Source organism: Puma concolor, chromosome B3 (assembly GCF_028749965.1).
Source record: "Puma concolor isolate L17-30 chromosome B3, mPumCon1.1.hap2, whole genome shotgun sequence".
NCBI classification, from domain to species: domain Eukaryota; kingdom Metazoa; phylum Chordata; class Mammalia; order Carnivora; family Felidae; genus Puma; species Puma concolor.
Genome location: NC_141672.1, coordinates 96,213,269 through 96,501,626, shown reverse-complemented (window position 1 = coordinate 96,501,626; position 288,358 = coordinate 96,213,269). Strand labels below are relative to the sequence as shown.

Here is a 288,358-nt window from a genome sequence, read left to right as displayed (position 1 = left end):
CCCCTGCCTTATATTTCTCCATTCCACTCATCACTTAACATACCATACATTTCACTTATTGATTTTAATTATTATCTCTCTCCCCCATGTAAACTGTGAGAGATGTTCGCAGACAGGGATTTTTATCCTATACTTTTTATTCATTGCTATATTGAGAGTATCTAGAATAGTTTCTAAGTGCACATTGATATATTGAATATGCTATAAAATACCCCAGGAAAAATATATAGCTAAACAAATTGAAAAAATAAGATTGGCCATTAGTAGATAATTATTGAATCTGGGTAATGACTATACAGAGATTCAATATATTATCCTCTAATTTTGTATATGCTCAAAATTTTTCATAATGAGAAGCTTTAAAAGAAAAGGCTTATTTTTAATTTACTGACCACTGGTAGAGAGAGTAATAAGAGAGACTGTTTTCCTTTCTTATTTCTTCCAAAGGTATTCCGAAAACACAATTAAACATCTTCCTCTGTGAAGCAGAAAATCAATAGCTTTTCTCTAATGCTCCAAAGTCAGTCCTCCAGTCATCCCTGTAGGCATACTGTGGCCTTGGAGACCCCACTGACTTAGCTACAAATGCCCCTGCGGGGTTAGTGGTACAATTTCTGTTTTCTTCTCCTAGGATGCCAACATTTTACAGATATTGGAGAAGTAGGCCAGCATTTCTTGCTAGACACTGCATGGAAAAATTAGACAGGAATAACGCATTCTGAGAAACTAATTGCAATTACTAGATTTCCCATTCCATCAGTTTTGGAAGAGTAGATAGGAGGAGGCTGTGTGAGAATGCTTCAGCACACACTACTCCCCAGAGTGGAGCATGGGTTGACCTACAGTTCCCTCTTCTCTACCGCATTTACTCCAAACAAATCCCCTAAGAGGCCTCGCATGGCATGTGTCCTATGGCCTCTCTGACTTCATTTTCCCCACTTGCTCCAGGCCCCCAAGCTCATTACACTGGCCTCTGCTGTTCCTGACACAACCAGACATGCCCTCCTATTGGTTCTTTTACAGTGGCTTCCTTCTCTGCCTGGAATGTACAAATGAACCACTCCTCCAAACCTTAGCCCAAATGTCACCTTTTCAGTGATGGATTATTTAAAACTGTACCTACTTCTGCTACTCCAATACTTCCAACCCTATTACCCTACTCTTTCATTATTCCTTGCCAATTATCTCTTTTAAACGCACTAGGTAATCTAGTTTGTTATCTATCCTGACTGTCTGGCACATAAATAGTTATCAAAAAAAATTGAATGAATGGAACTCAGAGTCCTGTGTTTCTCAGACAGTGTCCATGCACTCAAAGTTTTCAAGTCTGTCCTAATTTTAACTCTGTTGCTGTCAATATCTCTCTGCTCCCTTCTTCTTGCCCTAGATCTCCATCCCTCCATTTTATACTTTATTTATTTTTAAGTTTATTTATTTATTTTGAGAGAGAGAGTGCAGGAGAGGGGCAGAGAGAGAGAGAGAGAGAGAGAGAGTGAGAGAGAGAATCGCAAGCAGGCTTTACGCTGCCTGATGTGGGACAGGCCTCAATCCCACCAACTGTGAGATCATGACCTGAGCCAAAATTGAGTCTCCACTGATTGAATCACCCAGGTGCCCCCTTCTAGTTTATGCTTTAAAGCAACCAGATCCTTTAAAAATGTAAGCCTGATCAAAGGTAAGGGTGGAGCTTAGACAAAGGTGGGAACCATTACCACCCAGTGTGAGCCTGGTGTGAGCTCCACCAGAGGTGTGGCTGACAGGAGGTGTAGCCTTCAGTAGAGGATGCAACCAAACAAGAGGCAAACTAATAAAAGGGAGCCAAGGAAATAAATCTCCTGGCTCCACTCTCCTCTCTTCCTCTCATCTCCTGCCAGTGGCCCCTTGTGGCTGAACTCAGCCAGAAACCAGAGGACAAGAGAGCCATTCACACAGTCCTTCAAATTCATCCTTCTTGGGTCGAGTGGACAGTGGATGTGGCAGGATGGAGAAAATGGAAGATATCCACTTTCTCTCTTCCTTCCGGTGGCTCCACTCTCACATCCCTTCCTATCATTCACAGGACATGACAAACTTTCTCCCCACTTAGGGCTTTTGCACTTGCTCTTCCTTCTGTCCTTTCCTTAGACAGGACTTCTCTGATCACTTTCCTTCCTCATTATCTTCTATTACATTACCTCCCTCCCTCCCTTTCTTTTTCTTTCTTTCTTTCTTTCTTTCTTTCTTTCTTTCTTTCTTTCTTTCCATTTATCATAATCTTTATTTTTTTATTTTTTTTTAAATTTTTTTTTCAACGTTTTTTTTATTTATTTTTTGGGACAGAGACAGAGCATGAACGGGGGAGGGGCAGAGAGAGAGGGAGACACAGAATCGGAAACAAGCTCCAGGCTCTGAGCCATCAGCCCAGAGCCCAACGCGGGGCTCGAACTCACGGACCGCGAGATCATGACCTGGCTGAAGTCGGACGCTTAACCGACTGCGCCACCCAGGCGCCCCATCATAATCTTTAATAAATTCATTTTATTGTACATCTCCTTCTCCAGATTATGCAAGCACTCTAAGAGCAACAACTTTCTCTCTCCTTTTTTTTTTTTAATTTCAACACCCGGTACAGGGTCTGGCATCTAGTAGGCATTCAGTAATATTTTTTGAATAAAGGAACAAATACGTGAATAACCAAGACAATTCTAAAATAAAAAGAAGGTGAATTTCTTACTAGATATTATAAATATATGGTAACTAAAATATTTTGATCCTGCACAGGAATAGAATACTATAGTCCAGAAGTAGAACTACTACAACAGCTTCCTAATTGGTTTCCATGCAGTATGGTGATTTAGTATATGATAAAAGTGGCACTTGAAATCAGTAGGGATTAGATAATTAATACCTAAATGATGTTGGGATATTGGCTAGCAATTTTGTTTAATGATGGACGTATTCCTCATACCTTCATTGAAATAAACTACATATGGATCAAAGATTTAAATATGAAATCATGATAAGCTGTATGAACACTTTTATGATTCTGAAAAAATATTATAAACATTATAGACAAAGCAGAAAACATAAAGGAAAAGAGTTGTATGTTAACTACCCAAAATTTATATTTTAAAAAATGATGCAATGTTATAACAAGTTTGAAAAACTGGGAAAATGCTTGCAAAAACTGATTTCCATAATATATAAAAAGCTCTTATAAATCAATAATAAAATAGAATAGTCTAAAAGAAAAATAGGCAAAGGATAGAAACAGAAACCAAAAATAGGAAGAAAATCCAGGACACCTGGCTGGCTCAGTTGGTAGAGCATGTCATTCCTGATCTCAGGGTGGTGAGTTCAAGTCCCATGCTGGGTGTGCAGCCTACTTAAAAAAAAAGTTAAACCTGGTTTCTGTCCTTAAAGAGTTCACAATTTGGTATATTATGTGCTTCGAAAGTATATGCCTGGCTTATGGTAGAGATTTTATATTTACTGAACAGATTAATATAAATGCCTAAAAAACTATGGAAGAGATGTAAAGCTGCAAAACCACAGGCACACCGTGAAGCCTGTTAAGCCTCACTTATCAGCAACAGATCCCATAATGGATAAAACTGAGGACCTGGAAGTATAAATATAATTAAATATATATATATATATATATATATATATATATATATATATATATATATATATATATATAGCTGGGGTGCCTGGGTGGCTCAGTCGATTAAACATCTGACTTCAGCTCAGGTCATGATCTCAAGGTTTGTGGGTTTGAGTCCTGTGTCAGGCTCTGTGCTGACAGCTAAGAGTCTGGAGCCTGTTTCAGATTCTGTGTCTCCCTCTCCCTCTTTGCCTCTCCCCTGCTAGCACTCTGTCTCTCTCTCTCAGAAATAAACAATAAAAAAATAAAAAATATATACATATATGAAGAAAATCCAATAATACATGAAAAAATGTTCACAACCACCACTAATCAAGAATGCAAGTAAAATGACTATAAAATATCATTTTTGATCTTTCAAATTAGCAAAGATGAAAAAGATTGACAACACTGAATGTTGACGGGTGTATTAGTTTCTTATTGCTATTGTAACAAATTACCACAAACTTAGTGGCTTAAAACTTCACAAAATTTATTATCTTATAGTTCTATAGGTCAGAGTGATGCCATGGGTTCCACTGGGCTAAAATCAAGGTATAAGCAGAGTTGTATTCTTTTTGGAGGCTCTAGGGGAGAATTCACTTCCCTGCCTTTTCCCGCTTTTAGAGGCCATCACATTCTTTGGCTCATGGCCCCACTTCTTCCATCTTCAAGGCCAGCAAGATTGCTTCTCCCTCTGACCCTTCTTCAGTAGTCAGTATGCAGTTTTACAAGGCGAGAATCATGACATCACCACATATTGTGTGATTCTATGGATATTCATGCAACATACAGAATAGACATATCCACAGAGACAGAAAGTAGATTAGTGTTTGCCTGGGTCTCATGGGGGTGGTGGTTGGGAACTGGGGGTAACTGGTAACAGGTACGAGATTTCTTTTTGGAAGGGGAAATTTCTAAAAATGATTATGGTGATGGTTTACAACTCTGAATATATTAAAACTACTGAATTATACACTTTAAATAAGTAAATTGTATGATATGTGAATTATGTTTCAATGAAGCTATTATAAAGCAAAAAAACTAGGCTGACACTATCCAAACCTAGGAATCAATCTTAATATCATAAGTAGTGGAACAACCAGCCATCTGGACATTCTGTTATGATGCAATTTGAAGTACCTCTGAAGTAGTCTTGCCAAAAAAAAAAAATGCTTATTTGAATCTAATCAAGCCTTTAGACCTAAATTCCAGGGCACCTTTAATTCCAAGAATAAATTCTGTTTCCATGAAGAGGCAATGAGACAAATCCAGAAGGTGGCACATCCTACTAGACAACTCCTCTAGCCTCCTCAAGAAATCACTGCAATGGAAGGAAAAATGTGGATGGAAACGGTTCCAGATTTCACAAGACTTAAGAGATGTAACAAATGCAATGTGTGGGCCTTGAGAAGATGTTATTTTGAACAAACCAACCAGAGAGGACATTTTTAATACAACTGGAAAATTTAGATATGGAATCAGTATTTCATGATACAAAGGAATATTGTTGATTTTTTTAGGGATTGTGGTTATATATCCTTGATTTTTAGGGATCTCCCCTGAAGCTTTTAAGAAATGAAATAGCGTAATGTCTGCAACCTGCTTTTAAAAATTCAGGGGGCATGTGGCTGGCTCAATTGGTGGAATGTGTGACTGTTGTTCTCAGGGTTGTGAGTTCAAGTCCCACGTTGGATGGTAGAGATTTCTTTAAAAAAGTAAAATATTGAAAAAATAAAATAAAAATAGGAAGAATATAGACAAAGCATATATGGCAAAATGTTGACTATTGTCAAATCTGGGTGTGTATATGAGGATCCATTTTACTAGTTCCTCTCTTTTCCATATGAAAATTTTTGTCATATAAACTTTTAGAGCCATGAAATTGTAATAATAACTGTAATAATAACTGAAAAGAATTATCCAGAGTTTTCCAAGAGATGTTGAAATAAATTAAAGGGTATAAATAATTTTTAGCAATTCTGAGTTCTATATTAAACTTCAGGTGCTATCAACATCTACAGTAGACGTGTATATCACAAAATGACAATCCAAATGCTATTGAATTTTGTATTGCATTTTATAGAACATTATTCTTTTTTAAATAAAGGGAATTGAAAATATATATATAACTGGGGTGCCTGGGTGGGTCAGTCAGTTAAGTGTCCGACTTCGGCTCAGGTCGTGATCTCACCATTTGTGGCTTCGAGCCCCGCGTCGGGCTCTGTGCTGAGAGCTTGGATTCTGTGTCTCCCTCTCTTTCTGCTCCTCCCCTGCTCATGCTCTGTTTCTCTCAAAAATAAATAAAGAAATAAAGAAAAAGAAAACATATATATATATAACTAAATAATATATATACCTATATAAAACTTTTCAAGCACATAAATTTAAAAACCAGGAAAAATTCTTTATCATATTATGATCCCTACATTGTATTCACAAAATATGGCAATTTTAACCACATACATAAAAGTCAGAAACATTATGTTCTTGGAATTCCAGCAGAAGTCAACAGCTAACAGTAGGAAAAAAAGGAACTTGTTCTGAAATTCCTGACATATTGATCTAGTGTTACACAGTCCAATTGCCTCTCTTGTCCTGTCAACTCAAAGATCTCTATCTCATTTCTGGAATTTCTTATCATTCAGCTGATGTAGGAAACAGAGGTACATAGTCAGAATCTCTTAACAGGATCAGCAGCAAAACATAAAGGAAAAGCTATTTTATCCTACTTCTGGCCAAGCCATTGTTTGCTACTTTCAAAGACAGGTTTACTGTGAAACTAATGAAATCTGCTTGTCCAAACCCCTTCCAAGTGCCCAGGAAAAGTCCTAGCTATCATTCACATAGCCATATGCTTTTGTAAAATTTGAAGAAGTTTTATTTTTTACTTTTTAAATGTTTATTTATTTATTTTTGAGAGGAGGGGCAGAGAGAGAGGGGGAGAGAGAGAACCCCAAGCAGGCTCTGCACTGTCAGGGGAGAGCCTGATGAGGTGCTTGAACTCATGAACTGCTTGAACTCATGAATCATGACCTGAGACGAAATCAAGAGTGGGATGCTTAACCGACTGAGCCCCTCAAGTGCCCCTACTTTTGCAAAATTTGAAGAAGTTTTGACACACAATTGGTGAAGACCTTGTTTTTGTACTCCAACCTCCCACCAAACTTCCCTTCACATTAAATGTTGGATGAAAAGCCACTGGCATTTCTAGAAGTCAAACCAAGGGAAGTTGAGTTGTGGGTACGTTGGGTTTAGTGGTATAATTTAAGTGGTTAATAATCATGTCTGGACAAAGTTATTGCTAGTCTATAGGACATAGGAATGGGTCCCAGGAACACATCTACTGCCAGCTCTGCCAACTCATGTCCTGGCATGAAAGTGCAGAGCTAGAGGTCCCATCACAATATGAACATGGCCTGAATTCATGGCACCAAATATGTCAACAGTGGATGAGAAACAAAGTCAAGGGTGTGATGGAGTAACTGAGAAATGATCAATACTTCTGCAGGACAGAAGAACGTGCAAATGGACTAAATACTTCAATAGAAACACAAAGATTATCAGATGGGATTAAAAAACACCCCAACTATTAGCTACTCACAAGTACATACCTTAAGTAAAGACCTAGAAAGTTTGAAAGTTAAAAAAGATAGATCCAAACTGAGCCAGAGTTGGTATGTGGAAAATTCTTGTAGTCATCAGAAGTGTAAAATTGTAAATGGAAAATTTCCCCCAAGGTGGGAAGGAGCTTGGTGAGTTTGAAAAGGAGAAAGGAGGCCAGAGTGGCTGGAGCAGAGTGAACAATAGTGAAAGTGCTAAGAGATGAGATTGAAGAAGTGGTCAGGGAACAGATTATTCAAGGCCATGTAGGCCATGGCAAGGAGTTTGTATTTTATTCTAAAAAATATGGGAAGGTTTATAGTGTTTTTAAGTTAAAGAGAGACAAAAATCTGTTAACTACCTTGAGCTATTAGTTAGCACCAGCTCTGCACCAAGGTGCCCAACAAAATTCACAGGATATTTTAAATTTTAAATAAAATATAGCAATGCATCTGTCAGATACCACAGTAACCGGTAGTTCCAGATGGCTAACAATTTCGACATTAAATTGAGCTATATTCATTTTGGGGGTGTCATATCCTTGGAAATCTGGGTTTTCAGCACAGCTGTGATAAAAACCAAGTACCACATGAAAATCATCATGAAATAGGAAATAACAGTGGCAGTGTGCAATCTACTTGCAAAGTTTGAGAAACTGTGCAGTGCCCAACAGGTGCACACATCTCAGTAATTATTTGCAAATACTTAAAAATGAAGTAAAAATATTTTTCTTTTGGCATATGTTTATTGTGTTCTCAAAGAACTACTAAGTTGTTAGAATTAAAACTTATGAAGTTATTTGAACCTAACTACTTTTTAAAAAGATTTTATTTTTAAATAATCTTTACACCCACTGTGGGGCTCGAACCTACAATCCTGAGATCAAGAGTCACATGCTCTACTGACTGAGCCAAGCAGGCACCTCTGAACCTAATTACTTAATAAATGGAACTATTCACTATTTTCAGAGTCATTGTGAAAAAGTCCCTGAGATACCAGGGCACCATAAACCAAGTAAATTTGGGAACCTTTCTCTTAAGCCCATTTTTAGATTCATGAAGGAGGCCAAGGAAACTCAAGAGTTGGGGCTAGAAGGGATGGAATCATTTTCACAAAGGAATTAGCTGTGGAAAGGAAGAAGTATGTTATTTTCCTCTAAGGCAGGAATAGTTAGATAAATAAACAAGAAGTGAAGATGAAGGTACAAGGGTATAGACAAAAATGTGATAGACAAAAGAAAGAAATTGGAGTTTCCTCTGTAGGGCCATGGTTTTCTTGGGCTTTTCTGCAAAGAATGAGGGAGTTCCTGAGGGCTTTAGAGCATGGGGGGGATTGGAGAGAGAAGATAGAGAAATCTCCGCATTTGAAGTGCCACATGGTTTGAGTTAATTTTCTCTGATTATTTATTAAATATAAAAATTGAACTGGACAATGCTAGTTTTTCTTTCTTTTGTTCTTATTTTTTTTCTAGAAAGGAGATATTCCCATTTTCAACAAGTGTTTTCTATTATGAAAATTTTCATACATACAGAAATTTGAGAATAGTAGTAATGAATCCTGATACACCCATTATCTAGATTTAACTATTGATATTTTGCCATATTTGCTTTTTTTTTTTTTTTTGCTAGAGTATATCAAAGTAAACAACAGTTATCATTTTATTTTGTATCTAGGCAGTTCAGTAAGCATCTCTGAAACATGAAGACTTTTTCTTATGCACTGTCAAAGGATGACACCATTACTCAACATTTGAAATGCAAAGCTTTATCTATTACTTAAGTAAACAAGTGGTATACTGGGTGGGCCAGGACAGTCTATCAGGGTAGAACAGATTGCTGATCTTATGGAGGGTTTAGAGGAGGGTGGAGTTCAGACATTGGTGGATGTTTTGTAGGCAGGGTTGGGTTTTCAGAGCTGTGAAAGTCACCCCAGTGAGCCTGTTGCTTATTGGTTGGCATCTGGAACCCTGTTCTTTGGAGTTACTCAATTAACTGACTTTCCGAAGCAAGAGACTGTGCAGATGAATTAGATTATAAGTTGGATTGAGGCACATGGTCATTGATTGACTAAATGGATTTATAGCTAGTTCAGGTGGTTGTTACCATAGTTATAGAACTACCATTTATTGATCAAGAAGGTGTAAAAGCAGTTGTGGTGGCTACTTGTTACAATAGTTTTGGTGTAATAGGTCTTTTCTATTCTCGGAGCACAGGAAGTTTTTCTATTCTCAGTATGGTTATCACACCTAATATAAATGACAATGATTTCTTAATATCATCTACTGCAGTGCTACATAAAAATGTGATCCATAGAGTAAATGGTGCTAGTCCAGAAACTGTTACTTGACTGTAAAGAATTGAGTAAAGAAATCAAAAGTAAGCATTTGTAAGTATAATACTGTCACAGGATAAATTTTTCTATTGACCCTAAGAATAATCATAGTCTTTGTTTGTTGTACATTTTCCTTTTTCAGTTGATCCTTGAACAACACAGGGATGAGGTTGGGTTGAACAGCACCAACCCTCAGCCTGCACAGTCAAAAATCCATGTTTAACTTTTGACTCCTCCAAAACTTAACTAATAGCCTGATGTTGACTGGAAGCCTCACGTGTCAATGAACACATGTTTTGTATGTTATAGGTATTATATACTATATTCTTACAATAAAATAAGTTAAACAAAAGAAAATGTTATGAAGAAAATTATTAAAAAATATACTTACAGTACTGTATTTACTTAAAAAAAAATCTGTGTATAAGAGGACCCACACAGTTCAAAGCTGTGTTGTTCAAGGATCAACTGTAGTTCATTTTTCTAGCTATTTTATTTTATTTTATTTTTAATGTTTATTTATTTTTGAGACAGAGATAGACAGAGCACAAATGGGGGAGGAGCAGAGAGAGGAAGACAATCTGAAGGAGGCTCCAGGCTCTGAGCTGTCAGCACAGAGCCCCACACAGGCTGGAACCTATGAACCGCAAGATCAAAACCTGAGCTGAAGTCAATGCTTAACCAACTGAGCCACCCAGGCGCCCCTTATTTTATTTTTAAAATGTAGTGGTCTGCAATAAATTAGGTGAAAAAAACTTTCACTACACTTGAAGGAACACTGATTTCATACCCAGCCCATATTTAAATTTTCCCAGTTGCTCTCAGGATGTTTCTTCCTTAATTTTTTTAATGTTTGTTTACTTTTGAGAGAGTTCAGGATGGTTTTTAAGGTTGGTTTGCTCAAACCATCTGCTTAGTATGTCGCTTAAGACTCATAATCTAGGGGTACCTGGCCGGCTCAGTTGGAAGAGCATGTGGCTCTTAATCTCTGGGTCGTGAATTCAAGCCCCATGTTGGGAATAGAGATTAGTCAAATAAATAAAAAAACTAAAAAAAGAAAAAAAAAGACTCATAATCTAGAGCATTCTTCTTGTACTGCTTCTTTTTTCATGCCTTTGACTTGCAAAGAAACTAGGCCAATTGTCTTGTAAAATTACCCACCCCTGCTTTGTGGTTTGATTGCTTCCTCAATGTATTTTTTTTTCCAGTCAGTAGCTTGCTTTTTCATTTTCTTAATAGTGTCACTTGAAAAGCAAGACCCTTCACCCCTTTAATCCACCCTCCACTCCCCGCCTCTGGCAACCACCAATCTGTTCTCTGTCTGTGAGCTTGCTTGGCGGGGAGGGGTTGTTTTGTTTGTTTCTTTCTTTTATAAGATTCCACATGTAAATGACATTATACAGTATTTCTCTTTCTCCTGACTTATTTCACTTAACATAATACCTCAAGGTTGTTGGAAGTAGCAAGATTTCATTCTTTTTTATGGCTAATATCCCACTGTGTATTTTCCTTATCCATTCATCCATTGACAGACACTTATTTATTTCCATATCTTGGTGATTATAAATAATGCTGCAATGAACATGTGGGTGCAGATATCTTTTCAAGTTAGTATTTTCATTTTGTCATATAAATACACAGAAGTAGGGGCGCCTGGGTGGCTCAGTCGGTTGAGCATCCGACTTTGGCTCAGGTCATGATCTCACAGCTCCTGAGTTCAAGCCCCGCGTCAGGCTCTGTGCTGACATCTCGGAGCCTGGAGACTGCTTCGGATTCTGTGTCTCCCTCTCTCTCTGCCCCAACCCACTCGCATTCTGTCTCTGTCTCTCTCAAAAATAAATAAACATTAAAAAAAATAAAAATAAAATAAAAGAATGAATCTTACAGTATGTAAATTACATCTCAATTTATTAAAAAGTTTTTTTTAAATGCCTGGCCCCATTTTAGCCAACTAAAAATAAGCTTTGGGGGTAGGCCCCAGGAATCTGTATTTTTAAAAACTCCTTCAAGTAGTTCTAACGTGCGATTAAAAATGAGACCAAGCAGTTTAGAACAAAACATTCACCATCAGAGCACTTGAGTTAAAAAACAAAACAAAATAAAACAAAAAACCAAAACGTTTTGCCAGCAAAGAAGTTGGGGGAGTAATGCCTGCCAGAAGGCAACCAACAGTATCTGCCGCACTGTATGGTAACTTGGATTATGTTTCAGATATAATCTCTCTCTCCACAGGATTATCTGAATATTTACTGAGCACCTAGTATGTGTTGGTGCTAAGTATATGGTGGTCAATAAAACATGGTCCCTGTCCAGCTTAGTCTTGGGGATTGGCTATTCTGTACAGAAGTGTTGCTAAGGTAAAGAGGCAGGGAAAATTCAAGAAGTGAGGGAGTGGGGGGTGGGTATGTCCAAGGCAGTGAAAAAGGGATGGTTTGGGCATTCCTGAGGCTTTAGGACCTTCAAATCCCAGGCTATCTTCCCTCAGTATGCATATGCAAGGAAGTCCTGAGATGGTACTATAACTCAGATTACAAAATTAAGATCTAACCTTCTATAGTACTCATGGACATTATCTTTAATTCTATAGGGAAATGTTTAATTAAAGGAGTTTTACAGCTTTTTGTTGATAAATAGAGCTCTATGTGTTGTATGTTTTTATTCTTAGAAAGCTTATAATGATAGCTACATATATAGGATTCGGCATCCTGAGCAATTTCCCAGAAGGATCTCATTTCACTCACCAAATATTTATTAAGATTCTGCAATGGAAACATGCTCTGGGTAAATATGTAACGTATTGTTTATTGATATTACATTACATGATATAATTTATTTATATTTCTAGACTTTAAGGTTATCTTCTGTATCTCCATTCCTGACCACTTCCCTGAACTCATTTCCAGATGCCTACTTGCACCTGAATGACACACAAGCATCGCAGATCCCAAATGAAACTACTCAAGCTCCTTCCACCCTCATTCCTCCTTTATCTCAGAGCATGTTATCCAAGTGCCCCTTGAGGCACTGAGGGTCATATGTGACTCCATCCTCATACCCCACAGCCTACCAATCATTTTAGTTCTCTTTGTCCAACCCATCTCCTTCCTCTACATTCTGCCACTGCCCGCTTCATGCATTTGTTAATTTAATGAGTATTTCTGGAGCTTATATCATATGCCATCAACGTTCTAGGTTTTGGAATAAAGTCTCAGTGAACAAAACAGTCAGTGAACAAAACCAACAAAGATCCTGTCTTCGTGGAGCCTACATTCAACTGGAGAGAGAAGATAAATAAATTAGCAAAATATACATTATTAGAAAGTAACTGGTACTTAGGAGAAAAAAGAAAGCAGGAAGAGGGATATGATGTTTCGGGGTGGGATTGAAAGACGTCAATGAGAAGGTGACTTTTGAATAAAGACTTGAGAAAGAAATAAGGGAGCTAGCCCTGTGGATATCTGGAGGATACCTCCAGAGAAAGAATACATGAAAAGGTCCTGGGGTACTGGGGTAGGATTGTACCTGGTCCTACCCCATGGCTGGAGGAGAATAAAGGAGAGAGGCGTTGAAGGGATGGAAAGAAGTGAGAGAGTTAATAAAGACAAGATCCTGTAGGTCACAGCAAGGAGTTGGGGTTTTGTTCCAAATGGGGAACCATCGGAAAGTTTTGAGTGACAGAATCTGACTTACTATTTTAAAATAAAAATTTTTTATGTTTATTTATTTCTGAGACAGAGAGAGACAGAGCATGAGTGGGGGAGGGGCAGAGAGAGGGAGACACAGAATCAGAAGCAGCCTCCAGGCTCTGAGCTGTCAGCACAGAGCCCGATGCAGGGCTCAAACTCACAAACTGTGAGATCACGACCTGAGCTGAAGTCGGTCACTCAACTGACTGAGCCACCCAGGTGTCCCAATGACTTACTATTTTAAAATAAAGGATCACTTCAGTTGCTGTCTGGAAAACAAACTGAAGTGGGGAAAGAATAGAAAGAGGAAGAGAAGTGAAGCTATTCCAGTAATCTAATAGGGAGCTGATGGTGGCTTGCACCAGGGTGGGAGCAGTGGAAGTTATGAGAAGTGATCAAATTCTAGAGCCAACAAAAAGTGATGATTAACCAGATGTGGGGTGTGAGAGAGAAGTCAAAATGACTTAAGCACCTGGAAGGATGGAATTGTCATTAGTGGAGATAGGAAAAACTGCAAGAGAAACAGATATGTGTGTGTGTGTGTGTGTGTGTGTGTGTGTGTGTGTGTGTGTGCGCGTGCGCGCGCGCGCACGTGCATGCATGTGTGTTAGTGGTGGTGAGTGGCTTTCAGAAGCTCATGAGTCTTGAGTTCAGGGGAAAACCCTCACCTGGAGACTTAAATTTGGAAGTCCATTAAATACAGATGGCATTTAAAGCCATGAAACTAAATGAAATCATCATCTCAGTGAGTGTTGGCTGAAAAGAGGAGACCCAACTAAGCCCTGGGGCCCTTGAACGGTTAGAAGTAAAATAAGGGAGAACCACAAAAAGAGATTCTAGTCCAAGGAAGAAAGACAGTGATCATCTACAACAAATGTTCATAGGTCAAATAAGATCATGTCAGAAAAACTAACTTAGGGTTTAGTAGCATCGGGGCTTTGGTGACCTTGAGGACAGCCTCAGTTTGAGTGCTGGGGTCAAACCTGACTGGATAGGTTTAAGAGGGAACAGGAGGAGAGAATGGGAAACAATGAGTGCAGGCATATATTCTGCTGAGTTTTCTTGTAAAGGGATGGAGGAAAAGGAGTAGAAGCTGGAGAAGGAGTTTGGGTCAAGGGAGATCCTTTTAAGATGGGGCAAATACCACATGTTTATTTGTATGTTGATGGGAACAATCCAGTGGAAAGCAAAAAAAAAAGCAAAAAAAAAGAAAAAAAAAAAGAAAGAAAAGAAAAGATGTAGGACAGAGGGGAAAGAATTGCCAAAGCCCATGCTCTTGAATATGTGTGAGGGTTAAGATCTAGCTAGGGTACAGCAGACAGGCTGGCCATAGCATGATCCCTCCAGTCACAGTAACAGGGGGGAAGGCCCAGCATGTGTGTGCAGTTGCCGGTGGATGGGAGGTGGTAGATAGCTTGTGGAAGTGCTCTTGCGATTGCATAAGTTTTCTCAACGAATAGGAAGCAAGGTCATCAATTGACAGTGGAAATAATATTGCTATAAACAATTTAGTTCCTGCCTTATGAAACACGTTTCTATGCCTTTCTGTTGGGGATATATCTGGAGGTAGAAATGTTGGGTTAGGGGTGCGTGGGTAGCTCATCCGACTCTTGATTTTGGCTCAGGTCATTATCTCATGGTCCTGAGATGGAGCCCCACATTGGGCTCCTGACTGGGCATAGAGCCTGCTTAAAATTCTCTCTCCCTTTCCCTCTGCCTCTCCCTCTCTTCTTTTCTTCCTCTATCCCTCTCTCCCCCTCTCTCTTTCTCAGTACATACATATATACATAAATACATACATAAAAGAAATGTTGGGTTATATAGAATGCAAATGGAACCAAATAGAATTTTTAGGACTAATTTCTTTCTGATTTTAAAAGGAGAAAATACAAAATTGTTTAAAGAAGCAAATAACAATAAAGCCCATAACTTCTCCTGGAAATAAGTACCATTAACATTTTAATATATTTTATTTCAATATGTTAATTTTTCAATGTGATTAATATTTGGAGGAAAGTAGAAGTCAATGTTATGTACAGTTTGATTGCAACTATAAAAATATGCTTAGAGGAAAAAGGACCAGAAAGAAACTTAATAACATGCTAATGGGTTATGTTACTAAAAATAAATGTGATTTCTTTTCTCTATTTCAAAACATTTTTGTTATCTGCTATTTTTTAATGAGAAAAATTAACATAAAAATTTTGAAAGAAGCTATTTGTTGAAGCAACCCTCAAAGAAAAGTTCTAGAATTACCATACAGCTGTACTGACCTAATAAGTATTTCCTGTAGCAATCCTACCTCTTTCCATTCATGTGACATTGGACATCACTTTGTAGGATTGGATTTACATGGAAAGTACTCTTCAAATAACAGAAAGTACTTATTTTCTCCCGGACATTCTACCCAATATTTAGGAAATACCGCCACCAAGTGGATGCTTGGAATTTAGTTTTGGTTCCTGTTTTAATTCTATATGGAAAGTCAGAGTAGACCAGATAAAAGGTGTGTGCAGGTGGATTTGAGGTAACTTTGGGTGGTTGGATTGAATCAGGAGGGTTAGACAGTTGCTCATGTATATATGATCCAAGAAATAAAGATGAAATCCCAAATATGAAGGAAACTGAAATGGAAATTTCAGAATCTAATTTAGAATCTAATTTTAGAATCTATCCTAAGGAAATAATCATGGATGTAAAAAAATATAACAATGTTGTATATATTTAATGCTGGAGTTTAAATGTTTGTTTGTTTTATAATAAAAAACCAAAAATGTAAATTTCCAACGATTGAGGATTAATTGAATAAATAATGATACATCTTTACAATGAACAGTTCCACGTATTTTCGCCTTAAGCATCCTTTGTTGTAGCCATCTTTGCTGCAAGCATATTTGCTGCGAACATTTTTGTCATGTAACTAATTGGCCGTAAGGCAAGTTTAACATAAATGGTAAAATCACGAAAAATAAAAAAGCCTTGTACTGCATTGTGAAGGCTTTCCACACTGTTATTTGTTTTTGGCATATTGTCACATGTCTGTTGATAGACATTCCAAAGTTCTATGGGAAATGTGGAAGAAATGCTAATGCTGTAGTGCCTTTGTAACGGAGGCTTGTAATCATTGTAATTGACATGTTAGCATCTTCTAGTATTGTGTGTGCTCTGGCTTTACATTCTTAATTCACACTTTCAGTACGTTTTTATTGCAGTGTTTTCTGTCAAGCCAATAAACATACTTGTTTCATCCACTATCTTAAGACCCCCATTACTCATCACTTCATTATGTTTTTTTAATGTTTATTCATTTTTCAGAGACACAGAGAGAGAGTGCAAGCGGGAGTGGGGCAGAGAAACAGGGAACACAGAATCCGAAGTAGGTTCCAGAGTCTGAGCTGTCAGCACAGAGCCCCAACGGGGCTCGAACTCATGAACTGTGAAATCGTGACCTGAGCCGAAGTCAGACACCCAGACTGAGCCACCCAGATGCCCCATTTTGTTACTTTTAATGTTTATTTATTTTCTTTTTTTTTTTTTATTTATATATGAAATTTATTGTCAAATTGGTTTCCATACAACACCCAGTGCTCATCCCAAAAGGTGCCCTCCTCAATACCCATCACCCACCCTCTCCTCCCTCCCACCCCCCATCAACCCTTAGTTTGTTCTCAGTTCTCAACAGTCTCTTATGCTTTGGCTCTCTCCCACTCTAACCTCTTTTTTTTTTTTTTTTGGTCCCCTCCCCCATGGGTTTCTCTTAAGTTTCTCAGGATCCACATAAGAGTGAAACCATATGGTATCTGTCTTTCTCTGTATGGCTTATTTCACTTAGCATCACACTCTCCAGTTCCATCCACGTTGCTACAAAAGGCCATATTTCATTTTTTCTCATTGCCACGTAGTACTCCATTGTGTATATAAACCACAATTTCTTTATCCATTCATCAGTTGATGGACATTTAGGCTCTTTCCATAATTTGGCTATTGTTGAGAGTGCTGCTATAAACATTGGGGTACAAGTGCCCCTATGCATCAGTACTCCTGTGTCCCTTGGATAAATTCCTAGCAGTGCTATTGCTGGGTCATAGGGTAGGTCTATTTTTAATTTTCTGAGGAACCTCCACACTGCTTTCCAGAGCGGCTGCACCAATTTGCATTCCCACCAACAGTGCAAGAGGGTTCCCGTTTCTCCACATCCTCTCCAGCATCTATAGTCTCCTGATTTGTTCATTTTGGCCACTCTGACTGGCGTGAGGTGATATCTGAGTGTGGTTTTGATTTGTATTTCCCTGATAAGGAGCGACGCTGAACATCTTTTCATGTGCCTGTTGGCCATCCGGATATCTTCTTTAGAGAAGTGTCTATTCATGTTTTCTGCCCATTTCTTCACTGGGTTATTTGCTTTTCGGGTGTGGAGTTTGGTGAGCTCTTTATAGATTTTGGATACTAGCCCTTTGTCCGATATGTCATTTGCAAAGATCTTTTCCCATTCCGTTGGTTGCCTTTTAGTTTTGTTGGTTGTTTCCTTTGCTGTGCAGAAGCTTTTTATCTTCATAAGGTCCCAGTAATTCACTTTTGCTTTTAATTCCCTTGCCTTTGGGGATGTGTCGAGTAAGAGATTGCTACGGCTGAGGTCAGAGAGGTCTTTTCCTGCTTTCTCCTCTAAGGTTTTGATGGTTTCCTGTCTCACATTCAGGTCCTTTATCCATTTTGAGTTTATTTTTGTGAATGGTGTGAGAAAGTGGTCTAGTTTCAACCTTCTGCATGTTGCTGTCCAGTTCTCCCAGCACCATTTGTTAAAGAGACTGTCTTTTTTCCATTGGATATTCTTTCCTGCTTTGTCAAAGATGAGTTGGCCGTACGTTTGTGGGTCTAGTTCCGGGGTTTCTATTCTATTCCATTGGTCTATGTGTCTGTTTTGGTGCCAATACCATGCTGTCTTGATGATGACAGCTTTGTAGTAGAGGCTAAAGTCTGGGATTGTGATGCCTCCTGCTTTGGTCTTCTTCTTCAAAATTACTTTGGCTATTCGGGGCCTTTTGTGGTTCCATATGAATTTTAGGATTGCTTGTTCTAGTTTCGAGAAGAATGCTGGTGCAATTTTGATTGGGATTGCATTGAATGTGTAGATAGCTTTGGGTAGTATTGACATTTTGACAATATTTATTCTTCCAATCCATGAGCAGGGAATGTCTTTCCATTTCTTTAAATCTTCTTCAATTACCTTCATAAGCTTTCTATAGTTTTCAGCATACAGATCCTTTACATCTTTGGTTAGATTTATTCCTAGGTATTTTATGCTTCTTGGTGCAATTGTGAATGGGATCAGTTTCTTTATTTGTCTTTCTGTTGCTTCATTGTTAGTGTATAAGAATGCAACTGATTTCTGTACATTGATTTTGTATCCTGCAACTTTGCTGAATTCATGGATCAGTTCTAGCAGACTTTTGGTGGAGTCTATCGGATTTTCCATGTATAATATCATGTCATCTGCAAAGAGCGAAAGCTTGACTTCATCTTTGCCAATTTTGACACCTTTGATTTCCTTTTGTTGTCTGATTGCTGATGCTAGAACTTCCAGCACTATGTTAAACAACAGCGGTGAGAGTGGGCATCCCTGTCGTGTTCCTGATCTCAGGGAAAAAGCTCTCAGTTTTTCCCCGTTGAGGATGATGTTAGCTGTGGGCTTTTCATAAATGGCTTTTATGATCTTTAAGTATGTTCCTTCTATCCCGACTTTCTCAAGAGTTTTTATTAAGAAAGGGTGCTGGATTTTGTCAAAGGCCTTTTCTGCATCGATTGACAGGATCATATGGTTCTTCTCTTTTTTTTTGTTAATGTGATGTATCACGTTGATTGATTTGTGAATGTTGAACCAGCCCTGCATCCCAGGAATGAATCTCACTTGATCATGGTGAATAATTCTTTTTATATGCCGTTGAATTCGATTTGCTAGTATCTTATTGAGAATTTTTGCATCCATATTCATCAGGGATATTGGCCTGTAGTTCTCTTTTTTTACTGGGTCTCTGTCTGGTTTAGGAATCAAAGTAATACTGGCTTCATAGAATGAGTCTGGAAGTTTTCCTTCCCTTTCTATTTCTTGGAATAGCTTGAGAAGGATAGGTATTATCTCTGCTTTAAACGTCTGGTAGAACTCCCCTGGGAAGCCATCTGGTCCTGGACTCTTATTTGTTGGGAGATTTTTGATAACCGATTCAATTTCTTCGCTGGTGATGGGTCTGTTCAAGCTTTCTATTTCCTCCTGATTGAGTTTTGGAAGAGTGTGGGTGTTCAGGAATTTGTCCATTTCTTCTAGGTTGTCCAATTTGTTGGCATATAATTTTTCATAGTATTCCCTGATAATTGTTTGTATCTCTGAGGGATTGGTTGTAATAATTCCATTTTCATTCATGATTTTATCTATTTGGGTCATCTCCCTTTTCTTTTTGAGAAGCCTGGCTAGAGGTTTGTCAATTTTGTTTATTTTTTCAAAAAACCAACTCTTGGTTTCATTGATCTGCTCTACAGTTTTTTTAGATTCTATATTGTTTATTTCTGCTCTGATCTTTATTATTTCTCTTCTTCTGCTGGGTTTAGGCTGCCTTTGCTGTTCTGCTTCTATTTCCTTTAGGTGTGCTGTTAGATTTTGTATTTGGGATTTTTCTTGTTTCTGGAGATAGGCCTGGATTGCAATGTATTTTCCTCTCAGGACTGCCTTTGCTGCGTCCCAAAGCGTTTGGATTGTTGTATTTTCATTTTCGTTTGTTTCCATATATTTTTTAATTTCTTCTCTAATTGCCTGGTTGACCCACTCATTCGTTAGTAGGGTGTTCTTTAACCTCCATGCTTTTGGAGGTTTTCCAGACTTTTTTCTGTGGTTGATTTCAAGCTTCATAGCGTTGTGGTCTGAAAGTATGCATGGTATGATTTCAATTCTTGTAAACTTATGAAGGGCTGTTTTGTGACCCAGTATATGATCTATCTTGGAGAATGTTCCATGTGCACTCGAGAAGAAAGTATATTCTGTTGCTTTGGGATGCAGAGTTCTAAATATATCAGTCAAGTCCATCTGATCCAATGTCTCATTCAGGGCCCTTGTTTCTTTATTGATCGTGTGTCTAGATGATCTATCCATTTCTGTAAGTGGGGTGTTAAAGTCCCCTGCAATTACCACATTCTTATCAATAAGGTTGCTTGTGTTTATGAGTAATTGTTTTATATATTTGGGCGCTCCGGTATTCGGCGCATAGACATTTATAATTGTTAGCTCTTCCTGATGGATAGACCCTGTCACTATTATATAATGTCCTTCTTCATCTCTTGTTACAGCCTTTAATTTAAAGTCTAGTTTGTCTGATATAAGGATGGCTACTCCAGCTTTCTTTTGGCTTCCAGTAGCATGATAAATAGTTCTCCATCCCCTCACTCTCAATCTAAAGGTGTCCTCAGGTCTAAAATGAGTCTCTTGTAGACAGCAAATAGATGGGTCTTGTTTTTTTATCCATTCTGATACCCTATGTCTTTTGGTTGGCACATTTAATCCATTTACATTCAGTGTTATTATAGAAAGATATGGGTTTAGAGTCATTGTGATGTCTGTATGTTTTATGCTTGTAGTGATGTCTCTGGTACTTTGTCTCACAGGGTCCCCCTTAGGGTCTCTTGGAGGGCTGGTTTAGTGGTGACAAATTCCTTCAGTTTTTGTTTGTTTGGGAAGACCTTTATCTCTCCTTCTATTCTAAATGACAGACTTGCTGGATAAAGGATTCTCGGCTGCATATTTTTTCTGTCTAGCACACTGAAAATCTCGTGCCAATTCTTTCTGGCCTGCCAAGTTTCAAAAGAGAGATCAGTCACGAGTCTTATAGGTCTCCCTTTATATGTGAGGGCACGTTTACCCCTTGCTGCTTTCAGAATTTTCTCTTTATCCTTGTATTTTGCCAGTTTCACTATGATATGTCGTGCAGAAGATCGATTCAAGTTACGTCTGAAGGGAGTTCTCTGTGCCTCTTGGATTTCAATGCCTTTTTCCTTCCCCAGTTCAGGGAAGTTCTCAGCTATTATTTCTTCAAGTACCCCTTCAGCACCTTTCCCTCTCTCTTCCTCCTCTGGGATACCAATTATGCGTAGATTATTTCTTTTTAGTGTATCACTTAGTTCTCTAATTTTCCCCTCATATTCCTGGATTTTTTTATCCCTCTTTTTCTCAGCTTCCTCTTTTTCCATAACTTTATCTTCTAGTTCACCTATTCTCTCCTCTGCCTCTTCAATCCGAGCCGTGGTGGTTTCCATTTTGTTATGCATTTCGTTTAAAGCGTTTTTCAGCTCCTCGTGACTGTTCCTTAGTCCCTTGATCTCTGTAGCAAGAGATTCTCTGCTGTCAGCTATACTGTTTTCAAGCCCAGCGATTAATTTTATGACTATTATTCTAAATTCACTTTCTGTTATATTATTTAAATCCTTTTTGATCAGCTCATTAGCTGTTGTTATTTCCTGGAGATTCTTCTGAGGGGAATTCTTCCGCTTGGTCATTTTGGATAGTCCCTGGCGTGGTGAGGACCTGCAGGGCACTTCCCCTGTGCTGTGGTGTATAACTGGAGTTGGTGGGCGGAGCCGCAGTCAGACCTGATGTCTGCTCCCAGCCCACCGCTGGGGCCACAGTCAGACTGGTGCGTGCCTTCTCTTCCCCTCTCCTAGGGGCGGGATTCACTGTGGGGTGGGGTGGTCCGTCTGGGCTACTTGCACACTGCCAGGCTTGTGATGCTGGGGATCTGGCGTCTTAGCTGGGGTGGGTAGGCAAGGTGCACAGGGGCAGGAGGGGCAGGCTTAGCTTGCTTCTCCTTAGGTGATCCACTTCAGGAGGGGCCCTGTGGCAGCAGGAGGGAGTCAGATCCGCTGCCGGAGGTTTGGCTCCGCAGAAGCGCAGAGTTGGGTGTTTGCGCGGAGCGAGCAAGTTCCCTGGCAGGAACTGGTTCTCTTTGGGATTTTGGCTGGGGGATGGGCGGGGGAGATGGCGCTGGGGAGCGCCTTTGTTCCCCACCAAACTGAGCTCTGTCGTCAGGGGGCTCAGCAGCTCTCCTTCCCTTTGTCCTCCAGCCCTCCCGCTTTCTGAGCAGAGCTGTTAACTTATGACCTCCCAGACGCTAAGTCGCGCTTGCTGTCGGAACACAGTCCGTCAGGCCCCTCCGCTTTTTGCAAGCCAGACTCGGGGGCTCTGCTTGGCCGGCGAGCCGCCCCTCCGCCCCGGCTCCCTCCCGCCAGTCCGTGGAGCGCGCACCGCCTCGCCGCCCTTCCTACCCTCTTCCGTGGGCCTCTCGTCTGCGCTTGGCTCCGGCGACTCCGTTCTGCTAATCCTCTGGTGGTTTTCTGGGTTATTTAGGCAGGTGTAGGTGGAATCTAAGTGATCAGCAGGACGCGCGGTGAGCCCAGCGTCCTCCTACGCTGCCATCTTCCTCTTAGAGCTGTTTATTTATGTTCAAGAGCATGAGAGAGAGTGCGCATGTGCACCAGCTTGGCGAAGAGCAAAGAAAGAGGGGGACAGAGGATCTGAGGTAAGCTCTGCACTGACAGCAGAGAGCCCCATGCTGGGCTCGAACCCACGAACCATGAGATCATGACCTGAACTAGTCAGTTACTTAACTAATTGGGCCATCCAGGCGCCCTTACCCATCACTTTTTATAGACCATTATGAGGGCTGGCTAATATTTACATACTGTTAATTATGAGGGCTAGTTAAGATTTATATAATACAAAAATGGGAACTTTGTTAATGGAGAAATGAAACTGAACTGACTAGTTTTAATACATTAACTCTGTCAAGGAAGATTTGCCAACGAAGAAATGACACCAAATTGTCAACCAGTTATTTTACCTTTTATGGCAAAATTACCTTATGGCCAATAGTTATACAGCAAAGATGTCTACTGCAAAGGTGCCTATTGCAGTGACACCAGATACAGTTAACTACACTTTGACCATTAAAGTGATATTAAAAAAACGTAGTGACAAGGGACGTTGTTTGCAATATATTTTTTCAGGAAAAAGTCAAATCACAAAGTAGCATATATCACACACAGCTAAAAGACCATAATAGTATACACTAATTTGTTAATAGTAACAATAATAATTAACATATATTCAGTGCTTGCTCTGTACTGGGCAGGTTAAAACAGCTATCCTAGACCCACCTAGTACTGTCTTCTCTAATTTAGTCCTTCTAATGCTTCCTTCTGCTTCCATTCCTTTCTTGGGCCCTGGACCGCTTTGGCAGTCTGGTAAGCATATGGAATCCAGAAGGGTGTTTTTTTTTTTTTTTTTTTTCCGATGCAAAAGCAAAGAGCCTTTATTCGAGCTAGCTCGAGCTCAATCCCCTACCTGCACCGACGCAGTGGTGAGATACCAGGGAAAGAGCCAGAAGGGTATTTTTAAATACATAAAGTAAAACACAATGCATTAACCAGGAAACGAATTACATTGAAGAAACTGAATTTGTGATATAATAATGCTATGTATCTCTATATAATATAGAGATAACATATATCTATTTATTTCTTCATTAATGCATTATAAATAAGATACAGAAGAGGTGTAGTAAAGATTTCTCTGTGCTATTAATACATGATATTTGAAGATAATTGCAATAACTGTGGTATGAAAATATTTATGATTCCTATTATTGACAAAGTCACTGTGTTTTGTTGGCTAATTCATAACTGAATTAATTATGTTAGCAGTGTTAAATTACAGCTACAGTGTGGTGACAATAAAGATGCATGTTTTTCCTATCCATGGGCCACAGGTTAAGTAAGAACCACTGCTCTCTGGTCTATTATGCAGACAGCTGTCAAATCATGCCATTCTCTTTTAGAACCCCTTCAGTGGCTTCCCATGTCACTTACTTCTATACCTCATGAATATCTGGCCTACAGTTCCCTTTCTGATCTCATTTCTACCATTTTCTGCCAGCCCCCTTTTGCTCCCGGCCTGTCAGCCACACTGTCTTCTGTGCAGTTCTTTGAACACAGGCCAATCAGAGTCCTGGCCTTTCCTCTTGCCATTGTCTCTGCCAGAGCATCCCCCTCCCCCTGGATATTGGCAGGGCTTGCTCTCTTATATAAGGGGTCAACATTTTCCATAAAGGATCAAATAGTAAATGTTTCAGGCTTTGTGGGCCATATCATCTCTGTTGCAACCAATCAACGCTACTGTGATAGTGCAACAGTGATCACAGATGATATATAAATGAGTGGGTGAGGATGTGCTCCAACAAATATTTTTGAACACTGGAATTTGAATTGCATATAATTTTTCACATGTCATGAAATATTACTCTTCCTTCAAAAAATTTTAAGCCATTTATAAATGTAAACACCATTCTTACCTCTTGATGCTTTGCATCACTTAAGTCTCTGTTCAAATGTCACTGTTTGGAGAGGTCTTCTTTGGACACTCTATCTCAAATTGCCTTTCCCTTTTCTCTCTTTTCTCCTTTACCTTACTTAGTTTTTCTTCATCAAACTTCTCTGGAATATATATATATATATATATATATATATATATATATACACACACACACACACATATACATACATATATATGTAGATATATATACTTATATTTATAAATAAATATACATGTATAAGCACATACATATACATATATAAATACGTATTTATATACATATAAATACATATTTATACATATACACATATATATGCATATATAAACATATGTGTGTGTATATATGTATATATATGCATATATATCTGTGTGTGTGTGTGTGTGTGTGTGTATATATATATATTTTTTTTTTTTTTAAGTAGGCTTCATGCCCAACATGAAGCTCAATGTGGGGTCTGAACTCACAATCCTGAGATCAAGACCTGAGCTGAGAGGTGCCTGGGTGGCTCAGTTGGTTGAGCATCAGATTCTTGATTTTGGCTCAGGTCATGATCTCATGGTTTGTGAGTTTGAGCCCTGTGTCAGGCTCTGTGCTGACAGTGCAGACCCTGCTTGGGATTTTCTCTCTCCCTCTCTCTGCCCCTCCCCCACTTGTGCACATACATTCTCTAGATAAATAAATAAACAAACAAACTTAAAAAAAAAGACTGGAGATCAAGAGTCAGATGCTTAACCAAATGACCCACCCAGGCACCCCTCCCCCCGCCAACGTATATTTTTATTTGCCTATTTTCTATCTTCTTTCTGGAATGTAAGCACCATAAAACATAGCCTTAGTCTTTTTCTTCACTGCTGTACTCCCACCAGTTGACAGTGCCTGAAACAAAGTAAATACTTGAATATTTGTTGAATGAATAATTTACTGCTGGTGGGTTAGAGTGATTTGTAATAAGAAATATATATTTGGGATTCATTCCTATTTCTGGCACAAAGCTTTTAAAACTCTTGGAATTTATTAAGTGATAAGAGTGACAGAGAAACCCAAAGCAATCTACATATTTAATGCAACCCCTATCAAAATACGAACAGCATTTTTCACAGAACCGGAACAAACAATCCTAAAATTTGTATGGAAACATGAAAGAGCCCAAATAGCCAAAGCAACCTTGAAAAAGAAAAGCAAAGCTGGAGGCATCACACTTGCAGACTTTATGTTATATTACAAAGCTGCAGTGATCAGAACAGTATGGTATTGGCACAAAAATAGACATACAGATCAATGGAACAGAATAGAAAACCACAACTATATGGTCAATTAATCTTCATCAAAGCAGGAAAGAATATCCAATGGGAAAAAGACAGTCTCTTCAACAAATGGTATTGGGAAAACTGAACAGCAACATGCAGCAGAATGAAACTGGACCACTTTATTACACGTTACACAAAAATAAATTCAAAATGAATTAAAGACCTACATTATGAGGCTTGAAACCATAACAGTCCTAGAGAGGAACAAAGATAGTAACCTCTTTGACATTGGCTGTAGCAACTTCTTTCCAGATACATCTCAGAAGGCAAGGGAAACAAAAGTAAAACCAAAGTTTTGAACTTTCATAAAAAGCTTCTGCAGAGTAAAGGAAACCATCAGTAAAACTAAAAAGCAGCCTATGGAATGGGAGAAGATATTTGCAAATGACATATCGAATAAAGGGTTAGTATCCGAAATATATTAAGAACTTATAAAACTCAAAAATTAATAATCCAATTAAAAAAATGGGCAGAAGAGGGGCGCCTGGGTGGCTCAGTTGGTTAAGCGTCTGACTTTGGCTCAGGTCATTCTCTCATGGCTTGTGAGTTCTAGCCTGCATCAGGCTCTATGCTGACAGCTCAGAGCCTGAAGCCCGCTTTGGATTCTGTGTCTCCTTCTCTCTCTGTCCCTCTCTCGCTCGCACTCTGTCTCTCTCAAAAACAAATAAACATTAAAAGTTTTTTTTAAATGGGCACAAGACATGAATAGACATTTTTCCAAAGAAGACCTATAGATGGCCAACAGACACATGAAAAGATGCTCAACATCACGGATCATCAAAGAAATGTAAATCAAAAGCACCATGAGATATCATCTTACACCTGTCCAAATGCCTAATACTAACAATAAAATGTGAGGATGTGGAGAAAGGGGAACCCTCCTGCACTGTTGGGAATGCAAACTAGTGCAGCCACTGTGGAAAACTATGGAGGTTCCTCAAAAAGTTAAAAATAGAACTACCCTACGACCCATCAATTGTACTACCAGGTATTTACCCAAAGAATACAAAGATACTAATTCAAAGGAATACATGTACCATAATGTTTATAGCAGCATTATCTACAATAGCCAAATTATGGAAACAGCCCAAGGGTCCATTGGCTGATGAGTGGATAAAGAAGATGCAGTGTGTGTGTACAGATAGATAGATATAGATATAATGGAATATATATATATATATATATATATATATATATATATATATATATATAATGGAATATTACTCAGTCACAAAAAAGAATAAAATCTTGCCATTTGCAATGATGTGGATGGAGCTAGAGAGTATTATGCTAAGTAAAGTAAGTCAGTCAGAGAAAGACAAATAACATATGATTTCACTCATATGTGGAATTTAAGAAACAAAGCAAATGAGCAAAGGGAGAAAAAAAGAGAGAGGGAGGCAAACCAAGAAACAAATTCTCAACTATAGAGAACAAACTGGTGGTTACCAGAGGGGAGGTGGGTGGGGATGGGTGAAGTAGGTGATGGGTATTAATGAACGTGCTTATTGTGATGAGCACTGGGTGTGGTATGTAAGTGTTGAATCACTATATTGTACACCTGAAACTATTATTATTCTGTATGCTAAATAACTGGAATTCAATTTAAAAAATAAAAAAAATACTAAAGCATTTTGATAAACTAAAAAAAAAAAGAGTGACAGAGGTGTCTTTTGTGATGTTAATGAAGTAACTTTTGGACATAATCTAAGGATAGGGGCAGATTGCCAGGGGCTCCAGTCATGTGATTAGAGGGTGGGAACTTTTAGTTTCAACCCCCCTGACTTCTGGGCTGGAGTTTGAATCTAATGCTAATTGCCAGTGAAACCTCCATAAAGGCCAGAAGGACAGAGTTCGGAGAGCTTCTGGTTTGATGAAATGTGGAGATTGGGAAGAGTGGTGGTACTAAGAGAGGGCATGGAATCTCGGCACCTTTTCCTTATACCTTGCCCTATGCATCTCTTCCATCTGGCTGTCCCTGAGTTATAATCCCTTTATAAAAAACTGGTAATGTAGTGAGCAAGCTGCTTTTTTAGGCCCTGTGAATGGCTCTAGCAAATTAATAGAACCCAAGGAGGGGGTTGTGGGAACCTCTGATTTATAGCCATTCAGTCAGAAGCACAGGTGACAACCTGAAGTTGCAATTAGCATCTGAAGTGCGCTGGGAGGCATAGTTTTGTAGCACCGAGCCCTTAACCTGTGGGATCTGCCACTATCTGGAGTAGATAGTGTCAGAATTGAGCTGAATTGTAGAACAGGCAGCCAGTGTCAGGGAATTGCTTGATGGTGTGGGAAAAAGTCTCCATAAACATCAGAATTGGATGCAGAACACTTAGCTGGTCATTTCTTTATGAATTTACTTATTAGAATTATAATTTCTCTTAAATTACGGTAGCTAGGGGCGCCTGGGTGGCGCAGTCGGTTAAGCATCCGACTTCAGCCAGGTCACGATCTCGCGGTCCGGGAGTTCGAGCCCCGCGTCGGGCTCTGGGCTGATGGCTCGGAGCCTGGAGCCTGTTTCCGATTCTGTGTCTCCCTCTCTCTCTCTGCCCCTCCCCGGTTCATGCTCTGTCTCTCTCTGTCCCAAAAATAAATAAAAAACGTTGAAAAAAAATTAAAAAAAAAATTACGGTAGCTAGGACTGAAAATTATTCCCTGGATCAATGCAGAGTAAAATAAAATTATGCTCCTATTAATACTGCAGTTTTTATAAACCTTTGTATTCAAGTGGAAATGTTCACAAATCAGGGTTTTCCAAAACTATACTTGTGGTTGATTTCTTTTGAACCTATATCTAATTCTCTATATTTACATTGTTGGTTTGGCTCTGTGCTTTAGTCTGTTTAAATCATTTTGCATTTGATTCCGTTATTTCCTGCATAGGCTATCCTGGACATCTACACATTTGACAACTTTTAATGTCTTCCTCCAAACCTTTCAGAGTAAGGCAGAGAGGACTGACTCCCCATGATTCCTCCAGGTAGCTGGAGCACCATTAACCCACACATGGGCTGTATCCTGTAGGTGATCCTTTTGGCCAAGGTAACAGGCAAGTCTGCCACGCAAGAACTGAGAGTTGCAGGAAAAGGGGACTTCAGAGAATTCATTTGAAAATCAAAAGCTGAGATACTCAAAGCATTTTTTTTTTTTTTAAGAGAGAGTGCAAGCAGGGGAGAGGGGCAGAGGGAGAGAATCTTTTTTTTTTTTTTTAATTTTTTTTCAACGTTTTTATTTATTTTTGGGACAGAGAGAGACAGAGCATGAACGGGGGAGGGGCAGAGAGAGAGGGAGACACAGAATCGGAAACAGGCTCCAGGCTCTGAGCCATCAGCCCCAGAGCCCGACGCGGGGCTCGAACTCCCGGACCGCGAGATCGTGACCTGGCTGAAGTCGGACGCTTAACCGACTGCGCCACCCAGGCGCCCCAAGAATCTTAAGAAGGCTCGATGCTCAGTGCAGAGCCCAACACAGGGCTCGATCCCTTGACCCTGGGATCATGATCTGAGTCAAAATCAAGAGTTGGACCCTCAACTGGCTGAGCCACCCATGCACCCCTCAGAGCATATTCTTAAAGAGTAAATGCCTAAGATGGAATTGTCTTAAGAGAGGATATATCAATCTTAAGGGTATGGAATCAGCTGTGCAGAAACAAAGGAAAATCACTGAGGTAAAATACTGGTCCTAGTCATCTAGCTTTATGTCAAGCCTCTTGATAGAATGGCTCTGTTGAGGGGCGCCTGGGTGGCTCAGTTGGTTAAGCATCTGACTTCGGCTCAGGTCATGATCTCATGGTTTGTGGGTTTGAGCCCCGCGATGGGCTCTGTGCTGACAGCGTGGAGCCATGAGCCTGCTTCAGATTCTGTGTCTCCCTCTCTCTGCCCCTCCCTTGCCTGAATTGTTTCTCTCTCTCTCTCTCTCAAAAATAAATAAACATTTACAAAATTAAAAAAAAAAAGAGAATAGCTCTGTTGAGAGTTAGATATTTGAATCATCTAGCAAACTCCCTTTGTTCTATTTTATTCCAGACTCCTACAGACACTTTCTGAAGATTTAGCTGCCCATCTCATGAACCTACAAGGAGAAAACAGGTTGGTCAGATTGACCCCACTGTCTGGGCCACCAGCCTATTACATTTCTCACTGAAAATTAATAAAATGGTGTCTGTTTCAACAAAATATATGGCCATTGATGTTCCAACAAAGGATATGTTCATCAATAAATTATATAAACTGTTATATTTATATAGTGGAGCACCACTTAGCAGTAAAAAAAAGACTATTGATATATGCAACATTATGAATTTCAAAACATAATGTACATAAGAAGCCAGATACAAAAGAAAACACATTATATAATCCCATTTATGTAAAGTTCAAAAATAGGTAAAATTAACCTATCTGGTTCCCATTCAGTAGGTTGTCTTTTTGTTTTGTGCTTTTTCTTTTGTTGTGCATAAGCTTTTTATTTTGATGTTGTCCCAACAGTTTAATTTTGCTTTGGTTTCCCTTGCCTCAGGAGGCCTATCTAGAAAAATGTTGCTATAGCCGATGTCAAAGAAATTATTGCCTGTGCCCTCTTCTAGGGTTTTCATGGCTTCAGACATTTCAGTCTTCAACCTATTTTTAATGTATTTTCATGTATGGTGTAAGAAAGTGGTTCAGTTTCATTCTTCTGCACGTAGCTGTCCCATTTTCTCAACTCCATTTGCTGAAAAGAATGCCTCTTTCCCATTGCATATTCTTGCCTCCTTTGTCATAGATTAACTGATCATATAATCTTGGGTTTATTTCTGGGCTCTATTCTGTTCCATTGATCTATGTGTCTATTTTTGTGCCAGTACCATATGTTTTGATTATTATCGCTTTCTGGTATATCTTGAAATCTGGGATTGTGATACCTCCAGCTTTCTTCTTTTTCAAGGTTGCTTTGGCTATTTGGGTCTTATGTGTTCCATGCATATTTTAGGATTATTTGTTCTAGTTCTGTGAAAAATGTTGTTGCTATTTTGATAGGGATTGTATTGAGTCTGTAGATAGCTTTGTGTACTACCAACATTTTACCATTATCTATTCTCCTAATCCATGAGCATGGAGTATCTTTCCATTTGTTTGTGTCTTTTTCAATTTCTTTTCTCGGTGTTTTATAGTTTTCAGTGTACAAGTCTTCACCTCTTTTGTTAAGATTTTTCCTAGGTATTTTATTCTTTTTGATGTGATTGTAAATGGGATTGCTTTCTTAATTTTTCTTTCTGCTGCTTCATCATTTGTGTATAGAAATGCAACAGATTTCTGTATATTGATTTTGTATCTTACAACTTTACTGAATTCATTTATCAGTTCTAGTAATTTTTGGTGGAGTCTTTAGAGTTTTCTACATACACTATCATGTCATCTGCAAATAGTGAAAGTTTTATTTCCTCCTTACCAATTTGGATGCATGTTATTCCTTTTTTTTTTTTTTGCCTAATTTCTGTGACTAGGACTTTCAGTACTGTGTTGAATAAAAGTGGTGAGGGTAGTAATGAGAGTTGTCTTCTTCCTGATCTTGGGGGAAAAGCTCTGTTTTTCACCATTGAGTATGTTGTTACCTCTGGGTTTTTCAGAGATGGCCTTTATGGTGAGGCATCTTCCTTCTAAACCTGTTTTGCTGAGGGTTTATATCATAAATGGATCTTTTACTCTGTCAAATGCTTTTCTTGCATCTATTGAAATGACCATATGGTGTTTATCATTTCTCTTATTGATGTGATGTATCACATTGATTGATTTGCAAATATTAAACCACTTTTGCATCCCAGGAATGAATCCTACTTGATCATGGTGAATGATTTTTTAAATGTACTGTTGGATTCAGTTTGCTAATATTTTGTTGAATATTTTTGCATCTATGTTCATCAGAGACAATGTCCTATAGTATCAGAGTAATGCTGTAGTATCAGGGTAATTCTGGCCTCATATAATGGATTTGGAAGATTTCCTTCTACTTTTTGGGATGGTTTGAGAAGAATAGGTATTAACTGTTCTTTAAATGTTTATTAGAATTCACCTGTGAAGCCATCTGGTCCTTGACTTTTGTTTGCGGGGAGTTTTTTGATTACTGATTCAATTTCATTGCTGGTAATCAGTCTGTTCAAATTTCCTATTTCTTCCTAATTCAGTTTTGGTAGTTTATATGTTTCTAGAAATTGATCCATTTCTTTTAGGTTGTCGATTTGTTGACATATAATTTTTCATAATATTTTTTTATAATCCTTTGTATGTCTGAGGTGTCAGTTGTTATTTCTGTTAAATTTCTAATTTTGTTTGAGTTCTTTTTTTGATAAGTCTGATAAATGTTTATCAATTTTGTTGATATTTTCAAAGAAACAGCTTCTAGTTTCATTGATATATTCTCTCTATTTTTTTAGTTTCTATTTTGTTTATTTCTGCTTTAATTCTTATTATTTCCTTCTACTGGTTTTGGGTTTTGCTTGTTCTTTTTCTAGCTCCTTTAGGTATAAGGTTAGGTTGTTTCTTTGAGATTAGACTTTTTCTTGCTTCTTAATGTAGGCGTGTACTACTATAAACTGCTCTCTTCGAAAAGCTTTTGCTGCATCCCAAAGATTTTGGACCATTGTGTTTTCATTTTCATCTGTCTCCCTATGTTTAAAAACATTTTTTTTAATGTTTACTTATTTTTGAGAGAGACAGACAGACTGACAGAACATGAGTGGGGTAGGGACTGAGAGAGGGGGAGACACAGAATCCGAAGCAGGCTCCAGGCTCTGAGCTGTCAGCACAAAGCCAGATGTGGGGCTCAAGCCCACAAACTGTAAGATCATGACCTGAGCCAAAGTCAGACGCTTAACCGACTGAGTCACCCAGGCGCCCCTGTCTTCCTTTTTTTTTTTTTTTTTTTTTATTATCTCTGATTTCTTGGTTGACACATTCACTGTTTAGTAGCCTGTTATTTAATCTCAGTATAATTGCGTTCTTTCCAGATTTTTTCTTGTAGTTGATTTTTTTTTGTTTGTTTATTTTTTGAGAGAGAGAGAGAGAAAGAGAGAAAGAGACAGAGTACGAGCGGGGGAGTGGCAGAGAGAGAGGGGAGACACAGAATCTGAAGCAGGCTCCAGGCTCTGAGCTGTCAGCACAGACCCCGACGGGGTCAAACTCACAAACTGGGAGATCATGACTGACTGAGCCACCCATGCGCCCCTCATGTGGTTGATTTTTAGTTTTGTAGCGTCGTGGTCAGAAAAGATGCATGGCATGATTTCAATCTTTTAGAATTTGTTGAGCCTTGTTTTGTGGTCTAATATGTGATCTGTTCTGGAGAATGTTCCATGTGCACTTGAAAAGAATGTGTGTTCTGGTTTAGGATGGAATGTTCTGAATATATCTGTTAGAACCATCTAGTTCAATATGTTATTCAAAGCCACTGTCGCTTGCTGATTTTGTGTAGATGATTTGTCCATCAATGTAAGTGGGGTGTTAATGTCCCCTACTGTTACTGTATAACTATTGATTACTTCCTTTATATTTGTTAACAGGTGCTTTATGTATTTAGGTGCTCTCATATTGGGTACATAAATATTTACAATTGTCATATTTTCTTGTTGGATTGTTCGCTTTTTGGTTATGTATTTAGGTGCTCTCATATTGGGTACATAAATATTTACAATTGTCATATTTTCTTGTTGGATTATTCGCTTTTTGGTTATGTAGTGTCCTTCTTTGTCTTTTGTTACATTCTTTGTTTTAAAGTCGATTTTGTCTGATATAAATATTGCTACTCTGGCTTTCTTTTCACTTCCATTTGCATGATAAATGTTTTTCCATCCCTTCATTTTCTTTTTTTTTTTTTTAAGGATATTTATCAGGTTTTTATTTTCACTTGTACAACATTACCCTCTTCCCTCCATCTCCCCTTCCTTCCTTTTCTCCTCTTTCCCTCCTCCCTCCTTTCTAAGTTTTGCTTTTTTTTTTTTTTTTTTTTTAATACTTAGTTAGCCAATAAAATTAATTTCCATTTAGGATTTTGTCTACGAAGTAAATTCAGTCAAACATGATCATAACTGGTATTCTAAGAAGATTAATGAAAACTAACAGAGACTTGTCCTCAGGCAAAACTTAAATATTGCCATAACACATGTCTAGGAGTGCACAAGAATGGAATGTTCATTTCTTTTTTTTTTTTTTTACTTCAAACTTCTTTACTGGCTGGTAGTGTTAATGCCCTTAAGGTTCTTTTTATTTATTTATTTATTTATTTATTTATTTATTTATTTATTTATTTTTCTTATTTATATATGAAATTTATTGTCAAATTGGTTTCCATACAACACCCAGTGCTCATCCCAAAAGGTGCCCTCCTCAATACCCATCACCCACCCTCTCCTCCCTACCACCCCCCATCAACCCTTAGTTTGTTCTCAGTTCTCAACAGTCTCTTATGCTTTGGCTCTCTCCCACTCTAACCTCTTTTTTTTTTTTTTCCTTCCCCTCCCCCATGGGTTCCTGTTAAGTTTCTCAGGATCCACATAAGAGTGAAACCATATGGTATCTGTCTTTCTCTGTATGGCTTATTTCACTTAGCATCACACTCTCCAGTTCCATCCATGTTGCTACAAAAGGCCATATTTTATTTTTTCTCATTGCCACGTAGTATTCTATTGTGTATATAAACCACAATTTCTTTATCCATTCATCAGTTGATGGACATTTAGGCTCTTTCCATAATTTGGCTATTGTTGAGAGTGCTGCTATGAATATTGGGGTACAAGTGCCCCTATGCATCAGTACTCCTGTATCCCTTGGATGAATTCCTAGCAGTGCTATTGCTGGGTCATAGGGTAGGTCTATTTTTAATTTTCTGAGGAACCTCCACACTGCTTTCCAGAGCGGCTGCACCAATTTGCATTCCCACCAACAGTGCAAGAGGGTTCCCGTTTCTCCACATCCTCTCCAGCATCTATAGTCTCCTGATTTGTTCATTTTGGCCACTCTGACTGGCGTGAGGTGATACCTGAGTGTGGTTTTGATTTGTATTTCCCTGATAAGGAGCGACGCTGAACATCTTTTCATGTGCCTGTTGGCCATCCGGATGTCTTCTTTACAGAAGTGTCTATTCATGTTTTCTGCCCATTTCTTCACTGGGTTATTTGCTTTTCGGGTGTGGAGTTTGGTGAGCTCTTTATAGATTTTGGATACTAGCCCTTTGTCCGATATGTCATTTGCAAATATCTTTTCCCATTCCGTTGGTTGCCTTTTAGTTTTGTTGGTTGTTTCCTTTGCTGTGCAGAAGCTTTTTATCTTCATAAGGTCCCAGGAATTCACTTTTGCTTTTAATTCCCTTGCCTTTGGGGATGTGTCGAGTAAGAGATTGCTACGGCTGAGGTCAGAGAGGTCTTTTCCTGCTTTCTCCTCTAAGGTTTTGATGGTTTCCTGTCTCACATTCAGGTCCTTTATCCATTTTGAGTTTATTTTTGTGACTGGTGTGAGAAAGTGGTCTAGTTTCAACCTTCTGCATGTTGCTGTCCAGTTCTCCCAGCACCATTTGTTAAAGAGACTGTCTTTTTTCCATTGGATGTTCTTTCCTGCTTTGTCAAAGATGAGTTGGCCATACGTTTGTGGGTCTAGTTCTGGGGTTTCTATTCTATTCCATTGGTCTATGTGTCTGTTTTTGTGCCATCCATCCCTTCATTTTCAACCTGCATGTGTCTGTAGGTCTGAAATTAGTCTCTTGTAGGCAGCATATAGATGAGTCTTGCTTTTTTGTCTATTCCATTACCCTAGATCTTTTGATTGGAGCATTTAGTCTATTGACATTCAAAAATAATTATTGCCATTTTGTTACTTGTTTTATGGTTGTTTTTGTAATTCTTCTCCATTCCTTTTTTCTCTTGCTCTCTTCTCTCCTGGTTTTCTGGCTTTCTTTATTCATATAGTTGAATACCTTTTCTTTATTATTATTATTATTTTTTTTTGTATACCTATTACTGGTTTTTTGATTTGTGGCCACTATTAGATTTATATATAATATCTTGTGTATATAATAGTCTATATTAAGTTGGTTAAGTTTGAACCTGTACTAAAAGCACTAGATTTTTATTTCTCTTCCCCTGGACTTCTAGGCATATTGTGGCATACTTTACATTGTTTTATTTTGTGAATCCCTTGACCGATTTTTTTAAAGATTTTATTTTTTAAATAATCTCCACACTCAATGTGAGGCTCCAACTCACATCCCCAAGATCAAGAGTCACACACTCTACCAACTGAGCCAGCCAGATGCCCCTCTCTTGACTGATTTTTATAGACAGACTTAATTTTACTGTTTTTGTGTTTTCTGCTTACTTACTTCTGCTTATGGTCTTTCCACTCAAAGAATCCCCTTTAACATTTCAAAGAATCCCTTTCAACATTTCTTGTGAAACCGATTTAGTGGGAAACTTGTGTTTATTTGGAAAACTTTTTATCTCTTTCTTTATTCTGAATGATAGCCTTGATGGATAGAGTATTCTTGGTTGTAGGTTTTTTTTTTTTCTTTCAGCTCTTTGAACATATGCCACTCTTTTCTGGTCTGCAAAGTTTCTGCTAAAAAATCAGCTGATAGCCTTATGGAATTTCCCTTGCATGTAACTTTTCTCTTTTCTTTTGCTTCTTTTAAAATTCCCTGTTTGTGGGGCACCTGGGTGGGTTAGTCAGTTAAGCATCTGAATCCTGGTTTTGGCTCAGGTCATGATCTCATGATTTCATGAGTTCGAGCCCCACATTGGGTTCTGTGCTGACAGTGCAGAACCTGCTTGGGATTCTTTCTCCCTCTCTCTCTGCTCCTCCCCTGCTCATGCTGTCTCTGTCTCTCTCAAAATAAATACATTTAAAAAAATTTTAAAAACTTCTCTGTTTATTACTACTCTTTGCTATTTTAATTACTATGTGTCTTAGTGTGGACCTTCTTTGGTGATTATTTTGGGAGCTCTCTGTGCCTCCTGGCACTAGACTGTTTCCTTCCCTAGTTGAGGGAAGTTTTCAGCTATTTTTTTCTTCACATTCATTTTCTTCTCCCTTTTCTCTTTCTTTCTTTCTGGTATTCTTATAATGAGAATGTTGTACTTGGTGGTGTTGTTGAATTTCCTTAATCTATTCTCATTCTTTATTAATCTTTTTTCTCTCTCCTGTTCAGCTTGATTGCTTTCTGTTATTCTGTCATCCAGGTTGCTGATCCATTTTTCTGCTTCCTCTAGTCTACTGTTTATTCTCTCTAGTATATTTTTAATTTCAGTTATTGAATTCTTCATATTTGACTGATTTTTTTTAATGTTTTCTATCTCTTTACTGAGGATCTCACTGAGATCCTCCACTTTTTTCTCAAGTCCAGTGAGTAACTTTATGACCATTACTTTAAATTCTCTATCAGGCATATTACTTATCAATGTTTCATTTGGCTCTCTTGCTGTGATTTTGTCCTTTTGTTTCATTTGAGACATCATGCTCTGTCTCATTTTGTCTAACTCTCTGTGTCTGTTTCTATGTGTTAGGAAAGTCAACTATGTCTCCTGCTTTTGTGAATAGTGACCTTATGAAGAAGAGGTCCTGTGGTGCCCTGCAGTGCAATGTCCCCTGTTCACTATAATCTGGTCCTTCAGGGGTGTCTCCTATATATGTTGCATCTACCCTTCTATGGCACATTTGCCTTCAGTTCAGTCATCTGCAATGGCTCTCTGCCTATTGTGGGCAGGGCTTGGTCCCTGTGTTTTTAAGGGGAAAGTCTGGGGTCATCTTGGGCTTGAGTTGTGTAAGATCAGGCATTTGCCAGAGCTGTGGTCACACTGAACTGCAGGGTGCTCTCCCTCTGTTATTTCCTGGGAGGCTTTTGTTGGGGGTGGGGGGTGGGGATGCACTCAGACCAGATGTCTGCCACCAGCGCACTGCTGGGGCCATAGTCAAACTGGTGTGTGTGGTTATCTTCCCTCTTCCCAAGGCAAGAGTCACTTTGGGCCCATTTGTGCTGGCTCTTATTGGGGCTGGTTACACAATGCCATGATTGTGGTTCTGCTTTGGATGTACAGCTGTTGAGGCCTCATTAGAGGGGGCAGGTCTGCAGGAGAATGCAGAGGCAGGGCAGGTGGTGTTAGCAAGGTTTGCACAGGTCTGCTATGGGAGCAGGCCTGACACTGATTTGGAGAGCTACTAATGCCAGGTTGGAGAAGGGAAGTCTGCAGAGAGAGTGGGGGAAGGGCACGCTGTTAGAAAGCTAGGTGGAGACTGTTGGCAATGTTCCTGCAGGTATCCACATATCTAGGCTGTGGGATGAGGGAAGGAAATAGTGCCAGCCCGTTCTTTTCTTCCTGGAGAAGTCTCCCAAAATCTCTGTCTCTTCAGTACATGCTCTGAGATTAGTAAAAAAATCTCCTTCATGTATACCCTGGGTGTTTTTCAAACCGCTGCTTCCATGCTGTATCTCAGAGGGACTGTTTGTAGTGCTGTATTTATAAGAGTAGGGATTCTATTTCCTATTGCTCTCTGGCTCTCCCAGAGCCTTGCCAGCTGATTTTTAAAGTTCCAGGTGTTAAACTGCACTGATTATAAGAACTTGCAAAGTGAAGCCCCTCTAGTTTTCAAAGCCAAATCTTACAGGGATTCATTTTCCCAGTGTGGGTCTCCCACACTGGGGTGCTGGTGTGGGCTCTGCTCCTCTTCCTCCTCCACACTTGTGGTGGCCCTCCCTCCCATGACAGTCTTGTGGGTCAGCTTGGTTCCCAACCATGTCTCTACCCTTCCTACTGTTTTCAATGTGGCCTCTCCTCTATGTGTAGCTGTGGAGAGTCTGTTCTGCAGGTCTTTGGCTCATTTTCTGGATGAATCACACTGATGTGAGTGTTACTCAGTTGTATCTGTGGGATGAGGTACGTTTAGGATCATCCTACTCTGCCATCTTCCCCAGCAGTCTTTGGAAAACAGCATTAAAAACGAAACACCTACATGTCATTCCAAAAATTAACTAGGAGATTTTATGCCTAACAATAAAGTGGTATGATTTCTGTGGAGAGAAATGTTTGGATTTTTTAAAAAAGAAGTCAAGGGGCGCCTGGGTGGCGCAGTCGGTTAAGCGTCCGACTTCAGCCAGGTCACGATCTCGCGGTCCGTGGGTTCGAGCTCCGCGTCAGGCTCTGGGCTGATGGCTCAGAGCCTGGAGCCTGTTTCCGATTCTGTGTCTCCCTCTCTCTCTGCCCCTCCCCTGTTCATGCTCTGTCTCTCTCTGTCCCAAAAATAAATAAACGTTGAAAAAAAAATTTTTTTAAATAAAAAAGAAGTCAAATATATAAGGCTAAAATAGGTCTTTACCTACAACATAATTTATAAGGCATAGAATATCTCAAGATAGAATATATATGTGAAAAGTCCATTTTGAATTTGTCCTGCATTGATCTGACATAACCAGTAGGGAGTTATTTGCTTTCATTATTATAGTTCTCCAACATTCTTTTCTGAATGCATCCAGATGGAAATGTCTCTCTTCTGGTTCTCTGTTATTTGCAAGTCTAGCAACCACTAATCTGTTCTCTGTATATGACCTTGGGGTTTTTGTTTTTAGATTTCGTATATAAGAAAGATCACATGGTATTTGTGTTTCTCTGACTTATTTCACTTAGCATAATGCCCCCAAGGTCCATCCATGTTGTTGCAAATAGTAAGATTTCATCCTTTTTATGGTTGAATAATATTTGTGTGTGTGTATGTGTATGTGTGTGTGTATTACAATTTACCTATTCGTCCATCAATAGACACAGGTTGTTTCAATATCTTGGCTATTGTAAATAATGCTGCAATGAACATGGGTGTGCAAAAATCTGTTCAAATTAGTGTTTTCTTCAGATAAATACCCAGAAGTGAATTGCTGAATCATATGGTCATTCTATTTTTTTTCATACTTTACTTGACCAATTTTAATGATTTCTTACCTGAAGACTGGCTTTGAAACACCATGCATTATAAGATCACATTACTTTTATGAAACCAAAACATAGTAGAGCTTTGGCCATTGGCCTGTGGATAATAAGTTCTGTGGCACAAATATTTGTTTATATTTATTTATTTACTTATTTTGAGAGAGAGTCGTTGTGAGCAGGGGAGGGGCAGAAAAAGAGGGAGAGAGAGGGAATCCCAAGTAGGCTCCACACTATCAGAGCCCAACTCGGGGTTCAGTCTCAAAAACCTGAACCGAAATCAAGAGTCAGCTGTTTAACTGACTAAGCCACCCAGACCCCCTTAAGATTTTACTTTTAAGTAATCTCTCCACCCAATGTGGGGCTCAAATTTACAACCCTGAGATTAGGAGTCACATGCTCTACCCACTGAGATAGTCAGGCTCCCCGAGGATACTTTAAAACTGTGAGAATAGAAGTTAAATTTTAGAGAACTGATAGCAATACAGATAATTCATGGTCATAGCAATGCAAATGAGCTTTGTCAGATAGAGAATATAAATCTGTATGTCAAATTCTCATTTGAACTAGTTTTAACATCTTATTGGTTCCTTCATTAATGAGTTGAATAAAATTTGGCATAATTTTTTTTATATTTGCATGTAAGTAGTGCTTTTTAACTTTTCTTGTCTTTTTTTTTTTAAGATTTATTTATTTTTGAGAGGGAGCGGGGGACAGAAGGTCTGAAGCAGGCTCTGCACTGACAGCAGCGAGCCCAATGTAGGGCTTGAAATAATGAACTGTGAGATCATGACCTGAGCCGAAGTCAGACATTCAACCGACTAAGCCACCAAGGCTTAACTTTTCAAAAAGTACAGTTTAATAGAAATAATGTGATTAATCCTATAATGGAGGCACAAAGACTTATGGGATCATAAGGTGGGATCAATGTATTTGATTGATATCACCGGGGAGGGAAGATTTTACCCAGGAGGTGATTTTTAAGCTGGATTTTGAAAAGTTGAATTGAGGTGCAGTTGTGGTGGGGGCGGGGAGAGGAGTGAGCAAAGAAAAAACCGACAAGCAAAATCAACTGTAGATATGGTGGATCTGTCTCTGGCCCCTACTGCTTAAGAGGTATGAGCCTTAGAGCTCCCATTGGCTCCTCAACCACTTTTCAAAGATGGTGAGATCTTGGGGTTAGGCCTCCTGATGCTGTTGTAGGGCTATGGAAGTCATCATTAGCTCCAAGATCAAAGGCCCAGTGGGTATCTGATCCCCTTAGGTATCTCAACACATACTCTGTGTAGATTTACTCAGAGTATAGAACCTACTGAAATTTTAAAACAAATTTAGACGTGGCATTTGTATTCATATTTGAAATTCTATGTACAAGTGTATGCAAATGATTGTATTTTAAAAATAGTAAAATATATTCCATCAACTCCTTATATTCTCATTTAAGATCTAATTCTGCAATAAGAAAACTGACATAGATTACATATTAATCACGAGCATGGTTTTCTAGTTTTTAAATTTAACCTCTTTGTAGACTTGAAAGGCCACCCTTTGTTTAAAATTTTAGGGGCGCCTGGGTGGCTCAGTCGGTTGAGCGTCCGACTTCATCTCAGGTCATGATCTCGCGGTTTGTGAGTTTGAGCCCCGCGTCGGGCTCTGTGCTGACAGCTCAGAGTCTGGAGCCTGCATCAGATTCTGTGTCCCCCTCTCTCTCCGCCCCACCCCTGCTTGTGCTGTGTCTCTCTCTGTCTTTCAAAAAGTGAATAAACATAAAAAACAAAATTAAAAAAATTTTTTTAAATCATTACATGTTTTCTCAATATAAAAGCAATGTATATATGTTTAATGTGGAAAAATTGGAAACAAATATGCAAAAAGATTAAAATCAAACTTGTTCATAATTCTGCCAACTAGAACATAAGACCTGTTAAAACACCTTCCAGATTTTTTTTGTACTAGTTTGTTTTTTTTTTTAATTTTTTTTTCAACGTTTATTTATTTTTGGGACAGAGAGAGACAGAGCATGAACAGGCGAGGGGCAGAGAGAGAGGGAGACACAGAATCGGAAACAGGCTCCAGGCTCTGAGCCATCAGCCCAGAGCCCGACGCGGGGCTCGAACTCACGGACCGCGAGATCGTGACCTGGCTGAAGTCGGACTCTCAACCAACTGCGCCACCCAGGCGCCCCTGTACTAGTTTGTTTTTAATCCATAAAATATATGGCTGTCTCTTTTCTTTCTTTCTTTCTTTCTTTCTTTCTTTCTTTCTTTCTTTCTTTCTTTCTTTCCTTATCTTTCTTTCTTTCTTTCCTTATCTTTCTTTCTTTCCTTTTTTACTTTTTCTTTCTTTTGAGAGAGCATGTGTGAGCAGGGGAGGGGCTGAGAGAGAGCGAAAGAGAGAATCTGAAGCAGGCTCCACACTGTCAGCACAGAGCCTGATGCAGAACTCAGTCTCATGACCACGAGATCATGACCTGAGCCAATATCAAGAGTCAGATGCTTAATGGAGTGAACCACCCAGGTGCCTCTGTTTCTTTTCTTTTTTTTTTTTTTAATTGAAGTGAAATTCACATAACATAAAATTAGTCATTTAAAAGTGAATAGTCAAGGGCATATAGCTCAAAAACATTTTCATCACCATGTAAGGAGATCCAGTACCCATTAAACATTTACTACCTATTCCTCCATTCTCGTCTCCTGGAAACCATTAATCTGTTTTCTGTCTCTATGGGTTTATATTTTGTGGTTATTTCATACAAATGGAATCATACAATATGCAACCTTTGTGTCTGGCTTCTTTCACTGAGCATACTTTGAGGTTCACTCACATTATAGCATGTATCAGTACTTCATTCCTCATTATGGCTAAGTAATATTTTATATATGTGTGTATATATTATATCATGTATATTATATATATTATATATATAATTATATATATATACAATATATATACCATGGTTTATTTATCCATTTATCCATTGGTAGACAGTGATTTCTTTTTATAATCTGTTTTTTAAGAACACAATAAAACCTTAACATATCCTGAACATTTTTAAATTAATTAATTTATTTATGTTTAATATGAAAATTATTGTCAAATTGGTTTCCATACAACACCCAGTGCTCATCCCAAAAGGTGCCCTCCTCAATACCCATCACCCACCCTCCCCTCCCTCCCACCCCTCATCAACCCTCAGTTTGTTCTCAGTTGGTTTTTTTTTGTTTTTTTTTTTTTAATTTTTTTTTTCAACGTTTATTTTATTTTTGGGACAGAGAGAGACAGAGCATGAACGGGGGAGGGGCAGAGAGAGAGGGAGACACAGAATCGGAAGCAGGCTCTAGGCTCCGGGCCATCAGCCCAGAGCCTGACGCGGGGCTCGAACTCACGGACCGTGAGATCGTGACCTGGCTGAAGTCGGACGCTTAACCGACTGCGCCACTCAGGCGCCCCTGTTCTCAGTTTTTAAGAGTCTCTTATGCTTTGGCTCTCTCCCTCTCTAACCTCTTTTTTTTTTTTTTCTTCCCCTCCCCATGGGTTTCTGTTAAGTTTCTCAGGATCCACATAAGAGTGAAAACATATAGTATCTGTCTTTCTCTGTATGACTTATTTCACTTAGCATAACACTCTCCGGTTCCATCCATGTTGCTACAAAAGGCCATATTTCATTTTTTCTCACTGCCACATAGTATTCCATTGTGTATATAAACCACAATTTCTTTATCCATTCATCAGTTGATGGACATTTAGGCTCTTTCCATAATTTGGCTATTGTTGAGAGTGCTGCTATAAACATTGGGGTACAAGTGCCCCTATGCATCAGTACTCCTGTATCCCTTGGGTAAATTCCAAGCAGTGCTACTGCTGGGTCATAGGGTAGATCTATTTTTAATTTTTTGAGGAACCTCCACACTGTTTTCCAGAGTGGCTGCACCAGTTTGCATTCCCACCAACATTGCAAGGGGGTTCCCATTTCTCCACATCCTCTCCAGCATCTATAGTCTCCTGATTTGTTCATTTTAGCCACTCTGACTGGCGTGAGGTGATGATATCTCAGTGTGGTTTTGATTTGTATTTCCCTGATGAGGAGGGATGTTGAGCATCTTTTCATGTGCCTGTTGGCCATCTGGTCGTCTTCTTTAGAGAAGTATCTATTCAGGTTTTCTGCCCATTTCTTCACTGGATTATTTGTTTTTTGGGTGTGAAGTTTGGTGAGCTCTGTATAGATTTTGGATACGAGCACTTTGTCCGATATGTCATTTGCAAATATCTTTTCCCATTCTGTTGGTTGCCTTTTAGTTTTGTTGATTGTTTCCTTTGCTGTGCAGAAGCTTTTTATCTTCATGAGGTCCCAATAGTTCATTTTTGCTTTTAATTCCCTTGCCTTTGGGGATGTGTCAAGTAAGAAATTGCTGCGGCTGAGGTCAGAGAGGTCTTTTCCTGCTTTTTCCTCTAGGGTTTGGATGGTTTCCTGTCTCACATTCAGGTCCTTTATCCATTTTGAGTTTGTTTTTGTGAATGGTGTAAGAAAGTGGTCTAGTTTCATTCTTCTGCATGTTGCTGTCCAGTTCTCCCAGCACCATTTAAAGAGACTCTTTTTTCCATTGGATATTCTTTCCTGCTTTGTCAACATTAGTTGACCAAACTTTTGTGGGTCCAATTCTGGAGTCTCTATTCTATTCCATTGGTCTATGTGTCTGTTTTTGTGCCAATACCATGCTGTCTTGATGATGACAGCTTTGTAGTAGAGGCTAATGTCTGGGATTGTGATGCCTCCTGCTTTGGTCTTCTTCTTCAAAATTACTTTGGCTATGCGGGGCCTTTTGTGGTTCCATATGAATTTTAGGATTGCTTGTTCTAGTTTCGAGAAGAATGCTGGTGCAATTTTGATTGGGATTGCATTGAATGTGTAGATAGCTTTGGGTAGTATTGACATTTTAACAATATTTATTCTTCCAATCCATGAGCACGGAATGTTTTTCCATTTCTTTATATCTTCTTCTATTTCCTTCATAAGCTTTCTATAGTTTTCAGCATACAGATCTTTTTACATCTTTGGTTAGGGTTACTCCTAGATATTTTATGATTCTTGGTGCAGTTGTGAATGGGGTCAGTTTCTTTATTTGTCTTTCTCTTGCTTCGTTATTAGTGTATAACAATGCAACTGATTTCTGTACATTGATTTTGTGTCCTGCAACTTTGCTAAATTCATGTATCAGTTCTAGCAGACTTTTGGTGGAGTCTATCAGATTTTCCATGTATAATATCATGTCATCTGCAAAAAGTGAAAGCTTGACTTCATCTTTGCCAATTTTGATGCCTTTGATTTCCTTTTGTTGTCTGATTGCTGATGCTAGAACTTCCAACACTATGTTAAACAACAGTGGTGAGAGCGGACACCCCTGTCATGTTCCTGATCTCAGGGGGAAAGCTCTCAGTTTTTCCCTGTTGAGGATGATGTTAGCTGTGGGCTTTTCATAAATGGCTTTTATGATGTTTAAGTATGTTCCTTCTATCCCAACTTTCTCCAGGGTTTTTATTAAGAAAGGGTGCTGGATTTTGTCAAAGGCCTTTTCTGCATCAATTGACAGGATCATATGGTTCTTATCTTTTCTTTTATTAATGTGATGTATCACACTGATTTGCGAATGTTGAACCAGCCCTGCAGCCCAGGAATGAATCCCACTTGATCATGGTGAATAATTCTTTTTATACGCTGTTGAATTCGATTTGCCAATATCTTGTTGAGAATTTTTGCATTCATATTCATCAGGGATATTGGCCTGTAGTTCTCTTTTTTTGCTGGGTCTCTATCTGGTTTGGGAGTCAAAGCAATGCTAGCTTCATAGAATGAGTGGAAGTTTTCCTTCCCTTTCTATTTTTTGGAACAGCTTGAGAATGATAGGTATTATCTCTGCTTTAAATGTCTGGTAGAATTCCCCAGGGAAGCCATCTGGTCCTGGACTCTTATTTGTTGGGAGATTTTTGATAACTGATTCAATTTCTTCGCTGGTTATGGGTCTGTTCAAGCTTTCTATTTCTTCTTGTTTGAGTTTCGGAAGTGTGTGGGTGTTTACGAATTTGTCCATTTCTTCCAGGTTATCCAATTTGTTGGCATATAATTTTTCATAGTATTCCCTGATAATTGTTTGTATCTCTGAGGCATTGGTTGTAATAATTCCATTTTCATTCATGATGTTATCTATTTGGGTCATCTCCCTTTTCTTTTTGAGAAGCCTGGCTAGAGGTTTATCAATTTTGTTTATTTTTTCAAAAAACCAACTCTTGGTTTCATTGATCTGCTCTACAATTTTTTTAGATTCTATATTATTTCTGCTCTGATCTTTATTATTTCTCTTCTTCTGTTGGGTTTGGGGTAACTTTGTTGTTCTGCTTCTATTTCCTTTAGGTGTGCTGTTAGATTTTGTATTTGGGATTTGTCTTGTTTCTTGAGATAGGCCTGGATTGCAATGTATTTTCCTCTCAGAACTGCCTTCGCTGCATCCCAAAGCATTTGGATTGTTGTATTTTCATTTTCATTTGTTTCCACATATTTTTAAATTTCTTCTCTAATTGCCTGGTTGGCCCATTCATTCTTTAGTAGGGTGTTCTTAACCTCCATGCTTTTGGAGGTTTTCCAGGCTTTTTCCTGTGCTTGATTATAAGCTTCACAGCATTGTGGTCTGGAAGTGTGCATGGTATGATCTCAATTCTTTTATACTCATGAAGGACTGTTTTGTGACCCAGTATGTGATCTATCTTGGAGAATGTTCCATGTGCACTCGAGAAGAAAGTATATTCTGTTGCTTTGGGATGCGGAGTTCTAAATATATCTGTCAAGTCCATCTGATCCAATGTATCATTCAGGGCCCTTGTTTCTTTATTGATCCTGTGTCTAGATGATCTATCCATTGTTGTAAGTGGAGTATTAAAGTCCCCTGCAATTACCACATTCTTATCAATAAGGTTGCGTGAGTAATTGTTTTATATATTTGGGGGCTCCCGTATTCAGCTCATAGATGTTTATAATTGTTAGTTCTTCCTGATGGATAGACCCTGTAATTATTATATAATGCCCTTCTTCATCTCTTGTTACAGCCTTTAATTTGAATCTAGTTTGTCTGATATAAGTATGGCTACTCCAGCTTTCTTTTGACTTCTGGTAGCATGATAGATAGTTCTCCATCCCCTCACTTTCAATCTGAAGGGTCCTCAGGTCTAAAATGAGTCTCTTGTAGACAGCAAATAGATGGGTCTTGTTTTTTTTTTTTTTTTTTTTTTTAATTTTTTTTTTTTTCAGCGTTTATTTTTATTTTTGGGACAGAGAGAGACAGAGCATGAACGGGGGAGGGGCAGAGAGAGAGGGAGACACAGAATCGGAAACAGGCTCCAGGCTCCGAGCCATCAGCCCAGAGCCTGACGCGGGGCTCGAACTCATGGACCGCGAGATCGTGACCTGGCTGAAGTCGGACGCTTAACCGACTGCGCCACCCAGGCGCCCCGTTGGGTCTTGTTTTTTTATCCATTCTGATACCCTATGTCTTTTGGTTGGCGCATTTAGTCCATTTACATTCAGTGTTATTATAGAAAGATATGGGTTTAGAGTCATTGTGATGTCTGTAGGTTTCATGCTTGTAGTGACGTCTCTGGTACTTTGTCTCACAGGATCCCCCTTAGGATCACTTGTAGGGCTGGTTGAGTGGTGATGAATTCCTTCAGTTTTTGTTTGTTTGGGAAGACCTTTATCTCTCCTTCTATTCTAAATGACAGCCTTGCTGGATAAAGGATTCTCGGCTGTGTATTTTTTCTGTTCCTCACATTGAAGATTTCCTGCCATTCCTTTTTGGCCTGCCAAGTTTCACTAGATAGATCCATCACTAGTCTTATTGGTCTCCCTTTATATGTTAGAGCACATTTATCCCTAGCTGCTTTCAGAATTTTCTCTTAATCCTTGTATTTTGCCAGTTTCACTATGATATGTCATGCAGAAGATCGATTCAAGTTACGTCTGAAGGGAGTTCTCTGTGCCTCTTGGATTTCAATGCCTTTCTCCTTCCCCAGATCAGGGAAGTTCTCAGCTGTGATTTCTTCAAGTATACCTTCAGCACCTTTCTCTCTCTCTGCCTCCTCTGGAATCCCAATTATGCATGTATTATTACATTTTATCGCATCACTTAATTCTCTAATTATCCCCTCATACTCCTGGATTTTTTTACCTCTCTTTTTCTCAGCTTCCTCTTTTTTCATAATTTTATCTTCTAATTCACCTATTCTCTCCTCTGCCTCTTCAATCCGGGCTGTGGTTACCTCCATTTTATTTTACAGCTCATTTACAACATTTTTTAGCTCCTCGTGACTGTTTCTTAGTCCCTTGATCTCTGTAGTAATAGATTCTCTGATGTCCTCTATACTTTTTTCAAGCCCAGCAATTCATTTTATGACTATTATTTTAAATTCATTTTCTGTTATATAGTTTAAATCGTTTTTGATCAGTTCGTTAGCTGTCGCTACTTCCTGGAGTTTCTTTTGAGGACAATTCTTCTGTTTCATCATTTTGGATAGTCCCTGGAGTGGCGCGGAACTACAGGGCTCTTCCCCTGTGCTGTCTGGAGTAACTTGCATTGGTAGGCGGGGCTGCAGTCAGACCTGATGTCTGCCCCCAGTCCACCGCTGGGGCCACAGTCAGACTGGTGTGTACCTTATCTTCCCCTCTCCCAGAGGCAGGACTCTCTGTGGAGTGGTGTGGCCCCTGTCTGGGCTACTTGCACACTGACAGGCTTGTGGTGCTGCTACTATGGGATCTGGCGTATTAGCCGGGGTGGATTGGCAAGGTGCACAGGGGCGGGAGGAGCAGACTCAGCTTGCTTTGCCTCCGGTGGTCTGCTTCGGGAGGGGCCCTGTGGCACCGGGAGGGAGGCAGACCCTCGGAGGGATGGATCCGCAGAAGCACAGCATCCGTGTTTGCACGGTGCAAGCAAGTTCTGTGATGGGAACTGGTTCCCTTTGGGATTTTGGCTGGGGGATGGGCGAGGGAGATGGCGCTTCCCAGCGCCTTTGTTCCCTGCCAAGCTGAGCTCTGTCCTCCAGGGCTCAACAACTCTCCCTCCCATTGTCCTCTAGCCCTCCAGCTCTCCGAGCAGAGCTGTGGACTTATAACATTCCAGATGTTAAGCCCCGCTGGCTCTCAGAACACACCCCGTCTGGCCACTCAGCTTTTGCAAGCCAGACTTCGGGGGCTCTGCCTTGCCGGGCGGGCTACCCCTACACCGCCCTGGCTCCCTCCTGCCAGTTCGTGTATTGCGCACCACCTCTCTGCCCTTCCTACCCTCTTCCGTGGGTCTCTTGTCTATGCTTGGCTCTAGAGAATCCATTCTACTAGTCTTCTGGCAGTTTTCTGGATTATTTAGGCCGATGTGGGTAGAATCTAAGTGATCAGCAGGACGCGCGGTGCGCCCAGCGTCCTCCTACACCGCCATTTTCCCTGCTCTTCTTCCTGAACATTTTGTAATAATTTTGTTTCATACATGGTCACAGAAATATGCCTATACAAACGTGCTTGCAACATTTAGAACTAGATTAAAAGGAGTCAGTTTAGAACTTCAGTTTTTTGGGGGTACCTGGGAGGGTCAGTCAAACATCCGACTTCAGCTCACAGTTTGTGATCTCACAGTTTATGGGTTCGAGCTCTGCCTGGGGCTCTGCACTGACAGCTCAGAGCCTGGAGAATGCTTCTGTTTCTGTCTTCCTCTCTCTCTGCCCCTCTCCTGTTCATGCTCTCTCTCTCTCTCTCTCTCTCTCTGTCTCAAAAATAACAGACATTTAAAAAAGGGAAAAAAAGAACTTTAGTTTTTTCTGTTAACCCATAACACGTATCAGCACACCCTCATACATGTACATACACGCCATCACTACCATCACTGTTGGAGCCAGACCCCCTGAGAGCTTTCTTGTTTCTGCCCCCAGATACGAATTCTTTATTACAGGAGGGGATACCATGAGGAAGTGTTGATTTCTGTCTCCCGTCACCTCTCTATGGCCGTGTGATGTTAGGGGGGCCAGTCCTCTGACCATCTTAGCCATCTGTAAGAGTACTATACAGTACTTGGTGATCTGAATACCATAGTGCCTGCTCTCTGGGCAGTAAGAACACTATGTTCATTTTATTCTGTAAGTCTAGGGTCAGGTTAACTTATTGCTCCCTATTTAAAATTTTATTTTTTCAAGAACTATGCCAGCAAAATGAATTCATTTCTCCAGAGGCATAGAATGGTCTGTTTACCACTCAGCAGGCCATACCTAGCTTTGATAACTAATTCCAACTATTGTTTAGTTCTTATCCCTTATCTCAATGCCACTAGCCTTCTATCCCCATAACCACCATCTGCCACTCCCCAGAGGATGTGTTTTTTTGTTTTCTGAGGCTTTGGGAAGATACATGTAAGTTCTAAAATATTGGTGATTTTTACTAACTCAATTTACATAATGTACCCCCAATACAGTTAATAACTATTTGGCTTAATAAACATTTCTTGAGTTCTTACTATGTTCTAGGCACTTTGCCAGGCTTTAAAATAAAAAAAAAAAAAAAAACAACTAAAAATGAATTAGAATTAGGTACAGCTCTAACAGAGGCACAAAAAACAGTGGCTTAAACAAGACAGGGGTTTATTTCTCTTTCATGTAAAAATCTAGATGTAGAAGTCCATGGCTGGCGAGGGGGCTCCATGATTGCCTGGGACTCAGTGGAAAGCTTCCAACTTTCTACTGTGCCATCCCTAGGGATGAAGCTCATCCTCATGTTCCAAAATGTTGTTCCAGCCATCACATCTATATTTTAGGGAAATAGGATAAAGGAAGGATGAGGCATAGAGGGTGTGATAGCTACCCTTTAAAAAAAAGTTCCAGAAACTGCTGTGTATTTCACCTTCAGCTAACATCTCATTAGCAACACTATTTCCCAGCTGAAAACTTAAGATTCTAATGAGGAGAGAGCAGATAAGGGGGAAGGCAATCAACAATTGGCATCAAGACACAGTCCCTGCCCTCTGGACAGGAAAGGTAAGGAAATACCTATCAGAATGCATAACAGGGGATCTAATTAACAGTGGGCAAAGCTTCCCAGAGATGGGGGCTTCTGAAGTGAACTTTCAATGAAGAGTAGAAATTAGTCAGGCAAAGGGTGTGGTGGAGGTGGTGCTGATGGTGGTTAGGGAAGTCCTACATAGGATAAGTAGCAAGTTTCCAGAGGCTGAAAGATCAAAGGAACTACTAGCACTGTAGGGTGGTTGCAATATATATTTAGAGGTCAGGAATCCTGAAAGATGAAGTTGGAAAGATAAGCAGGGGTCAGTTCATATCTAGTCTACTCTGCATAACAATTATTTATAGTGACAAAATATTTTGGATAAAATTAGTTTCCATTTAAGCTCTCACTTAAATGTTTATCAACCATTAAACATTGATATTTAAGAAAATCAGTAATATTTGTAGAGCATCTTACTTTTCACAGTACAATCATAAATAGCGCCTGCAAAGATAGGAGCCATTTGCTACAATTCTTCTAAGATGATCAGTCTTCTCAGAGCCTGGCAACAAAGAATCTAACTAGATCAAAACTTACCTGGGGCACCTGCGTGGCTCCGTCAGTTGAGCGACTGACTTCGGCTCAGGTCATGATCTCATAGCTTGTGAGTTCGAGCCCTGCCTCGGGCTCTGTGCTGACAGCTCAGAGCCTGGAGCCTGATTCAGATTCTGTGTCTCCCTCTCTCTCTGCCCCTAACCCACTCACATTCTGTCTCTGTCTCTCTCAAAAATAAATAAAAATTAAAAAAAATTAAAAAAAACCCAATTTACCTTATTCACTTGCTTATAAGATTCATCTCTGCCTCCTCAAAAAGGTGTTTGAAAATTGCCCTGTGTTCAGTGTATCCATATTAGAGACAAAACGCTAAAAAGTTTAAGGTGTGAGTTAAATAGTGAAAATTCTGAGGTGTAGTCACCAAGAAGATAGTAATTTGATGCTGTCTCTAGCAGAGAAGGACATTCTTTTAGGGTTCTGGACTCAATTCCAGTGCCCCACCTCCCCGCCAACATCAAGCAATTCTCAGAGACCAGCAGGGTCTCCAAGAATTCAACTCAATTCTGATACTATCTATGCAGAGATAGTATCAGATTCTCAGATTAAGGGTTGTCCTGAAAGACAGCCTTTCACTCCCCACTTCAGATGCTAGTTGCAAGCCCCAGGCTGTTACCTGTGCCTCTGAACCAACCAGCTACTGATTAAAGGTTCCAGTGACCTCTTCCTTAGGTTAGATTCATTTGTTAGAGGAGCTCACAGAATTCAGGGAAACATTTACTTACACTTACCAGTTTATTAAAGGATATGACAAAAGATACAAACCAATAGTTAGATGAAGAGATACATAGGGCATGGTCACAAATGAAAGAGCCTCTGTCTTCATGGAGCCTGGGGCCCAGTTTGGTGGCATGTAGAAGTGTTCTGGTTTCTCAAACATGGGAGCTCTTCAAAAAAGGACAAGTACTTTGCCTTCTTGAGTTTTTAATGGAGGCTTCATTAATTGTCATGACTGATTAAGTCATTGGCCTTAGGCTAGTTCAAACTTGAGCCCCTCTCTCCTCCCTGGAAGTGAGGTGGGAGCAGGGTGGGACTGAAAGTACCAATCCTCTAGTCACTGGCTTGTTTCTCTGGCAACCAGCCTCCATTCTTAGGTGAGGTCCAAAAGTCACCTCCTCAAGAGACACTTTTTATCACTCTCGACACTTAGGAAATTCCAAGGGTTTGGGGGGCTGTGAGGCTGGAACTGCAGATGAAGACAAAATATATATAAGAAATACATTTTGGTCATCTGAATGACCAAATATATATGTCTTATAAATCACAAAACTGCAAGGATCATTGCAAATACATAAAAATTTTCATCCTATAAGGGTATTCTTAATTCAAACAAAGCAAAAATGATAAATCAGTGGTCATAGAAATGATCAGAGGTAGAATTTGGGTCTGTAATAAAGACTGTTTGCAAAAATGGCTATAATAATTCCTCCTATATCCCATTGTAACATGACTTTTCTGTTCCTCCCATCAAAAGATGGGATTTATTGCCCTCTCTCTTGAATCGGGTTGACCCTGTGACTTGTTTTGACCAAGGAACATGGTGGAAGGAACTCTGTGTATGATCTTCAAGCCTGGGCCTGAGACTGGTATGAAAGTCTGTCTAGCCTAGGGAGGGACCGTGGTGAGGGAAAACAAGGCACCCCAGCTAACAACTAGCATCAACTCTCAGCCATGAAGCCATCTTGGACCTTCTATCCCAGGTGATGCCTCCAGCTGAATGCAAATTCACGAGTGAGCCCAAGTGAAACCAGCAGAACTCTTTGCCCGATCCATAGAGTGTAAGAAATGATAAATCATTGTTGTTTTAAACCACTAAGTTTCAGAGTAGTTTGTTACACAGTAATAGATAACTGAAATAGGATCATTCCCTCTATATTTTAGATTAAAATACGTTACCACTACATCTTGTGACTCAAAAACAATGAAGGCATTGCTATTACATCAATTTCAGGCTGTATAATAGACTTCGCAAAATGAATCGGTAATAGGGAGTCAGGGTGTTCATTACCATCAACTGAAGAAAATAGCAGCTTAAACTGTTAGACATCTCTAAGAAAACTATAAGGTCTCTACAACTAGAAGAAACATTTAGAAACATGGGTATTAGAAATAGAAAGTAGATGGGGCACCTGGGTGACTCAGTTGGTTAAGCGTCCGACTTCAGCTCAGGTCATGATCTTACTGTTCGTGGGTTTGAGCCCCACATTGGGCTCTGTGCTGACAGCTCAGAGCCTGGAACCTGCTTCAGATTCTGTGTCTTCCTCTCTCTCTGCCCCTCCCCAGCTCATGCTCTGTCTCTGTCTCTGTCTCTGTCTCTCTCAAAAAAAAAAAAAAAAAAAGTTAAAAAAAGTTAAAAAAAGAAATGGAAAGCAGAATCAGACTTACACAATATGATCTCACTCATATGTAGAATGTAAAAATTAAAACAAATGAATAAATAAACAAAAATATGGGTATTAGATCCCTGAAACAAATTACTCACTTGGGAAACTCAATATTAAACTCAATATTAAAACTCAATATTTAAAACATATAGATATTTCACCAGTAAAGAACAGATAATCACAGATATATCAAAGATCAACATTATAGCACCTATATTTGTGAGTAGAAATTCATTCACCTCTGTAGATAGGAATAAAATATACAAAAATGATGCCTCTTGATACTTGAAGATAAAATCCCTGAGTTGTGTGGTGTGGCAGTTACCCTGCAAGAAGGCCCCCAGTGATTCCCATTTCCTAGTATTCACTCTCTTGGGAAATATTCTCCGTAAATCATGGCTAGCCTGTGTATCCAGTAGAATGTGGTGGAAGAGGTGGTAAGTGACTTCTGAGGCTAGGTTATAAAAGATATTGCAGTTTCTACCTTGATCTCTCCCTGGGATCACTTGCTCTTGGGAAGCCAACTGCTAGGTCTTGAATACACTCATGCAGCCCTGAGGAGAGGACACAGTGAGGAACTGAGGCCACTAGTATCATCTTGCCAGCCACGACAGTGTGTCATCTTGGAAAGTCTTTTAGTCTCAGTCAAGCCTCCAGATGACTGTAGTTCTGGCTGACACTCCTTTTAAAGATAGGTTTAATGTTTATTTATTTTTGAGACAGAGAGAGACAGAGCATGAACGGGGGAGGGTCAGAGAGAGGGAGACACAGAATCTGAAACAGGCTCCAGGCTCTGAGCTGTCAGCACAGAGCCCGACGCGGGGCTCAAACTCACGGACCTCGAGATCACGACCTGAGCCGAAGTCGGCCGCTTAACCGACTGAGCCACCCAGGCGCCCCATTTTAAAGATAGGTTTATTGAGGTTATAGATTATTTACCATAACATTCAGTAATCTTAAGTGTAAAATTCAATGATTTCTAGTAAATGTATAGACTTGCGCAATTATGACCACAATCTAAATTTAGAATATTTCCATCATGCCAAAATAAACCCCATGCCCATTAGCAGTTACTTCCCTCTCCTCTACCAGCCCCAGGCATCCACTAATGTATTTTCTGTGTCTATATATTTGTCTTTTCAGAAAACTCAATCTAAATGGAATCATGAAATATGTGGTCTTTATGTCTAGCTTTGTTTTTATTAAAATTTTATTTTAAGTTTGTTTATTTATTTTGAGAGAGACAGAGACTCTCTGTGAGCAGAGGAGGGGCAGAGAGAGAGGGCGACCAAGAATCCCAAGTAGGCTCTGAACCGTTAGCACAGAGCCCCATTCAGGGCTTGAACTCACAAAACCATGAGATCGTGACCTGAACCAAGAGCCAGATGTTTAACCAACTGAGACACAGGCATCCCTGTGTCTAGCTTCTTTTTAAGTGTCTAGCTGACATTTTGAGAGACTCTGTACTAGAACCTCCCAACTAAGCCACTACTGAATTCTTGATGTGCAGAAACTGTAGGTCTATTGTTGAAGTTAGCCACTAACTTTGGGGATAATTCATTACACAGTAATAGATATCTAGTACACATGAGTATGTGATTACTGCTGGGAAACTAAGTCCCTCTGACATCCGGTGTTCCATTAAACCCAGTCCCAGAGGTACAACATTTCTTACCATTAAAACTTGCGGACATGAGAAATTATACCTTACAGTTGTTTTGGCAGGTTCTGTTAATGACACAAAATTGATACTTTTAAACTGATACTTTTTCTAATTTTTAAAAGAAAGCCATTTCCAGATCAGAAGAAAGTATCCCCACTTTATTTTTAGGTCTATGCAAAAGGTTAGATGAATGAAGAAGAAATGAATTGTGGGCAATTAAAATGTGGTGGGTGGGCTGCTAAGGAAACTTGCCTGGAAGGAGTTTTGGTTGGTCAGATTGGACAACAAAAGGTTTGGCTGTAATTCCAGGAGACTTAGCCAGTTGCATCCCTGAAATGTTGCTATCAAGAAATCATTTAAAGGATTCAAGAGGGTAGAGAGGAACAAGTAGACGCAAGCTTCAGATTTTGAGTTGATACCAAAAGGAAGAAGGAAGAGGTTTACAGTTTTACAACTGTGCAATGGGTCAAAACTTCACGGAATGCTGTAAAACAAGAGCCAATTGTGAAATGGTTTAAATAATATGGAGTTAGTGACGTTCTTGACAATATCAGCATAGTTTATTGTTTGATGATGGTTTTGACTCAGTTTCTATGTAGTGAAAGTTGAAGATTAAGAGATTCTTCTAGAATCTAGTAGTAGCAATGGCTTTAAAGCTTTGAAAATATTTCTCTGATTCTCTGAGGGTGAAGATCAAAATCTTCACAATGTTCATTTTTTGTTATGCAGGTATTATTCACTAAAATACTAGCCTCTGTAACACATATTCAATTTTTCCCTGCTATTCAAAGTGCATTTTTATTTATTTATTTATTTATTTATTTATTTATTTATTTATTTATTTTTTAACATATGAAATTTATTGTCAAATTGGTTTCCATACAACACCCAGTGCTCATCCCAACAGGTGCCCTCCTCAATACCCATCACCCACCCTCTCCTCCCTCCCACCCCCCATCAACCCTCAGTTTGTTCTCAGTTTTTAACAGTCTCTTATGCTTTGGCTCTCTCCCACTCTAACCTTTTTTTTTTTTTTTCCTTCCCCTCCCCCATGGGTTCCTGTTAAGTTTCTCAGGATCCACATAAGAGTGAAACCATATGGTATCTGTCTTTCTCTGTATGGCTCATTTCACTTAGCATCACACTCTCCAGTTCCATCCACGTTGCTACAAAAGGCCATATTTAATTTTTTCTCATTGCCACGTAGTATTCTATTGTGTATATAAACCACAATTTCTTTATCCATTCATCAGTTGATGGACATTTAGGCTCTTTCCATAATTTGGCTATTGTTGAGAGTGCTGCTATGAACATTGGGGTACAAGTGCCCCTATGCATCAGTACTCCTGTATCCCTTGGATGAATTCCTAGCAGTGCTATTGCTGGGTCATAGGGTAGGTCTATTTTTAATTTTCTGAGGAACCTCCACACTGCTTTCCAGAGCGGCTGCACCAATTTGCATTCCCACCAACAGTGCAAGAGGGTTCCCGTTTCTCCACATCCTCTCCAGCATCTATAGTCTCCTGATTTGTTCATTTTGGCCACTCTGACTGGCGTGAGGTGATACCTGAGTGTGGTTTTGATTTGTATTTCCCTGATAAGGAGTGACGCTGAACATCTTTTCATGTGCCTGTTGGCCATCCGGATGTCTTCTTTAGAGAAGTGTCTATTCATGTTTTCTGCCCATTTCTTCACTGGGTTATTTGTTTTTCGGGTGTGGAGTTTGGTGAGCTCTTTATAGATTTTGGATACTAGCCCTTTGTCTGATATGTCATTTGCAAATATCTTTTCCCATTCCATTGGTTGCCTTTTCGTTTTGTTGGTTGTTTCCTTTGCTGTGCAGAAGCTTTTGATCTTCATAAGGTCCCAGTAATTCACTTTTGCTTTTAATTCCCTTGTCTTTGGGGATGTGTCGAGTAAGAGATTGCTACGGCTGAGGTCAGAGAGGTCTTTTCCTGCTTTCTCCTCTAAGGTTTTGATGGTTTCCTGTCTCACATTCAGGTCCTTTATCCATTTTGAGTTTATTTTTGTGACTGGTGTGAGAAAGTGGTCTAGTTTCAACCTTCTGCATGTTGCTGTCCAGTTCTCCCAGCACCATTTGTTAAAGAGACTGTCTTTTTTCCATTGGATGTTCTTTCCTGCTTTGTCAAAGATTAGTTGGCCATCCTTCTGTGGGTCTAGTTCTGGGGTTTCTATTCTATTCCATTGGTCTATGTGTCTGTTTTTGGGCCAATACCATGCTGTCTTGATGATGACAGCTTTGTAGTAGAGGCTAAAGTCTGGGATTGTGATGCCTCCTGCTTTGGTCTTCTTCAAAATTACTTTGGCTATGCGGGGCCTTTTGTGGTTCCATATGAATTTTAGGATTGCTTGTTCTAGTTTCGAGAAGAATGCTGGTACAATTTTGATTGGGATTGCATTGAATGTGTAGATAGCTTTGGGTAGTATTGACATTTTAACAATATTCTTCCAATCCATGAGCAGGGAATGTCTTTCCATTTCTTTAAATCTTCTTCAATTACCTTCATAAGCTTTCTATAGTTTTCAGCATACAGATCCTTTACATCTTTGGTTAGATTTATTCCTAGGTATTTTATGCTTCTTGGTGCAATTGTGAATGGGATCAGTTTCTTTATTTGTCTTTCTGTTGCTTCATTGTTAGTGTATAAGAATGCAACTGATTTCTGTACATTGATTTTGTATCCTGCAACTTTGCTGAATTCATGGATCAGTTCTAGCAGACTTTTGGTGGAGTCTATCGGATTTTCCATGTATAATATCATGTCATCTGCAAAAAGCGAAAGCTTGACTTCATCTTTGCCAATTTTGATGCCTTTGATTTCCTTTTGTTGTCTGATTGCTGATGCTAGAACTTCCAGCATTATGTTAAACAACAGCGGTGAGAGTGGGCATCCCTGTCGTGTTCCTGATCTCAGGGAAAAAGCTCTCAGTTTTTCCCTGTTGAGGATGATGTTAGCTGTGGGCTTTTCATAAATGGCTTTTATGATGTTTAAGTATGTTCCTTCTATCCCGACTTTCTCAAGGGTTTTTATTAAGAAAGGGTGCTGGATTTTGTCAAAGGCCTTTTCTGCATCGATTGACAGGATCATATGGTTCTTCTCTTTTTTTGTTGTTAATGTGATGTATCACGTTGATTGATTTGTGAATGTTGAACCAGCCCTGCATCCCAGGAATGAATCCCACTTGATCATGGTGAATAATTCTTTTTATATCAAAGCGCATTATTATTTAATAAAATACTTGCCTTAACCCTACGTATGAGCATGATGTTGAAATTTCTTCAAGTTTATTATTTTACTGTATGTTTTGTTCTGGTTTTTATTGAAATGTTTGTCTATATGTATTAAACCTTCTTATAAAAATGTATTTAAATTTGTTTTATTTAACCCTGCTTGCTTTATACCAATATATACTGATATGTGCTACATATATATATATATATATATATATATACATATATATATATATACACATATACACACACACACACATAAGACATATATACACATATATGCACACACATATATATATAAGAATTCTCTCAAATTTATTTGATACTGTGGCATAGTTTTCAGTTGCTAGTACTAAGACAGCACCAGTTTTTGCCTTTATGATACTTCAAGTATAACGTTGGTCTTCATTAAATGAATATTTTTGTGTGTGTTTTGTTGTCTACTATATTTTCACCATTTTTTTTTTTAGCTATGTGACTTAGTTCCTTTATTCATGTTTGTGGTATATAATTAAATATACAAAATCTGTGATTCCCTAGAACTTAGTATACTACACTACACTATATATGTAGTACTTTCCTCCACAAAACTACTGTAAAATATTTTAAACACTTTCATAAACACAAATAAATATGTGTACAATGAAAGGTACTTATCTACCCCATAAATTTTTCTTGCAAGACTGGGTGCTCTTATTCAAATCTTGACTTTCAGCAAATAAAGTAGAGTTGACCCTTAAACAATGGGTTTGAAATGTGCAGGTCCACTTATACACAGAATTTTTTTGATACAGTTCAGTACAGTAGATGTATTTCTCCTTACGATTTTCTTAAAAACACCTTTTTTTCTCTAGCTTACTTTATTGTAATGCATATAACATACAAAATATGTGTTAATAAACTTTTTTTGTTATCTGTAAGGCTTCCTATCAATAGTAGTCTATTAGTAAAGTTTGGGGAGAGTCAAAAGTAATATGTGGATTTTTTACTGCACTGGGGGTTGACTCCCCTAACCCCTGCATTGCTCAAGGATCAGCTGTGCTATGATTCAGGTGCTGGGAAACAGAGAAAATAAGATATTGATCCTGACATAAAATATCTAAGACTCTAGTTGAAGAAACGGACACAAAACAATAAATGATATATATGTGTGCCTCAAGAGGAGGAAGCCTAAAGTATTGGGGGGGGGGGGGATAAGGAAGGCTTTACTGAATAGGTGACTTTTTAAAAATTTTTAAAAATGTTTTATTTATTTTTGAGAGAGAGACAGGGTATGAGCGGGGGAGGGGCAGAGAAAGAGAGGGAGACACAGAATCTGAAGCAGGCTCCAGGCTCTGAGCATTCAGCCCAGAACCCAACGACTCGGGGCTTGAACTGGTGAACCACAAGATCATGACCTGAGCTAAAGTCGGGTGCTTAACAGACTCAGTGAGCCACCCAGGTGCCCCTAATAGGTGACTTTTAAACTGAACTGGGTTTATAGGGTCAATAAGAGGAGGAAGGGCATTCCAGACAAAGCAAAGAGCATGAACCAAGACAAGCATAAAAGAACATAGTATGCTCTGAAAACAGCAAATAGCTCAGTGGGGCTGGAGAATAGTGGATGTGAAGGAATATCCTGAGATAAAACAGGAAGATTCCACAGAAGCCAGAATGAATGGGTTTGTCAGCCAAACTAAGGAGGTTAGACTTTAACCAGCAAGGGGTGGAGATTTTAAGTGGAGGAATTTTTTCCTTTAAAAAGGTTTCTCTGGCTGCATTGTGTTGGAGAGCAAAGAAATGGAAGGCAGTCAAACTAGTTAGGAAGCCATTATGGCAATTGAATGAGAAAAGATGAGGTCAGAAATGAAAGTAAATAGCAGTGGGGAATGCTCAGGGTCATGAATTAGGAACCTCGGCATGGGACCCTTAGATATGGGCTGGAGCAGAAGGAGCCCAAAGTGGCTCTGTGGTTTCTAGTCTGGGTGACTGGAGGAAGTTATGCCACTAAATGAAAAATAAAAGGGAAATGCCCTAGGTTGCTGGGAACTATCTTTGACTCCTCCTTCTCTTTTCCAGGAAACACACTGCCAATCATTGCCAGGCCTTTGCCTCTTATCTTCACACCCCTCTCCTCTCCCCCACCCCACTTCTAATTATTTTTCACAGTGCTACAAAGTCATCTTCCTAAAGCAGCTCTGATTGTAGAAATTTCTGCGCAGAAACATTTGATGGAGTCCCCACTGCATTCAGAATGAAATCTAAACTTCTTAACGGAGCATTCAAGACGTCCTTGTTCAGGCAGGCTACAAGCTACCTCTTGGATACCCTTATGTTGCTAAGTATCATTTCCTTTCCCCGCTCTATATATCATCTGCCCCAAACATTAATCTTTGTTCTCTAATACATCCTGTCATTTTATACCTCTAGATCACGCTATTTTCTCTATTTGAATGCAGTTCCTTGTCCATTCCAACCTGCCAAAATGCTACCCAGAGTTTACGTCACTGTCTCTGTAACACTTTATTCATTCATCCCCTTAGTCAGAAGTATTCTTCCTTTTCAGTGGTGCATAGACTATTGTGTCTCAATCCCAACACTTTGGGCATTCTGCCTTTTTAGATAGTTGTGTCTTGGAATCCCTTCTATTCCCTTGCCCATACCTTTACACAGTATAGGTTCAAAAATTGGTGATGAATTTACCTGGAGCAGGGATCTGATTCCTGTATCAACCACCCAAAGTTTAGCATACAGTGGAAAAATCAGGTGATTCTGTGAATCCATGACATCACGCACGAAAAAGAGTCTAGAGGAGCCACCTGTCTCTAGGGGGCCCTTTCGCTATCTAGAACATCCGTGACAAACGGTGGGAGCAAAATAATTTGCTGTCAGGAGAGTACGGCTTCTCCAATAAGTTGCAAGATGCCTTTATTGTTTATGTAAAAATAAATACCTTACGTACTTAAGTGTAAAAAAGCCCTACAGGATCTAAGATTTTCCGAGGTGGAATTTCCCGGTGACAGGCGTCCTCCTGAGGTCAATTGCCCAGACCATCACACAGTGTACCAGGGAGTGGATTAAACACAGAGGCGTGTCCCCAGAGAACTGCTGCGTGGCCCTGAGCGGCCTCTGCTCCGCCCCGCCCCTATTGGCCGCAGCCGGGAGGCTCCGAGGGAACTCCCGCAGGTCTGCGCGCGCAATCCCGGGACAAGGGTCCACGCGGCGCGCGCAATTGCCCTGGAAACCACTGCGCGCGCACGCGCAAATGCGCGGCGGGGAGCGGGACTGAGCCAAAAGCCTAGCAGCGGGAGGAGGGGTTTGCCCTCCTACTCTACTGTCGCTCCCTTGGGGGTGGGCGCGCGCACCGCCCTTCTCTTTCGGGCGGAGCGTCCTTTCCGGCACGCTCCCGGCTCACGCGCTACCTCGGCACCACCCCCCCCCACTCCCGCCCCCACCTCCGCCCCCGCCCCCGCCGTACACGCACCCTTGCGCTCCTCCCGCATTTGTGCGCCGGTGCAGCAGGCAGTGGGAGCATCCGGGCATTTCCGCAGCCGAGCGGCGATCCGGGCGGCGGCAGCGGTCGAGGAGCTCCCATGGCAGGGAAGAAGAAGGGGGAAGGCAAGAGGGGGGCGAGGCGTTAAGCCGGAGCCGTCGCCTGGTGGGTCCCCAGGGAGGCGGAGGGGGAAGCGCTCTCGCAGCCGGGCGCGTGGCTCGTCGCTCCTCTCGCGCAATCCCTTGTCAGCCCGGGCTTCGGAGATGCATCTGCATCAGGTCCTCACCGGGGCTGTCAACCCTGGAGACAACTGCTACTCTGTGGGCAGCGTCGGGGATGTCCCCTTCACGGTGAGCGGCGTCCGGGTACTCGAGAGGGAGAGACCGGGGGTTGAGAGCCCCTGTCCCGGCCCACGCCTCCCAGGGGAGGCTGTGAGTTGCTGGTGGGCCCCAGTTGCGCCCCCTTTGCAGCCCAATTTCGGGGGGCGGGCGTGGGACTGTGAATCCCTGGGCTGGTGTAGGAAATTACCCGTCAGGGGAAAGGATTAGGAATCCACCGCGCCGTCTGCCCTCAGCAAACGGGCCCCCAGGGATGACTGGACTAGAAGGTTCCTCTCCTAGGGCGGCCCTGGGTCTGCGGTGGAGGAAGATGGTTGCAGTAGCTGAAACCCCAGAGTGTCCTTTTCGCACCTGCTCTCGGCGTGGAGGCGAAGACTTGGTCTTGTCTCGGAGCATGAAGGCGATGCTGCACCTGGCTCCCCTTGCCCGCCTGTGGCTTAAAACCTGATACGACCCGATCTTCTGTATCTCCTGATATGCAGAATTTTAATTCGAACAAGGAAATAGGGCATTTCATTCTTTGCCCCCGAAAAAAATCTAAATGGAAGGGTTAGAGTGACAGTGGCTTGGAGAGCTTTTTATCACGAGATCAGTTTGGTAACCTTCCTAGGTAATATTTAATCCGTTTGCAAGGTAGGCTGGTTTATTTGTTTTTAAACTAAGGCAATGCGAAAATTTTATAACCGTTTTTTTGTTTGTGCGGGTAAAGTGTGTGTAAACAATAATGTATTCGAACATCTTTAATACCTCGATGGAAAAGACATGTTTTCTCAATGAGCTTGGACCATCAGTCCTTTTGGAGAATGGATGTTGTTATTACAGCTAATTCCAACTAAGCCCTAGAACCTCTTTTTACCCATAGACGGACTCCCAGGGATCAAAACGAGTTCCTTTTCTTTATTAAATTTATTCAAGATCCTTCTTTAAAGACACTGTAGTCATAAGATCTTGATCAAATACACATCGTTATTGATAGCTTGTGCTTGATAAAATTGGAAATAGCTTAATGGTATGTTTTTTACACAAGGAAAACACTTTGATGTCTGCTCTCCAATAGCATGTGTTTAAAGCTGCAGAAATAAGAAAAGCTCCAGCAAAACTGCAGAATCATTATGTAGCACAGTGCATTCTGGAACAGAATTTATCTATCGTTACGATACATTAAAAATAACCCCATAAGATTGCCTTTTGGCCATTTTAATTTTTAAATGTAATCCACCACGCTTTGTTTCAGTTTAGAATGAACCTTTATGGATATAATTTGGCTGACTTATTTTGTTACACATGACCTATCAGTGGTGTCATCTGTGTTTTGTATCTAAAAATCTGTGTAGAATTGAGCTGGACTTCAAGTGTATAGAGACAGTTTGGGGCATCGAGAGAGGAAATTCCCCTCTCCCCAGTTCTGTAGGTGGGGAGAAAGTTCCCTAGCCTTAGAAGAGTAGGCTTCCTTCATCAAGAAATCTGGAGCCTTGGATTATAGGGTATTTCCACACTATCATGGTGGTGGTAGTTTTCTGTTTCCATCTAAAGTGGAGCAGTGTCTCATTGTGGGAACAGTGCAAAGAGCTAAAGAGGTTCAGATGCAGTCTGGAAAAGCCAGTGCAAGAACTGTTAGCATTGCATAGGTGTGGTTATGATGTAGGCCACCCATGACCAGGACCTTGAGATCATTTTCAAGTCTTTTACCACCTCCCTAATTCAACCTGTCACCAAGGGTGGCTGACTCCTTACAGTGTCTATCAGATTTATCCCTTTTCATCTTCTTAGTTACCATCTTATTGTAGTACTTAAATTGTATTACTTAAACACTTGTAAACTAGTTTTCCTGACACTCTGATAAGTTCATCCTCCACTCAGCTGCTGGGATAATTTTCTTCAAATACCATTTCACCATATCATTTTTGGCTCAAGAATATTAAGAGTTCCTGTTAGATGTGTTATGAGATTTCAACTTGTCAGATATTCTTTTGTCATCTTTGACATTATTTTTGATTATATGTACTCCTCACCTTGGCCCCTCTGCTGTAGACCTACTAATCTTTCTTACTCTGTCCTACGTTTTTATGTTGCAATACAAGAACCCTTTTTATTTTCCTAAATATAACTCAAAATTTACTTCGTTTAGGATGCCTGCCTAGGAGTCTGATTATTTTGGCACTTTGGCATTTACAGATACATGCTGCACACCATATCATTTTAATATCTTAGTTTTGAATGAACTGATCTGGTTATAATTTCATCATGAAGTAGAAATGACCTTTTGGACTCTAAGAAGAACAGATTTGCTTAAAAAAAATTGAGAACAAGCTGTTTTCACGTACTCTAGAACCAACTTAACAATCAACTGAATGCCTACATTAGTATAGTAAAAATAAATAATAAAAAAACAAAAGTAAAGCTCTTTTACATAGAGTGTGCCATTTGCTTTGTATAGCAGTCAGATGAAAAACTTTAGTTCTGGGTCAGATGACTAAAAAGGGGACTGGCCAGGACTGGAATGGAGGTCCTGTGACTTCTCATCTGGAAGGATTTTTTCTGTAGTATGTTTCTTTCGTATCATAGTACTTGCTTAGAAGGGTATGTGTATGTTTGAAAGGCACAAACGTGGCCAATGTGGAAAGAAAGACTGTCTTGCAAGTAGACAGTGGGTTTTAGCTAATGATATCTTTGATGATAACCTGAGGATCTTTTCAAAATAGAGTAGATCATTTATTTCAGAGTTTATAAACTGCAAGTTTTTAAAAAAGAATTGTTCTAAAAGAATTTTGAAGTGTTCGTAACATTGTAATTGAAAAACAGTGTGTTATATATATTGCACTGTGCGTGGTGGGTAGTGGGTGGTGTGATCAACTGGGTTGTGAATGACTGCTCATGTCACCATGGCCCATTCTGTGCTATGTTGTCATGGTGGTGCAGTTTGTAGTGGACAGTCCCAGTGATGTGTGTATCTGTAGTGCTAACATGTGCTAGGATGGTTTTTCACTTGTGTTTGGGCAGTTAGTGGTTTTTAAAAGCAATTATGATTTCATAAGTGTGGTTGTATATATTATCTTTTGATCATTCAAGATCTAAGTTCTGGAAATACTGTTATCCTGTAGTAAATCAGGTACCGGCTAGTCCAAGGAGATGATTTTGCCATGTATGAGCTTTGTTGTCTGTATTTGGTCAGTGAGACATTCCCAGCTACCTTCTTATAAGTGAATGTTTTAGAGCTTAATGTAACAGATAGTGTTAATTTTCCTTAATTATGTTTTTATTGCTTTCCTGAAAAATAGTCTTTAGGTTTTTAAAATTTTTTCTGTAAGCATTAAGATATCAATTAAAATAATGATGGTGCATGATTATTAATACAGTTTAACTTTTTTTCACATTTTGGCCTTAAGGGGTACAGACTGTATTTTCAGTTATATAGGGACAGTTGATGTTACTCCAGTCTGATATGAATTCAACACACTAATCAAAGTTTAAAAAAATTAGTCATTTTCACTCCCTACCAGGGTCATATACTGGTAGAGATTAAAAATGATATACATAATTATAATGTAAGGCAGATGAAAGAGATCACATATAGTTGGGAAGATAAAAGATTTCATGTTAAGATTGACAGTTGTAAAGACAGAAAGGTATTAGGCCTTTTTGAATGGCAAGAACAACAAAAGCCAAGGAATGGTGTGATATAACAGGTAAATTATTGGGTGACTATTCCTTCACGAAACAATTAAAAAAGCCCCCACAAGACTACCTTAGTAAATAAGAAAACACCCTCAGAATGTTGAAAAATATAATTAGCAAATGTTACCTATAGATTTTTAGCGCTTTTGTTTTGTTTTTTTTTTTCTTCAAGTACCACCAGAAAGTTAGTAATGAATGCAAAAACATTCATTTAAACGTTAGAAGTTACTGTTATATGACCTTTTCCCCCCTGGCATTTAGATATATTTTAATTCTACTGTGGTATAATAACATTCCAGTCCTAGAATTATGTCAACACCAAATTTGGAAAATGATCAGCCTGTTTATATCCATTTAGCAAATATTTGTTGAGCACATAGGTCTATGAGGCTCTCTGGAGATTAACAGCAACAGCAATATCAAGAGAACAAAAACACATAGTACTGATTTCGGGGAGTTTATTGAAGAAGTATGGGAACGTGCTATCTGCTTAGAGTTAAGACATGTACTTAACCACAGCTGGCTGGCTGTGTGGTGTTGTGAGGCACTTACATTCTTGTGGGAATTCAAGAATAAGAGATCACATTTGGCCGGGAGAGTGGGGAAGTTGGACAGAAGAATGCTTCTTTAGCTGGTGGGTTATCAGTGTCTATAACAACTTTTACAGCTATTGACAGCCTGTGCTGATAGTAAAGGGAAAGACAGCAGTCAAGAATTTAGAGTGGGGTTGTTTTCCAAGAAAAGACAGCTGGTTTATTCCTGTTTATGTACATTGATACCTTTCAGAGTTTTTTTGTGGGCATGTGTTTGGTGTGAACCTGTAGGTAGATAGGAGGTTATTTAAGTTCTTACTTATGTCCCTGTGTAGATTGTTAGTTAGCCTTCCTGCTTATAGCAGCTACCGAGAAACTGTGGTACAAGTCCCAAATAATGCCCCCTTAGAAATGAGTGGTCAGAGACCAACAACTTAAGTGACCTTGGATAAAGTATTGAAACTTTTTTTAGGGTTTTCATCTGTAAAATGAGGTTCTTAAATTAGGTTCTTTTTAAGTATTCAGACCTTGAATGAGCATTGTATGGATTTCTTTAGAAATTTGTAAGAGGCGAAAGGGAAAATGGACCAGAACTGTAATGCGGTTGTGGTGAAGTTATAGTCTCTTGTATATTGCCTCTCCACTTATAAGACAGTTGGTCTGACTTTACAGTTAGGGATGTCCTTTCTGGCTCAAGGAATAAGCTACGCAGAGTGTTTATGAAATCGTGTGTCTTCTTTGGGCTCACAGTGGAGAAGATGGCTCTTGTTTATGATTGTACCCTCAGTGGATGGTAGATAATAGTTGCCCCGGACTGTCACAGTGCAAAATGAAGTGGGAGATGGGGCCAATGTGATTGTATTCAGGTTTTTGACCCTGTAGATATACTTACTTCTCTACTTTATGTTCTTAGGATTTGAGGTATTTATAAGATGACTTTTGAAATTACAATCAGTACCTTACCTTGGGTCTTGGGAAGTTTTTAGAACAAATCAAAGTCTCAGTATTTAATTATCAAAAAGAGCACAGGGTGTTGGGTTACAACCGCAGTGGCACAGTGGAAAAACAAGTCATGCCTGACCAATTTAATTTCCTTCTATGACAGAAAGCAAAGCAGTATTTAAAAGGGGATAATGATAGAAAATATCTGTAATTCACATTTAATAAGGCTTTTCAAGCTTGTGGGTTATTTTTTAAAGAAAGTTTGGAAGTCAAATATTTTAATAGAAATGTTAGTGTTTTCAGTCTTTTTGACTTTGTAGAATCCTTTTGTATTACATTTTTGCTCTGAAACCCTAATTCATTATGTAACAGGATATAGAACCTGTTATTGAGGAAGCAGGTGCAACTTACACAGGTGGTATGACTGTATTTTCTTTCTCTTAGATATAGCTCATTGTTACCCTGGGACTTGATGCATATATGTGAACCCAATTGCCTGTGCTTTTTCTTCTCAAAACTTCTCATTTCATGATTGCTAAGGGCTTGTTTAATGCTCTCCTCTCCTCCCATTCTAAGTGCCTGCAAAATAAGATGTTCATCTCCTATCCCTCTGATAGAGCAGTCAGTAGGTATAAAAGGGCCAGTGCATAGAGGGAGACTCCTTTAAACACTAAGTACATGATAAGTTGGTGGAATGATTTGAAAACTATAAATAATACCTTCTTAGATTATCAGTGAAGACATTCCTTTAGGGCCACTTTCTCTAGAAAGTCAGGCTTCTCAGGATTTAATTTAATTTGTACTAAGTCATGATGTCTTCATCCTGTGGCTTTAAGAAAAACCGGGAAAGGGCACCTGGGTGGCTCAGTTGGTTAAGCGTCCAACTTCGTCTCAGGTCATGATCTCATGGTTCAAGCCCTGTGTTGGGTTCTGTGCTGACAACTTGGAGCCTGGAGTCTGCTTTAGATTTTGTGTCTCCCCCTCTCTGCTCCTCCCCTGCTTGCACTCTGTCTCTCTCTCAAAAATAAATAAACCTTAAAAAATTAAAAACCCAGGAAACTTGAGACCATATGGGCATTTTGCAAGGTGGCATGGATGGACCCAAAAAATATATAGAAGTTTTGGCTTAGACTCAGTTCAAAGATACACGTAGCTTATATGGTAGTTGTAGTTCAGGAACAAAATAGTAACATTTTCCTAGGAGTAATGACCTTGGTTTTATGATATGCTAGCTGTGTGTATATTTTGGAGGATCTAATCAGAAGGAGATATTCAAATTATACTGTACTCTACCCATAGCATCTCTGTCATGCCTTTAATGTACATAAATTGTCAGTATTTCCAGCAAAGGCCATTTCTTCCATTTATACTTGTGATTTTAAACTGGGAGCAGTTTTGCCCCCTAGGGGGCATTGGCAATATCTGGAGACATTTTTGATTGTTGTGACAGGGTTGTGGGGGGAGGACAGACATTTCCTGGGGAGAGGCCAGAGAGCCTGATAAATGTCATACAGTGCAAAGGACAGCCCCCCACAGTGTCAATATTATAGAAGTTTTGAGAAATCCTCATTAATAACCTAGTTCTTATCCCCTTTAATCTACTCAAGGGCATTGTGTCAGTTTCTCCTTTTCTCTCCCGTAAAATTGCTTTTTCTTCTTATTGAAATACTTTCTTCAATAGCTCTCTTGGTTTTCCTCTACTTCCCTTACCTGCTCCTTCTCAGCCTGATTCCAAACTTCTGTATCCAGCTGTTTCTTTGATATATCCCTCTTGAATGTGGTTGGTATATATTAAAAAAATTTTTTTCTTTTTGAAATGGTAGTATTAATGTTGATCTTGTATTTTAAATTTATTTTATTTTTTAAGTTTATTTATTTATTTTTAGTGAGAGAGGGGCAGAGAGGAGAGGAGAGAGAATCCCAAGCCTGCTCTGCACTGACAGGACAGAGCCTGAAGTGGGGCTTGAACTCAGGAACTGTGAGATCATGACTTAAGCCGAGATCAAGAGTGGGATGCTTAACCAACTGAGCCATCCAGGTGCCCCTATTTTTTATTTTACAAAGAGAGAGAGTGAGGGGGGGGGCGGGGGAGAGAACACGGATCGGGGAGAGGGGCAGAGGGAGAGAGAAAGAATGTTAAGCAGGGTCCACACTTAGCATGGAGCCTGATGCAGGGCTTGATACCACGACCCTAGGATCATGACCTGAGCTGAAATAAAGAGTTGGTCGCTCATGTGACTGAGCCACCCAGGCGCCCCAGTGTCGATCTCCTATGTTAAATTGGCACATAAAATGAAATGTTTTTAGTTTAGACCTAGTACAGGAATTTTAGATCTGAGAATTAAAGGATTTAATCAAAGACACAGCTAGACCTGTGGCATAATTAACACTGAAATCCAAGTTTATTCATATGGCCTTGTAGGTAATATGAAAAATGCAGGAGAAAGATAAAATCATTTGTATTAGTATAACCAGAGATAACCCCTTTTAACATTTTGGTAAATTGGACATAGGCCTCATGGAGGAAGCTTATATTATTGATTTGAGAATGTTTATCTGTACTTTTTTCTTGAATAAGTTTTACATAGTTATTTTTCTAAGAATTTATTCTTCTGTGTAGATTTTCAAATTTCTTCCTATAAAATTGTTCACAGCAGCTTATTATCTTTTTAAGGTCTGCAGCATCTGTTGTATTGTTTCTTTATTCTCCTTACTGCCATTTATTATTTGTGACTTCTCTTTTTCTTTAGAAGTTTATCAGCTTTATTAATGTTTTATAATAACTTGCTTCTAAGTTTACTGTTTTTTTTTTTTTAATTTTATTTATTTTAAGAGGGAGAGCATGCATGAGCAGGGAAGAGACAGAGAGAGGGGGAGAGAGAGAATTCTAAGCAGGTTACTTGCTGTGAGCACAGAGCCGGATGTGGGGCTGGATCACACAAACCAAGAGATCATGACCTGAGCCTAAATCAAGAGGTGGACATTTAACCAATTGAGCCATCCAGCAAGTCGAATGCTTAACCAACTGAGCCACTAGGCGCCTCCTAAGTTTACTAGTTTTATTACATGTTTATTTTTTGTTTCATTAATTCTTATTTTTAATTATGTCCTTCTATTTGGATTAATTTTGCTCTTTTTTCCCTAACTTGTTGAGATAAATGCTTAGCTCATTTCAGTCTTTCTTTCTAATAAATACATTTAAGAATGTAAGTTTTGGGCCACCTGGGTGGCTCAGTTGGTTAAGCATCTGACTTCGCCGCTCAGGTCATGATCTCGCTGTCAGTGAGTTTGGGCCCCTCGTTGGGCTCTGTGCAGAGAGCTTAGAGCCTGGAGCCTGTTTCAGATTCTGTGTCTCCCTCTCTCTCTGCCCCTCCCCCACTCGTGCTCTGTCTCCCTCTGTCTTTGAAAAATGAATGAACCTTAAAAAAAAAAAAAAACATAAGTTTTAGGGGTGCCTGGGTGGCTTGGTTAAGCATTCAATTTTGGCCCAGGTTGAGTTTGAGCCCTGCGTTGGGCTCTGTGCTGACAGCTTAGAGCCTGGAGCCTGCTTCAGATTCTGTGTCTCCTTCTCACTCTCTGCCCTGCTTGTTTTTTTTTTTTTTTTCCTCACTCTCTGCCCTATTTGTTTTTTTTTTCTCTCTCTCTCTCTCCTCTCTTTCTCTCTCCCTCTCTCAGAGATAATAAATGAATAAACTTAAAAAAAAAGTTCAGCGGTGCCTGGGAGGCTCATTCAGTTAAGTGTCTGGCTCTTGGTTTTGGCTCAGGTCATGATCTCATGGTTCGTGAGTTCGAGTCCTGAGTTGGGCTCTGTGCTGGCAGTGCGGGATTTGCTCTTACTCTCTCTCTGCCCCTTCCCCAGTTGTGCATGCTCTCTCTCTCTCAAAATAAATAAACATTTTTTTTAAGTTTAAAAAATGTAAGTTTTATATTCTTAAGACCTACTGTATCTTCATACCACAAAGCTGTGTTTTAATTAGTAACTCAAATAACTTGGAAGTATGTTTCTAAATTTCCAGGTACATATATGGAACTTTTCTTTTTTTTTTTTTTTAATTTTTTTTTTCAACATTTATTTATTTTTGGGACAGAGAGAGACAGAGCATGAACGGGGGAGGGGCAGAGAGAGAGGGAGACACAGAATTGGAAACAGGCTCCAGGCTCTGAGCCATCAGCCCAGAGCCCGACGCGGGGCTCGAACTCACGGACCGCGAGATCGTGACCTGGCTGAAGTCAGACACTTAACCGACTGCGCCACCCAGGCCCCCCTATATGGAACTTTTCTAGTTGTGATTCTGCTTACTAATTTCTAGCATAGCTGTATTGTTTAAACAGCATATGACATATACTTACAATCTTTTTAAGTTTGTCGAAATTTAAATTGGTCAATTTTTATGAATGTTCCATGTATGCTTAGATGTGTGCTCTGCAGTTGTTAGGTAGAGTGTTCTACACGTGTCCTTTAGGTCATTTGTTAATCATATTATTGAAATCTTCTGAAACTTTACTGGTCTGCTTATTCATTTTCTTACTGAGAGATGTATTAAAATCAATGAGTTATAGATTTAAATCCCTGTTTTCTTGTAGATTTGTCAAATTTTGCTTTATTTATTTGTGCTTACAAATTTAAAGTAATTATATCTTCCTGGTGAGTTGACCTGTTTATCATTATGAAATAAACCCTCCCCCCCTTTTTTTTTATTTGTGGTAACTTTCTGTAGTCTACTTTATCTGATATTAAAATAGCTATCTTGAGTTTCTTTTGGTTAGCATTTTCCAAGCTTATCTTTTTCCATCCTTTTACTTTGAATTTTTCTGTGTAGTTGCATTTCAGAATTGTGTCTTCTAAATATCCTATACTTGGATTTAAAAATTTTTTGTGTTAACTAGAACTTAAAATTTTTCTAATGCTTATTTATTTTTGAAAGAGAGAAAGAGCACGCTCAGGGGAGGGACAGAGAGAGAGAGAGGGAGACACAGAATCTGAAGCAGGCTCCAGCTTCTGAGCTGTTAGCACAGAGCCTGACACGGGACTCAAGCCCATGAACCATGAGATCATGACCTGAGCCAAAGTCAGACGTTTAACCGACTGAGCCACCCAGGCACCCCCGAACTTTTAATTCACTTATATTTAACGTTATTACTGACATGTTCATGTTTAACTTTCCCATCTCATATTTGTCCCCTTTGCTCTTAGCACCCCTTTTTCTCCTTCCTTCCCTCTTTTGAAATGATTTTGTTTTCATTCTCTTTTTTCCCTGTAGTAGTCCTAAAGTTGTATACTCTGTTTCTATCCTAGAAATTACAACATGTATTCTTAAATTGCCATTTAACTTGCCAAAGTCTGCTCAGGCATGACAGTCCTTCAGGCAATACAGGGACCCTTTATAACGTTTTTACTCTTTTCCTGCTTATGATCTCTCCTTCAGTGATAAGTCTTCATGTTTATAAATCCTGTAAGATCTTATTATTATTTGACATAGTTGGTACTTATTTACATTTACCTATGTATTTATTATCACTTTATTCTTTATTCCCTCCTGTGTCTTTCACATTCCATTTGGGATCATTTTCTTTCTTCCTGGAGAGGCTCCTATAGAATTTCCTTTGGTGTGGATCTGTTGGTGTTGTAATGTCATCTTTTGTTTGCATGAACATGTCTTCATTTTGTTTCATTCTTGGGAAGGTATTTTTGCTAAGTAGAGAATGACAGTATTTTCTTTTCAGCACCATAAAGATGTCAGTCCTTTGTCTTCTGGCCTCTGATGTTTCTGATGAGAAGTCGGCTACCAGCCTACTGCTTCTTTAAAAGTTGTATTTTTCCTATAGCTTCTTTTAGATTTTTTTGTCTTTCTGAAGTTTTACTATGTTGTGTCATAGTAAAATCTTGTGAATGTGTGAATCCGGTTTGCGACTTTTGAGATTTTTGAATCGTGAATTGATATTTTGTATCAAATCTGGAAAAATTTCAGGTAATATCTGTTTAAAAATTGCCTCTTCCCCATTGACCTTATGAGAGTAATATATCAAACATATATTGGACCTAATCACTTTATTTCTATATCTAATATCCTTTCTCTTCTGTTTTCTTTTTTATCCTTCTTTGCGGCATTCTGGATGGTTTCTTCTAATCCATTTGCTAATCCTATTTCAGTCATGTCTAATTTGCTTTATTGCAGTTACTGCACTGACTAGTACTAGGTTTTATTTGTTTTTGTAATGTCCTATAAGATGGAGCAAATTTCCTTCTATTCCATTTTTGCTGGAAATTTTTATCATGAAGGGATCTTGAATATTGTCATATGTTTTTCCTTCACTGATTAATATGATCATGTGATTTTTCTTCTTTAGACTGTTCATATGGTGGATTACATTGATTTTTGTGAGTTGAATTAGCTTTGTATTACTTGTAGATTATCCTTTTTCTTTATGGCTAGATTCAGTTTGCTGGTATTTTATTGAGTCGTTTTGCATCTCTGTTCATTAAAGATATTGATCTATAGTTCCCCCCCCCCCCACCCCCTTGTATTGTTTTTGTTTGGTTTGGTATTGTGCTGCTGATTTCATAAGATGAGTTTGGAGGTATTCATTTTCTATTTTCTGTCAGGGGTCATGTAGAGTTGTAGTCATTTATTCTTTAAATCTACTAAAATTTCTTTAACAGTTAAAGGACTATTCAGGTAATATATTTCATCTTGGGTGAGTTTTTGTAGTTTCTTGTTTTAGAGGAATTAGCATTTTTGATCCATTTCTTTGTCATATTTATGTGTATAGAATTGTTTATAGTGTTTTAGTATTACCTCTTTAATGTGTGCAAGATTAGTGCTGGTATTCCTTCCTTTGTTTCTCATATTCATAATTTGTTTCTTCTCGCTTTTTCTTTGTCTTCCTGGAGGTTTATGCATTTTATTGTTCTTTTTCAAAGAAGCAGATTTTTTAAAAGTTTATTTATTTAGTAATCTCTACACCCATGTGGGGCTTGAGCTCACAACCCTAAGATCAAGAGTCACATGCTCTTCTGACTGAGCCAGTCAGGCACCCCTCAAAGAACCAGATTTTTATTTCATTCATATTTTCTATTATTGTTCTCTTGTCATTTTCATTGATTTCTGGTCTTTAATATTTCCTTTCTTCAGCATGCTTTGAATTTGTTTTGCTTTCCTTTTCTAATTGATTAAGATGGAAGCTTAGATTACTGATTTGAGAGTGTTCACCTGTACCTCTTCAAGCATTTTATTGTAGCCACTTTAATGTTTTTTTTTCTGATAATTTTAACATCTAGGTGTGTTGATTGTTTTTTTCCTTTACCTTGTGAGTTGAGATTCTCTTAGTTCTTTGTATTGCTGAATAATTTTGGATTGTAACCTGGACTTTTACTTATTTTTAAAGTTTATTTATTTATTTTGACAGAGACAGCGAGCTGGAGGGGGCAGAGGGAGAGGAGAACTCCCAAGTAGGCTCTGCACACGCGGTCAGAGCAGAACTCAATGCAGGGCTCAAACCCATGAAACTGTGAGATTATGACCTGAGCTGAAATCAAGAGTGGGGCACTCAACTGACTGAGCCACCCAGGCACCCCTGTAAACTGGACTTTTAAAAACATTATATTATGAAACTCTGGATCTTGTGTAAATCCTACAGAGAATGCTGATATTTTTGTTTTAGCAGACAGTCTACTTGTTTGGATTTAGGCTGGAAGTTCTCACACCAGCCTTCTATGGGTCGTTGTTTCAATGTCAGTTCCATTTTTAAAGCCTTTGAGTCCCAGTAAGATATATCCTGTGTATGTTCCTCCTAGTGGCCAGTAAAGGACCTGGTCAGTGGCCTTTCCTGTAGTTCAGTTCTCAGAGGTCTTTGCTCTTCTTTTTAAGGTGTGATCTATGCATGTGTAGCCTGGGATGGAGCCCAGGAGTTTATAAACAGTTTATTGGATCGTTGTTCTGAGCTCTTCCTTTTCTGTGGTTTCCCTAGTACTTTCTGGTTTCTAGGGCTCCCCTTTGTGGTTCCCTAGCTGCAGAGTTGAGACTTTAGTTACTCTGCACTATACTCCCTGGGTGTGTACCTGTGTTCAGTGCCAAGTAGCAGTACGATAGGGAAAGAAAAAAAGCAGTGGGGGTTCACCTCACTTTCTTGGAATCATAGCTCCTTTTATGGGAGCTGTGGGATTGCTTGGGGGCTGGAATGTGAGAAAATGGAGAAAGGAAAGGATAAATGGAGAATTCTCCATTCCTTTCTTTGAAAACTAAGACTATTTTTCCCACTTCTTCAGCCAAAAATAAATGGTTTCTCTTGGAGCTCTCTGTTTTTGCTTCTTGGTTTTGTACTAACTTTAGTTAAACTCAGTGCTGGTATGGTAGACTTCAAATTTTGATCTTTTTTCGTAGTTCACCTGCTACCATTTACTTTTCAGAGTCCTCAAATAGCAGCTTCATGCATTCTGTTCATGTTTTATGGCTGCATTCAGTGGGAGAGACATAATTTATTGTGGTTCTATTTAGAACTGGAACTATGATACTATTTTTCATGCCATTAAAAAATATCAGGGACCTAGCAGTAAGTCTAATGATGCATGTAGAACACTTCTATGGTCAAAATTTGTAAAACTTTAGAGAGATAAATTCCATATTTATGGACTGGAAGATTCATTATTATAAATTTATCAATTCTTTCCAAATGTATTCATAGCTTTGATATATTGCCAGTCAAAATCTTACGAGGATTCTGTGGAATTTGACAGAATGATGCTAAATTTTATAGGAATAGTTGGGGCCAGGAATAGATAAGGCAGTCTTAAAGAACAGTCAAATGAGAGGACTGCTTTGTCCAGCTCAAGACTTGAAAGTCGTGAACATCAAGATAGTGTGGTAGCCTCCTCAGAACAAATACATCAGAGTAATAAAACAGAGCACCAGAAACAGACTCACACATTTATTCATGTTTGATTTATGTCAAGGATGACATGGTAGAGCAGTACAGAATGATTGATCTTTTTGTGGGACATCTTATCTATATAGGAAAGAAATAAAACTTGACCCTGTGTCACCCCATTTACCAAAAAAAAAAAAAAAAAAAAAGAACTCCAGGCAGATTACAGATGTAGATATGAAATACAGAATGATAAAGATTTTAGAAGGAATATAGAAAATTTATTGCTGTTGAGTTGTATAAGTTCTTTATATATTTTGGATATTAATACCTTGTCAGATATATCATTTGCAAATCTTTTACTTAGCAGGTTGTCTTTTTGTTTTGTTGACGGTTTCCTTTGCTGTGCAAAAGCCCTTTATTTTGATGTAGTTCAATAGTTTATTTTTGTTTTTGTTTCCCTTACCTTAGGAGACAGATTTTTTAAAATGTTGCTAAGGCAGGGGCGTCTGGGTGGCTTAGTTGGTTATGTGTCCAACTCTTGATTTTTTGCTCAGGACATGATCTCACAATTTTGTGAGCTCAAGCCTCACATTGGGCTCTGTGCTGACAGTGTGGAGCCTGCTTGGGATTCTCTCCATTTTTCCCGCTCTCTCTACCCCTCTGCCACTCACACTGTCTCTGTCTCTCTCAAAATAAATAAATAAACTTAAAAAAAAGTTGCTAAGGCTGATGTCAAAGAAATTACTGCTTAATGTTCTTTTCTAGGCTTTGATGGTATCAGGTATCACATTTAGGTCTTTAACCCTTTTGAGTTTATTTTTGTGTATTGTGTGAAAAAGTGGTCTTGGTTTCCTTCTTTTGCATCTAGTTGTCCCATTTTCTAAATACCATTTGTTGAAGAGACTGTCTTCCCCATTGTATATTCTTGCCTTCTTTGTCGTAGATTAATTGAGCATATAAGTGTGGGTTTATTTTTGGACTTCCTATTCTGTTTCATTGATCGATGTGCCTGTTTTTGTGCCGGTACCATACTGTTTTGATTACTATACCTTTGTAGTATATCTTGAAATCTGGGATTGTGATACTTCCAGATTTTTTCTTCTTCAAGATTGCTTTGGCTATTTGGGGTCTTTCCATATACATTTTAGAATTATTCTAATTCTGTGAAATATGTTGTTGATATTTTGATGGGGATTACATTGAATCTGTAGATTGCTTTGGGTGGTATAGACATTTTAACAATATTAATTCTTCTAATCCATGAGCATGGAGTATATTTCTATTTATTTGTGTCATCTCCAATTTTTTTCAACAGTGTTTTATAGTTTTCAGAGTACAGGTCTTTTAACTTGGTTAGATTATTCCTAGGTATTTTATTGTCTTTGGTACACTTGTAAATGGGGTTGTTTCCTTAATTTCCCTTTCTACTACCTAGTGTATAGAAACAGAACTATGATAATTCTGGGTATTAATTTTATGTTCTGTAATTTTACTGAATTTATTTACCATTTCTAATAACTTAAAGAGTTCCTATTTGCCCAATCAGGGACAATTAGAGCATATAGATAAGTGATAATAATAGATTATAACCCTTTGTATGAGGTAAGAATCCATGACCCTTACTAATATAAATAAGTACAGAAATAAAGAAAACTCTTCCTTACAGAAGAAAGCCAGCTAATAACTAACTTTCTTCCTTCCTTCCTTCCTTCCTTCCTTTCTTTCTTTCTTTCTTTCTTTCTTTCTTTCTTTCTTTCTTCCTTTCTTTCTTCCTTTCTTCCTTCCTTCCTTCCTTCCTTCCTTCCTTCCTTCCTTCCTTCCTTCCTTTCTTTCTTTCTTTCTTGAGAGACAGAGCATGAGCAGGGAAGGGGCAGGGAGAGAGGGATACACAGAATCTAAAGCAGGCTCCAGGCTCTGAGCTGTCAGTACAGAGCCTGATACAGGGCTTGAACCCACAAAGGCGAGGTTATGACCTGAGCCGAAGTCGGACATTCAACTGACTGAGTCACCCAGGTGCCCCATAAAGCCAACTAACAAATAATGAAATGACAGAATTAGATAATTGCCATTTGGCAACCATCTTAGTAGTAACTTTAGGCAAGAAATGTCTGGTAGATACTAAAACTAGTGGGTAAAAGTTTGATAAGTCACAAGTTATTTACATAGCCTCAAAATATCTTTCTACAAGGTACTTATTAATTATAAAGGAAAAAATAATTTTATAGAGGAGAAACCTGGCAGACACCACCTTTATCAGCTGATCAAAGTTAACTGCCAGGAATGGGGTAAATTGACAATTGTGCCTCTTGAAAAAATGCAATGAGAAGAACACTGTGATGTTTCTGTGATAATCCTTCTCAGAATCTAATCATGAGGAAACATCAGACAAACTAACTTTTGAGACATTTTACAAAATCTTTTCTAGAAAGCTTTAAATTTACTTGACCCAGATCTGTCAAAGGAGTCACCATCCATGGTAGTTGTAGCCTTATGAAATGCATTTTTCTTTTTTTTTAAATCAAAATATATTTATTACAGGAATAGAATATAGTGATTTATCACTATATATAATACCCAGTGGTCATCCGAATTGAAATGTATTTCTTAAATAATGGGACTTGAAAGTTGAAATTACTCCTTGACCCATGGGCTGCAGAATAGATGTTGTGGGAGAAGGCATGAAAATAACACCAATCTCATTGTACTTCTTTGTCACAGCTCCAGGATGACCAGGTGTGTTGACAGTGAGCAGTAATATTTTGAAAGGAATCTTTTTTTCTGAGCAGCAAGACTCAAAAGTGAGCTTAAAATGTACGGTGAACCATGTTGTAAGCAGATGTGCTGTCATCCAAACTGTGTTGTTCCATTGGTAAAGCAGAGGCAAAGTATATTGAACATCATTTTTTGAGAAATATAATTTATTGTCAAATTGGCTTACATACAATATCCATAGATTGAGCATCATTTTTAAGGGCCCTAGGATTTTCAGAATAGTTGAGTATTGGCTTCAGTTTAAGTCACCAACTACATCAGCCCCTAACAAGAGAGTCAGCCTATCCTTTGAACCCTTGAAGCTGGGCATTGACTTCTCTTCTGTAGCTATGAAAGTCCTAGATGGCATCTTCTTCCAACATAAGGCTCTTTTATCTACTTTGAAAATTTGTTGCTTGGTGTAGCCATTTTCATTAATTATTTTAGCTAGATCTTATGGATGATTTGCTGCAACTTCTACATCATTACTTGCATGCTTTGCCTTTTATGTCATGGAGGTGGCTTCTTTCCTTAAACCTCATGACTCAACCTCTGCTAGCTTCAAACTTTTCTTCTGAAGCTTCTCAACCTTCATAGAATTAAAGTAGGGACCTTCCTTTCGATTAGGCTTTGGCTCAAGGGAAGGTTATTGCTGGTTTGATCTTCTGTCTAGACCACTAAAACTTTCTCTATGTCAGCAGTAAGGCTGTTTCACTTCCTTATCATTTCGTGTGTTCACTGGAATAGCGCTTGTAGTTTCCTTCAAGAACTCTTCCTTTGCATTCACAACTTGGCCAGCTGTTTGACACAAGAGGCATAGATTTTGGACTATCTTAACTCTAGTCATGCCTTTTTTTTTTTTTTTTTTACTAAGCTTAATCTTTTCTAGTTTTTGATTTTAAGTGAGAGACATGCAGGGCTGCCTGGGTGGCTCAGTCAGTTAAGCATCTGACTCTTGATTTTGGCTCAGGTTGTGATCTTGCCATTCCTGAGATTGAGCCCTGCCTCAAGCTTTTGTGCTGACAGCATGGAGCCTGCTTGGATTCTCTCTCCCCACCTCTCTCTCTGCCTCTCCCCTGCTTGTGTGCATGTGCACCTGGCTGCATACTCACTCGCTCTGTCTGAATAAATAAATACGTTAAAAAAAAAAAAAGAAGTGAGACACATGCAACTCTTTCATTTGAACACTTAGAGGTCATCATAGGGTTATTCATTGGCCTATTTTTAAATATTGTGTCTCAGGGAATAGGGAGGCTCAAGGAGTGGGGTGGGGGGAATGGCTGGTCAGTGGAGCAGTCAGAACACATACAACGTTTATTAAGTGTGCCATCTTCTATGGGTATGGTTTGTGGTACTCCCAAACAATTACAATAATAAAATTAAAGATCACTGATAAAAGGTCACCATACCAAATATAATCATGAAAAAGTTTGAAATATTGTGAGAATTGCCAAATGTGACACAGCTACAAGTGAGCAAATGCTCTTGGAAAAATGGCACTGATAGACTGCTTGATGCAGGGTTGCTACAAGCCTTCAATTTGTAAAAACACAGTATCTATGAAGTACAGTAAGCAAAGCATAAAAAAGGGAGGTATGCCTGACATATTCTAGGTCCCAAAGAATCACATATGACTGTTTTAGTAACTGTATCTCTTTTATACATCCTGTTTTGCTAGCTTTCCAGTCTGTCTTCCTCATTGCATTCTCTACTCTAATTCTATAATCTAATCATAGCCAATTCCACATTTTCTTTGAAGCCCTGTTCTATGCAGTCCCAATCTTTGTATCAGTATTGGTTTTAGCACAAGGGACAGATGAACTGAAGTAAAAGCTAGGTTTATTTCAGGATACACAAAGAACTTAGGAGGTGCAGTTGGGCTTCAGGGTGATTGGAACTAAAAAGCTGGTAGAATCAAGACTGCCTTCTCTTAGGGATTTTATGTACTTGTTTTTTTCATGAGTTTTTTGTTTTTAGATATCTGATCCATTTACTTTTTAAACTGGTGGTTTCAGTTTCAAATTGCTGACTTATCCCTGAACATGTCTGACTTGTCTGCTTAGCCCTTCCTTCTAACTCTGGGTCTTATGGTTTGAATTCCTGAGTGGACTTTGCCTGGCTTAGCCCATCTCTTTCATCTGGCTGATAGCTACTGGTCATTAGTCTGGACCATCCTCACATCCTGTCAGCTGTGAGTAGGGGAAAGAGTTACAACACAAAGCCATTTAGCTGGGTTTCTATGTAAAATAGTGCACACTGGATTATTTAATCTTTTTATCAGGACTTTTTGAAGCAAATTTGTGCACTCATAGAATTACAGCTTAAAAATTGAAAGGAGTCTCAGAAGTGATCTAGTCACAATCTTTCATTTGACTGATAAAGGAAATATTACAGAGAGATTGTTATAGTTAGTTTTAATACCTCTGGATTCTCAGGAATATGTTCTTTCCATCATATTGATGGTATTATATCGGGAGTTTAATTATAATTTAATATTTTAATCAATTATTTGGGAAATGATTTTTGGAACACTGTCAGGACCATCTCCCTCAAAATATCAGTATTTAGGTTAACCGAATATCTGGAAATTTCCAGTAGTTGCAAAATTGGAAGTTGTCAAACATTACGTATTAATATTGGTACATATTAGATAATGTACTGTTAAGGTTCTTTGAAATGTAAAATTTATTAACAAATTAAGGAACAAAATATTGAGTCACTTATTGTCTGTATTTGTAATAATTAAATATAAAAAAATATTGTGTTTCTTTAGAAGTAACCATTTAAAAAAGTAGTATTTTACTACATTATTCTTTGTGAGGCCAAATTGTTATATATCTCAAGCTTTAGAGGACAGATCTGAAGCTGAAAGGTGGGTAGGTTTTTATGCATGTTGGCCAGTCCATGAGACTTACTTTTACCAATACTGCTGTGATTTCCCTTAGAAATTTTTGGTAAGTAATACTTTGAGTGATTTATTCTCAGCACTGACATAAAATAGTTATTTAGAAGAGATGATTTTTGATTTCTACTTCCACACTTACTTTTTAGTGAGAATGCATGCAAGCTGGAGATAGAGCAGTATTTGTAATATTTAATTAGGACAAATTAATTAATTATTGCATATTTCTCTTTTCAAGGTCTCCTTTGCTTATCAGATATGATTTAGCATCAGTAAATTTTAAAAAACCCATGTTTTGTTCTGTGTTCAGGGTTATAGAAATAAGTTTAGTTTGTACTGTGGGTATCTGTGTTTCTCTTTAGCTTAGTATTTAGAAGTTTGTTGTAGCTCCATCTATTTTGTCAGTAAATTATCAAAATTGGTTGCTTTTTGACTAATACTAAAGATTGTTCTTTTTTTAATTTAAAGTTTTAATTTTAATTGAAGGAAGTTCTTTCAGATCTGTTGCTTGTTTGGGGTTGTTACGAAACAACAAATCATTTTGTCTCTTACTATTTAATCACAAACACTGTAATATTTCTTTTTTTTCCCACTTGTAGTATTTCTTGCGTTTTTATTTTTTTCAGCCATAGATTTTTGTTTTTATATATTATTAAAAATTTGTTTTAATATTTATTTATTTTTGAGAGAGAGCGAGCGTGTGAGCAAGGGAGGGAGGGCAGAGAGAGGGAGACACAGAATCCGAAGCAGACTCCAGGCTCTGAGCTGTCCGCATAGAGCCTGATGCAGGCTAGAACTCACAAGCCATGAGAGAATGACCTGAGCCAAAGTCGGACGCTTAACCAACTGAGCCACCCAGGCACCCCTGTTTTTATATATTATTAAGTTTTGTCTTACGTTTCACTCAGTATACCACTTGCAGCTTAGCTTTTTCCTACTTTTATAAGTAGTCTGTTAATTTTGCATATCCTGATGTGAGCTGTGTTGTTTCTAAAAGTAACAAACCTTTGGTTACCACACATACAGTCATTATTATATTATTTCTGATATTGCTTCACTTGTCGTTGACTTGGGGTAATTTTTGTGCTCTTAGCTTTTTGCATACTATTTAGTTTCTTTCTCATTTATTTATTCTGTTCATTCAGCATTCTTGAGTGGACTTTAGGCTGTTAGAATGATTGAATCATATTAGTAAAGTCCGTTCTTAGTCATGTGGAGAGAAGAGCTGTTTGTTCAAATACTACCCTTTCCCCCTTTTCTAACTGTATGATGGACTTAACATCTGACTGGCAAGAAGCTTATCTATTTTGGGGGTGCTGATGGTAGGCAGTAGTTGATAAAGGTTAAGGGTTTGATTTTAGATGTAGAAACCTGTAGAAAGACATATGAGGCTGATTGAATGTATTGCTGATAAGTACTCTTATTTGTAGACTTAAATTTCATTTTGAGAACTCTATATTTTTATACATAAATTTATAAACTTTCCTGGTACTTCATAAATTGGGCCTTTAAACTAGTCCATGGCCTACTGTGATCTATATATATAACTTTTCAAATTGAAATTGTGTATTATATAAATACACTATTTCAATTAAAAAATAATGATTTGCCCTTTGCTTAGTCTATCTTTAGTTCAGGCATTTAAAAAAATCTTATTAGCTATATAGACAAAGGATGGATTTCCTTAATCTGTAAAGAGCTCTTATAAGTCATTCAGAACAGACCCAGTTAAAAAATTGACCAATAACAGGAATAGTCAATTTTCAGAGAAAGAAATATAAATGATTGATAAATATATGAAAAGATGCTCAACTTTCCTCCTAATAAAAATAGAAATTAAGACAACAGGGAGAAGCTAGGTTTTGTTGGATTGGATTATCAGGTTTAGTGAGGAAGTGGAGAAACAGGTACTTTTATACATATGGGAAATACAGTGTTTTTGGAGGGCATTTTGCAGTACTTACTGATTTTAATCACTCACCCAGTAAATTATGTCTTAGAATTGATCCTTTGGGTATACTTGTACACATATGTGTAATACCATAAATACATAGGTGTTATACTGAAGCACGTTTTATGGTAGTGAAAGACTGGAAGCAACCTAAAGTAATTATGGCAAAGCCACAAAATGGAAGATTATGCAACTATTAAGAAGAATAAAATAATTCCTTCTGTGCTAAGAAAAGTTCTTCAAGACAAATTGTTAATTAAGTGGAAAAGAAGTTGCAGAATTGTGTATAGCATAATCTCTTTATATAAAAAATGTTTATACATATATATACACTAAACATTTCAGGAAGGGTTCATGGGTAACTGTCAGGTAATCACTCCTTAAGTGGTCAAGGGTAAGGTGAACTAATTTTTGTATTAAGTTTTTAATTTTTAGTTTATTTATTTTGAAAGAAAGAGGTAGAGAGTGTGTCCAATTCGGGAGAGGGAGAGAGAGAATCCCAAACAGACTCTGTGCTGTCAGCATGGGTGGAGCCTGATGTGGGGCTCTATTCTACAAACTCTAAGATCATGACCTGAACCAAAACCAAAAGTCAGACACTTAACCATCTGAGCCACCCAGGCTCCCCACCGATTTAGTTTTTAAATTAGTATGTGTTGCATTTTCTATAAAAAAGAAAATCTTGTTGCTGAAAACATTAAAATCAGACATTTAAAATGGTTTATTTAACTTACAGGTGGCTTTTATGGGTAGGTGATACATGAAAACTCTAGCTTAATAATGATCCTATTCAAAAAGGAAATCTATTTGTTTTAGAGGTTAATTTTTTTAAAGTAGTCTCTGAGCCCAACACGGGGCTCAAATTCATGACCCCAAGATCAAGAGTTGCATGCTCCACTGACTGAACCAGCCAGGTGCCCCTAGAAGTTAATTTTTAATTCTGAGAAGCATAAGCAGTTAGCTATTTAATTATGTGACTAAAAGGAAGAGGGAGAGGATATTTTCTTGGGAAATTTTGGTTAATATGTGCTTTGTTTTCTTGATAAGATTTTTTCATAGGTCAAAGCTGGCCTTTTAAGACTTTGTCTATAGATAACTTGACCCAACCAAGTAATGATCAAAGTCAGACAACCCTGTCTTCTCGTTAGCTTTTTGTTTTAGAAGAGCTGAAATGAAGAATTTAAATGAATTTATGTAATTAACAAACCAGTAAGAAGAACAAAAATTTGAGCAATAGAAAACAAAATGATGGTCATAAGTGAAGTGGATATAACAATGTAAAGAGACCTGAATTTGCTTCTCAGCCTTATATTTACCTTGCTACTTAAGAATTTGATTAGGGGCGCCTGGGTGGCGCAGTCGGTTAAGCGTCCGACTTCAGCCAGGTCACGATCTCGCGGTCCGTGAGTTCGAGCCCCGCGTCGGGCTCTGGGCTGATGGCTCAGAGCCTGGAGCCTGTTTCCGATTCTGTGTCTCCCTCTCTCTCTGCCCCTCCCCTGTTCATGCTCTGTCTCTCTCTGTCCCAAAAATAAATAAACGTTGAAAAAAAAAATTAAAAAAAAAAAAAGAATTTGATTAAATCCTATGAACTTCCATTTCCTTATATTAAAGTGGGGTCAGTAATAGCTAACTTCTAGGATTACTGCAGTCTTGAAAAAGAGACTAGGAATGTAGATTACATAGTATGTTACCCAGTAGGCTTTCAGTAAATGGTACCTCTTATAATTCTTGTAATTATTTTTTTTAGCTCTTAATAACAAGTACCCTCATTTGTAGGAGAGTGAACATACTTAACATGAGTCAAAATTCACTCTCAGGGAGAGGTGGGAATTTAACATAATACTCTTGGTAAGACCACAATACCTTGTTAAATTAGATAAACCTTTCAGCATGCTTAATACCTCTTAATTCACCAGTGCTTTTCTTCTTTTAAATTTAGATACATGTCAGCAGTTTTCAGCGACCTTAAACTTTGACCCTGTAACTACCAGGATGATAGAGCATCCTGGTATTCCATAGAAAATACCTGTGTAATTCATTTATTTGTATTTTATGTTCTCATAGGAAAAGACATGTTTGTGTAGGATTTAAAAAAAATTTTTTTTTAATGTTTGTTTATTTTTGAGAAAGACAGAGACAGAATGCGAGTGGGTTAGGGGCAGAGAGAGAGGGAGACACAGAAGCAGAAGCAGGCTTCAGGCTCTGAGCTGTCAGCACAGAGCCTGACATGGGGCCTAAACCCACGAACTATGAGATCATGACCTGAAGTCAGATGCTCAACTGAGCCACTCAGGTGCCCCTGTGTAGGATTTAAAAAAACAAACAAACAACTTTTTATTTCTTTATACTTTATCTAAGACTTAAAGGAAATCTGAAAAATTAGAACAGTATGGGGTACAAGTATTTGTTTGCTTTTCTGAAAATAATGTGGTTAAGGCAATTATATATAAAACTGAAGTTAGGACAATGATTGCGTTGTGTATATTCAGATACACTTAATTGTTCACAGTGACATTAACCCTCTAGAGAAGGCAGCAATATCTTTATTATGATAATAATACATTAATTCAGAGTACCTAATGACTTCAGAAGATGATATTTAAATTTTTTTCATCAAGTGAAAATTTGATAAGGTAAAAGAAGAAGGTGACTTTGTTTTTCAGCCTCAACTAATTGGCAGTGCCTGTCTAATGAAATTTTGGATATCATGACTAAAAACAGAAAAGAATGTTGGTAATAACAAATATTCAAGTTTTAGCTTCCATAGAATTATTATGGGGTTATATGACACACCCTGCACTTTGTTAAGGAAGAGATTCTTTTTAAAAAAAATTTTAAAGTTTTATTTATTTGGAGAGAGGGAGTAAGCTACCAGCAGTGGGGGAGGGACAGAGAGAGAGGGAGAGTGAGAATCCCAAGCAGGGTCCATGCTGATAGCAGGGAGCCCACGAATTGTGAGATTGTGACCTGAGCTGAAATCAAGAGTCAGATGCCCAACTGACCAAGCCACCTGGGCTCTCCAGGAAGAGATTCTTTTAGACAAACTAATGGGATCTGTGGGTACAAGAAAACAAGCACATTCACATGACTTTAAATATAATTTCCAGGAGTTCAGAGACCTCCTGAGACCATCTATGACTTACATCCAGGTTGAAAACTCTTGGTTTTAGCGCTCAAAGCACAGACTAGTTTTCTTTTTCCTAAAAGGATGGATTTGTTTTCCAATGATAAGGTTAAAGCAAGTGAAGATTAATATATTTGAAGCATATCTTTGGTGTTAGGGCTTGTGCTACAGAATTCTCTCTTAATATGACATGATTGTCAGCTGGTTATTCTTTATCCTCATCAGGGCAGTTCAGTTCTTCCATAAAAGAAATCCTCCCACATGAATGGAGGGAAAGTGTGTTTTTCTAAGATGTTTTCTCTTTTCTTGGGATTTGTCTCTGTGTTGGGGCCAAATCATATCCTTGACTTTGAGACAAAACATTTTATAGATTGGTACTGTTATAACTGGTGTATAGTGCTATGGCACAGCAGTGGCTCTGCCAAGAACCCGAGGGAAGAAGAACCTGGCTAAGGGATTCCGTTTGCTGCAGAAAAGGCTTACTGCCCCCTTTCCTGCTTACCAGCACGATCCTGTGGCTTACCTCCCAATATGGAATAGTGTATGCTCCGCCAAGTCCATGATATTTCTTTTACCTAGTGAAAGAGCCCAGTCCTTACTCCATGGGTTCATTTTAGTAATTGTGTGTAGTTCCAGTGAGTACCCTCTTTTCCTCCTGCACTGTAAATTCTTCCTCTTAAAGACCGAATTCTGAAAAAGAAGAATGGAAACAATTGCTTTTGCCCTAAAATTGAGAGAATGGGAATCTCTTAAGTAATTATAGGTTTTGTATAAACCTTATTAGCTGTTGGTTTTTACCAAGTACTTTGTACTAGGGGCTGTGGTTACTTGGGATTACTTGGGATTACAAGGATGAACATAGGCCTTCTATCACTAGGAAGACATCTTAATAGAGTAGAGGTGGGGTGAGGTAGTGGGAAAGAGCAGGAGCTTTATTATAAAGCAAATGAATCCTCACTCTGTGACCTTGGGCAAACTACTTACCTTTCTGGGCTTGGATTTCTCCATCTTTAAAAGGGGGCCTGTGAAGATACATTGTTCCTAAAGACTTAGCAGATGGCCTTATATCATAGTAAAGTATTCAGTAAATGATAGATTACTGAGGAGGGCTTTGGTAGATTCCCTTCTGGTAGGTCTTCTAAATCCATATACTGTTAGGCTGGAAAATCAAAATCTTTCTTTCCTTGTGTAGGTACTATTGTAAAGTTGGTCAGTTCTGTCTGAACTTCATGTTCTTTGACTAGGTTTTAAGGTGCTGAGACTTCTAGAGCCAGAAATTGGGAAGATTTGGATCATTTATTCACTATATGTATATGTATTGAGGGCTGCTAATGCAAAGTGCTGGGAGTATATGGTAAAACAGGACATCGTTGTTTGCTCTGATGGACCTTCCATTGTAGTGGGAACCTGACAGATACTAAACACATGCTTATGTAAATCATTAAAATCTTTTGAGATTTCAGTTATAGAATGTATGTGATTCAGTATTGACTGATTTGGGGGCCCTTGTTTTTCCCTGCTTTAGACTCTTTAGCTAAAGAGTAAGAATATGCTTCCTCTGTACTTTGGCAAACTGTTAGTGTGCAGTAGTTTGGGGGGTTCTGCTCCCGCCATGATCATAGATATTATTATATAAAATCGTAGGTAATGCCTACTTGTGGGTTCCAGGAAGCCAGTACTAGACACAAGTTGCTCCCTTTTGATGTGAATTATTAGTTTGATGAGGAATTTGAGATCATTTTAGACTTGTGGTGTCTAAACTTTTAGTAGCTACATAGTGTTCCAGTATATGGATAGTCAGTAATTTATTTAACCTCCTTTACTGATGGACAGTATGATTATCTTCAGTTTTTGCTGTTACAAATAGTAAGGCAGTGACTATCCTTCTACATATATTTTGGCAAACTTTTTAAAGTATGCTTGTAGGGTAAATTAAAGAGTTGATTGATCAAAAAGTATATTTAAAATTTTGGTAGATATTGTCAAATTCTTTTATCCATGAAGATTTTGATTTAGTAAGTCTGGGGTGGGACCAAACAATCTGTGTGTTTAATAGGTTCCTTAGGTAATTTTGATTTTGATGCAGCCAAGTTTGAGAACATATATTGCAGGATCAGAAAGATGTCAAGGTTCTCTACAGCTAAGGAGTATAGTCCATGTACTCTGGAAAAGATCAGGCATTTTGAATATCTAGGGAAGAGTAAACATCCTTTTTGGTGATTGATCAGTAAAAGCCTATCTGTCTCTAGTAGCAGTTGCTAGAAATGGCCCATCTTTAGAGAAGCAGGGATACAAATATTTATCTGGAATACTTTAAGTATCGTTGACATGTAATGTAGGAGAAAATAGCCTAAAAATTGTAAGGACTTGAGTTGGAACATCTTCCCCTTATTAACCATATAATCTTGGGCAAATTGATGAATTTTAATCTTTATACAAGGATAACGATATCTTCCTTTCAGGTTTGTTGCAAAGAGTAAAGGGGGAGTAACATAACATTTATTGAGTACCTTTTGTCTTCTGATATTTTGTGGGTATCCCTGTCATGGCAGTTTGTCATTTAGTTGTGACTGGTGATTCACTTGGTTATCTTCCCGTTAGACTTCCCACGTCTTGTGGTTGTATATTCCCAGTCCCTAGCACAGGCTTGGGACTTCATGCATTGTTTTTTGTTGTTGTTGTTTGTTTGTTTGTTTGTTTTTTCTTCTCGAATGATGTGTGCTAAGCATTCTGCAAATAGATTTTCTACTTTAATTTTCACAGGTGTCTCAAGAGGTAACTGTTACTTCTAACTTAAGATCACTTAGAATGGCTGAGCCCAAATTGAAAACCCTGCATATATGATTTCAAACTAAAGTTTATGCTCTTTTCTTTTTTTTCAGCTTCTAGTAACCACTTTACTTTATTTTTAAATACAAATAATTTTTTAAAAATATAATTTATTTTCAAATTGGTTTCCATACAACACCTGGTGCTCATCCCAACAAGTGCCCTCACCATGCCCATCACCCACTTTCCCCTCTCCCCCTATCAACCCTTAGTTTGTTCTCAGTCCTTAAGAGTCTCTTATGGTTTCCCTCTCTCCCTCTGTAACTTTTTCCCCCCCTTCCCTTTCCCCATGGTCTTCTGTTAAGTTTCTCAAGATCCACATATGAGTGAAAACATATGGTGTCTTTCTCTGCCTGACTTATTTCACTTAGCATAATACCCTCCAGTTCCATCCACATTGTTGCAGATGGCTAGATTTCATTCTTTCTCATTGCCAAGTAGTATTCCATTGTATACATAAACCACATCTTTATCCATTCATCAGTTGATGCTCTTTTCATCAATTCACTTTGTTGAGATAATACTATAAAGCACTTTGGAAAATTTGAAATATTGTTCAAAGGTAGGATTATTTTTGTAATTTTAATAAAATTTTTTCTTTTGAGGTATAATTGACATATAACATTATATTAGTTTCAGGTGTACAGCATGATTCACTATCTGTATGCATTGTGAAATGATCACCACAGTAAGTCTAGTCAACATCCATCACCATTCATAGTTATAAATTTTTTTCTTTTTTTGTAAGGATTAATAACGTAATTTTAAAGATTATTAGAGTGATACAAACATTGCTTTCTCCTATGCTCAATATTGCCTTTCAGTTTTGCTTTCTTGAGTGCTTGGTGTAGTAAATCTGCCTTGTCTATAAGAATATAAGTAGTTACTTCCTCCCAGAAGTGATTTTTTTCCATATTTCCCCTGCCAATAATTCTTTTTTTTTTTTTTTTTTGGTGAACTTTTTGGTATTTATTAATGCATGAGTTGAAGATGGTTTATAGTAGTTGCAGCAGGATTTTGGCAGTGTTGGGAGTTTTATTTTTAAAAAAAATTTTTTTTTCAATGTTTATTTATTTTTGGGACAGAGAGAGACAGAGTATGAACGGGGGAGGGGCAGAGAGAGAGGGAGAGACAGAATCGGAAACAGGCTCCAGGCTCTGAGCCATCAGCCCAGAGTCTGACGCGGGGCTCGAACTCACAGACCGCGAGATCGTGACCTGGCTGAAGTCGGATGCTCAACCGACTGCGCCACCCAGGCACCCCTATGTTGGGAGTTTTAGTAACCAGTAGAAGTAGTATTTGTCTTCCTATCTGGTCTTTATCTTCATTTTCTCTTTCATTAGCAGCCATGTGTGGATCTCATCAGGACACAGGTCATGGAGTTCGATGTCATCACATTCAGTCCTGGCTGTTGGATATCTATGTTTTGTTTGTTTGTTTGTTTGTTTGTTTATTTATTTATTTATTTATTTATTGGATATCTATGTTTTATAGGACAGGACTATATTGCTTAAAGGTGTAGAAATCCTGGGATAAAATACCACCTCATAAATCATTTTTTTGGTGTATATACACACATGTGTATATAAGGGGCTTTTTCACTTCAGAATTAGATTGTTAGGTTGTTTTGAATATTTACTCACAAGTTGAGTTTGGGAGAAAAAGGAAAAGTGTCCTCACGCTCTGCCTCTGCCCCTTATGTCTTCATAAAATTCACAAAGTTGCAAAACAGGAATAGCATACATCAAGAAGTGTGGCAATAGGAAGAAACATTTGGTTTTACTCGTTATAGTTTTGTTGAAAAGGAATTTTCCAGGAACTTAATTTTGTGTTCTATTTTATTTTGCAGGCTATATAGTTATACTTGTCAACATTTTATATACATCAGTTTATTTTTAAATTAAATTAAGTTAATTAATGTGTGTGTGTGTGTGTGTGTGTGTGTGTGTGTGAGAAGCCACTTTGGGCTGGTTTCCTCTCTCCCTCATACCTCGTAAGGTTGAAGTGGGGGAGAGAGGCAGACAGCATCATGGATTCACTCTTAGGCAGTTGATGAGTTTAAGTTTAGTCTTTGCCTCAGTGCATGTAATTCTGCCTTGGGGGCTCATGTCTATTTAACTAGCTCTTTAAACCATGTGGATTTGTGTTGGAAAATTCATCTGATTTCTTTCTTGATCTTTGTCAAGCCTGGTTTGAACCCTGGGAACACAGTTGCAGCCTTTGATGCCTTATTATTTTCAGATGGAGGTTTTATTCTTTAGGGTTCACTAAGATGAGCTTTGGAGAGAAGCTCTGAACAGGAAGATTTATGACCTGCAGGGACTTAGGCTGTAGGGTTGAAGAACTAGAAAAATCCTTTCTTTGTTAGTACTAGTTGTTGAATGATAATTCATGGGGTGTCATCATCCTGTTTTATTATGTGGCATTTATTTATGATGTGACTTTTAATGTCTTATTTGGAAATTGATAACTAAATATTCTCACATGAACTATCTTTGTAAAAATGTGTCAGGGTCTATGGTGGCAACAAAATCTAAGGTATAATTCATAAGTTACATATCTTATATACTGTAAAACTTTTCTCTTTTAGGCGTATGGATCAGGCTGTGATATTGTTATTTTGGCAAGTGACTTTGAATGTGTGCAGATCATTCCTGGTGCTAAGCATGGAAACATCCAAGTCAGCTGTGTGGAGTGTTCTAACCAACATGGAAGAGTAAGGGATTTAATTACCTTATTAAATGCCATCTTTTAATGCATTCTTATCCTTTTATACAAGGCTTGTTTACAATTTCTTATTAATACACCTTGCTTAGATGGTTGTTGACAGGAGTGGATAAAGTGATAGGATGTATACAAATGGTAAGGGGCCATTAAGCTGATAATGAGATGATTATTCTGCAGGTGTACACTGTCTTGAAAGTTCTGTAGGCCTTACAGTCCTGTGCATACTGATGTTCTGCTAGTTGATAATTCTAGCAACTGTTAAGCCAGTAGTAGGGAAGTAAGTAAACTTTTGTCTGCATAGCATCCCTTATCTTGCCCAAATCACAGCAACATTAAATTTTTATAAAGAAATCTGGCTAGTTGTTAGTGTCTAATATAATATTTGTCATGTAACAGCAGCTTTGTAGAGCTTCTGTTAATTTAATGAAAGTTTATTCATTAATTGAAGAATCTTAAGGTTCATTCATTCAGACTCTAAAACAGAGGGTTTATTTTAAAGTAGTTTGCATCTCACATATACCTCTCCCCCAAAATACACATCAAACATGATATACATCAAATTTTGGTTGTATGTGAAGTAAATGTAGCATATTCAGTCTATATTCTGTAGCATATTCAGTCTATATTCTAACAGCTCAGTAAGGCCAGTGTTGCGTAGAAGAGTTCAGTATCTCCACAGTAGAAAAACGAGACTTTTCCTGTAATAATTATAATGATTTAAATAGTCTTAGTGTTCTAGCAATTGTTTTTTACTGAGAAATAACACATTTTAACAAGGATATGTTAAATCAGAATTTTCATGGTGATAAATAGTAATGATGCAAATTTATGCCAAGTAACAAATTATTATTACATTATTTCTAGCGTCCCACCTTGCTGCTTGTATCAAGCTTTAGTATTTGTGTAAATGTGGCACAATATGGCAATCCAGTGATGTAATTGACCTAGTATTGAAACACTGAATTTCCTGGTGTTTTTTGACACTTGTTTCCTGCTTTTCTGATTTTTATCCTGTTTTTTTCCCCCACTAAGCGTTGCTTACTCTTAGAAAACACTGAGAGTGCCAGATTTCTTTCATTAATTTTTCATTGTTCATTTCCTTAAACCAAGTAGGGTATCTTTAAACCTGCTTGGAGTTGTATGATAGTTCTCCCAGATGAATTTTAGTAAATTATTTATGGGCTGGTAATGATCACAATAAATTATCTGGGAGCAAAGTTTCCTTTCATATATAGGACCTTAGTGTTCATAACCCTGTTTCCACTTTTCCTTACCTGGTTGAAGATAAAGAAGGCAAAAATGACACCTTCGATTTATTGTTTTTTTATTGCCATCTTCTTTTATTTCCTTTATTGCCAGACCTTTTGGTGATAGCTTTGTCATTTATGACTATGTTAGCCAATTATAATCATTCATTCATCAGCTGACAAGTTGAATGTGATCATTCCTAACAGTTTTTGCCTTGGTGTTTACCTCGGGTGGGCATTTGAAGTAGCTTCCTCCCTACCATTGTAGATTAAGAGCTTTTTCGTGGAAAGAGTGTTAGATATTAAGTGACAGTTAAAATCACTTTTTGGTGTGAGAGAGCCCTGAGATGACAGTAGACATTTTTTGACTGGCCTTTAAAAAATATATATACCTAATTTAGTGTTCTAGGTGTCAGCAAGAATGGTTTTTGGTCTGTTCCCTGTAGTTGATTCCCTCTTGCCAAGAGGAGGGTGAACTGGGAATTGGCTGTCAAGGAATTATTCGAAAAACGAACAAATCAGGAGACTATAGATGCTAGAGAGGATGTGGAGAAATGGGAACCCTCTTGCACTGTTGGTGGGAATGCAAACTGGTGCAGCCGCTCTGGAAAACAGTGTGGAGGTTCCTCAAAAAATTAAAACTAGATCTACCCTATGACCCAGCAATAGCACTGCTAGGAATTTACCCAAGGGATACAAGAGTGCTGATGCATAGGGGCACTTGTACCCCCAATGTTCATAGCAGCACTCTCAACAATAGCCAAATTATGGAAAGAGCCTAAATGTCCATCAACTGATGAATGAATAAAGAAATTGTGGTTTATATACACAATGGAATACTATGTGGCAATGAGAAAAATGAAATATGGCCTTTTGTAGCAACATGGATGGAACCGGAGAGTGTTATGCTAAGTGAAGTAAGTCTTAGAGAGAAAGACAGATACCATATGTTTTCACTCTTAGGTGGATCCTGAGAAACTTAACAGAAGACCATGGGGGAGGGGAAGAAAAAAAAAAAAAGGTTAGAGAGGGAGGGAGCCAAAGCATAAGAGACTCTTAAAAACTGAGAACAAACTGAGGGTTGATGGGGGGAGAGGGAGGGGAGGGTGGGTGATGGGTATTGAGGAGAGCACCTTTTGGGATGAGCACTGGGTGTTGTATGGAAACCAATTTGACAATAAATTTCATATTAAAAAAAATCATCTCTACCAGGCTCTGGTAGCTTCCAGGAACAGAGGATTTATGTCCCTTTTTATCAGGTATGTGACCTGGAACCCAGATCTCTATCTTAAATCCGATGGAGATGTCTACATCAGCTCTTTCTCTTCCACTTGCAGTGGAGTCTCTGATCTCTCCTTAGTCCATTTTCTCTATTCCTTTTTCTAGATGATTTTCCCCATTGAATTTTTTTTTGTTTCATAGTATAATTAATGTCATTTTATTTGATGTCTCTTGAATACCTGTTTAATACTCTTTGATATCTTTTTCTGCTTCTCATGGTTTTTATATTATTTTTCACTGGATTATAAAATTTCTGGAAAATGTGCCATTGAAATGCTATCTTTGTTAATAAAGTTATTCCTATGTTAAAAAAATTCTTACAGAAAAGGATGATTTCTTTGAATACTTCAACCTTGTATTTGATGTGTAAAGTAAAGCCTGATGAATTTTTGACAACAGAGAAGGGATTCTTAAATCCAATTCTTTTCCAGTTATATTTATGGGATGGAATAAATCATGAATACTGTATTGGGATTGTATTATATGTAATTAGCTTATACATTATTGTGAAAAGGATGTTGTCTTTATTTTCTTTTCCTAAATGTTAATGCTTTGTTCATTTCTTTTTAGATTGCAGCTTCGTATGGTAATGCTGTTTGTATTTTTGAGCCCTTGGGCATAAATTCTCATAAGAGAAATTGTGTAAGTATTCAGTGGTAGTAGAAGTTTTTTAGAGTTAAGTTTAGAATCCAGTTGATAGCAGTAAAGAGTGCCTTACAAGAGCTAGTGCTGAATGTGGTCTGGAGTACCCATCTGAAGTTGGTCTGGTGCTTTTGATGGTAAGATCTTCTACATTCACTAGAGATATACCCCTAGACCTTTTAGAAACCCAGTTTTCTATAATATTGCTAATTGATATTTACCTTGTTAATTGTAATCTACCTTAGTTGAACTACTATTTTTTCTTGTCTAGATTGCTGGAGTAGTCTCTGATATGTTTTATATCCTTCTCTTCTCTTTTCTCAACACAGCAGGTCATGACACACTTCTCCACCTAAAACTCCCTATTTCTCTCAGACACAAAGCCAAAAAGCCTTACAATAGACTCTATAGTCTTTTTTCCCTCTAGTACTCACTTAACACCTCTCAGAGCTCGACTCCTACTATTTTTGTCCTCTAATGTTACTCTAGCCACACTGGCATTTTTATTCTTTGAACAGTTACTTTCCCATCTTAGGTCTTTGCATTGTTTTTTCTCTTGTCTGGAATGTTTTTCTTTCTCTGGGTAACTCCAAGGTCAGCTCCTTCAGATCCTGTAAGTATTTTCTCAATAATACCTTCCCATTGGGGATCCACCCATTTTTAAAATTGCCAATTTTAAAACAAAACCACTTTTATTTTAACCCCTCATCCTTCTATTTTAAACTTTTTTCCCACAGCATTTATCTTGTTTGTTATTTACTGTTTAGAATGTAAGCTCCATGAGGGTATGGAGCTTTGTTTCTTTTGTTCACTGGTGCATCTGAAGTACTTAGAACAAGACCTGGAACACAATAGGTGCTTCTAAATACTTGTTGAGTGAAGGAGTTAGGAGCTTAGGTAAACTCACTAATCAGCTAAATGGTCTAGCATATCACATTGAGAACCAACCATTCAAATTCATTCTAGGTGCTATATTTTATTTTACTTAAAATTCACAGGGGCGTCTGGGTGGCTCGGTCAGTTAAGCATCTGACTCTTGATTTCGGCTCAGGTCATGATCTCATGGGTTTGTGAGTTTGAGCCTTGCATCCAAATCTGCATTGATGGTGTGGAGTCTGCTCGAGATTCTCTCTCTCCCTCTCTTCCCCTCTCCCCCCACCAATAAATAAATACACTTAAATATAAATATAAATAAATATATGTATATATTTATAAATATATATAATTATTTTTAGATAATGAAATTCAGGTTTTGCAGTTATTTTAAAATTCTGGCTCTGGATGGTCATGATACCTTGAATGAAGTATTTGTTAAGTATTTAAAAAGTATCATACAGAGAGAGGGAATTTCTGTTTATTAAATTATTACTACTTGCCAAGCAGTTGATGTATAACTTGCCTAAGGTGACGTGGCTTTACATGCACTATACTTTACAAAAGGACATTTTGTATTTATGTACTACAAAGAAATATCTCAACTTTTTTTCACTTACTGTATTTCATGGCAAAGGCCTTTGACTTTTACACTTTAAATCTTTCTATCTTTTAGAATGAAAATAGAAAAAAGACTGGAAATTAGTCAAATAAATATAATACACATAATATAGATTTGTGGATTGTATATATTGTGTGGTTCAAATTTGTTGACTTTGGGAGATACATCTAGTTTTATTTTAGATGTTGAGTCCATAAGATTATGATAATTTTCACTTCTTTCTAACGTGCATTTGTTTTCACAAACATGTATTGAGTGTCTGCATATGTTCCAGCCATTACAGCACTCAAGACACAAAGCTTATTATGGCATAATTCCTGCCTTGAAGAGCTGGAGTTTACTAGGAGATTCAGACACATGCATATGGCCACTGTTAAAATGGGATGTAAAGGGTACCATGGCTGCTGCTGGGATGTCAGCAGAGGTGGTGATTTAGCTGGATATAGATGTAAGCATGGGAGCTTGCAGTTGGAGAAGAGAGAAAAAGCATGTCCTACATCTGAGAATGTGTTTATAGACATGGAAGGAAGCCTGAGAGAACATGCTTTGGGCATGGCAAGCAGCTTGATGTGGTAGAGTAAATAATAAGTAACTATTGGAAGTTATTTTAGGAGCAATATTTTCAAAATAATAGTGAAATATTTACATCTTTGTTTTAGATCATAAAGTCTTGAGGTGAATAAAATGATAAAATGGTAATATTTGTGGATATTACTTTAAAAACATATGTTTCTTTTTTCTTTCTATATGTTTCAGCAACTCAAGTGTCAGTGGCTTAAAACGGGGCAGTTTTTTTTGAGTTCTGTGACATACAATTTAGCATGGGACCCTCAAGGTATTTAGTGATTATATTTAGAAATTATAAAGAGTAAATGTTCATTTAGAAATGTCTGATTACAATGTAATATAGTTTCTCATAATAAAATGGTCAGTGTAGAATATTTTCTTTTTGTTAATGAGTGTATTTTTTTTTTCTTCTTGGTATACACTGCTTTGTACAGTGCTTAATTTGCTTTGAGTTCTGTGCTTTTATTCCCTGCCTTTGAGTGTTTTATTCTAGGAAACAGTGATGATTTGTTTCCTTAGTTAACACTTACACTGTGTTTAATAAGAAATAAACTCAGAAATAAAACGGCCAAAAAAACCCCCTATCTCATTTTTTTTGTGTGTTTTAGGAAATTTTCTCTTTAAATTTGAAAGATTAGAAACCCCTAATGATAATGGCCATTGCCCCTCTTTACATTCATGATTAATAAGGTTAATTTTGTAGAAAAACAAATTTCATTAATCTTTAGTTCTGTTTTATATCCTGAGAACATTCTATGTTTACATATCAGAGTGTTTTGCGTTTGTTTTGTTATTGTACTTTTGCTTTTTTTGTTTTGTTTTGTTTTTAAGATTTACCTGATACACAGTAGCTCTTTGCCAGTAAGCTTTTCTTTTTTGTTGTCAAGTTTCACCTGAGACTTACCCTTTCTTGTGTAGTGGATTCTTAGAACTTTGAAATGGATATGTCTTGGTTTTCACAGAATAGTTTATAAACCTAAATATAAGCCCACATGTGCAATTCTTTCTCCAGATAAGCCATGCGTATTCATTAGAACTTTCTTTAATTTTCAGATAACAGATTGTTGACAGCAACCGATTCTATTCAGTTGTGGGCTCCTCCAGGAGGTGACATTCTGGAAGAGGAGGAAGAAATTGATAATAAAATTCCTCCAGTTTTAAATGATTGGAAGTGCATCTGGCAGTGCAAGTTAGTGTCTAACTCTGTTGTTCTCATTAATTAAAAAAACCAGTCATCCTAAAATATGTTCCCTTGCACAGTGATCTCTGTTTTTTGATAGTACCATTACATTTAGAAGCCTAGAAAGTGGACTTCTTCTAACCCAAACCCATATTAACCTTTAGTCTGTGTTACAGTTGATTGGTTAAAAAAAGGACAAAAATATTTTTCGAGTTACAACATCAGAACTTGGGAATTACTTCTTAATGGATGAGATGTAGATAGGGATGGGGAAGAGGAAGATGTGATACAAGTTGCCAGCTACTCTTAAGTGGAAGAATGGCTATACCACTGACAGTATGGATTATGTGCAGGGACCCACTTAGCCAGGGGAGATGGGTGAGCCCAGTTTTTAACTTGTTATATTTTGGACATTCATGGGGCAGGTAGGTGGAGATGTCTTGTATGCATGTTGATTGCATTCTTCTTTGGGTCTCCAAAGTCAACTTTGGATTGGTTTTCATAATTAATTTGTATTTTAAGGGAGGTGAAAACACTCTTGTTCTGATATGTTATGAAAATCTTGTTTTGACCATTTATATATACAGTGTTCCAGATTTTAAAAATGCGGACTGGAGAGTGTGATGCTAAGTGAAATAAGCCATACAGAGAAAGACAGATACCATATGGTTTCACTCTTATGTGGATCCTGAGAAACTTAACAGGAACCCATGGGGGAGGGGAAGGAAAAAAAAAAAAAAAGAGGTTAGAGTGGGAGAGAGCCAAAGCATAAGAGACTGTTGAGAACTGAGAACAAACTAAGGGTTGATGGGGGGTGGGAGGGAGGAGAGGGTGGGTGATGGGTATTGAGGAGGGCACCTTTTGGGATGAGCACTGGGTGTTGTATGGAAACCAATTTGATAATAAATTTCATATATAAATAAAAAAAAAATGCGGACTGGTTAACTTTTTTTTTTTTTTTTTTTTTTTTTAGAACCTCAGTGTCTGTACATTTGATGGAATGGTCCCCTGATGGTGAATATTTTGCTACTGCTGGAAAGGTAAAGGACCAAATAAAACATAAACAAAAGAAATAAAAAAACAAAAAAAATGTTCCTTTTTCATTGTCATTTTCAGTTTTCTCATCTGAGAAAAATCGGGGTAATCATACTCTGCAAAGCTGGCCTCAGAAATAGTGATAGTATTAATGGGAGATCTGGTATGCTCCCTGTAGGTAGTAGGCACTTGGAAAATAAGTGTTATTTGACTTTGTTTAAAATTTACATTTTACAAAATTAATTTTTATGTTTAAAGAATAGCATATGTATGTAATTTAAGAAGTGAAATAGTACTACTAGATTCACAATGGAAAGAATTACTCCTTTCATCCCATTCTTATTCCTGTGTCCTGAGGGAGTTACTTGTCAAATTGCGTGTTTTGGTATTTCCTTTCATGTTTCTAAGTAACTTGCTAATGTTCCCATTTCTTGATTTTTTTTTTTCCTTTTAGTTTTATGTATCCTCTCTTGTCTTCTTCCTGTGGAATCTGAGACTTCAGTCCACTGGCTGATGTCCCCCATCCCCATCTCTACTTTTGCCTCATATACACATTGACTTCCCTTCCTCCTGTCTTGCTGATGTAGATATCTCATAACATTTGGGTAAATATTCACATTGCTAAGATTGTGTAAAATGCTCTTCACAGAATAATTACTTTGGAGTTACTAGTAACTTTGTTTTACTGTTTGCTTCATTTTGTATATACCTAATTCACCCCCAAACCTCTGGCAGTCTTTGGATCTCCTCTTGCTATAATCCCACATAGGAGTTACCCTGGAAACTTTTTTGCCCCCACTCTGGCTTAGTTGCTCTCCAAGCCTAAAATAGCAGAGCTGTCATTTTTGAATTTTATGAACCTTAGGAGATTCTGTTTGCCCTGTTTCTTAGCATCATTTATCTTCTTCCCTTGCCTGATAGGGATACTCTTTAGTAGATTCCTGAAAAGGGTGAATGGGAAAAAAAATTTGAAGGTATTGCAAGCCTAAAGAGTTCTTTTTTTATGCTTGATTTGGCTAGGACTAGAATTGTGTTGAAAATTTTCTCTCAGGGTTATGTCCTGGTTCTGTTGCTTTCTAGCTACCAGTGTTGCTATTTGAGAAGTACAGTGCCATTAGGACTGCCCTCCCTGCCCATCTCCACCTTATAGAGGTTTTAAGAATCTTCTGGTGTTTTGGGGTGCCTGAGTGGCTCAGTCAGTTAAGCATCTGACTTCGGCTCAGGTCATGATCTCATGGTTTGTGAGTTCGAGCCCCACACTAGACTCTGAACTGACAGCATGTATCCTGCTTGGGATTCTCTCTCCTCCTCTCTCTGCCCCTCCTCTCCTTGCTCTCCATCTCTCTTTCTCAAAAATAAGTAAATACACATTGAAAAAAACCCACAGGATAAAGTTTAATTGTATTTAATTGTTGTATTATATATAACTTTTATATATATAACTTTTTATATGTATATAACTTTTTATATATATATACATATATACACGTATATGTGTATATATACATACATATATACATATACTTATACATACATATATATGTGTATATATATTTTATATATGTATAACTTTTTTTATATGTATAACTTTTATATTACACTAAAACACAAGAATAGGTTTTCCAAGAACACCAGAGTTTATCCTTTTTAGTTCATCTCTAGTTGTAGAACACTCTCAACTGTTTTGTGGCTGAATAATTAGTTGATCCAGAGATAGTTGCTCAACAGGTGACCTTATAGACAGGAAGACTGCACAATATTATTGACAGAGAGACTGCAATCATGTGCAGTTCAGTAGTTACCTAATAACAATTTCAAAGTAGTAAGGTGTGTAAAAACTATTTTGAGATATTTACAGCAAATGTCATGTAATCTTAAAACATCCGTGATTTCTGTTAGAGACAGAGTCATAGGTACCACTAATACCACTTTGGTCTGTCGCTTTTATTTGTAAGTGAACTTTAGCATTTCCTTCAGTTAGCAGTTATGAAAATAGAGAAGTAATTGTTTTTCACCACTCTAGTTCATGGTAACTCTGAGTCTTAGTTGTCTTGGTTTCTCAAGAAGCAGATTCTGAGACAAGGATTCAAATATAAGTAATTCATGTGGGAAATGATCACCAAGAAATATACTGGATTTAAGGCAGGGAAGTGAAGGGGCTGAATAAAGGGTATGCTATCATGCAAGTGACTAACAAGTTGGGATCTCTGGGTAACTCTGGGAGCTGGTGTTCCTCACAACATCGTGTTCCTCACACATGTTCTTCATATGTATCAGTTGTTGGTTGGGCGCTGGTTATGGTATGGCAGTAGTTCTCAGCACTCAAAAACAAGTCCTAGGAAACTTCAGGCAGAGATACGTAGATGCCATAAGTTAGAAGTTGCACACTAAAATGGTAAGGCATGAGAGCATACAGGGTGTATCAAAAATATCTTTATATCTTACATTCTATCAACAGGCTCCTGGGGTTAGAGGACCTCAAAGAACCTGTGCCCTAAAATCTGGACATTTTGTGTTTTTGTTTTCCACATTTATGTCTAAAATCTATGTGGAATCATTTTTAGATACGATTTAAGGAAGAGGTTGATTTTTTTCTATATTGTTACCCAGTTGTCCAGCACACTATTGAAAAGCCTCTTCTTTCTCCATTGCTCTGTAATGCCACTTTTGTCATAGATTTCAATGTCCATATTTGTGTGGGTCTGTGTCTGGGTTATTTTCTCTAGTCCATTGGTCTTTTGTTGCACCAGCGTCACTTGTCTTAATTGCTGTAGCTTTTGAATTGTTTTGATATCTGGTAGAACAAGTCCTCCTATCTTGTTCTTCTTCTTAAAGATGGTCTTATGTTTTCTTGGTCCTTTGTATGTTCAAATTAGTGTTTGGGTAAATACTCAATAGTGAAATTACTGGATCATATGATACTTCTGTTTTTAAGTTTTTGAGGCACCTCCATACTGTTTTCCACAGTGGCTCCATCAGTTTACATTCCCACCACCAGTGCACGAGGCTTCCTTTTTTCCCACATCCTTGCCAAGGCCCTTGGTATTTTCATGTAAATTTTAGGATGAGCCTGAAAAATTTAAAAAAACAAACAAAAAAACTTCTTTTGATTTCGATTGGTATTGCATTGACTCTATAGGTCAGTTTGGGGAGAATTGATATCTTTACAATTGAGTGTCCATCATGAATGCAACATATCCCTTCATTTATTTTAGAATTTTTAATTTTTCTTAGTATTCTTTTATATTTTATGTAGAGGCCCTAAACATTTATTAGATTCATTCCTAAATATTTGATATTTTTTGATATTGCTATAAATGGCATCATAATATAAATTTAATTTTATAGTTGTGAATGGTAGATAGAAATGAAATTAATTTTTTATATTGGTTTTAAACCTAGCAAATGTTACTGATAAAGTCACTGATTCTATTAAATCCTCTGTAGATCTTTCGTTTTTCTCTGTACATAATTATCTGTGAATATTGAGAGTTTATTTCATCCTTTCTAAATCTCAAATGTTTTTTATCTTTTCCTTTTTTTTACTACAGTATGTAGGACCTCTAGTATAATGTTGAATAAAATTAGTGAGAGTAGATATCTTTTTCTTACTCCCAATTTCAAGAGGATACCTTTCACTGTGTTACCTTTGATTATGATGTTTACTGTAGGTGTTCTTTCTCGGCTAAAGGACATTTCCTTATTTATAGTTTGTTAGAATTTTTTTTTTTTTTAAATCACAAATGATGTTGAATCTTAGGAAATATTTTCCCTGAATCTATTGAGATTATAATTTTTTTCTTTTTACTATTTTTTTTTTAAAATGGTTTTAATGTTTATTTATTTATTTATTTTTATTTTATTTTTTAAAATTTTTTTTTCAACGTTTTTATTTATTTTTTTTTGGGACAGAGAGAGACAGAGCATGAACGGGGGAGGGGCAGAGAGAGAGGGAGACACAGAATCGGAAACAGGCTCCAGGCTCTGAGCCATCAGCCCAGAGCCTGACGCGGGGCTCGAACTCACGGACCGCGAGATCGTGACCTGGCTGAAGCCGGACGCTTAACCGACTGCGCCACCCAGGCGCCCCTTAATGTTTATTTTTGAGAGAGCGAGAGAAAGAGAGAGAGAGAGAGAGAGAGAGAGAGAGAGAGAGAGAGAGAGAATGAGTGGGGGAGGGGCAGAGAAAGAGGAAGACACAGAATCTGAAGCAGGCTCTGGGCTGTCAGCACAGAGCCTGATGCGGGGCTCAAACCCACAAACTGTGAGATCATGACCTGATGCTCAACTTACTGAGCCACCAGGCGCCCCATCTTTTTTTTACTCTTTTAATAAGATAAATAGGTGGGCTTATTTTCAAGTATTAAATAAGCCTTGTGTTTCTAGAATAACCCTAAATTGATTATAATGTATTATTCTTGCTGGATTTGGTTTGCTAATATTTTCTTCAAGATTTATGAGATCTATCTGTGTGTTAGAGTAAGATCACGTTGGTATATGTTATGGACTGAACATGGCCCCCCAACCCCCATTCATATGTTAAACCCTACCCCCCAATGTGATGGGATTTGGCTATGAGGCTTTTGAAAGGTACTTACTGTTAGATGAGGTGTGATGAGCATATCATCTCATATAGGAATAGTGAGTACTTTTATAAGAAGAGACACCAGAGAGCTTGTTTTCCTTCTGTGACATGAATACATAGCAAGAAAGTAGTTGTCTGCAAGCCGGAAAGAGAGGTCCACCAACTTGATCATTCTGGCAGCCACATCTCAGCCTCCAGCCCTCAGAACTGTGAGAAAATACATTTGTTTAAGCCACTCAGTCTATGGTATTTTGTTATGTCAGTCCAAGCTCATCAATACAGCATAGCATGCCAGACATGCTATAATCTTGTCCATTCTGAAACAAGTAAACAACAGTACCAAAACTTTCTCTTGACCTTCTCTCAGCTTTTGCCACATTTCTTTGTCCCCCTTATAACACCTTCAGAGAGTTGCTTATAGTTGCTGTCTCCAAGTTTTTCTCTTCATTCTCTCTTCTGAAAGAGTCATTAGTGAATTCCTGTTACCAAATCCTGTGGTTAGTGCTTACTTACCCTAATGGCATGAATTAACACAGTTGGTTACTTCCTCACCCTTGAACACTTTCTTCAGTTTACTTTCAGGACACCATACACTCTCTTGATTTGCTTTTTAACTCTCTGACTGCCCCTCATTAGTTTGTTGGGATCACCTTTTCTTCCCTACTTTAAAATTTTGAAGTACCCTACGGCTTATTTCTTAGACCTCTCCTCTGACCATACTCACTCCCTTGGTGATCTCATCTTATCTCATGGCTTTAAGTGCATTTAGATTTGTATCTTTTGCCTGTAACTCTCCCCTGAGCTCCAGGCTAATTGTATGTGCATGTATGTGTGTATGTATGTGCACACACACTACACACATGTATACACACACTATACACACATGTACACATACACACACACTACACACATACATAAAACTAAATTTTTTAAGTTTTAATTAAAAAAAATACATCAGATGATATACATGCCAAAATACATGTTTTAAGGAAAACCTAAGTGGATACAATAGTGCCATTAATTGTATTTGAAAGAGGGTAATAGGAAAACATGCTTCAAATGCAGGATAGCATGCACAACACTACCCAAGCTGATGTCAGGGCAGTGACTATCTGGGAATATTACAAAGCTGCTTTTCAGTGTAAATCTAGAGTAGCTCTCTGATCACACTGAATTTGTCCTCCATTAAATCATCATGATGGCTTCATCTACAACAGACTTGTTAAATCAAAGGAATGACTAGCCTTACTAATCATTTGTGAGTATATTGTAACCCTAAGAAATATGAGTAACAAAAAGAACAAATCTGTGGGTATGGCCATTTTTTCATGGTCAAGTTTTTTTTGTTTTTTTGTTTTTTTTCAACGTTTATTTATTTTTGGGACAGAGAGAGACAGCGCATGAACGGGGGAGGGGCAGAGAGAGAGGGAGACACAGAATCGGAAACAGGCTCCAGGCTCCGAGCCATCAGCCCAGAGCCTGACGCGGGGCTCGAACTCCCGGACCGCGAGATCGTGACCTGGCTGAAGTCGGACGCTTAACCGACCGCGCCACCCAGGCGCCCTCATGGTCAAGTTTTAGGAGTAGTGGAATGCTAGTTTTTAAAGATGAAAGCTTTAAAGGTGACTGCCTAGTTTTAGAGATCAAAGGCAAAAATTATATTCTTTTTTTTTAAAGTAGGCTTCATGCCCAGTGCAGAGCCCAATATGGGGCCTGAACTCATGACCCTGAGATCAAGACCTGAGCTGAGATTAAGAGTTAGACACAACCAATGGAGCCACCTAGGCGCCCCTATTCTTTTTCAAATTATTTTTCCAGTGATTCTGATGTTTTCCTTTTATTAACCTTGTTTTTCAGACATTATGGAAAACTCTTCTTGCATCTCTACATTCTACACAGAAATATTAAATTTAGTTTTTTTTTTAATTTGTAGGTGATTGAATTGGCTTGTCAAGTTTTTCAGTGTTTGTTGTTTTTTATTTTAGAGTGTGTGTGTGTGTGTGTGTGTGTGTGTGTGTGTGTGTGAGTGAATGGGGGAGAGGGGCAGAGGAAGAGAAAAAGAGAATCCCAAGCAGGCTCCACACTCAGCCCAGAGCCCGATGAGGGACTGAATCCCATGACCCTGAGATCATGACCTGAGCCAAAATCAAGAATCAGATGCCCCATGATGTACTTTTTTTTTTTTTTTTTTAGAGTTTATTTATTTATTTTGAGAGAGAACAGGGGACTGGCAGAGAGAGGGAGACAGAGACAGAGAGAGAGAGAGAGAGAGAAAGAGAGAGAGAGGGAATCTCAAGCAGGCTCTGCACTGCAGGGCTCAAACTCACCGCGAGATCGCTACCTGAGCCAAAGTTGGATGGTTAACCAACTGAGCCACCCAGGCACTCCAGTGCTCTGTTTAAATATCACTTTTTTTAAGGAAACCTCCCAGACCAGGTCAAGTCTCTCAAGTATATACTCTTACAGTATGCTTTTAATTTGTAGCACTTATAATTTTATTAAAACAATAATTTGTATCTGTTGTTTTTTTTAAAGAAGTCTCCATGCCTACTGTGAGGCTTGAACTCAACAACCCTGAGATCAAGACCTGAGCTGAGCTGAGATCAAGAGTTTGACCCTTAATTGACTGAGCCATCCAAGCGCCCCAACAATAATTTGTATCTTTATTTACCGTTGTCTTCCCTTCTGGAGTATAAGCTCTGTACAACTAGCAATTATATTTTGTTGTCTCCTATCTCTTCCTTACCTTCTCCTAACTATATCCCCATCAGTTTATTTATTTTTTTATTATTTTTTTTTATTCCCATCAGTTTATACAGTGCCCGCATTGAGTAAAGATTTATTGTTTGAGTGAATCAAGTGACCATTTTGTAGTATATAAGCAGTTAATAGCATATCATTATCCATTTATATGTTACAGACTAATTTTGTTTTTAAGGCTGAAACAGTCTGAAAGCTATTGAATTTTCTTAGAGTAAAATTTAGCTCTTTAGCAGATCTGTATCTGGACATGATCACATGAAATATAAGTCTTATAAAATATATTAAAATGCATGTAATTGGATTCAATTAAGAATAGTATATTAATGTAAATTACAAGATGTCTATCTTCTCTAAGTCTACCTTCTACCCTCTAGGTCCATCTGTGTTGTTGCAGATATCAAGATTTCATTCTTTTTTATGGCTGAGTAGTATTTCTGTCTGTGTGTGTGTACACACCATATCTTTTTTTATCCATTCATCTTTTGATGGACATTTAGGTTGCTTCTATATCTTGGTGATTGTAAATAATGCTGCAGTAAATACAGCATTGTATATATCTTTCAAATTAGTGCTTTTGTTTTCTTTGGTTAAATGCCCATCAGTGAAATTACTGGATTGTATGGTAATTCTATATTTAATATTTTGAGGAACATCCGTAATGTTTTCCAAAGTGGCTGCACCAATTTGCATTTCCACCAAAAGTGCACGAGGGTTCCTTTTTCTGCACATCCTCACCAACACTTGTTATTTCTTGTGTTTTTGATTTTAGCCATTCTGACAAGTGTGAAGTGATATTGTGGTTTTGACATGCATTTCGTGATGACTAGTGTTAAGCATTTTTTTCATGTGTCTGTTGGCCATCTGTATGTCTTCTTTGCAAAAATGTCTATACGTGTCCTCTGCCCATTTTTTAAATTGGATTATTTGTGTGGTTTTTGTGTGTGTGTGTGTGTGTGTGTGTGTGTGTGTGTGTGTGTTGTATAAGTTCTTTATATGTTTTGGATATTAAACCCTTACCAGATAAATCATTTGCATATATCATTCAGTAGGTTGCCTTTTTGTTTTGTTGATGGTTTTCTTCACTGTATAAAATCTTTTTATTTTGGTATAGCCCCAATAGTTTCATTTAGCTTTTGTTTCCCTTGTTTCAGGAGACAAATCAAGAAAATGTTTCAGTGGCTTATGTCAAAGAAATTACTGCCTGTTTTCTTCTAGGAGTTTTACAGTTTCAGGTCTCACATTTAGGTCTTTAATCCATTTTGAGTTTATTTTTGTATATGGTGTAAGAAAGTGGTCCAGTTTCATTCTTTTGCATGTAGTTGTCCAGCTTTTCTAGCCCTGTTTGTTGAAGAGATGGTCTTCTTTCCATTGTATATTTTTGCCACTTTTGTCATAGATTAATTGACCATATAATCATGGATTTATTTCTGGGCTCTCTATTCTGTTCCATTGATCTATGTGTCTCTTTTTGTGACAGTACCATACTGTTTTGATTACTACAGCTTTGTAATATATCTTGAAATCTGGGATTGTGATACTTCCACCTTTCTCATTTGTTTTCAAGATTGCTCTGGCTATTTGGAGTCTTTGTGGTTCCATACAAATTTGAGAATTATTTGTTCTTGTTCTATGAAAATGTTGGTAATATTTTGATAGGGATTGTATTGAATCCGTAGATTGCTTTGGATACTATGGACATTTTAACAACATTAATTCTTCCAGCCCATGAGCATGGAATATCTTTCCATTTGTTTGTGTCACCTTCAAAATTTTTATAATTTTTAGAGTACAGGTATTTCACCTCCCTGGTTAAGTTTAATTTTATTCTTTTTGGTACAGTTGTAAATGGGATTGTTTTCTTAATTTCTCTTTCTGCTACCTCATTATTAGTGTATGGAAATGGAACAGGATTCTGTGTATTCATTTTGCATACTGTGATTTTACTGAATCCATTCATCAGTTCTAGTAGTTTTTGGTAGAATCTTTAGGGTTTTCTGTAGACAGTATCAGATCATCTGCAAATGGTGAAAATTTTCATTTATTTCTTACCAATTTGGATACCTTTTATTTCTTTTTCTTTTATTGCTTTGGCTAGGACTTACAGTATTATGTTGAATAAAAGTGAGAGTGCGGGGCGCCTGGGTGGCGCAGTCGGTTAAGCGTCCGACTTCAGCCAGGTCACGATCTCGCGGTCCGTGAGTTCGAGCCCCGCGTCAGGCTCTGGGCTGATGGCTCAGAGCCTGGAGCCTGTTTCCGATTCTGTGTCTCCCTCTCTCTCTGCCCCTCCCCCGTTCATGCTCTGTCTCTCTCTGTCCCAAAAATAAATAAACGTTGAAAAAAAAAAAATTTAAAAAAAAAAAAAGTGAGAGTGGATATTCTTGTCTTGTTCTCTTAGAGGAAGGTCTCTCAGTTTTTCAACATTGAGTAGGATGTTAGCTGTGAGTTTTTTCATAGGTAGCCTTTATTTTGTTAAGGTATGTTCCCTCTAAGCCTACTTTGTTGAGGGGTTTCATCATGATTGCATGTTGTACTCTGTCAAATGCTTTTTGTACATCTATTGAGATTATATGGTTTTTATCCTTTTTCTTGTTAATGTGATGTATCATGTTGATTGATTTGTGAATACTGAACCACCCTTGCATCCCTGGAATACATCTCACTTGGTTGGGGTGAATGAGTTTTTAAAAGGATTCTTGGATTCGGTTTGGTAATATTTTGTTCAGGATTTTTGCATCTATATTCATCAGAGATATTGGCCTGTAGTTTTCTTTGTAGTGTCTTTATCTGGTTTTGGTTTCAGAGTAATGTTGGCTTCATAGAATGAATTTTCCTTCCTCTTTTATTTTTTGGAATAGTCCTTCATGTAATCTTAATGTTTCTGATTGTCTCTCTTTGCTTACTCATTGTGTTATGTTTGCCTCAGCTGTGTGTCACAACTTTGAGACTATTTTAGGATATATGATCTTTTGACGAGAGGGTCATGTGGTACATTAAAAACTATTAATGACCCGTGTAAGATGATCAGTATTCATTGTTTGAACATCTACTGAATTTGAACTCTCATCTCTAATGAATCCAAAAGATTCCTTTGTACTTCAGGCACAACTAATAAGACTAAAAGCACATCCTCTCAAATGGGACATCTAGATTTTATGCTCCTCAAAGGTGGTTCTGTTTGCATGCTCCATAATACTTAGTATCTTTTTCTTTGAATTTTTATTACAATAGCCTTAGCAGTTGATTATCATTTTTCCCCAAGTATTAGTCATGTTTTCTTTGCATTAAATTCTCCTAATTCTCCTAAGAGATAAGCATTCTGTAATTCTAATGGAAAGATAAGAATGCCTTACTGGTAAGGATCCTTTAGAGGTTAATAAAATGTGTCGTGGGTTTAAAAAGCTTATTTCCTCACATTTTTGAGAAGATACTACATCTATTTAAGATCTTCATGAAAAAAGAACAGAAACTAACTTTGTAATGTTGGCATTTCCCTCCCCCCCCACCCCCCATCTGTTCTGCTTCTGTTAATAAAGCCGAGTTTGTCTGACTTGATGAAACAGATGGTAACTGTGTGATCTACCACTAGAAGGCATTTTCCACCGCCTCTGCTACATATGACAGGGTTTCAGTTCAGGTGTTGTGGGACTCAAAATCAGGTACCTTGAGGATTTTTAATGTTTTTAGTATTTCAGTTCATTGAGTACTTTCTATTTTGGGGGGGGGAGGCTTAATAGTAATTTAACTTTTTATCTGAACTTTAAAGTCTTACTTGTTAAAGAGCTGTTTTTTCCCCCCACAATGTGTACCTGGTCAAATCTTCAGTTAAAGAATTGTTTGCTTTGCTTGATATGTATTTATTTAAATTTTTTAGGTTTATAAAGTTTATATTTGAACACTTTCTATAAGAGTAGGTTATTTTGTAAAATTTGAAAGTGGTTTAAAATACTATTTTCTTTGGAAACATTTTTTTTTTTAAATAGAGGATTAATGCTTTTGAGTAAAATACTGGGCTTTTTAAGGGCTTGGATTAGAATTTTTGATGAGGGTGATTTTGGCAGGAAGGAAAGCAGTAGGCTAGGGAATGTTTCCAGAAGGTTTTCTTCCTCTTGAAATTACTTCCCTGTTCTTAGATTCAGTGTTTTGGTTATTTAAGGATTGGCTTCTTGACCTTTTTTCCTTCTTTAAAATGGAATTATCTTTACTTTTTAAATGTGATAATGTATTGTAAAAAACATGCAGAGAAAATGAAAATCCTCTGCCAAATAGTCCTACCTTAAATTAAAAAGTTCACTGTTTTCTATTCAGTATATATTCTTTCAGACTTTTTGTTTCTTTGTAAGCCACATGGAAGTATGTGTGCATATACACACATACTCAAATTAGGTCATATTCTTTAAATTGTCTTTTTCACTTAACGTATAAGATTGCTGTGTCAATGCACAGCAATTCTTTTTAAAGGTGACATAATTTCCCATTATATTAATGAATATGTGTTTTAACTTAACCAGATAACTATTAATGAACATTAAATAGTTCTGTTTTTTCTATTGCTATTAAATATGAGCATCCTTGTACATAAATCTTGTCCTGTTGTTTCCTTTTTACAATTAACTTTACTGAAATATAGTTAAGATAAAATGTATATTTTATGTGTACAGTTCAGTGCGTCTTGACAGATTTATGTACTTTGTCAAGATTGCTTTTGCTATTCAAGGTCTTTCGTAGTTCCATATATATTTTAGGATTTATTGTTCTAGTTCTGTGAAAAATACTGTTGGTATTTTGATAAGGATTGCATTGAATCTATAGATTGCTTTGAGTAGTGTAGACATTTTTACAATATTAATTCTTCCAGTGTATGAATACAGTGTTATCTTTCCATTTGTTTATATCTTCTTTGATTTCTTTCATCAGGGTCTTCTAGTTTTCAGTGTATAGTTCTTTCACCTCTTTGGTTAAATATATTCCTAGGTATTTTATTATTTTTGATTCAGTAGTAAATGGGATTGTTTTCTTAATTTCTTTTTTACTATTTTGTTATTAGTGTATAGAAATGCATCAGATTTCTCTATATTGATTTTGTATCCTCCAACTTTATGGAATTCATTTAGTAGGTATGATAGGTTTTTGGTGGAATTTTTAGGGTTTTTTATATGTAGTATGTCATTTGCAAATACAAACAGTTATACTTCAAAATGCCTTTTCTTTCCTTTCTCTTGTCTGATTACTATGGCTAGGACTTCCAGTACTGTGGTGAATGATAATGGTGAGAGTGGACATTTTTGTTTTGTTTCTGATCTTAGGAGAAAGGTTTTAGCTTTTTACCATTGAGTTTGATGTTAGTTGTGGGTTTGTTATATATGGCTTTTATAATGTTGAGGTATGTTCACTCTATACTACTTTGTTTAGTTTTTATCAAGAATGGATGTTTGTCAGATGTTTTCTCTGCATCAGTTAAGATGATCTTAGGAACTTTATCCTTCATTTTGTTAATGTAATATGTCATGCTGATTGATTTGCATAAATTTAACCATCCGTGCATCCTGGAATAAATCCTACTTAATTGTGGTGAATTTTAATTTTTTATAAATTTTAATTTATTTTAGAATTGGTTTGCTAAGATTTTGTTGAGGATTTTTGCATCTACATTCATAAGGATTATGATGTAACCTATAATTTTTTTTGCCAGAATTGTATAACTATTTTATTTTTGTTTTTATTTTTATGTTTATTTTCCTTCCCTTCCCTTCCCTTCCCTTCCCTTCCCTTCCCTTCCCTTCCCTTCCCTTCCCTTCCCTTCCCCTCCCTTCCCCTCCCCTCCCCTCCCCTCCCCTCCCCTCCCCTCCCCTCCCCTCCCCCCCCTCCCCCCCCTCCCCCCCCTCCCCCCCTCCCCTCCCCTCCCCTCCCCTCCCCTCCCCTTCCCTTCCCTTCGTGTGTGTGTGTGTGTGTGTGTCTTTGTGTCTGGTTGTGGTATCAGGGTAATGCTGGCCTCATAGAATGAATTTAGAAGGATTTCTCCCTCTTCTATTTTTTGGAATACTTTAGAAGGATAGGTATTAACTCTTCTTTAAATATTTGGTAGAATTCACTTGTGAAGCCATCAGGTACTGGACTTTTGTTTATTGGCAGTTTTTGATTACCAGTTCAACTTGATTGCTACTAATTGGTCTGTTCAGATTTTCTATGTCTTTATGATTCAGTTTTGGGAGATTGATGTTTGTAGGAATTTATCCATTTTTTTCTAAGTTCAGTTTGTTGGCATATAGTTTTCTTTGTCGTAATCTGTAATTTTTATGTATTTCTGTGGTATTGGTTGTAATTTCTCTTTCATTTCTGATTTTATGTCCTCTGTTTTTTCTTTATTAGTCTGGCTAACGGCTTAATAAATTTATCTTTTCAAAGCATTAGCTCTTAGTCACATTGATCTTTTCTATTCATTTTTAGTCTCTATTTCATTTATTTATACTCTAATTTTTATTATTTCCTTTCTTCTACTCATTTTGGGCTTTGTCCTTCTTTTTCTAGTTTCTTTAGCTGTGAGGTTAGATTGTTTGAGATTTGTTTGTTTCTTGAGGTACACTTGTATCTCTCTAAACTTCCCTCTTAGAACTACTTTTGTTGCATTCCACAGATTTTGGACCATTGGTTTTCATTTTCATTTGTCTCCATGTTTTTGTTGTTTCTTCTTTGATTTTTTCATTGACTCATTGGTTGTTTAGTAGCATCTTGTTTTGCAAACTTCATGTATTTGTTTTTTTCTTTCAGTTTTTTTTTCATAATAATTGATTTCTAGTTCATACTGTTGTAGTTAAAAAAGATGTTGATATGATTTCAGTCTTCTCAAATTTATTTAAAGACTTATTTTGGCCTAATGTGACCTATCCTGGAGAATGTTCTGTGTGTACTTGAAAAGAATGTATTCTGCTGTTTTGGGGTGGAATGTTCTGTTAAGTCCATCTGGTCTAATGTGTTGTTCAAAGACACTGTTTCCTTATTGATTTTCTTTCTGGATGACCTATCCATTAATGCAAGTGGGGTATTGGAATATTTAAGTTCTGTACTATTTTTGTGTTACTATAAATTCCTCCATTTATGTCTGTTAATATTTGCCTTATATCTTTAGGTGCTCCTGTATTGGGTGCATAGATATTTACAACTGTTATAGCCTCTTGTTAGAGTGATCTCTTTATTATTATGTAAAGCCCTTTTTTGTCCTTTTACAGTTTTTGTTTTTAAGTCTGTGTTATTTGATATGAGTGCTACCTCAGCTTTTTTTTTTCCTCCTTCATTTGCATCGAATATCTTTCATAATCCCTTCACTTTGTCTGTATTGTCTTTAGGTCTGAAATGAGTCTTGTAGGCAGCATATAGATGAGTATTGTTTTTTTGTTTTTAAAATTTTAATTTATTTTTAAAATTCAAGTATAACATACAGTATAATATTAGTTTTCATGTGTACAATATAATGATTTAATAATTCTGTACATTACTCTGCGCTCATCACAGTAACTGTACTCTTAATTCCCATCACCTACTTTACCCATCTACCCCTCCCACCTCCCCTCTGGAAACCACCAGTTCTCTATATTTAAGAGTCTGGTTTTTCGTTTTTTTCCTTTGTACATTAATTTTGTTTCTTAAATTCCACATATGACATCAGCTGTACTGAATAAAAAGCTTTTGCACAGTGAAGGAAATCATCAATCATCAACAAAACAAAACACAATCTACTAAATGGGAGAAGATATTTGCAAATTATATATTTGATAAAAGGTTAGTATATGAAATATATAAAAAACTAGTACAACTCCACACCAACCCCTCCCCCCCAAATAATACAATTAAAAATGGGCAGAGGACCTGAAGAGACATTTTTCTTTTTTTTTTTTTTTTAACGTTTGTTCATTTTTGAGACAGAGAGAGACAGAGCATGAATGGGAGAGGGTCAGAGAGAAGGGAGACACAGAATCCAAAACAGGCTCCAGGATCTGAGCTGTCAGCACAGAGCCCGGCCCGGGGTTCAAACTCACAGACCGAGAGATCATGACCTGAGCTGTAGTCGGACGCTCAACCGACTGAGCCACCCAGGTGCCCCTGAATAGACATTTTTCTAAAGAAGACATACAGATGGCCAACAAACAAATGAAAAGTGCTCAACATCACTAGTCATCAGGATGTGCAAATCAAAACCACAATGAGATCACCTCACAATTGTCAGAATGGCTTAAATAAAAAACACAAGAAATAACAAATGTTGGCGAGGATGTGGAGAGAAAGGAACCTTGTGCACTGTTAATGGGAATGCAAGCTAGTACAGCCACTGTGGAAAAGAGTATGGACGTTTCTCAGAAATTAAAAGTAGAAATACTGTAGGATCCAGTAATTCCATTGATGGGTACTTACCCAAAGAAAACAAAACACTAATTTAAAAAGATATATGTATTCCTGTGTTTATTATAGCATTATTTACAGTTAAAGTAATTATTGATAGGTATGTACTTCTTGCCATTTTGTTCATTGTATTCTAGTTTCTTTATAGTTCATCTCTGTTTCTTTTTTGCTCTCTCCCCTGTGATTTTATGGTTTTCTTTAGTGTTAAATTTGGGATTCTTTCTTTATTTTTAGTGTATCTATTGTGCATCTTTGGTTTGTTGTTGCCATGGAGTTTATATATAATACTGTATATAAGTCTGTATTGAGTTAATGTTTGTTTAAGTTCAAACACATTATAAAAGCACTACAGGGGCGCCTGGGTGGCTCAGTCGGTTAAGCGTCCAACCTCGTCTCAGGTCATGATCTCGTGGTTTGTGCGTTCGAGCCGTGCGTCGGGCTCTGTGCTGACAGCTCAGAGCCTGGAGCCTGCTTCAGATTTTGTGTCTCCGTCTCTCTCTGCCCCTTCCCCACTTGTGCTCTCGCTATCAAAAATAAATAAAAAATGTAAAAAAAAAAATAAAAAAGCACTACATTTTTACTCAAGTTTTATGCATATATCATATTTTACATCTCTTAATTTTGTATATACCTTCACCAACCTTTGTATGTATAATTGATTTCACTACTTTTGTGTTTTAATCTTCCACCAGCTTTGAAAGTGATTGATTTACTATCTTGACTATATGTTTATTTTTGCTAGTAAAAGTTTTTTCTTTTATAGTTTTCTTCTAGTTATGGCCTTTTCTTTCTACTTAAAAGAGTTCCCTTAATATTTCTTACAAGGCTGGTTCAGAGGTGATGAACTCTTTTTTAATTAACTTTTATTTGTCTGGGAAACTCTTTATCTTTCCTTTAGTTCTGAATGATCACCTTGCCTGGTAGAGTATTCTTGGTTGTAGTATTCTTCATTGTAGAGTGTTCTTAGTTTTTCTTCTTTTCAGCGCTTTGAATATATCCTGCCATTCTCTATTGGCCTGCAAAAGTTTCTGCTGAAATAAGCAGCTGATAACCTTATGGAGTTTCTCTTGTATGTAACCATTTTCTTTGGCTGCTTTTATGATTCTCTCTTTATCTTTAATTTTTGCCATTTTCATTGTTGTGCGTCTTGGTGTGGACCTCCTTGGGTTCATCTTGTTTGGGGCTTTCTTTGCTTCCTGGGCCTGGATATCTGTTTTCCTTCCCCATGTTAGGGAGGTTTTTAGGTAATATTTCTTCAAATAAGTTTTCTATTCTCTTCTCTCTCTTCTTCTTCTAGGATCCTTATCATGTGAATGTTACTGTGCTTGATGATATCACAGAGATCCCTTAACCTAGCTTCATTTTTTATGACTTTTTTCCTTTATGCTGTTCAGTTTGGATGCTTTCCATTATTGTATCTTCCAACTAGCTGATTCGTTCTTTATCCTCTAATCTGCTGTTGGGTCTCTCTAATGTATTTTTCTTTTCAGTTATTGTGTTTTTCACCTCTGATTGGTTATTTTTTATACTTTCTATCTCTTTGTTGAAGTTCTCAATGACTTCATTCACTCTTCTCTCAGTTTCTGGTGAGCATCTTTGTGAGCATTACTTTGAACTCTTAATTGGGCATATTGCTTGTCTCTGTTTTGTTTAGCTCTTTTGCTGTGTAATTTTGTCTTATTCTTTCATTTGGGACGTATTCTTCTGTCTTCTTATTTTCTCTAATTCTCTTGTGTTTGTTTCTTTGTATTAGGTAGGTCAGCTGTATCTCTTGGTCTTGATAGTGGTGGCCTTGTATATAGAACGGGTCCTGTGGTACTTTGCAGTGCAGTCCCCTCTGATCACAAGAACCAGGTGCCCTGGGGTTTCCAGGGGCTTCCCGGTGTGGGCTGTGTGTACCCTCCTTTGTGGTTGAGCTATGACCTGTGTGGCTGTGCTAGGGGGTGTACTCATCCTGGGTGTATGCATTGGGCTAGGTGTGGTGGGCTGGGTGCTGCTTTGGAAGTGTGCCTGCTAGGGCTGGCTGGTTGGTTGGGGCAGGTTGTAGGAGTACTCTAGGCAGAGCATGCTGGCAGATGGAGTGTCAGGACTGGCTCTGGAAAGCTTCTGGCTATCTAGGATAGGGGAAAGCAAGAAAAAATGGTGCTGGCCAGGACTTTTGTTGACAGAGAATGCTCCTGCAAATCCCTGCCTCTCTGGCACACATTCTAAAATTAGTGTATCTTCTTCAGATATATCTTAGGCTGTTTTCAATCTGCTTCTTTTATGCTGTGTCTTGAGCTGAGTTATTTGGCACACTGGCTCTGTAAGGGCAGAAACTCACTTTTCTATAGCCTCTGGCTACCTTGGAGTTAAGCCCAGCTGATTTTTAAAGCCATATATTATGGGGACTCACTTTCTCAGTGCAGGTCTCCAGGGCTGGGGGTGTCTAGTGTGGGGTCTGATCTCCTTGCTCCTCCTGTTTGTGGGTAGCCAGGCCAAGGGTTTGGTTCCCTGTCAAGTCTCTGCCCTTCCTACCCTTTTCAGTTTGATCATCTCTATGGTTAGCTGTGGAAGATGTGTTCTGCCAGTCTTCATGTTGTTTTCAGAGTGAATTGCAGTGCATATTGTTGACCTTGTTGTTTCTGTTAAAGGAGGTAAGGGTCAGGATCCTTGTACTCTACTATCTTTCCTACTTTACATAGCTTTATAGTAAGTTTTGAAATTGGGTAATGTAAGTCCTCTAACTTTATTTTTCTTTAAAAATATTTTTGGTGAGCCTCTTCCGATTCTGTGTCTCTCTCTCTCTCTCTCTCTCTCTTTCTCTCTTTCTCTTTCTCTGCCCCTCCCCTGCTCACACTCTCAAATATAAATAAACATTATATTTTTGGTGGTATTATTTCTTTGATGTCATACAAATTTTAGAAGGCAGTCAGTTTCTACCAATAAGCCTGCTGTGATTTGGGTTATGTTCACATTGTATCTTTATGGATCAGTTTGGGAAGAATTGGATCAGTAACATTTGTTTTCCAGATCCATGAAGATGGTATGTTTCACTTTTTATTTAGGTCTTCTTTGTCTTAGCAGTATTTTGTAAAGTTTTTAGCATACATGTCTTATACGTAATTTAAGTTTATCTTCCTAATGTAAAAGGCATTTAAACAAATTATATTTCCATTGATTGCTAACATGTAGAAAGAAAATTGCTGTTAGACTTTTTTTTTTTTTTTTGTAGATTCCTTAGGGTTTTGTGAAAAAAGACCATTTCACTTCTTCCTTTCTAATCTGTATGTTTTTTTCTATTTTTCTGTGAATATTTTCTATTTTTATGCTATTTCTATTTATTTTTTCCCTTGTTCAACTTATTGAGAGTACTAGGACCAACTTCTAGGAAAAGCATTCAGTCTTTCCCCATTATATATGTCATCAATTGTAGGTTTACTGTAGATGTACTTAATTAGGTTGAGGATATTCCCTTCTGTTCCTTCTATTCCTAGTTTGCAGAACAGCTTTTATTTCCCTCATGAATTAATGTTTAATTTGTCAGTTTCTTTTTCTGTATATATTAAGATAATTCTAGGAGTTGTGTTTTCTTTTTTTAAGATGGTAAATTACAGTGATTGATTTTTTAAAATATTTTTTTAATGTTTATTTATTTTTGACAGAGAGAGTGAGATCGAGTGCAAGCCGGGGAGGGACAGAGAGAGAGGGAGGCACAGAATCCCAAGCAGATTCCAGGCTCTGAGCTGTCAGCACAGAGCCTGATGTGGGGCTTGAACCCACGAACTGTGAGATCATGACCTGAGCTGAAGTCAGATGCTCATCTGACTGAGCCACCCAGGCACCCCAGAGATTGATTTTTAAATGTTAAATTCACTTTGCTCAGATAAACTCCACTTGATAATGATTTTTTTTTTTAAATATATTGCTGGATTGGGCTTGCTACATTCATAAAAGATAGTTCCTTAAAGTTGTCTTATGTCTTTGGTTTTGGTATCTGGGTAATAATACTGGTTTTATACAGTGAGACCTTTTTCTCAATTTTATGCAACAATTTATATAGAACTGGTGCTATTTCTTCTCTAAATTTGGTAAAATTCATCAATGGGCCTAGAGTTTTGGTTGTAGTTTTAGGGTTTTTCTTTTGTTTCTGTTTTTGTTTTGGTGAAAGGTTCCAATTTTTTTTTTTTCCAATATATGAAATTTATTGTCAAATTGGTTTCCATACAACACCCAGTGCTCATCCCAAAAGGTGCCCTCCTCAATACCCATCACCCACCCTCCCCTCCCTCCCACCCCCTATCAACCCTCAGTTTGTTCTCAGTTTTGTTTTTTTTTTTATTTTTATTTATTTATTTTTTTTAATTTATTTTTTTTTTCAACGTTTATTTATTTTTGGGACAGAGAGAGACAGCGCATGAACGGGGGAGGAGCAGAGAGAGAGGGAGACACAGAATCGGAAACAGGCTCCAGGCTCTGAGCCATCAGCCCAGAGCCCGACGCGGGGCTCGAACTCACGGACCGCGAGATCATGACCTGGCTGAAGTCGGACGCTTAACCGACTGCGCCACCCAGGCACCCCAGTTTTTAAGAGTCTCTTATGCTTTGGCTCTCTCCCACTCTAACCTCTTTTTTTTTTTTTTTTTTCCTTCCCCTCCTCCATGGGTTTCTGTTAAGTTTCTCAGGATCCACATAAGAGTGAAAACATATGGTATCTGTCTTTCTCTGTATGGCTTATTTCACTTAGCATCACACTCTCCAGTTCCATCCACGTTGCTACAAAGGGCCATATTTCGTTCTTTCTCATTGCCATGTAGTACTCCATTGTGTATATAAACCACAATTTCTTTATCCATTCATCAGTTGATGGACATTTAGGCTCTTTCCATAATTTGGCTATTGTTGAGAGTGCTGCTATAAACATTGGGGTACAAGTGCCCCTATGCATCAGTACTCCTGTATCCCTTGGGTAAATTCCTAGCAGTGGTATTGCTGGGTCATAGGGTAGGTCTATTTTTAATTTTCTGATGAACCTCCACACTGCTTTCCAGAGTAACAATGAAACAACAGAAAGACAAATAAAGAAACTGATCCCATTCACAGTTGCACCAAGAAGCATAAAATACCTAGGAATAAATCTAACCAAAGATGTAAAAGATCTGTATGCTGAAAACTATAGAAAGCTTATGAAGGAAATTGAAGAAGATATAAAGAAATGGAAAGACATTCTCTGCTCATGGATTGGAAGAATAAATATTGTCAAAATGTCAATACTACCCAAAGCTATCTACACATTCAATGCAATCCCAATCAAAATTGCACCAGCATTCTTCTCGAAACTGGAACAACCAAATTTTGAATTAAACAATTTTAATTGATCCAGAGCTGTAGAGCTATTCAGGTTTTCTGTTTCTTTGTCCATTTTTGAAATTGTCATTCAAAAAATTTGTCCGTTTAGACTAAGTTATTGGATTTATTTGGAAAAATTGTTCATAGTATTCGCTCATTATTCTTTTAGTTTTTATAAGATCTGCAATCATGTCCCTCCTTTCATGATTGATAATGGTAATTTGTGTTTTTCTCTAAACATTTTTGATCACTCTAAATAGATTATTATCAGTTTTATTGATATTTTCAAAAAGTAGCTTTGGGTTCGTTGATTTCACTAGCTTTTCTTTGTATTTAATTTCATTGATTTCCATTCTTTCTTACTATTACATTTATTTACTCGGGGTCCACTTTGTTCTTCTTTACATGATGCTTCAAGTAGAAGCTTAGACCATTGATTTGGGACCTTTCTCCTTTTCTGATACAAGCATTTAAAGCAGTACATTTCCTTTTAAGCACTAATGTAGCTGCATCCCCCAAATTTTGATATTTTGCTATCCTTTTCATTCAGTTCAACATATTTAAAAAATTTCTTTGTAATTTAAAAGTGTTTTGTTTAGTTTTCAAATATTTGGAAATTTTCTGGCTATCTTTCTGTTAATGATTTCTGATTCACTTTTGTGTGATTTTAGTTTTAGGCAGTAATAGATGACAGTGGGGCTGCTCAATTTGAGTGAGGGCATGCTGGTAGGATGGGAGAAAGGGGCTAGAAGGCCACCTACTCATGGAGGCGCTCTGCCTTTCCTTTATGAATCCTGAGGGGGCTCTGAGGTGTCTCTGTGTTTGTTATGGTATGTGGCCTAAAACCACTGCTATAGATTATGTAGTACATTTGATCAGGTGAAAATGATGCTAAGTTGACAAAAGTACTTGGAGGAAAGCAACGAACGAGTACATTGTTCAGTGCTTGTCTCAGACTAAGCACTTAATGAGATTTGCTGTATCATTCAAATACTCAAATAAATGATACCTTAGTAGAAATATACAGGGGTGCCTGGGTGGCTCAGTCAGTTAAGTGTCCGAGCTGAAGTCAGTTAAGTGACCTTCAGCTCAGGTCATGATCTCACGCTTTGTGACTTTGAGCCCCATGTTGGGCTCTGTGCTGACAGCTCAGAGCCTGGAGCCTGTTTCAGATTCTGTGTCTCCCTCTTTCTCTGCCCCTCCCCTCCTCACACTCTGTCTCTCTCTCTCTCTCTCTCTCTCTCTCAAAAATAAATAAAAATAAAAAATAAAATAAAATAAAAGAAATCTACATTATGCAGTATAAATTGAAAATTAGTACCAAGATGGTAAAAAACCAGAAATGTTTGTCTAGTCCAGGTGATAGTATTTAGACCTATACACACTTTCCAGGAATACATAATTTCATTGTTTCTTAGGGTGAGATTTTTGCATGAATTATATCATTTTATTATTTCCCTTACAGCTCTATTCACTATTGAGGATAAAACAGTATAAAGCAAATAGTTTCTGTTAAATAAGAAAATTATTTGGGCCTTTAACAAAATTCTTAGAACTAAGTAAAATGGTAAAGTTAGTGCCTATTGTTACGCTTGTAAATATATTATTAAGTGGGCATAGAGGTGATTCCTAAATGCCTTCACTTCGTTTAAAGTGGGGATCAGAAAATTGTGGTATTTACATTTTTAAAGAGTTGTAAGAAAAAAAAAAAAAAGAAGAATCTGTATCAGAGGTTGTGTGGTCTGCAAAGCTTACTGTCTGGCCCAAGGGAAAGCTTGCTGATTCCTAACTTAGAGTCTAAGAAGCAGTTCTTATTTATTTATTTATTTATTTATTTATTTATTTATTTATTTAAAATGTTTTTTATTTATTTTTGAGACAGAGAGAGACAGCATGAGCAGGGGAGGGGCAGAGAGAGAGGGAGACACAGAATCTGAAACAGGCTCCAAGCTGTCAGCACAGAGCCAGATGTGGGGCTCGAACCCACAGACTGTGAGATCATGACCTGAGCTGAAGTCAGACGCTCAACCGACTGAGCCACCCAGGCACCCCAAAGCAGTTCATATTTAAAAAGGATTGGTTTTGCCCTTACAGATCTCTTCAAAAAGGAAAGGATGATAACAGTGACTGATGACATGGCATCGTTCTTATCCTTTCTTATCTTATCCAAGGCATCTGGTTTCAGAATCTTCTGTACTGTGACTCCTGAATATTTAAATGAGGGAATTTGGCTTCAGTCTCTATTTGAAAACCACCCTTATGCAGAGGAGATTGATAATGAGCAAACTGCCCATTTATTTTTCAAGAGAAGTATTCTTTAGAGTAATCATTTTACATTTGAGTTTGTACTATATAAAGGTTACATGTTAATTTTTATAGGTAGGTTCATTTTTAAAGTTTCTTCAGATCACTTATGTTTTGAGTTTTATATATTCAGATTAATTTTATATTGACCTATATATTTTTGCAGGATGATTGTCTTTTGAAAGTGTGGTATCCTATGACTGGCTGGAAATCCTCAATTATACCTCAGGATCATCATGAGGTGAAAAGGAGACAGGCGTCTACCCAGTTTTCCTTTGTTTATTTGGCACATCCTCGAGCTGTGTCAGGTTTTTCATGGCGTAAAACTAGCAAGTATATGCCCAGGTTAGACAAATGCGTCCTATAACTTTGGTTTGTTTGCTTATGTATTTGTAAAAATAATGAAAACAAAGGTCTTTTTACTGCTCTGACTGGTGAAATTGAAGAGCATAGGCTCTGGGTGTTAACTGCCTGAATTCAAATCCTGTTGTTGTTATTTGCTTTGTGAGCTTTTGCCTAAATTTCTTAAGCTCTCTATACCTCAGTTTTCTTCTCTGTAGGTAATAGTACCTAACTCAGAGAGTGGTAGTGAGACTCAATGTGTTAGTGTATGTAAATATTGATTGAAAGTGTTTGCATGTAGTATGTGCTTAGGCAGTGTTAGCTGATATTGTTAGTGGTAGCAGCAGTAGTAAAAGATTCCAGGAAGGAAATGTTTGCAGGTAACAGAAAAGCACACTTTGAAGAAAAATAAAACATGGTAGTAAACAGTCAGTAATACACATGGTAGGAAAGCATATCATACACAGTGAATAAAGTATCTAGGTTTTTCTTAGGGCCATGTACAGGGCCTTCTCAAAGAATTTAATATTATAAATTTTTGTCACTATTCAGCATCTCTGAAAAGTATTTAGAAAATTAAACAAACTGTAGAACAGCTCATACAAATGATTCCTGTATCATATATATAATTATAAAACAACTTGCTTAGAAATCTGTATTTATATTTGAAGGAAGGTTATTTCATCTGTGAACTGTTTACACCTGATGGGAAATATAGCACACATTATAGAGGTGTTCAGTGAATGGAGAATTCATACATTTTTTAAAAAATGTTTATTTTTGAGAGAGAGAGAGAGAGAGAGAGAGAGAGCGAGAGCGAGCATGAACAGGGGCAAGTCAGAGAGAGCAGGAGACACAGAATCTGAAGCAGGCTCCAGGCTCTGAGCAGTCAGCACAGAGCCCAATGCGGGGCTCGAACTGAAACTGTGAGATCATGACCTGATTTGAAGTCGGATGCTTCACTGACTGAGTCACCCAGGTGCCCCAAGAGAATTCGTACATTTTTGAAATCTAAATAAAAAGTTTATTCTGCTTATTTGCATCTATTGAAAACATTTGCAAAATACTTCCTTTGAGTCAGATTCTGTGTAAGCATGTTTTTTTAAAGGGAGAGTGATTTTTTGTTATTTTATAATGAACAGTTAAGTCACTTTAGCTGCTTGATGCTGTAACATTTTTGGTTATTTTAACTTAATGGAAGTTGATTTATAGTTTGAAATTGTATTATCCTTGAAGTTTTATTTTGAAGATGCTCATTTGTTACCTGTTTACAATCTTTTAGATGGTAAGGATGATACAAGATGATATAAGTACTCCCATAAGCCATACAGTTTAATTACATTTAATGATGTTTTAATATGGTCATTCTGTAATTTTCAATGATTAGGTTTTCTCTTGCTGTTTGTTTAGAAGATATTAATATTTCTGCAGAGCTCAGTTGTCAAGCAGCATGTGTATAATTGGGCATCAATATCTGTTTCCTTTGTCAAGACTGTTTCCTAGTTTTTATGGTGTTCACATTCACAGTGTACTGTGTATGATTTCAAGCTCTTTGACCACTCTTGCTCCATACACTGTAATTTCTAAGCAATTGGAAGCATACTATACTGTTATTTAGCTTAGCTGTTCAAGACATGATTTTATTGAGTTACGGTGTCAGGGAGAGCTAGGTTCTTTGTATTTTATGGTAACTGCAGCCCTATATTTAGCCTTCCACCTTGCAGGTATGAACAGGTAATAAATGGGATTGGGTAAGACTGTGAAATAGCCTGTGTAAATCCATTACCATTACTGGAAAAATAACTACTCTTGGTGCACTGATGCTATTTTTATTTGTGAAGAACCAAATATTAATAGCATTTAATCAGTGGCACTGATTTTGTTTCTTTCTCTTTGTCATTAGAGGTTCTGTCTGTAATGTGTTATTAACTTCATGCCATGATGGTGTCTGCCGACTCTGGGCAGAAACCTTATTACCAGAAGATTGTCTTTTGGGTGAGCAGATTTGTGAGACTACCACTTCTAGTGTTGCCAGCAACCTCACTCATGCTGGAAGACACAAAGATAGAATTCAGCATGCTCTTGAGGTACTGTATTATTTAAAATGGTAAATAAATTTTGAAGTTATGTGAGTTTAATGGGAATTTATAAGCTAAAATGAAGATAGTGCACATGGTACATATAATGATGAAATTAATAATAAGTAATTCTCACTAATTTGTTTTATGCTTGAAGACTGCTCATTTTATGCCACTTAAAAGCCCAATACAATAGTAATGATCTTAAACATGTAGTCCAGGTGAATAGTATAATTTTAATTTTTTCATTTTGCATGTCACATATGAAAATCTATTGGGATAAGCAGTTTTGATTAGTAAAACACATAAAGATCTCTGAAATTAGTTGTAATTAAAAAATGTTTTGCTTTTGTTTATGAGGATTAAAATTTACTTTTGTGTTATAATTAAAAATGCCTATTTGATTCTTAAGAATAAAGACGGTGAGATATTAAACACAAGTCAACTTTTGTATAATTGCTTTATAATTTTTATGGCTTCATATTAGGAAAGTGAAATAATTTTTCTAATTTTTAAATGCAGCATATATGAAATAAAAGTGCTTCCTATAAAATTAGATTATTTATAATATAAACTTTGTGTCCATTATGACTAGGGAAAAAAGTGAGATAAACACATTTTTGAAAATTACCAGAAATTTATTAAAACAAACCTCGATTATTAACATTTTCTTACTTTTTGCATGCGACTTTTTACTATACAAAGAATATGTGTTATTTTAAAATTAGAGAAAATGTGGAATTTATAATCCAGTTACTCCAGTTATGTGTGTATGTGTATATTTTTTTTTGTATTTACAAGATTGAGATAATATTATACACTAAGGTTTTATAACTTGCTTTTTTATGCTTAATGTGTTATAAGCATCTCTCTACATTACTAATTGTGTTTTTACATTTTGTATTTACATGAACAGTTTCATGGTTGTGTAGCCAAAATGCTTTGCTGTTTTAGCAAGCAGAAATATTTTCTGGGGTTTGATAGACTGAGGGTGTGCTTCTTTAAAGTTTTATATAAAGTAGGCTTCTTCTGATACTATCTGTGATTGGGCAGTATTTATACATTTTTTTCTTCCAAAATTCAAAACATAAATGAAATTAAAAGGTCAGAACAGTTAAAGTTGTATTTTGTTTTAATATTTATTGAAATTTAACAAGACAGAGTACTTAATTTACTGCATGTTTGTGGTCATTTATATATACCTATGTAACATTTTATCTTTAAATTACAGATGAACTTTTGGAGCCTAAGTGCTTTGAGACATCTTTGTATCTACCTCCATGTTACCTTATATATTGCTTTTCAGGTGTTAAATTGAATTATTAATTGCTACATAAAATAAAAGCAAAAATATAAACATATGTAATGAGTAATTTGACAGATTTTTGCAACCTTTTAGTAATGTTATTAATAGTTAAAAATTGTTTTTAACAGAAAAAGCTTAATTGTCTGATCCATAAGCTTACCTTGCTTTCTGACATCCTTTCATATGAAACTCCTAATTGCGAGGTCTATATAATTCTTTATATACTTAAATTATACATTTTGTTCCTAGGAGAAAATAATCAACCAGCCTTGCCAATATAATTTAAAATAATAAGATAGAGGACACACCATAGACCTAATACTGTTTTTCATATGAAAAGGGGTAAGGGTTGTGGAAATTGAAAGGAAGGACCAGATATATTACTTTAATTCAGAAAGAATTGAGAGGACACCACATTTTGTTTAACTGTGTGGAACAAAGGAATAGAATTGGAAATTATTGTAAATCATGGTATTGGGGTTTGGGTAAGTGATAGGATAAGGAAGTACTGTGAATTGGGGTTATGGTGTAGAGATCTTTTCTTTTTAAAATAGTTCAGGGGCACCTGGGAGGCTTATTCAGTTAAGCGTCTGACTCTTGATTTCCATTCAGGTCATGATACTGTGGTTCATGGGTTTGAGCCCCATATGGGGCTCTGCACAGGGAGGAGCCTGCTTGGCATTCTGTCTGTCTGTCTCTCTCTCTGCCCCTCCCCGGTTTGCACTCTCTCTCTCAAAATAAATAAAAATAAATTTTATTTTTTGTAAATGTTTTATTTATTTTTAAAAGAGAGAGTGCGATTGGGGGAGGGGCAGAGAGAGGGAGACAGAATCTGAAGCAGGCTTCAGGCTCTGAGCTGTCAGCACAGAGCCTGATGTGGGGTTCGAACTCAAGAACTGCGAGATAATCACCTGAGCCAAGGTCTGATGCTTAACCTACTGAGCCACTTAGGTGCCCCTAAAAATAAACTTTAAAAAATAAAGTAAAATAAAATAGTTCAGATGATTGAGGATGCTAGTGGAGAATTGTTATCATATAGATACACCTCAATTTAAAGAAATCCCATAGGTCAACACTTTTTGTGAGATATTTCTTGGCTACACCTACCTAAGTAAATTCTCCTTATTCTGTATTTTTGTACTCTATTTTTTTTTCTTTATAATAGGGATTGTATATGATTTGCCTGTAACCATGTAGTTAGTTGTAAGTGAGAATTTTAGGGAGAAATACTTTTCTTCCTGATAGGAAGATTCAGAATTTTTTGTTTTGTTTTGTTTTGACTAGTAAATTTTATCTCAGTAGTGGGATATCCTGAAAAACCTAGACTTGGGACTCCTAATCTTTTCTCTTTAAAAAATGTTTACTTATTTATTTTGAGAGAAAAGAGCGTGTGTGCTAGCAGAGGGAGGGGAAGAGGGAGAGGGAAACAGAGAATCCCAAGTAGGCTGTGTGCTGTCATTGTAGAGCCCGGTGCAGGGCTTGATCCCATGAACCATGAGATCATGACATTAGCCGAAATCACTAGTTGGCTGCTTAACTGAGCCACCCATGCACCCTGGGACTCCTGATCTTAATAGAAATTTCTATAGATAGGGGCGCCTGGGTGGCTCAGTCAGTTGAGCGACCAACTTTGGCTCAGGTCATGATCTCATGGTTTGTGAGCTTGAGTCCCACATCGGGCTCTGTGCTGACAGCTCAGAGCCTGGAGCCTGCTTCTGATTCTGTGTCTCCCTCTCTCTCTGCCCCTAACCCACTTTCATTCTGTCTCTGTCTTTCTCAAAAAAAAAATTAAAAAAAAGAAATTTCTGTAGATGAGTATTTTTGCCTTGTACTCTTGTATTCTGCCTTGTACTATAAAATTTACAAAAACTGGGGTGAATATATTAGAATTTTTCAGTTGAAGTTAAGAAAGTTTCCTTTAAAGTGTTCAGATTTTACAGAGAGGAAAATTATAAAATCCTTAATAATCAAAAATACTTTGATCAGCATTTATTAGACTTTTCAGAGTTGGATTTAGCAATTATTTTTCTATTTTAGACAATACACCATTTGAAAAATTTAAGAAAAGGACAGAGGAGGTCTTCTGTTCTTGTAACTCACACAGAATTAATGCCTGACCAGATGGCAACACATGAAGTTCAGAGACACATTTCCCACCATGCAAATGCACTGTGTCATTTCCACATTGCAGCAAGCATCAATCCTGCCACAGGTAAGTAATAGTAAAGCTTTATTTCCTATAAATATGCTGAAATGAGATAAATAAATAGAAAAGTGAGACTACTTTTAGAACTCCCATATTTTATGTTAATACTCCGTGTTTCCTTTAAAAATACTTCTTAATTCATTAGGAAGATAATATAAAGTGCCATTTCTTAAATTGAGACTAAGTGATTCTTAGGAAACAACTTCAAATAAGTATTTTTGGGACACCTCTGTTTGTCTAGTATATAGCAAGGGTTCTACATAAATTAGAGCTTTAGTTGAACCTGGGAGCACAAGTGGTAGCAGTGTAATTGGAGTGATTTCCCTGCTTTTTATATTTTCACTATTAATCTTCTCAACTCTTCTTTGTAACTTAATCTAAATATATTTTTTACATAGTTTTCTTTATATTTCAGCATATCTTGTTTTCTGCTCCCATAGACTTTCTTCTCCTACACTAAGGAAAGATATTTTTTCTTCTAACCTCGGTATTTTCTTTTTGCCCATTTCCTGCTATGAGGTTGAGAAGTGTTTTTGAGGCAAGTTGTGTTGGCCAAAGCATGTTTGAAAACTTCTATTTAAGGGCATTATTTTCTTTGTGCATGAAAATCATATGAGAAGGCCCATAGATAATTTCATATTACATTGCTGGTAGAACTAACTACATTTGTATAAAGTTACAGACATATTTTATTGGAATGGAAATCGATATATTGCTTCCGAGTGCAGAATTTATTTTTTAAGTTTTTTTTTTATGTTTATTTTTGAGAGAGAGAGACAGAGCGTGAACAGGGGAGGGGCAGAGATAGAGAGGAATACACAGAATCTGAGGCTCCAGGCTCTGAGCTGTCAGCACAGAGCAAGACACGGGTCTCGAACCCATGGACAGTAAGATCATGGAAGTCAGACACTTAACGTTTAACTGCCTGAACCACCCAGGCGCCCTAGAGGAGTTTAAATGTCTGTTATATAGACATGATATTTAGTAAACACAGTTCCAAAAAAGGTGATCTTTAGGACCCTCCCCCCTACATTGTAACAGTGGCTCTGCATATGTGCTGTCCAGTATAGTAGCCACTAGCCATGTGTAGCTCTTTAAGCACTTGAATTATGGCTAGCCCATATTTAGAGTTATGCTGTAAAATACATACTGGATTTCTAAGACTTAGTACAATAAAAGAATATAAAATCTTTATTTCATATTGATTACCTGTTGAGATGATAATATTTTATGTATATTGGGTGAAATAAAATATTAAAATTGTTTATTTCTTTTACCTTTTATAATGCAGTTACTAAAATAAAAATTACCTATGTGCCTTGCATTTGTGGTTTGCATTATTTCTCTTGGATAGTGTTTTGCTAGCTGGTTAAACATTATTTTGCTTACTGATCTCACATCTTAATTGTATTCTAAGATCATCTTTATAATATTAACTTATTTTCAGAATGTTACTGGTTTTAGATATTTGTAAATTTTTAACCTTTTTAAAGGAAACTTATCTTGAATTATTGACTGTAGGGGCACCTGGGTGGCTCAGTTGGTTAAGCGGCCGACTTCAGCTCAGGTCTGATCTCACTGTTTGTGAGTTCAAGCCCTGCGTCGGGCTCTGTGCTGACAGCTTGGAGCCTGGAGTCCACTTTGGATTCTGCATCTCCCTCTCTGTCTGACTGTCCCCCACTCGCACTCTGTCTCTCTCTCTCTCTCTCTCAAAAATAAACATTAAAAAAAATTTTTTTTGAATCATTGACTGTGATGAAGATCTGACTTCAAATAGAATGCAATTAGTGATGGTATGCAGTAAATTCAACACACATTAGAAAGGATGACTTTTTAACTGTATATACTACCCTAATCAAATGGAATAGGATCACAGAATTGTTCCTTGTGAGTAGGTATTCTCTCACATTGTTTGAGTGTAGGTACTGGATATGTTCTTGTAGCCCTTGGACCTTGTCTTTCAGCATCTTTATTAAATACTCTTCACCTTTTATCTAGTTTTATCCATTTTTACTTAGTACCTACTCTTTTAAAAATCATTTTGTTAAAGTATTTAACACCATGCATTTACAGGTACTGTATGTAAATATAACACTTAGTTTCACCAAATTGATTACTAAATGCAAATAATTTTGTATTGTAGGACTCTTCCCCTTCTTCACCTTTCTCCATGATACTTTTTTTTTTTATTTTAAGTGTATTTATTTTGAGAGAGAGAGAGCGCTAGTGGGAGCAAGTGAGGGACAGAGAGAGATGGAGAGAGAGAGAGAATCCCAAGCCAGCTCCATGCTTTCAGTGCAAAGCCCAACCTGGGGCTCGATCCCACAAACCTTCAGATCATGACCTAAGCTGAAATCAAGGTCAGATGCTCAACTAACTGACTGAGCCACCCAGGCACCCTTCGGGAAACTTTTTGAATTTATGTTAAGGCTGAAAGCATAGTTCAGTGAATACCCATATACCCCATTAATATCTTGTATGCTTTTACTCTCCCCTTCTGCTATGGATGTATATCTTTGCTTCCTCTTCCCTAATTTTTGGCTGAGCCATTTGAAAGTAAAGTTGTCACTGTCGTTATTCTTTATCCCCTAAATATTTTATGACATTACCTAAATGTTTCCAGTGTATCTTCTAATAGAGCACAATAGCTTGCAATAGGTGGCAGTGTTTTTTGGTTTTTGTTTTTTTTTCCTAATTGTTTATTTTAAATATACAGACATTTTTATTTGCAAAAAAAATGTGGCTTCTAATAGAAAGATTTTTCTCCATTACTACAATACTGTTATTACATGTAAGGAACATGGATAAGATTATATTTAACATATAGTTCATATTAAGGTATAGATTATTTTATGCATTTGATTGTCATTTCTTTTAAACTCTATTCTATAGTTCCTCTCAGTTGTCAAAAAACATCTCTTCTGTCACAAAGAAGTTATCTCTGTTATCTTTCATAGCATCTTGCAGTCTGAATATTTATGTTAAGGTTTAGGTGAAACATTTTTAGCAAGAAAACTACATAGGTACATAGGGGATGTGTTGTTTTATAGTATTCTAAATGTACAAGTCCTGTTTTATATGATTTATTTCATTTTTATCAGAAGACCAGGACTGTCATCCAGGAATTAGAAAAATAGAACAACCTGGAACTTTATTTAACATTGGTATTTATTAACAGGACTCTACCAGAATATCCTGTGCATTTTTACTTTTATTTTTATTTTTAAATTTAAATTTAATTTAATTTTCTTAGAGCATGTGGGGGAGAAGGGCAGAGGAAGAGAGTGAATCTTAAAAAAAATTTTTTTTAACGTTTATTTATTTTTGAGAGAGAGTGTGAGCAGGAGAGGGGCACAGAGAGACACAGACACAGAATCTGAAGCAGGATCCAGGCTCTGAGCTGTCAGCACAGAGCCTGATGGAAGGCTCAAACTCAGGAACTGAGAGATCATGGTCTAAACTCAAGTCGGATGCTTGACTGACTGAGCCACCCAGGCGTCCTGAGAGAGAGTAAATCTTAAGCGGGCTCCATGTTCAGCATGGAGCCTGACGTGGGGCTGGATCCCACCACCCTGGGGATCATGACCCTGGGATAATGACCTTAGCTGAAATCAAGAGTTCGACGCTCAACCCACTGAGCCACCCAGGTGCCCCACCCTGTGGATTTTTAGACTTTCATGTCTTTACAGGGGACAGTGTTTTGTGGGGTTTTTTTGTCGTTGTTTGTTTTGCTTTTTATAGAATCAGTTATTTGCAATATGAATTGGGATTAAGGAGATTAATTTTTTAAGTTATACTATTTTACATTAACTAATCTATATTGTGAACTTCAGTTACTCCAAATAGAGGAAGCCTGCTGTACTTAGAAATTTGCTTGTCTTCCTTTTTTCTTCAGCATTATATTCTTCCAACTTTTTAGTTTCAAACATTTAGAAAAGTTGGAAGAATAGTACAGTGAATACTCATGTATTCTACATAGAACAATAACAGCTAACATTTTGCCCCAGTTGCTTTATTCTTTCAGTATATATATGTCGGAGGAGGGTGACATGTTGAGTGAAATTTTTCCTTAATCTTTTCGAAGTAAATTATGGCACATCACTCTTACATACTTCAGAAGGTATCTCCTAATAATAAGGAAATTCTCTCACATGATTACAATGTCATTACTATGCCTAAGAAAATTAGAAGTAATTCCATAATCTTTAATACCCAGTTCATATTTAAATTTAAATTTCTTTAGGGTTTTCTGGGTGGCTCAGTTGGTTAAGCGTCCCACCCTTGATTTTGGCCCATGTCATGATCTCATGGTTTGTTAGTTTGAGTCCCACATCGGGCTCTATGCTGACAGTGTGGAGCCTGCTTGGGATTCTCTCTCTCTCTCTCTCTCTCTCTCTCTCTCTCTCTCTCTCTGCTGTTATCCCACTCACATGTGAGCTCTATTTTTCTCTCAAAATAAATAAATAAACATTAAATAAATAAATTTAAATTCTCAGTTATTTCAGAAATGTCTTTTATGGCTGCTTTTCTGTTTTATTTTTTTGTTCCTCCATCCTGAAAGCAGGATTTAATAAAGGTTCATGCATTTGGTATATTTGATTTTTAAGTTAGTAATTTAATTCCGTTAGTAATTTAAGTCTATCCCATTAATTCTTAGCATTTACATTTACCATTAAATTCAATTAAAGTTTTTACAAATCCTACTAGAGTTGACTTGTTTAGCACCTTTTCTGAATAAGTATAGAATAGTCCTTATTAGTACTTGGTAATCTTTTTACAGACATTAAAAATTCATGTTGAAATCCTACCTTTTTTCCCCACAGATATTCCAAATGTCTTGGTTGGCACTGTATTTAACATTGATGATGGAAATGGGGGCTTTGTGGTTCATTGGTTAAACAACAAGGAGTTTCATTTTACATCATCTACTGAAATATTTATGCAGCAATTACGAAAACTTTCTGAGAAGCAGGTAGATCATGAAAGTGACGAAGGAGATAGAGAAGATGAGGAACGTTCACAGGAGGAAAGAGAGAGGGGTTTGCATATGAAACTAGACCATGGTTAGTATTCCATCTTCAGATTTTTCTTTTTGGCAAGTTAACAGCTTTGTGTGATACCACTTTTAGCTTATAATCCTTCCTTCCTGCTCTTTTTTTATTTTCTGTTCATTCCATTAATATTTACTGACTATCTGCTATCTAGCTCTGTATGCTTTGTTATACATATATTGGTTTGAGTAATGTAAACTGTTGGAAGCCATTTTCTTTTTTGGGGAACATGTTTTGCTAATGGTAATAATGATAGTATGAATGAAAATTTGATTTCTTTAAAAGTAAGAAATAATAGTAAATTTCAGTTAAGACTAGAAAATGTTTTCCCTCTTTGTTTTTTCTACCCCTGCCTCCCCCAGCCATAAATTGGAAAAAGAATTCATAGTTTCTAAAGATAGTATGCTATGTTATACACAGCATACATAGTCGAGTATGTAGATGAATTTTTATAGTATTATTAGTATATGCTGATAAATTAGTGTATTCTGATAAATTTATTTTCTGATTCAGAATTATCCCTGGATAGAGAATCTGAGGCAGGTACAGGATCATCAGAACATGAAGATGGAGAAAGAGAGGGAAGTCCTAGAACCTTTTCACGACCCAGTATACCAATGCCACTGCCCACGGTCCTGCTTGATCGGAAGATTGAAATGCTGCTAACTGAATGGAATAAGAATCCTGACATGCTTTTTACTATACACCCTGTAGATGGTACCTTCCTAGTGTGGCATGTAAAGTATTTGGATGAATATAATCCTGGAATATTTAGACAAGTCCAGGTATATTTTACTGATGAAGCAATTATTACATTTCTTAAAAATAAAGATACTATTCAGATGAACCATCTTTTCAGAAATACTCAAAAGATTTGTTTTGAGAAGCAACTGAGAAGAGAATACTTGTTCTTGTCACCAAGGGGGGGATCAATGACCACAAATTTAATAAACCTGGTTAATTCAAAGTAAAGCGAATTGGGCTTTGAAATGTCATATGGACTATTTGAATATATATGTGTTGGGGTTTTTTTCCCCCTAGAAATTCACAATGTTTTGAATAAACTTAAACTACCCTAAAAACGTGACTCAGGATGAGCGCCCCTCCCCCCAGTTTTATTAACTAAATCTAGCTACCTTTTTCTGTTATCTTCCTGAACTTCATTTCTATTTAGAGTTGTGGTTGTGGTCATTCAGCTGTACAAGCAAGGCACTTGAACTTTTTTCTTCAGGCTTCTCTTAGGCTGTGAATAGAGATATGATATTACATAAATAGAGGCAAGGCATTAGACCATAAAGAGGTTAAAAATGATAGTTTTTGCTAGGAAACTGAGATTTGACATTTTGAAAATAGAAGTATTTTTGGAAGACTTTTTGAGAGGCGTAAAACTACTTACATTGAATCATATTATTGTGTTTTTCAGGTTTCTTTCTCTTCTCGGATTCCTGTAGCATTTCCGTCTGGTGATGCAAGCTCTCTTAGTAAAAATATCATGATGTATGCCTGTATAAATGCTACAAAAGATCCTCCCCACACCCTGTTACACCACGAGATGATGGCTGTAGGCAGTCCTCATGGATCACAACCATACTCTAGATCACACAGTACAAATATGAACATTTTAGCTCCCACAGTAATGATGGTCTCTAAACACATAGATGGTTCTTTAAATCAGTGGGCAGTCACTTTTGCAGATAAGTCTGCCTTTACCACTGTTCTGACTGTATCTCACAAATTTAGATACTGTGGCCATCGATTTCACCTCAATGACTTGGCATGTCATTCAGTTTTGCCGTTGTTACTGACATCTTCACATCATAATGCTCTGCTGACTCCTGAGTTGGACTGTCAGTGGGACTCAGACAATAAGTTAAGTAGACTAATGGATCCCATAAGACATATAAAAGGTTCCTCAAAACAACCTCTTAGAAATGCAGCGACGCGTACATTTCATGACCCAAATGCAATATATAGTGAACTTATTCTGTGGCGTGTAGACCCAATAGGACCTTTGTCCTACACTGGAGGAGTATCAGAATTGGCTCGAATTAACTCTTTACATACATCAGCCTTCTCTAATGTTGCTTGGCTTCCGACTCTTATTCCCAGCTATTGTCTTGGTAAGTGTTCATTTTAATTGTGAAATTAATAAGAGCTTTTAAACTTTTTTTTAATACATAAAATGATTTACATTTGTCATTAGTAGAAGGATTTTTAGACTTATGTTTAGAATTTCCAGAAGTTTGTTCAAAAATTTGTTTTTAAATTTTTCCCCTCTCATCACCTATTTTCTATTGAATTCTTTTATTAATAATTTTATATCCATTAATTTTATCTGTTTAATTATGATTCTGGACTATGGTTCTGCCTAAAAAGAAAAGTGTGAATATAAGTTTCTCCTACTTCAGCCAAAAATAAAAATAAACCACATAATATAATGCAGAGCATTTACTTTCTTTAGGCACGTATTGCAATTCTGCAAGTGCTTGCTTTGTTGCTTCTGATGGCAAAAATTTGAGACTCTATCAAGCAGTGGTGGATGCAAGGAAATTATTGGATGAATTATCAGATCCTGAATCTTCAGTGAGTATTTCCTAATCTTCGTTAAAATACCTAGGCTGATAAGGAATTCTCTTTTTACTTTGTCTAGGACTTTTATTTGTTAGTTTGGGGGGTGAGCACATGTTCTAGGCTCTGTGTGACAGATTTATGTGTTTTTTTTTTTCTTTCAATTTTTAAAACTTTATTTGGGAGGGAGAGAGCATGAGCAGGGGAGGGACAGAGAGAGAGGGAGAGAAAGAGGATCCCAGCAGGCTCTGCACCATCAGCATGGATCCTCACGCAGGGCTTGAACTCATGAACCTCGAGATCGTGACCTGAGCCAAAAACCGAGTCTGACACTTAACCGACTGAGCCACCCAGGTGCCCCACAAATTTACATGTTCTTAATTTGTATTCCAGGGTATATGCCTCAGTATCACACATCAATACATTTTTACATTTAAATAAATAAATGACTTTTTTCCTGAGTTACCATGATTTCTGCTTGACATTTTTCACTCTCTAGTTTGGTTCTATTAATCTTTTCTTGCTCTAAGGCAGCTTTAGCAAGCTCTTTGTTTAGGCTGGAAAATTTGAACTTTTCTGAGCATTATTGACCATTTTGAAAAATTCTGTGGTTAGAATATGTTATCAGTGAGTGGCAGTATCTTATTCTGGTAATTCTGAACCAGAAGTCATGTATATTAGTTACTGTTCAGATTTGAATAGTGAATTTTCCATCTACCTATGAAAACATGCCTTTTATAAAACAATTTTCTAAAAAAATGTTTCCAGTATTGAAAACCAAAGTATTTTTGAGTATCTGCTATGTGTCCTTCAAAGTATGGAGAATATAAAATATAACTTTCTGTGTGTGGCTTTAAGAAGCTTTTAATTTAGCTGAGGAGAGAAATTATTAATAAAAGATTAAATAACAGTTTAAGAGAGAAGCGGTGTCTGAGGGTGGTATGTAATTTATTGCTGAACAGATGGCACTAGAAATATTTCATAATCCAGAAGAGAGATCAGATTAGGGTAGGCATAGAAGTCTTTATTACAGTATTTAGGTTTGTTTTTAGTAGGTGGATAAAGTTTAGAAAGACAAATCCTTTGCCTTTTCCTGAGTGAGAGACTGGCCTGAAAGTATGCATACAGGAAAGTACATGTATAAGTAAGACTTCTTCCAGGAGCGATGAAAAAACCACTTGGACTGGAGCCAGAGGTTTGGCATCGAGGAAGTAGCATCTTCAAATCATGGAATTGGGAGATACTTTATAGGTCACTAGTCTAACCTGATGCTTCATTCTTATCCTTGACCACATTCCTGCCAATTTGTCATCTGGCATCCTAGGTAGGGGGGAGTCTCAACTCTAAATGCAGCTCATGACACCCTTACTACTATACTGAAATTAAATTTGTATTCCTTAAATTCTGCTTGTTAGCCCTGGTTCCATTTAGAATAAGTCTAATATTCTTTACATATGAGATCACTTCAGATATTTGAAGACAACTGTCTTATAACCTATGAAACTTTTTTCTTCAGGCCAAACCTGCTCCCCCTCCACCAATAAACTAACTCTGTTTTATATTTGACCCTGGTTACTCTTCTTAGCAGTTTTCAGTTTGTCTATATTCTTGGCATTGTGCAGCAGTATTATGACCCGTCTCATTAGATTCTATTTTGTTTTGGGCAGGCATGCCAGGTTCTTTGTATGTAATGGACTCATACTGAGCTGCCTCTGAATTAAATATCCAAAAGTCTCTTCTTGCCAGTAAGCCGTCCTATATTTGTGCATTTGAGTTATGGCCCAAATGTAGGCCTATTTTCACTTTACATTTTCACCTTCTAGAGTCAGTCTTTCAGTATTGCTTCGAATCCAGATCTGTTTTTTTGTGTTACTGCTTTATGACTTACGTCACCAATCTGTTTGATGAATGTTGTTTCCACATCTTTATCTGAGGCAGTTACAAAAAAAAAAGTGTTGAACAGGATAGGACTGAAAAAGAGGCTAGTAGTGTACATGTGAAATCTTTTTCCATTTTTATTGTCTTAAATGTTTCTTTAGCTTGTCCCTGGGATTTCCATGAGGCAGCTTGTCATGTACTTGGCTGAAATAAATTACACCCTGTCTGCCAAATATTCTGCAGTCAAAAAGGAAGTCAAATTTGTGTGAGATGATTGTTTTAATGTATAAATAGGTTAATGTATGTACCCTGATGTCTGTTGGTGACTAAACCATTGTACTAAATAGACATCCAGCTCTTTAGTCTGCCTTTTTTTCCTTTTTGAAAATTGGAATATTTACCTCTTTCTAGTATTTTGGCTGTGTCATTTCCTCTGATTTTTCAGAGAATATCTTGAGTAGTTCATTGGTCTCATTTGAAAAATTTCCCACTAACCTGGACATTACTTTTCCAGAAAATATAATTTTATTTAGAGCATTTAGATACATTCTTGAAATTTCTTAACTTATCCTGGTCTTCTACTCTCCCTGCACCAATGTACATTTTTTTCTTAAGCCTTCTATTTTTATTAATTTTTTAATGTTAAAAAGTAACACTTATTCATTGTAGAAAATTTTTGCTTTATTTTCAGTTTTGTGCAAGCTAAATTCTTGAAGTAGAAGACCAGAGACAAAGAAGGAATTAGGAGTTCTTTATTCTCTGAATTTTTGTTAACATTAAAGTATCAGCCTCTGTTAATGAGCTCATCTTTTCCTGTTTTTTTTGTACTCTGAAAACAGTAATTTATTCATACTTACTTTTTTGAATACATTTTTAATTTTGGAATAGTCCTAGATTTACAGAAAAGTTGTACATGTAGTACAAAGTTCTCATATACATCACAACCAGTTTCCCCTATTGTTAACATCTTGTATTACCAGAATATATTTGTCACAACTAAGAAACCATCATTGGTATGATATGATCAGTTAAAGTCTAGATTTTTTAAGATTTAACTGATTTTTCTGCTTATGTCCCATTTGTGTTCTAAGATCTCACCCAGAGGGGCACTTGGGTGGCTCAGCCAATTGAGCTTCTAACTTCAGCTCAGGTCATGATCTCGCTGTTAGTGGGTTCAAGCCCTGCACTGGGCTCTGTGCTGACAGCTCAGAGCCTGGAGCCTGCTTCAGATTCTGTGTCTTCCTCTCTCTCTGCCCCTCCCCTGCTTGCATTCTGTTTCTCTCTCACTCTCTGAAAAAAAATAAATAAATAAAACATTCCCAAAAAATTTTTTTTTTTAAATTTGAGATCTCACCCAGAAAACCACGTTATATTTAGTCATCATGAATCCTTAGACTTTTCTGGTCTGGAATAGTTTCTCAGTTTTCTTCATCTTCCTCAGTATTTCTCATGACTTTGACAGCTTTGAGTACTACTGGTCAGACAATTTGTAGAATTTTCCCTCGATTGGGATTTATTTGTCTGCTACTTTTCTCATGGTTAGACCAGAGTTACGGGTTTTTGGGAAGAGTACCCCAGATATAAAGTATCCTTCTCAACACATTTTAAGAGGGTACATGCTATCAACATGGTAATTAGTGCCTTTCTTCTTTTTTTCTTTTCATTCTTGCTAGAAGTTTGTTAATTTCATTGATATTGTCAAAGAATGAGCTCTTTGTTTCATTGATCTCTTTGTTTTCATTTTCATTAATTTCTGCCCTTATTTTTATCATTTTCCTTCCTTATTGCCTTTTTTGGGGGGTGTTCTTTTTCTGGGTTTCATTAAATAGGAGCTTAGAGTTTTGTAACTTTTCTTATTTTCTAACATATGCATTTAGTGCTTTAAATTTTCCTCTCAGTACTGCTTTGGCATTCTGATAAGTAGTATTTTTTTTGTTGTTGTTCATTTCACTATATTTTTAAATTTTCCTTGAGAATTCTTTTTTTAAAGTTTATTTATTAGAGAGAGAGAGACCAAGTTGGGGCAGAGAGAGAGAGAGAGAGAGAGAGAGAATCCCAAGCATGTTCCACTCTGTCAGTATGAAACCTGATGTGGGGCTTGAATCCATGAACCATGAGATCATGAGCTGAGGCAAAATCAGGTCACTTAACCAACTGGGCCACTGAGGTGCCCCTCCTTGAGAATTCTTATTTGACCCATGGGTTATTTAAAAGAGTGTTGTTTAGCTGTCCAATAAATACTGGGAAGAGATTTGCCTTTTATCATCCTGTTACTGCCTTCTAGTTTGACTCCATGATGGTAGGAGAACGCACTATAATTTCAGTCCTTATACATTTATTGTAAAGTTTGTTTTATGGCCAGGACATTGTCTGTCTTAGTATGTATTCCGTGGCACTTGAACATATTCCACTATTGTTAGATGGGGTGTTCTACATATGTCAGTTAGATTTTATTCTCATTAATGTTGGTGTTGAGTTCTTGTAGATCTTTGCTAACTTTCTGTCTAGTTCTATCAATTCTTATGAGAAGGGTGTTGAAATTTCCAACCGTAATGGTGAATTTGTCCATTTCTCCTTTTAGTTCTGTTAGTTTTGTGTTTCACATGTTTTGCAACTCTGTTTTGCATATACATTTAGTCTGAAATCAGGGTGTTGGCAGGGCCATGCTCCTTATGAAGGCTCTAGGGGAAGATCCTTTCTTGTTTCTTCCTAACTTCTGGTTGCTTCTACTGATCTTTGGTGTTCTTAGACTTGAAGCTACAATACTCTAGTCTCTGTCTCTGTCTTCACATGCCCTTCTTCTCTCTGGGTGTTTTGTGTGTACTCTCCTTAGTCTAGTATGACCTTATCTTAAACAGATTAGATCTGCAAACATCCTTTCTCTAAATAAGATGGCATTCTGAGATTCTGTGTAAACATGGATTTTGATGGGATACTATCCAGCCCATTATACTAACCAAAATTTTTTCCCTCATAAGTTATATTTACAGTTGCATAGCCAGGAACCTCCAAAGTCTCTTGAGTCATTCTGACTTTCAGAGCCATATATTATGAGGAATTGTGAGATTTTTGCCTTTCTGAATGATAGACTACAGGGCATGCCTTTATTGTTGATCTTAAATTCTTAACATCGTTGCTTCCTGTCGAGTTTCCATTATTTCTGCTGATCTTTTTTGTTTTTTTTTGTAAGTCAGAGCAGCAGTGTTCTCAGTTACTTCCTCTACTAATTGTGAGTTGAAATACAGAAAGAAGTTGTCACATGCTGTCCTCTTCCTCAAATGAGATTTTTAGTAGATGGTGAGTAGAGGCTAGTTTTTTTTTTTTTGTTTTGTTTTTTTGTTTGTTTGTTTTTCCTTTAAGAGTCATCTGAAAAGATTTGAATTTTATTCTGGGATTGAGAGATGGATTTAGGGGACACCAAAATTTTTTGGACAGGGAATTAAAGGGGTTAGTTTGCAGGATCGAGTGTAGTTGATAAGGTATTGGAAGTCTATTGAGGTCATCAAAGCCTGTGGTAAAATAAACTTGAGCTAGAGTGGTATTTGGCAGATATTGAGAAAAGGTAAAGTAGGGCTTAGTAGTTGCTTGACTATGGATACTAAAGGAAATGACTCTAAGGTTTCAAGTTTGTGATAGTGGATCCACTAGCTTTGGTAAGATACTTGTGAGGTGTTGATGATGACTTAAGTTTGAGATACATTGAGTGTGAAGTGATTGAGGTTTTAGGTAGCAAAATGTAGTTAAGATAATCGTTTTGCAGGTATTTGGAAATAAATTCCTAGTGTTACATGTCAGATACCAGTGTATATTTGGTATTTATTATTACGAAAACAGTACTTGAAATCTTGAGAGCTCTAAAGGCATTAGTAACAATTAATGTCCATAAAAGTGACCCTGAGTCATCAAGAAGGCATTTAAATTGAGAAAACTATTTATGAAGGCAGAGATTTAAAGATTTTATTTTTGAGTAATCTCCACACCCAATGTGGAGCTCGAACTTCCAACCCTGAGATCAAGAGTCCCACCCTCCACTGACAGAGCTAGCCAGATGCCCGGAAGGCAGTGATTTAATTAAAGCTAAAAAGAATTTTCCAACCAAAATACTGAAGATAAAGTTGTTCTGGTGCCTGAAAGCATAAACTTTTGAACTTTCTTGCCAAGTGATGCTTGGTCAAGGGAGGTTCGTTCATTCATTCATTCCACAAGTATTTCATGAGTACTTATTAAAGTATTCTATATATTATTCTGTGATTCAGTAATGGGAAGAGAGAAGTGTGGTGTTGAAAGGTAGCTGTTGCTGTTACTAAAAACAAGCCTTTTGTTTACTTAGAGAGAGAGAGAGTGTGTGTGTGTGTGTGTGTGTGTGTGTGTGTGCACGCACATGCATGCGTGCACATGTGCAGGGAGGGGCAAAGAGTGGGAGAGAGAAAATTGTAAGCAGGTTCTGTGCTGTCATGGGGCTTCAACCGGAAACCTTGAGATCATGACCTGAGCCAAAATCAAGACTCAAGATGCTTAACTGATTGAGCCACGCAGGCACCCCGTCATCTCTACTTTAGAGATGAGGACACTGGTGTACAGAGAAATGTAATGACTTGTGCCAGTTCAATTAGCTAGTAGTTGTAGAGCCAGGATTTGAGCCCAGGCAGCTGGGCTCTAGAGACCAACCTCTTTTTTATTATTTATTATTGTTTTTAAAGTTTATTTATTTTTAAGAGAGAGAGAGAGAAAGAAAACGGGCAGGGAGAGGCAGAGAGACAGAAGGAGACACAGAATCCGAAGCCGGTCCAGGCTCTGAGCTGTCAGCACAGAGCCTGACATGGGGCTCGAACTTTGAATGGCGAGATCATGATCTGAGCTGAAGTTGGATGCTTAACTGACTGAGCCACTCAGGCACCCCTAGAGACCAAGCTCTTAACCACTATGCTGTGCTGCCTCTAAAAAGCCATTTGCTTCTACATGTTTGTCAAGTTGTACCCATTGTTTTAATTCTGTAATTTAAATATATAAATTGATGATACGTGAGTATAAAAATTTTGATTTTTTTAATAAAGAAATGTTTTGGAAGTATAGTGAAAAATAATTGCTGTTCATTAGGTATGGTGAGACAACAATAAAAGAATCTAGGGGGAATTGTAAAACCAAAAAACTGCACTCATTTCTTTGTAGGTATCTTTCAGTTGTTACTTCAGTTTATAAAGAACTGAAAAAGACATAGCCACGGCCTTACAGGAGGGGTTATGCAAGAAAGACGAAAGACGTTTAATTCCTATTAGCAGACGCATGTACTTAAAGGCCCTCACTCTACACCAAAATACCAGTTAGTTCATGTGCATTTATGTTTTAAATAAAACAAAATATTGAAGGTATATATGTATCATTTTAAAATGATTCTCTGGGTTAAGCAACCTTGTTGAGTAATTAGTCATCTCTCTCTCAATTGTATGGGATAAGAAGGCTTATCCTGTGCATGGAAGGAACAGTTAAGGGGTGCCTGGGTGGCTCAGTTGGTTGAGCGTCTGACTTCGGCTCAGGTCACGATTTCGCTGTCCGTGAGTTCGAGCCCCGCATCAGGCTCTGGGCTGATGACTCGGAGCCTGGAGCCAGCTTCCGATTCTGTCTCCCTCTCTCTCTGCCCCTCCCCCGTTCATGCTCTGTCTCTCTCTGTCTCAAAAATAAATAAACGTAAAAAAAAAAAAAAAAAAAGGAAGGAACACTTAATTCAGATGGTGGTGGTTAGGGAAGAGTTTCTAGTGGAGAGGACACCTGACATGAGACTTACTGAAGGTATGAATTGAAAGTGAAGGAGGAATGACCCAGCAATAGCACTGCTAGGAATTTACCCAAGGGATACAGGAGTGCTGTTGCATAGGGGCACATGTACCCCAATGTTTATAGCAGCACTCTCAACAATAACCAAATTATGAAAAGAACCTAAATGTCCATCAACTGATGAATGGATAAAGAAATTGTGGTTTATATATACAATGGAATACTACTTGGCAGTGAGAAAGAATGAAATATGGTCTTTTGTAGCAACGTGGATGGAACTGGAGAGTGTTATACTAAGTGAAATAAGTCATACAGAGAAAGACAGATACCATATGTTTTCACTCTTATGTGGATCCTGAGAAACTTAACAGAAGACTGTGGGGGAGGGGAAGGGGAAAAAAAAGGGAGGAAGGCAAACCATAAGAGACTCTTAAAAACTGAGAACAGTCTGAGGGTTGATGGGGGGTGGGAGGGAGGGGAAAGTGGGTGATGGGCATTGAGGAGGGCACCTGTTGGGATGAGCACTGGGTGTTGTATGGAAACCAGTTTGACAATAAATTTCATATTAAAAAAAAAAGTCAAGGAGGAAAAGAATATTCTAGGTGGAAGGAACAGCCATTAAGAAGAAACAGGTATAATAAGTATAAGAAAATAGAAAAAGTATAAGAAAGTGCATGATAAACTATAAGTATTTTATTATGCCATGCCTATTATAGCCATAGCATTGAATGTAAATGGCTGTCGGAAGTAGATGAGATTGGATAGGAAGGTACAGGCTAGATTGTGGAAAAAATATATTTATTTATGATTACACCCTGCTTTCTTTTTCCTCCCTCCCATTTAATTTACCATATTTACCATTTTTAAGTGTATCGTTCCATAGTGTTAAGTATATTCATTGTTGTTCAACAGATACTAGAACTGTTCTACAACTCTAGAACTTTGAAGTGTTTTTTCTTCAGCTTTATTAAGGTATAATTGACAAATAAAATTGTAAAATATTTAAAGTGTACATTGTGATGATTTGATAGAAGTTTGTCTTACAATACTGATACTCAGTATTCATTAAACTTTAATTCTTTTTCCCTCTTCTCCCACCAGCCTTTGGTAACCACCTTTCTACTTTCTGTTTCTGTGATGTTCACTACTTTAGGCACTTCATATGAATGGTATAATACAGTATTTGTCCTTTTGTGATTGGCTTATTTTGCTTGGTATAATGTCCCCTAGGTTTATCCACATTGTAGCAAGTGACAAGATCTTTTTAAAGGCTGCATAATATTCCATTGTATGTATATACTTTATTCTTTCACCCGTCATGGACATCTGGATTGCTCTGTCTCTTTGACTCTTGTGAATAACACTGTGATGAACATAGATATGCAAATATCTCTTCGTGATTCTGCTTTGAATTTTGGGGGGTATATGCCCAGAAGTAGGATTGCTGGATCAGTCAGTAATTCTGTTTTTAATTATATGAGAACCTCCCTACTGTTTTACATAGTGGTACACCATTTTACATTCCCATAACCAGTGCACAAGGGTTCCAACTTCTCTGCATCTGCTCCCACACTTATTTTCTATTCTTTTGATAGTGGCTGTTCTGATGGGTATGAGGTGATATCTCATTGTGGTTTTGATTTGCATTTCCCTGATGATTAATGATGTTGAGTACCTTTTCTTGTGCTTATTGGCCACTTGTATGTCTGTTCAGGTCTTTTGCCTATTTTGGCTTTTTTGTTGTTGTTGAGTTGTAGAAGTTGTTATGTATCCTGGATGTTAACCCTTTATCAGATGTATGATTTCTACTTAATTCTTTGATTCTGTAGGTTGCCTTTTTACTCTGTTGATTGTTTCGCTTGACAGGCAGAAGTTTTTAAGTGTGTTTTTTATTTTGTTCCCTGTGCTTTTGATGTCATATCCAAGAAATCATTGACAGAACCAATATCCTTTCCCCATGTTATCATGAATTTTAGGATTTTTTTTTCAATTTCTACAAAATATGTCAGGAATTCCATTGAATATGTTGACTGGTAGTATGGACATTTCAACAATATTAAGTCTTATAATCCACAGCATGAGATATCTTTCCATTTATTTATATCTTTTATTATTTTTCTTAGGAATGGTCTGTAGTTTTCAGTGTATAAGTTTTTCTTAAGTTTATTTATTTTGAGAGAGCATGAGTGGGGGCGGGGCAGAGAGAGAGAGGGAGAGAGAATCCCAAGCAGGCTCTGTGCTATCAGTGCAGAGCTCAATGTGGGCCTTGAACTCCTGAACCATGAGATCATGACCTGAGCTGAAATTGAGAGTCAGACATTCAACTGACTGAGCCACCCAGGTGCTCTTTCAGTGTATAAGTCTTTCATCTCTTTTTTTCAGTTTCTTCTTAATTTTTTTTTATCCTTTTTATCCTTTTTGATGCTGTACTAATTGAGATTGTTAATTCCCTTTTTGGATTTGTCATTGTTAATGTATAGAAACAGACTTGATTTTTTGAATAAAAAAACTTTGCTGAATTCAGTTCTAACAGTTCTTTTGTAGAATTTTTAAGGTTTTCTATAGATCATGTCATCTGCAAACAGATAATTTTATGTCTTTTCTAATTTTTTTGCTTTTTATTTTTTGTTTTTTGTCTAATTGTTCTGGCTAGAACTTCCAGTCTGTGTTGAGTAGTAGTGGTGAAAGTGGGCATTCTTGCTTTGTTCCTGATTTTAGAGAAAAAACTCTCAGTCTCTTCCCATTGAGTATGACCTTATCTTTGGGCTTTTCATATATATCTTTTATTATATGGAGGTAGTTTCTTTCTGTTCATAGTTTGTTGAATGTTTTTTTTCATGAAAGCATGTTGAATTTTTTCACTGTTAAGTCTGTGTCTCTGTGGGGGGAAGGTGGTCTAAGACTTCCTATTCCACTATTTGCTGATGTTACCTTCCCATTATGCCCTGCTTTCTTACAGTCTGTTCTCAACAGAGAAGTCAGAATGGTATTTTTAAAGTGTGATTTGGATCATGTCACTCTTTTAAGCCAGTGTCTACAGTGATCTGTAATACTGTACAGTGTCTGCCTCTTACCTCTTATCCTGCCTTCCTTCATTTCTCTGATACTGTGTTTTTCTACTTTTCCTCTACTTCATGTTGGCTTCAGCCACACCAATCTCTTTACTCGTCCTGGAACATGGCCAACACTCTCTCATCTAAGTGTCTTTTACTTACTGTTCTCCTTGCCTGGAATATTCTTCACTCAGATAACACATGGTTGTGTTCTTGCCTCCTTTAGGTCTTTAGTCAAGGGAGGCCTTCCTGACCACCCCTGTCCACTACTTCCTGTCCACTTTACCACTTTATTTTCCCCTTGGCCCTTAGTACTATTTCACAGTTTGTGTACTTTCGTATTTGTGTGCTGTTTGTCTTCTTTTGAATGTAAGATAAGGCAGTGCTGTATTCCCAGTGCCTGATATCTGATAAGCACTCTTTAGATACTTGTTGAGTTGATGAATGAGTTAATGAATATCACACTGAAGAGTTTTATTACCTTGTGAAGACAATGGGAAGCTGTTCTACCAATGTGTACTTCATCAGTGCAGTATATGATACAGGTTTTCTCCATCCTCTTTTTCTTTCTTCTATCAAAATCTTCACTATTTTGAACTGGTATCTAGTTATTTTGATTTGTGCACTTTTTATTATTGCAGAAATTGAATGGTTTTCATATTTTTATTGGCTGTTGTGTTTTGTTTTGAATTGCTTGTTCATGTTCTTTGTGGGATCATAGTATTTAAATTGAGAAGGAAGACCATACTAAGTCGGAGAAGCTACACAAAGATCTTTCTTTTGCATTTTATGGAGAAGAACACATTGGTAAGGGTTGCACTTTTTCAGGGAGAGACAATCAGTACCACTTTGTTTTAGTCTCTATGTCATTCACTCAGAGCCTAGGTGGGAAACAGATGACACACAAAGTTTTAACTGAGGAGAGTTTAATGAAAGAACTCCTTACAGAGCTGAGCACATGGTGATAATAAAGCCTCAGAGTCTGGTAACAGGATGAAGCCATTATTACCCTGTGGTAGTAAAGATGTTCCCAAAGATGTTCACATGCTAATCCCCAGAACCTGCAAATATGTTACCTCACATGGCCAAAGAGACTTTGCGGATGTAAATAAATTAAGGACCTTGAAATGTGGAAATTATCCTGGATTATTTTGGTAGGCCCAGTCTCATGAGTCCTTGAAAGCACGAGAACCTTTCTTGGCTGTGGTCAGAGAGAGATGTGACAAAAGAAGAATGGTCGGAGAGATGATATTACTGGTTTTGGGGAAGGAGAGAGGGGGCCATGAGCCAAAGAATAGGGATAACCTCTAGAAGTTGGAAAAGGCAAGGAAATCGAACTCTCCCCTAGAGCTTCCAGAAAGGAATGCAGCCCTGCTGGCAAGTTGATGTTCAACGAGACCCCTGTCAGACTTCTGGCCTACAGAACTGTAAGATATTACAGTTGTGTTGCTTTAAGCTATGAAGTGTGTGGTAATTTTTTGCAGTGTCAGTAGAAAAATGTATCTCTATGCCTGAAGGGATAAGAAGAGCAATAACAGTGTACCAAAGCCTGGTGAGAGCTAACGCCGTGGAAAAGAAGCTGCCTGTTGGGAGAGGTGGCCACACAGGAACACAGCTACTGCCAGAACTGTGGGGGAGCAAGGGGGATAAATGCCCCAACTTCTCTTTCTCTTTTCTCTGCAGTCTCTGACCGGTCCCTCCCATTGACCGAATTCAGCCTGAAGCTGAAGCGGGGTTGGGAACTAGGTGATACGGTCCTGAAGTCAACCTCTTGGAGCACAGAATAAGGCAGACAAGGGTGGAGAATACACCAAGGTTTAGATGCAGATAAAGAATAGCCAGCAAAGATGCCCTTTAGCATCTATTGCTATTCTTTATTTAGATGAAGAAACTTTTATCTCCAGCACCGGGGAAACACAAATTCTGGGTTGGCATTGTATCATTGTGTAATGATGCAATGTGTAATGATGTAATGTACTTGCAGTCCTACTTGGGACCTGAATTGATGTTGTCCTACTATCAGTCCTCATCACAGCAGAGAAATCAGGGAAAAAGAAACAACACGAAGGAAAGCTGTCATAACCCCTGCTTCCATAGATAGTCACAGAGCCTAAATTTGAGAATCGCAGTCTCCTCACACCACCAAATTCCACGTTCCCTTACACTTTTGTCAGCACCTTGGGTGTTTGCCTTTTTTTTTTTTTTTTTTTCTTTTTAAACCTGGTGGAGTGGCCCAAATGTTAGCGTTCTCATTTTCATTGAGTAGATACCCATAGTGGAATTACTAGATCATGTGGTTTTAGTGCTGTATTTTAATGCGAAAAAAATCAATGATGAACAGAATGACAAAATTTTTAAATAAAGACAAATCCTACGGTACCATGATGAGCCTCGTTGGAGCCTGGGGCAAAAGGAAGAATGTGCACTCTATAAACGTTTCTGTAATTTTTCAATGGTTAATTTTTTCCCAGAACATTAAAGTAGTTGAAAAGTATTGAAAGTTGGAAGTATAGTGAAATTCACAATATTATTTTAAGTTTAAATATTTTATTTATGCCCCAAACAATTTATTATACTCTTACCTTTCTGGCTTTAACAAAGCAAACACTTCAATAATCTGATCAAAATTTACTTCTTTGCTAATCCAGTTTTCAACTGAGATTTGTCAGATATAATAAGAGAAAGTAACTTTGAAAGTATGCTTGATGAGTGTAAATGAGAGGTATGAATATAGTTCCTGACCCTGAAAATGAATTTTAAAAAAGGGACAAACTAGAAATGTATGAGTGGCACTTAGATGGCTCAGTCAGTTAAGTGACTCTTGATTTCAACTCAGGTCATGATCTTGTGGTTTGTGAATTTGATCCCCACATACAGCTCCATTCTGAGTGGGGAACCTACTTAGGATTCTCTCTTTCCCTCCCACGCTCGTTCTGTCTGTCTCTCTCTTTCAAAATAAACTTTAAAAAAATGTATGAGTTAACAGATGTGTTGTTATTATTATTGGAAAAAGAGCCTATCAAGTAAAAATTAAGGAGATTGTGGGATTCTTTCTTAGTTTCTGACTGCTGATACAACAAATAACTACCATCAAATCGGTGGTTTTAAAACAATACTTTTATTATCTTACAGTTTTGGAGGTCAGACATCCTAAAACCCAGGTGTTGGCAGGGCCATATTCCCTCTGGAGGTTCTAGAGGAGAATCCTTTTTCTTTGTCTTTCCAGCTTCTAGAGGCCCCTGCATCTCCTGGCTCATGGCTCCTTCCTCCTTTTTAAAGTTAGGAGCGTAGCATCTTCAAATCTCTCTTTCTCTGGCCTTTGCTGCTTATGTCACATCTTTCTCTGAATCTGACCACACTTCCTCCCTCTCATAAGGACCATTATGGTTATAGTGGGCCCTTCTACCTCTAATTCAAGATCATGTCCTCATCTCCAGATCCTCAATTTAATGACACCTACAAAATCTCTTTTGTCATGTAAAGTAACATATTCATGCGTTCTGGGAATTAGGATGTGGACATTTTGGGGGGCCATTATTTTGACTACCACAGTACAAATTAGTGCAAATACTAATTTCACGTTCAAAATGGAGGTATGAAACTTAACTCAAGTGCTTTAGATCTTGAAGTTTTAACTGGAGAAAAGTTACATTATATAGATAATCTTGTTTACAAAATGCTTGGCTCATATATGTTTTGATAGTTTAAGACTTAGGGAAATTTTGTCTGAAATAGTTTTAAGTGTCATGCAGTGTCCATAATTTATAATATAAAATCAGCATTGTTGATTGGATCTTCTAAAACTGACTCACAAATTTTGCTTAGTGCAGTCTTACTCACATTTGGAAATGTACTTGAGAACTTAAAGAAAATAATACTGGTCACAAAGTTGTCCTGCAAAAGAAGTTTCAGTAAGTTGAAGTTAATTAAAAATCATTGAAGATTGTCTCTTGGTCAAGAGACTATCAAATAAGTTGTCTGTTTTGAAAACAAGATAAGCAAAAAGTAGATTTTAAAAAAATTGATAAGTTTGCTGCCATTAAAGCCAGGAAAATAAAATAATATTCTTTTGGGATAAATAAATTTAAATTTAAAATAATGTGAATTTTAATGTACCTACTTTTTAGTAGTTTTCAACCACCTTAATGTTCTAGAAAAAAATTAACCATTTAAAAAATACATAAAAACATGTGTGTGAAGTTTTGCTTTTATCTCAGGCTCTAATATGGCTCATCAAGACACTTTTTTTTTTTTTTAAGTAATCTCTACACCTAATGTGGGGCATGAACTCATGACCCCAAGATGAAGAGATGGTTGCACGCTTTTCTGACTGAGCCAGTCAGACACCTCATGACACTATTGAATGCTGTATTTAAAATTTTGATATTTGAGGGGCGCCTGGGTGGCGCAATCGGTTGAGCGTCCGACTTCAGCCAGGTCCCGATCTCTCGGTCCGTGAGTTCGAGCCCCGCGTCAGGCTCTGGGCTGATGGCTCGGAGCCTGGAGCCTGTTTCCGATTCTGTGTCTCCCTCTCTCTCTGCCCCTCCCCCGTCATGCTCTGTCTTTCTCTGTCCCAAAAATAAATAAAAAATGTTGAAAAAAAATTTTGATGTTTGATTCATTTTGAATTTTTTTGCATTGATTTTGATTTAAAAATCATTTAAGATATTATTTATCTTGATTATTGAGTTTTTGGCACCCCCTCTTAAATTTTGTATCCAGGGTGAGTATTTTCACTCACTTTATCCTAATTCTGGTTCTATCTTCTGCGTAAAATGGGTTCCTTTGTTGGAGGTGGGGTAGGATCCTGTAGTGTTAAATAAGGCATTTGTTAAGGCCATTAGTTATAGTGCCAGGAGAAGAGTTGTTTGCAGGCAAGGCAAATCCTTAGCTGGAATGGGTATCCCTACCAGGGGATTACAGCCTTGGCTGCATGTCAGAAGCACCTGAGGAGCTTATAAAGTGCCTGATGCTCAGATTGTACCCTAGACCAATACATCAATCTGTGTGCGTGGGACCTAAGTATCAATGGTTGTTAAAGTTCCTCAGGTGATTCAGTGAGCAGCCAAGGCTGAGAACTGTTGGTTTACATCAGTATTTATTAAACTTCAGCATGTACACAAATCATCTAGAGATTGTACATGAGATTAAAATGCAGATATATTCACTTCAGAGCCTGAGAGTTGCATTTATAAAAAGCTTCTGGATGCTGCTATCGTTGCTGGTCCATTGACCACACTTGAGTAGCAAAGATTCATGGTGTATTAGAGATATTCCCGTGTTTTAACCTCACCACCTGTAGGCATCCAGATTTCAGTGAACAAACCCAGCCGACTGTTAACACCACTTGCAGGTGTCTGAGCTAACACTTTAAATACTGAATCTTGGGTGAAGGTACTTCTAACAGTAAATTCAGCCCTACCCAACCACCACGTATCTTGTCCTCCTTGGTCTAATAACTCTAGAATCTGTTCCCATACATGGTTTCTGGAATCCTGCTGACAAGAAAGATCCTACAGCTCCAGAGTATGTGCTGTTTTCCCAGAGCCAATCTTGTATAAATGCCCCTAGGCTAAGCTGGGATCTAACCCCTCTTTGTGGCCTGGAGGTGGTAAGAATAGAGGTGATTGATACTAAGGAGATGGGGCAGTTCCTTGTGAGGCAACTGCTTCAGGTGAAGTTACTGAAAGGTTTTTATGCAAGAGAAGCCTGATTGGAAGAAGGGAAAAGGGACTGTTTTTTTCAGCACAAGGGTTTTGGAGTTTGGGGGTCCAAAGTTAGGCTTCCTGTGTTAGTTCGAACATCCTCATCTCAAGGCAGAGTCTCACTTCTCAGCCATTGCTTTTACCTTCTAACTGGCAGAATTGTACTTTTATTTTTTTTAAGTTTTTGAAAATTTATTTATTTTGAGAGAACAAGCAGGGGAGGGGCAGAAAGGGGGGGGGATGGAGGATCAGAAGCAGGTTCCGTGCTGATAGCAGAGAGCCTGTTGTGGGGCTCGAACTCACAAACTGAGATCATGATCTGAGCCAAAGTCGGACACTGAACCGACTGAGCCATTCAGGTGCTCCTAATTTTTAAAAATATTTATTTATTTATTTATTTAGAGAGAGAGACTGAGAGAGAGCAGGGGAGGAGCAGAGAGAGAGAGAGGGAGAGGGAGAGTATCCCATGCAGTCTTCATGCCTAGTGTGGGGCCAGACATGGGGCTTGATTCAGTGACCCTGGGATCATGACCTGAGTCAAAATCGAGAGTCAGATGCTCAACCTACTGAGCCACCCAGGTGCCCCCAGACTTTAAATGGTATTGCAGATCTGCAAACCATACACATGGGCATTGGGCCAGACCCTCAGCCATGTCCGTCTTGAAGCTTTAAGACAGCAAAATGAGACATGTTGAAAGAACTAGATGCCTTGAAGTTAAGCACTATTTAGGTAAACATTATAGATTTTTCTAATTGGTTTGTTAATGTTAAACATGAGAATAAGATTGAATATAGAAGTTTGAAATATTTCTTTGAATGTATGAATTGCCATTGTCAGTAAGTGAATATTTAGAGGATCCCTCAATGTCTGAGATGCTATATCATATTGACAGATTCATGCATTGTTGATCATTAACATTTTGTGTTTTTTGTTTACAGAAACTTATTGGAGAAGTGTTTAATATTGTGAGCCAACAGTCTACTGCTCGACCTGGCTGCATTATTGAACTCGATGCAATAACCAACCAAGTAAAAACATGCTTGTGAATTGGGGATATTAATATACTTCATCCCAGAATGCTTTATTTGCATCTATTTCATTCTCAGAATAATTTTCTTGTTTAGTACTAAATGTAGCCAGCTTCTCTTGATTTCCATAATGAAAATCTAATGATTTAGGAATTACTCTCCAGTTGAATTGTACCTGTAGCCCTATTTCCTATTTAAAGGTCATTTGATTGAGTGAGGGAAACCATGAAGGAAAATACAGTACAGCTGCATAGGAGCTTGGTTAGTGGTTTCTCTTTATATTATTACTCATTTCAGCTCAGTTGATAGTTTCAGCTTTAGAGTGTTGGCCTTGTTAGGCTGAATGTTAGATATTTTATATCCAGTAGAATGCAGATGAAAGTATACATGTACTTTCTAATCACAGTCTTTTGTGTAGTCACTGTTCTTCCCAGCTACTATCTAGGAAAGAGGGAGAACCCTTCTCCCTACAGCCACTTTGTAAATTCCTTTCTAGCCCTTAGGATATTTGTTTCTTCAGGATCATGTTGATGGACTAAGGGATAGAACTAATATATTCATTCTAAATAGGAAAAATAAAAGATTTTTTTGGTGCGGAAGTTAGCAATATTTTCAAACGAGGAAATGAGGAATGAGCTAATCATATTTAAAAATATAGTTATGTTGTTATTTTTTCCATGATGCCTTGCGTATTCTGTTGGGGAAAATGTAATAATTTCCAGCAATGAAGAGAAACTATCATGTCAGCTCTTGGCAACAGAAATGTGGTTGCCAGACTCAAATTACTAATGCCTTCAAGGAGGTCCTTAACCTGTGATTTCCTTTTTCTCTCCTCCATAGAGGTATAGGAGAAGAGTGGATTGTCTTCATTCCCATAAAGGTCTTAATTTTTAAAGGACTGGGTGTTAAAGTCATCTCCCACTTTAGCTCCTTCTCTTCGGGGGCCACTCTCACTTAGCATTATGCTTTTTACTTCATACCTGTTCAAGATTTTTTCCCCTCTAGTTGTGGTTATCTTTAACACAATGGCTGGTAAACAGCAAGCACTGATAAATGGCTTAGGCTTATAAATTACAAAGTTTAAAACTCATTCTAGGTGTGGGCCCAATGTGCTGTATGATTTTTATATCCATGAAGACGTCACCCTTCCCTTTTCATTTATTTTTTTTTCCTTTGGGGCGGTTACCTTTTGTTTTTATTATAAATGTGAAGGGATTTTTGGTTTCTATCTGGAGAGACATAAAAATACTATATAACTTTCATAAAAATTCTGTGGGTCAGCCTAATCTTACAGTTCTTTTATTTCTGTGTACTTTGCAAGGAGGTTGATTTCCTTTATTCTGTAAGATTTAGCCCACAAGGAAGATTCATTCCTTCCTTGAAATCTGTGGCGTAGTCATCCAATTATCTTGACACACTTCCATAATAAGATTTTGTTTGGATTTAGTCTTTCCTTGAATTTCAGCTCACTTTTGTGATTATAAGGAGCCATTTGTCATTATTTTTATCTTTTTTTCTGTATTGTTCAAAACCACGTTTAGCATAGCAGTAGCAGCTCACAGTGATGTGTCATCCCTCCTTTTAGAAATCCTAGTTACCTACATGTAGCTACATTAATCCAGAGATGTGTCACTCAGCTGCCTGTTATAGGGCCCCTCATAATTCCCTCTAGACAGACTGGGAATGCTTTGAGGATTTATTTGGGTTCTCAAGTGGAATTAGGAAAACCAAGTGAATCCTGTACCAGTTACCTTATTACATAGTCAGCATAGCCTTCTCCAGCCAGTCACAAGACCTGATATTTTTGAGTTCCCAATTGTATAGATCACTTATGGTTGTGTGTGTGTGTGTGTGTGTGTGTGTGTGTGTGTGTGTGTGTATTCAGAAGCATATCTGTTCATTTCTTTTTATTATTCAATTCTGCTATGGGCTGTAGCATCTTTTAAAGCAGTTTTCTCTGCCCAGGTGATTTAATGATTTTTTTCCTGTTGCTTTTTCCTTTCTAATTCATTAGTTAATAAGGAATAGAAATTGTTAGATTTATTTCTTATACATTAGTGTTCTTAGGAGATGAGGGGTGGAAGATAGGGAATTTCAATGATAAAACTTCATTTTTTTTTCATATTTGTAGTGTGGCTCAAATACACAGTTGCTTCATGTGTTTCAAGAAGACTTCATTATAGGATACAAACCACATAAGGAAGATATGGAGAAAAAGGAAACAGAAATATTTTTTCAGCCATCACAAGGTACTTTTAAAAAATAGTCTTGACTTTGATACCTTAATATTAAAAAAAATCTCCAAATTTATATTGAGTGTGGATCTTTATATCAAAAGTCATCATTCATAATTTTTAGTAAATAATACCATGTGATTCTGTAAAAATTACTTGTTTGTGAAGAAGGCATGTGAGTGAAAATTACATTTTTAAAGATAGTTTCATTGATGACCTAGATTTTGCCAAGAAAATGTTAGTTATGAAACCTAGCTTAACTGTTTTAAAAAGTAATTTTAATTGTTCAATTCTACAAGTAAATTGTTTTGATTGGTAGTAAGTTCCCTGTGGTGTCTTAAGCAAACCCCATTTAATTTTAGTGTATTTTTTTTTTAATTTTTTAATGTTTATTTATTTTTGAGAGAGAGAAAGACACAGAGTATGAGCAGGGGGGGGACAGAGAGAGAGGGAGACACAGAATCTGAAGCAGACTCCAGGCTCTCATCTGTCAGCATACAGGCCGATGCAGGGCTCAAACTCACGAATGGTGAGATCACGACCTGAGCCAAATTTGGACCCTTAACCGACTGAGCCACCCAGGAGCCCCTTAGTGTAAGTTTTTAAAAGTCCCCAATAAATTGCTAGAGACCATTGATGAATATAGAATATAAGACATTGTTTTGTATGCTATATCAGGAACCTCAGATACACTGGGAATTAAAGGTACCACCTCCTAATTTCCCCCTCTGATGTGTTGTATTTGTTTTTGTTTCGGAAGAAAGTAGTTTTCCATAAGAGCTTTCAGGAATAGACCCCATATGACGTTTAGTTGAAACTTTATTATTTAGCTTAAAATGTTTCTTTTAAAAGTCAGAACTTTGTAATTATAAAACAGTCATGTTCTCTTTGAATGTAGAACGTATTTGAACATAGAACAAATAGAATGCTTTCTTTTTGAAAGAAGGAAAGACATATTCTACTTTAAGAATGCATTTTATATGATGAACATTCTTTTAGTTTACAAAAGGTTTCCAGATGTTTTATCTCATTTGGTTATAGATTGTAAGTATCTAAATGGACATATTTAATTTTCTTGGTATAGCTTGTATCACAGAAGTATATATAGATATTTCAGTACAGTATTTCTACCAAATTTATACAGTTAAGTGCCTTTTCTTTAGTGAAAAATAAGAAAGAATGAATTTTTATCTTCTATGAGGCTTACCTTAAACATATCTTCACTGCTTACTAGTAATTTTTTTCCTTTTATGTATTTTGCTTTTTATTTGAATACTTTTCTTCTTGATAAAGTTATTAGTTGTCACATTGTTTTATTTCACTGTCACTAGGGCATAAAATTACTGCTTTATGGATTTAAAACGTGCTTTTCCATAGTATTTCACCTTTACAAAGATTTAAACTCTTTTATATGCTTTCCAACAGACCTAGGTACTGTTTATCGTTCTACTTCTAACAAGAAATTCATGCCAGTCTACTAGAAAATGCTTATAGAAAGTATTTTATTATAATATTTTTAATTGAAAGACTTAAATTTAAAAATATTTTATTTCCCACTTTTGACATTTCTTTATGTCATTGCAAAATTATGCCAAAGGATTTCCCAATGACTTTCTTGGTTTTCCTTTAGATGTTGTACAAAATTTCTTTGACATTCTTCTTTATTTTGAAGCTATTTTCTTAAAAGACTTAATAGGTAGACTTTCTTTTTTTTCCTGCCCCTACCTTATTTTGTACTTTCTAAGTTTTAATTAAAATTTAATTTCTTTTAATTAAGAAAAATGCCTATTACAGACAAAAGTAGAGTGCATAGTCTAAAGATTTTAAGATTTTGTTGCACTTGCTTTACCTATCTTATTTTCTTTTCCTTTGTTCCTGAATATTTTATTTTATAAGTTTTATTTATTTGTTTTGAGAGAGAGAGAGAGAGAGAGAGAGAGAGCACACAAGCAGAGGAGGGGTAGGGAGAGATGGAGAGAGAGGATCCCTAGCAGGCTCCCTGCTGTCAGTGCAGAGCCCAATGGGGCTTGAACTCAGAAACCGTGAGATCATGACCTGAGCCGAAATCAAGAGTTGGATACTTGGACTGAGCCACCGAGGTGCCCCTTGAAACATTTTAAAACAAACCTAGTCATCATATTGTTTCACTCCTGTGTACTTCCATATGCATTTCTAAAAATGACCTTTTTACATGAGTGCTTTTATCACATTGATAAATAACAAAATTCCTCAGAATTGTGTAATACCTAGCCCATGTTAACTTGATTCAGTTGTCTCAAAAGTGTCAAAATTTATTTTTTAATTTGTTTGGATCTGTATCCAAACAAAGTTCACACATTGTATTTCATTTTTGAGAGTCTTTTAAACTAACGTGACCCCCCCCCCATTTATACTCTCATTATGCTACTTGATGTAGAGAAAGTTATTTTATAGCAATTTCTCTAAGTAGTTACTTGCGGTGTCATTCAAACTTTCTCCTGTAAAGTACAAATTACCTCTGTAGATTTGATTAGATCCAGGTTCAACTTCCTAGGTGAAGCTGTGTCCTTTATAGAAGGACATAAGAAAGAACATCACTTAGGATGTCTCATTTTTAGTGATGCTAAGATGCAGAAGATTCATATGATAGGTGATTCCAGTGTAATATTTGCCAGCAATCTGCTATATCATGGTTTCTTTTTCTTTTTTTTTAATTTCTTTTTACATTTATTTATTTTTGAGAGACAAAGTGAGACAGAGCACAAGTGGGGGAGGGGTAGAGACAGAAGGAGACACAGAATCCTAAGCAGGCTCCAGGCTCTGAGCAAGCATTCAGCACAGAGCCTGACATGGGGCTCGAACCCACGAACTGCGAGATCATGACCTGAGTCGAAGTCGGTCACCCATCCGACTGAGCCACCCAGGTATCCCTCTTTTTCTTTTTAAAAAATGTATATTTATTTATTTTGAGAGAGAGTGCTTGAACGAGCAGGGGAGGGGCAGGCAGCGAGAGAAGGAGAAGTCTCCCAAGCATGCACTGTGCTCTCAATGCAGAGCCCAGTGCAGGGCTCAATCCCATGAACTGTGAGATCATGTCCTGAGCCAAAAGCAAGAGTTGGACATTCAGCCAACTGAGCCACCCAGACACCCTGTCTACTATATCATGGTTTCTTCCATTAATGTTTTTTACTCCATTATTTCATTAAGGATTGCAAAGTTATGTTTTCCTGATCTTATCAGTTTTCATTTATTATCTGGAAAGTATTTGTAAAGAAAAGCTTTCCCTTATCAACTGAAGCTTTGGTTATTTTGAAATACAGAGTTATTTTTAGGAAATGTAGGGTAATTATTTAGCTCCTTCCCTTTAATTGGCAATTTCAGAGGAAGGAGTTTGTGCCCAAGTTATCAGCAGGTATTACTGATGAATATGATGTTGTTTGGTTCAAGTTGGTCCAAGTTTGTCCTGAGTCCTTTTGACACAATCTCATTGTTCTTGCTAGTTTACTTTCTTTCAGGCACCATAAGTCATCCTAAGCTCAGGTTACAGATATCCTTTGCAAAAATGGAGTCATCCCTCCAAACTGTTCTTTTTAATGAGGTGTGGTATTTAGAGACCACGATTAGAGCTCTAGCAGTGCTCGTTGAGTTGTCATTGAATGTCAATGAGTTGTCATTATGGATTTTCTTTCTTTCTTTTTTATTTTGTTTTAGAGAGAGAGAGAGAGAGAGAAAGGGAGAGAATCTTAGCCAGGCTCTATGCTTAGTGTGAAGCCTGACACAGGGCTGTGTCCCACAACCCTGGGATCATGACCTGAGCTAAAATCAAGAGTCAGATGCTCAACTGACTGAGCCACCCAGGTGCCCTGGGTTTTCATTTTTAAAGACAGTTTTTGCTCAATATCACTCATAAGCAAGGAAATGCAAATCAAAACCATAATATCACCTCATACCTGTCAAAATGGCTAAAATCTAAAATACAAGAAATAACAAGTGTTGGCAAGGTTGTGGAGAAAAAGGAACCCTCATGCATTGTTAGTGGGAATGTAAACTGGCAGAGCCACTGTGGAAAAAATATGAAAGTTCCTCAAAAAATTAAAAACAGAGCTAGCCTATGATGCAATAATCATACTACTGAGTATTTACAGAAAGAATATGAAAACACTGATTCAAAAGGATATATGCACCCCTATGTTTATCGCAGCATTATTTACAATAGCCAAAATATGGAAGCAACCCAGATGTCCATTGATAGATGAGTGGATAAAGAGGATGTGGTATGTGTATGTATGTATATACACACATACATACACACATACATACACACACAATAGAATATTTTTCAATCATGAAAAAGAATGAAATCTTGCTATTTCCAACAATATGGTTGGCACTAGGGAGTATGGTGCTAAGTGAAATAAGCCAGTGAGAGAAAGACAAATAACATGTGATTTCACTCATAACTGGAAATTAAGAAACAAACTAACAAAGGGAAAAAAAGAGACAAACCAAAAAACAAACTCTTATCTATAGAAAATGATGGTTACTAGAGAGGAGGTAGGTGGGAGGATTGGTGAAATAGGTAAAAGGATTAATAGTATGCTTATTTTGATGAGCACGGAGTATATATAGCGTTGTTGAATCAGTATATTGTACGCCTGAAACTAATGTAATATTATATGTTAACTACATTAGAAGAAAAAATATAAAAAGTTTTTGTTCTGTGTAGATCTCATTTTCATATATGAAAAATAAAATTGTCAACAGGGAAAATTACTTCCACAATGCCTTATCATAAAAAAATGCATGAAATTTCTAAACAGTCTTTTCTATATCACCACTACTGCCCCTCCCCATGACTTTTAATTTTTTTAATGCTATTTTCATATAGGAAAATCAAGATAAATGTTACTTCAATTTTCCAAATAAGGAGTTAATGCCCCAGTTACTGTGAGGGGCATCGAGTGAAGCTGACTCTGCTCTTGCATACTCTCTTCCCCTTTTGCTCTATGTCTTTCTTCTTTTCTCTCTCTCCTTCCCTCCCTCTCTCTGCCTCCCTCTCTCCCCCGTTTCTCTTCCTTCCATTCCTTTTGTTTTTTCTTGCCCTTCCTTTCCTTTTTCTCTTATGTGCCCTTTCTTTCTCTTTTGGTATTTTTATAAACTCATGGTTTTCTCTATAGTCAATATGTTCTAATAAATTACATTCACTTATTCTTTGATGCTCAAATTGTCCATCTTTGACCAATAGGTAGGCTTTTGTATACTTTTGACATAGCCTCATTAGTCTTTGACAGCTACCTAACTTTTGACATAAAAATGAAATATAATTGCTCCTAAATATCCGTTCTTCCATCTTCTTCCTAACTTGTATATATATCAAGAGATGTTTTTAAAAAGTATCTTTCTTTTAACCCAATAGAAAAATAACTTAAATAAACTTTTCCTTTGAACAATAGGGTATCGTCCACCACCGTTTTCAGAAAAGTTCTTTCTAGTAGTAATTGAAAAGGACAGCAATAATTACTCTATTCTCCATATGTGGCACCTTCATCTTAAATCTGTACAGGCATGTTTAGGTAAGTAATTGTATTATAATTGTATGCAGAGATGATATGAAGTGAATTCATTTTACTGAATGTTTTAGGTTGATTAATTCTTTAAAATGAAGATCCAGTGAGCTATAAATTGAGTTGCTGGATTGAAGTATGGATATGCCAAGATTTTAATTACAAGATCATACATAATTGATGAAACAGGTTAATATAAAAACAAACCAGTCATGGGTGTGTTAGACATCTATTTAAAAAGTTTGATCAATTTATTTTTTTCAGTTAATATTTATTGAATTGTTCTAGGTACTGTTCTAGATACTGTTTCTATAAATCTGTTTTTACCAAAGAATTAATATTGTGCTTTTCTGTGGATTAATACACACTGCACACACAGTATACATTAGCTTTAGCATCACTCTGAGAAGCAGATTTTCTATTTATAAAAACATGATGGAACATCTGAAGCTCATACATAGAACTGTGTAGAATGTTAAGAAATCCAACAATACATTATTTTAGCCATGGTTTTGCTGTACACATTCATGTTAATTTCATAGCATATTAGAAAATCTGTAGTATGAAGCAAAGAAATTGATCATGGATCTTTCTTTTACAACAGACTTTTACTTTTTGAGAGATCATTGTTAAAATGAACTGCACAGATAGCCATACCAAACTGTAGCTGCTTTAAACTGGTTAACTCAGAATACTTACGAGGTTTTTTTTTTTAAATTTTTTTTAACGTTTATTTATTTTTGAGACAGAGAGAGACAGAGCATGAACGGGGGAGGGGCAGAGAGAGAGGGAGACACAGAATCGGAAGCAGGCTCCAGGCTCTGAGCCGTCAGCCCAGAGCCTGACGCGGGGCTCGAACTCAGACTGCGAGATCGTGACCGGAGCCGAAGTCGGACACTTAACCGACTGAGCCACCCAGGCGCCCCTGGAATACTTAAGAGTGTTTAAAAGATTTTATTTTTTTCTGGTGGTTATATTATTCAGCTGATTTTATACACATTAAACATTTAAAATACAAGTCAACTAATATATATTTTTTCATTCCCTTTGTAATTCACATTATCATATAACTGTAAATAGCTGTTCTAACTGGGCCATGAACTAGTGTTAGAAAAGCCAAATGATTTGATAGAAACTTTACTTGTGCCCAATTGAGCCTAATCATTTTGAGGCAGCAGGAATCCAAAAGTTCTTTCAAAAGAAAGTTCTGAAGTTAATTCTTGGTGTTACATATTGTTTCACAAAAATGGAAGAATAGAGTGATCTTAAACCAACTTGTCAGGAAGAGAATTTTTAACACACTGGAGTTGGACACAGAACCAGGAATGGTTCTAAGGAGATTAATAGAGGTAGTAACAGATCCTTGTGGTAGGACAGGAAGAATGTGATACCTTCTGTCCCCACTGCTTATGAGGGAAGTGTTCCCACTGCTTTTCCCCTAAAGCCAGGGCTAGTATAGAGTTGCTTGCTTACTCTGTTTCTAATAGTAGTAGAAGGTCACAAATAAGAAGATTACAGTAGAGGCAAACAAATAATATGCTCCCTTCAACTACGACAGGAAGCATCTTCTATCTTTTGGTTCTAACGTTCACAAGAGATTTAATATAGTATATATTGTCATTCACAGCTTATACGTGACTATATCAGTATGTTGAAAATCCTGGCAGAGAATGAAATTATGGGCTTTAAATTTAGATGGGGAAGGAACAGGTTTACTACCTTTCAAGTGCCAGGCACTGAGATAGATAAATACTTTATATGTGTGAGATAGATATTATCCCCAGTGTAGTAATGGAATAATATTAAGTAACTTGACCAAGTCCCACGTCTAGCTTATCATAGGACCAAGTTTCAAAATCAGGTTTTCTGGCTCTACAGCCTTTGTTTTTTTTTCTTGCTCTCATTTTCTTTCTTAGCATGAGATATACATTAGAAAATTGCCTGGTTTACAGGAAGAGGAATAATTAGTTCAACCTTATTTTGCAGATGAGAAAATAACCAGAGATGGTTAGGTGCCTTGTGTGAGGAAACATATCTAGTTAGTGGTAGAGCTAGGAGTAGTGCTTTTTTTCTGCTGAATACTGATGCAAGTTTGTAGTCTCATTCTCTTTTATGGACAATGTTTTTATATTTCTCATCTAGTGGTCTGCCATTCTAAAGTAGATGGATACATTTGCCATCCACCAGAAGCAAAAGAGGATTACTTACCATCTCTTACTAATCTACAATTAATATACAAAGCAAGCATCATCCTTGCCCTTGATAAAGTCATAGTCTAATTGGAGTAGACAAGCACACAAATAAATAAATGCAATTCAGAGTGTCCCTCCCATGTATCAGAAGCACAGATAACTGAATCTGCTTAGAGATTTATATTCCATTCTAATGTAAAAGCTGGAAACTCTTGGGAAGAAGATCAAGGTCAATATCCCTTACAAAGCTAGTCAAATAATAATGTCTTAAAATTGCTTAGAACTTTATTTTTTGTGTTTGTTTCTGAAATCATCTTGTTGCAACACTTGGTAGTCAAGAGGCTGGTGTTTTAGTGTCTTCTTTGCTCCTAGCTAATTATATGGCTTTAGGAAAGTCATTATGCTCTCCAAACCTAAGTTCTTTCATCTACTATGTGAGGTAATACCTTGTTATTTCTCAAAGTTTGATTCATGATGCTATGTTTCAGAAACACCTGGGATGCTTATTAATACAGATTTTTGTGGTCTACCCCAAAACAACTGAATCATTCTTTGTGTGGTGAGGCCCAGGAATCTGCAAGTTAATAAGTTCCACCTCAAGCTTGTGATATTTTTTAAAGGTTGAAAACATTGGACTAGATAACTTGAGGTTTTTTTCTAGCTTTTACATGTGAGTAAGTCTGTCTGTGTGATGGAGTTGGTGATAGTAAAATAGTTAAAAATCTGTCAGGGTAACTGAGCAAAAGTCTAAAAATTGGCCTTGTCTCCAAAGCACTTTAAAAAAAACCATGTTTCTTAAATGATAACAACGTATTATTCTAGCTAATGTATATAGTGATGATAGTAACATATTTCATAATTTATTTTCAAAGCTAAAGCTTCAGAAGGTATTTCATCAGAGAGTCTACTTTCAGTCCCTGGACAGAAGAATGTAGACTCTTCTCCAGAAACATCTCCTAGTGTGAGCCCCATGCCACATTCTGCATCAATTGCCAATCTTCAAACTGCTAGCAAACTTATTCTGAGTTCTAGACTGGTATATAGCCAACCTCTTGATCTCCCAGAAGGGGTTGAAGTAATAAGAGCAACACCTTCAGCAGGTAAGGTAACTTTAAGACTGGGCATTCGCAGCTCAGAGTGGTCTTCAATCGTGAAATGCACAAACCCTTCTGAAATATGTGCTATGGTGACAATTGTAATTTTCTGGTAATGACGTATATGTTTAGAAATATGTCTTTATTAGAAAGTTTTCTGTGATGAAGATAATCGGCCTGACAGAAAATGATGTAAATATTTTAATGTGAAGTTTCTTGCCTGCACTATGATTTCCTATAAATAGGAATGGTATGATAGTACAATTGGAAAAAACATATGTATTCATTTGCAGATAATCAGAACTTTTTTTTAAATTAAGCCTTTTCATTCATGTTGTGCTAATCATGTGTCACTTTTATTAAATAAGTTTGAAGAGGAATTGGCAGATACTTTGGGGAAAAATATAGGATATGAGATTATAGTTTGGCTAGCCTAGAATGATACTGAATTTAACAAGGTGGATAAGACAATTTGGAGGGCAGTTATATTTAAAATGATCTGTCACTTGTAGAACCATAATTGAAGAGTTCCTAGAATAGTATTTTTTGGGAACTAAAATTGTAGGGTCAAGCCTGTTCCAGTTACTGGTGAATGATTTTGAATATGAGGGTTCTTTTATTCATCCATAAGATAGGTTTGAATTCAGAGTTAGAAAGATGACATTAATGGTTTACTCTGGGCTTTTGTGGCTGGTGCAGATATGGGCCAGTTTTTGAATCTTTCACAGTATTTGGAAAGTTTGGGATGTACTCAAAATAAATTTATTGGAATTGATAAAAATAAATTCTGTTTTGTAGGGGCTTTATAAAATGTTTTTAAATGTGTTAATTGGCAGTAACACTCCAAGGGAAGTAGTAACATGACCCCTACTATTTAGATGGAACAGGCTCAGATGTTTAAGTGGCTTTCTCACTGTGCAAAGGTATTGATAGACCAGAACTTGAATCCAGGTCTTCTGAACCCAGTCCTTATCACTGTTACTCCTTAGGTTATAGTTGACAGTGGATGTGTGGTGTTAGCCTTCAGCAGTCAGGAATAAATATGAGGATTCTGGTTCACTGTTAGGAGAATATGAATTAACCCTGGTAAAAATGGTGAGATCTAGCAGTCTGTTTAGCTGTCTGAAAACATTTTGATGGTAGAGGTAGATCGAGGGTCTGGATTATTCGAGGGCAGGTTAGGGACATTTGAATGGGAAATTGTAATGACTACTTAAGAATCCACGTGGAGAAAGACAGATACCATATGTTTTCACTGTTATGTGGATCCTGAGAAACTTAACAGAGACCATGGGGGAGGGGAAGGAAAAAAAAGCTAGAGAGGGAGGGAGCCAAACCATAAGAGACTCTTAAAAACTGAGAACAAACTGAGGGTTGATGGTGGGGGGGAGGGAAGAGAGGGTGAGTGATGGGTATTGAGGAGGGCACCTGTTGGGATGAGCACTGGGTGTTGTATGGAAACCAATTTGACAATAAATTTCATATTAAAAAAAAAAACTATGATGAAAGGGGAAGCTGGGTGGCTCAGTTGGTTAAGCTTCTGACTTCAGCTCAGATCATGATCTCATGGTTCGTGAGTTCAAGCCCTGCGTCGGGCTCTGTGATTACAGCTTAGAGCCTGGAGCCTGCTTTGGATTCTGTCTGTCTGTCTCTCTCTCTCGCTCTCTGCCCCTCCCCTGCTCTCTCTCTCTCTCTCTCGAGAATAAAATAAACATTAAAAAAACTGAAAAAAAAGAATCTATGATGAAAATGATTAAAAATGGAGACTGAATTCCAGTGAAGGCATATATAAATTATAGCAGATAACAGATTTAGTGATTAAGGATTGACTTGTTTTATTGTGTTTGAATTTTATTTTAATGGAATATTCACCTCATTTAAACGTAATTACCTAAAAACTAATTGATGATTATTGCATATTTTTATTTCACCACTGGACTGTTTAAGCTTCATATAGATACTTTAGCCAGTGGACATTTAGTATAAAGCCCTAGTTAAGGGGAGTTTGCAGAATTATGAAGAAGCTTATAGTGGCTTTGGATTTATCACATTCTAGAACTTGATTATTAGCATTTTATTTTATGGTTCTATTGTCATGACTATCTGATTTTTCTTTTTTAAGGCCATCTGAGTTCTTCTTCAATTTATCCAGTATGCCTCGCACCTTATTTAGTGGTTACAACTTGTTCTGACAATAAAGTACGCTTCTGGAAGTGTAGTATGGAAACCAGCCTGCAATGTAAAACTGATGAGAAGGAAGCTTACCATTGGAGGAGATGGCCCTTGATGAATGATGAAGGAGAAGATAATAGCAGTACAGTGAGCATTGTGGGAAGACCAGTTGCTGTTAGCTGTTCATACACAGGTCGCCTTGCCGTGGCTTACAAACAGCCTATCCACCACAATGGTTTTGTTTCTAAAGAATTTTCCATGCATGTTTGCATCTTTGAATGTGAATCTACAGGAGGATCAGAATGGGTTTTAGAACAAACAATTCATCTTGATGATTTGGTCAAGGTTGGGAGTGTACTTGATTCAAGGGTCAGTGTTGACAGTAACCTATTTGTGTACAGCAAATCAGATGCACTTTTGAGCAAGGATAGATACCTTATTCCGAATATCAAACATTTAGTACATTTGGATTGGGTATCAAAAGAAGATGGCTCCCACATTCTCACAGTGGGTGTTGGCGCTAATATCTTCATGTATGGGCGGCTTTCAGGAATTGTGACTGAGCAGACCAATAGTAAGGATGGAGTAGCTGTCATCACTTTACCACTAGGTGGTAGTATCAAGCAAGGAGTTAGGTCAAGGTGGGTTCTTCTTAGATCTATAGACTTAGTGTCTTCTGTGGATGGTACACCTTCACTGCCTGTTTCTCTCTCCTGGGTGAGAGATGGGATATTGGTGGTAGGAATGGATTGTGAAATGCATGTATATGCACAGTGGAAGCATGCTGTCAAATTTGGAGACACTGAAGCTGATAGTCCCTATGCAGAAGAGACAGTAATACAAGATCATTCTGCCTTTAAATCTAATATGTTGTCAAGAAAAAGCATCGTTGAAGGAACAGCTATTGCTGATGATGTTTTTTGTTCACCAACTGTAGTTCAAGATGGTGGCTTATTTGAGGCTGCACATGTACTTTCACCTACTCTCCCACAGTATCATCCAACTCAGCTGTTAGAATTGATGGATTTAGGGAAAGTTAGAAGGGCTAAAGCTATTCTCTCTCATTTAGTAAAATGTATTGCAGGTGAAGTTGCAATAGTTAGAGATGCTGATGCTGGAGAAGGAACTAAGCGACATCTTTCCCGAACCATTAGCGTTAGTGGCAGTACAGCAAAGGATACAGTCACCATAGGAAAGGATGGTACTCGAGATTATACTGAGATAGATTCTATTCCTCCACTACCATTATATGCACTGCTTGCTGCAGATCAAGATACAACCTACAGAATTTCAGAAGAAAGTACAAAAATACCACAGGGCTATGAAGATCCTACCAAAAGTGAACCAGAAGATCAGTATTCAGAGCTGTTCCAAATCCAGGATATAACAACAGATGATATAGATTTAGAGCCAGAAAAGAGAGAAAACAAATCAAAAGTAATAAATCTTTCTCAATATGGACCTGCTTACTTTGGCCAAGAACATGCTAGGGTACTTTCAAGTCACCTTATGCACTCAAGTCTACCAGGCCTTACCCGTTTGGAGCAGATGTTCCTTGTAGCTTTGGCTGATACAGTGGCTACCACCAGTACTGAGCTTGATGAAAACAGAGATAAGAGTTATTCAGGTAAAAATTCCCACTAAAATTTATTAAGTTATGAATAGAACCATTTGTATAATTTATATAGTGACTCACGTACTAAATTGCAGTCTTTTTATAACCTTGCAGTGAAAAGACTTCTCTAGCTAACAGTTACTGTTAAATAATATGATTAGTTGTAAAAGAAAAGACAGTTGGGGTAGGCTGTGACTTGCACATGATTTCATGAATTTTGATGTCTTTGTGTGTGTTCTTGTATGAGTTTTTACTCTGAAAGTTTTGTGAGATTTTAGATATATGTAGTCTTTTGTTTTTTCAAACATATTGACTCCTGTGACTTATTTTAATTTTTATTTACTTTTAATAATAATAATGGACCATTTGTTAGTTTTACTATTGAACCATGAGACTTATAGGGACCATGAACTCAACCGTTTCTAGGTATAAATATTTTTTTACAATTACCTAATTTCTCCAAAAAGTCTCTTGAGAAGGAGGTTTTATACATTTTACTATAATGTGTGTCTTGATTAATTTGCTCTAAACCAGAACATTTTTGGCTGTCTCCTGAAACTAGATTCCATTCTCTTTTATGCAGATAGTTGAATTATAAATGATGGCATTTGTGTTGATTATAAATGATGGCATTAGCAAAGGAAACCGAAAATTATTGATCATTCATTCATTCAGTAAATATTGTGGAGGAGTGAACAATGGCTATGTGCCAGGCACTTTATGTACTTTATCATACTTAATTATCACAACAATCTTCTGGTAGGTAGCTATTATTATACTAAATTTTGTAGATGAAAACACTGATCCTTAGGGAGGTGAAGTGACATATGAGATCACACAGGTAGTAAGTGGCAGAACTGGGGTTCATATGTGGATAAATCATTGCCTCCCAGCCTGTACCCTTACTATTTCACAAGATTTCTAAATTTGATGGTAAAAGATTGTTCCTCAGAGCTACCTGGAATTTCTCTCTTCATATAGGTTTATATACTTAAATCTCCAAAGTTTTCTCTTTGTAGATTAAAATAACTAGAGACCTTAGGTTTTTCTATGACCTATTTTCTAAACGTGTTAATTTTAAAAATTCTGATTATTATGATAAATTGTGTGCAATAGAGCAAGCTTCTCCCCAGAATAGCCTTAAGCCTTTGTTGAAAATTTAATATACATTAGAATTTTTACTCTGGGATATTAAGAAGATAAATATGCCACAATCCATGAAAAACAGTTTAAACTTTCGGATACAAAACAATATGATTGGCTAGGCAGTGTAAAAATGGCTCTTCCTGGTTACAGTGGACTTTCATGAGGTAGATAAGGCAGGAATTAATGTCTCCATTTCACAGGTGGGAAAGTGAAGCTCAGAGTTTAAATATGTTGCACATCTCAGTGAATAGATTCTAAGTAAATGGATTCTTTTAAATGGAATTAGAGGCATTCCTGACTCTGTTTTCTTTCACACCCCATATCCAGTCTCCTGACAAATGCTACTGGTTCTTTCATATCCAGAATTCAGTCATTTCTCACCACCTCTCCTGTTAACACTCTGGTCCAGGTCACTGTCACCTCTTGCCTGGTTATTGACGGTCTCCTAAACTGCCTCAGTCTTGTCACCTCAGTCTGTTCTCACATAGGATCCAGTGATTAATCACATTTAATCTCTCTGGTGCTCAACATACACGAGTGGCTTGCTATCTCACTTTAGACTAAAAGCCAGAGATCCCTGTGTGACCTGTGTTCATTTTCATTCTACTACATTGACCTCCTTGCCAATGTACAAAGTACACTACACACATTCCTGTCTCAAGGTCTTTGCACATATTGTTTCCTCTGTGTAGAATGCTCTTTTTCCAAATTTATGCCTGGCTCATTCCCTTACCTCATCAGATTTCTGCTGAAACATCATCTTCTTGGAAAGTTCTTCCCTGGCTATACTTGATAAAATAGAACCTTCTTACTCCAGTACTCTGTCAAACCTACTTTTTATTTCTCTCTATAGCATTAACTTTCCACCAGACACTTTTTGTTTGTTGTTTCTGTGTCCTAAAATATAAGCACTATAAGAGGAAGGATTTCAATCTCTTACTCACTGCCAAATCCCCAGCACCTAAACTATGACTCACTTGTAGTAGATGCTTGATTTGTTGAATGAATGAATGAATGAATGAATGAGTGAATGAATATAACTAATGGGAAGTAGAGCTGGAACTTGAACTTTGAGAATTTAAAACATTTTATTTTCTTCTAGAAAATATTATTTGATTCAACATTCTTAGCACTTTCTAAGTGGCAGTTACTGGGCTGGGTGCTGTTAATAGTTTTGCATTGCTTTTTTCCAACAGTGGCTGTAGTTTGATTAAGCTCACCATACTTTCATACCTTCATGCAACTTGTAAATAAGAGTAAGTTTGTGGAATTAGGTTAAGATTCAGCCTTAACTCTGGAAAACTAGCCTAGGGAATCCAATTTCAAATCTTTCATGGTACTATATTTCAGTTGAGCTAACCAAACTAGAAGATACTGCCTAATTAATGATAATAATGATAATAATGATATCATTTTAGATATGTAATTCCTATATTTTAAATCTCACCTAGGAAATGCTTTTTAAAATTATACTTAGGTTACTATAGTTAATATATTCTTTTTTTTTTTTTAATTTTTTTTTCAACGTTTTTTATTTATTTTTGGGACAGAGAGAGACAGAGCATGAACGGGGGAGGGGCAGAGAGAGAGAGGGAGACACAGAATCGGAAACAGGCTCCAGGCTCTGAGCCATCAGCCCAGAGCCTGACGCCGGGCTCGAACTCACGGACCGTGAGATCGTGACCTGGCTGAAGTCGGACGCTTAACCGACTGTGCCACCCAGGCGCCCCAATATATTCTTTATTGGATTTCAAGATTCCATTTATTATGAATAGCTATAATGACTATTATTACCTGTACTAATAGACAATTATGTTTTCTCCAGTCATTTTTCATTTGGGAATTTTAGCCTTTACACATTTTTTTTTTTTGTAAAGATACATGTTCTATATAAACTATATATATATACTTAACTGTTCACAAAGGAATACACTCAAACATACATTTTGTATATATTATTATTACTGAATTTAATGTTTATTTCCTAATTTTTTTATTGGTTTGTTACCTATTTCCTTAAATATATTTTCTGCTTACTTTATAGGAAGAGACACATTAGATGAGTGTGGTTTGAGATACTTATTAGCTATGCGTTTGCACACATGCCTTTTGACATCACTGCCTCCTTTATACCGAGTACAGCTACTTCACCAAGGTATTTAACTCATTGTCTGAACCTTTGTGCAACTTTTATTTCATATTGAAATGAAATACTTGGATTTATATTTGTGTATAATATGCATATTTATCATTAGCCTTAAGATCTTCTTGTCACATAGTACCCACTTAACCACTTTACTGTGCATCTTTTAGCTCTATTCTGTGACTTTTACTATTTAGTTTCTATTTCAGTTTCTCAGCTTTTACTCGCTGAAGTTGTAGTAGCCTAGGAGTAAACCTGATAAGCTTGAGGCCGTAACCCAAAGTCGCCCTGAATTTCTGTGACGTCTGATGTCTTTTCTTTAAAAATTATGTAAATTTTTCCCTGTGTTTTTTATGTTTATCTTAGTATAAGCATTTTAAGTCCTGTACTCACAAGTAAAGCTGATATTCCAAGAATATCTGCCATCTAGAGATGCAGTAGCTTTGCATACTTGTAGCCCACTGCCACACCCCCTGATTTGAGATGTAAGGATTTCTACCAGCTGCCTAATTTACAGATTGAAAAACTGAAACTTTTTATAAAGTGACCCGCCGAGGATAGAAGGCTATTTGTGAATAGAGTTGGAATTAGAATCCCAGCCCAGTGCATTTTTCATTAGACTATGTTTCTTTTTAAACCAGCATCCTGGACACAGTCTCATAATTAATGCTTTAGTATTGAAGGAATTAGAATATCAGACTTTATATAACACTTACCCTTTACCCTCATAAATGTTCTTTGAAAATTTGATTTTAAATAGCTGTCTAATATTCTGTCATGTCTCTAAACTGTGTTTCATCTATCCAGTCCTTTATTTTTGAAACAAATATTGCTGATTTTCTTTTCTATTTGAATTATCGCTGTAATGAATGACCTTAAAACCTTGCATATAAATATTTTTGTGTATATCTGATTATTTCCTCATGTTACTTTTCCATCATGGAGTTACAGTATTAGAGGGCTTGAAAATTATTAACTCTTTTTTTTTTTTTAAGGTAGTTGTTTTTATTTTTAATGTTTGAGTTGACAGTTTACAGTATTGCCAGGCTAGTTTTCTAAACTCTGAACATAACTATATCTTAGTATCTTTTATTCAAATATAATTAATATACCATCTTAATTTCAGGTGTACAATATAATGATTCATCAATTCTGTACAGTTTTCAGTGCTCATCAAGATAAGTGTTTCACCTGTTCCCCCACCCACCTCCCCTCTGGCAGCCACCAGTTTGTTCTCTGTACTGAAGAGTAAAATTTCATAACTCTTGATAAGTATTGCCACAGACAGAAACTGTACTCATTTACATTCCAAGAGGCAATGTTTGGTGATTTCAATAACACATTGTTAACACTTGATATTATCATTTTAAACAATCTGTGCCATTTGGATAGGTTTAAAAAATGTTAACTCAAAGGTCTTTTAAATTTTCATTTTAAATGATAGTCAAATAGTACTGAATCACTTAATAACAATTATGTACTTTCCTAGGGAGATCTAACACACCTCTAATTTCTAAAGCTTTGTTAAATTCCATTTTCTCTTTGACACAGTTAAAATATTGGAGATAAGTGACTGGTGTTACAGGTGATGATCTTTGGGAATAGGTCTCAGGGGAAAAGTTAAGTAGCCAGTCTATAGATAGAAAGGCTAAGAAGAACAAGGAAAAACTGCAAAGAATAGCCTGCTCTTTAAACCAAAACCAAAAAAACTGCCTGTTTGTTCCTCTGTTTTTTTTCTTCTTAATATCTTTTTGTTTTGTTTTGTTTTGTTATTAAGATATGTGGCAGGTCACTTAATCTCTGTAGTTACGATTTTTTAATCTATAAATTAGGGGGCTGATATAAATCCTTGTATCTCAAATCAGGGGGTGTGGCAGTGTGTTACAAGTATGCAAATCTTCTGGATTACTGTATGGCACATATTCCTGAAACATCAGCTTTACTTGTGAGTATATGACTTATAACACAGTGCTTATATTAAAACAAACATAAATAGTTAGGCTTCCAAATATATTCACTGATCTTTTAATCTTGCTTTCCAAACCTAATTTCCCCTGACATACATATGTTTTTTTGTTGTTGTTTTCTCTTAATCATACCAAAAATTGAACTAATCAAATTTCATTTAAGGGTATAGAATGTAGCATATTTTATATTATTCTTCATACTATAAATTTGCTGTTATCAAAAGTATACTGTATGCATTGCTATGTAATAATAACTTTTAAAGCAAAGTTTGAGTTATTTGATGTAGTGATTATTTCTTAAATCAGGCAAAGATTTAAATGAAAAAATTAATCTTCCTTTTAGGTTCTGAAAAACTACAAATTGGTGTTTCTTAAATTTTGACAATTTTCCCCTAAATTTATGGTGACAAAGTTTGTTGCATTGATTTTTGTGATGTGATTTCCAACACAGTTGTATATAAATGTTAGTAATGGGAAATTTAAGAGTTAAGATTATTATTCAAAATGGTCATAATAGTTTTTTCTTTTTTTTGAGAGACAGAGAGCGAGCGAGTGTGTGTGTGTGTGTGCGCGCACGCGTGCGTGTGCATTGGGGGGAGAGAGGCAGAGGGAGAGGGAGAGGGAGAGGAGAATCTTAAGCAGGCTTCATGCTTAGCGTGGAGCCTGACATGAGGCTCCATCCCATGACCCTGGGACCATGAACTGAGCTGAAGTCAAGAGTCAGATGCTTAACCGACTGAACTACCCAGGTACCCCAGTTTTTCCCTTTATACTTTCTAAAGGAACTGTTGTGAAACCGTAAGGATTAGAAAAACTATATTGTAAGTCTATATAGTAGTTGTTAATGAAAAAATTATATGTAGTAATGTCTATGGTCTTATAGCATGGAGAAGCCTGTGTTGTGACTGTCATTGACCTCAGACATGTCTTTGTTTCAAAAACTGGTCCATATAGATGGCTACTTGGACCAGTTTAGGCTTGCTCCTAGGCTCCTGTGGGTTCTTCTGGGCTTTCTCACTTACCTGTCACTACTCTGTATGTGTCATTTCCCTCATGCTTCCTCTTCACCTGCTCTGAGTGGAATAAAGTGTTATCAATAGTTAAACTATTGATAAACTTCCTTGTACTTCCAAGTCTGACGGTGTCACTAAACCCATCTTGTTGCCTCTAAGTACAGGCTAGAGCCCTGTCATTCTTCTACCAGGGCGGAACAAATTTGCCATATACCATCAGTATTTGGCAGCTTTAACTACTTTTAACTGAGGTGCTGAAGGCAGAGGAATGTGTCTCCTGACTACTGTTCCCTTAGACTCTCTTGAAGGTTAGAGTTTACTATAAAATGATACTTAGTTCCTTGGCCAGAGGGATGAATGGGGCAGTTTTCAGTATTCAGTACTAAAATTCATATTATGGTCTACAAGCAAGTGGCATTGTGAAAAAACACCCAGAGACACAGGGCCAAGATATTTTATTTTGACCAAAGCTTTCACTGTTGATAAATTTGGTGTGTGTGTGTGTGTGTGTGTGTGTGTGTGTGTGTGTGTATAAATGACTCAATGTTCAAATATCTTTCCAGTGATCACGTTTTGGTGTCTCTAGTTTTGCAGAGAAAAAAAGCAAATACTTTGGAAAAAAGATGGATATTTTAGTTTTGTGTATCCTGCCATTGATCTTGTATTTAGAAGCTTAGAGTGTAAAGTCCTGAATGATAAAAGACTTCCTTTCACCCATTTTTTTTGCTTGAAAATTCTTCTCCAGGATGAGTGAATACAGGACTATGTGAAAAATTGTTTTTGTTATTTTTGGATATAGTTCTGAAGGTTATTATTTTGCATTTCTAATTTAGGTGTGTCTACCTGCCATTTTGCCTGGGCTTTTCATTCTGAGGCTGAGGAAGAACTAATTAATATGATTCCGGCAATTCAGAGAGGGGACCCTCAGTGGTCTGAGCTAAGAGCTATGGGAATAGGTTGGTGGGTCAGGAATATTAACACTCTTCGAAGATGCATTGAAAAGGTAACTTTACTTCATTGGATGTTGAAGTTAAAAAAAAAATCTTAAAGGATAAAAGATATCATGTTCCAGAAAATCTATATTGGGGAATTAGTTTGTACATCTTGAGATCTTAAAAATTTCTTAAATAAAAAGTTTTGGAGATTCCAAAAACTTGAACTTTATAAAATATGTAGTGTATCAGTTGCCTTTTACCATATATGCTGAGTTTATAATATTTGTAGAATTACTTATGTTCTGCTATCAGTTGAGGTGGTTCCTAGTTTGGGAAAATGCAAAAATCTTTTTTTTTGATTGCTGAAAGTTTGTCACAGTTATGAAAAGTACAGCATAGAGAATATAGCCAATAAAATTATAATAATACTGTACTGTGACAGATGGTGACTGTACTTACTGTAGTGAACATTACATAATGTGTAGTATTGTCAAATCACTGTTGTACACCTGAAATTAATATAGCATTGTGTGTCAGCTGTACTTTAATAACGATATTAAAAAAAGAAAACAAATCTAAATTTAGAAAGCAAACTTTGGTTCTTATCAGATCATGTTAATTATATATGAGAATTCTTATAAAAATATAAAAGATTCTCTGTATGACTAGGTTAGTAAATAGCAAACTTCCTTTGCACACTTAAAATACCATTCCATAAAAGATTTTGATTTATGTGCACTTGAAGAACATATCTGTGGCAGCAAATTAAACATGCTATTAAAAAAATTTTTTTTGAGAGAGCACATGAATGTGCACATGAGTGGGGGAGGGGTAGAGAGGGAGAGCGAGAGAGAATCCCAGGCAGGCTCCATGCCCAGCACAAAGTCCGACAAGGGGCTCAGTCTCATGACTCTCAGGTCACGACCTGAGCCGAAATCAATAGTTGGATGCTTGACCGACTAAGCCACCCAGGCGCCCCACTACAAAATTTTTTAAAGCAGGTTTTTGGAATCTGTTTTCTGGTAGATTCCCTTTAGAAAAAAAATTTATTAAGTAAGTTGTTAGTGGAAGCTGCAGGTTCTTTCAGTGTTGCAGAAACTAACCATTATTGGGCACCCTCTGCGTACCAGGTTTGTGCTAGTTGCTTTTCATAAATTATTTCATTAATCATTTCATCAGTCCTGTGTTACCATCTCCATTTCCACCTGATGTAACTAGGACTAGAGAGGTTAGATAACCAGCCCAAACTGCCAACATTTATAAGTGTTAGATTTAGTCCGTGCCCTTTCTACTCTATAGGGGTTAGGAAAGTGGAATTCTCATTTATTGTTTACTTTTAGGAGTTCATTGACATTCTCGGAAATACAGTTAATGGTACTACATTTGTGAAGTATAAATTTATTTCTCCCAAGAGGAATTCATTCCTCTACAATGGGTGTCTTCAAATTTTAGTGTCAGAAGAATCACGTGTCAAACTTATTTAAAATGCATATCCCCCAGTCCCATTTTCATTTGGTAGGTTGAAGGTGGTTAGGGATGTGCCATATTCATCTCCCTTAAAATCCTGTGTTGCTGGTGTTTATCATGCCCCTCAGATCCCTTTGAAATGTGAGCACAGAGGTGTCATTTTTCCTGTTACATGTAAGGTAGCTGATATCAGTGTTTCTCCCTCAAAATAGGCACAAATGTAAGAAGGAATTTATTCTCACACCAACCAAATAATGTAGTTTCTGGTATATAGGGAAAGTTAATTGTTACAGCATGTAAATAACACAGTACCTACATTAAATTTTTTATATTCCAAAGCAGTGGGAAAAAGAGGGCCTATTTTATCTGAAATGTTTCAGATGTTGTCTACAAAGATCTCTTTAATTTCTTGTCAGCAGTGTGTTTTGTCATTATAATTAAGTATCTCTGATATGTACATATGATTTATTTCCATAAGAAATATTAAAATTGAATCAAAGGGACATGTGAATTTGTTGCCTTGAGATGTATTATAAATAATTAGCAAAAAATGAATAAAAATTTCTCTAAAAATTACGACACATCAAAATACTAAGTTAAATGATTGAAGGCAAGAACATACTAAAAAAGGAGAAGAGGAATAAGCAAGTATTGAGAGTAAATCAGTTTCCATGATGCGGTTTCCCACTCTTCCATGCCTTGGTAGTTTCCTGTTTCACCATCAGTCAATGTGAGCTAATAAAACATCTGTTGTTTTTTACTGTTATATTTCTCAACTTAGTGATTTGCAGAAGTTATCTAAGTATCTTTGAGAAATAAGATACGGTCAGTATGGTACCATGTTCAGAACAATATAATTATATTACAATAATGTTACTGGCTTAATTTTTAAACTTTTTAACATTGACTTGATCAGTTCTGTATGAATTCAGCAACTTTGGTTATATGGCTCCATGGAGATTATCAGTTATGTGCTCAAGACTCCCATGGAATTTCTAAGAACTGAAATTTGTCAGCACTTTAAAATAATGGAGCTTCAATCTTCTGTATTTTAATTACATACCAGAAAGAAGATGTCATTCCTTTAGAATTGTCAAAATTTGATTGGAAAAATACTAGAAAAGAATGTTTTTTAAAAAGTATGTTTAAAAAAAACTGGAACACTTAATTTTGTTTGTAGTTTTTAAATGTGTGTGTCTAGTTCCCAAGTCACAATATATAATAAATATTTATTCAATGAGTTGATAGAACTTTAAATTGTGAAATCACATATACTGTAGCATTTAGCATTTTCGCTTTTACCAAATGTTATGAAAGGTAACGTTTAATTTTCAAGAAAAGGTCATATCTATTGAATATTCTGCCTTCTTTCTCTAGTTTTCTATGATAGACAGTTATTACTGCCTGGCTTTTAATCCCTTTTCTGCCCCTTACACTGTGACCTTAGAAAATTCACTTAACCTGTCTGTGTCTCATTTGCTTCTAGGAAGTAAAATGGGGGTAATAATAGTACCTCATGGATTGTGGTGATTGAGATAAGTGAAAGGCACTTAGATGGTGCATGGGAAGTAATCAGTACATGCTAGTTGCTGTTATTATTTTTATTATAATTACTGGCATACAAATGGTTGTCTCTAGGAGTATATATTATAAGCTGCTGGAGATTGTGGAATAGAGCCAACTTTTCTCATTTCCATGGTTACTGTCAATTGTTGGTTAATCGGTTGGTTATCAAATAGTTAATTTAATAGGATATTTTATTTATCATTTAGGTTGCCAAAGCTTCTTTTCAAAGGAACAATGATGCCTTGGATGCTGCATTATTCTACCTTTCAATGAAGAAGAAAGCAGTAGTGTGGGGTCTTTTTAGGTAAATTTCCTCAGTTGTTAACATGATTTAATGGAGTTTTTCTGTGCTGTGAGTCTTCTGATGGTAATGCTTTTGAAAGTACTTAGATGTATGAGCTTTGAACTTGATCAAATCAACTTTCTTTTTTGTATCTTGGTTTCTTTATCTGCAAAAAAATGGGCATAATATTTAGGTTAAGTTCAACTTAACCTAAAGGGTGGGATGTTGTTAAAAAAATTGACAAAAGCATTTTGAAAAGTAAAAAATGCTCTTGCTTTCTATTTACATGTATACAAGATATTTTGAACTTTCCTTATTAGAAGTGAAGTTTGATAACAGATATCTATCACTGAAGTTACTATTTTTTAGATGGATGTTTGAGGTTATTTTCGCTTAATCTACAAAGGATTCAAAATATTTTAAATTTCCTTATCTGCTGATATTTGTGTTCTGGTTCCCAGGTCACAGCATGATGAAAAAATGACAACATTTTTCAGCCACAACTTTAATGAAGATAGATGGCGTAAAGCCGCTTTGAAAAATGCTTTCTCTTTACTTGGAAAACAACGCTTTGAACAATCTGCTGCTTTTTTCTTGTTAGCTGGTTCATTGAAAGATGCCATAGAGGTATAAATAAGAAAACATGACATGAAATACTTCTAAGAGATTGCAAATCTGGAAAGGTCATAGACGAGAATGTAATTTTTTATCTTATGTTTGTAAGGACAACAAATAACTACAGAGGTTACTGAACGTAAATAGTGGCATGGCGATAAAAAAAATTTATAAATAAATTCAAGTGTGAAACCTAAATGAAAAATTTTATATAGGGAATATTGCATTTCAAGATAAGTATATGCATTTCAAACATATATGTATGAAAAAATGGCAAAAATAGTTTATGAATATTTTCTTCCTAGCCATCTTATGATTCTGAACTATTTGAAGTGTGTATAGGTCACAATCTCCTTCTCTGGTGTAGACAGGCAGGTACTTTAAGTTCTTTTTCTTCTAACTGAAATTCATAGATAAGGAACTGAAATTCCAATTTATACTGTTTTGTAATGCAGTCATCTTAGATGGTAGAAAATGAATGAAGAGGTAAAACACTGCATTTTTTGATATATAATCCTGGCAGCTGATTAAGAGAGAAATTATGAATGTTTCTGTTTATTTATGAGCTCTTTCTCTTAGGATACTTAATATCATTCTGAACAATCCTAAAAGGTGAAGGAAAAATACTAGATATAACTGGAATGTACTACATGATAGAATAAATAGGAAATATCCAATAAAGAGAAATTCTTTACATTTAGAATTGGTCATATTTTCAAAATTATCTCTTTATGATTTTTTTAAATAAAAAATACTTATAATTTTGAATGGGAAGTTTAACTTAGAAGACATTTAGGTGAAGAAGAGAAATGTTGATTGACTGAGAGATGCTTTTATTGCCCAAATGACCTCAGATTCTCAATATGAGTAATTACATTAGAATATAAATTTAACAGTAAAAATAGAATATGTGGCTTTATTTCATGTTTTTTTTGTTATGTAATTAAAAGGTTCTTTTAAAATAGTAATAATTATGCTTATGTGGAAATGTATTTGGAAATTAAGAGGAACTGATACATATAAATTCAAATGTCGTAAGCATATTTAATTTAAAACGAATGTTATTAATTTAAATTGGCCTAAGTCTGATGAGATGTTGATACTTGTCTTAGGCTTATTTTGTTTTATGTCTCATCTTTCTAGCTACTAAGTTCTAGTTTCTTAACTCTTCTTGCTATTCCTTAATCTCCTATCAAACAGTCATTTAATTGCCTTTTACTATCCCAACCTCTGGACCCCTCCCTCCACTATGATAATATAAATGGTAGTTTTTAGGGTATCAGTGGAATATTTCATATCTCTAAATAATTTTCATCAAATAGGTATTTCTTAATATCTTAATTTGTAGGTATGTCTTGAAAAAATGGAAGATATTCAGCTAGCCATGGTTATCGCCCGTTTGTATGAATCTGAATTTGAGACTTCATCCACTTATATATCCATCCTAAATCAGAAGATTTTGGGTTGCCAGAAGGATGGCTCAGGATTTGATTGTAAAAGGTTACATCCTGATCCTTTCCTGCGTAGCCTTGCCTATTGGGTAATGAAAGATTATACCCGAGCTTTAGACACATTATTGGAACAAACACCAAAGGAGGATGATGAATATCAAGGTAGGACATTTGAGGGTTTCTCTTTTTCTTTCTTTCTTTTTTGTTTTTAAGATTTTATTTTTAAGTAATCCCCACACCCAGTGTGGGGCTTGAACTTAAACCCCGAGATCAAGAGTCACATGCTCCACTGACTGAGCCAGCCAGGTGCCCCTCTTTTTCTTTTTTAAAAGAAGACTATTTCTGAACTTACGTTCATTTAGAAAAAAATAAAAAACAAAAAACAATTTTATTAAACTGAAACATGCATAACCTTTACCCATTATATAGTTTTTCCATATTATCATACAGCCATTTTTTTTTTTTAAGTAGAAATTTAGTTGTTACACATACTGGTTTAGTGCATGGGCCTTCATTCTTATGTGGTAAGCATTCTTTACTTCTAATTATCCCAAATAGTTTAGATTTTTCAAAGTATCTGGAGGGTATTTATTAGCACTGTTTGCAATAATTTTTTAAAAATAGAACATTTTAAGTGTTTGTTCGTAGAATAATTAAATGATTTATAGTATATCCATACTACAGAAATAGTGTGCCATTAGAAAATGAAGTAGATCAACGTATTAATATTTGCTGTATTAAGCGAAAAAAGCTAGATGCAGAACAGTGTGATTCTTGTTGCATTTTATTTACATATGCATGTTGCAAACACATGCGTGTGTGTGCATATACGTACTGCATCTAGTCTCCCTCTTCCTCTCCTTTGTTGTTTTCTGGAACAAATCAAAAGTAACTGAATACTGGTTACTGCTTAACTTTGGGGAATAGGTGTGGGGAGATAAAAAGCTTTTACTTTTCATTCTGTGTTTTCTAGTTACAATTGGATGATGGGTATTAAGGAGGGCACTTGGTTGTGATGAGCACTGGGTGTTATATGTAAGTGATAAATCACTAAACTCTGCTCCTGAAATGAGTATTACCCTGTATGTTAACTAGCTAGAATTTAAATAACAACTTGAAAAATTTTTTATTACATATTATTTTTAAATGCTAAAAAAGCTGGCATGGGTAAAGGGACTAGGGTACCCATTTTTACATTCTTGTTCATAAAGAAGAAATATTTTAATAAATAATATTAACAATTTTAAAGGAAAGGTAATAAAGCCGTTAGGAGAAAAAATAAGTATCTGAGTTTCCCAGGTAATTTTATTAAAATGTATACATTTTTATAGAAGGAAGATTATTTTTATTTCTTAATGTTTTATAGGTCATTTTTTAAACGCTTGTTATTGTGGAAAACTGCAAATGTATATAAAAAAAGTGAATAATAGATCTAAAGTCTATGAACCTATCACCCAGCTTGAGTAGTTATCAACTTAAACCAACTTTATGTCATATATACACCCACCATTTTTACCCCCTCCCATTCTAAACATAGATTTATTTTGAAGCAATTTCCAGCATATCATTTCTTTTGTAAATATTTCAACATGAATCTCCAAAAAATGACTCTTAAACATAACACATGTCACCATAACAAAATTTGATTAGTAATCAAAGTAGGCAATGTTCAGATTTTCCTGGTTGTCTCATAAAATCTTATACAATTGATTTGTATAAGATCCTCAAGATTGCTGAGATGTCTCTTTTGTCTACTTTATTATTATTTTTCAATGTTTATTTTGAGAGAGAGTATGTGTGCACATGGGGTGGGAAGAAGGGCAGAGAGAAAGGGAGAGAGAATCCCAAGCAGGCTTCAAGCAGTCCGTGCCAAATCCTACATGGGGCTCAAACTCACAAACTGTGAAATCATGACCTGAGCTGAAATCCAGAGTCAGACACTTAACTGACTGAGCCACCAAGGTGCCCCTGTCTACTTTAATTCGTAGTTTTTCCTCCTTCCTTTTTCTTGTCCCTTGTAATATATTTGTTAAAGAAGTCAGATTGTTTATTTTGTAGTTTCTTACTTTTTAGATTTTGTGTTATTTCATGTTTTCCCCCCCATGTTGTCTGTATTTCATATATATTGGTAATTTATGAGATTTTTGGCAGAAATATTTCCTGGTGGTGTGGAGTACTTCTGTTAGGGGAACTCATAATGTCTGCTTGTTGAGTTTTTTGTTGTGCTAACAGAAATCAGTGATCACTGCATAGATCCGTTATTTCATTAGTGTTCGTCAAGTGATGATACTCTAATTGCGTCATTCTATTCTTCTCTTATGAATTGGAATACTTGCCGAGTGTAGTCTCCCTAAGCAGCTGTTTGATTACTCTAAATCCAGTGGTATGCATAATGAAGGGAACATAAGTGTTTGATTCTTTCTCTTTACCAGTTTTCAAAATAAGTTTGGTTCACTAGCATACTACAAAGGCAACTAATAAGTTTTTATTTTTATTTATCTGAACTCACAGATTTAGATAGATTTGTGTCTTAATCCATTGTACTTTATTATGGTTGCTCAGATTATCTCATTTTTAACCAGTTGGAGCCTCTACAAGTTCTTGAATCCTTTTGACATTATTTGTTGATAGTGTCTTTGCTTTTTGTTCTGGCAAGATGTTTCAGGCTCATCTTATACATTTCATGCCCCAGACCTGGAAATGGACATCCTTTAGAAGAAGGATCCTTTTAGGTGGGGAATAATAGAGACTACAGCCTGGACATAAGGATCCTCATTTGCTGTTGGTTTGGTCATTGTTTCTAGGCTGTTTTAATGAATGGAGCTAGGATATATATATGTGTGTATATATGTATATATTACACACATATATATGCGTATATATATATCCATTTTTTTAAACATGAGCATTCATGAGTTCACACTGAAATTTTTAACTCAGTATAAATTATATATTTTTTCTTTTTGAATTTCAAATCTGTATATAATTAAAAGCTTGAATTCTCATAGCATTAACATATTTGTTATTTTGTATGTATGTGATTGCTTCAGAATAATGATACAAAAATTCTTCATAGCAACATGTTTTCATAGCAACAGTTTAAGCTTTTTTACTTGTTTGTTTGTTTGTTTTTAGTAGTTATTTTTGTTTTTGTGGTATATCCCAGTCAGGATGTACAGTCAAATTGCCTATTTTAAAGTCACTTTAGGGGCGCCTGGGTGGCGCAGTCAGTTGAGCGTCCGACTTCAGCCAGGTCACGATCTCGCGGTCCGTGAGTTCGAGCCCCGCATCGGGCTCTGGGCTGATGGCTCGGAGCCTGGAGCCTGTTTCCGATTCTGTGTCTCCCTCTCTCTCTGCCCCTCCCCCGTTCATGCTCTGTCTCTCTCTGTCCCAAAAATAAATAAACGTTGAAAAAAAAAATTAAAAAAAAAAATAAAGTCACTTTATAGTTCTTCTCTGTGTGGTTGTGCTACCAGCTTGATATACAGAATCACTTGTTTAATTTTGCTTTTGCTTTTCTTATGATTTTTTAAATTTAATTTTTCTTTTAAAGTTACATACAATGCAGGGGCGCCTGGGTGGCGCAGTCGGTTAAGCGTCCGACTTCAGCCAGGTCACGATCTCGCGGTCCGTGAGTTCGAGCCCCGCGTCGAGCTCTGGGCTGATGGCTCAGAGCCTGGAGCCTGCTTCCGATTCTGTGTCTCCCTCTCTCTCTGCCCCTCCCCCGTTCATGCTCTGTCTCTCCCTGTCCCAAAACAAATAAATAAAACGTTAAAGTTACATACAATGTTGACATGGTTTTTAAATAAAGTATATAAAACCAAGGTATTTTCAGAGAAATCTAGCTTCTTTCCTGACTTCTCTATCCTGTTCTTCCCTCCCTTTTTTGCAAAGGAACCAGTTAATTTTTGTGTATGTGTTTTCTTTCCATTTAAAATATATAAGCAATATTGGGGCTCCTGGGTGGCTCAGTTGGTTGGGCATCCGACTTCAGCTCAGTTCATGATCTCACGGTTCATGGGTTCAAGCCCTGCTTTGGGCTCTGTGCTGACAGCTCAGACCCTGGATCCTGCTTCAGATTCTGTGTCTCCCTATCTCTCTGCTCCTTCCCTACTTGTTTCTCTCTCCCTCCCTCCCTCCCTTCCTCTCTCTCTCTCTCTCTCTCAAATATAAACATTAAAAAATTCTAAAAATATATATGTAAGCAATATTAAAATATATAATTTTTAAATATCCTTTATTTTGAGAAAGTGCTGACATTTTATTCTTTTGTAATGTAAGTGCAAATTGACATAGTAACTTATAATTGTATCTGTTTCATTTCTATAGTTATCATCAAATCTTGTAACCCAGTGGTGTTTAGTTTCTACAACTACCTTCGAACTCATCCTTTGCTTATTCGAAGAAACCTTGCCTCCCCTGAAGGAACTTTGGCAACCTTAGGTCTCAAAACTGAAAAAAACTTCGTTGATAAAATTAACCTTATAGAAAGAAAATTGTTCTTTACCACTGCAAATGCTCATTTTAAAGTTGGATGTCCTGTTCTAGCCTTGGAGGTACTCTCCAAAATTCCAAAAGTTACCAAAATATCTGCCTTACCTTCAGAAAAAGGTCAGCCTGACTATATTTCTAAAAAGACAGATGATGTACCTTCAGAATCAAAGACTCTGAGTGATGTCAGTAGAAGTTCTGGCATTGATTGGTCAAATGTAACTTCATCACAGTTTGACTGGAGTCAGCCAATAGTAAAAGTTGATGAGGAACCTCTTAATCTTGATTGGGGTGAAGAGCATGATAGTGCCTTAGAAGAAGAAGAAGAAGATGCTGTTGGCTTAATAATGAAAAGTACAGATGCCAGGGAAACAGATAGACAAGATCAGAAGGCCTCAGACCCTAGTATGTTACTGACTCCTCAGGAAGAGGATTGTCTTGAAGGTGATACTGAAGTTGATGTGATTGCTGAACAACTAAAATTCAGAGCTTGTTTAAAGATCCTCATGACTGAACTAAGAACATTGGCTACAGGTTATGAAGTAGATGGTGGAAAACTCAGATTTCAACTCTATAACTGGCTTGAAAAGGAAATTGCTGCCTTGCATGAGATATGTAACCATGAATCAGTTATTAAAGAATATGCCAGTAAAACGTATTCTAAGGTAGAGAGTGATCTTTTGGACCAGGAAGAAATGATGGACAAACCAGATATAGGTTCCTATGAGCGCCACCAAATAGAAAGACGGAGATTGCAGGCTAAACGAGAACATGCAGAAAGACGAAAGTTGTGGTTACAGAAAAACCAAGATCTCCTCAGAGTGTTTCTTAGTTACTGTAGCCTTCACGGGGCCCAGGGTGGTGGTCTGGCCTCAGTAAGGATGGAACTCAAATTTTTGCTACAAGAATCACAGCAGGTATGAACTTCACTTTTGTTTTCATTCTTGGTTATTTTAATAATTTTAGTCATTCTTTTTTACTAGTTAATGTAAATATGCCCATTTCCTCTATTCATAGGAGGCAGATATTTATGCTCTGCATGTGTCTTTTTAGATCAAAGTTATAGTGATTATGAGTAGGCTTAACAGCTTGAGAGCACAGCTGTTGTCATACTCGCCTTCATATCTTCTGCATCTTACATAGCAACTGGTACAGATTGGGTGCTCAATAAAGTTTTGTAGAATGAGTGAATAAATACTGCTTTTATTCAGATGTTCATCACCAGTGTTTTTTTATTTTATTTTATTTTATTTTATTTTTTTAACGTTTATTTTTTTGGGACAGAGAGAGACAGAGCATGAACGGGGGAGGGGCAGAGAGAGAGGGAGACACAGAATCAGAAACAGGCTCCAGGCTCTGAGCCATCAGCCCAGAGCCCGACGCGGGGCTCGAACTCACGGACCGCGAGATCGTGACCTGGCTGAAGTCGGATGCTTAACCGACTGCGCCACCCAGGCGCCCCCCACCAGTGTTTTTTTAAAAAAATATTTATTTATTTTGAGAGAGAGAGAGAGCATGAGTTGGGGAGGGGCAGAGAGAGGGAGAAAGAGAATCCTAAGCTGACAGTGCAGAGTCCGATTCGGGGCTTGATCTCAGTCTCGTGAGATCATGACCTGAGCTGAAATCACGAATTGAATGCTTAACCAATTGAGCCACCCAGGCGCCCCTTATCACTAGTATTTTTATCATGTAACTATTTTTTTAAGTTTATTTATTTTGAGAGAGAGAGAACGTGAGCAGGGGAGGGGCAGAGAGAGAGAGCGAGCGGAGAATCCCAAGCAAGCTTCTGGCAGCCAGTGCAGAGCCTGACATGGGGCTCGAACTTAAACAAAATCATGAGTTGGATGCTTAACTGAGCCACTATTAATTGATTTTTTTTTGTCCTTCATTTTAACTGTCTTGAAAAAAAATCCACTGTAACCCACAGGAAACTACAGTGAAGCAGCTCCAGTCTCCACTACCATTGCCTACCACCCTACCTCTGCTTTCAGCAAGTATTGCTTCAACAAAAACAGTCATAGCTAATCCTGTATTATACTTAAATAATCACATCCATGATATACTTTACACTATTGTTCAGATGAAAACACCACCTCATCCCAGTGTTGGAGATGTGAAGGTAATGTAAAGTTTATATCAGTTGATATTGTACACATTGAGAAGGTAAATATGTTATACTTGTCTTCCTGTCGAATTTAGAGGAAATATTGTAAAGTGCTCTTAATGTGCTGCTTCGCCAATCCTAATCAGTTGAAGACTCTTTGTCCAATGAATGTAATTTAAAAGGAAGCATTCCTCTTAATTATGGAAAAGTAGTTTAAGACAAATACTTTTTTGATTATAAAATTATTTTTCTAGACACTATTCTTATCTCTTAATATTCCTTTCAATCTTCCATTTCCATTAAATGAATCATTAATTTAGAAATGTTTATGACTATGTGCCAGGATATTGTGAAAGTATAAGCTCAGGGAGTATCTTTGAGAAAACTACGACTGATCGGAAATATCCCAGAGAAAGTATCCTCGCTACTATTTCCCTGATGATTGTGTTTGCCTGAGGCTGTGCAGTAGTGAGGGGCCATAAGGTTTCAAAGAGTTACTACCTCCAGATGAAACCCATACCCTGTGCTGAAAACTTAAGAACAGATAGATTCCAAAAAACAGTAGGAAGCTTGGCAGGATTTGGAATTGATCAGATAACCTCTGTGCTAGCCTATGTATATTTGTGCTGTGCTTTTTCCAGTTCCAGTGGTTGATGTCCCCAACATCTTTGTTTTTTATTTATTTTACTTCAAAGGCATGTTTGACCTCTAGGAGTACATTCTTCTGAAGGACCCATGAGTTACATCAACCTATTAGAGACTTCCAACCCATAGCATGAATTAATCTGTATTAGTATTTAAGCAGAGATTACTTAAATTATTTGTTAGGTGAATATGGACACTTAGAAAAGGCACTAAATTCTAAGTAAACGTTTCCATTCCTAGAAATTTGTATAAGACATTCAAAGAGTATGAAACTATTTCTAAGTTCCCTTCAAATTTTAAGATTTTATGGGTCTGAAAATGTTGATTCAGTGTGGCATTTTAGGATGTACTTTTGATAATGATAATTTTTAAACTTTCTAAATTTAAAATTCTAAGAGTATGCACTACTCATAAGTACTAAATAAGTTACTTGCTTTCTGAAAACTCAGCCATTTCATACAGTGATTGATATATCTAAACATTTAATTCATTTTTACTGCTAAGATCAAGTATTTATTTTCATCAAGGGAAATTTTGTAAGGCAGTTTAAAATAAAAGCTCTGAAAATTGTATACTTATTTTTATTCTTCTTTTTTTTTGGAATACTAATCTTTAAGCTAATCATTAGCGGGTAGAACAGTCCCAGTAATAGATGAACATTGGCACTTTGCTTAGGGTCTGGTAAATGGCAGGCTCACAGTTAGTAAATATTTGATAAATGTGTTCTGAATCAGTTAGCTTTGTTGTGGGCATTCATATTAAGTTGGGTGAGTGTTATTTTATAAGTTTTAAAGTAGAGTTAGTAGTCTTAGGATTTAGTGTTATTTATGATATTGCCACTCTGCTGGGTATTTTTTAATATTTAAGATATTACTGTTGTATAGAAATGTTAGTATAAAATGTAATTGTGGCTGTTTTGGTTTTAGGTGCACACACTTCATTCACTAGCAGCATCACTTTCTGCATCAATTTACCAAGCATTATGTGACAGTCATAGCTACAGGTAAAAAAAAAAAAAAAAAAAATCATGCTAAATTATTAATACAGCAAAAACATTAAAATGTGCTGGAGTTTATATCAAAGTTCTATTTCCTAGGGATGGACATATCCTCAAATATGACTGCCATGTATACTCTAATAGATGAGAGAATGAGAAATAAAATAACTTTAATTTAGCTGTCACCTAGTAACAACAGAGGCATACAGAAAATGATAAATAGTAAATGGAAATTATCATCATCACTGTCTTTTTTGATTTTAAGAAAAGAATTTTTCACTATTTACTATTTTTCTTTAGGAACCATTTCTTTTAGCATTGGATTAGCTCCTATATTGCTTAACTGTTTTCAGTTGGAAAAGGAAATACTTTTTAAAAAATCAAAAAGGACATTTCTTAACAAAGGATTATTAAAATCATTTTTTCTTACCCATTTACATATAACATAGAAGTCTTTGAAAATGATACCGATCAGAAGTAATGGTTTAAATTTTTCTAAATGTCCTATTACCTTTATTAGTGTATACTGTACATTTTAATGATGAGGGCAGCGTAAGTAGTAAGAAATTGAATCACTAGGAAGATGACACAGATTTAAATGAATTAATAAATGAAAAACCTTGTAATATAAATAGAATCATATTAAATTTATATTAAACATGTCTAGATTTTTTTTCTTGTAAATTCAGGAGCCTCTTGTGAGAAGATTTGATACAGGCCTCAAAATGGCCTGTACTCTGCTTTCAGTTCAATAAGGATGCGTCGGAAATGTAAATAAGGGAAAAAGAGTTTATTTAATTTACTATGATCATCATAATGATCAAAGCCAACTTGTTTGATATCAGTCACTGGTTAAAATGGCACTAAATGAGAATTCAAATAAATATTTTTTAAATGTGTATTTTCTCATCCTTAGGCTATGATTGACCCTCAAGGGAGTTAGCTTTACTTTCTGCTTTTGTATTTTCCCCAGCTCCACAAAGAGGAGAGAAATAAATATTTAGTCACATTTGGCTTTAGGATTTGATATTTCTAAAATATGATTCTCCAGATTGTAGTTCATATTTTAGTTAAAAGTTAAGGTTGCACAACTTTGCAGAGCTAAGAAATGCAAGAAAATAGCACCCTGAAACTTTCTAATATAGTCTAGTGCTAATAGTACTCTTCTTACTTTCAGACTCTTTTTTTTTAATAAAAATGGGTGAATATAGAAAAGATTTTCAACCATCTTGAAAAGTTTTTAAAAGGAGTAAATGTCATTCTAATCATCTAAAATAAATATGTATAAAGCACAATTGCCAGTTACCTCTGTTAGGGTGATAAATGACCAAACCTTATTTGTTTTAGCAGTCAGACAGAAGGAAACCAGTTTACAGGAATGGCTTATCAAGGACTTCTTCTAAGTGATCGTCGAAGACTCAGGACCGAAAGTATTGAAGAACATGCAACACCGAATTCTTCTCCTGCTCAGTGGCCAGGTGAGCATTTAAGTGTTTCGGTTTTTAAACCTTATTTGGCAATTCCATTTTAAAAAGTTACTAACTGGTTTCCTGATTGTTGTTCTTTGTGGAATTGGTGAATGGTTTTTTTATTTGGTTGTTTTTCATGATGTTTTCTGCCATGGGTTAGGAATTATTAAGTACTGTAATGTTGTCTGAAGACTCAGGAAGTTAAGGCTTCAAAACCCAGCTGTGTTGACCAGCATAAAAAACCAAGGTTTAACATCTTTCACAAGGGTGAGCACGTCCTCTTCCTTATCCTTAGAAATTCCAAATTAGAGAGCAGTATCACAGAGACATTTTCACAGATGTATCAGAGAGTATACGATTACTCTCAAGTGTAAATTTGTATGTTGGGATAAGAGTGACCATTCTGTGCTGTCTGCCAGTCCTTCTCTTTTTCTGGTTAGCTCTTTTTCTCATCATCCACGTCAGTTATTTCAGACTTCTCCACTCTCTTCATACCTTTTTCTGGTTTGCTGTGTCATTCAGGTTTTACTCTACTTGCTTTATAACTCTGAGTTCACACATTAGTGATTGTTGTGAAGAGTGGCAGTACAAACTCAAACTGGATATTTAAAATTGATTTGTGCATAAGTTTCTAGAAACATTGTTTCCATTTTCATTTTTATTGGAATAAATGAGACTTACAAGAAATTGAAAAAACAGTACAAAGAATTTTTGTATAGCCCCCACCCAGATTCTCCACATGTTAACATTTTGCCATACCTGCTTTAGCATTCATCCTTCTCTTTCTCTCTCTGTGTGTGTGTATTTACGTATTTTTTTTGAAGTATTTGGGAGCAAGTTGTATACATGATACCCTTTTACATCTAAATATATCATGAGTCTTTCCTAAAAACATTCTCTTACATAACTTTAGCACAGTATTCAAATTCAGCATCTTAACATTGTACAATATTGTTCTTCTCATCTGTAGATCTTTCAGAAATCTCTCCAGCTACCTCACTCGTGTCTTCCATGTGACATTTAGTTGTAATGTCTCATGAATCTCCTCTTACAGTAGTTCTTAATTCTTTTTTTTTTTTTTTTTTTGTCTTTCATGATTGATACTTTTGCAGAGTAGTAGACAATTATTTTCTAGAATGTCCCTCAATTTGGGTTTTCCTAACCTTAGTATTAGATTCAGGTTGTATATGTTTGGCATGGATACCACAAAAAAGATACTGTGTGCCCTTAGTTCAGACTGTCAAGAGGCATATGACGTCAGTTAGTTCCATAATTGGTGCTATTAACTCTGATCACCTGTTAAGGTAGTTGCTGCCAAATTTCACATTTGTTAAGCTAATATTTTTTCTTTGTAATCAATAAGTTTCTTTTGAAGAGGTAGTTTGAGACTGTGTAAAATATTATGCTTTCACCCACTAATTTTAGCATCCATTCTTGCCTGAATCAGATATTACTGTGGGGATTACTAGATGGTGATTTTTCTGATTTTATCATTCCTTTTACTTTTAGTTAAAATTGTATTATGAGGAAGAGCTTTCATTTCTCCCCTTTTTATTTATTTATTCACTCATTTATTATATCAGTATAAACTGTGGGCTTATTTTATTCCATAGATTATAATCCATTTCTGTCATTTATCTTGTTGCTCAAGTTATGGATATATTACTTAATATGGATACATAATTTTGGTTAAGTTACAGATTTGGATTTTTTCTTCTGGAGCTTTTTGCTGATACACTTCTTATGATATTATATACCCATACAGGTGTGAGCTCACTCATTAATCTCTTGAGTTCAGCTCAAGATGAAGACCAGCCAAAATTGAACATTTTGTTGTGTGAAGCTGTTGTTGCTGTTTACTTAAGTTTATTGATACATGCTCTTGCTACAAATTCCTCCAATGAATTGTTTCGACTTGCAGCCCACCCATTAAATAATCGGATGTGGGCTGCTGTTTTTGGAGGGGGTGTGAAGCTTGTTGTGAAACCTCAAAGACAAGCAGAAAATATTGCAGGTAAGATAGATTTGATACCAATTAATATATGTAAATGTAAATAATTTCCAGTGCAAAAGTAAAAGATTTTCTAATGTTACAAGAATTTTTATTTTGAAAATCAGTGATGTTTAAAATCTCATCACTTAGGTTAGAATAGTAAATAACTAAACTCATGTTCAAATAAAAATAAAGTTTCAGTTGAACATTTTTTGATAAACCAGGACAAATTTGAGGAGGATAAAAAAGAAATAGAGGACAGGTGAAAGTAAGTGAGGAGACTGTTAAAGAATGGAAAGGGAAAAGGATAGTTTTTAGAGAAAAAAGATTTAAATAAATCATCATAATCTTTACAGAGCATGAGAACAGTTGGCTTCATATTAGGTTCATGGTCATGTGCAAGATAGCTTTTCCAGTCATGCATATGGTTTTTAAAATTCCATTTTCTGCCTTTTTTTTTTTTTTTTTGGTATTTTTTATCCCACTTTTAAAGATGGAAGGATATGTAAGGTGTAGACTGATGATATAGGAAGAGTTTCCATCTTGGTGCTGAAACAGAAATCATGTTAATTCATCCTTGGAAATTATCCTACTACAGATGGGGAATCAATGGCACAAAGAGTGTAAATGGCACTGGCTCTCATCTGTGTCCTTACTGCCCAAGGTTGAATTAAATGAATAAGTTTCTGTATACGTCAAAGTAGGGGAGGATGTCTTAGCCACTTTCATTGCTTTCACTCCCCCGTATGTGGGTGGGTGACTCTTCATCTTTATCTTGTTCCTACCTTGTTGTAGCCAACCTTAAATTTGAAAGTTTTCCCCTCAAATCACTTCTTTCTCTTTCTGAATTTTCTATTATTTTTTTTTCATGGTAATCCATTCATCAAGTCATCCATGCTTAAAACTTCTGAGTGCAGATTCATATTTGCATTCATTTAACACCTACTACGTGACAAAGCAGTGTTGTCGGCTTTGGGATGAATAACACAGACAACCCCTTACCTTCATGAAGCTTACATGTAGTGGAGGTTAGCACACAGTAAACAAATTAACAAATAATAGTATTTCAGTTATGATAAGAACTATGATAAAAATAAAGCAGAGTTAAATGGAGAGTCATGAAGGAAAGGGTTTGGGAACAGTTTAGTTAGAATGGTCAGAAAACACATTTCTGATGAGAGTATGTGAGCAGAGTCCTAGAGAAGTCAGGGATCATACCATGCAGATATCTGGGGTCAGAGTCTTTCAGGCTCTGTAATTTCAGGCAATTACAGATGGTGAAGGGAGTACCAAGGTCATGAGGCATGAGGTAGGACTGAGTTTGGCCTTTTCCAGGAACTACAGAGGAGGCCAGAATGGCTGTTTTAGCCGGGGAAGTTTGGATGGAGATAGGGTAAGACAACCAGCTGGGAGCAAGGTCATTTAGGGTGGTGAAAACTTCAGTAGTTATTATAAAGAAAGATAGGAAACTATTGGCAGGAGTGGCCTAGACTGATTTAGGTTTTTCAGCTCTAGCTGCTATGTGGAGAATAGACTATAGGACAAGAATAAAAGAAGGGAGCTATTGTAATGGTCCACTTAAAAGATAATTGTGGGTTACCATCAAGAATGAATGCATAAACAAAATGTGGTATATATATACATGTGTGTATATATATACATATATATACACATACATACACACACACATATACATACATACATACATACAGTGGAGTGTTACTCAGTCATTAAAAAGGAACAAAGTACTGATACATGCCATACCAGCATAAAGCTCAAAACTATGCTAAGTGAAAGAAGCCAGACACAGAAGGTCATGTATTTTATTATTCCATTATATGAAATATCCAGAATAGGTAAACCCATAGAGACAGAAAGCAGATTTGTTGCCCAAGGGCTAGAGGGAGGGAAGAGTATGGAATAACTGTGTAATGACTCTAGAGTTTACATTTGGGAATGAAATGGGATGAGAATGCTCTGGAACTAGATAGAGATGGTGGTGGCATAACATTGTGAATGTACTAAATGACACTGAATTGTACACTTAAAAATCTTTATTTTTATGTAACTTTTACTAAAAAAAGATAAATGTGGTTTAGCTGAGAGTGGTAGTTGTAGGGCGAAAAGTGGTTATATTCTGGCTATAATTTGATATTGCTGATGGATTTGTTGATGAATTGTGTGTGGGATATGATGGAAGAGGGAACAAGATAGAATTATCATTTCCTGTGACTAGTTTTAAGAGAGGAGCTGTTGGGGCGCCTGGGTGGCGCAGTCGGTTAAGCGTCCGACTTCAGCCAGGTCACGATCTCGCAGTCCGTGAGTTCGAGCCCCGCGTCAGGCTCTGGGCTGATGGCTCGGAGCCTGGAGCCTGTTTCCGATTCTGTGTCTCCCTCTCTCTCTGCCCCTCCCCCGTTCATGCTCTGTCTCTCTCTGTCCCAAAAATAAATAAAACGTTGAAAAAAAAAATTAAAAAAAAAAAAGAGAGGAGCTGTTGACTTCTACTTTCTGGCCTTCCTCTAGTTAGTTCCTGAATCCTTTTGGTGTTACTTTTATGTGTTCCTCATATCTAACTCTTCTCAGTCTTTACTACCCACTGTTCTCGTTCGCTCTTCTTACATCATCATCTTCCATCTTCTCTGTCATTGACCGAGCAATAGTACCTCACCCTGTGACTAACTTAAGAAGTGTTTGTGAGGATCACCATAGGATAAGCTCCCAGCTTCACATCCACAGCCTAGTGCCAGCCCAGCTCTGCACTCTTCTTGTTATTCCCCTCCTCAGTCAACTGAAGTTGACTCCTTGTCATCCGGGGGAAAAAAGAAAGCAAGATTGCAAGCTGCCAAATAAAATGTATGTGTTTATTTAGGATCTTAGGGATTGCAGTCTGGGAGACACCAAGTCAACCAAAATCAAAAGCATGCTCTGGAGAGACAAAGGAGGCTAGAGTTTTTAAGGAGGAAAGAGGGAATTTACAGAAGTTGTTTTGAAGGAAATGTGATTGGTGCTGGTATAGCTACAGTTACATTCATCTATATGTGATTGGTTGCTAGGGCTGGTGTTAGGTGGAAAGTCCATTCATGTCCATTCTAAATGCAGCAGATGCCTCGGCTTTTAGTGGGGTTCAGCAACAATTACAGAGAATGTGAGACAGGAGATGTGCATAAGCCCCACTTCCTCAATGTCCTCTTGGGTTCATTTTAAATAACCCTCTTAGCAGTGTTTACTCCATTATATTCCTCTGTTATCATCGTCATTCACCTAAACCTCTAGTTACTGGTTTCTCTTGTCCCTTCTTTTTTTTCACGTGGAGCTTCTCCCTTCTTTTTTAAAGGCATGCTTTACATCCTACAGCTTCAGTGAATCTTTCTTAAACAACATGGCCAGAAATAATTACTCAAGCACTAATGAATATGTCATGTATTTAATGCATTGTAAATAGAATTACTTTAATCTTTGTTCTGAATAGCACACAGTCTGCTTCATGGCAAGATATTCTTTTATGCTCTATCCTCATGTGTGTCTCTGCCATGGTTCCTGGAAAACTAATGCAGATACAAGTAATTTAGTCTACACTAAAACGTGGCAGGAGTATGTTGAAAGGAAAGTTAACTTTAACTCTAAGATAAATGCTGTTTTCTCCCTCTATCTTTATTCAGCACCTCCTGTTCCTTCCGAAGACATAGATAAACATCGTAGAAGATTTAACATGCGAATGCTCGTCCCTGGACGACCTGTAAAAGATGCTACCCCCCCACCAGTGCCTGCAGAGAGACCATCTTACAAAGAAAAATTTATTCCTCCTGAACTTAGTATGTGGGATTATTTTGTTGCAAAGGTAAGGGGTTTAAGGAATATAAGCTTTTATGTGGGTTTTTTTTTTTTTATTCTTATGTGTGCATCACATAGGAATGGTGAGGCAGCCTCTGGGTGGAACAAGTATAGTTTAGATATTTAATTTGTCAAGTCCAGAAACTGAATATTCATTCAGGGATGATAAGATGATGATGGTCAGATACTTGATATGGATGGGACAAATGAAAATTGTATAGGATTTGGGTCTAAACCAGAAGTCAGTTTTATTAACATATAATCAGCATCCTTGTTTTCTAGTGACTGGAATACTTGTGTCTGCCATCTAGTTCCCTTTGTCTAATTATCAGTATTTCCCTTGGTCACCATGGAATTAGAGCAAGAGGAGATAAATGGATATTTGGGGGTTTCATCAGGCCAGAGTTCAGCCCCATGACATGTCTCTCTTTCTCCAAAGCAGATAGAACTCTGGGTATCAGAATACTCCCAGAGACTAGATCCATTATAGTTGCATTTCATACCATGTTCAGTACATGCTACTAGTACTTTCTTTCAGCGCTTTGCTTTTTCAGACTAATCACCTTCCTTCTATTAATGTTGCCCTCTTTACACATGCTAATGCTGTGGTCACCTTGCTGTATGTCCATATAGGAAATATATCTTTCATCATGCCACCTTCCATTTAAAAATTTTATTAGATCTCAGAGTTCTTGAGGTATTGATCCCACTTTTAAAAAGTCTTTCAAGGTGAGTTGTGAAGATTTGCTTTTGTTATCGTAACCAGTTATTTTTCCTTTCCTCCCACTTTTGTTATCTTTGTCATAGATTAATTTCTTATACATATGCTACTTTTGGACTGTATTTCCATTGATCAATATCAATGCACTTCTTTTAATTACTGCACTTCTTTTAATTACTTGTTTTAATATTCACTACAAATGGTATCTTTCACTTTAAAAAGATTTCTCCGCTAATCTCGTCTATTTTTTCTTCCCTATGAACTTTGGAATCATCATAAAGCCTCAAAAAAGGAAAAGAAATACCCAGGGGGATTTTTATGGCAATTAACTTAAAACTTAAAAATTAATTTTAAACAATTATAGTTTTTACATGTCTGAGTCTCCTTATATAGCTTTTAGAAGGATTTGTGCTTTCCTTCACTATAGCTGTCTGTTTTCATAAGGTTTTTCCTTTGATATTTTATGTTTTTCAGTGTGTCTTTTTTCTTTCAACTTGTCTAACTAGTTCTCTTGATATATAAGAAAAGGCTTGTTTTCTAATATTTCTGTGATATACTTTTTCTTAAGTATTTATTTGAGAGAGAGAGAGCCAGAGGGGAAGGGGGAGAGAGAGGGAGAATCCCAAGAAGGCTCCACGCTGTCAGCAGAGCCCCACACTGGGCTCAGTGTCACAAACATGAGATGACCTGGGCCAAAGTCAGGAGTCAGATGCTCAACCAGCTGAGCCACCCAGGCACCCCTCTGTGACATATGTTTTACTATTTTTTTAATTTACTTTTTGTTGAAGTATAGTTGACATACAGTGTTTCAGGTGTACAAACAGTGATTCAGCAATTCTATACATTACTCTGTACTGACCACAATAAGTGTATCTCTCAGCTGTCACCATGCAACATTATTGCAGTATTATTGACCCTATTCCCTATGCTGTATTTATCATCCCTGTGAACTATTTATTTTATAACTGGAACTTTGTACCTCTTAATCCTTTTTGCCTCTTTTGCCCATCTCCCTCTGCTCTGGAAACCACTAGTTCTCTGTATGATTTTGTTCCTGTTTTTTTGTTTATTTGTTTTGTTTTTTAGATTCTACATATAAGTGAATCATAGGGTATTTGTTTTCTCTGACTCACTTCACTCAGCATAATACCCTCTAGGTCATCCATGTTGTCACAGATGGCGAGATCTCATTCTTTTTAATGGCTGAGTAATACTTCTCTGTGCATGTGCCACATCTTTATAGATTATCAATGGACACTTAGTTTGCTTCCATAACTTGTCTATTACAATTAGTGCTCTAGAAGTATTTATATTGTATCTAGGTATTGAGTTTTTTTTATTGAATCTGAGAGTTTTGACTAGTTTTCTTGACTTTCGTAGGCCTAGTATCATTTGTGAAAGGAAGTTTTTATTTAGACACCACTTAAAAATGTTCATTATTAAGTTAGGACAAAAACAACCTGATTATATATTTAAAATATAACTTTATCTTTTATTGCAGCCATTTCTCCCTTTGTCTGATAGTGGTGTTATATATGATTCTGATGAAAGCATTCATAGTGATGAAGAAGAAGATGATGCTTTTTTTTCAGATACACAAATACAGGAGCACCAAGATCCAAATTCCTATAGGTAACTTCCCTCTCTCTCTCTCTCTCTCTCTCTCTCTCGTAAAAAAAAATCCTGACGTTAGGAATTTTAAGTAATACTATCATGAATTTATTATACAAGAGCTGACTTACATTTTCAGGTTAGTAATTCTGTATCTTTGAGGTTAAATTTCTAGAGAGTAGAGTATTTCTTTCACATCTAGTGTCTAAGAATAGCTTACATGTAGAGTGGAAACACAAACATTTTCAGTTAGAAAAAATATGTAATTTATTGATGTGACATTAGAACTTAGTATATGTTCATTGATATGCTATTAGATTGCGTGTGACTATAAATCTTTTTCCATTAGGTGGTTTTCAGATATTATAAGTGTATTCCAATTGTACATTGTTAACATATTTTCTATTATATGACAAAGGTTTAAGTTGTTAGAAAAGAAACAACTTTTTTTCTGGATTGGAGATTGGGCTAAACAATTGACAGGAATCATTACTATGCTTCTCTCATGATGTTATTTTCAGTGAAGGAGAACTTTTTGTTTGTTTGTTTCCCTTGAACAGCTGGGCTCTTCTGCATTTGACAATGGTTAAGCTAGTACTTCACAACGTCAAGAATTTCTTTCCCATTGCTGGATTGGAATTCTCTGGTAGGTAATTAATGTTCTTAAATATATTAGCATCAAGTTTCTCTTCATAGAAATCTACATAAAAGAGCATTTGGTACTAAAAATTGGAGATTTGATGAGATCTTGTGTACTTTAGGCTCCAGTCTATGGTTTTAATTCATAGCAAGAACCACTGTTTACCCAGAGGGTTGAAAGAAAAAGCAGGAAATCAGACTGGAGAAGCTAGACATTTTCTTGCTCAATTTAGAGAGCTGGCCTTCTGTTTTGTTAAAAGCACTAAGAATTCAAATAGTATTAGATCAACATTTTCAGGTTTATTTGTATTTTCAGAGGTTTTGGCTCCAAAAATTTCAGAGTTTTTAAATATGTGGATGATGATCAACATTTTTATGAAAACAAGTTGGCATTTCTGTCCTCTTTTAGAATTGCCTGTAACATCACCATTAGGTATTGCTGTCATTAAAAACTTGGAGAACTGGGAACAGATATTGCAAGAGAAAATGGATCAGTTTGAAGGTCCACCACCTAACTATATCAACACTTACCCAACTGACCTTTCAGTAGGAGCCGGACCAGCTATTCTTCGAAATAAAGCAATGCTAGAACCTGATAATACTCCATTCAAGTAAGGATGCTTATAATGCCCATGAAAATGTAGCCTGGTTTAACTTTTCTGGAAGGTAGTTTGGCAAAATATGCTTATATTATTATATTATATAATTATATATATATATATATATATATATATATATATATATATATATATAGTAAAAACATTCATAACTTTGAACCTACAGTTCTATTTCTAGCAATATATGTGAAGGAAAACATTAGAATAATCTGGATAGAAAACATTTTTCCCAGGATGACCAATAATTGAATAGATGTATTACTTTTGTAATCAGGAAAAAGCATTTATTATATTTTTGCCATTTTAAGAATTCATACAGAAATATTTTGGGATAATAATCTACATATACAAACAAGGTGCTACTTACATTTTGGCAATAATTTAATGGTAGATATATTAAGGTTTTTTATTGATGTTTTGGTCTTCTACCTGCCCTCCTGTCTGTCCTTTGGATAAGCAGCATACTTTTTGTGAGGCACCTGTCCTGTGATTAAGAGTATCACTGATAAACTTGAAAAAACAGGCTTTTTAGCTTTGGGGGGGGGGGGTTGTTAAAAATGAACTCTGTGACTTTATATTCATTGATGATGTTATGTAACCAACAGAACCAACCTACAATATAATTTAAAAAGAGAATAATAGCTTCTTTTGACTCTCAGCTCAACCTATTCATTCAGAGAACCATGTAATTAGAGAATTAATTGCCAGATAAAGGAGTATTTTTAGAAGAACTAAAAATTAAAAGAAAAAAAATTATAAAACTTTGCTGAACTTAATGATGTATCTTCTTTGCAATAGATAATGGAGGTTTTTTTTTTTTTTTAAAGTTTCTGCAGATATGAAGCACATTTTCTACAGAATTAAATAAGATGTATTCCTTTTTTTTAATAGGTCCCGGGATTCTTCTGCACTTCCAGTAAAAAGACTCTGGCATTTCCTTGTGAAACAAGAAGTCCTTCAAGAGACATTTATTAGATATATCTTCACTAAGAAAAGAAAGCAGAGTGAGGTATTTTGGAAAAAAAAATGTTTTGTAATTTTTGTTTAGTTTTAACTTTTTTAATGATTTACTTTTTGGTTGCAGCCTAATTATCTTTCATACATTATGGGTAATAGTTTACCTGACTACAGTGAATTTCTTCTATAAGATAAAATCTTAGACTTTTCATTTTATAACAATGAGACAACATAGGTCCCTTGGTAAATCACGTATAACCAAGTGAAAGTTGGTACTTCTTTGCAAGGCTTTCCATTGGGCTTTTACAAATAATAAATATTGTGATGGATTATTTGGGTGATTTAATATATAAATGAGTGTACTCTCTGCTATGATTCTTTGAATATCATTTAACAGGAAATCTAACATAGCCCTTTAAAAGTATTTTGTTTATTTAGCATTTAGAAATGAACAGGATAAACTTTGGAAACAAATTCAGGATAATTTTTGTGAAAGAGTATAAACTACAGAAATATGAATATGTGATGAAGGAAGTTTGCTTTTACAAAGTGATGCAGAAGTTCGGCACTGCACAGTGATTTTTAAGCTGATTGTGAATTAGTAATTTAATGTCATACAGCATTCAAGAAGAATCAGGAATTTGGGAGACTGGTACTTTAGAACTTAAAAATATCTCTTATAAAAGAGGAGGACACAGATCTCTTACACGAGCATATCAGTCCTTGTGGCTACTTCATGAGACAATGGGCAGCGTAGAGAGTGTACAGAGTAGAGTGTCAGATTAGATTAACGATTTGGCAAACAAAATCTATGAGAACAGAACAATGGATTATATTTCACTTAGAAAATTGAAAACTGAGAGGGACAGTTAATATGGCTCTGTTTTCCAAGGTTAGATAGAGAACCACATCTCCATTTGTTAGGGTTTGTTAGGGAAATCACAGATTTCATTCTCTTTCATTTACTTGACTGTTGACAGTATTTCCTGTAGTGATGCTTTATCCAAATTTCATAAACTAAGAAATAGATTTAACATAAAAGATACCTGCTCAATTAGGACTCTGTTATTCACAGAAAGCCAGTATATTAAAGGATCAGTTTTTTGAGTGTTTAGTTCTTCTAATTATTAAATGTAATGATTCCTTGAAAATGGAATATGTTTAATTATTCAGAAGGTTTGTAGCATGGTTTGGTTGGATTGTCAGAGCCTCAAGAGTTGTGGGAAATGAGGTGTCTAGGTTGCTTGAACCCTTAGTCTTGTCTTCAGGATCTGTTCTCTTAGGTTTCCTTCTTCTGTAACTAAGCCTCTCCTTCCTTCTGCCCCTTAGTCTCTCCTTTATATCCCTCAGTCTCTGTGTGGTTGGTATCAGCAGCCCCATATACTGTGTGTTCTCTTCAGATTTTCTACAAGCAGAGGGTCTCTATGAACAGTGAGGTGAAATTTCTTAAAATGCTCTGTAAGCATTGGTTGGCTCCAAGGATGGGAAGTACATGGTAGGAGTTTGGTTGGGAGGAAGAATTTTTATCATGTACCCTTTTGTACCTTTTGGATTTCAAATTATTGTGTGGAATTACTATCTTGTTCAGTGCTGTCCGATAGAACTTTCTGTGATAATGGAAATCTATATCTTTTGTATACAATACAATAGTTATTAGGCACATACAGTTACTGAACACTTGAAATGTACCTAGTATGGGTGCCTGGGTGGCTCAGTTGGTTAGGCATCCAACTCTTGATTTTGGCTCAGGTCATGATCTCACAGTTTGTGCGTTCAAGCCCTGTGTTGGGGTCTACACTGACAGCATAGAGCCTTCTTGGGATTCTCTCTCTCTCTCTCTCTCTCTCTCCCTCCCTCCCTCCCTCTCCCTCTCTCCCTCTCTCCCTCTCTGTCTTGCTCTCCTCTCCGTGCATGCACTCTCTCTCTCTCAAAATAGGTAAATACACTTAAAAAAAAAGTAGCTAGTGTGACTTAATTTTGTTTAAATGGTCACATATGGTTAATGGCCACTGTTTTGAATAGCACAGATCTACTGAAAATTTGTTTTCAGTAAGGAAAAAATTGAAAAAAAGTGTTAAAGCTGTTAAGACAAATAAAAACTGGTCACTAAGCTCAGAAATATGGAACATTTGTCAAACTTATCCATTCAGTAAGAGTGGATTATCTTTTTAAATTATTAAGTAGGATTGTAGTACTCATAAATTTGGTAAATTCAGTGAATTGATTAATTAGTCAAATTGAAAAACATCCTAAAAATTCTAAAATGTTGGCTCATTTTAAAAAATTACTTAGAAAATTCTCCTGAGAAATGCTGAAATTTTAGGTATATTCAGAAGATATTTTTACTCATTGAATATGTTAAAGAAGAATATTCCACAAGACAGTTTTTGTGAAATCAGTAAATGTTGCAAAGTCCACTATTTATGATTAAAGGCAAACAGGTTGTTCAGCAGTTTGGCTTTTGTTGAGTGGGCCTTGCACATAGTTACCTTTCTGTCATTGTTCCTCTGTAGCATCCCTAGGCAGTCGCTGAAGGTGTGCACAGAGAATTTGGCCCTTTTGGTTGAAAGTAAAGCAATCACTTAAAGAGATATTAGGAGGGGTGTATTGCTATGATCAAACCTTCAGAGGTTTCCACAGAAGAGCAGAACTATTATTCTGACTGTAGCCATCCTTGATGACCCTGTCATCAACCAGGAGTAAGCTCTTTGTGTGATTTCTTTCCTGTGCGCCATTTTATCAAACATCTGTTTACTTGTAAGGAGAAAATATCGTTTATAGTGAACAGCTGATGTGAATTTCAGTCCCTGACTACCCCTTCATGGATATATTTCTTATGAGTAAGAGTGAAATAATTATCAGTACTTTGAATCTGTGTTCAGAAATAGTGTTAATTTGTATTTGAAATAAACCTCTGTAGGCTAGGAATCTGTGCAGTGCATTTTCTCATACAAGCAGGTTTTATTTTTTAGACACCGCAGTTTAAATTAGAGCTTTAAGTTACATAACTGGCATACAAATAACTAATTTTTATTTTGAGCCAGCTTTTGTGTATGTAATAGGCACATTAATTTTGCCTGTTTTGCTTTGTATTGTGTTCATCTGATGACATCACATTTTACTTAGTTTTTCTTTCTTGATTTTGTGCTTTTAAAAGGGAAGTTTACAAATTACCATCTTTAAGTTATGGAGTGACCATTTCAGTTTGAAATTTTCATTCTCTTTATAATTTCATTTCATGCATGTGTTTTGTGTTTGTGACGGTGTGGTGTTACTTAGTCTGTAGAAGAACGTGTGGAACAGGTCAGACAAAACTGCGTAGCAGAGGATTGCCACAGCAAGGTAGTGTTCCGCGCTCTTGTATTTTTAGCTCATTCTTAAATTTCGAGGAGCTAACCTTCATCTCTAATACTAACCCGTTGGCTAGCCAGCTAATCGAAATACGCGTTGCTCCCATACATCTCAGTGGTGTAGGTTAGGAAACACTCCACCATGTCTGACTTGCTCTTCCTAAGCATTGGTTCTTCTCTTTCCTTCTTCCTGTTCCATCTTCACTTCTGTCCCCTTTTCCAGCCTGTTCTTAAACACGTGGTTATCTTATCTTTCCTCCTTGATCCTGCATCTTCTTTCCTTCTGTCACCTTTGACCCTAAGCCAGTGCACCTTCCTCTCATCATTCTCCTTCATCCCTTTCTAACTGTTCTTCCCAACTTTTCCTTCTTCCTGTCTTATTACTCTCTTTTAAAATGTTTAATTTCTTACGTGACTTGTTTGTCTTACTGTCTTTTTCTTCCACCCTGTGCCTCTTACTGCATACAAATTTTTACTGCAGTGTCCGCACACTTTTGGAAGAGATGCACCCGGCACGTTGCTGTTACAAATACTAATAAAAACTTACTGGTTATCTTTCATGACAGTTAGTATCCTGTCATCATAATGGAAATCTTTATAGTCAGGATGATTACAGGGCATCAGAATTTAAGCTAATTCCAAAGTTAATTCTCAACATACTAAAATTACTGGTACCTTTTTTCTTGCTTCTGCTGCTGCTACACTTTCTTCTTATCCTTCTTTTAATTCTGTGGAATGTGTGTGTGTCTCGCATGGAGCTACACAACAACTAACTGCCGGTAACGTTTTGCAGGTTGAAGCTGATCTGGGCTATCCAGGTGGAAAGGCGAAAATCATTCATAAGGAATCAGATATGATCATGGCATTTTCCATTAATAAGGTAAAAGCTTTAGTCATTGTAAAGATTGTGCCATTATTTTAGTGAAGTCACTTAAATTATTGACTCTGCCTTTGCTTTACAGGCAAACTGTAACGAAATTGTCTTGGCTTCAACACATGATGTACAAGAACTTGATGTTACTTCTCTGCTGGCCTGTCAGTCGTATATATGGATTGGAGAAGAATATGACAGAGAATCCAAAAGGTTAGTCTGCCTTGTGGAGTCCATTTTAAACATAGTATTCTTAAAAAGAACCCATTAAATGGTTATGCAGATTTGAATTATCTTGAAAAGTATATATATCTCTTTATTTGGGTAGGAAACCAATATAATTGGTTTAGGTGCCAATGAAAGGCTCTTCTTAAATCAGTGAACAAATTACTCATACTTCTGCCATTCCACACGGAACTATTCATAGTGTTTGACTCAGAATAATCCCCAACACCAAAGCCTAATGCCAGTAACTACAACATTGACATTTAACCCTAACAAAGAAATGTCAGGAATTACACAGTATTCAGCGAATTCAGTTGGTTTGGATAATTAAAACAAAAAGCAGAATATACCAATATGTTAATAAGACTGATTGATAGGTCACATTTAGTGGTAAATTTCATCATTCCTTCTTGATTATCATCTTACAGGCATACCTTTTTTACAGATGAAGATGTAGACAAGTTCATTTTTCAGTAACACTGTGGATACTGCACCAAGAGTGTTTTGCAACACTTTCCTATTTTGGGGTTTCTCCTCCACATTCGCCCTCCCTCTTGCTTTTCTCCACACTCTTGGACATTTTATATGTTTGGGAATGGTGCCATCATCACCTCTCTCCTTGTTCTGTAGGGTTCTGTTTTCTTAGGATATAATATTACTAGGTCTCAGTATCATACTGTCAGAGTTGATGTAACCATGTAATATGATATAGTCCATCATAAAAATTACTGTAACATTTTTATATGATTATTACCAGTACTTGAAGAAGCCTTTAAACTCAGATTTCTTTAAAATGTATGAGTTTGATACATGGGATATCTATATTTGAAGAGACCTTATAATCTTTTTCTATACATGATAAAAGTAATATTTGTGTTAAATTCTTCAGAGAAAACATTTGTTCCATCTTGTGTGCAGTAAAATATTTTGTCTCAAGGGGAAAAGTTAACGGATACTAAATTTGCCTCTGATTAGAAACTATATCTAAGTTTTCCTTATGGATATTTATTCATTTTTTAAAAAGTAAAGACTGTCCTGTGGATACATAAGAAGCTGTGCAATTGGAATGTGTGTTAAGAGAACACTTCGTAGTAACACACGCATGTTGTTCACAGTTCAGATGATATTGATTACCGTGGTTCCACTACAACTCTTTACCAGCCCAGTGCCACGTCCTATTCAGCAAGTCAGGTGCACCCACCTTCCTCTCTGCCGTGGCTGGGCAGTGGGCAGACGAGCACGGGAGCTAGTGTGGTATGTTACTTACGATTCAGTGTGGTTTCTGGGTGTGGACTCACTCCAGAATAAGTGGAAGTCACTCTGACTCAGGAACGATCCTCAAGATGAGGGCGATGACTAGTTAGCACCCCATAACTAATAATGTTAGTTAGCTAACATACTGTGACTTTCTGTCAGGAGCATGCTTTTCCTCACAACAACCCTAGGTGGTAGGTGACAGTATTATCTCCCATTGTATAGATGGGCAAACTGAGAGGTGCAAAGTGGTAAAGCATAGACAAAGAGGAGTTGTGTCTACTCTATTTGAAAAATGCATCTATAACATTGTTGTTAGTCACTGTGGTTGAAGGGATCCCATTCGCATGTTCTATTCTGACGAGTCTGGAGAGACTCCTGATTGTCCTCAGGGAGAGCACTTGGAGGAGAGCTCCCTTTATTCTAGATGAAGCCGCTTGGTACCCACATGGTCCCTACGGGCCAGGGCTGTGCCAGTACGTGACTGCTGCTGCAGCCTTCAGACAGGTATCATGTGTTCAGTGGTTCAGAACACCCACAACAGGGTATATGTTAGTAATATTCCAGTTGTAAGAGAATAAAGGCTATGAGAATTAGAGTTGGCCTTCCCCTCTCTTCTGCAGTGCACTAAATGAATTTGGTTTTTTATCTTCTTTTAAAGCTTATGAAAAGGAATCTCCATAACGTTAAGAGAATGACGTCCCACCCAGTCCATCAGTACTGTAAGTATTTTATTTATGATCCAAAGGATTATAAATGGCCTCTGTCATTTTGAAGTTCATTTATAGAATGGAAAATATTGGAACTCTTTAGCTTTTTCATTTTTTATCTTCTGCTTTTTCTTTTGTGTTTTAGATCTTACAGGTGCTCAGGATGGCAGTGTACGAATGTTTGAATGGACACGACCTCAGCAACTTGTCTGTTTCCGCCAAGCTGGCAATGCAAGAGTTACCAGATTATATTTTAATTCACAAGGCAACAAGGTTGGTTTGGGGGTGGGGTGGGGGTTACTGCACACTTCATCTGAAAAAGGTATTTATGAGGAGATGTTTAGTAAAACTACATCTAAAAACCAATTCAGTGATGCTGGGTTTAAGCTAGGCAGATGGTTTATTGGTGTCTGTTTATATGCCCCCTTGGCTCCCAGTAAAGCACAGATCTTCAGGTTGTTTTATGGATCAATCATCTACCTAAAGATATTAAATACTCTGTGAAGGTAAAGAACTCTATTTCTGTTGAGTGTGTTGGTGGTACGTAATAAAAGCACCTGAAATCTTCCAGTTTCTTACTAAAGGAAAACAAAAAAATAGGTATGGAAGAGCACTTAAAAGGTTTCAGGGTATTTTTAGTGCTTAGCTTTCCTGGGACCTACACTATAGAAATAGGTGCAGGCAGAATGTTAAGTGAGATTTCAGTGACTCTCAATCAATGATTTTGCCTTCGATATGGTTATAAGAAGCTGTGTTTAATATTTGTGCCATTCTTACAGTGTGGTGTTGCAGATGGAGAGGGTTTTCTGAGTATCTGGCAAGTAAACCAAACTGCATCAAATCCTAAACCTTACATGGTAAGTATCACTCAGTATTCCCAGAGCACGTCCAGAAGCTGCTTATTTATCAAGTGTCTGTTTAAGACACTAAATCTCATTGGAGATTCACTCATTGGATCTGTTGAAAAAGGGACACCTCTGCCCAGCAGCACAGCACCCATTATTTGCCCTAGTTTTAGACCTAAATGACTAAAAAGCAAAAAAGCTTCCTTTTCAGAACTTGAAGGATGACCACTGTATTTGAAAATGTTGAGAGGCTTCCCTCTAAGTGTTTCTACTTTTTTGAAAACTCTTAACTTCTTGATAGATTTTTAAAAAAAAATTTTAAGTGTTTATTTTTGAGAGAGAGAGAGAGAGCGAGCACAAGTGGAAAAGGGGCAGAGAGAGGGAGACGCAGAATCCGAAGCAGGATCCAGGCTCTGGGCTGTCAGCACAGAGCCCAGCGCAGAGCTCGAACCCATGAACTGTGAGATCATGACCTGAGCCAAAGTTGGACACCCCACCGACTGAGCCACCCAGGCACACCCTTTCTTGATATATTTTTAATATAGTACCTAAAGTGAATCACTACCCAATTCTGACAGGTTTCATGTATTCTAGTTTGCTCCAGAATTTTTCTTACTACATTATAAATTAACCAATCCCAATGGGCCACTTCACTCATTAATCCAAATCATATTAAAACATTTGATGATGTAGATAAGCCTATCTTCACTTGGTGGGGGCTCAGTTGGGGTAGGAAGGCTGGAGGGTAATGCTATCCTGCACAGAACTTCTTCTGCACAACTTCATATATGTTAATTTTCTTTTCTAGACTATATATGTGTGTTCTTAATTATGTATATGAGACAAGATATTTCTCTTAAATTAGTGCCCTGTAGACTGTCATAAAGTTTTTACAGAAACGAAAGTGTTCCTGAATCTGTCCTCTTACCTTCACTCACATCTATATCATGATCATTCCAAACAGAAGAATGTTTTTTAAAATACCTGGACACCCTCCTGAGTCTTCACCTCCAGGTTTCTATTCATTCACCTGATCCAACAAGAAAAGTCATGCCTTGGCTCAGTAAATGGTTTCCCACATACTGGAACATCCTTAAGAGCGGTTTTGGGCAGCCTTAAGGCTATAGATTATTTGCAGGACATTTGACCTTGTTTTTATTACTGCTAAAATCTTCACAGGGAAGGGAAGATGAGGGCAGGGAGCACAGAGATGGTAAGGAAGATGGATGCTTGCATTTAAGTTATGAAGTTAATTTGACTTGAGTTCCTCACAGTGTAGTGTAAGACTAGATGGGCAGGTGGGAGTGTCCCTCTTTGGGCTATTGTTGTTTATTATGATTTATATTATTATGTAAAGTTTATTAAATGTATTTGAGATCATTAGCAAAAATTGTTAAATGGCTTGGTTAAGTTCATCCTATTACTTTGTTAGATAATCTATAAAAACAGGGGCGCCTGGGTGGCGCAGTCGGTTAAGCGTCCGACTTCAGCCAGGTCACGATCTCGCGGTCCGTGAGTTCGAGCCCCGCGTCGGGCTCTGGGCTGATGGCTCAGAGCCTGGAGCCTGTTTCCGATTCTGTGTCTCCCTCTCTCTCTGCCCCTCCCCCGTTCATGCTCTGTCTCTCTGTCCCAAAAAATAAATAAACGTTAAAAAAAAAAAAAAAAAAAAAAAAAAAAAAAAAAAAAAAAAACAACCTTTACTTGCATATTATTACCAACTCTTCCAGTTTTAAAGTATCACTGGATATTAGTTAAGAATACGCCAATAATAGCTAATCTGCTTATCACTTTATTCTAGATTTTTAAAACCTGTTCTTTGCGCATGCATATACTGCTAGCAAAACTCTGTGTTTGTGCTGTACCAGATTTTACTGGATTTTTAGGTAACATCATTTGCACTTTATTTTTCATAGAATTGGCAGTGCCACAGTAAAGCCACAAGCGACTTTGCATTTATTACCTCTTCAAGTCTAGTTGCCACATCTGGACAGTCCAATGATAACAGGTAGGTTGACAGAAGCATAAATAATCACATTTTTAAGCAGAAAGGTATTCTTGCTACCAAGTATGGATTTTTTTAACTTAGGAGTTTTTTGCACCTCTGGATAAAAAACTTGGTTACATAATTCTTAGTAGTTTTCCTTACCAAAAAGAGAAAAACAATGTAGGTTATCAACAAGTATATGTAATTATGTTAAAGTTTTTTTTTTTTTTTTGCGCTATTGTCAGCTTCTTGAGACACTGTAGCCACCATACTCTGTACTTTTTTTGACCTGACATCATGTTCATTGGTGATACTTCCATGAGTAAACACCTCATTTCCCTGTGGTGGTTACCCCTGGGGGTACAGAAGCATCCCCTCTCCTCAGGAAATCATGTCTCCATTTCCCTGGAGTGGTAATGGAAAAGAGATGGGCTTGAGGGATGAGATGGCAGAGACGGGTGGGGCCTTGTGAGACACAACTGTGTGGTTTGAACAGGATAAACTCTTACAAGAGCTACATCCCCAGCTTTTATCCTGATCCTACTTGAGAATCATTGCTTTATAAATCCGAGTGAAAAAAAAGATAGTGAGATGCAATACGTAAAAATATTTGACTTGAAGACAATAACAAAAAACACCTCAAAAATTGTTTTCTCTCTATAAGAAATGTATGCCTCTGGGACACATTGGTATCACCTGGAAACAGCCTCATTCATGGTAAGTGAGTTAAGATCTATGATTTTTAATACCCTATGAAGGAATGCTTTCCTGGTTTTATTCTAGCCAGTGAGCGTTTATTCAAGGATGTAAATGAGTGGCTATGTTGCTGAGGTAAAGATCCAACTAGCATAGAATAGCGTTCGTTTTTTTTACATTTCAAAATATGAAGATTGGTTCTGCTAACGAGGCTTTTTAAGAATTAGTTGCAAAGTATTTGAGCTCAATAGAAAGGAGATATGCTAAAGAATTACCTAACAATAAAGTAAGAACAAGAAATATAAACAGTGCTATTTAAATATACCTTTGGGGTGCCTGGGTGGTTCAGTCAATTAAGCATCCAACTCTTGAGTTCAGCTCAGGTCATGACCTCAGGGTCATAAGATGGAGCCCTGCATTGGGCTTCATGCTGAGTGTGGAGCCTGCTTGGGACTCTGTCTCTCCCTCTTTCTCTCTGCCCTTTCCTCACTCTCTTTCAAGATAAATAAGCATTTAAAAAGTTTTTTTAATACTATTTCTTTTAAGGCAGTTTTTCCAATTGGAAAAGATACCCTTTTCTTTCTGTTGAAAGAAGGCTCCATGCTCCAATACATTTGGGTTAAACAAAGCTAGATGGGTTCTTTTACAGAAAGATTTCTCAGTCTTGTATTATACATACTGATACACATTCTGAAAATATAGTTATTTCTCAGTTTTGATGGCATTTTTTTTCTGTGAATAATTAATAGCTCTTAAAGATTTGCCCCATATTGGTAGAAGGCTTTAGTTACAGTAAAATGCAGAGAATGCTGGGAAAGGTAACTCTTTCCCTATAGCTGGTCATTTTCACACTGCTGTAGTTGAGTTTGTTACTTACCACACAAGCTGTATGGGCAGGAATTAGGATAGTGTAAATACTCATTGTGGTGGGGATTAACGTGGTGGCTGAGTGTGTCATTGGGAAGCTTGGTCTCCTCTGCACTTTGGCTGCTATAGGCTTCTTACAAGGCAGCATAACTTAGTGTGGGCTTAAGGTTTAAGCTTCCTGCAGGTGTTTTCATATTGAGATTATGGGTAAGGATGTTTTTTCTGTCAGTGCTTGGAATCTTTTTTTTAATATTTGGATCATGATTACACAAATTGAAATTAAAAATTGATTATTTCTGTATTATTTAAATGTGCATTCAAACATTACCAGAATTGCAAGATTATTTGGGAAAGACTCAGTATTTTTCTTCTTCAGGTTTCACATGCCATGATCACGGTGCCACCGTACTTCAGTATGCGCCAAAACAGCAGCTCCTCATCTCCGGTGGTCGGAAAGGCTATGTCTGCATTTTTGACATCAGGCAAAGACAGCTACTTCACACATTCCAGGCGCATGACTCCGCTATTAAGGCTCTGGCCCTGGCTCCCTGTGAGGAGTATTTCACTACAGGCTCAGCAGAAGGGAACATAAAGGTGAGTCAGTATAAAAAGCTGGAACATGCTAAGTGTTATCTGTATCTGCTGTGAAGACTGGGGAAAAAATGACCCCACTGCACTCTTTGAAATGTGGGCGTAAAGTAAGGCTTTGTGAGATAGTGAAGGCCTCTTGACACCCTTCCTCCCTTAGTACTATGTGGTTCTTTCTAGCTTAAGAAGCTTTAAAGAACTCTGTTTTGAATTAAGAGTTGTTAGTACATAGCATTTTTTGTAACATTATTTTGGCTCCTCAGGACCTCCTGTCTCCCCTCTTCTGCCTCCTAGTACCTTACTCTGTTGTGTATAGTTGAGGTGAGGTTTCTGAAAAGGGAGATGGTAAGGTTCTACTTATAATGCCCCAGGGCTTCCCTTGACATTAGCAATGTATCTAATTCGCTTAAATATTTAATTGAATTAGAGATGGAGGTATATGTGGTTAATATGAAACTATAAGAGGATGTGAAGAAGAGACAGTGAAATGTAACAATAGTAAATGAATCACGTGAATGGCATCAATCAGGTAAGCCTTTAGGAAGGTGGGGTGGGGGGTGGGTACTGGGAAGTTGGGCCAGTTCAGGGCAACAGAAATGAAGGGCATGTTTCTGCTTTTGGTCTCTTTCTGTTTTTTAAAGACTTACACTTTGTGTTTTCACTTTCTTCTCAACTAGGTTTGGAGATTGACAGGCCATGGCCTGATTCATTCATTCAAAAATGAGCATGCGAAACAGTCCATATTCAGAAACCTTGGGGCTGGGGTCATGCAGATTGACATCATCCCTGGCAACCGGATCTTCTCCTGTGGGGCAGATGGCACGCTCAAAACAAGGGTTTTGCCCAATGCTTTTAACATCCCTAACAGAATTCTTGACATTCTATAGACTTAAAGATTGGGGCTTTATTTTTATAAACACTTCAGTTAAAAAATACTCTAGTAATTAATAGGCATTTCTGCTTTCCAAGCAGCTGTTAACACCTTGAAAACAATACAGAGAATCTCTGTAGAATTGGGAACTGATCAAGCTGAGTGTTGCCCATACAGGTTGGTAGAATGACTGTGCATGTACCTTGTCATCATGCTGACATACTTAAAAACAAAAAACCTAGTGTTGTACGAAGGGTAGCTATTCTTTACAGCATTTAGCAAACCTGATTCAGAAAACATCTGAGGTTACAAGTTAGCATATTAGTAATTTACAACAACAGGAAGGCCCTTCATACCAAATTGAGGAAGGAAATGTTGCTGATTCAGGTTTTCCTTTCTTGTCTTCCCACTGATGGAAGCATGCCTGCAGCTCCTGCGTTGAATGAAGGATAGTCACAAGGTGTTAGAAAGTCTAGATCACCAGAAACACTTTCTGAGCTGTGGAGCAGTGTGCAGTGACTAGTTCTCTGCTGGGAGAGGTCATTTCCATTCTTTACTGCTGATTATTTTTCCTGTTAGTGTTTATACTGAGCTAGTACTGTAACTTGCAAATGAGTGCAAATTTAAATGCAATGTTTTCCTCACAATTTGCACACTCACATTTTTTGGACTGCTTGTTTTTCTATTTAAATATTTGCCTTCATGTTAGGAATGTAATACTTGTGACCATGACATATTTGTAGTTGACCTAACATACCAGTTTAGTACTTTTTCTTTCAGGGTTAAAACCCCACAACATTTAAGGCTATGTTGAAACTACACCAATAGAGCATTTCATATCATAATTTGAATGAATGTTAGGCTTTTTGTGGCCAGTTAATAGTTGATGAGATTGGTGATATTATTTATTACCACAGCCTATTGTATAAACTATGCAGAGTTAAATATTATTTGCTTATAAATTATTAGCCAGTGTCCTATTTTGATGTACCTCCTTGGTTATGACCAAAAAATGTTCTTGAGATACTGAAACCAATGTCTGTGTGTTTAAATGTTTACCAGCAAATTGTCTCATCATGTTAATGAGAATGTTAAATGCCTGTGTGGTAAATAGTAAAATTTAATGGCATAAAAGCACCTTTCTCTGAAGGCGATGTGATGTTCAGGCCGTGAAATACATATGTAAAAGAAAAATAAATGTTATTTGTTAGAGTTTTACCTTAGTTTGGTCTGGAATTCTTTAATATTTTTAACTACTTGAGATCATTTTAAATTTGATCAAATATTTCAATAGAGTTTGTAAGCTACTAGGCAGTTCATTTATGCACAGATATTTACTGAGTACTTTCTAGATCAGAAGCCATTCTAGGAAATGGGACACACCCATGAGCCAGACGGCACTCAGCAATGGCATTTAGTGGGGTAAGAACTAACTTCACTGTACCTTCTCTCGTTTATTGAATTACATGCGGAGTTTGGTGAGGACACTGGTGAAGGAGCCAAGTCAGGAGCAGTGCTGTGTGGAGAAGGTGGACGTCTGAGTACACAGGAACGCAAATTGGGCAGAAACCGCACATCTATACATACGCTTCCCACAATTTAGTACCCAGTAACCTGAGCATGTTGCATCCCCTCCATTTTTGTCTGTTCTAACATAGGACCAGCTGATTCAGTCAGTCTGAACTGAGATTCAGACTTCTCAGTGGCTGCCACTATTTGCTGGAAAGACTAACCTTTCTCTACTGAATTGTCAAAGGTTAGTTGACTGCATTTTGTAGACCCACTTCTGGACTCTGTCCTACTGATCTATTTGTCTCTTCTTTTGCCAGTACCATACTGTCTTGATTAACTTTATAGTAAATCTTGAAGCATTTTCTGCACCTATTGATTCATTTTTCTTCTTTAGCTTATTGATAGGGTAGATTACATTAATTGATTTTTGAATATTGAACCGGTTTTACAAAACTGGAGTTAATCTCAATCATGGTTTCTAATTCTTGATATGCGTTTCTGTATCCAGAAACGCATATAAAGAGAGTGAAGATAAACAAATGGAAAGCTAGTCTGTGCTCATGGATTGGAAAGACAAATATTATTAAAATGCTCATACTGCTCAAAGCAATCTACAGATTCAGTGCAATTCTTATCAAAATACCAATAGTATTTTTCAAAGAACTAGAAGAAATAATTATAAAATTTGTTTGGAACCACACACACACACATACACACACGCACACCCAAATAGCTAAAGAAGTCTTGAAAAAGAAGAGCAAAGCTGGAGGTATCATAATTCCAGATTTCAAGATATACCAGAGAGCTATAGCAAACCAGTGTGGTACTGACACAAAAAAAGATGCATATACTGTTGGAACAGAATAGAGAGCACAGAAATAAATCCATGAGTATTTGGTTAAGTAACCTATGACAAAGGCGATAACAATATGCAACACAAAGATAGTCTCTTCAACAAATGTGTTGGGAAAACTTGACAGCCACTGCAAAATAATGAAACTGGATCACTTTCTTACACTATACATAAAAATAAGCTTGAAAGGGATTAAAGATGTAAATGTGAGACCTGAATACTCTAGAAGAGAGCATAGGAAGTAGTTTCTCTGACATTGGACATAGTAACATTTTTCTAGATCGTTCTCCAGAGGTGGGGGAAACAAAAGCAAAAATAAACTACTGGGACCTCATCAAAATAAAAAGCTGCTGTACAGCAAAGGAAATGATCAACAAAAAAAGGGAACCTACTGAATGAGAAGATATTTGCAAATTACATATCTAATAAAGGGTTTGTATCCAAATATACGAAGACCTCCTACAACACCCAAAAAACAAATAATTAAAAAATGGGCAGAGACAAGAACAGACATTTCTCCAGATATCTACATGGCCAACAGACACATGAAAAGATGCTCAACATCACTAATTGTCAAGGAAATACAAATCAAAAGTGCGATATCACCTCACACCTATCAGAATGGATAAAATTGAAAACACAAGAAACAACAAATGTTGACAAGGATTTGGAAAAAAAGGAACTCTTATACACCATTGGTAGGAATGCAAACTGGTACAGCTTCTGTGGAAAACACAATGGATGTTCCTCGAAAATTAAAAACAGAATGACCATAAGACCCAGTAATTCCACTCCTGGGTATTTACCCAAAGAATACAAAAATGCCAATTCAAAAGGGTATATGTACCTCTATGTTATTGTAGCATTATTTATAATAACCAAATTACAGAAAGCAACACAGGTGTCCATCAAGAGCTGAATGGGCAAAGAAGATTGGTACACACACACACACACACACACACAGGAATATTAGTCACAAAAAAAAATGAAATCTTTCCATTTCCAATAACATGGATGAATCTAGAGGGTATTATGCTAAGTGAAATAAGTCACAGAAAGACAGTAAATACCCTAAGATTTTATTCGTATGTGGAATTTAACAAAACAAATGATCCAAAAAAAGGAGGACAAGATCCTCCCCCACCTAGGTTCTTAAATATATAGAGTTGGTGGTTACCAGAGGGGAGGTGGGGGAGAGGATAGGTGAAATAGATGAAGGGGATTAAAAGTACACTTATCTTGATGAGCACTGAGTAATGTATACAATTTTAAATCACTATATTATATACCTGAAATATAACACTATGTTCATTATAATGGAATTAAAATTGTTAAAGAAAAAATTCAGCCAAATCAACTGCACAGAGGGAAGCTTTTCCAAAACCTTTTTCAGGAATAAAGTACTCGGTCACTTGGTGTTAATCTAGAGGCATTATGACTAAAGATGGTTGATAATAAAAAATTACAGTATGTTGTTAAAAAAAAATTTACTGAGAGTACATTAAAGACTTGAAAGTGAGACCAGAAACTATAAAACTCATAGATGAAAACACAGGGTTAAGGTTCTAGTCACTGGTTATGGCAATGGGTTTTGGTTGTGACACCAAAAGCAAGGGCAGAAAAGGCAAAACTAAACAAGTGGGACTCCATCAAATTGAAAAGCTTCTGTAAAGCTAAGGACATTATCAACAAAATGAAAAGGCCAGGTATACAAGGGGAGAAACTATTTGTAAAGCATGTATCTGATGAGGTGAATATCCACAATATATAAAGATAGCAATAAAAGTGTGATTAAATATGGGCAGAGGATCTCAACAGACATTTGCCAAAGAAGTCATATGGAGGGCCAAGAGTTAAATGCTCAATATCACTCCTCATCAGCAAAATGCAAATCAAAACCACAATGACATCTCACAACTGCTACCTGGCTATCATCAAGAAGCCAAGACATTAGTGTTGGTGAGGATGTAGAGAAGGGTGAGCCCTTGGATGCCCTGGGTGGCAATGTAAATTGACACAGCCACTATGGAAGACAGAATGGAGATTCCTGAAAACATTAAAAATAGAACTACCATGTGATCCTGCAACTCTGTTTCTGAGTATCCAAAGAAAATAAAAACACTAACTTGAGAAGACACATGCACCCCCATGCTTACTGCAGCATACTTACAATAGGCAAGGTATGGAAACAACAGAAGTGTCCACAGGTGGATGAATGGATAGAGAAAATGGGGTATATATGTACACAATGGGATCATGTGTACATAAACAAGAAGGCTTATTTGCAACAACACAGATGGACCTTGGGAATATTGTGCCCAGTGGAATGAATCAGACTGATCTCACTTACTGGTGGAATCTTAACAAGAGAAAAAAAAAAAAAAAAAAACAACCAAGAAACAAACTCAAAAACCAAACTGAGTTCATAGATCTAGAGAAAAATTTGGTGGTTTCCAGAGGCAGGGAAAAGTGGGAGGTAGATGAGTGGGTGACTAAGGTTAAAAAGCACCAACTCCCAGCTTTAGGAAAAACAAAAAGTCCAGGGATGTAATGTACATACAGCACAGTAATTACCATTACTAATACTGTACTGTGTATTTGAAAGTTAAGAGAATACATCTTAAAAGTTCTCATCACAAGAAAACACGTTAGTAACAATTTGTGGCAATATATATTAACTAGACTTAGTGTGGTGGTCATTTCACAATATATACAAATACTGAACCATTATGTTGGGCACCTGAAGCTAGTTTAATGTTAGCTCTTCATTATACCTCAATTAAGGGGCACCTGGGTGGCTCAGTCGGTTAAGTGTCCAACTTCTTCTCAGGTCATGGTCTCATGGTTCATGGGTTTGAGCGCCGCGTTGGGTTCTGTGCTGACAGCTCAGAGCCTGGAGCCTGCTTCACATTCTGTGTCTCTTTCTCTCTCTGCCTCTCCCCTGCCCATGCTCTCTCTTTCTCAAAAATAAATAAACATTAAAAAAATCAAAATAGTATGGTATTGGCATAAAAATGGACACAAAGGAACAGAATAGGGAACCTAGAAATAAACCCACTCATCTGTGACCACCTTATGACCAGGAGTCAAGAGTAAACAATGGAAAGAAGATAGTCTCTGCAATAAATTGCTGGGAAAAGTAGACAGCCACAGGCAAAAGGATGAGAGTGGACTCCTCTCTTACACCATATACGAAAGAATCAACTCGAATTGGGTTAAAGACATGAACATGAGACCTGAAATCCTAAAACTCCTAGGTGAAAACACAGTAGGTAAGTTCTTTGATGTAAATCTTGGCAATGATTTTTTTGATTTGTCCCCCAAAGCAAAGGCAACCAAAGCAAAAACAAACAAGTGAGATTACACCAAACTAAAAAGCTCCCACCCAGCCAAGGAATCCATTAGGAAATGAAAAGGCAAGCTGCAGAATGGGAGAACAAACATTAACACATCATATCTGATCGGGGTTGATATCCATAACATCTAACAAATGCATATGACTCAGTAGAAAGAAATGAAACCATCCAATTAGAAAACGCCCAAGGGCACCAAGTAGAGAGACATTTCCCCCAAATAAGACAGAGTAGCCAGGAGGAAGGTGAAAAGGGGCTCAACATCATGAATTAGAGCGATGCAAATCTAAACCACAATGACAGCACTTCACACCTGTTAAAACAACAAAGAGATAACATCAAATAGAAATGTCACAAAGGGATAACAAGTATCGGTAAGGATGAGAAAAAGGGATTTCCTTTTCACTGTTGTTGGCAATATAAATTGCTACGGTGATATAGAGAATATTATGGAGGTTCAAATTATTAAAAATTGAACTTTCATATGATCCCATATTCCAGTCTGGGTATATACCCAAAGGGAATGAAATCTCTATCTGAAAAAGCTGTTTGCATCCAAATGTTCATTGTAGCCATAGCTATAATTACAAAGACAGCCTAATTCGGAAACAACCTATTTGATCATTCACCCTGAGGTTCATGCTTGAGGGCATTATGCTCTGTGAAATTAAGTCTGGCAGAGAAAGATATTCTTATGATCTCACTTACATGTGGAATCTAAGAAAATCCAATTTTAGGAGATAGAGAATAGATTATTTGTTGGGGGGGGGGGCTTGTCAGTGGGAAATACATGAATGTGAGGTAAAGGTAACAGCTTCCAGTTATAGAATATATAAGTTCTGAGGATAGAATGTATAACGTCTATATTTAACAATACCATATTGCATAATTGATGATTGCTAGAAGAGTAGACTTTTTAAAGTTCTCATCACACACACACACACACACACACACACACACAGTTCCCATCACAAGAAAAGAATTTATGTAAGGTGATAGATGTTAGCTAAACTTACTGTGATAATTTTTTCACTTTACATATATCCTATAATTATGTTGTACACCTAAAACTAAGGAACGTTATAGGTCAATTATCGCTCAAACTGGGGATAAAAGCAAGGGAGACCTATTTGCCTTGCCAAAAAAGAAGCACAAAAAGAATGTGAAATAAAGACTTCAACAAAGAAAAGGTAAATGAATTTATCACCAGCAGATCTGCACTAAGAAATGTGAAAGTCATGTATAGGAAGTCAGTCCCTCAATCCAAAGAGGAATGATACTAGATGGAGATCTATCTGCACAAAGAAACACAAATCACCAACACTGGTAACTACATAGGCAAAGAATAGACTTCTTTCTTCATTATTAAAATATATTTAAAAGATGACTGTCTACTTGAATCAAAAATACTAATACTTCCTGGTTGCATACCATATGTACAAGTAAAATGCATAAGAACAATAGCACAAAGGCCAGGAGAATGGAAATATATTGTTCTAAGCTTCTTATGCTAAAAAAGTATAGGTACACTGATAAAAATACACATGATAAACTCTAAAGGAAAATAAAACAACAGTAAGTTGTTTGTAACAACTTATACTTATTATAACCAAAAGCCCAGAAAGAAAATAAGGTGGAGTTATTAAAAAATTCAATCAGTTCAAAAAACAGCAGAAAAAGAAAAACAACAGATGAGACAATATCAAGATTATAGATTTAAGTCAACCATAACAATAATTACATTAAACATAAATGGTCTAGCCAAGGGTCAGCAAACCTTTTCTTAAAGGGCTAAATAGTAATTATTTTATGTTTGCAGCAGGTTTCTGTAGCAATTACATAACTCTGCTGTTGTAGCACAAAAAAAAAAAAGTGTCAGTCAATACATAAAGAAATGAGTGTGGCTGCATTCTAATAAAACATTATTTACAAAAATAGGTAACCTAGCAGACTGTAGTTCACTAATTCCTTGTTTAAATACCTCCATTAAAAGGCAGAATGATTGTCGCAAGGGAATATCTCATTGTGGTTTTGATTTGTATTTCTCTGATAATTAGTGATGTTGACCATCTTTTCATGTGTTGGCCATTTGTATGTCTTCTTTGGAAAAATGTCTATTCAGGTCTTTTGTCCATTTTTTAAATCATCGTCATCATCAGGTGTTGAATATAATGGCTAGAGAGACCAGAAACAACACGTGTTGGCAAGGATGCAGAGACAAGGGAACCCTCGTGTACTGTTGGTGGGAAGGTAAATTGGTGCAGCCACTGTGGAAAACAGTATGAAGTTTCCTAAAAAAATTAAAAACAGAAGTACCATATGATGCAGTAACTCAACTTCTTGGTATCTACCTGAAGGAAACAAACACTAATTTGTAAAGATATACACATCCCTATGCTTACTGTGGTGTTATTTACAATAGCCAAGATATGGAAGCAACCTAAGTGTCCAATGGTAGATGAATGGGTAAAGAAAGATGTGGTGTATATACACAATGGACTATTACTCAGCCATAAGAATGAGTTCTTGCTATTTGAGACAACATAGATGGACCTAGAGGATATTATGATAAGTAAAATAAGCCAGACAAAGACAAATACAATATGATTTCACTTATGTGTAGAATTGAAAAAACAAAATGCACACAAAAAAAGCATAAATAGAATGTAAGTACAGAGAAGAAACTGGTGGTTGCCAGAGGGGAGGAGGCGAAGGGAGTGGGAGACACAAGCTTCTAGTTATGGAATGAGTAAGTCACAGGGATAAAAAATACAATATAGGGAATATAGTCAATGATATTGTAATAGCGTTCTATGATGACAGATGGTAGTTATACTTGTGGTGAGTTTAATAGAGTTGTCGAACCACTATGTTGTACATCTGAAAATAATGTAACATTACGTGTCAACTAAACTTCAATAAAACAAAAAGAGGAACAGACTCATAAATACAGAAAATACATTAAGTCCTTTGGGTTTTTAATGGAGGCTTCATTACACAGCCATGATTGATTAAATCACTGGCCGCTGGCAACTGATTTAACCTCCAACCCATCTCCTCTCCCTGGAAGTCAGGGTGGGACTCAAAGTCCCAACCTTCTAATAACATATTTGGGTGCCCTGGCAACCAGCCTCCATCCTTAGGTTGTTTAGGGGCTTTTCAAAAGTCACCTCATTAACAATAAAAGACATTTTTTTTATGGCTCTAATCACAGGAAATTCCAATAGTTTTAGGAGCTCTGTGTAAGAAAAGGGGACAAAGAACAAATATGTATGTCTAATTCCAAATCACAGTATCACACCAAGGGTCAGCAAACCGCACTGTAGGTCAAATAAAGCCTACCACCTGTTTTTGTACAATCTGTAAGCTAAGAATGGTTTTCTACATTTTTAAATAGTTAAGAGTCAAAAGAAAAACATTTTATGACACTTGAAAATTATAAAATTCAAATTTCAATGCCCAGAAAGTTTTTTTGAAATATAGCCATGCTTCCTCACTTATGTGTGGTCTAGGATTGTTTTTAGCTACAACAGCAGAGTTAAACAGTTAAGCAGAGACAGTGTGGCCTACAAAGCCTAAATTATTATCAGACCTTTTGCAGAAAAAAAATTGCCAACAAGCTTACTTAGTGTAACCCAGCCCTGAATTTCCTCTGTTTCCAAATGACCACAAATACTACACACAATGAAATTTGGAAGCAGCCAACCTAGATATCCCCATCCCATACGGCAGGTTCCGAATCTTTCCCTGTCTGGGTCCTCACCTTGGTACAGCGAACTTCTCTGACTGTGGGTTTCACCTTCTTCTGAGCTTGGCAACTCTGATCAAGTCCAAGGTCGGGTCCTCATTTTTTCCTGCTCTCTACTGCAAGAGATCAGAGCCTCTTTGTATGCTGCGAAGGAGGCCCTACCTGGGCTTTCTCAAGTAGCTTTCACTTGGCAATTAATTGGTTTCAGCGTTTTATCTTTTTCCAGAGGGCCAATCAAGCTTAGCAACAGCCTCCCTCCTGATTTTGTTTCCTTTTTAGTCCCTATTTCTCCCTAATTCTCAAACATCTGATATATAACATTAGCTAAGGTATTCCTTTCCACTGGTATACCATTCATCACCAAAGTCTTAACAAATGGACCATCGCATTGTCCCAAAGGCTAATTGTGCTCAATCTACTACCAGCATTGGGGTCCTCATTGTAAACAGGTGGTGAATGATCCAGCTCCAAAACCTGATCTCAGTGGCTTCTTTTTAGGACCACATCTGTTTAGGGTTGCAGGACTCCCAGTCAAATTAGAATTTCAGACAAACAAGTTTTAATTGTAAATATATTCTGTACCATACCTGGGACATACTTACACTAAAAATGTTGTGATTGTTCTTTATCTCAATTTAAGTTTTAACTGGGCATCCTGGAGTTTATCTGGCAACTCTACAATAGGTTGGGTTTCCCAGGAAGCAAGCTCTGGGATGGAGTTCAGCCAGGAGGATGTCATTGAGAAGTGCCCTTGATTCAGCACCTGTGGAAGGGAGGATGGAAGGGCAGAGGGAAAAGTCCATTTTTTTCATTATTAGAGTCAGTTTTATTGTAAATTCGTTACATTGCTAAGAACCATTTTTGGGGATGTGAAGTGTTAACCGCCTAATCAAACAGGCCAGCAGACAGAAACTGTGGTGTGGTGTCCCTGATGCAGTCCCTCAACCCTCGAATAAGGCTGCAAGAATCTGATTCTCCATAAGGATGAACTGTAAAAGTAACAATAATTTATCAAGAATTATATCATTTTCATAGCATTTGTCATTTGACACAGAAAAATCAAAGGAGGTAAGTAATACTATTATACATTTTACAGATGAAACAGAGGCTGAGGGATTAAGATACCTGCCCAAATTCACACCAATTCAGTTTTTTAAAATCTGTCTTATTTTATTTTAGATCAAAATGTTATGTTCTTTCCAATTGCTTTGCCTATGTCAATAAATTAGCAGATCTTCACTGAGTTTATGTCTGTCTCTAGTTCTAGTTACTGGTTTCTACATTTTTCGGGTTTTCCTATAGAGAACACATAGTCCGTATCAACGACTTTTCAGTATTCAGGAGTCAGCAAATTCCAAGAGTTTCAACAGAGGAGCAACCAATGTAATTCTTCCACAATATTGCTTTGGGTTGTTATTTTTTCTTGTAAATGTTACATGTAAATCAACAGGAGGTAAAAATAAGAATACACTTGTTTCAACGTATGACTTATTTTATTGACTAACGTTAAATAAACGGCAACCAAAAGAGAGACATTCACCATGATTCATTTGTTGTTCAGAATTGTTCAGATCTGTGGTTACAGATTGGACATCCCATCTTTTAATAGTGTGCTTGCTACACCAGGTCCCAGCAGCAGCGGAGAAACTGAAAAGCCCTATCACATACCTCTTCATGTGGTTTGACATTAGTCACAGACAAAATGTACCTTGAAGTTGCAAAGTGACTCCTGGCTCTTCAAGGATCATAGCGTCTCATTGGCCCCTCACTTAGCAACCTTGAAGGGAATGACTGCGAAGGGACCTAAGCCCGGAACTCATTTTAATTTTTTATTAACATTTATTTATTTTTGAGACAGAGAAAGACACAGAGCATGCTCAGGGGAAGGGCAGAGAGAGAGGGAGACACAGAATCCGAAGCAGGCTCCAGGCTCTCAGCTGTCAATACAGAGTCCAAGGCGGGGCTCAAACTCCTGAAAAGGAGATCATGACTTGGGCTGAGGTCAGACGCTTAACTGACTGAGCCGCCCAGGTGCCCCTGAACTCCTCATTTTAAAGCTTTCACCCCAGAACTCTTTCTCTGTCATAACATCTGTGCTTAGTGATCCACTTGAGACCATGACCACCTGCACGGCTTTGATACGACACGTTATCACTTTGAGAGAAAATGCTTTGAAATAGTGTCTGGCCTACATTTGAGGTTGGGAGGACAGTTTTATTTACTTTCCAGGGGAAAGCTATCTATTTTAGATTAAAGAAGAATTAGGAAATTATCTGCTTTGATTCTGACATCAGAAGTGCAGATATTTGAAAAGTGCTTTAAAGCAACTTTGATTATAAGTGACAATGTAAACTTCTAAAATGGTATCTTGACTTAAAAACATTAGGTTGTACATTCTACTTTAGCAGTGAGCCCAAGTCTTTTTTTTTTTTTTTAATAAAGTAGTATTTGCAGGCAAGAAGGAGTAAAATCTGGATTCTTTGCCTTGTGTAAAGACAAACCTTCAACCCTATTATATTGTTACTTACACCTTGCTCAGACTCAGTTATCCCGATATTAGTCCTCCATGGGGAAAAAAAAAATCCCAGTATGAACTTCCCTAGCAGTGAGTATATAATCCCATACCCACAATTAAGGGAGTCAGGATAGTTCAGATATCAAGACTGAGGTTTCTAAAAAATTTTTTCTGAAAGGAATATGTGCTAATTCAACAAGATTCTTTGGTTGCTACCATATATATAATTAGTATTGGATGTATATATTACTAATACCACTATTACTATGAAACTGTATTCATATCCAGGTCCCCTATGTCCAGAAACAGAAACACATATATTCAAATACTTTAAAAGACTAGTATTCTCTAGATGCATTGATCTTAAGTATGAAACTATTTTACTTTGTTACAAAACATGAATCTGAAGAGTATTTTTTTTTAAGCTATGCTGACAGGACACAACCAATCTAACAGAGAAGTGAAGAAAAGCTTTCAAATATCCATTATTTTGAGAATACAACAAGAAAGAAGTCCCCAGTAGCTGCCTAAGTGTTTTCAGGGGGTGGGGAGATTTAAATACCCAAATATGTATAGCCCATAAGTTTCAAAATGCTTCCATTAAATAAGTGATCAGGCCACACTCGGGGCCGCCAAGTATGAAAAACCCTGAGTGTGTGGCTCTCCTCCAACACACACACGAATTCAGTGAAGGCAAACAGATAAAAAAATCTTTACATAAGATTTCTCTGGGTCCCCTTCCTTCCTGGCTGTGGGACCCCAGTAACTTTCCAGATTCCTCTCTCCTCTCAGCAGCCCTGCCCATACACCAAGGCTGCAGGATGTCTGAAGAACTGAATCGGCAGAAAATACATACTTAAGGGCATTCAGGTGCAAGTTAAACTGGATTTTTCTCCTAGCTTCCAATGGGATCAGATGACATCCTTTGAAACTACATTAGGGAAAGAGCGGTTTACTAACCGCTTTGGGGGAGGGCCGCTTAATTTTATGCTGTTCTCACCCTTCCCCTCGACCAAACACTCAAACCGTATTATTACTCTTTCTTTGTCTGGAATAAAACAAAACATAACAAACAGCCTCTGGCAAATAAGCCCTGCCAACAATCAGCCTCACTTTATAGCCCAGAAGCTGGCAAACTTTTGGTGTAAAGGGCCAAAGGGTAAATGTTCTAGGCTTTGCAGGGCCCCTACTCAACTTTTTCGCAACAACTCAATTCTGCCACTGTAGAGCAAAAGTAGTCACAAATTCTGATACACAAGCAAAGGCGAGTGACCCTGTTCCAATACAACTTCACAAAAACTTGCAATGGTCTAACTTTGGCCTAGGGGCCATGGTTTGCCCGTCCCTGTTCTAGATAATAATCACAAATGGTGCCTCTTCCAAAAACTGCAAAGGGCTTCCCATGGTTCTAGCCAGATTAATGCCTACTCACATAATATTTAGTAGTTGATAGCAGATACGTAGCAGTGAAAGCAGCAGCCAGGGTGACGTGAGGATTCAGTGTTTGTGATCTACAGCAGGATCAGAGACTGATAGGAACCTGGAAGTGCCTGTTTCTGTTTCATTAGCAAGCCTGAGCATGTAGCTGTGCCTGGCTTTTTTAACTTCGGAGCGGCAAACGCGAGCCCAGGATGATGCTCATTCCAGTGCTGTGGTGGCTGGTGCGGACGCAGAGAATGGTAGTAAATTATGGGTGATGTGGTCCCTCCACAGCCTTAAAGGGTCCACGCAGCTTCCCAAGGCACTGAACACAAGTCACTACTAAGGAATTCATTGCTCAAAAGTGTTCGGGCTTATCTCGGAGGTAAATTTGCTCAGCATGTGGCTAAAAACCAAAAAACCAAACCAAATATGTAACAGCTGTGAAAGCAGTAACAGCCGAGAAGCACAGAAATCCCTACAGGTGGAGGGAATCTTGCCAGTCATCTTTGGCAGCCCTTTCATATTACCAGTCAGGAAAACAAGGCTCACAGAGAGAAGGGTAACTTGCCCAGATAGTCTGTGGAGAAATCACCAAATCATAGCCATCTTGACCTCCAGTTTGTTGCTATTTTCCTCTAAGGAATCTGAATTTAAAGGGGGTTCCCTGACCATATAAACACTCATGTCATGAGATTATGACAGCTAAGGACCTGGTTCCCCTAAAGACAAGTTTTATGTTGGAATATTCATGGTACCAGAGAACATCTGAAACTTGTCAAGGGGGAACAGAATGCATCTCATCACTGGTTTATTGTAGCTGACAAAAACCGCACAGGATAAAGCATTAAATGACCATCTTCCCATGAATATAAATGCTGGTCTCTCATATTGTAGGATAACATGGCAAGAACAGACTGGGAAGTTCTTAAATTAAAGTTTGCATTGATCTGTTTCCCTCCTAACAAATCAAAGGCAAATGTTATCCTCAGATCTTTGGTGTCCGTGACATAAAGGATCCCTTGGGCAATGAAGGCGTTACCGGCCTTGGTCTTGGGGTATGTGGTATTAATGTGTTGCACCACAGAGAATGTCCTCTCATCCAACTGGGCGACAAGAATGCTTGAGCCATCCACACTTGAAGCATAGATAATCCAAAGACCCTTTTCATCCACAGCTAAATTGAAGTAAGTCTTGGAATTTGCAAAGAGGTATTTTCGATCAAAATACAGGGCATTTTCAAGTTTCAGAGTTTGGGATGTTTCTTTGCCAAACTCAAATCTGAAATGTGAAAAAGGTAGATATGAGTCAGCATTTTTGTGGACAATGGTAGGTTTTTTGTTTTTTGCTTTTTGTTTTTGTTTTGCCTCCTCTATTAAACTGGAGTGGGGCTTGGGATTCTGCATTTCTAAATTCTAGGTCTACTGGTTTACCCACAATGCTCTGCATACCAAGGATGTAAAGGATGCTGACTACATCTAAAGTGTCCACCTTCGTGCCACGTGCCCAGGAAAATTCCTTACCCTCATGACTCCTCAGTTGTTTGCCAACCTCCTGAATGCCCTAAGATTCTTAGATCTGCAAGGGGCCTTAAAAAATGATCTAGTCCACTCTTTTCATTTTACACATGAGAAAGTGACTAGCCCAGGAATATGAGTAAGTAGCCAGAGTTAGAATTTAGGTTTTCTAACTGCAATTTTGGGGGTTCTTCCTCTACCCCATGCTGGAATTTTTACGACAAAAATGTCACAGTGGTCTAAATGGAGAAGAAAGTTGTCAGCTGAGAAGAAACGTAGCCAAGTCAAGGCCATGCAGTTTTTTTGTCAGGAAAGTGACTGGATAAATTCAGCTACAGCATGGAATCCCATGCCCTCAGCTCCTGGAGGCTGTCTGACCAGGCAGACTCCAAATCCAGACCATATCTAAAAGTTGATTATGATTCAAAAGTTACCTAATTCCAGGAATGAAAATTCACGAACGTTAGGCTAAATGAGAAGAAAAACACAAGAGGGTGCCATTGAGCAGGAGAAGAAATAGGGGAAGCATGAATCTGCAGATATGCGGTGGAGCCTAAACTAACAAACTTGGAGTCAATCAAGAGACCCTGAGGTAAGTGTGAGAGACACCAGAGAAAATAAGGCCTTGAGTACAGCCTGCCTGCCCACCTCTGCTTCTTCCTCTGAATGTCTGGAGCTCAGAACTGCCAATCAGTCCATCAGTACCGTTGGTCTGGTACCTAGCAGCTGCATTTCTTGAGGAGGCCTGACCCCTCACAGGAAAAACAGGGTCTTATTCCAGCCTGCCTGCCCCCTGGCCCCACCTGTGGCCTGGCATAGAGCAGGCCGAAGTAGTGTGTCAGACACACGTAGCTTCATTAGAAGACACTCTTGGAGAGGCCAATCCTCTTTCTGGGGCTCACTCATCCTGGAACTCCCTTACCACCCTCATCCCTATGTAAAAAAACAGTGCTGTGGCAGTAGGGAGCTGCAGAATTAAATGAGGAGAAATGTCATGGGAAGGAATGTGTCTGGGGAGTACTGGCTTCTGAACAGGAGGTGGGTTGGTTGTTGTTTGCTGTTAACACAAGACTCTGCCCAATGAGGTAGCCAGGGAGATATGGAAATGATGGGGAGGCCTGGGAGAGGGAGATGAGAGGGGGAGGAGGAGATGCTTCCAGCCACAGCTGACATGTGTCCCACCCCCATCCTCACCCACACTCAATGCCAGCAAGGTTGTTGCGATTGGACCTCACCAAGTGGAGGAGGGCCGTGAGGGCAAGGGAAGAGGGACCCAGCCCTCTCTCAGGTCCTTATCTCTTGTTTTGGATGACTAGGACCATGGCTTTCATAATACTGGAATTATCTCAGATAAGGGTACAGCTGGAGGGCTGCAGACCACAGGAGGTGGTGTCTTGTCTGAGGCCATGGAGTGAGTAGGAGAAGTTGGAACCTGACTTGAGCTCCCTACTCTCTTCATTTCCCAAGATGCCCTGCCTCGGCCCAAAACCTGATTTCTTCTTGAGCCACAAAGACAAAATTTTAGCAATTCTTTTGGGGAGTCAGGAAGACATGGCTGCCACCCCGAGCACAGCTTACCCAGGTGACCACTTTCCTTCCCCTTGGTAAGCAGAGAGGAAGACAGGTGGCCTGGCAAGGGCTCCATCAAGATGACAGATCAATCTGAACGCAAAGTTCCCTGGCTTTGCACTGTCATCCTTAGTCTTCAATGATCTCAGCTGGGACATGAAATTCTTCACACCCAAAGTTTTTCAGAAACTTTGAGTGTGTGTGAACCTTCCTGGCTAGGGAGAGCTAGGTTCTGGCTGCTTCTTTTCTCAAAGGATGACAAAGCTGCAGCCCTAATCACACCAGGTCTACTTCTCTCTGGCTCTGACCTTAGTCTTGGTGTCCCAAGCAGCAATGTTGCAGATCCCAGGTCAGGGCTGGGTCATGGGGCTCACTCACTGTTTCCTGTGGTTCAGTCAGAAAACCCTGACTGACCTCTGTGTGCCAGGCTCTGGGGACAGGAAGATGATGGCACCACAGTCCCAAACCCTAAGTAGCTCTCAGATTACTAAAGCACCACACAGGTGCTGTCTGGGATGCGGAAAGACAGCTGTGACCCAAATGACTCACCTCACTATGGTGTTGGAGCCTCCTTTGTGGTAGTAGAGACAGTTGTTGTGAACGGCATGCCCGCAGCCATGGAAATAATATGGGAGATGCACGAGAGTGTAACTGCCATTCAACAGGGAGGGTTGGTCTTTGAATTCCTTCACCCTGATGCCTGCAGGGGGAAAGCCAGGGAGAGGCAATCACAGCTTGGGAGTGAGTCAGGGGAGAGAGTTAGAAAGAGGGAACTTGAGAGTGAGGTGTCCTGCAAGGGTTCATGTCCAGGTTAGAGTCTCAGACTCCCAAACTCAAAGTCCAGTTTTCTTCTCTGGATTCCTAAACCATGCTTCAAAGGTAGGAGCCACAGAGTTGGCTTTACTCCTCCTAGGAAAACTGTATCACTCCCTCCCAGCATACCCTAGATTGTTTATAAAATCTATCAGACCGATATAGGCCTGTACTGGGAATAGCAAACACTTGGCACTTGGGCAGTCACCTCCTGCCTCCTCCTGCCACTGCTAATTCACAGTGTTCCTCTTTCCTTCTGAGCCAGCGTCCTTCTTGGCTGGCAACCCACGCAGTCACTACCCGCTGATCACTTGGCCCTGATGAAATGAAGCAGAGTGTCTCAGCTATCGCTCTGACCAGTGAATATGGTCAGACCCCTTCTGGAATGAGGCTACTGCTACCCTCACTGGCAATCCCTGACCACGTCCCTCTGGGGCAGTATAACTAGGGTCATGCTTAGATGCAGTGTGTCTGCAAGATGGCACTTCACCTTCTCCCCTGGGCTCTCTGTCCAACAGATATCTGAGAAAGATGGCCAAAAGTACTCTCCTTAAAGAAAGATGGACAGTGCACAAGAATTTGTCTGATATTTCTTCCACATTATGGTTTGGGGCTTTTTAAGACTGGAGTCATAATGATATTTGCTTCCTTCTGGATAAGCTAAGTTGGGAATACCCCGGTCATGTCCTTGTGACCTGAACTGCAAGGCTTGTCACCAGTGTGCTCAACTGAGAAAAGTGTTCTGCCCACTCATTTGTGCTGTCTGAAATAAAGAGCAGTTCTGTGACACCAGTCAGCAGGGATTTCAGACACACAGAGATAGAAGAAGCCTGAAGGCAGGCAACAGATTAAAGGCACAACTACCACAATGATGTGGGTCATTGTCAAGTGAAGGTACCTGAGAAATGTTCAGTCACCCAGATCCGCTCATCACTCTTGTTAGCAGACTCTCTTATCCAAGTCCCAAATGTCTCTTTAACTTTCAGTACTTGTGTTGGATTTCCAATGGAAGCGATCATGGATTCTGTCAAAAGAGGAGAAAAGAAAGTCATTCACCTACCAATTATGACTTTAGGACATCCAATTTCTGAATTTCAAAACAAGATGCTTTGCCTCTGCACCTGCTTGCGGAGAATGGTGTTCCCCACCTTTCTCATCAGCTTTTCCAACCAAGGTATCATCATTTGGTATGGCGCATGTCTCCCCTAAAACAACGACAACGGCAATGATCAGAGCCAATGCAGGCAGCGCAGTGAGACTCATGTAACTTTATTATTGGTGCTCTCCCCCACCTCATTCCAGACTCTAGTCCTATAAGCTTTCTTTATAATAGGTCTACCAAGTTTTTTGGTTGCTTGCTTTTAAGCAACGAGTCATATACTCCCAATTCCCCACCCTTGCCCCTCACCTCCACCACTTGGTGAGTTCCTAATACGCTTTCTAGGAGCACAGTTGCTAAAGTAATACAATCTCAAGAGGCTGTCAGTAAAAGGGAAAAAGTGGCCTGTCCATGCCCTCAGAATTCTGGGGGGGGTGGGGGGGGGGGGGTGGGTGGGTGGGTGGGAAGAGACTTACTGATAATTTCCTGGCCCCTCTGGGCAGGTGGTAGGTATCACTATCATGGATTGCATTTTCCAGGAAGGATTTTCACTTTCAGGGAGGATGATGTGTCCTCATGAGAGGGTGGCCCCCTTTACCCTGTCTTTCTGGATGCCAGAGGGAGGCATCACAGAAGAAGGAGCCCAGAGATGTTTGAACTCCCCCCCACCACTTCCCACCTGTGTCTGCTTGAAGGTCTACGGGATGTAGGTCCTTGACAGGCGCCCAATTTATAGTTGGTTTGAAGCTATACCTAAGCAAGAAGCCATCAGGCCTGGGTTGTAATTGTTACTTTTAACAGATGGGCTTAATTCAGACCTTGGTGAAGAGGTGTCTTGGGGCAGCAGAAGTAGGACAGAGAAGGAGGGGAGGAATATACCAGTGTGAAGACAGGGAGTGGGTCGGCTGGGGAGAAGGACCTGGTCTGGGGCAGGCTGAGGCAAATCAGGCTTTCCAGAGAAGTTCAGGTCCACTTGCCTAGACAAATTCTAAGAGGTTCAAGTCACCTGTAGTTGCTAGATAGAAAGGATTACCTCCATTGTCCCAAGAGCAGCTCATGGAATAATCTGGAGAGATTTTTCTATTAGTAAAATAAAGGGCAGGACCCTCTGCAGTCTAAGCTTCTTTCTAGAAGGATGAGCCTATATTTGCCTCGAGTCCTCCTGTCCCCTGATGAAAGAAGTTTTGGGGAATCTGTTATGATTCCCCGCTCCCCATGCAATTCTGCTGCCTCTGAGTTTCATCTGGACTTTCTACTAAGGAACTTGGGTTTCATACAGGAAAGGGACAGAGAGACCCTCCTGTTCTTCATCTAAAGAAAAGGCTCTCATTAATTCATGTTGTACCAGCCTGCTTCTAAAGCTGTGGGGGCGGGAGGGAGCTTAAAGAAATGGAATTGGAGCAGGAGAGAAGGCCAAGTTCAGATGCAAGATGCCTGGCAACAGAGGACTCATTTCTAGGAGGCCGAGTGGGAGATTATGGCCTCTCCTTTAAAGCAGTTTTCACAACTCTGAGGCCCAGCCCCTGCTCAGTAGGCAGGCCAGGCAGAGGCAGGTGTTGCTCCAGCACCCGTGCCCTGGCTGACATAGTCTTTGGCAAATTGGGACTCTGCAAAAGCTCAAGTCAGATTCCCCCTTCTTCCAGGCGAAGGTTCCTGTTCAGCTCATTCTCCAAGGGCAGCTGAACAAAGGGCTGAAACTAACAGAGGGGGTGGTGCTGAGCCCCGGGCCGAGGGGGGCAGCTCGGCCCTGAGGCTGTGATTTCTAACTAACTGCTGGGCAGAATCATAATCAGGCTGCACTGACTGGGGGGTGGGGTGGGGGTGACATCTTTGAAAGCACTGATTTGCCCACTTTGACAGCTGATGTGTGCCCCCAAAAGCCTTCCTAAAAGACCAGGGCACCAAACAGAACTAAAGACCATGTAGGAAAGCAGCAGGGAAGCCCACAGCAAGTGTGAAAGAAACTCCAGTCGGTATCCTCCTCTCTGTTTGCCACTGACATGATGCCATCAAGTGGTGCCTTCTCGTGGCCTGACCAGGAGTCGGTCCCGGGTCACCACTCTGGGAAGAAGTTCTAGCATCATCTTAGAAGTATTTTCTATTCATATGGCCCTTGATTTCTAATTAGCTTTCAATCCTATGTCCACCTCTGTCACAGATTGGCCGACTGACAAGTCCTCTTGGCCTGCCAGAGATCAGGCGTCCCTTGCCCTGGGTTGGCTTAGTCTCAGTGTGTGGATTTCCATCTCTGAAAGGAAGATGCTCTAAGAGAAGGACTTTAGAGGCAGGCAGACATGGGTTTGAATCCAAGCTCTGTCACTTACTAATTGAGTGACATTGGGTAAGCTACAATAGCTCCTTAGCATTTCAGTTTTGTATCTATAATTTGGTGGCAATACCGATTCCTGTATCATTTCGTGAACCAAGTACTTAGCACTGTGCCCTGCACGTAGTTAGCACACAAAGCTTTGCGGTGGTGAGGGCAGAACTGTAGTACTGTGGGGAGTTAACCAATCTGAACCTCCCCCTCAACTCCCCAGCATCAGTCAAGCCCTTCACGTTCCCAGAGTAAATAGCTTAGCCTTTGAGACCCTTTCAGGGGAAAAGGATGGCGAATTTGGCAAAGAAGAGGAATAGACTGGTGACAGATGAGGGGAGAGTGACGAGGGAAGGGTGTGGGACCCAATTCTAAACCTGCTACCAGTTCTCCCTTGGGGCAGACTGCCCAAGCCATTTGCATGTTGCAAGGGGGAATCTCTAGCTTTCGGCAGAATCTCCCTCTGTTTAAAAAATCTGGTTGCAAAGCCTGGGGAAAGCCCGAGAGTTTGGGATCATTAGCTGAAGGGGCGGGTTCTCTGGGGCAGGGGCAGGGGCTGGTAACCTGGGCACTGGCCATTGAACATGTTTGGCTGCCGTAGGCCTTTAGATCTTCTGCTTCCAGGGGGTCCTGGGGGACCTGGAGGGCCTGGGGGCCCAGGTGGGCCAGGCGGGCCAGGTGGGCCTTGGTCACCTTTGGCACCTGGAGAGAGAGAAAGGGGTGCAGGGAGAGAGATTGATTCAAGAGCCATAAACAGAGATGGGTTTCTCCCAGGGGAAAAGAGAATGAACAGCCCTGGGGAGGACTGATGAGCCCCCATTCCCAGGCATAACTGTATTCTAGCCCTGGCCATCCAAAGTCGAGAAAGTACCCATGGCAGATGTTGAGTTCCAACTATGTGCCAGGAACTGCACTAAGAAGTTTACACAACTCCCCCTCCATTGTTCTTCCCAACCATTCTGTGAGACAGTATTAGTAGCCCCTCAGTGACCTCAATCTCAGGGAAGTTCAGTGCTTTGCCCACGGTCACAACTGGGAACAGGCCTACAACTTAACCTCAGGTATGTCTCACACCAAAGCTCAAGCTCATGTCACTGGCCACATTGAAGGATCTCAACCCTGACTGCTTATAAGAGTCACCTAGAGTCAGTCTAATACAATTCTACTGCTTGGACCCCATCCAGAACAGTTAGATCAAAATGGTGAGGAGATTGGTCATCTGTATTTTTTAAAACCTCCTAATATGCTGCCAGGTATGAGAAGCACTGCTCTGTGTGGTAGGAGAAATCAGGAGATCTTGTCCAGCCTGTGACCTTGGGCAGGCAGCTTAACCCTCTGAGCCTGTTTCTTTACTTCCAGACTGAGTCTCATCCTCCCTGTCCTGCCCTGTGATAACCCACTGAGGTCACTGGTTGAGTGGGCAAGCCAGGGCCACAGAGGCTAGAGGCAGGTCCAAGCCCACTCAGAAAGGGGCAGAGATCTGTAGGCAGAGCAGACATGATCTGCCCTCATAGGCCTTGTCTGCTCTCTGACCAGGGAATACTCAGCTCTGCCTGATCTCTGGAATTGGGGTACACTCAGTGATGTTGCTTTTCTGAATGGTTTGTCATCACCCCTCACTTGTTCAGTAGTATAGGGGAGTGTGGTGTTCTGGATGTGAAGATTCCCATATAAGTGAAGTATAACACGATCTCGTATTTTCAAAGTTTATTCACAAATCTATGATCCTGTCAAAATACTTCTTAAATTATATATATTTTGCATAACGACTTCCCTGTGTATGAAACAAAGCATGCTAAACATAACTTGAGCTTTCCTGGATGCTTTGGTCCTAGCACAGTGCCTGGCAAAGAGTAAGTGCTCAACAAATTTTGAGTGGCTAGATGGGTGACTGATTCAGGGTCATTATTCTTGAACATCTATCATCCTAGCTTCTTGAGGACAGATGTCCTGTCTTACTCATTTTCATATTCATATTCTCAGCTACTACCAAAGTCTCTAATTCATAAATGGTGTTCTTGGATATTCAAAAAGGTTTATTGACTACATTAATAGGATAGTTATGTCTCTGAAGTACTGTGCTTTTAAAATTCTTCTGCCCCTTCCTCGTCCATGCCCATCAGCTGTCACCACCACCACAATCTTTCCACCATGTGATTGTCCTTCTGGTTTGTTGTGCCTCTACCTCCCCACCCCATCCCAGATGCCATCCATCTGCTTTGAACCTGGGCTGGAAGCCAGAAAAAGAAGATCGGCAACCATGTCTGCCCAATTCTACATCCAAAAGCTGAGGATTAAGGTCTGAAGATGATCCTACCTCGATTGTGAAGAAAATGCCTGAGCTTTCTGTCAGTTTGTCCTCTGAGGTATCTTAAATTGCTTGCTTACTTGTCTTATTCTATATTGTGCTAGGCTTGATAAATATTTGGAAAAAGGAAGCTCCTGTCATCCTAATTCAATCTAATCATGATGTTTAGACCTGAATTATCTAAACTGTTTATGCTGAGATCTCAGATTTGGTCTCACCAACCTTGGGGTAACATGCACAGTTTTTTCCTTCTTGGAAGCACAGCACTCTAAAACATGCTGCAAAGCAGATGGGCACACAAAGTAGAAAAGGAGAGAAAACCTGTGCTGCCTCTGTACTAAAAACCAGGCTGGTTTGTGGGCCTGATCACCCTGGGAGACAGCCCAAGTGCCAGCCACTTACCTGTGGGGAGCACATCATTGGACACATCCCCTTTGTCTCCTTTGTCCCCCTTTGGCCCTGGTGGGCCCTCATTTCCAGTCAAACCCAGCTCACCAGGGTCTCCCTTTTCCCCTGGAGTTCCTGTGGCTCCAGGTGGCCCTGAGGGGGGAAAAATAATGTATTAGCCTATAGCGCAAGAAACTCTGGTACACGACTTTGTGATATTGTACTTTGTATGTTTAAGATGAAGTGGCTTCAGTAGCCAAAATGCAGAAGACTCTGTAATCATTTTAGGACAGCAGCATGATTATAAATTCATTGACAAATAGTATTTCCAGGTGGCTCTTCTGAATATTTTAGGGACATTTGCCTGAGCCAACAGGTTGAAGAGAGAGGGGTGGACCAGAAAGGGACAATCACAGCAAGGGCAGAAGGAAGGTAAGGCCTGATCAGAAGTTTGCCACGCAGGAAGAGCGGAGCACTCAGATGGGACTATTCGGTGCTAGAAGGGTACGTGCATTACTTGGTTTATTCCTCACCACATACTGGAGTGGTGAGCTAGTAACATATCCTTACTGTCATTTCATAGAAGCTGGAACTCAGGCTTACAGTGGTTATCACTGATGCCACTAAGTGAGCAGGCAGAGATCTTCTGATTCCATCTCTGGTTCCTTTTCTGTGACACTTCAATGCAAAATGCTTTTAATCAAAATAGCAAAACAGGTAGAGTTGCTCTAGCACAAGCATGAAGAGGGATGATGATAGTGTGAACACGATGCTGTGTGTGAAATGTCTGCCTCTGTTCCTGGGGAGTCCTGACTATGGGAATTGCAGACCTGTCACTCACAGCTCAAAATAGGTAAGAATCTATGCAATGGCCCATCTCAGCACGGACTATGGAGAGTACAGCATTCTGATCCCTGAGAGAAAGGAAGCAAACTTGGTGCATAATATGATTACTATGCACTGCTGGCAGGTAGTTTCCAGATAGCAGCACCATTATTTGCATTGATCCTCCCTCCAGATTTTAAAATCTGGACCCACTTCCTACCAGCCCCATAGGATCCCAACAGAACTGTATCAAGAGGATCAGAGGATTAGGGATTGGAAGGCACCTCAGAGGTGACTCGGAGTAACCTCCCATCCTACCCTAAAAGCCCCTCTGCACTATCTGATAGGCCCTTCTCAAAAGTCCTGTCAGCAATGGGGAAGTTATTACATCACATCATATCACAGATCGTACTGGAATACTCTGCATTGCCATCAAAGGCAGTATCCCCCCAAAACCTACAGCTGCAGTTCTTGGCACCTTTTCTTTATGCTGGGAAGTGATAAATGTTCAATGTGGTTTTTGCTCTTCCAGCTACGGACCGCCCCAAGGAAGACAGCAGTGTGGTCAAGAACCTTAAAGTACTGATCACTGTTAGACAACACAGTGAGCAGAGAAACGTCTGCTGGATTTCAACCAACCATAAAAACCACACCTGCACGAAAGCCATGAAATTCAGCTGTGGCAGAGGGAGTAGGAGGCGCCGGCTTGCTTGCCTCTGCCAGTGGTGATGTCGGGTGGGTATCATGCACTGGGACTCCCAATTCCCAGTGAAGAGCTGGGAACACAGTGGAAGAGGATGTGAACAAGAGTAGGGGCAGCCCTTCAGTTGTGGGCACTTGCTCTGCTATGGATTCTGTCACACAGATGGCAAACCAAGCCCACTGGGGGGTGGGGGGGAGGGCATGGCTCATCATGCATCTCTCACAACAGCTCTGAAAACCCATGGTTCTGGGTCATCCCTGCCCACAGTCATTAGGACATCTTGCTGGAAAGTGGTTCACTCACTTAAGAAGAGCCCTTAATCAGTGACCTCTGCACACGAAGACGTCCTTTTGTCAGTATTTTAAATAGGGAATTTGGCACATTATCTGAAGGACACAAAAGACTAGAACGTTGCCATAGAGTCTGGCCAGCACATTGCACCAAGCGTAACTGATAACCTTCTAAAGGTTTCACATGACCCCGATTCAGCAATGCTCAGGGAAATGGTATTTTCTAGTTATTTCAGGGTTTTCTTTTTCAGGCATTTATTCAAAGAGCCTTACTGCATCAGCATCCAGTTTCCCCTTCTTTGCCTTTATTCCTTCCTTGTATGTCTTTTCTTTTCCTTCTCTAAAAGGCCACATATGAATCAGGAAAACGTTCATACTGGGGGCGCCTGGGTGGCTCAGTCGGTTGAGTGTCTGACTTCGGCTCAGGTCATGATCTCATGGTCTGTGGGTTCGAGCCCCGCGTCGGGCTCTGTGCTGAGGCTCAGAGCCTGTGCTCAGAGCCTGGAGCCTGCTTCGGATTCTGTGTCTCCCTCTCTCTCTGACCCTCCCCCGTTCATGCTCTGTCTCTCTCTCTCTCAAAAATAAACATTAAAAAAATTAAAAAAAAAAAAAAAGAAAACATTCATACTGTAAGGCAGCTGTTGTAATGCTGCCCCCACAGGGGTGAGTACACAAAACCAAAGATCTTAAGGACCTCTGCTTAAGAATATATTTTGATTTGGGGTGACTGGGTAGCTCAGTCGGTTGAGCGTCTGACTTTGGCTCAGGTCATGATCTCACGGTTGGTGAGTTCGGGCCCCACATCAGGCTCTGTGCTGACAGCTTGGAGCCCGGAGCCTGTTCAGATTCTGTGTCTTTCTCTCTCTCTGCCCCTCCCCCCCACACACCCTGTCTCTCTCTGCCTCTCAAAAATAAAGAAAACTTATTTTAAAAAATTTAAAAAAGAATGTATTTTGATTCTTAGCTGGGTGTGCATGATCATTTTTAAGTTTTCCTTCTGAAAGGGTGGGGGATGCTTTGTCTCTACACAGCGTTTCTCTTACAACCAATGCCTCCGACAAAGTTTCCTCTCGTCCCACCTTGGCCGTGCCCTGGCCATGCCACGTCAGGAGTACAGCACCACCTAACCGCATTCACCATCAGAGGCGCCATGAGCGTCACTTTCCAGCCTGGCCAGCCTCAGCAGTGCACAGCAATGCTGTTCCACTGTGTAGCCTGGCCCCTGACATGGTGTGTCCCGTGATTTCTGGCGGGCTTGAGTCAGCACATTCTGCAGAGAAGAGAGGCCAGCTTCTTGCCTGACTCACATGCTGCAAGTGTCTCTCTGCTATTTTCCTTCTCCAGTGGTGCCCACGCAAAACAAACTGTCTCACCAGCTTTAGAGTTTGGGGTTGTGTGATGTCCCTGGGGTCAACGCCAGCATCTTCACGGCAGGGGGTGAGGGAGGACGGCTTATTTCTGGCAGAACCATCTGTCACTGACTGAGGCAGGGAGGCACAAGGGGGCCAGAGGGTGTCACAGGAAACCCAGTCCCAAGATGAAGAGGAGAGCATTTATTTCTGTTTTATGAGGATTCCATTTTTCAAGACGACAATGCAGTATTAACTCTTAATGAGAAAGTGAGAGACAGATGGAAAAAAAGAAAATGCTTGGTTTTGAGGCAAGAGAATGTCAGACTTCATCAAAGATGTTAGTTGCAAAATTGACAACATTTAAGACCCTTTAGGTCTCTCTCTCCAAACCTCAGTCAGTGCTTTCACATGAATACTGGCATTTAAACTTAGATTTCCTTTTGGATTAAAATCAAGTTTTGGAAACAACAGCTAATACTAATATAGCACTTAGTATGTGTCAGGCCCTGTTCTAAGCACTACATATATATATCTCATTTAATCTTATAAATGACATTATGAGGTTGATACTGCTATTGTCCCCATTTTACAGATGAGGACACTGGCACAGAGTGATTAAGCAACTTGCCCAAGGACACACAGCTAGTAAGTAGAAGAGCCAGGGCCCAAACCTGGCCCATGCCATCAGCTCCATGCTATTCCATCGTTGTTCAGCCAAGGGCGGAATCTGAGGGTTATCTCTGCTACTTCAGTCTCCTGGAAACAGTGGTTCTAGATCCCTTTCCTCTGGTTTCATCAGGTTTTTCATCTTCTCAAGAGCCTACGAGGCCCCCCGCTGCCTCCTGCAGACATGATCCTGCCTGGGTCCCCACTAGCATCCAGGGGCAGTCTCACTAATAGTCTCTCTGGGCTCATTCTTCCTGTTCTCCCCATGCAACGCCCTCCCCAGCTCCGCTCTAATTACTTCTGAGATATTGATCACAGTTCTCTCTCTTGTTCCTTACACTTAGCCCTACTACACAACCCATCTTCTACACAGGGCCCTATTTGTCCATTGTTTGCGCAGGAAAGTTCAGCTTTCTCTTCTGGCAGTATTACCTGCTGTGCAGTAGAAAGCAGTCTTCAAATCCGAACAACCAGCTTTTGAGTATCTGCCGTGTGTAAGATACATCCTCTCTTTCAACTGGATGGGAAGCTATTATGGAGGAAGCTATGCTCTATTCTTCTCATTCATGCACACACGTATGCATGCACGCCTGTATACTTCATTCATCAATTCTTTATTGAGCCTCACCTGGGCCTGGCAGAGAGCTGTGCCAAATAATAGAATACATAAGACATGGTCTCTCCTTCAGAGACAAGCACGGAAGAAGACTGTTTAAAAACTGGAAACCATGTAGGACTTGTGGGAACCCACCCTCCTCAGTGTACAGGTGAGACCAAGGCAAGGCCCTATGGTACAGTGACCTGTCCAAGGCCTCAGAGCCAGTCGAGGACAGAGGCAGATGCTCCTGGGACTCATTCCACTGCACTCCTCTGCCTGAAAGCAGGGCAGGAAATAAGAGGCACAAAGCCAACTCTGTCTCCCTGCCAGGTTATTATGCACTGAACTGCATGTTCTTGCACGTGTCCTGCAGACTTCTTTGAAGGACTGGCCACCTCCTGGCCCTCACAGTAAGACTCGGCATTAGGCTCAGGCCCAAGGGGGTGAGCAGCCCTGTGTCCTTCAGTAATTAACGGCACAGCTCCCACTCTGTGGTACCTCTGGTGACGCCGCTCTCACAACTCGGGGCCACCCCCTCCATCCTGGAAGTTCAGTGTGGTCCTGTTTAAGAGGCAGGGTCCAGGAGTCAGAGAGACCTGGTTTCAGGTCCTGCCTCCTCCGATTCTTACCTTTTTGACATTGGACAAGTTATGCCTATTCGTTTCAACAATGACATTATTGCCCCACTTCTCCGGGTGTCCCAGGCCCTGGAGGTTAGGACTAAGCAGACAGACATGGCTTGACCGTCATGGACCTCACATTCTCCCTGGGGAATCAGATCATCGGTGCATTGACAAGCAAAATGCAAGGAATTTTGGGGGAGGGATATGTGTTTTGAAAGAACAGGGAACATGACTATGTTTGTGAGGCAGGGGCTAGACACAGAGGTCAGGGATGAACTGGAAGAAGGATGACACATGAGCTGACACCTGAACCAGGACTAGATGCAGGAATGGCAGGGAAAGGGTATTCCAGTCAGTGGGCACAGCAGTGCAAAGGTCCTGGGGCATGGGTGGGTTTGGCCTATTGTAGAAACAGAAAATAAGGCTTTTTCATCCGGAAAAATTATGGCCAACCCAAATATTCACCTCCTTAGGGCTGTTTTGAAGACCACATTAAGGTAAGTGAAGAGAGTACTTGGTAGCATGCCTGACAGTAAATACTACCTATTTGCATGCTTTGTTCAGAGGACCACTGCTAGAGGGTGTGGTCCAGCCTGAGTCCTGCCTCTGTGGAACACAGGCTCTTTTTCCTGTTTTTAGAAATAGCACTTGTTGTTCCCTCTTTCTGGAATGTGCACCCACTCCTCCTCTCTCCCACCCCTGCCTGGCAAACCACTATTGATCCTGGAATCACACTCTCAGCTGGAATCACAATCCTTCCTTCTCCATAGTCATGACCCTGGCCCAGTGGGTCACATCCTGTATGAGACCCTGTGGTGCCTTCCTGGGAGCTGACCAGGAGACCCAGACCACTGACCTGAAGGCTCTGGAAGGGCCTGATCTCTGCCTCCAGCCTCACCTCCCTGCACACGTCCCTTCCCCCAGCCACACCTGTTGGGCTGTGTGCTGTAGGTGTGCACCACCCTCTGCGTGCTTTCTTCCTTCAAGTCTGACCTCAGACTTTACTTCCCTGACCCTCCCTCTTTGTATTCTATCTCTTCACACTCTGTTCTTTCCTTCAGATAGGCATCTCACATTGTGACTGCAGATGTATTTGATTATTGACTGGTAATTTCTTGCCTTCCCACCAAAGATGGAAAGTTCCAGAATAGGGGCTGCATCTGTTGTGTTTCCCCTCTAGAACTGGGAACATGCTCAATAAATACTTGCTGACAGATGTCCCCACCCTCTCTTGCTATTCCTCTTGCTACTCAGTTCTGTCCTTGGCCTCCTTTGCTGTCTCCTCCCCTCCTGCTTGGTCTTCAGATGTTGTTGCTTCTCAGGGCTCAACCCAAGCCCTCCTCTCCTGTTAGCTCCCTCCAAAAGTGAGGGCACCCATGTGCACATGCCCACTACTTCAGGTGACCCCCTTATGTATACCTCTAGACCCAGGGTCTCCTCTGACTATAGACCTGCCTGCATCTCCAAGTCCCCCTGACATCTCCGCCTGGGCATTTCAAGGCATCTCAGCACCTCCCATGCTGGGTTATGCTTGAACCTGAGTTGATACGGGTCTCCCCTCCTCAGGAAAGAGCAGTCATCAGGGACAGAGATCTCAGAGTCAGTTTGGTGGTCTCCCTCCCCCTTTCTCCTTATATCCACCCACCACCAGGTACTGCTGATTTCACCGCAGGATATCACTCACCTACACTGGTCTCCCCACACTCCGAGCTGCCGTCCCCTCTACCTACATACTGAGTAGCTTCTGAACTGTCTCTCTACTTCTGTCCTTGTTCTTCTCATGTGCTCTCCATGCAGCAGCCACGGTGTTGTTTTAGAAAAGCAGGCCTGGTCTTGTCACTCTCTCCTCCTTGCAACCCCTCAGTGGCTTCTTGATGCCCTCAGAACAAAGTGCAGGCCCCCTGGCTAGCTGGTCTCTCCTCCTTGCAAGAGCACTGAGTGCCAGGTAGGAATGCCAACCCATCCCAGGCTAAAGATCAGCTTCAGGGCTCCGGCAGGATGACTGGGCCCTTGCACTGGAGTTCGGTGGTCCAGGTCAGAATCTGAGTTGGCCCACAGCTGAGCGGTACTTCCAACAACCTCTCCATAGAACCAGGCTCATCAAATAATCCTTGTGTTTGTACATCTAGGCTGGTGCTAGTCTCCCTTTCCCCTGGCCCTGGGCGAGAACAACTGCCTGGGCCCTTAATGACTCAAGTTCTCTGCTCAACCTTAGTGTTCTCATTCTAACACTGCTGACCCCCAGAGGCCTCTCTTGCTGCGAGACAGCTGCAGAGAGGATCTGCGTCTTTGTTTAGAGTCCACGGGATCTCTGGGAAACCAAGGATTTGCCCAATGTCCACTGATACACAGACTCTGGCACCTCTCAGTGCTCCACTGGTGCCTCCTCCCTCCCCTCCCGTAGCCTCCATCAGCGTAGCTGCCAGGGCGATCCTCTCCCAGTGAATCCGGGAAGGTCTCTGCACTGCTGCAAATCCTCCCAGCTCAGTCTGAGTATGAACCACAGTCCTTGAGATGCCCAGGGTCAACCTGATTTGGCCGCTACCTCTCTGGCATCAACTCCACCGCATTCGCTTTGTATCCCTCTGTCCGGCCACCCTGGTCATCTTGCTGATCCTCAGACCCTGTGGGCACACCGGACTCACACACTCTGCTGGAATCCTCTCCCCCGCAGCCACCCCATGGCTCCCTCTCTCCCTTCCTCCAGGTGTTTGCTTAAAGGTCCCATCTAAGGAGGCCTTACCTGGCCTCTCCATCTACAGTACCCCCCTCCCTCCCCACCACATACACACACTTGTCGGTCAATTTCCTTGCCACTGTGTTTTCTCTGTACCACTTAGCACCATGTAAGATGATACTGTCTACTTATTTATCTTGTTTGTTATCAATCTTCCCAGACTAGAATGTAAGTTTCATGAAGGTAAGGATCTTGTCAGCTTTTTCATTTCTGGATCTCCAGCACCTAGAATAGTACCTGCCATATAAATAGGTGTTATGTAAATGAATGAACTTGTTTTTTTTCATGGTTTCACTGGGTTGTGGGCTGCATATCAAGCATGCCTCTTCAAAGCCAGGGATCTGTAAACCTTTTTGAACATCACTCTTTTGCCACCTGCTCTGTACCCAATGCTAGCATGGTGGTCTCCTCCCCCTCATAGTTGGCCCTCAGAATGCTCAGGGCTGAATCCTCAGGATTGGATTACATTTCTGGGGCCTTTCTGGGATAAACAAAATGTCTGCACACTGATAGCCATCGTTATTCAACACTGATTCTCATTTATAATTGTGATTATTATCAACACGTAAGGATCGATTCTGTTCTGCAGTTAAAGCTGTAATGGCTGGCCTTCTGCAGACTGAGCTGCCTTGGACCCTGTGGGCCATCAGCCATCACACAGCCCAGGGAGTGTCCCTGGGCTGCCCCTGCCCCTGGCATCTGTCAGTCTGCATCAGAGCAGGCAGAAGAGCGGGAGTCAGTTCCCAGGGAGGCTGCTCTCCAGTTGGATATAAACCTTTGTTAGGGATGCACTAAAAAGAATGCTCTTGGCACCTCAGCTCATAGTTTCCAGGCAAGAATTAAACCAGTTCTGCATGCAAAGATGTAACAGTTTCCTCCCACTACATCCAGCTTTGGCCCATCCAAAACGCAATAATTGAGACAAGTAACAAGGAAAAATTAACTAGGAAAGTTGCCAAAATACCCATTTTTCCTCTTTTTCCAGTTGCTCCTTTTTCTCCTTTTGGGCCCTGGGGACCAGGCTGTCCATCTGATCCATTGTGTCCTGGTAACCCACCAACTCCCGGAGGTCCTGCGTCAAAACATGGGAAACAAGAACATTTAAAAAAGTCTTCACTGGGGTTAACATGGTTTCCTTGAGCCAGTGAAACTGGACAGGTGATGCCTCTTCCAGATCTTCTCCTGCCTCTTCCCTTCATTTTCCACTTGTGCTGCCGCCACCTGATGCAGTGACAGATGGGGAATGGTAATGGCAGGTTCTCAAGTGGGAGCAGACAGGAGAGCTGGTAATTTGGGTAGAAAGAAGGAGGGGGACACATTCATAGTCAAGGCCGACTCCAGATTCTACCTCCCTTCCCACCTCAGTCCCTTCTGAGGGATCCTGGGGAACTAGTCCCCCCACATCCTCCCCATGACGTAGGAAAATCCATGGGTTCTTACCTGGTGGGCCAGGTGGTCCTACAACAGAAAAAGAAATTAAGATGATAAAGCATGGGTGGAAGAAAGTGCAGTCAGCACCACAACCCCAAAATCAAAGAGCACCTTCCCTCTCTTAACAAGTACTAATCAGGGGCGCCTGGGTGGCTCAGTCGGTTAAGCGTCTGACTTCAGCTCAGGTCATGATCTCACGGTCCGTGAGTTCGAGCCCCGCGTCGGGCTCTGTGCTGACTGCTCAGAGCCTGGAGCCTGTTTCAGATTCTGTGTCTCCCTCTCTCTGACCCTCCCCCATTCATGCTCTGTCTCTCTCTGTCTCAAAAATAAATAAACGTTAAAAAAAATTTAAAACAAAACAAACAAAAAAAACAAGTACTAATCATCTACTGGCCCTAAGCAACCACTCCATGCCTTTTATTTAGAACTTGGTATAGGGGTGCCTAGGTGGCTCCATCGGTTAAGCATCCAGCTTGGTTTTGGCTCTGGTCATGATCTCATGGTTTCGTGAGTTCGAGCCCTGCACTGGGCTCTGTGCTGATGGTACGGAACCTGCTTGGGATTTCTCTCTCTCCCTCTCTCTGCCCCTCCCCAACTCACCCTGTCTCTGTTTCTCTCAAAACAAATAAACTTAGAACCCAGCATATTTGCCCAAAAGATCCTTAAAAGCAATTCAGCATTTGCTGATAAAAACCACTTCTGCTTAAGTTTCAATGGACCAAGAATAATTTCTGAGTGGGCCTCACCACAGATTCATAAATCAGTCATCTCTCAAGCAACCAACTTAATTAAATGAGGTTTGGTAGCAACACAGAAGGGCACTAGTACAGCCTGGCACAGGTAAGTGTCAGCAAATGGTCATGTTGTCATTGCAGGGCTGAGATCTGGCTGTTACAAGAAAGCAGTTCCAAGAGCTCTCACCCAGCCAGCTTGTCTCCTCCAGGCCCCCCAAGGGTGATTGAGAGCAGAAGCTGGTTCTCAGGTCTCTTTCTGTTACATGAAATAGCCTGAGAACAACTGAGTGCCCAGATCAGGTAACAAACACCTTGCTTAACGTGTAATTACCCTAGGACCTAAGGGGCTCAGATGAACCATTTATACATAATCTAACCAAACAAATAGGAGAGTCTTATTGTCAATTATTTTATTTAAGCACTCAGACAAGCTGGTGAGCTTATGCCATCAGCAGTTGAGGTCTTTTTTTTCTCCAGAACACATACAGTGAATACCCATATTGAAGTGGAAAGGTCTTTCTATAAATCAAAGTCCGTGACTTTGCAGAAGACCACCATTTACTAAGCACTTACTGTGTGCGCTAAAATCAACCAAGAAGCAGAAATCTTGGTCCCTATGTCTGCTGTGTTTACAATCCAGCTGGGAAAGGCAGACACTTTGAAATCACAATGAAATATGAGTGAGGGAGTTTCAGAGAAGGAACCCCTCAAAGGAGTACTGAGCAGCCTGGACACGTGGTGATCTGAGGCCTCCAGAGACAGTGAGCCTTGAGCTGTGACACTGAAGAAACAATGGGCATGACATGGCCGTGGGGGTGAGGGCTGGGCATCCCATGTAGGGGGCCAGCAAGAGCAAAGGCACAGGGGTGGGAACTTGAATGATGCAGGGTGAGAGAAAGGAGGAAGATAGGCCAACCCACCATGTGTAGAGATGAGGCTGAGTAAGTACTTGGTGGGGTGGATGTAGGGCAGCAGCATTTGAATGCCAAGCAGAAAGGTATAGGTGCTATCTGCAAGGCAATGGGGAGCTATGGTAGATCTTAAGTGGTGAATGATGCCGTGAAATCAGTGTGTTTTTGAGCTCCTCTCTGTAGATGGAAGTTGAGTATAACTAGGGAACAAGATGAGAGAGAAAGAGAGGTGGGGTGGGGAGAAAATACCCAGAGGATCTTTGTAGTTAAAATTAGGGGCAAGGTTGTGGACAAACGCAGTTGGTAACTGTAGAGCTGTATAGAAAACTAAAAATTCAAGAGTTTTTTCAGAATAATGAGCAGGGCTCCATGTCTGATTGGGTAGGAAGCAAATGAGAAGGGACTCTCAGATGACTGGAAGCCTAGGATATTGATGGAAAGAGGTTATTTGATAGACACAAGGGCTCTTGGAAGGGTAAGTGTTGAATGCATGCTTTCAATACACACTGTCCTACTTGGGGCAAAAATGATTTGCTGAAAATGGCACCATATTTTCTAGGGTCAGTGTAGCCTGTGGCTACATGACTTTACCACCAGCTGGCACATCATGTATACACGCATAAGGGGGGGTGATGTGAACAGTTGACAGATGTCAGAAGAAACCAATCATCATTCCTGACTATAGATGGAGCCAAATTCAGAGGTGCAGATTGGTAGAAAAAAGGTAAACAATCAATAATTGACTGTATATTGTAGGTTTCAAGAGTTCTCAGGACAGTCCAATAACCATTTCTATGTAGCAGTAGTAGTGGAGAGAGGTCCTGCCTAGAGCTGTATGTTTAGGACACTTCTGTCATGACTAAGAGTGTCAGTGTGGTGAAATGTTTAGATTAGGGTTTCCTGATATTGACCTGAAGTTCCTTGACACCTATGGCTACAGTTCTTAGTCATTTGAGTCCATAGAATCGCCTAAAATGCCTGTTACAATGCAGATACCCAGACCCTAGCTGGAGATTCTATTTCAGTTTGGATTTAGAGTGAGGCCCAGGAGCACACAGTTTTACCAAGCACTACATGCAGGTGATTGGGAAGCAGATGGTCCGGGGTACTCCAGACCTGAGGGGAAACTTTTCTGGGAAAACAATCAGTCACTATCAATGAACCCTTAAAGGGGTCCCTGACCTCAGAAAGGTTGAGAGTTATTAGTATGGAGGCAAGATTAAAATGTCCAAGCCACATTTGGGGATGGAAAGAGAGGTGAAAGCACACCACATCTGGAGGAAGGCAGGTGAGAGACAAGGTATCAGGAAAGAGAGTGAAACTGAAGATGTGGAGGGAATCCAGGAAGTCCTGAGCCCTGAAATTAATGGAGAAGAGAATTTCAGAAGAGAGAGGATGACAAATACTTCCAAAGAGCTCAGAAGCATAGCTATAGCGATGGTAAGCCTCTATCTCAGTCCCCTCTCAGGATGTCAACAGAGCTGCCCAAGGGCCCCTTGTACCTGGAGGAAGCTCTAAATATGTGTTATTATAATGATGTCAAACATCAAATATGTGCCAACTGGGCCTTTAGAAAACTATTTTGCAGGACGTTTTCTCACCTCTTGACTCTTCTCTTCTTGAATAACAGAACCCCTGAAAATACACGTAGACAGCCAAGTTCATGTTAGCACGGTATGCAGGGCTGGTCCCATGGGATAATGGAGCATGTCTGGGGACTTGGAGCCTTGGTTCATATGTGGTCCTGTCTCCCACCACCTTCCTGTTGCCCACTGCCTCTGGCCTCCCTAGGACAATTTTTCTCTGTTGCCTGCTCCTGTTTTTCTGTTTCTATTCTTGCTTCTGATGTGTCTGCCCCGCTCCCCGCCCAGTCAGTGATGGCTGCCACCTTCCACACTGGTGGGGGCCCAAGGGTGAGTGTGAAGGCTAGGACTGGACATGTGCCCTGCATACCTTAGTCACAGAGTGGGGTCTCCTGTGCTTCTGAGGGCCTGTTCTTGTGCTGTGAGCATCCCACCCTGAAGAGTATAACACTAAATAGCGAATAAAAAGCCCCCATAGCAGGTGGAGAGGGAAACCATAGAAAAAAGAAGGAAGCCCTTTTCCTGCTTTTTTGAACAAGGGGGCCTGCATTTTCACTTTGCACTGGGCCCTGCCAATGCTACAGCTGGCTCTGACTGCCCCAACCGACATTCCTAGCCAGAATCGATTAGAAGTGGGTGGATGCTATAGCTGAGCCACTTAGAGTTTTTGCCTCCTTGACATCTGAGATTGACCCATGATGCCCCTAGTTATGTAAATGAGAGGTCTGTGGATAGCCAAGCAAGGTAAAACAATGCCTGTCTGCAGAGAGATAATCTGAGAAATGAGGTGGTGACTGATGTTGACATGACAGAACCACAAGATGGCAGCACTGGGATTCTGGAGTCACCAGAACCAACTTGGAGCACCCTGGACTTTGCGGCAGAAAAAAGCCTCTTTAGCTGTGTTATGCCACTGAGATTTTATGACTTAATTGTTACCAGAGCGTGGCTTAGCCTATCTTGATAAATACATCTCTCTATCTTTACAATAACTGGCAACCCCTTGCCTTTTTTCTTTTCTCAAATAAGCTCTGGCGGGTTTCTGGTACTAGGGAACAGAAGAATCTCAGACAGGAAATACAGATACAACAGTTATGAGGAATGAGTAATAAAGAAGCACTTCCTGTCTTTAAGGGTGGGCACTGGCCTGCTGTGGCTCACACTACAGGCCTCTGGAAGGCCTGCCCATGGGGCTCCTCTCACCATGGCCATTCCAAATCACAGGGAAAGGTTTTACTAGCTTCCCCCTTCACACTGAGATGGTTGCCAGTTTCAAGGCACCTGCTTAGCACAGCAATGACCACAGGGGATGTAGCTACACATTTCCCAAAGTCCTGCCAATTGAGGAAAACAAAGAAGCCCTCAAATAAAAAATCCAGATAGGAATATTTCAGAAAATGAGGTCTGGTTCTGCTGCTTTAGAAAGAGCTAGTAAAAGAAACAGCTTCATAAGCCTGATACAGTCAGGCCTGGTGCCTGTGAGGTCTGTGGTCCTGATTCTTTCCCTCTCTTGCTCCCATCAGGGACTTCCCAGGGCTTGGGATTCATGCCAACCACAGCTTCAGGGCCAGACAGGAGCTCTGGCCAGAGGGAGTGTGACTCCCCTTTTCCTTGGGAGCTAGGAATACTTGGCTATCCTTTAGCGATGGCCTGAGAGGGCCTAAGCTCTCACATGTGGAGCTGGGATCTACCAACTATAATAGACAATAGGCTAGTTGCTCAGTGAGGCCAGCTGAGTGAGAACCTGACCAGCTACACTAGCTGTTTCTGAGAACAGCCTGTCGATCAGTTTACCAAATGTTGCAGTGGCCACAGCTTTGAGGCCTCAGTACCCTCCCTATGTGTACAGCCTCTGCAGCTGCCCCTGCCACCGATTATTGGGCCAGTCCCAGGATGCTTAACTTGGAAAGGCATCTTTCTTCACGTGTTCCCACTAAACAGCAGCTTTGGTCTCATCCCATTTATTTGGTGCATTTCAACTTTGAACTGTGGCATGGCAACCTTAAAAAATTAGAGTAGGGATGGAAAATGGGTTTGATTTCAAGTGCTAATTCTAATCAATTAGTACAGCTCTCTGGAACACCAGGAAAGAATTACATGAGGCCATGCTCAGTGGCGACTGTGATCCATTTTTAATGTCTGCCTGGGTGCAGGATGAGTAGTGACTAGTGCCATCACTGGGTTTGGAGTCACTTGGCTATATGGAGAACAGGCACTGTGGATGTGAAGCACCTCAGCCCTAATAAGCAGTTCAGTAATGTGATAGTTCAGAGATTTTCCAGCAAGCCCATATGCAGAGTCCACTGGAAGTGAAGAATAACCCAAGAATCTGCCTTCTTCAGGACACCTGCTATTCCAGCAGATATGCTTCTGAGGTCCTAAGGAACTCTGGGCTTATGGTCAGGATGCATCAAGAAAAGCATGCTGTTTACTCAAAAAGCACAAACTTGGCACTAGTAAAAACGCCTAGCTACTTTACCTAGTGAATTGCCCTCACTTTGCCTGAGAGGTTACAGATGGTACACATCTGTCCTTGTCCCCATAACAATGGCAGCTGCATCTAGAAAAAGGAGCAGGGATGGGGTTTCACAGTCACAACTGGAATAGCCTCAAGTCATAGCTCCTGCTTTTTCAAAGATGAGTCCAGTGTAAAGCTAGACCTTGTTCTCAGGCCTCAGGCCCCAAGCCTGGAGTCTGCTCTGGGAGCCCCTCCTGCCAGCATCTTCTTGGGGCTCTGGACCAAGGCTCTCTGCCCTTCCCCCTGTAGTTGCCAATTCGGTTCTGGGTCCTGTCACCTTCCTGCCTCGAGTCCAGACAGCTTGGTCTCTCCCAAGGTACCACCTCACTCCGCAACTTGTACTTTTCACACCTAAGTTTTAATTGAAGAGCTTTCTATGTAAAGGGGGACCCAATTTCCAGCTGGCATGAAAGGAGAAGGTGCTGGCTTCTGAAAAGATTTTGAGGTACCGAAGAATAACCTCCACCCATTTCCAGCACATATTTGATCCCCTCCCCCAGTCTTCTCTAAGTGGTCTCAACAGCTCCACCTGCATTCACTGAACAGCCTGGCTCTCCTTCTATCACGTCTATAATAAATATCAAAAAGGAAGAGGCTTTTCCTGTGCCTCTCAACAGGGCTTTTGTGCCTGTAATTCCATCCATCTGAGCATTTTTCTAGCACTCATTACTGTCACACGGAGGAACTCTGAAAAGGACTTCCAAAGATGGGAGAAAGGTGCTTAAGACACAAGAGTTTCAGAATGAAGGACCACGCTGTTCTGAAGATATTTAATTTTCTGTGAGGGCTGAAATGTGACTTGAGTAATTCAATTAGCATTTCCCAAGAAGCCACAGGATTACAGCTTTTCTCTCTAACATCAAACTAAGCAAACAAGAGTCAGATTTGGATGCAGGGTAAGTGTCTTTCTTACCAGCCCACCAACCCTGATTTAAGCATTTACAGAAATGATAGGTTTAGTCATTCAACAAACTCCCATTGCTCTCCTAATGCATGGTATGTGCCAAGCAGTTCTGGGGAGAATACTGCAGTACTGGACGAGGTTTCTTAGAACTGGATGCACACTGCAGGGGTTCTTTTTTTTTTTTTTTTTAAGTTTATTTATTTATTTAGAAAGAGAGAGAGTGCACAGGATAGCGGCAGGGGCGGGGGGAGGGGTAGGTGGGCTCAATCTCACAAACTGTGGGATCATGACCTGAGCTGAAATCAAGAGTCAGATGCTTAACCCAATGAGCCACCCAGGCACAAGGAAACTGCAGGGTTTCTTAACCTCCAGCAGTGCTGCCTGGTCAACAGGGGCCTCCCCAGAGCCTGAGGCCATAGGCAAAGGCTCAACAAAAGCTTCACCTGGCTTCAAAGTCTTGTGGTTATGTTTCAAAGTTCACGACCATAAAATACTCTTAAATACAGAGAACATACTGAGGGTTGCTGGAGGGGGGTGACGGGCATTAAAGGGGTGACGGGCATTAAGGAGGACGTCATATGTAAGAGATATGACATGGGTGTCATATGTAAGAGATAAATCACTGGGTTCTACTCCTGAAGCCAAGACTACACGGTATGTCAACTAACTTGAATTAAAAAAAAAAAAAAAAGAAAAAAGAAAAAATGTATATGGCTCACGAGAGCTCTGCATTTACTTCATATTATATTTTTAATGCAAAAATAATTTCCCCATTTCCTCAGAATGGAGGAGAGAGGTAGTCAATGCTGTGTCTGAAATCAGGCTCTGTAGGCCCATTCTTGGGCCTGGACAGAGCCTCCCTCTGCCTGGGGTGCAACACATTGGGTGAATGTTCTGGGGTCTGTGTTCTTCCTTTTCCCAAGCTTCTAAACACAGAAGGCAGGCACCCCTCCCCTCAGGCAAGAGGCAGGACTCTGTTAGACTCAGGTGTACACGAACATACCCATAGCACTCTCCTCCTCCCCTGCCCAACCCATCAGCCACTCTGTGTCCCTTGGCTTGATGTGCCTCGGGGTTGATTTCCCTCCCTCCTGTTTCTTTGTCCTTGATTCATCAAGTGGAGGGGACCTGTGTATGACATAACTTCCCGTCTCACCTAGCACACAGTAGGCCCCACACACAGAGCACTCTTCATCAAAAGTGTTCTGATTTATCAGTAGTTTGCTTCTAGAACTTTCCATTTATGCCATACATATGATGTAAGGAAAGAATTACTTCTGCTAAGGTCTCTTTCCTTCCGTTCTTTTCTCTTTTAAAAATTAATGTGAATAAGGAAAACATCTATGGCCCCAGTTCAAGGTACCACACGTTTCTAATTACCCAAGACCCAGTTATTTTCCATGGCTATATTTCTATGGCAGTACCAAAATATGTTCTTTTTCATAATTATATTACAATTGATTTTCAGTTCATTAAAAACATCTGGTAAAAGTAAACCAACATGTGTTTTTATCACCCGCAGTGTTCCCAGGTGTTCATTCTGCTCTGGCCCTTTGGCTACCACACGTGTTTGTGGCGTGAGCCACTCCTGCTCAGTTCCAGGCTGGCCTACCTGTCAGGCAGATGCCCTTGGTGCTGTTACATAGATCCACCATCACTCGGATCTGCAAAGAGAGAGGATGATTAATAGCAGCACAGAAGACAGTGGACCCCGAACTTGCCCTTTATCCAGGCAAGAAGCAAGCAATGAGAAAGATTCACAAAGTAACCTCAGGAGGATATTCAAAAGTCTGAGGAAAAGTTAACGTAGAACTGAAAAGGAAACTCTTAAATGATCTCAAGATATGTGATGACAGAAGCTCATCTGTCAATATTGTCAACTGATCTCCTTGACTTCTATCCTCTGAGAAGACAAAGGATGGCGAAGGAATTGCTCAATCCAATTTTCAAGGTTGTATTGAGCCAGCCCTCCAGCATTTGAAGGGCCCAATCTGTGTGTGGGTTGAGTAAAGAGGGCAGGCTTTGTGGTTGGGAGTGTGCACTTACTAGCTGGGTGAGCACAGACATGGTACTTAGCCTCTGGACACTTGGGTTTTCTCTGGAAATGTAACTACTCTGAGCACTTGTCTTGAGTTCTGCCCCTGGCACATGGATGCTGCCCAGATGATAGTAATTTTCATGTCACATGGATACTGTCCACTCGTCACTGGATGGCCCATCTGTGATAGGTGGTCACTGCAGCGTGGTATTAGCCTGGTATCTGATTTCCCCACACCAGCTTTGCGGTCCCTTCCCCAATCCACTCTCCATGCTGTGCCCAGTGAGTGTCACAAAAAAACAAATCTGACTGGGTCAGCCCTGATTCACATACTGTTGTGATTCTTTGCTGCTCTGAAGATAGAACAAAGCTCCCCCTTCTCTGAATTCATCTCATACCACTCCCCTTTCCCTGTCTGTCTCCCAGCTATACTTTGCCTCAGTTTGCTCATCTATAACATGGAGATAGAAATAGTGATTATTTCTTAGGACTGTTGTGAAGAGTAAGTGAAATCATTATATGTGAAGTTCTTGGAGCAATGCCTAGCATGTAGGAAGCACACACAAACATGTTTTCCATTTGGTGGAGGCAGCAGAGACTATAGATAGGAGCAAGGATTCTGAAGTCAACCTGCCTATATTTGAATCATGGCTTTGCCATTCACAAGCATTGTGATCTTGAGGAAGTTATTTAACCTCTCCGTGCTTCAGTGTTCTTATCTGTAAATGGAGCTAATAGCACCTACCTTATAGCATGGTTATATGGATTAAATGAGCAAATACATGCAACACATTTAGAACAGGGCCTGACACATGGTAATCACACTCTATTTATGCTACTGTTTTAATAGTTCCTTAAATATGCCAAGAATGACATAGTTTATTAATTTACCATCCAATTGTTTTCAATTTACAGACTCAGTAATTTTTAGACCCAAATTAATGTGACATTTCAAAACTGTGGAGAGAAAACTTATTACTTAAGAAGTGAATTTGAGACAGCTGGATAGACATCTGGGATAGATATATGGGGGATAAACAAAAAGTTTAATCCTTACTTCACTCATTACACTAAATAAGTTCATTAAATGATATTGATAAAACATTTAGAAGTGAAAAACAAATTCATAAAAGTACTGGAAGAAAACTTGGGGAAAAAAATTATAATGGCATTGGAGTAGGAAAGATTTTTCCAAGAAAGAAATGACCCCCATACTATATATATAGGAAGGATGTATAAATTTGACTGTCTAGTAATTTAAAATTTCTGCAAGAGGTAAAATACTACAAGTGATAACAAATGAGAAACATAGACCTTGAACAATAATTGCGAAGGGCTAGTATATAAAGAGCTGTTACAAAGCAATACAGAACAAGAAACCAAAAGGAAAATGGGCAATGGACCCACACAGGAAGTTCAGAGAAAAAAACCAAGAGTGCTCATTTTCATTTATAGTTAAATAAATTCAAACGATGAAATGCTATTTTCCACCTCTTAAATTTGTTAATAAAAAGACTAGCAGAGCACATTATCATGGGAGTGTCAGGAAAGCAGAACTCTCTTTTTTCCCCCAAATTTTATTTAAATTCTAGTTGGTTAACATACACTGCAATATTGGCTTCAGGAATAGAATTCAGCGATTCATCACTTACATACAACACCTAATGCTCATCACAACAAGTGACCTCCTTACTACACATCACCCATCTAGCCCATCACTCACCCACCTCCCTCCATCAACCCTCAGTTTGTTCTCTATCACTGAGTCTCGGTTTGTTTCCATCTCTTCTCTTTTTGCCCTCCTTCCCATATGTCATCTGTTTTGTTTCTTAAATTCCACATATGAGTGAAATCATATGGTATTTTTCTTCCTCTGACTGACTTATTTTGCTTAGCATAATACATTCTAGTTCTGTCCACATCATTGTAAGTGGAAAGATTTCATTCTTTTTTGATGGCTGAGTATATATACACATACACCACACCTTCTTTACCCATTCATCGGTCGATGGACATTTGGGCTCTTTCTATAGTTTGGCTATTGTTGATATGCATGAAAGCAGCACTCTCTTACTCTGTTGATCAAGTGTAAAGGCATGCTATCTCTTTGGAGGGCATTTTGACAGTAACTACTAAAATTTAAATGGGTCTACCTTCTGCACTTTGGGATTCATTCTTCAGATATATACACACAAGGAGATAGAAGTACAAAGATGGTTGCTGCAGAAATGTGAGCAAGAACAAAAGCAACCCAAATATTTATCAGAGGGGTCTGGTTAAATAAAGTGTAGCATACCCACAAAATGAAATACTGTGAAAAAGAATGAATTTAAATCTGTAAGAATGATACATCTCCAAGATAAATGAAAAATGCAAAGTATAGAGCAGCATGTGTAACATACTTTAATTTATGTAAAAAATTGTTGTGCATGCAAATGTTTCCATACGCTTCTCTCTTGCTGCTTTCAAGACTCTCTGTTTTTGGCTTTCTCGAATATTTATGGAAAGAAACCTAAAAAGCCTCAAGTGAGGCTGAATGGAGGGCTAGGGCAGGAGGAAGCTGTACTAAGCATGATACACCCTTTTGCTTCATTGGAAATTTTCACTGATTATGCTTTCAATTAAACTCTTGTTAAAAAGAATTATTTTTAAAGATTTTTATTTTTAAGTAATCTTTACACCCAATGTGGGGCTTGAACCTACAACCCCAAGATCAAGAGTTGCATGCTCTACTGACTGAGCCAGCCAGATGTGTCTAGAAAAACATGTTTTGATTTGAGGGGAAAAACTGTTTTGACTTCTACCTAGGTTTATTCCATTTGCTAGGAGATCCAGACTAAAACTCATGCTGTATTTACTTCTTGTCAAGTATGTCAACAGGTATCTACTGACAGCTTTAGAAATTTATTGTGAAATGTACATATCACAAATACACCGATGTGTACAATTTCAAGATGAATAATAAAACAAACATATATATCCGACCCCCCAGGTAAAGAACTGGAGGTGCTTCTCCCCATAATGCTCCAGCCCCACCAACTCTCTGACACAAGGTATATTGTGCAATATGCCTCTCCCTCTTATACAAGTAACAACATAGAAGCTTAGAGAGGTGACATCATTTACTCAAGGTTCCATCACTTGTAGTGGAAGAGCTGGACTCAACTCCAGCCTTCCTGTTTCCAGGTCTGCTGTGCTTTCTATTATGGCTCTGATGACTATCTCAACCCAACCACACAGAAGAAATTTTGACTTACCATTTTAGTCATTTTCATAAATGAATGTAATCAGCTGCACTATGGACAAAATTTATTATCTTTGAAAATGTATAATTGCCCATTGAGAGAACAAAATGTTTCATTTGTTGCCTGGGGGATCACGGCTGAAGGAGTCATTTGAAACAACAGAAGCATCAATAGGGAAAATTAGCCTTTATCTTTCATATACTCACTGTCAAAGACAGTGAAGAAAGAGTTTTCATTTCCTGACCTTTTGGCTCCATTTATATGCTAAATGTCAATTTAGATATTTACCAGTAAATTGTGTTAATCTTCACACAAGAATATTCTTTTAACAGACTTGGGCTATTTAAGATTGTATCACGGTGAAACATATGGTATGAAAAGTTATGGCCACAAGAAAGTCAAAAACATTTTTTCCTGATGATAATGATTGAGAATTTGGAACAAAATAAGAGAATTCAAAATTGGTTGTCACATAGTCTAGATTGTCAAATTAAAGAATCACATTTGGCATAGAGAGCTTTTTAAATCTTAATTTAGGACTTGAGAATGGCAAAGCTGGAAGAGGCCTTACAGCTCATTGTCCTGAGGGGTGTCAGGCACAATCCATCTATGAGGTGGCCCTGCTCTCTCCCCAAGTCCATCTTCTACCACTTTCCCCCTGTCACTCTGCTCCAGTCACATTGGCCATCATCACTCGTCTTGTCTGTGCCTCTAGGCTGTGCTCACATCTTCACTGAAACCTCAGCTCAAATGTCACCCCTTTAGGAACACTTTCCCTGACTCTCCAGCTGAAAATAGCCCCAGTGGCCACTCTCCATCACCTCACCTGGCTCTTTGTCTCTGTAACGCTCATTGTTATCTAATATTATCTTACTTATGTCTGCATTTATTACTTGATCCTGAGTGGAAGCATTTTGAGAGAATTTGCTGTTTTGTTTCTATCCCCTATGCATAAAACAGTGTCTGTTCCCAGACCTAGAACTTCTCTGGGGTGATAGAGTTCAAGGAGGAAAGTATGTCAGTGGTCTCCAAGGGAGAGCTTACCTTGACAGAAAGGTGACAATAAATTGTTAACCTGGGTTTATGATGTGAGAATCTGATGGTGTTAGGAAGAGGGTGGGTGAGGTGCAGAAACAGCTCCACAGCAGTGGTGGGAAGTTCCTCCCAACCCACAGATGCCATTTGGGGGACACACTGTATGGGAAAAAAATGGCTGTCACCCTGAGTCATAAAGAATGGTACCTCTGAGAGCTCAGGCTTAGTGCACCCTTGGTCAACGGGTCACCGAGGTGGAATCATCTCCCCAGAAGAAACACCATGGCTCGTCAGGTCATCTCCCCAGTGAGAAGATCAAGACAGTAATGGACAGGGACATATCACATTGTATGGGGACTTATTCTTAGTGGTGACAACATGTGGTACTGATGAGAGAAAAGACAGTCAAAATGGATCCTACTACTGGCCTAACTAGACCTTCCAGTTTTCTCTCTGGACACAGAACTGGTGTTGCTGGATTAAAAGATCTCATGGGATCTTGAAAAATCTATAGGCAAAGAAGAGGCCCCAGGAGAAATATAATGAATTTCCTGCTAACTTGGCATCAGACAGCAAATGCTGGCTTTAAATTCAACTGAAAAGAGATGGGACATAATTTGGCAGTATCCATTAGAAAGAAAATGCTGTGAATTGGGAATCTCATTTGTAGGAAGAGTATACAAGTGTTAAAAAAACAAAACTCTACCAAGTAAATTTGAAGATCTGATTGTCTTTATTAAACAATTCATGAATTGGGCAGCATCTCTTGAAGCAAGTAGAGGGAAGCTTTGCTAAACAAACAAACAAACAAACAAACAAACAAACAAACAAAGGATTTTAAAGGCAGAGGAAGGGCATTAGAAAAAAGAAGAAAGGAATTTATTAGCCCAGAATGCATTGTGTAGGCAAGGTTGCCCTCCTAAGGGGAGCAGAAGGGGTCTATCAGTAAATGTCCTAGTACTGATCAGGGAATTCCATGTTGGCTGGCTAAAGGTTACATTTTTGGGGTCGGGGGGGTGGAGTTCTGGGGTGGGAGGTGAAACTGCTGTTAGGTTAGGTATTAACCTTGGTTTGCTGAGTTGGCCTAAGTGATGCTATTTTGGGGCCTGCAGTTGTCTTTTTAACAAATCCCCCCCTTTGCTTGGACTCTCAGCTCAACTGAGAGATGTGATCAAAAGTTAAGGCATTAGCATCACTCTTAGCTACTGCTCTGAAATTCTTGCAGTTTCTGTTGTTCCTTTCTATGGTCCCCATAGGTCATGACGTTTTGGCTTTATCTCTGTCACATTCACAGGTGATAGCTTAAGGCTTACATTCTTTAAGTTGGTCAAACTTTTGGCTCCTTTTTTGACAATCCAGTCTTAAGGAGATCATTTACTTGATGGCTAGTGGCTGTGAACATACATTTAGAGTTTTCGAAAGAATACCAGGGAGATTATTATGATTACTAGAAGCAGGATAATTCCTAATTTTTGGAGTGCATTTTGAAGCCATGGTCCCCAATACCCAAACCAATCAGAATCAAATAAAAAAAAAAAGACCCCACTGAAGGAGCACCCTAGTAAGCTAAGTTGTTTCAGAATGGGCTGAGGGCCCAAGAGGGACCTTGGGCCAAGTCCTTGGGTCCTTCATCATGAGGTTTCTTGGTTTTGCTCAAGAAAGAATTCAACAGCAAGCCATTTGGAAGAGGAGACAAAGATTTATTAAGTAGAGAAGAAAGGAACTACATCACAAAGTAGCAGTCTCTCCTCCCAGAGGGGGAAGAGGATCCTCCTTTTCCTGTAATGAAGAACTTTGTAAGTTTTTAAAATTAACTAACCATATAGGGAGGGGCTTACTCTTTAACTTTGGGCTTATCATTTACATGGGGAAGTTAGTTTTTCCATTGTCCTAGGGTTGTGAAATTACCTACAGGGAGCAATTTTGAGAATGTCTAGACTTTGTGGCTTTTACTGCTGGAGGGAGGAGGGTCTTGTGGTCTTCCATGAATCAGATCTCGTGACTTTTTTTTAAGACTTGCTGTCTTTTAAGTTAACGTTCAGCCTAAAACCAAAATGGCTTTACTTTAGTCAACTTGTCGCCTGCATCTCCCTTTCCTCCTGCCTCAAATGTACAGCACATGGTATTGGCCATAGCACAGACACCTCCCTGCTCAGCTAAAAGAGAGGCAAGGGATATCCCGTTATCAAAAACAACTTTGGCCAGAGAATCTAAGGATCTTTGCTGGGAAGTATTGCTTTAGCAGCAGATTCTGCAATAATTTCTAGAATTCAGAAGTTAGCCTTTACATTTATCCCTAACCAGGGGAGTAGGGCAGTCAGAAGATCTCCTAGCCTATTCTAAATTCCAGAGGTTGCCCCCCTTAACAACAGCCTTGGAAATGAAGATGAGGCCATTACCTTTTAGGCCAATACCAGAATAAAGGAAGGGAAAATAAGGAGAAAGGGTTTCATGTTTAGTTAAAGTAAGAAGTCTTGATCTGTCCTCTTGGGTAGAAGCAGTCTATCTGGATTTCAGATACTTCTCTTCCTTGTCAATTTGATTTAAAAGTCTCAAGATTCTGTACAAGTGAAGCCTTTGTGAGCTGTGTGGTGTGCACCCATGATGTGTATTGCTTCTAGTTTTGTAGCAGTGTCAGTGGTCAGGAGCACTCGGTGAGATCCCCTTTCCAGTGGGGCTTGAGGGCTGTCTTTTTCTGATGATGTTTCCAGAACACCCAATCACCAGGCTCTAACTTGTGGCCAGTTTAGATTCTCTGAACTGGATCTCAGAAGAATTTTTTTTTTTTTAAGTTTATTTATTTATTCTGAGAGAGAGGAAAAGAGCACAAGTTGGGGGGGCAGAGAGAGAGGGAGAGAGAGAATCCCAAGCAGGCTCTACACGGAGAGTGTGAGATCAAGACCTAAGCCAAAACCAAGAGTCAGACATTTAACCAACTGAGCCACCCCGGCACCCCTGGGAAGGCTTCTTGAGTTTAGACATTAGACTTACAGTAGCTGGTCATACTAGCATGGGATGACAGGGGAAAGCAGAAGGTTTGTTACTGATCAAATTTTAAGAAGTCTGTAAAGTTTTTGCTAAGGCTCATATGATTTTTCCAGTGAAGTGGGTGCCTCAATCACTGGAGATCACGGAAGGTATAACCCGAGTGGGAAATGTACTTTAACTGTTTCTTCACTATAGTGAGGGTATCAGTCTTGCAACAGGGGAAAGCTTTAGCTCCTCTGGAAAACACACATATAGTCACAAGAACATATTATAACCCATAGTAAGTGGTAGTTGAATGAAGTCCAGCTGCAGGTATTAAAAGGGTTCAGAGGGAGGTCTGAGGTCTCTGGGAATAAAAACAGGTTTTTTTCAGGATTATGGACCTGACAAGTCAGAGAGGGCTAGACTGTGCAATTTCATATAAGTCTCCCTATCAATGTCTATTCATAATTTGAGTCATCTTAAATGCACTTGGTGGGGGAAGGAATGAAAAAAAATTTTTAATTTTTTTAAGTTGCTGAGAGGAACCAAGCCATCTGGGGTTTCCCATAGCCCCAACTGTTCATTTCCTTTACAGCCATTGCTTACCCATCCTAGTTTCTCTGATTTAGGAGCAGACTGTTGCCATATTATTAGGACATCAAGGTGGCAAAAGTCTGGCAATGAGGGGCCATTTTTGCCAAAGCAGAAGAGACTTTATCCACATATACTATGATCTTTATAGCCTGTTGCCAGTGCCTTTGCATGAAAGCCACCCTGATCATATATTAACATTTCTTTCTAAAGATCTCCTTCCCCACAAACTCTCTACAAGTTTTTTACATTTAGATTTTGTCTTACAGTTTTTCTCTTTAAATAATCAGCCCTGCTTTAGGAAATTACTTTCCTTTCCCTCAACAAAAAAAATGTATTTTTTGTTACATAAAGGTGCCCCTTTATGGTGCAGTTTTTCAATAAAGCACCAAACGTGTTTACTAACAGACCCAAACTTATCTTTAGTTTCTCTGTAATAAAACAAAAGTAGATAAACCTATGTTCAGTATTTAATGTTTCATTGTTTTATCTTATTTGGAAATGATCTATATATTCAATGAATTTAACTTAACTCATCACTTAGCTTCAGGTTACCAAAGCCTTCAGGTTACCAAAAAGATTTGGGGAAACTATTTTTAAGTACACATACCATAAAATATAATTGTTGTAAAAAAATATGTATCTATGGGGCACCTGGGTGGCTCAGTCGGTTAAGTATCCAACTTCAGCTCAGTTCATGATCTCATGGCTCATGGGTTTGAGCCCCATGTCAGGCTCTCCAGCTCAGAGCCTGGAGCCTGCTTCAGATTCTGTGTCTCCTTCTCTCTGTAACCCTCCCCCACTCATGCTCTGTCTCTCTTTCTCTCAAAAAGAAATAAACATTAAAATTTTTTTTAATTAAAAAAATTAAAAAATATGTATTTATAAACTCTTATTTCACTTACATCTAAATTATTTGCTCCCAATAATTACATTTAGATTACCTATGAAAACTTTAGGAGACATCAAAGTCAGCCACTCTCCTACTAAGCTATTGTTTTTTTTGTTGACAGATCCTGCAAGAGATAATATGAACTTAACTTGTCCAGTGAAGTCAGACAGAGTAAAAGTTTTAATTTATATTTAATGTTGATAACTCTATAGACATGTTTGTTTTAATTAAATCATCAACCTTAAGCTAGCTTTTATAGAGAATATTTTCCCAGATCATGTGAACTTAAAAAACATTTGGGGGAGCCTGGGTGGCTCAGTCAATCATCTGACTCTTGATTTCTGCGCTCTCAGTGCAGAGCCTGCTTGGGATTCTCTCTCTCTCCCTCTCTCTTTGCCCTTCCACCAGTCATGCTCTCTCTCTCTCTCTCATAATAAATAAACATTAAAAAATAAATTAAAATATTTTGGTTAGTTTCTATCTTTCTGAGATAACTAAATAGAGCTCTTTTACAAATTAACTTTAGCAATTCCATCTAAAGATAGAAAAATACCCCGCATTTACAACATATATATGGATGCACATGGAGACAGATGTAAAGTCCTTATAGTTATAAATATTTGTGGAGAAGATTTTTAAGATTCATATTTGTTCCTGGAATTAAATAGGCTGTGCTAGAGTTTGTGCATTTAACCATTTGTATTTTAACCATTTGTATTTTATTTATTTATTTTTTTTTTAATTTTTTTTTTTCAACGTTTATTTATTTTTGGGACAGAGAGAGACAGAGCATGAACGGGCGAGGGGCAGAGAGAGAGGGAGACACAGAATCGGAAACAGGCTCCAGGCTCTGAGCCATCAGCCCAGAGCCTGACGCGGGGCTCGAACTCACGGACCGCGAGATCGTGACCTGGCTGAAGTCGGACGCTCAACCGACTGCGCCACCCAGGCGCCCCTAACCATTTGTATTTTAAAAAGGCTTTGCTCGGGGCACCTGGGTGGCTCAGACAGTTAAGCGTCTGACTTCAGCTCAGGTCATGATCTCATCATGGTTCATGAGTTTGAGCCTTGAATCAGGCTCACTGCTGTCAGCACAGAGCCTGCTCTGGATCCTCTGTCTCCCTCTCTCTGCCCCTCCCCTGCTCATGTGGAGGGTGGGGGAGAGAGAGTGCTCCCTCACTCTCTCTCTCAAAAATAAGAATAAACATTAAAAAAATTTTGCTTCTTGAAAATTTCAAAGACCACTGGATTTTAAATCCCTTTTCTGGGATGAGATTAAGTAACCTTCAGTCTCAGGTAATTGTGGACTTTGTTTATATTTCAAAGACACGATAAAATGTATACATCAAGGAACAGAGAAAGAATATAAGTTCTCCCAGGAAGGGCTTGGGTTTCCTAAAGCCAATAATCTACAAGACAAACAAGAAAAGTTTTGGATTTGGTAAAGGAATAGGTGAATTTTTAATTGCCTCTAGAGCTAACTTTGGTTTTGTAAAAAATATATAACATTTGGATAATGGCTCTCAATTCCTCTGAGTTAAGCTATAACTTAAATGACATCATAGATTGATTCACCTATGCAACTACACTATTCTTAATTGGTTTCTTTCCTTTTGGGGACATAGTTCCAATTTTGAATATCTCTGGCAGTACTGCATAACTCTCCTGGGTATAACACAAGAGGGTGCAAAGAGTATTGCCTTCCCCAAAGCCAGAACCTCTCTCAAACACAGCCCAAAGAAAGAACCAGCAATCTGCTTGTCCCAGTCAGGAAGAAAGCAAAACCCATTTATGTAAAACAAGACAAGCCAGGAGGCAATAAATATCCTTGGGAAAGAAGGAATCAACAAACAATGGTTTTGGATTTGGAAAGGAAGGCACAGCATATTTTATTTTCCTCTCTTGACAGGGTACTACAGACAGAGATTCAGAAGAGCTGCTTCTGGTAAGAATTTTCACCTCTCACTGACTTATGCCAATGCTTCTCAGGTTCCCTCTGCAGGCTCTGGTATCTACCAGAGGCTGTTGGTAGTTGGTAGTTGGCTGTTGCTGGTTTTTTTGTTTGTTTTTAGAAAGAGAGCACTCAAGTAGGGGAGAGGGGCAGAGAGAGAGAGAGAGAGAAAGAGGGAGGGAGGGAGGGAGGGAGGGAGGGAGGGAGGGAGGGAGGGAGAGGAAGAGAGAGAATCTTAAGCAGGCTCCATGCTCAGTGCAGAGCCTGATGCAGGGCTCGATGTCACAACACTGGGATCATGATCTGAGCCAAAATCAAGAGTCAGACGCTTAATGGACTAAGCCACCCAGGTGCCTGCCCTTGGCTGTTTAAAGGAATAATGAGCAGTTTGCAAGAAAACTCCTCAGTTTTGTCATCTTTGGAAGGGGTCGATTTGGGGGCCCTCCTTTGAAGGTAGATATGAGGGTGTCTCTAAGGCCATTAATTTGGCAGCCTTTTGTTTACAGTTGCATAGTTTTTTCACGGTGGAAAAACAATTCAGACACAGGGTTAGTAGAATGAGTACTTAGAGGAAATGGGAGCAGTCAGAGTCTCCATCAATAACTAAGACTTCCACTTGATAATTAAAACTGGTATCCCATTCTGTTTAATTTGGGAGACCTCACTTTCAAGTGTACCTCTTAAATGATCTTATCTAATTGGAACATTCCCTACCATGGCCATTATATTTCTAGGCTGCAATTCCTTTGAGAGCTGGTAGCAGTTTCGTAGGACCCTATCAAGTGGAGTTAACCTACATTTCTGTCTGGCCATGTCTAGCCACAATTGGGGTACAACTCACATTTCTGTTTGGCCTTATTTTGGGGCCTGCCACCTGACGGTGACCAAGCCAAGTTCTTTAGGACATAAAATAAGCTTGCATACTTTTATGACTTCCAGGACCAAATTGTAAGATATAAAATAAGCAACTGTGCTGGAAGGTAGAATACTTAACTCTTTAGAATTTAAGGATCCCATTACTAAGTCTTTATTTACACAAAACAGGACAAAACAAACATGAGCACCTGAATGCAGCAGCAGGAACCAAAGGATTTCTCCATCGATTGGCCAAGAGAAGACCGTGTATGCTACCAGCAATTCCCATTGTGGACTAAACCAGCAAACCCCAGTAAATGGGGACTGTGGACTGGACCAGAACTGGGAAGGGACTCCAAATTGGCACTGTGGACTGAACCAAGAGCTAAGGACTGGTGATCTGTTAGAGCCTCCTGTCAGTCTACCCTGACCGGACAACCCTAGACTAGAAAGCCAATTAGATCAGGAGCTCTAAAGCAAAAAAAGCAGAGCTCAAACCAGGAGGGACTCACCAGCGGCCCTCAGAAATGGCAAGAAAGACAGTGAACTCAAAGGGCTTGCAGGGTACCAGGACTGTGTTTCTGGTTGTCCCCAAAATGCCATCAGAAGTCAGCTTTATATCCTACTGCTGCCACCAAATCTGTTAAAGAACAAAATTCAACTGAGTAAATTTGAAGATCTAATTGGCTTTAGTAAATGATTCATGAATCAGGAGCATCCCATCTAGCAAGCAGAGGGGAGCTCTGTTGAGCTAAACAAAAGAAATAAATTCAGAGAGAGGGCATTTAAAAAAAGAAGAATTTATTAGCACGGAATGCAATGTGTAGGCAAGGTTGCCCTCCTAAGGGGAGCAGAAGGGGTCTATCAGTAAATTTCCTAGTATTGGCCAAGAAATTCCATGTTGATTGGCTAAAGGTTACATTCCTTGGAGGGGGTGGTGGGTTGAAAGTGCTGTTAGGTTAAGTGTTCAGTCTCGGTTTGCTGACGTGGCCTAAGTGATGCCATTTTGGGGCCTGCAGTTTTCTTTTTAACAGAAGGGTATCCTGGACAAGAATGTTCATGGCAACATCGTGATGGCAAAAGCACTGGAACAACCTAAATGTTCATCAGTAAGGCAGTTGTTAAACAGATGAAAACAAATGAGGTAAAATGATATACACTCATCTGATAGAGGGCCTTAGCGTACTGCTAAGCAAGGTGCATTTGCAGCCACAACAGACAATACAACTTTCTGGTTAAAAAGGGATATTTAGGGGTGCCTGGATGGCTCAGCTGGTTAAGCATTCGACTTTGGCTCAGGTCATGATCTCATGGTTTGTAAGAGTTCAAGCCCCACACCAGGCTTACTGTCATCAGCGTGGAGCCTGCTTCAGATCCTCTGTTCCCCTTCTCTCTCTGCTTCTTCCCTGCTCATGCTTTCTCTCTCTCTCTCAAAGGAAATAAATAAACATTTTTTGAAAAAGGATATCTTAGACATGTCTGGATAAGCACAAAATAAAGTTGGGAGTGTCATGAGATTCTTTTTTCTCCTGGTGACTGAGATCAAGGCAATAAGATTTTCACTTCATAGTATATACAGTTTTAAAAGATATTTCTTTAAAAGATTGTCACTTTGTTAGGTTTTTAGTAATTTAGAGGGAGAGATGTGAGCATGCAAACATCATGTGAACTCAAAAGATGGATCTAATGGCCCAGCTTTCCCTGGAACCCAAATATCATGCCTTCACAATTACTCCCATCACTTGGAATAACTCAGACAGACCCCTGTTGCTTCTAGACAAATGACCATAGAATGAACTAGAACAGTTGTCTAGTCCAGTGATTTTCAAAGTGTTCATTAGTCATAAGATTTTTCTTTTTCCCACATAAATTGCCAAACCCCAAAATATAAAACAAACAAAAATGGAGCTACTCTGGGTGAACTAGGGTGATGTTGGCCTTATTTATCTGTAAAATGAGAGGTTTGGACTAGACATGATTTCAAACTCTGCTCCAACCAGAGGATGGGGGAGAGGAGGTAGGGAGGGACACCCAGAGACCTAGAGTTCAGAGGGAAGAGAGGGAAGAGAAAGCTGAGGACCAGAGAGAACAAGTGGAGTATCTGGCCCAGTTTCACTCAGCTGGCTTCCAGAGATGAGTGCTATTTTCTCCCACAACTACCTTTCATACTGCTGAGCCTTTGCAAAAGGAACTGTCAATTCCACTCAAAATGCAAATTTTTGCTTTCGTTTAGTTTTAATATGAATAGGGCATTAGATTTTCACTAGTTGAAGATACATCAATCTTAAGAAATCTTTTCTGTGCAAAAGTGAAAGGTTTAATGAAAAGTATGTCTTGTCAGCACAAGTATTGCTAAATGCAGCAAGTCCCCACTGTTCATCTGAACACAAAACTGTGTGGTGGTTGGCTGGCTACCCTCTTGACCTACCTTCTTCACACCTTCTACTCTCAGGACTGATTCATGAAAAAGAGAGCAAACCTGCCCATCCACACCAGTTTGTTCTGGTTTGAGCACTGCGTAAACAATGTGTGCTGCTGAGGCTTCTCTGTAGCTCCCCCAGTACAGGCTCTAGTTTGCTAGCTAAAACACTGTTCAAATTCCAAGTTACCTTTCAGATCTGACCTATTCTGTAACTTAAATTCCATTTTTCTTAGACAAATGAATACTCGTTATGACTCTCTGCAATTATGCAAATTGCTGTTATTATGCACATACAAATGATCCTTCAGAAACAGCTCCTGAGAGCTGATAATCAGCCTACCATTGACTGTAGAGATAGGGCTGTGAATGTAGTGGTCCAGCTGCTGGAGCTAGACCACAGGTGTTGGAGGAATCCCTCATGCAGGCCAAAGCTGGGGTAAGTCACCCTGGACTCAGCCCTGTGAAAGACGAGAATTCACACTGGGGCCAAGACATGGTATGACAATCTGCAATTCCCAATGGGAAGATGGACTTTGCCTTTTATGGGGGTGAAATTCTTGAGTATGACCTTGTTCCTGCAGGCCCGCAGGAGGATCAGCCAAAGGTCCAGGCATTTGTCAGCTCAGATGATCACTCAGGTGAGTGATCCTGTCAGTTTATCCTGACTGGAATCCTGAGGGTCCAACAAAACCCTGCCCAGGTCTTACCCCAAAGACCTCCATTCCCACTGACTGTTCCCGGTTTGAGCCCAGCAGCATTACCATATGGCTGGTTGTTGGCACACTTTTTCATGTGTTGCTCTGGCTTCTCAACCAGATGGTTCTTATTGGTAGGGACTGTTTCATCCTTTTTCTGTATGCCCCATTCACTCCTTAGTTCTCCTTCCCAGAATTAGAATGGCATTAGGCACAAAGTAAGTACTCGATAAACACTTCATAATTGGTTACTCAATTAGGAGGAGTATATACTCCTCAAACAATTATATTATTCCTTTCCAACCAGCAGTAACATTGTTTTATGAGAAATGAACATCTAGCATGTGGTTACCTATCTCTCTTTGTGACTGCTTGTTTAAGATAACTTTATTTTGGAAGACATGCCACTAATGCCTAGAAACAGGAGCATGGAGCTGCCAGGATTATCCTAGACATAATCCCTGAGACATCACTGTCCCCTTCCTGTCCGTATCAACATCACTACAAAACCAGAAATAATAGATATTCCCCCTGGTATGCAGGGGAATAACCTAGACCTTTAATGCTGTCTTGAGTAGAGGCACCTGCATGAGCTCTGCACCCAGCTGGTTAGGGCTGGGTCAGCTAGGCAGAGATGGGGATGCTGACGTGAAAAGGAGTCTCAAACATCAATGAAAATCCAATGCCATGGGGAACCATGCCATTCACCAACAACTCTTGCTTTACCAAGTGGATTAGGATGGGTATGGAGGCCAGTCTGCCCTCCAAGGAGCAGTGGTTGGACTACTTCTCCCTCAGGCATTTATTTTGCAGAGCTATAGAACTGCTGGAGACAGTACAGCCTCCTGCCACCTTCCTTCTTACCCTGCCTTAGTCACTGCCCGGATTCTAACAAAATGCTAAACAAATAATTAAAGAGTGTTGGTTCAGAGTCCACCCACAAGCCTTGGCCAGCCCTCTGGCACGCAGTCACAGAAGCAGCTGGGGTTGGGCTCAGGACTCATTGACAATCCCAGTTGGAAGAGATGGTTCCAGCAAACATCCTCATCCAGTGTCTCCAGCAAAATTGCTTTCAGCTGGGATCAGGGCCTCAGGACATTTATTAACACTGAGAACATATGAAAATGTGCAGTGCAAGTCCCTGAAGGAGCATTTCCTCCCCCAAGTGTGCTTCAAGGCCTTCTTCAGGCTCTGACCTCAGGTCAAACAGTGGTGGCAGATATCTGTTGTTTCTTGTTGACTGCACAGGACTTAGTACAAGTGCCCCAGACTCTTGACAAAATAGGACTCATGACAATACTTACCCTAGGAAGCATCTGGGAGGAGTAATAAAGTCATGATAAAGACAACTTTATATGTTTGTACTGGTGTTTTATAAAGATATCATTTCATGATTTGAACATAAACGGGCTGGTTCTGATTTTTGAAAAATCATTAATTTATACTATTTAATAAAAGTATTTGACTAAAGTCTAGTTGCTATCTTTAAAATGGAAAACAGAGTAGGATTTATAGAAATAGCCAGACATAAATTGATAAGCTCCCTAACCCATTAAACAGAAGTTGCTATTGGTCATTATGACCCCCTTCTTAAGCCTTTCCCTTCTCCCACCAGGTGCCTCTCAGGCACCAACAAGCCCCAGGTTCTCAGTCTTGTCCTGTGGGCAGTTCAAGCAGCTGCATCTCAGGAATGGCCAGACCTTTTGGTTTTCCTTATGTTGATAGGCTGGGTCAGAGTTTTTGGCAGTAAGGAGCCCTCCTCTCATGAATGGGCTTACCCAACTGCAGAACCAGAAACTTGGGCCACTCTCTCAGAAACACATTCTCCTAGTATCTCCTGTGCTCACATCTTTCTTCCATCAGGTGCAAACACAGTCAATGTGACATTGAATCTATCTGAGACAATTCTCCCCCCAACCCCAAAATTCAAAAGAAAGAAAGAAAAAGTAGCATTTTAAGTCAAGTTACTAATCTCAAATCCTTGCCCTTACTTTAAGAAGTTGTTTTGTAGTGAATTGCCTATTTTCAAATCCAGCAATCTATTAACTAATTCTCGCCAATTGTTTCTTAAAGGAGAAAGAAAGGTTCCTTTTATCTCTTTATAGTTAAAACACATGCAAATGTGTTGGAACAGCTTTCAAATGAAATTATATGTAACTATGAGTAAATAGAGGTGATGATTTGATCTTAAGATCTTAAGATAGGGAAGAACATTCTAAGCATAAAAGAAAAAGAAGAGGGGCGCCTGGGTGGCGCAGTCAGTTAAGCGTCTGACTTCAGCCAGGTCACGATCTCGCGGTCCGTGAGTTCGAGCCCCGCGTCGGGCTCTGGGCTGATGGCTCAGAGCCTGGAGCCTGTTTCCGATTCTGTGTCTCCCTCTCTCTCTGCCCCTCCCCCGTTCATGCTCTGTCTCTCTCTGTCCCAAAAATAAATAAAAACGTTGAAAAAAAAAATTAAAAAAAAAAAAAGAAAAAGAAGAACCCATAAATGAAAGGCTTTACAGATTTTACTACCTGAAATGAAAAATGTTCAACTCCCAAAAGGTGTGGTGTAAAGAACACAGGCTTTAGAGTCAGATCCAACTCCATCTGATCTGAATTCCATTTTTTTCACTCACCAGCTTTGTGATCTTAAGCACGATGTTTAACCTCTGTTAACCTCAGTGACCTGTCAGCCATGTGGAAGTTACCCAAGGCTGTGTGTTTTCTACTCCTTGATATAAAGAGTGCCTAATTGAGCTATAAGCACCCCCCAATAAGGTAAAATCACAATGTCTAGCATCCAATAGCAAATTACCAGACCTGCAAAGAAGCAGGAAAACACAACCCATAATGAGGAAAAAAAAAATCAATCAAGTGAAACTCACACAGAAATGATACAAATGAATGCATTAGTAGGCAAAGACAATGAAACATTTATTTTAACTGTATTCCAAATGTTCAAGAAACTAAAGCAAGATTGGACATCTTAAATAGAAACATAAAAAATATAAAAAAACACCTAATTCAAACTTTTAGCAATGAAAATTACAATGTCTAGATGGAAAGTACACTGAATGGGACTAAAATCAGATTAGACATTGCTGAAGAAAGATTAGTGAATGTGAAGACACAGCAATAGCAACTAGCCAAAATGGAACACACAGAGAAAAAAGACATAAAAAGTGAAGAGATCATCAGTGAGCTGTGGGACAGCTCCAAGTAGCCCAACACATATGTAATTAGAGTCCCTGACTGGCAGGCGTAGAGAAGGGGTCAGAAAAATATTGAAGAAATAATAGCAGAAAACTTTCCAAGATTTCAAGAAAACTATAAATCTGTATCTCCAACAAGCTCAACAAAACCCAAGCACAGGAACCATGAAGAAAATGACACTAGGGCATATCATAATAAAACTGCTTAAACATGTATTAAAGGGAAAATCTTAGGGGTAGCCGGGGGTGGGGGGAGACACAATCCATACAGGGGAACAAAGACAAGGATAACAACAGTCTTCTTCTTGGAAACAAAGCAAGTAAGAAGATGGTGGGATAACATCTTTAAATTCTGTATTCACAGTTTCTGTATTCAAAATAATTTTCAACAACAAAGGCAAAGACTTTCAGATATTTTTATGTCAACCCATATCATGCTTGAGTTAAAACAAAGCACCTGCTGTTCAAGTCCCTTCTTGCCTCCACCCAGTATTTGCCTTGTGAAGTCCTATCCATCCTTCTAGCCTTGGCTCAAATGCTGCCTCTTTCTTGACACCTTTCTTGATTGCCCCCTGGATTTTCATCTTATTTCTCTTAGAATCCTATTATCCTTTGCTTTGTGTCACAAGTTTTTGAGGATTTGTCTTTTTCTTCCCACTAACCAATAAATTTGTTGGGGATTCCTTTCCTATTCTTCCTCATCATCCACAGTGTGCACCCACACTGCCCAGAACAGGCACTTAGCATTTGTTACATTAACTTACATATTACTTAGTTGCTAAAAGATTTCTTTTGAATTTATTTCTAAAATATTTCTGAATGATTAGAAGTACCTATTTATTTATCAGCAAACACTTGATAAGCTGGGCTCTGTGCTTATAAAGGTAAGACAAAATCTTTGGGCACAAAAGGCTCACAATACAGTTAATTGGTTTAATCTAGTTATTTGTAAAAGAGGTTTTTTTTTTAATGTTTTTATTTATATTTGAGAGACAGAGCATAAGTGGTGTAGGAGCAGAGCGAGAGGAGGACAGAGAATCTGAAAGAGGCTCCAGGCTCTGAGCTGTCAGCACAGAGCCCGATATGGGGCTTGAACTCATTAATTGTGAGATCATGACCTGAGCCGAAGTAGGACACTCAACCAACTGAGCCACCCAGGCGCCCTGAGTTGTTATTTTTTTTCCCAACAGTCTGAGTTTAATAAGGAGTGGATAGATTCTTGGTTAGAGCCTGCCAGTGTCCAGGTAATAAATATGCTCATACTCAGCACTTCTGCTATTTTCTGGGGACACTTCCAACTGGGACCCCTTCCCAGACTCTGGTATGCATCTCCCTCTTGGACCTCTTCACTTGAACATCTCAAGGAAATCTCAATGTTAACATGCCCCATACTGAACTCCTGATATTCCTCTTAAACAGTTATAGTTCTGCCATCTCAGTTAAAGGCAATTCCATTGGCTTGGCCAATAACCTTGAAGTCATTTAATATCTATTTTCCTCCTCACACCTATATTCAGATTGTGAGCAAATGCCATCAGCTCGACCATCAGATTTATCTAGGTACTGTTCACTTCTTATCATTTCTGCTGCCAGCACCCTGGTCTAAGCCACTATCTTATTTCATCTAGATTATCACAATAGGTCTCTAAAAGGCCTTCCTGCTTCCACTGCCAACCCTACCCCATACAGAATCTAGTGTCATCACAGGGATTCACTGAAAAGGAAGGTCAGATCATGTCACTCCTCTGCCTGAAAACCTCCAAAGACTCCCGATAAACGTCAGTGTCCTTACAACAGCTTGCAAAGCAATATGTGAACTGTTATCTGGCCCCCTCAATTATCTTTCTGACCTCCTTTCTGACCGGCTTCTCCCTCCCACTCACTCCGCTCTAGTTTCCTTTTTTGTGGCCTTTGCACTTGCTGTTCCCTCTGCCTGAATGGCCCTTCCCCATATATTTACATGGCTCATTTCCCCCTTCTTCAAGTGTTTGCTCAAACATCACCTTCTCAGTGAAGCCTTCCCTACTCACATGACTGGTAATTGCATCTTCCGGTTTCCCCCTCTTTAATCCCCACCCCTACTTTATCATTTTCCATAGCACTTATCACCCCTAATACTGTATGTATTTTGTACTTTGGTTTTTGCCTGCCCTTCCCTTCCAGAACATAAAGTCCAAGAGGACGGGGATTTGTATGCTTCATTCATACTGTCTCTCATGCACCCACAATAGTGCCTGGGACATAGTAGTTGCTCAGTAACCACATATCGAATGAATGAATCTCTGACAGGTGGAGCAGGCCTCTAAGTCTTACCAATACCATCTCCTATTTGGTGGCTAGCATGAATTCTGAGTAAAGAATTTAAAAAATGCTCTAGGACCCACCTTCAAAACTCTTAGCAGGACAAGAAACCAGATTCAGAAACTGACAGATACCTCACTTTAGATTTGCACTTGTTGAGTTGTGGATGAATTCTTCAGTGAAGAGGTATTCATCAACTACCTCACTAGAGGCACAGCAAAGAATGGTGAGATGTATTTAAGGAGACAAGGTGCCTAAAGGTGACAAATTGGAGACCAAAACTGTACACAGAGTTTTAGTTTGTGTGATACAGACAAATAAGTGCAGAAGGAGTTAGGAAAGAAAGAGATGAGTGTTTTGAAGTGAGCTGAGAATCACTTGTCTCCTCCTGGTCTCTAATGGAGTTTTCTGAAGCATGAATGTTGCTGGAATAATCTTTCGCCAACTGTTAATAACAATATTTTGTGCTCACATTGTTCCCTTCAACAAGCATCTTCAGGTAATTTCTGATTTTTATCTAAGCATTCTTATCCTTACCTTATAGTCAGAAAAGTATACATAAACCATAGCAAGTAACTTGTCCAGTGTTGGGAAATGGACAAAGAATTAAACCATTATCTCAAAACTCTGCCCTGTGGCATTCTTTGTACATAGCAAAAACATTTGTGAAGATGTTTTGTCAACCTACTCTTTGCTCAGCCCCCTCCTCCCTCCTCCTTGTTTCAGGGAATAGCTGTAAGTGGTTACTCCAGAAAACATTTGGAGAAGGTCCTTAGGGGTGAGATGCTCACCCAAAAAAATAATTATTGATGCATTTAGCATCAGAACACTTGCTGATTGGGACCACTGGTCTGAAAAACATGCTGTTCTGGGGCACCTGGGTGGCTCAGTTGGGTGAGCGTCTGACTTCGGCTCAGGTCATGATCTTGCATTTCACAAGTTTGAGCCCTGCGTTGGGCTATGCTGACAGCTCAGAGCCTGGAGCCTGCTTTGGATTCCATGTCCCCCTCTCTCTCTGCCTCCTCCAGCTCATACTCTCTCAATAATAAATAAAACATCAAAAAAATTTTTTTTGAAAAACATGCTGTTCTTATGAGGTTCAAAAAGATTTGGTCAATGAAGGAATGAATGAGTTCACATTGGACATGAATAAAGATATTTGTAAATTATGCTTCATAATATATAAATGCTTCAAATAATAAATATAATATAATATATAGCATAATATATAAATGCTTCAAATAATAAATATATGCTTCAAAATATATAAATATATATATATACATATATATATATTTATTTATTTTTTTTTTTTTCCTTTTGGATCCAGTAACCAGAAAAACAACTATCTGGGAAACAGCATTCTTTCTAGAGATCTGTGTGTTCCCCTAATCACCTGAGATTCCAAACTTTTGAGTCATCCTAGAATCTGCCCTTTCTCTGGCAAATTCTGTTGATTCAATCTGTATTGTTTTTATTACAAGGTGTCAAAATTCCCTGAAGCACAGAAAGGAAGTATTTGGGAAATACTGAAATATCAGTAATAATAAGCTAACAGATTTATTAACTTGTATACACCATGCTAAAGAGTTTACATGAATTATTGAATTGAATACTTATGTGACACCTAAGATAGACACTGCTATCATTGCCTTCTTAAGGATCAGAGAACTGAGGCACAGAGAGGTTGAGTGAGCTGTCAAAGGTCACACACCTCAAAGGGAGTCAGGAGTAAACACAGTATGATTGTAGCACTCAATCTAAAGGTTTTGGGTGTGCCTATTACTTTTCAGACTTGTGAAGACCTCTCTCTCACAGAGAAGACAAGAGTTCTTAGAAGCAGGATGTTCTCCTTTCTCTGAATACTTTTTTCTTCCTCAGTTTTCCTTCCCTTCCCCCCCAACCTTTTCATCTCATATTCAGTCTCAAAACACATTCAGCATCCTCACTTCTAAATTAACTTGCTTCAGTGTTTCCTCAATCCTGCCAGTGATGCCACCATCCTTCTCAGTATTGGATGGATCTAGACTAAATGGTTCCTTTCTCTTTATTATATCCAATTAGTTACCAGTTCAATTCATTCTTATGTCTTGGTATTTGTAGGGCATATATCTTCTTCTCCATTTCTGATGCCACCACCTTAGCCAGACATGAATCATTTCTTGCCTGGACTAAGGCAATAACTTCCTAATTTTCTTCTTGCCTCTGGTCTCTTTCCTGCCTTTCCTGCATTGCACTACCAGACCAGTGCTACAGAATGACTTTCTTCATGACTCCTTCCTGATAAAGGGTCTACAATGCTCCCAATTGCCCATCAGATTCAGACTCAACTTCTCAAAAGTGTAAATTCAAGGAATTCCACCCCCTCCCCCCCAGCCCAAACTCCCCAATGCAGCAAGACCTCCTTGGTTCCTTGCTCTTCCAGCCTGGTACCATTTTCATTCCAGTCCCTTGAGCTTGGCTTAAGTTATTATCTGCCCTTGGAGTGATTTGACCTCCTTGCCTGCCCAAATCTTACCAGCCCTATATTGCTCACTTCACATTCTGTTTCCTCCATGATAACTTCCTTCATCACCTTAGTGAGAATTGATTTCTCTCTTCTTGACTGCCCCAATGCTAATCACACAGCTCACTGTAAAGGATTTTTGTCTGAAGGTCTCCCTGTTCAGAGGGATTAATTCTAAGGTCCTCAAGTTTTGCCTAGAGGCATATTCCACCCTCAAGTAAAAATGATTCCAGACTCCAATACTCACACATTAGGTTACTGAAAAACCAGGGAATAATTTGGAGTAGCAGTTCATCATTTAACTTGGATATAGTTGTCCACAATTTTTTCCCAAGTACTTCACAGTTTTTACATATAGCACAGGCAGGGTCTCCAAAGTTTCCAGCACTTTGCTAAGTACAGGAAACTTTCTGAATGGCAGATGAAAGGGTTACTCTATTGCATTCAGAACAAACTCCACAAATTGCATCTTGAATGATATTTAGTTGGCCTTGTTGTTTTAACTCTACCCTTAAGTGAAGAAAATTGTGTCTTGAACTTCAGTTAAACTAGAAGTAAATTATATCTACTTAAAATATAGAGCTGTTAAAACCCAAAGAGCTACATAAAAGCAACTGATGGGCTGAAAAATGCTCCCTTTGTAGCAGAATCACAACCTAAAAGCTTCAGCTTATTTCACACAACATGACCTTTAGTCTGTAGATAAAATGCATGTAAATTAAGCTTGAATGTCAACTAGATTTGGCCAAGGATTTCTTTTTCAGGGGCAAGGGGCAAACTCTGCAAGTTTGAGGAATGCAGAGAAAAAAAAATTTTTTTTCTCAAATAAGTATGTTTTATCAGATATAAAACCTGTTCTGATAGTTCCTACATAGTTAATCATATCCTGGAGAACATGAGACCCCTAAGAAGTAAACTGTTCTTCTTTCTTAGAAGTTGTTTTGCTCTACCTTTTACTGTCATTTTCTCAATTTTCCAAATGAAAGCATCCAAAGCACTTTTTAGGACTGTGACCAACAGTAACCAGTAGAAGTTAAAATCAGCTAAGCCAATTAGAAAGGGGGTCAAGATGACTTCCTCTTCATGGTTGTCAAACCTTGTCATCAGTGGCCATGCAGAAGGGGTGAGGGCCCAGGAAATCCTGACCTGCTCAAGAAGCCCTGTCAGCATATTAAGCTCACTCTGTTTTATTTTCACAAGATGATTTAGGTTGGTATGATGTCAATCTAGGCGTCAAGAGGCCAAATATTATCCCAAAGCAGCAGCTGACAGAAGTACCTACAGATAGACAACTTGGCATTCTGAAGGAATTGGTGATAAAGAATAAACCCAGAAATAAGATGCTGAGAGCATGGGGCAAGAAGGGCTAATGATAAAGTAATAATGGAAAATCTTCCTAACAGTAACAATGAATAGCTATTGGGAACCTGGCTATACCAGGTGCTATACTTTATCTACATCATTTCCCTTAAATCTCCTAAGAACAAGATAAGGTGCATGCTATTACCTCAGTCTTACAGATGAGCAAACTGAAGTTTGGAGAAGTTAATGTGAGGAATAGGCCCACTGACCCGATCAAAGGAGGGGCACAGAGACTCGGAGCACAGTGAAGTGAGGCTTTAATCAACATTCTTGTAAGAGCAGGTGCCTGATGGACAGGCACACTTGGGGCAGTTACAGCAGACAATTTATCTCCTAGCATGCAAGTCCCTCCCCTGGTTCCTCATTGGCTGAGTACTACAGAAGTTAGAGCCTTACCTAGAAGTCACCTATGCCCATGTAAGGCAAAAAGTAGTCTGATTGGAACAAATGTACATTCCCTCAGGTGACACTTTCATTCTCTCCTCCCTTTGTTCTTTGGCTCATGCTCATTGCAAAGTCCCTGCAAATAAGCCCATAAAAATAAGCCCACAAAACAGAGAGGGGAAGAAGAACCAAGAAGTAAAGTGCCTAAAGGTTTGGGACTCCATTGTTGCAGCATCGGCGGGGGGGGGGGGGGGGGCGGCGGGGATGGCGGGGATGGGGGGGAAAGAGGGTTCATACATTTTTTTCCAATAGGTTGTAAACCTACCGTTAACTAGACAGCACAGCTTTTATTTGGTTATTTCCGAAAATGAATCATCTCCTTTACTTCTCACATTAAAAGACTTGCCCAAGGTGGCCCAGCTACAAGGCTGTGGGCCCAGAATGTGAATCTGTCTGACTCCCGGGGCCACACTGCTCACCACTACAACATACTCAGGGAAGCATGAGGGAGAGAGAATTTGGCTGGGAACCTGAAAGTGAGGAAGGAATCCCAGGTTACTCAAGTTAGGGTGGGCACACAGTGGCCAAAGGTGTAAGGAGTACCATGTGATGGTGAGTCTGGACTAGCCATAGAAAGATCCTGGGATGAGAGCAATGGCAAAGATAAATAATCTCTTAGCAATGGAAGACTCCTACTCTAAGAAGTTGTTCTGGAACTCACCCAGCAAGGTCCCTCTTCTCAAGCATCTCTCAGCCTGTGGTCTATTGGGCCACTAAATGACGGGCTGGTTTGGGGGCTCTGCCGTCTCTCCAGAGTGGAGTGGTACTATTCCAGGGGGGCATGTGCCTTTGAGTTCCAAAGGAAAACAATTCATTTTATCTCTGGCATAGAGGCAATAAAGGTTGAAGGAAAGGCAGGAAACAGAGAGAGTGGGCAATATATTAGGCCCCAGAAGTTCCATCCTGTTCAGGCTATAGCCTGCTATAGCTTAGCAAGCTTGTAACTGCTGCCCTCACCTCTAACACTTTGGCTAGTAAGAGACTAAGAGCTTTTGAATAGCTCCAGGATCTGGGAGTGGTTCCAAATGGCTTAATGCCATTCACATGGTCAACACAACTGCCCTGTTCTCGGTGGGTCTAGATGTTCAGTCTTGGCCCACTTGGTTTTTACATATGTCCTTAGAGAATCGCGACAATTATGTATCTGCATTGAGTGTTTTATTTGCATGTGTGCAAAATGTGTTTTGACAAAGAAAGTGTCCGAAGGATGTAACTAAGGAGCTAGCTCTCACTTGTCTTCCTCAACATGCCATCATGAGTCAAGTTTACGGGTGTGTTTGCAGTACCAACTATGAGCATAGTTGTATTCCAACAAAACATTATTTATGACTAATGAAATTTGAATTTTACATAATGTTTGTGTCATGTAATATCATTATTCTTTTGATTTTTTCCCCTAACCATTTATACATGTAAAAATCTTACTTTGTGGGCTGTACAAAATCAAGTGACAAACTTGATTTGGTTACAGGGCATAGTTTGTTGATCCCTAGTCTAAATCCTCAGTTTGTTTTTGTTTTGAAGTTTATTTATTTATTTTCAGAGAGAGAGAGAGTACGAGTAGAGGAGGGGCAAAGAGGAAGAGAGAGAGAGAATCTGAAGCAGGGTCTGCACTGTCAGCACAGAGCTCCATGAGGGGACTTGTGAACTCATGAACCGTGAGATCATGACCTGAGCCCAAGTCAAGAGTTAGAAGCTTAACCAACTGAGCCACCCAGGTGCCCCTAAATCCTCAGCTTTTATATCACCTGGAAGTGATTCACTCCAAGAAGTAGGAAAGGGAGGTAAACCCTGGCACAGCCAAGTTAGGGCCTTCAAGGAAATATAGCATCCAATCAAACAGGAGCTCTGACTGTAGGTAATGTGATGTCCCCCTATAAACAAGATAATGTATAGATCCATAAAAGCGTACCTCATTACAGTCATCACAAAAAGCTCTCATTGTCATAATAATGCATTACATAGCTTAACACCGCTGGCATCTCCTCCTTGAGAACTATCTTCCAAACTGGAGCACATGCTTTTGAAAAGCCACAGTGACGGGAAATCTCCATCCACTGAAGGTGGAGTTGATTTTTAGAAAGCCAAAAAACAAAACAAAACCCAAACCAAACCAAACACACAAAGAAACCCATCTCCACTCAACCAACAATAACAGTGGCAGAGTTACCGCTATCCTTGCAGAACCAGGGTAGGAAATGAGTGGGGGAGGGGATGTGGTGGAGCGAAATAAAGCCATTTTTGTTTAAAACCACTCATGATTATAAGAAGAGACTGCTCAGAACTAAGCTCGGTAGTCCCAGCACGGCCCTTAACAATGTGAGTGTTGTTTGGCCAACGCACTCAGCCAGTTAAAAATATTTTTTTGGAATTTTTGTCAATATTTCAAAGCCAAGAGATTTCAAATAAAGAGTCAGATTTTTAAACTTCTCTTCAAAAAAAAAAAATCAACAATCTTGCTCTTGTACAGCAACAATCATTGAGAGCCTCCCTTTAGACACAGTGCATGAACTTCAGGCTGGCAAAGTCTCTGCCACACCCTATTGTCCCCCAGTCCAGGGTCAGCGGCCATGTAGCCTTGTGGTTACGGCCTTTTTACTCACAATTAGAGTAACACGATAATACGGTTCAAATGTCAAAATAATACACAAAGCTATACAGTGAAAGTCTCATTCCCATTTTATCCCCACTCTCCCTAAGTAAGTACTTTTGTTAGTATCTTCACTTATTTTTCTGCTTCTTCCTTATACAAGGTAATACAATATATATTTTTCTCTGCCTTGATTTCTTCACTTAAAATATATCCCAAGGACTATTCCAATAATGGCACATAGAGAATTTCCTCATTCTCATTTTACAGCTACCTATTCCAGTGGGTGCATAGGTTAGTTTATTTAACTAGTTCCGTACTGATGGGCACAGGTTGTTAATAAAAATATTTTGCTTTTACAAATATTCCACACTGCATATGTGCATATATCATTTCATAGGATATGAATATATCCTGAATATATAAAAATATATATATTTTTATATATTCAGGATAAATTCCCACAAGTGATATTTCTGGGTCACAGGGTAAACGTATTTGTAATGTTTTTAGGTATTGCCAAATTGCCTTCCATATGGGTTATACTAATTTGCAGTCCAAACAGCAATGCAAAAGCATGTCTATTTCTCTTCAGCTTCCCCAAGAGAATGTGTGGTCAGACGTTTGTAGTTTTGCCATTCTGACAGGTGAAAATTATGTTTCAGGACAGGTGTAATTTGTATTTTTAAGCTTAGACATCTTTTCTTACATGTTTACTTAGAAACATTTGTATTTCTTTTTCTGAGAACTGTGTTCCATTTTCCTATTGGATTCCTATGTTTGCTGATTTTCCTATTAAATTCTTGTGTTTTTTTTTTTTCCTTATTAACCTATAGGAATGCTATATATATTCAGAAGATTAGCCTTATATCTATGGTATGAGCTGCAAATTTTTTTTTCCAGTTTGTCATTTATCTTTTACGTTTGTTTACGGGGTGCATGTGCTTGTTTTTGTTGTTGTGTGTGCTTTTTAAATGCAGTTATATTTGTTTACTATTTGCTTCTGGCTTTCTAGTTGTTTAAAAGAAAGATTTTCCCCATTCTAACATTAAAAATGAATTTACTCTTCTTTTCCTCTAGTAATTTTAGAGTTTCATTTTTTAAAAATGTAAATCTTCAACGATTTAGAGCTTCTTAGGGTGTTCATTGTGAGAAATAAAACCCTTTTCCTACTGGGGGCATGACCCTAGATTTTGGACAGGATGATGAAGCTACCAGAACACCAGTAAGTGTAAGACCTAGAGAATGGGATGAGAGAGCAGCCGATGGGGAAAGTGAGATGGGGGGCAGTGTGAAGTGGGGCGGGGACTAAACAGAGGCCGCATTTCCTGCATGAGTTCTTGGCAGATGGGTTCCCAATGCTGGTCTAGCTCAGTGGTACCCAGGCCCTTATGACTTTTCTCCAAAGTACCCAGTTGTTTTTAAGGATTTAATGCGTTTGGCTGTACCAAACTAACTGTTCTTAAGTAATGATTAGTTATGTTGCCCTTCCAACAACCAGTTTCTGGGCAGAATGTGCTAAGCAGGATTACCATGCTGAGCTGATATATACTCTCAGCCAAAAGCACAGAATTTGAAGTGCTAGTTAGCTTGAGGAGGCTCATCTTGGATAAATGAGCCTTTTTGAAATGCTGACATTAATCTGCCTACCACTTATTTTTTTGTTCCTAGATCTCTAAGGACATGGAACCTCAGTGGAGTGGGGTGGCAGGGCGGAGGGGAACCTCTGATCTCATCCTCATTCAAAACCTCCTGGTGCTGTATAAAAGGGTGGGGGAAGGTATAGATTTCAACCATAACATGTGTGCACAGTGACCTCCATGATGTATAAACAGTTCTCTTAGCAACTTAACTTTTTTTTAATAGTTTTTAATGTTTATTTTTGAGAGAGAGAGAGACAGAGCACGAGCAGGTGAAGGGCAGAGAGAGAAGGAGACACAGATTCCTAAGCAGGCTCCATGGCTTTGAGCTGTCAGTACAGAGCCTGACATGGGGCTTGAACTTATGAACCATGAGATCATGACCTGAGCTGAAGTCAGATGCTTACCAACTGAGCCACCCAGGCGCCTTTCTTAGCAACTTTTCTAATAGAGGTGCTTGTGAAAGTGCTTTTTAAAACACCGTTTCCTCATGTGAATAATTCTCTGTTCTGAGAAAGGCAGAGAGTAAAAATGAGAAAAATTTGCAAAGATGAATGATAAGAATATGGCTAGAATAAAGTAAAGGGCTTTCAGCAATAAAATTGGTTCCTCTGCTTGAAGCAGAGACCTCAAAAGAGACCTGGTGGAAGTGAGATGCTTAATGCTGCTCACTGTCATCAGGAAGGTATGCCAATGTCCGGGCACCCCAGGCTGCACCTCTAACAATTAATTCAGAATCTCTGGTCGTGGGATCCAGGCATCAGTCATGCTTAAAGCTCCCTATGTGATTTGAATGTGCAACCATCACTCTAGAACCGTGGTATTCAAAGTGTGGTCCTCAAACCAGCAGCTTTGATATCAGCGGAAGCTTATGAGAAGTGCAGAATCTCAAGCCTGAAATTAGACCTTCTGAGTCAGAATCTGCATTTGAAAAAGATCATCAGGATATTCATGTGCATATTAAAGTAGAGAAGTGGTGTGGGCATCTGAGTGGCTCTTGATTTCAGCTCAGGTCTTGATCTCAAGGTTTGGTAGTGAGATGGAGCCCTGGCCCCTGGGCTCAGTGCTGAGAGCACACAGCCTACTTGTGATTCTCTCTCTCCCTCTTTCTCTGCCCCTCTCCTGCTCACTTATTTGTGCACGTGCAAGCATTTTCTCTCTTTCTCTCTCTCTCTCTCAAAATAAATAAGTAAACACTAAAAAATAAATAAATAAAGTAGAGAAGCAGTGATCTAAAGCAGCTTTCTCAAAGTGGCCCCTGGGCCCCTGTATCAAACTCACAAGGGGGTGGGAAGGTGGAGGAATGGGAATCAGAGGACTTCTTAAGGAAGACAATTCTGGGGATGATAATTTTATAAGTATGAGGGTGGGACCCTGGAATCTGCATTTTCGTGTGCTTCCAGGTTGACCCCTAGACTACTGCTTGAGAACTACTCCCAACCAGAAAGTCAGCAATATGACAGTTGCTTCCTCCAGACCTGCATGGAAATTCCTTCAATGACACTATAAGGTCAAAGCATACCCATTACACGTGGTGGATGAGTTGGTGATAATCTATGAATGCTTCTCAGCCTGACAAATGTGATGTTTCTGCCCTCTGACCTATAACAGAGAAGGTGGTAGTAGTTAAATCTGGCTTTCAGGCTAACACAGAAATGGATCTCTCCATCCCGTTGGGTTAGTGACTGAACAGGCTGCAATACAGAAGCTTCTAGATTAAAAATGTAAAATGTTGATGCTCAGATGCATCCTTCTTGAAGGGTTTCAAAAAACCCTCAAAATACATGGTAGGGAACCAAGGGAAAGAGTAAATTCCCCAAAGTGTGTCTATGTCTTCTTCATTTTAGAGAGGTCTTTTAAAAAATTTGCTTGGACCCAGATAGTTAAATGATGACATAGGTTTAAAAAAAGAAGACAACGAAGAAGAAACCAGGAATGGAAAAATTTGGTCTCTCTCAAAAGATGTATTGCAGTGTGTAATACTTCCATGTTGTAGTTGTAAAAGCATGTCTGCTCATATAAGATATTTAAAAGTTTGTATGATAACAGAAGCTTTAAGTGAGTTTATCTTCAAATACCTAGGATTCCGAAGTATGGCTCACTCTTGGGATGACAGAACTGAAATCTTTGTAATTATAAAATGAAACAAGACTCCTGTGGTTGTAAAGGATAATGAAATGGAATGGGGAACTGCAATGTGATCTGAATGTAATTGTTAGATAATTATTGAGTTGAAAACAGCAAAAGCAAAAAAACTTGAAACTGGAAAAAAAAGATTTTTGAGGCTTTGCTTTAAGTCCTTTTTTTTTTTTTTTAAGAGCAGAGTTTCTTAAATCTTTTTGGGGGAGTGCAAATCGAATGAAAAGCTAATGAAATTAATCTAATACACTCTCCCTAGATGCACGGCCCCTTGAGTGCACACTGGTAATTTCTGGACTTCCATAGACCCGCTGGAGCCCACATTAGAACCTCAGCTTTCACGGTGAATTTTAAGCAAATTTCTCTATATCAATCTTCCCATTTGGAATCGCTTTACCTAAGAGCAACTTTTTATGCATCAAGGTCCCAGGTGATTGATAAAATTAGAGTGGACTGTGTTCGCTTCAACCGATCTCGTGAGGATGGTCCGAGGCCAGGTGAAAAGCCAGACCACTAGATGAAGCCAGGAAAAGAATCCTTTTATTGAAGAAGCCTGCGCCCTCAGAAATGTCTTCCCCGTGCTGTGAAAAGTTTTGTTCGAAGTAAGGAAGGGAAAGTAGGCTCTTAAAAACACTGCCTGCGCCCCTCATTTATCTGCCGACTCAAAGAAGGATGAGGAACAGATGAGGAAACTGACCTCAGAGGGCTAAGGTGCTGGCCCAGGTGACATTCCCAGCCGTGCTCAAGCCCAGGGCCCTCTCGCGGCTCCTCGCCATCCATCCAGGGGAGCACAGGACCTCTGGGCCTCTCTCTCCCCGCGCTGCCCGCCGCCCACCCCGGCGGAGGCGCCACTGGGAGCTAAGCCCCCGCCTACCGGCACCATGGAGTAGGTCATCATCATCAGCATGTCGTGGCTCTCTGCGCGGATGTGCGGCGCAGGCTCCCCGCCGTGGCTGCGCTTATTGCGCGCGGCGCTTGCGGGGTCCGGGGGAGGAGCCGGCGCCTTGCGCCGCGCGCGACTCATCTCGGCCAGGAAGGAGCGCAGGGCACTGTCCTCGCGCTGCTCCCGGCCCTGCTGAGCCTCCAGCGCCCGCACCGCCGCGCTCAGCCCGCGCCACTGGCACAGCGCGAACACTGTGCCAGCGGCATTGAGCGCCGAGAGCAGCGCCACCGCCGCCAGAGCGCCCCGCAGCCCCCAGCCGGCGTCCCCGCGACCTCGCTCCGCGCCCCTGGCCATGCTCTGCGCGCCTCGGGCCGGGCAGGAATCGCCGCGGCCCGCCGGGCGGCCTTTATATGCCTCGGGCAAGCCGTGGGCTGGTGGCAGCGCCGCCGCCGCCGTGAGTCACGCTGCCCTTTGCTCAGGCTGGCGGGGCGGGTTGGGGACAGTAGTGGTGGCGCCTGAGCAGCCCGGAGGGACAGGCGGGTGAGAGAGGGAGAGGAGCTAGTGGAGACTGCAGGCTGGCAGAAAAAGGGTGGGCAGGACTCATGCTCCTGGTGCCTGGCCAAGAAAACCAGCAAACCCAGGTCTCCCTCCTTTTCTCACTGCCCTGCCCGTGGGCACTGCTGTGGCCCAGGCTGGCAGAGCGAGGGTCAGACTGAGGAGGAGGACAGGAATTCTTAAGGCTGGAGAAGTCACTGGATTCCACCCCCTTCCCCCCCCCCCCCCCCCCCCACTGACCTCTCTGGAGAAAAGGATCA

At 38.6% G+C, this 288,358-nt stretch overlaps 2 protein-coding genes across 6 annotated transcripts; one reads left to right on the top strand and one right to left on the bottom strand.

The window, feature by feature from the left end:
• The first annotated feature begins 62,267 nt into the window (after nucleotides 1-62,267).
• On the top strand, nucleotides 62,268-215,724 carry DMXL2 (Dmx like 2). Of its 5 annotated transcripts, none has more exons than XM_086710686.1 (44): nucleotides 62,268-62,641; nucleotides 92,792-92,917; nucleotides 96,027-96,098; nucleotides 98,350-98,428; nucleotides 99,214-99,349; nucleotides 100,314-100,380; nucleotides 123,913-124,091; nucleotides 125,992-126,175; nucleotides 129,510-129,684; nucleotides 134,502-134,741; nucleotides 135,243-135,514; nucleotides 136,153-136,849; nucleotides 137,191-137,312; nucleotides 154,645-154,734; nucleotides 156,866-156,983; nucleotides 162,401-162,520; nucleotides 165,576-165,803; nucleotides 167,920-169,596; nucleotides 172,775-172,885; nucleotides 176,687-176,856; nucleotides 180,028-180,125; nucleotides 180,566-180,731; nucleotides 182,068-182,332; nucleotides 186,500-187,578; nucleotides 188,589-188,780; nucleotides 190,337-190,413; nucleotides 191,758-191,885; nucleotides 193,642-193,890; nucleotides 197,529-197,707; nucleotides 199,923-200,053; nucleotides 200,593-200,678; nucleotides 201,081-201,282; nucleotides 202,180-202,297; nucleotides 205,525-205,587; nucleotides 206,389-206,475; nucleotides 206,558-206,679; nucleotides 207,807-207,945; nucleotides 208,607-208,667; nucleotides 208,801-208,928; nucleotides 209,435-209,512; nucleotides 211,414-211,505; nucleotides 212,149-212,201; nucleotides 213,424-213,641; nucleotides 214,313-215,724. In XM_086710686.1, the coding sequence occupies exons 1-44, from the start codon at nucleotides 62,555-62,557 to the stop codon at nucleotides 214,520-214,522; spliced, it is 9,171 nt and encodes a 3,056-aa protein (XP_086566812.1). In that variant the 5' UTR covers nucleotides 62,268-62,554; the 3' UTR covers nucleotides 214,523-215,724. The 5 variants fall into 5 exon arrangements, with proteins under 5 accessions (XP_086566812.1, XP_086566811.1, XP_025775611.2 ...); XM_086710685.1 differs by having other exon boundaries at nucleotides 62,269-62,641; nucleotides 191,755-191,885; XM_025919826.2 differs by lacking the exon at nucleotides 205,525-205,587 and having other exon boundaries at nucleotides 62,269-62,641.
• A 12,976-nt stretch (nucleotides 215,725-228,700) lies between these two features.
• Nucleotides 228,701-288,125, bottom strand: GLDN (gliomedin). Its single transcript, XM_086710684.1, has 10 exons — nucleotides 287,535-288,125; nucleotides 255,404-255,455; nucleotides 247,151-247,168; nucleotides 246,675-246,782; nucleotides 237,932-238,069; nucleotides 235,786-235,923; nucleotides 232,927-233,010; nucleotides 232,704-232,829; nucleotides 231,542-231,692; nucleotides 228,701-229,187 (listed from the first exon to the last, which is right to left on the bottom strand). Exons 1-10 carry the CDS (start codon nucleotides 287,895-287,897, stop codon nucleotides 228,710-228,712), a joined length of 1,656 nt encoding a protein of 551 aa, XP_086566810.1. The 5' UTR covers nucleotides 287,898-288,125; the 3' UTR covers nucleotides 228,701-228,709.
• Nucleotides 288,126-288,358: the final 233 nt, after the last annotated feature.

Coding starts and splice junctions, on each gene's coding strand:
- DMXL2 (XM_086710685.1), top strand. CDS start 62,555: ATGCATCTGCATCAGGTCCTCACCGGGGCTGTCAACCCTGGAGACAAC. Junction 129,685..134,501: donor AAGCATCAATCCTGCCACAG/GTAAGTAATAGT, acceptor TTTTCCCCACAG/ATATTCCAAATGTCTTGGTT. Junction 200,054..200,592: donor CAAGATCCAAATTCCTATAG/GTAACTTCCCTC, acceptor TCCCTTGAACAG/CTGGGCTCTTCTGCATTTGA.
- GLDN (XM_086710684.1), bottom strand. CDS start 287,897: ATGGCCAGGGGCGCGGAGCGAGGTCGCGGGGACGCCGGCTGGGGGCTG. Junction 238,070..246,674: donor TGGAAAAAGAGGAAAAATGG/GTATTTTGGCAA, acceptor TTCCCCCCTCAG/GGCCACCTGGAGCCACAGGA. Junction 229,188..231,541: donor GGCTCCAACACCATAGTGAG/GTGAGTCATTTG, acceptor TTCACATTTCAG/ATTTGAGTTTGGCAAAGAAA.